Here is a 265064-nt window from a genome sequence, read left to right on the forward strand (position 1 = left end):
TAGATGCCCCCTCTCCCCCCCCATTATAGATGCCCCCTCTTCTCCCCCCCTTATAGATGACCCCCCCTTATAGATGACCCCCCTCCCCTTATAGATGGCCCCCTCTCCCCCCCATTATAGATGCCCCCTCCTCCCCCCCATTATAGATGCCCCCTCTCCCCCCCCATTATAGATGCCCCCCTCTTCTCCCCCCCTTATAGATACCCCCTCCCCTTATGGATGACCCCCTCTACCCCCATTATAGATGCCCCCTCCTCCCCCCCATTATAGATGCCCCCTCTCCCCCCCTTATAGATACCCCCTCCCCTTATAGATGCCCCCTCTCCCCCCCCATTATAGATGCCCCCTCTCCCCCCCATTATAGATGCCCCCCTCTTCTCCCCCCCATTATAGATGCCCCCTCTTCTCCCCCCCATTATAGATGCCCCCTCTTCTCCCCCCCATTATAGATGCCCCCTCTTCTCCCCCCCATTATAGATGCCCCCTCTTCTCCCCCCATTATAGATGCCCCCCCTTCTCTTCCCCCCATTATAGATGCCCCCCCCCCCCTCTCCTCTATGCTAAGCAGTATTTAAAAAAAACAAACACACAAACTCACCTGACAACCCGCTCCCCCGGCGATCCTCTTCTTCTTCGGACGCTGTCCCCGGCTGATGCGCGGCTGCCGGGGGTGTCCCGTCCTATCCCCGGCAGCGCGGCGCGTCAGTGAGCTCCCTTTACGCCGGGGCTGTGACTTCTGACACAGGAAGCGTCTCTGACGCGCGCTTCCTGTGCCGGAAGTCAGGGCCCCAGGCAGCTCACTGATGCGCCGCGCTGCCGGGGATAGGACGGGACACCCCCGGCAGCCGCGCATCAGCCGCGCATCTTAAAGAGACAGCGCGCTGCCGCCGGGGCCAGTCGCAAATGGCGCCCAGATTAATAAATCTGGGCGCCATTTGCAAAAGGTCAGTCGCATTGGCGACCATTTTGGTCGCCATCTGGAGCCCTGGCTTGTAAAAAATTCAAACCATTGTTAACAAATATACATTCCTTAACCCCTTAAAGGACAACTCCGGCGGGACCCCCCCCAAAAAAAAAAACACAGACACACACAGACACCATACTCACCATCCCTCCGGTGACGATCGCCACTCCATTCGGCCGCCGTCCGCCTCACCGTCACCTGCGTCCGCCGTCCAGCGATGTCTCCTTCTTCCGGGTCCATGAGAGAGAAAAGGCTGCCAGCGCGCTTGCGCACCGGCAGCCTTTTCATTGGCTGGAGCGCATCACATGGCTTCCAGCAAGCTCAGCCAATCAGGGCTGAGCAAGCTGGAAGCCATGTTACATAGTTACATAGTTACATAGTTAATACGGTTGAAAAAAGACACATGTCCATCAAGTTCAACCAAGGAGGGGATGGATACAGGGAAGGGGGAGGGGTGATAGGTTCTATACATATGCATTTATATTATTTTGCTCTAAGAACTTGTCTAGGCCGGTTTTGAAGCCCTCTACTGTTTTTGCGCTCCAGCCAATGAAAAGGCTGCTGGTGCGCATGTGCACCAGCAGCCTTTTCTCTCCCATTCACTCTCAATAAAGACGCCGAGGAGGAAGAAGACCCGGACCGCCCCCAGCTCTGACATCACCCGACACCAGAGAAGAGGACCGTGACGACCGTAATAGGTAATGTATATATTCTTTAACTTCCGGGGTGGGGGGTCGGGGGTCGGAAAGTGGGGGAAGGGGGCCAGACCGGGTATTTAACCACATTACAAAGTTATATAACTTTGTAATGTGTGTTAAATAAGCCAAAAAATTTTTTCGCCGGAGTTGTCCTTTAAGGTCAAAGCCTATTTTCGTTTTTGCGCTTTTGCTTATTCCATTTTAAGTTTAAAAGTCCATAGCGCTTGCATTTTTTCACCTAGAGACGTATATGAGCGCTTATTTTTTGCGAAACCAATTGTACTTTGCAATGACAGGCATTGTTTTTCCATAACATATGCTGCGAAACCGGAAAAAAATCATTTGCGCTGTCAAATTGAAAAAAAAACGAATTTGTTTTGATTTCGGGGAGTTTTGCATTTACGCCGTTCGTCCTATGGTAAAACTGACTTGTTATGCATGTTCCTCAAGTCGTTACGATTACTATGATATATAACATGTATAACTTATATTGTATCGGATGGCTTGCAAAAAATTCAAACCATTGTTAACAAATATACGTTCCTTAAAATCGCTCCATTCCCAGGCTTATAGCGCTTTTATCCTTTGGTCTATGGGGCTGTGTGAGGTGTCATTTTTTGCGCCATGATGCGTTCTTTCTATCGGTACCTTGATTGCGCATATACGACTTTTTGATCGTTTTTATTACATTTTTTCGGGATTTGATGCGACCAAAAATGCGCAATTTTGCACTTTGGAATTTTTTTGCGCAGACGCCGTTTACCGTGCGAGATCAGGAATGTGATTAATTAATAGTTCGGGCGATTACGCGCGCGGCGATACTAAATATGTTTTTATTTATTTATTAATTTATATTTATAAAATGGGAAAAGGGGGGTGATTTGGACTTTTATTAGGGGAGGGGATTTTTTATTAATAAAAACACTTTTTTACTTTTTTTTTTTTACTGTAACTAGAAGCCCCCCTGGGGGGCTTGTATATACATAGCACTGATCTCTCATAGAGATCAATGCTGTGTATATACACAGCAAAGATCGATTAGATCGGTCATAGATTACTATGGCCTGCTGCAGGCCATAGCAATCTATTGCCGAGCCGGGATCAGCGTCATTCCGACGCTGAGGCCCGGCACGGGCAGAAGAACGGATCTCCTCCCCGTGATCGCATCGCGGGGGGGGAGATCCGAGCCACTAGACACCAGGGATAGTGTGCATAAAGCCTCTTAAGTGCAGCTGTCAGGTTTGACAGCTGCACTTAGAGGCTTAATTAGCCGGCACGGCAACGGGACCCGCGCCGGCTAATAGAGGCACTGCCCGGCTGCACGTGTCAGCCGGGATCAGCGCCGTTCAGAGCGGGGTCCCGGCGGGACCCCGCTCTGAACACCCCGAGCGGCACCATGACGTATCAGATACGTCATGGGTCGCTAAGGGGTTAAAATCGCTCTATTCCCAGGCTTATAGCGCTTTTATTCTTTGGTTTATGGGGCTGTGTCAGGTGTCATTTTTTGCGCCATGATGTTTACTTTGATTGCGGTATATACGGTACCTTGATTGCGCATATACAACTTTTTGGTCGCTTTTTATTACATTTTTTCTGGATTTGATGCGACCAAAAATACGCAATTTTGCACTTTGGGATTTTGTTTCCGCTTACGTCGTTTACTGTACGAGATCAGTAATGTGATTAATAGTTCGGGGGATTACGCACGCGAAGATAGCAAACATGTTTATTTATTTATTTTTATTTAAAACATGGGAAAAGGGGGGTTATTCAAATTTTTATTAGGGGAGGGGGCTTTTTACTAATACTTTTTTTTTTTTACACATATACTAGAAGCCCCCTGGGGTTAGGGTTATTCCCCCCTGGGGTTAGGGACTTCTATTATATACACTTTGATCTTTCATTGAGATTTTTGCTGTATAGCAAACATCAATGAGATCGCACTCGTTCTCTTTTGGCTGCTGCAGCCGAAAACAAACGAGTGCCGAGCCGGGGTCGGCGACATCTTGGAGCGGACCCTGGCCGGCACCACACACGGAGATCGCTCCTCCGGGACAACGTCCCCGAGGAGCGATCTCCCCCACTAGACACCAGGGAACAGCTGCATCCAGTAATCGGAGGCAGCTGTCAACTTTTATTTTACCTGATTACCTGATTGCAACGCACGCACTCAGCTCTGCTACGTCCACCCACTAGCGCACTCTCGGCTATTGTGCATCAAATGTAGAAGCCAACGATCGTCACTTTAGCTGGCCAAGGTGCCCAGGGGAAAATCCAACAGGTCAATCAAGTAAATTCTGGCACTCACGTTTTTTGGGGGAACTGAAGATGTGCTTTATTCACACACATGGTACGCTGCATGCGTTCTACTCTGCTGCATCAACCTGCCCTGTCCTGCTACACAACGGGTGGCTGCACCGTGCAAACTAACCTGGCACCGGCGGCGCTGTGGGCAGGGGGATGCATCACGTGATCGCCTGCGCCCCTCATTACTATGCCTCTGGCGCTGCCACCTGACCTGTGTGCAGGGGCCTTTGCCGTAAGCCGAGCCCTGTATGTCTATCATCCAGAACCGGGAGCAGAGGGGGAGCAAGGAGGCGGAGCTGTGCTGCTGCACTTTAGCAGCCGGGCTCCGTCTCTTTTACTCTTTAGCCCAGGACGAAAACATGAGTTAATAAACTTGGAAAAGGCCGACAGCTTTACAAAAGCGAGGGTTGACTTTAAAGGGAAACCATCAGCAGGTTAGAAGCATCTAAATAATCGCAATAATGGAACTGTGATCCAACTTAAAGTTGCAAAATTATTTTTATATATAAATCTTGTACTCAAAAATAATACAAATAAAGTCTTTCACATAATAAACAAAAAGATTGGTATATAAAAAATTAGATACGGATCCTACTGACAAATTTCAGAAAGAACTATGTTCACTTGTGAATGATGCCTATGAAAACAATGTGATAGATAGAGATCTGGTATCTATGTTGGTTAGTGAAGACCCTAGAGTGCCAGTCCTATATTTGTTGCCCAAGATCCATAAACGATTGGAGCGGCCTCCGGGCCGCCCAATCGTTTCTGGCACGGGCTCTCTATACTATGTATCTTCCACATATATAGACCAATACCTGCAAAAAATTGTCAAGACATTACCAAGATGCCTGAGAGATACTACTGATCTCCTTACACGGTTGGATGCTCTTGATGTCGGGAGTGTGACATATTTGTGCACTCTCGACATTAAGAGCTTGTATACCAACATTCCATGCTCAGAGGCCATAGAGGTGGTCCGCGAAAAATTATGTTTAGATGCCACACTAGACAACAATACCATCAGCTTTTTGCTGTCATTATTAGATTTAATTTTGACTAGGAATTACTTTAGGTTTGGTGATGAATTTTTTCTCCAACTACAAGGCGTTTCGATGGGGTCCCCAGTGGCCCCAAGTATCGCCAACATCTTTATGTCTATGTTTGAGGACAGGTTCCTCCCAGCTCATGAGCACAGTCACTATATCCACTCATGGTATAGGTACGTGGATGACGTGCTGTTACTATGGAGTGGTAGTAAAGAAGAGCTTATTAGCTTTGTTGAACATCTGAATTGTGCTCATGAGCTGATAGAATTTACCGCAGAAATGAATGAACATGTAGTGCGGTACCTGGATGTCGAGATCATGGTTAATGATGGACACCTGGATACCAAACTATATCGAAAAGAAATGGATCGTAATAATCTTCTGTTGCGCACTAGCCATCATGCCCCCACAACTTTTAAGGGTATACCTAAAAGTCAACTAATGAGAGTGAAACGGATATGTACAGACAGTGAGACATACAAGAGACAGAGTAAACAGATGGTTGAAAAATTATATGATAGGGGCTACAGACGTAACGAAATAAATAAAGTGGTAATGGAGGTAGATGCTATGTCAAGAGAGGACCTGCTAGAAAAAAAGAACAATAAAAAAGGAAGAGATAAAGATAATATAATGTTTATTTCTAAGTATGACAGTCATGCTACACTGGTCAGAAAGACTATAAATAAATATTGGTCATTATTGGCGTTTGATGATAAATATGGTAGACTCTTTAAACAAAATCCACACTTTGTCTATAAAAAGGGACAGTCGGTTGCCGATAATGTGATTAGGTCAGATATTGGGAAAACAATAAGGACAAGACAAACGAAGATGAGATCGTGTAGAAAGGGCACCTTCCCGTGTTTATCCTGTCAGAATTGTAACAGCATAATAAAAGGTGGCTCTATATGCCATCCACAGAATGGGAATCAAATTATATTAAAGGGAATGTTCACATGCAGAACCAGCAATGCGATTTACATGTTGAAATGCCCATGTGGGCTTGTTTATGTAGGCCAGACATCACGAGAGGTGCGCATTAGAATCAATGAACATAGGTCAGCAATTCGTACCTACACACAGAAATTAAAACAGACCATAGAAAGCGACACAAATAAAAGTTTTGGTGAAACAACAGTGGCGAGACATTTCCACGAACATAGACACAAAGTATTTGACCTTAAATGGGTCATTCTGGAGGAAATTACATTAGGAGGTAAAGCTGATGTGAGAAAAAAGCTACTCCAAAGAGAAACATATTGGATATATACACTAGATTGTGTGGCCCCCAAAGGACTGAACGAAATGTGTAACTTCTCTGTATTCTTGTAGATAATGAAAGTAAGGCTAGCTGAGCGCTGTATATGTATTTCAGAGCGTTGAGAGTATATTTCATCTATTTAAATGACGTAAGAATTGGCTATATTAGTGCAAATTAGAACTAAAACTATGTAAGTACATAAAATAAGAGTATATGCACATAGCTATAGCCATGTTTTTAGTAAGTGTAATGATATTTGTTATCTTTTGTTTTTTTAGTGACATGTTATTCATTACGTATTTAGTATAAATATGGTGGTGGGATCACTTACTATCAGCGCTTGAGAAAGAGGGCTCCTCCCTCGAAACGTAGCGTACGTCTCTGCGTCATCATTTCCCAGAGGGTGAGAGCCTCGTAAGGACTGAGACTTGCTGTGCACCGGAGCATGGTGCGAATACCATCCAGCGTCTGCTTGTCCGTTACACTGTGGTGACTTTCTTTTTGTTTATTATGTGAAAGACTTTATTTGTATTATTTTTGAGTACAAGATTTATATATAAAAATAATTTTGCAACTTTAAGTTGGATCACAGTTCCATTATTGCGATTATTTATGATGTGGATACCGAGTTAGCGGCTTGGTTTTTGATTGGAACACAGTCACACAGTGTATAAGCACCAGTATTTATTTTTCTAGAAGCATCTAATCAGCTGATATGTCCCTAGAGCCCAAGGGGCGCCGAGGATGGAGGTAAGTTTCCCACCTTCATCCTGGGCACCAATTTCAGGGAACTTTGTTTCCATATGCTAATGAGGCTGCTTAGGGCGGGGTGTGTGTAGGGGGGGTGTACCGAGGGTGGAGCTACCTCCCTCGGTACACCCATCCGCACCGCCCCTTCTAATGAATATTCATGTGTCGCTCAGCAGCAACGAGTGCCGTCACTGCAGAAGGCCACCCCGGTACTCATAAGAATGGGTGGGACGGCTGACAGGGGCACCGTGGTCTGGCCCCCGGGGCACACAAAACGCGTCCTTGGCATATGCATCTGACTGCAAAGTTGAAAAAAGTGACACCCAGGATGAAGGTAAGAAACTTCCCTCCATCCTTAGCGCCCCATGCGCTATAGAGACATATCAGGGGGTTAGATACCCCTAACCTGCTGATAGTTTTCCTTTAACGCCGTTTCCAAAGGTTTGCAGTATTTGGGGAAAAAAGACACACTTGACTGTTGGATGCTAACGTGGGCGCACCACACACTCACATACACAGCCCTGCTGCATCAACCCCCTAGGCGCACTCTCTGCTCTGCTTCATCAACCTGCCTTGTCCTGTTTCACGTCAGGTGGCGGCACCGTGGATGCCAAGGAGGGGCCAGCGCTGTGGGCAGGGGCTTCATCAGGCAACCGCTTCTCATTAGCGCTGGCGGTGCAGCCACCTGATCTGCATAGGAATAATCCTTCCTTCATTGATAACAGCAGCAACTTATAGGGCAGCGCTTTACGGGGCACCCATGGCTCACATGGCTTCCTGTCTGCCTTTAGGGTTGACAATGTAAATTCCCAATCCCCCTGCTGGCTGTATGTTTTGGATTTTGGCAGGAAAAGCAGGCCCGCCCCGCGCACACCCACACAGGGAGAGCATCCACACTTTTTACCCATGCGGGATTAGAACCCAGGACCTGAGTGTCCCTAAGCATCAGCTGTCAACTACCACAGACAAGCACAGGCTGAGGCTTCAGCCAAAGTGCCGTATGCAAATGAGGCTTCAGCCAGCCAGAGGGCCGTATGCAAATGAGGAGCCAGCCAGCAGTTGATGGTGCTAGTGGTGGCAGAAATGTCAGCAAAGCGTCACTTCAGGGGACTATTAAGACCCGGAAAGAGTGTGGCCATGATTTTTTGGCCAGCCTTTTTTTATGGACTGGTCCAAAAGAAAATGGCCCCGGGTCTCTCCCAAATGTAGTGTCCTAAGCTCCTGGAGGGGTATAAATACCAAGCTAGCCCACTCATATAGAGCTAGGACCCTCAATGCTAAATAAAATAGGAGGTAAAGGACCCAACTAACAGTAATCATTGAGGCCTTCCTAACACTTTTGGCTTTTTCTCTTTGCACACAACTTTTACTTTTACTTTTTCTTTTCTGGGGGACAGAGGAATCACAGCCATTTCCCCATGCCCTCTATCGATGCACAACCCACCGCCCACATACAGACCACAAGGCCACATCCACCCACCCGCCCTCCAATACTTATACCCTACACATATGTCGGTCCCCAGTCAGGGAGATAATCCCCACATGGCCCCTCAGTCTCAGGCCCCGTGCCACAAATTAGTCAGAGACTCTTTGCATTTCGGACAGGCTACTATTCTGTCAGGGAAATTCGTAGAGGGACGGATGTTAAACCCATAAACGGCACAATGAGCTAATTTTAAATAGGTTTCACTCACTCACGTCCACTCACCTCCCTGGAAGGGTCCTGTATCGCGGCCCTCTGGTCCCAGGTGCCCGGCCGCTTCCTGGTGTCTGACGCAGGCTTGAGACGTGACGTCTCAAGTCCGCTCAGCCAGGCGGGATCTCAACGGACTTGAAACGGATCCTGCTTCTGTCACTGACTTGTGATGTCACATCTCGAGCTCGTGTCAAACACCAGGAAGCGTCCGGGCACCTGGGATCAGAGTGCCGCGATACGGGACCCGCCGCTGGAATCGGGGAGGTGAGTGGACGTTGTTGCCCTCAGCCAGATCCCAAAATAGCCCCCCCGCCGGAGTACCCCTTTAATGATACAAGCACACACCATTTTCCATCCCTTAAGAATGCAGTCCTGTATTTGGGGGTCGCCCGTCCATCGTATCCAGGTAGGGAAGATTTAGGATCGTTATACAAGCCTGAAATAATTGTCTTCCCTGCAGCCCCACCTATTATGCCATCTAGTGTGTGGGATGGTGCCTCAGAGTCCAAATTTCGCAACCTGGCCGAACAAAAAGAATAAACTTGCTGAACAAAGTGCGAGGAGGGGAGAGAAAAGGTACTCATCATATCTTGCGGTGACAGCCACCTTTTTGTCTCCACATTAATAAAAGGTCTCATCATAGACAAACCCTTACTCATCCTCAGTGATTCCCAGGGAGGGTGACAACCCCATGGCCTGTCTGGATTGCCAAATAAAGGCATGCGTTTCGACAATAAGAATGGTAAGTGAAAATGTTTGTGCATCTCCCTCCAGGCCATGATAGTGTCACGCAGCAGGGCAGAGCTGTTAACAAAAGACTGCAGGCATGCCAAGGAAGAGTGCAGTAAGGCGGTAATTTGCGATACCAGTATGATTACTGCACCGAATCACCAAGCAGAGACGAATCACCTTCCCAACCGAATACTTATAAGAGTCCGGTGGAAGTTAATAGGAACAATTAGTCTCAGATATAAATTGAATCGACTCTACACTCTTTCTCCCCTCCCTTCCTTTAACATAAAAAATACATAAACTCACCTAGTTCCACCATAAACAGAAAACACCTAATGCTGGGACCGATGCATTTCCCAGACTAAGTGTGAGAACATGCGCAGTCATCATACTGGTATCGCAACCAGAGACTAAGTACCGATACATGCGCAGACCGTTCCTTCCCCTGCGCACTCTTAACAACATGCGCAATGATATCCTTAACACTGATTCCCTGACACTAAGTGCAAAGACATGCGCAAATACGCCATATTGACTCACCCTGTGATGCTATGTACACCCGCATCACAGCCTACGATACGTGATGTGAACCCAAACACCCAAGGTCAGAATCACTACAGGACCAATGGATATAAACTCACAGAGCGCGCCAGGGAAATCCCCTATAAATACCAGGGATACCGCGCCCCGTGCGTCATATGCCATCTTTGATAAAGCCAGCAAGCCGGTGAAACATGTCAGGCGGCATGTTATCTGTTCGTTTTTAATTTGCTCGCTGAATTATATCCAGTTGAGAATTACTTAGTGAACCAAATCAGCTAGAGAGATAAGAGATAATAAAGAACATCTTTATTTCTGCAAAAACGTGAGTGCCAGGATTTACTTCATTGACCTGTTCGATTATTCCCTGGGCACCTCGGCCAGCTAGACTGCCGATCATTGGCCTCTACATTTAATGCAGCAGAGCAGAGAATGCTCAAGAGGGTTGATGTAGCAGAACTGTGTGCGTGTGCTGTGGCCATGCATACCTTAGGATATTGGCAATCCCTGCGGTAGAGGGTCCAGATGATCTTTGCTGCAGCTGAATTCGGATGCGGGCGCATCCATGCGTGCCAGTATCTGAATTCCTCACTGCTCACAATGAAGCGTACGGCCGCTCCATCGTGTGCACTGACAGGGTTTTCTGCGGCCGCCATTCATTAAATAGGGGCCGCAGAAAAATGACATGTCAGTTTCTTGTGGCTCTGCTAGGGTATCCCAGCCAGAGTATATACTATGTGTATACACTCCGGCTGGGATTCCATAGAAGGCAGCACTACGTAAGCTACGAAGCAATCACGGCCGTTGTTGCAAATATACAACAACGGTCGTGATTACTACATAGCTTACTTAGTGTGAACATAGCCTAAGACTGCAGGGCTTTGGTCACTGCTGAAGAACAGAGCTCCACAAACGGTGTGGGTGATAACACTATAGATAGGGGTGGGAGGAGGAAAAACCAGGACCTCTACTTCCTCTTACATCACAGGAGGAAAACGAAACCAGAAACACAGGGGGAGAGATGGCTGAGGGGAAGAGTTAAGTTAGAAGACTGCGGGAAAGAGCGGTGAGTCCCATATACTAACCACAGCACTGCAGGGCATCCTATGTCCTTTATCAAGATTGGCGTACTCATAGACCAGTCCTAAATATAGGTAATATCCCACAGACACATGTAACCAATCAGGCTGGAATACCCCGGGGCCAATGTTTGTCAGCTGTAAAGCCTTCCACACCTTGTGTATATGGTAACTGTGCATCGTAACTTCCTGTATATACAAATATCTATACCTCAGCCTGTATACAGCAGTGTATCACTGTGTGTAATATGCATGATATACAACATATATAAACCTCAGCCTGTATACAGCAATGTATCGCTATGTAATATGGATGATCTAGTAAATACATACACCTCAGCCTGTATACAGTGATGTATCGCTATGTAATATGGATGATATAGTATACACCTCAGCCTGTATACAGTGATGTATCACTATGTAATATGGATGATATAGTACATACACCTCAGCCTGTATACAGTGATGTATCACTATGTAATATGGATGATATAGTACATACACCTCAGCCTGTATACAGTGATGTATCACTATGTAATATGGATGATATAGTACATACACCTCAGCCTGTATACAGTGATGTATCACTATGTAATATGGATGATCTAGTAAATACATACACCTCAGCCTGTATACAGTGATGTTTCGCTATGTAATATGGATGATATAGTATACACCTCAGCCTGTATACAGTGATGTATCGCTATGTAATATGGATGATATAGTAAATACATACACCTCAGCCTGTATACAGCAGTGTATCACTATGTAATATGGATGATATAGTATACAGTACACCTCAGCCTGTATACAGTGATGGATCACTATGTAATATGGATGATATAGTACATACACCTCAGCCTGTATACAGTGATGTATCACTATGTAATATGGATGATCTAGTAAATACATACACCTCAGCCTGTATACAGTGATGTTTCGCTATGTAATATGGATGATATAGTATACACCTCAGCCTGTATACAGTGATGTATCGCTATGTAATATGGATGATATAGTATACACCTCAGCCTGTATACAGTGATGTATCGCTATGTAATATGGATGATATAGTAAATACATACACCTCAGCCTGTATACAGCAGTGTATCACTATGTAATATGGATGATATAGTATACAGTACACCTCAGCCTGTATACAGTGATGGATCACTATGTAATATGGATGATATAGTACATGCACCTTAGCCTGTATACAGTGATGGATCACTATGTAATATGGATGATCTAGTAAATACATACACCTCAGCCTGTATACAGTGATGTATCGCTATGTAATATGGATGATATAGTACATACACCTCAGCCTGTATACAGCATGATATATAATCCCTTGTCTTCTTGTTCCCTTTAGGTTGTATCCAGCAGGACAAGGACATACTGACATAAAGACATGGGTAAGTAATAAGGAATAACCCCACAGGAAGGCAACCTGTGCTGGATTCTGTGGTAGTTATAGCTGACTACAGCCTACTCGAATATTATACACCTGTTCATTATACGATGAATGTGCAGTATTTTCAGGCCCTTTATTTGTCCATTATATTTATCTATCTACACTGTATCCGGGAGGACTTCAGTCCGGACCCCTTATATCACAGGTTGTTGGGGGCAGAAGGATGGAGGAACAAAGAGCAAAATAACAGATTGTGAAAAATGTAAAGCAATATGAAGACTTCCCGAATACATTGTAACTATACACTTCTTGACTTCCCGAAGGCATGTACTATATACTTCTTGATTCTAGCAATTCTAAAATAAAGTCAAAATGGAAACAGTGCCACCCATAAAACCATAGCTTGGAGGACCACTGTAGCAGCAATAAACTGCAGTAATGGTTTGTGCATGAGTCTCTGTCTCTCACATGGTTCTAGAGGAGTGTTTGCGGCGACCCCACTCTGAACCGCCGCAATCCCGGGTACTGTCTGCAGCCCGGGACCACGGACCGCCAATTAGCCTTCTAAATGCAGCTGTCAAGGTTGCCAGCTGCATTTAAAATGCAGGTTTTTCCCTTTCCTGGTGTCTAGTGGGGGGATTGCCCCCAGTGACGTGATCGCGAAGGAGCGACCCCTGCATCTTTACCGGGCCGGGGTCTGCGCCGTAATGGCACTGATCTTGGCTCTGCATTCTTTTGCTTTCGGCTGCAACAGACGGATCTATGCAGTCTATCTCATGGATCTATACAGTATATCTCTCAATGAGAGATCAGATCAGTTATACTAGAAGTCCCCCAGGGGAACTTCTAGTATGTGTGTAAAAAAAAAAAAAAAATGTTTTCTATTAATAAAAAGCCCCCTCCCCTAATAAAAGTTTGAATCACCCCCCTTTCCCCATTTTATAAATAAAAATAAATAAACATGTTTGGTATCGCCGCGTGCGTAATCGCCCGAACGATTAATTTATGTCATTCCTGATCTCTCGCGGTAAATGGCATAAGCGCAAAAAATTCCAAAGTGCAAAATTGCTCATTTTTGGTTGCATCAAATCCAGAAAAATTGTAATAAAAAGCGATCAAAAAGTCGCATATGCGCAGTCAAGGTACTGATAGATTTTAAGAACCATTTAGGTTTTAATTTTTTAAAAGCCATCAAATAAAAGTTACACAAGTTACATATCGTTGTAATCATAACTTGAGGAACATATACAACAAGTCAGTATTACCCTAGGGCAAATGGCGTAAACACGAAACCTCCCCAAATAAAAAAAAAAAAAAAATTATTTTATTTTATTTTTTTCAATTTTACCACACATTTAATTTTTTTTCTGGTTTCGCAGCGTACTTTATGCAAAAATTTATGTACTATGCCTGTCATTGCAAAGTACAATTAGTGGCACAAAAAATAAGGGCTCATGTGGGTTGCTAGGTGAAAAAATGCAAGTGCTATGGCCTTTTTTATTTTGCACAAAAAAAAATGTGCAGCAATACTCCAATCAGACGCTGGCATAGTTTTTTAGGCAATTTCTTTCAGCCAAAGAAACAATGCAAAAGTGTTGTTGTGCACATTCATCAAGGCCTGTGCACCTAATGATACATTTTGAGCAAGGTCTGTGAATTTTTGCACATCTCTTAAAGTGTGCAAGCTCAAAAAAAAACAGGTGTACAAATGATAAATACATTTCGGCCTAATTTGTGTAATTAGTACAGCTCCTCTTGATGATGTGACCTGTTGCAGACATGAGACTGTGAAGGAACTTTGGCGACTTTGAGGAATTTTGGGGACTGTGGAATCTTAGCCTACTCTTTGTGGGAAATGTCTTCCAGTACACTAATAATCTTGGATTTGTATGCTGCGTTTCCTTATATCCAAAGATTTTCTATGGGGTTCAGGTCAGGCAACTCTGACAACCATTCGAATTTTCCAGGACTCCTAAAAACCATGATGGACTCGGAGGTATGTGTGGGGTCACTGTCCTGCTGGAAGGTTTATATAATGTTTCTTTATTTTTTTTATAATTGCCAAGGTGGTAATTTAAACTTTATTTACGGTTTAATATATAAAGAATTATTTTAAATATTTTTTTTAAGTTTTTATTTTTTATACTTTTCCTTTAGTTAACCATGCAATCATTAGATTGCATATACAGCGGTGCCTTGGATTACGAGCATAATTCGTTCCAGCACTGTGCTTGTAATCCAAATCCACTCTTACACCAAAGCAAAACTTCCCATAAGAAATCACTGAAATGCAGACAATTGGTTCCCCGTCCCAAAGATAATGATTTTTTATTCTGAATGACATGTAAAACCAATTAAACAAATATTTAGAAAACGCTGAATATGTGATATTATAAGTTACTGTACAGTATAGCAATCAGCATGTGGGGTATAATGTATAGTAAGTGCATAACCCTGATAACACAGCAGCTGTTTGTAGATACAGGATGGAGCTGCAGATCCCCATAATGGCCGAGTGTGAGTGCAGGTGCAGCGAGCCGGGGTGCTTGTGGAAGAGAGTGAGGGGAAATGAGGAGAGGATGATGGTGGTTATACCTGAGTGTAGCGCTGAGCTCCTGAGTAAGGGGATTCACTGAGAGTGTGCTGTACCTGCAGGATGGCTGGGACTTGTGGTGTACCACAGCCTTACTGATAGACTTGTCACGGTCACAGGTGGGCTCGAGGGCTTCCACAGGTACAGGGGACTCCCTGGCGCTTCCCTGAGTTCTTTCTCTCTTCTGTGGGCTACTGCAGAGGTTCCTGTAGGGGGGCTGCACCTGTATGTAAGGTGGTCAATGATGTGGACCTGTAGTTCCCCTGAGGCCAACCCCAAATACTGCTGTCCGGTACAATGGCCCTTGGTGGTGGTGTGGTGCAGCTAGACCAGGACAACAGGGAGACAAGGAGGGAGGCAGTATAAGAATAACTCCTTTACTGATGGACTTGCAGGTGTTTTACAGTCCTGTGGCATACAGCTGCTAATACTGGCGGCTTTGAATGGGTTACTGCGCTTGTGGAGAGTGGTGGTGTGTGGAGAGATGATCTGCCTCAGATCCTGGTCTGTCAGTACGTGTGGGACCCTGGTGGGCACTGTGACCCTGTGGACCTCTTCCCCAATGGTACTTGAGTCTGTTTTCCCTACCTGTCAGCTAGGGAGCTTCCTGCTTGGGTCACTGGGCCGGGCCTTAGGCCACAACTTTCGGGTCCCAGAGGTATCCAGGGGTCCTAGTAAATCTTACCCCCCCGAATTTCAGGAAGATGGCTGCAGAGGCCTACCTAACTCTGCTCCCTTTTATAGTCAAGTCTTTCCACTTGGGTGTCTGGATTTAGGATTCCCACTGACTGTGTATGTGCTGGCCCTTTCCTGAGGGAGCACCTGACAAACTGTCTCTCCAAGTCTCTCTCTTTTCCTCTCACCTCCAGCTGTTTTCTTTGGCTGCTCTGTTCTTGTTCCCCTGAGCAGCTTTACTCTGTGGTGATGGTCTCTCCTGAGGTGATGTTGTTCCCTCAGCAGCTAGTCACTTGTCTCAGCTAAACACTGCAACTGCCAACCTTTTATGGGGGGCCTATTTGCATACTCCGCCCACCTCCTAGCACTTTCTAAGCTTACAACACTACCTAGAGCAGTTCCCACTAAGGACAGTAGGTGTCGCTGTTTGGTGTGGTGTGCAGTGAAAAGCATGTAACTCATTCTCTGCCTGCCAGTTACACTGGTACAGAGAAATCCACATAACAGTTTAATACAAGACATGTTAACTCCTAGTATATACAATAAAACACTTGTTGACAGGTGCCATCCTTAGCCCAGCCGCAGGAATAGCGCTCTGGTATACTACACAGGCACAGTATAGCAGCAGTGTGTATAGCTGAGTGTGAGTGCAGGCACATTATACCAGGAATGGAGAGGATGGGAAACACAAGGGCTGACAGAGACTGCAGGGAGCATGAAGGAATGAGCAGGGCAGATGTGGGCACAGTATAGCAGCACTCACTGTCCGGAGAGAGAGGGGTTACAGCTATGGATTGCCTTTACAGTCCTGTCCCCTGATGCAAGCCCCAGCCTGAAGTGGATCTGCTATGATTTGGATGGTGAGGGAGACTTCCTGGGTCATAGGACAGTGCTGTAGACCACCATGCTTCTCCATGCCCCTCCCCCGCTCCACCTTCCACCCAGTACAGGGAGCTCTTAAACCAAGTCACAGTTTTGAAAAACTGTGAGCTCTTAAACCAAAATTCTCTTAATCCAAGTTAATAAAGGTACTAAACCAAGGTACCACTGTACGGATCTATACTTTGCCATAGCATAGCATTGATCAGTACTATGGGCGATCTGTACATAGTCTGCCTGAGATCAGATCACCGATCCGACAGGATGGAGGCAAGTGGCTTACCCCCACTCGGTACAAGTGCGGGGGTCCCGATCAGTCAGTGACAGGTGCTTAACTTGTCACTGACTTCCTTAAACATCACGATCGCTATGCATCACGGCATTTAAGGGGTTAATGACAGGCAGCTGCGGGACCGCGGCCGCCTGTCATTATACCCGGACTTGGCTACACTGATGTGTGCACTGGATCGCTCTCATACCCCCACACACATTTACAGCCCCATCTTTGCAGGAACGTATATATACATTCCTACTGCACATGCTCAGTGTATATGCTCAACATATATGTACATATTACCGACCATGATTGGGTTAATGTACATTTTGAGGTTCAGACATCCTCAGTATGCACCTTTCTTTGCACATGTAAACCTCTATGCAGCACATCTAGCTTCTATTACAGTCATTCAAGGGTTTCTGACTACCTGCCTCAAGAACTTAGCAGATGGTGATTGTTCGCCTTATTCCACATCCAGGTGGTACAGCCAGTGTTTTTTATAACTGCTTCCAGCTATATCTCTAGGAATAATCCCTGGATAGTTCAGTGGATTTGTGGTTGGCGGAAGAATAGATATCTGAGGGTTGTTGTTAATGGTGTATCTTGTGAGCAGAGACTGGTGGCCACAAGTGCCTAGGAAAAGGGAGATTGTGATCCCGCTGTATAGAGCTCCTGTGACATCACATCTGGAGACCTCACCTACAAAAAGATATTGATCAAATAGAAAGGGTCCAAAGTTGGATACAAAAATGGTGGAGGGTGTCAGGTATAAAACATATCAGGAATGAGTCAAGGATATGAATCTGTATAGTCTGGAGGAAAGAAGGGAAAGGGGGGACATGATTGAAATCTTTAAATATGTTACAGGACTAAAAAGGGTTCAGGAGGGAAGTGTTTTTAGTAAAAAAAAAAAAAAACTGAACACAAGAACAAGAGGACACAGTGAGAGGTTAGTTTGGGGAAAGATCAGAAGCAATGTGAGAAAATATTACTTTACTGAAATAGTAGTGGATGCTTGGAACAAACATCCAGCAGATGTGGTTGGTAAATCTACAATAACAGAATTTAAACATGCCTGGGATAAACATACAGTGAAACCTCTCTTTTATGGGGATGGTCTAGTAAAAGAACAAAGTATAGAAAATGCAGAATTAAGTGTCTAAATGAAGCAGGAACATGTACAGCATACATTTATACATAAATAATGAAAGACCGCACAGTCTTGTCTTTTATCATGTGTTTATTGAGACAGCATTCATACAGCAAACAGGACTGTATTATGAACTTTTTTGTAAGTTCTTGAAACTGAATACAGTATAACATAACTATAGTATCAGCTGTTTACACCATTTTATTACATCATTGGTATCAGCTGTATACACCATTCTGTTTCATCACTCGAATCAGCTGTGTACACCATTCTATTAAATCACTGGTATCAGAATCTATACACCATTCTGTTACATCACTGAGATCACAGCGGTGCCAGTCCTCCCGTCCTTCTCGTCAGCCTCTGTAAGCAGCCAGGTCACCCCTCTCCTCTCTGTCTCTTTTGGCCCCCGTCTCTCCCCCAGTCAGCAGCCAAGACACCAGAGGCCTCCGGTGTCCAGGGTTACCATCGGGACTCTTTGATCACATTGTAGAGCCCCGTTGGTGAACAGAGGGAGAATTCTCTATTCTCTCTCTGTAACCATATAGATGCTGCAGTCTTTTTGACAGTACCCTTTATAGAGTAAACTGTCAGCATCGGAGTGTGGCTCGAGAAAAGTATTGCTCAAAAACTGGTGTGTGCACATAGCCTTAAACTGACACTCAGCAAACTATAAGGGAAGACAAGTATACGTGACAGCAAAAAGTATATGTGTTAGAAGAATATCTACTAAGTGCGTATTCTTCTTACAGATTACAAAACAAGACCTCTCAATGACTGGACAGAAGAGCATGTTCGAGACTGGCTGCGCTCCATACGCATCAAGACAGAATACATTGATAAATTGTTTGATGAAGAAGTAACTGGACCAGCTCTAAAAAAAATAAATGGTGATTTTTTGAAAAGTCTTGGAATGAAACAAGGACAAATACAACTTCTTATTGAAGAAAGAAATGAGTTAGTAAAGAAACACAAAGTTAGCCAACATCAACCAAGCAACAGCACAAGCAAGCCACCACTACAAAACATGCCGACACAAGATGATGCGGGACATCAAGCTACACCGGAAACAGGAACTAGTAGCAAGTCTGAAACTTCAGGAACCAATGTTCAACCAAGAGAAAGTCAGTCTGATCCTGCAGAGCAAAGCCTAACCTCAAAGAAAGCCTTGTCCTTGGACAAGATACAAAGTGATGGAGATTTAGCAGGTGCACATGAATCAGATAAATCCAAAGACACGAGTTCAAGGCCTATTGTTCAAACAAAGTTTAGACCCTTCAATAAAGAAGTTGGAAACTTTAAGTATGTGAAAGGCCATGTACTCCCTCCGGAGTCTGGTGTAGAAGACCTCATCATACCATGCCATGAGTACAAGTCCCTTATTAATGCCTCTAAACTGGACCGTGTGAGACTTCAGGCTAAATTTGCCTCGGAAGTGATCAGATTTGCTTCTGCTTGTATGAACATGAGGACTAATGGAACAATACATTTCGGGGTACTGGACAGCAAAGAAGATAAACGTTGGAAACATGGGCAGATAATGGGAATCCCAGTAGAGGACCAGGATTGGTATGTCGATGGACTGGACTGTATTGAGAAATGTTTCAATAAAGCAGAACTTGATGCAGCCAGAGCTTGCATTCGCACCCCTAAATTCATTGAGGTTGTAGATAAAGATACTGAAGAGCAGCGCTTCGTGGTTGAAGTGGACATTGTGCCGGATTCAAGTCTTGTGAAAGGACGCGTTTTCCAAGCAAGTTTACCAAAGTTCAGTGAGAAAGGCAACAAAGTAGGTCTGGAGAAGAAAACCTACTACCGCAGAATTGGTGCAAAATCTGAGCCGGTCCCTGAGGAAGATGTGGTGCCATTTATCCAGAAACTTCAAACATTGGATAAATCGAGAGAAAAGGCAGAACTGAATGTTACCTGGGACCTGCCCACCACAGAAGATTTAGGCAGGAAAATCTCCATTTTGCTGACTGATGGTAAAAAATACATCAATGATTCTCTTAGGTACATACTTGTTACAAATAAGTGCACAGAAAATCATCTGATGCATGTGAACTTTCTCACGCGTATGAATATACTCTGCGTTTTCGACTTTGATCCAGACTCGGACAGTGAGGGCCTGTGCTCTAAATATAAACAGCATCATGCGGTTAATATTCATTCCTTAAAAAGTTACTCAAATGAAGACCGGGTGAGTACAGGAGACCTTAAAAAGAATCTGTCCCTGTTTAACCAAACCAGCTGGATATTTTGCAATGGTCGTACCAATTACCGAGGAGGGGATGAGGCTTGTGATGAAAGCACATGGGTCCGAACTAAGAAGAAGCTTCTAAAAAAGGCCATTACTTTTATCTGTGATGAAATTCTTCCAAAGGGATATTTCATTGTTGTCTTTCTTTTACTATCTTCTCCCGAGAAACCAATAATTGACACTTTCCATGAGTTTTACACAGAATTAAATGGCATGGACTATATAATATGCATTGCAGAAAACAAAGAAGACTATGAAAAATGGGCCAATCAGGCAAAGGCTTCCTGCAGAATGGAGATCCTAGATCAGAGAAGCATTGTGGGAATGCAGCTCAGTCATATCGATGCAACTGTCCAGAATCTGCTGCCTCTATCTTCTTCTGTTAGACAGTTGTCTGCTTCCACGAAGGGAGTTTGTGTCCTCACCACCCCAGATGAGGAGAGAATGCATTCCCTTGAAATTCTGTGCAGCAACCAATGTGAAAGTACAAATTTAGATGATCTGAATCAGGAGCAAATTGAAGAGATTGAAAAAACCTTCTATAGAGGTGGGAAGGTCAGATGGAAGCACTTTTGGCTTGCAGAGCAAGGGAAATGTGAAGCCTTTATTGAGCGAGAAGCTTGTATGGAAGTTCAGAGAATTTTAAACGATATTCTGTATGAAAACCGGGTGAGACTTCCAGTTACACGGATAAAAATTGTCCACCAACCAGGTAGCGGAGGAAGTACAGTTGCACGCCACATTCTTTGGAAAAAAAGAAAAGAGTTGAGATGTGCAGTACTGAAATCCTCATTTCCAGTCATGACTGTGTGTGAACAGGCTGTAAATTTCAGAGAATATGAAGAAAAAGATATCCGCTACTGCCTCCCGGTCCTGTTGCTTATTGAAGACTGTGATGATGAGTACATTGATGACCTAAGGGATGAGTTAACCAAAGTAATGGTATCTAAGAAGACTGCGTCCATGAAATCATGCTTCATCCTATTAAGCTGTAAAAGAGCCAATGCCCCAGAAAATCTGTATAGGTTTTCTGCACTAGATACTGTGGTAATAAGCCACAAACTTACCCTGGATGAAAAAAGGAAGTTTACTACAAAAGCAGAGAAACTTAAGAAACAATTCTCCCCCGAGACAATTATAACATTTATTTTAATGAGTCAAGAGTTTGTAGAAGAATATGTGACAAACTTTGTTCATAACGTTATGGAGAATGTCGACCACTCTTCCAATGTAACCCGCCTGATGAGATACGTGGCGTTACTCAACTGCTACATCCAAAACTCTTACATCTCTATGTCCCACTGTGAGGCCTTCATGGGTCTTGATGCACATACAGCAGATGTAAGTGGACTAAGGCAATACAATTTCAATAGTTGCCTCAGCGAGCAGGCTAAAATAATCTTCATTGAAAGAATTGATCCGATAACCTCCATAACCTGCATTCATATCATACATCCCTATGTGGCACAAGAAATCTTAAAGCAGCTACCCGATAATCCGCAAAGTCAAATAGCTATGGCCCTGCTCCAGGAAGATGTGCTGTTCCACCATCGATTTGGTAGGGACGAGTTCCTTGGATTTGTCAGAGACTTGCTTTTTCGCCGTCGGAAAATAAGCCGGGGTGACAGTGTTGATTCCTTCCTGTCTCCTCTTATTGAACACGTCTGTGAAAGTGAAAACAACCAAGAAAAAGCCATCAACCTGTTAAAAGTTGCCTACGAGCGATTTGACAAAGATCCCTTCTTGGCACAGCAGCTTGCCCGACTGCATTATAAATATGATAAATTTGAGGCAGCCATTCAATGGGCAGAGACTGCCAAGTTACAGCTGCCTAATGATTCCTTTATTCTGGACACTGAAGGACGAGTATATAAAAAGCTCTTTAGTGTTTTGCTTGAGAAGAGGGACAATGTTGTGCCTCTAGAAGATGCTCCAGAACTTATGGAACACGCACTAAAGGCTATGCAGTGTTTTCGCGCAGCACAAAAAGCGGCAAAGGCTAAAACGGACACCATGAACAATACTGGATATTTTGGAGAAGTGGAAGTTGGATGTCGCTTGTTGAAGTTGCTGTCCACACTTGAAATATTCCCTCAAAATGAAAGTGGAACAAGCCATGAGCTTTTGCAATATCTCCTTACCGATTACATTCCAAAAGCCATTAAGAAACCCTGGTCCAGACTTCACAATAATTTAAAAGGACTGCACCGAAATATCTTTAACGCTCTGGAGTGGATATCAGAGGATTTGAGCTACTTCCAAACTGATAAAAGTGATGAAAGGGAACAAAACAGTAAAGTGGAAGAACAAGTCTACTCTCCTCAAACGTGGCTGCTCCGCAAATTTGAGGTGTTTGCTAGGTTTTTCAGTTCACAACTTTTGCCTCCAAGTGAAAGCGGCGAAGACCCCGATGTGAAAAAATCCATCAATAAACTGATTCAAAAGATGAATATTTACAGACTGGGAGGCGGCAGCACCACCACAATTCTGTCTCTGCTGTCAGATTACAGTCACAATTCCAGAGCAAAACTATCAGAAATAATCAATCTATACACAAAATGTACAGCAGGTGAAAACCTGGATGACAATGACCTAATCAATTACATCATGAGCCACATCGCATTGGCCTGCATAGCTCCCAACTCTCCAAAGCTTCTAACTTTTCAGCAATTACGGGAACTTAGTAAACGATACCAAGCCCCAAGAAAGTCTTTTCCTCCAAGTGCTTATCTTCTGCTCATGCTCCTGTACTGGAAGGATGACATTGTGGACAGGGAGCCAGATGCAATAAAAGACAGAATACTAAGCTCTGCTCTGCAGAATGCCCGTCGCTTGCATGAAATAAGGATTAAGAATGTCTCGGTTCGCAAGAAGCGGAGCAATGTCCTCTTCTTCTTGGGGCACGGTCACAGCCTTCATAAACTGCTCCACAGGAGCACAGTGGAGAAACATATGGAAGGGCCAGTGAACGAGTGGAGATTAAAGTGGGATGATGGCTATGTGGGAAAATTAGATAGTGGACAAAAGCTCCTGAGAACTGTACCAGGCTTTGCTGAGAATGGGAGAATTTACGCAACAGGCCACTGCACAAAAGAGAGGTTTGAAATTGTCCCCATAAATAACTCATCAGTGCCCTATGGGAATGAGAATGTGACTTTCTACCTGGGATTTACATATGCCGGACTTGTGGCGTACAACATAAAAGTGCAATAGAGAAATCTCTGTACACTGAATGCTTAAGGATAATTGTATGAGAACAATCTTGTTAAGGCTAAGGTGCCAGCTGAATTAGAGATTTGCATTAAGGGCCTCCGTCATAGAATCCATTCACATAAGCCTAACATTGAGATTTAAGATAAAAAAAAAAAGTTTAAATTAGGGGCCTAAAACAAGGAGTTTTTAGGGTTTTTTTTTTTTATACATGTTTATTAATTTTCCCAGAAACCAGGCAGCATTTTGGAAAAAGGACCAACTCACCGTTATTACAATAAATACTGTCAATGTGATTACATAAACACTCGCTGCGAGTATGCAAGTGCTGCCCCCATTCACACACACACCAACAGCCAGGAGGCTCCAGGAGGTCCTGTGCACCCAATCAGTACTGCGGCAGGGCCGCGAACCAATTGGCGATGCGGGACCTACGATGACCGTGGAGTCTCAGATGCGACCGGATCGTGGAGCAGGTAAAGTATCTTGCCGGCATCGGGGGGGTTGGCCGTGTATGTTAATGGGGGCAGCGCTTATTTATTTGCAGCAGAATGCCAGTCCTGCTGCGAGTATGTAATCACATTGGAAATGACAGGAGAGGTATCCGCAGTGGATTTCGCTGCGAACACATTACGTGTGAATCTAGCCTAAATGTGAGACCAGGATAGAATTACACACTGTGCACGTGTCTATCCAACAAAATGACGTTACCGATCATATTCATTCGGGATGAGGACTTATTGTGTAATAAATTATGCACGTGTTTATAGCCTGACAGGCCCTTCCCCTCCTGGTGCATGTGCTGAAGGTGTTAATGCTACCGACCGGTTCCAGTTAAACCTGCCTGAAGATTCTTTCTCTGGTGAGTGCTATTGAATAAGTTGCTCTACATGGCTTTGTAAAAAAACATGAACTTCAACTATTGTAAAACTGGAGTGCCGCAGCTTTCTGTGATACATCGCATCATGAGATTAGAATTTTACACACATCACATTCTAGATTCTTTTCTAAAATTACAACCATGAGATTAGTATTCCATATACAGTGGTACCTCTGTTCTCAAACCTAAATGGTTCAGGAGGGCAGATTTAGAACCGAGCAGTGTCTTCCAATAGGAAACAATGTGAATGTGTTTAATTGGTTCCAGCACCCACCAATAATTAAAGGGTTGGCCTTTTTATAGTAAAATTGCTCAGTGTACAGTTTGAGTAATTGTTGGGACACTTGTGGGTGGGGCATGGTCACATGCTTCTCCATGTCGGCCATCTTATGGACAGACTCATTACAGAGCAGGGCAGCACAGCCTGGAGGAGGGGAGTCTGATAATATGAGGTACACTACTAATTACTAATACTGTACACTGAAATATTTTACTATAAATTGGCCAACCCCTTCCAACTACAGTACTCATTACATTTAAGTGACCAGTTTAATCACTACAGTACAGAACTGTACTATACCAAACCAGCAATTACATTACAGTAGTGCACCAACAGCTCACTTATCCTTTACTGTATAGTGCCCCCCACCCCAGCACTGTAAAGGATAAGAGATGGCACTGCACTAACTGTACTACTACTGTACTGTATATGCACTCCAGCAATCTTATACAGTACTGTACTGTATGTGAAGCCTCACCATTGCTAAAATCACTACATACAAGTTCGAATTCCAAGCGTTACTTCTGGGTAAATTTTTGTTTGAATACCGAACAGTTGGAATTCCGATGCTTTCGAACACCGAGGTATTACTGTACTTCAAGACTGGGAGCCAAAAAATAGTGTTTGAGAACAAAGCAAGAGTTTGAGAACTGAAGCAAACTTTCCTTGAAAATACTGAGAACTGAACTGTTTGAGAAGCGAGGTATTACTGTTTACAGCATTCAAGATTCCCTTCTATCATATTATACAGATCACAGATATTTTTAAAGAACACAAATGTATATGGAATATATCAGTGATCAAAGGATAAGTATTCATCGTACTTTTTTATCACATCTTAAATCCTAAGGGTACAAACACACACACCGTATACGCAGCAGATTTGATGCTGTGTTCAGTTATTTAGACCTAATCTGCTGCGTATTGCAGCAGAAAAGACACTGCGTATACGGTGTGTGTTTGTACCCTTAAAGGGGAACTCTGGATCAGGAAAACTTGTTTTCTATTAAAACTTATATAGATGTGTCTATATAATGTATTACCATATCTGTGCAGTTCTGCCACACTGGTAGCTGTTTGAAATCCAGGAAGTGAAGAAAAATGGCCTCTGTGCCAATCCACATTGTCTACTGCTCCTTCTGCTATCCCTTAGGAGACAAATCTTCCATGCCTCTCTCACATTGTGTGTGTTTGCTGAGCACAGGCTGATGATGCAGACAGGGGGCAGGACGTGATGTCCCAGGAGGCTTGGCTGGATCCCCCAATCCAGTGATTCACCATCTCTGCCCGGTCAGAAGCAGGTGTTGCACTGATTTCGTTCATGCAGAAGTGTGCAGTGAAATTAGGGCTGTGTTCACACATGTTGGAGTCTCATTGCAGTACTGCAGCGTATTTACAAAAATGATGCAGTAACACAAGTAAATTATGCTAAACGGCAGAGAGGATCAGAGCCTTATTGTGGGACTCAACTTCAAAGATAACAGATGCTTGATCATAATATATGCGTGGAAATGAACAAAAAAAATTCAAAAAGTTCTTTACTTTATTCCAATAACAGTGTTGTGCGGTGTGGTGTTACAGGTATAGAATACAGCGTGCTGTGTGGTGTTACGGGTAGAGAATACAGCGTGCTGTGTGGTGTTACGGGTAGAGAATACAGCGTGCTGTGTGGTGTTACAGGTAGAGGATACAGCGTGCTGTGTGGTGTTACAGGTAGAGGATACAGCGTGCTGTGTGGTGTTACAGCTAGAGGATACAGCGTGCTGTGTGGTGTTACAGGTAGAGGATACAGCGTGCTGTGTGGTGTTACAGGTAGAGGATACAGCATGCTGTGTGGTGTTACAGGTAGAGAATACAGCGTGCTGTTACAGGTAGAGAATACAGCGTGCTGCGTGGTGTTACAGGTAGAGAATACAGTGTGCTGTGTAGTGTTACAGGTAGAGAATACAGCGTGCTCTGTGGCGTTACAGGTAGAGAATACAGCGTACTGTGTGGTGTTACAGGAAGAGGATACAGCATGCTGTGTGGTGTTACAGGTAGAGAATACAGCGTACTGTGTGGTGTTACAGGTAGAGAATACAGTGTGCTGTGTGGTGTTACAGGTAGAGAATACAGCCTGCTGTGTGGTGTTACAGGTAGAGAATACAGTGTGCTGTGTGGTGTTACAGGTAGAGAATACAGCCTGCTGTGTGGTGTTACAGGTAGAGAATACAGCGGGCTGCGTGGTGTTACAGGTAGAGAATACAGCGTACTGTGTGCTGTTACAGGTAGAGAATACAGCGTGCTGTGCGGGTGGGACAACAATGAAATGAGTATTGCAAATAATTCAGTAACACAAAGAAACTGCAATGTGTGGACATAGCCTTGATGTTCTGCAACAGCTTTAGGTGGGGAATAGGCAGGGTGGGGGACTGTGATGAACAGCTGAGGGAAAGCATTGCATTCTGGAACCTGTAGTCCTGTGTACAACTGATAAACCAGGAAGTGCAGAAACACAAAACAGAACAAACCCCCCCAAAATAAATGGATTTTTGGTAGTTTCAAAACTGGAATAGACAGGTAATTAATGCTTTATGCTTCTGCAAAAGTTTTATTTTTTTAACCTCTACCTGGAGTTCCCTTTTAATGGCTGTACTGCGTGTTAAAGAGCTGTGTTACCGATTGATGGTGCGTTTACACAGAGATTTATCTGACAAGATTTGAAAAGATGAGATCAGTATTTCCTTTATGAGCTGTTCCCTGTTTATAGTCTGTTCCTGGCTTTGGCTTCAAAAATTTGTCAGATAAATATCTGTGTAAACGCACCATAAGTCTTTTGAAGGCCAATAAAGATCAGCGCTTGGTAGCCGCAGCCTATATAAAAGAGCCTTTACTGATCATGTAGACACAGTGCTTGTGATTGCAGAGAACCTCAATGGATACGGGTCGAGAAGACTTCACAGATGTTTTTTTTTTCTTTTAAAAACAAACATTGCTCAGACTTAAAAAAAGAAGAAGCTTTATTGCACATAACTCTCGCAACAGAAAACAAGAGGGAAACACTGAACAGCAGGAACAAGATGTAAACACTAAAATACATGTAACCAGTCTAAAGGCTGCAGAATAGAGCCGATACACCATTAACCAACAATGATGTACATACTAATACGCGGTCATCTGGTGACCAAACCGCTCATTACCCTCTTACCTGTACCTGTGTTGCTCCCCTATGACAGTACCCCCTTGGCAAGCAGGCAGCTATACATAGTGTTCTGGTGGGAGGGGGGGTCCAGTTCTCACCCCCAAAATACATGAATGTTCCTAATTAGATACTCCTCGTCACTTTCAGCACTTTGAATCATAATACTGCTGCAGTGAGTAATCCTGGATGGATCACTAAGCTCACATATAGCCTTAGGTGACCAACATCATTCCCATTCAGACATTGGAGGCCAAATCCAATTCAGAATCACCACTTCATATCATTTATGGACAAAAGAGCCATATAGTCTTCTGCTCCTCACCTCTGCAGGTGACCAAGCAAAACTAAACCTGGTGCTGAGGCTGGGACTAGGCGTAACAGCAGATTGCAGGAATGGTATCAGACCTGTGGAAATAAAGGGTTAAGTATCCTATATGGTGATGTGATGTGCACTGAAAGCCCAAGAATTGAGCCTTAAAATACAATGGAGGGGCTGTGCATCCAAAACAGGTGGTGGTGAAATTGGAAGCAACTTTCCATAGAATTGATCTGCATTGCTGATGTGCTCTATAACTGTGAGAGCTGGACACTAGTGTATGTATAATTCTACACAGTGGAGTCACATTACTGTCACCACTTCCTACTTTGGATCGTGGCAGTGAGTAGCTCATGAAAAAGTCACGTGTGGTGGGTATAAGGGGTGCATTAGTCTGCACACATACACCTCACTGCCATCATGTGTGAAAGGTGAAATCTACAAGAGTTGCAATAAGGGATAATTAATGACTTTCGAGCCCCCAGTATTTCTGACACTGTGGTTAGTGAATTGTGGACATTCTGCTGCAGTAAAAGTGTATGGTGTGAGTGCACAAATATGCACCTTCAGCAAATGTATGAAGGTGCATAACAGCACACTACAGTAAAGCAGCTCACCCCCAGAATGACCCAGGGGCCAGACATGTGTAACAGTATGGTGTCACTGCAGCCCTACAATAAAGCTGCAGAAGCAAAGACTTATTTTTTTTTTTTTGTGGGGGTATCAGATTCAGACCTCTCCTGATTGGCAGATAATCTTTGTGTAAATGGACCCTAATGCTGCGTTTACACGGAACGTTTATTGAATTTTCGCAATAACGATCGCATTTGAGCAATAACTGTTCCGTGTAAACACAGCAAACGATCAAGCGCCGAGCGAGAAATTGTTCATTTAGATCTTTCAACATGTTCTCAAACCGTCATTTGCTAAGAATTCGCAGATCGCTTTGTGTAAAGTCTTTCAAAGATTCACCCTATGTGAAACATGGGCTTAAACGATTGCATTAACCATTTATTCGTCTAAACGATGATTATCATCAAAACCAAATTGTTGCTTCAAAATTGTTAAACGATCGATCGGGCAAATTATTGCTTTGTGTAAACGCAGCATAAGATTACTCTTTGCCAACAAGTTGAAGCCTAAGCCCGGAATGGATTTGAGAAGATGAGAAATCTCAGGCTTTATTACCAGATTTCTGTTTATAGTCTGTTTCTAGTTTTGCCTTCAAATCTTTGGCAGATAATCTTTCTGTGTAAATGGACCCTTATCTTATAAGTAGTATTTGTGGACGGGATAACATGTTGTACGGCTAGAAATGTCCAACATTGGTTGTTAGAGCCAAGACTCCTAACAGTCACAATGCACCCACCTAGATGTTGTCCATGCTGCACACACGGACAACAGCTGATGGTCATAATAATGGGACTACACTGTTTGCACTATATATACACACATATATTCTGACAGTCCTTTATGTACACATGTTGTAACCCTAACCTCTTTGTAATATAGGCTCCAGCAGTTCACAATCCTGATGTGCAGGAGCTTCAGCCGTGTAGAATATCCGTAGAGCCGATCCCTCCGTACACCAGACAGGAAGTCTAATACTCACCGCGCCTGGAGGGCCAGCACTCACCTTAGAAATAAAAGCCTCAAAACACACAAAACAGAGGAAGAGAATGAAAAAGCTTTAGTGCGGTGTGGATACCAGCACAGGGACAGCGGATGGAGGACACTGGGAAACAGACAGATGAGATGGTACAACTGCACTGCTACAACACTCGCTCCAGACTCTCATGGAAGTGGTAGGGGAGTGGGACAAGAATATATATATATCTGATCTGGATGTAGCGCTGGTGGCAGCTCAGGCATCACGGCATCTACATCTCAGGTGTCTAGACCTGAACTCACAGGTCATAAGAGAACAAGAGGCATCAACAGCAAAAGTGCCTCCATGTGTCTGAGCCTCTTCTCACAGGTCATAGGAGAGCCGACTAAAAAGGTACCTCACCATGGCACTGGGTCATGGCCTTGTGTTCAAAATCTGACCAGTCATAGTAACCCCAGGACATACTTATAATGGAGGCAGTACCCAGGGGGAACACAGCATCTAGTCACAGGAGACAGAACCTAGTCACATGTACATACAGGTAGGGAGGGCACCAGCTAATGTTAATATATGGAATTAGAATGCTGCAGTGCTAATGCAGCCACAAAAAATAGAAAACCAGAAAAGAGAAAAGCACTACTGATGCAGAACTCAGTGTTATTAATGAAATAGAAACTTTATTTGCACAGAATAAATGACAAAGCACCACTATAATAAAATGTGCTCACATGGCTAACCTGTCAGCTGGTCGCAGCTGTCCTAATCCCGTGTAAGGGGATAAATAAAGGTACAGGTGAGTGTAGCAATTATAACACAGCAATATAGAATGAACAAATGCACAACCACAACCTAGTACAATCACTATGCCTGGATATGGAATGAAGGAAATTAACCATACAACCTGCAAAATAAATATCAAAATGCAGGTAGGAATTGAAGGATGGTCCAACATGTTGCTGTATGCATCGTCAGGAACTATTGTTACTGTGTGTATTACACATTTATATGGTCTGGTACTTACAGGGAATGGCGTCTGTCTGATCATGACACTTGCTGTGGCTGTGCGAACCGGAAACACTACTCTCCTTGCAGGGGAATGGCATTTCCGGTTACACAGCTGCAGCAGGCGCCATGACCACAGACAAAGGCCATTCCCTGTAAGTGCCAGACCATATAAATCTATATATCATTAATAACATGGGAGTGCTGTTCTTTTTCTGGTTTTTATTCTCAAGGAGACAGAACCTAGCCTAACTAATGGGTCATAGACAGGGATGAAGAGGAGGGCAACAGCTAGGGAACCATGGCCCCTACAGCAAGACAAGAGGGATGAGGCTTAAAGGGAATCTGTCAGCTGCCAATCAAGATGCAGAAGGCCAGTGTTAGGTGCCGTTGGAGCAAGAGACACCTGGTACCTTTCATATATCTGTCTGCACTGGAATCTGTAATAGTGATGTGTGTGGAAGGGGCCTTCAATGAGGCGTCTGGAAGCTGAACTGCAGCTTTAATGAACAGATTGGAGGGCCAATGGTTGCCAATAATAAAATAAAAAACCTCCCAGCTGTTGTAAAAGTTAAGGGCCCCCAACAGTGCCCCAACCCCTATCCTTTCTTTACAGGCTGGTTCTCACCTTAAAAGTCACAGATGAAGCCTCAAGGCAGACCCAAGAAGAGGACAACATCTGTGCTCATAGATCTTAAGAGAATGTGTCACTTAGTTGTTTTACATTAAGAGGGCTGCCATCTTGCCTAAGCTATTTTAAACAGCATTTAACAACATGCTTTATGGCAAGCCTCGTGGAAAAAGAGAGGAGACATTACTGAGCATGATCTATGACCTGTGAAGAGGCCAGTCCACAGGAAGCTGCTATTATACGGGTGTCCATCACTGTAGTGCTGTATAGCTCACTTCAGCCTCCTCATCAGACAGAACAGGAAGTCTCAACTTGGTTTTACACCTAGTGTTGAGAACAAAAACTTTTCAGATTTTCAAAAAGATTACAGGATGAGGATTTATAAGATGGACATAAATGAGAGACAAGACTACTTTACTGTCAGAGTAAGAGATACCAAGAACAAGCTCTCAGCAGATGTGGTTGGTAAATCTACAACAACTTAACCTATCCTAATATTATAAGAAAAGGAATACTGTAAGGGCAGACTAGATGACTGGGGGGGGGGGGGGTATGAGGACAATCTGTGCGACAGTAAAATTAAAGGTAAAAGTTAGAAACATCAAAAATGCTTAACTATATTTAACATAGAAACAATAAGTGGTTTTCTGATGACATTTATTTTGTGTGGTATCTGTTCAAGATGATCCATGGTAAAAGTGTCATCAGTGGGGAGACCCCTACAATAGACATATGGGTGACTGGAGCTTCATGTATATGGGGCCACAGAAGAGACAATAGAAGCACAGGTAACATGCACACATGTTAGCAAAGCAGTGTCAGCATAGAACATCACACTGGTCTATGGCCTACAAGGCTGTATACAGATGTATCACTGTAGAGACCGGAGCCTCACCCCAGATACAGAGTGCAAGTTAGAAATATAGAAAAAAAGTACAGACACAGAGTACTTACAGATGACAACTAACCTGTACTGGCAGTGCTGTGCGTACTCACTCTTCTCTACCAGTAAGTGGCTGAATCAACAGAAACAAAGGCGTTAACGGATGGGTGGTAGATATGCGGCCTGTATACTACCCACCCTAGGACAACACACACCCCGCTCTCAGGTCTGATCATACATGACCAGTTATGTTACACCTAGTGGTAGTATCTTTTCCAGCACACAGGTCTGATGTCTGCCCTATGTACATTACAGCAATAAGCCAATAGGCTACATGAATTGAAATTCAGGAATTGTCTAATCTGTATAGAAATGCTAGTGAAGGTGCTACATTGTTCTAGCCTTACATGGTGACTGGTTGTGGCAGAGATTGTGACGTTTCCTACGTTATCCTGTAACTAATGAAAGTGAATGGTGTCACATTGTATCCCATCAGTGACTGACATGGGAGTCTTTGGATGGATTACTGGTGACTGTCAGTTTTCATTAGCACAACCTGTGTAGTGGGCACTGACTGTGTAGCCATAGCCTTACATATTGGGCCCAGCTGCTCCACTGTGAAGGACAGAGATATATTACTGGGTAAGGGCCCTATTCCATGGGACGATTATCGTTCAGATTATGGTTAAATCGTTCGAATCTAAACGATAATCATTCGTTTGAATAGCAGTTAACGATTAACAACCAAACAAGATATCGTTGATCGTTTAATAAGACCTGGAACTATTTTTATCGTTGCTCATCCGCAAATCGATCACATTGAATAAGAAGTCAGTCGTACGCAGTAGTGACGAACGCAATAGCGACGACAAGACGACCGCAAGAACAATCATAAGTACTTATCTTTCCATGTAAATGGGTGAACGATTTCAGGTCTTTTGCAATAGCGGTCGTTTGGATCGTTTATCGTTAATAATTATGCGAACGATAATCGTCTCGTAGAATAGGGCCCTAAGTTAAAGGACTGAACCCACAGAAGTCACCCAGGCCCACAGATGTGGTTTATGTTCACATACAGTACAGGTCCCCTTCAGACACAGGCAGCTTAGTGCTGTAACCTGCATAACATGAACTTCACCTAGACACAATTTATCCACCCCATTGGTCTCAGATTAAAGTTATAGCCACAATTCTACCTAATTTCAAAATCTCCACATGAAGATGGTAAGGAGCCAACATCTTAAGGGTAGCTTCACACGTACCGACTCGCAGCGTTAGAATTACATACACGCAGCGGTCATTCAGACCACTGTGTGTATGTAGTGAAAGTGATCTGCCAGGACCTAGCCGACTCGCAGCGTTATTAACGCTGCGAGTCGGTACGTGTGAAGCTACCCTAAAGGGGTATTTCAAGTTTACAAAACTCACTGCTGCTCCAATCACATGGGTAGACATGGGACCCCATTCCCATGATTGTCAGGGGTCAATCAAAAAACTTAGAAACATCACCCCTCCTGTTAAGTTTAACTCTGGGACAGGGAAGTGGGACCTGTGGTCCTCTCTGTTGTTGTAAATCTACAATTACTATCTATACTGAGGCCGGGCTCTCTAGGCATAACTTCATTGGGGAGACAATAGACAAATAAATTGTTGGCTATATATGTCAGAGGAGAAACACTAAAGTAACAGCAGAATTAAGCTCCTATTACACGGGGCGACACTGAGGAGCAAACAAGCGCTGTCAGCACCCGTTTGCTCCTCATTCCCCACTTGCTGCCTGCGTTATTACACGCACCGTCAGCAAGCAGGAAAGTGCAGGGGGGGCTGCCCAGGAGATCACTAGATCATCCAGGAAGCCCATAGAAGATAGAGGTTGTCTGCTGCCGCCGCTCCTATTCCACGGAGTGACGGCGGCAGATCGCTGCTATAATTGTCGTTTGTCTTTCAACATGTTAAAGACAAACGACAACAACGATCAGCTGACACAAACTATTGCCTTTTATTACACAGGACGATTATAAGCCATAACAGCCGATAATCATTCCGTGTAATAGGGCCTTTACACAGCCCAATAACTAGTGTAAGCAAGATAGATTGGCACTCGCTTACTGCGAATATTACATGGTTCGATTGTGCAGCACGGGTAATGTGATCATTTTCTTCACTACACAGTGATTCGGCCGACAATCGTTCCGTGTAATAGGTCCAAAGACTTACTGCTGGGGTGACGTGGACGTTACAGTCCATACTAGAATTCATTAGACAGACATCCCAGAATAAATCTAGAAAATGTACACAAACACATACCCAATTATACTATAAGTCAGTCACTATAGAGTCCAGAAGGGTAACCTGGGGTGGATACAGGCCTTATTACATATGTGCGGTTGTATACCAGGAATGGGCAACCTGCAGCCCTCCAGCTGTTGCAAAACTACAATTCCTTTGGCTCTTCAGGTACAGTAACAGTTAATAAGATTGAAAGACAACAAGAGTTCATCAGGTTCCACCTAGAAAAACCCTACTGTGTTAATCCAGAGGAAGGCAAAAAAAAACCCCTATGGAGGCAGATGACAATTGCCCCATCACAGGGAGAAAATTCCTTCCCGACTCCAATGGCAATCAGAATAAACCCTTGATCAACGTATCACATGTAATCTAATGCCCATAACTTGTATATTCTTCAAGAAAAGCATCCAGGCCTCCCTTGAACTTTAGTGAATCAGCCATGACAGCATCATGTGACACAGAGTTCCATAGTCTCACTGCTCTTACAGTAGAGAATCTGCGTCTGTGCTGGTGGTGAAACAGTCTTTCCTCTAGACTTATAGGATGCCCCCTTGACATGGTTACAGGCCTAGGAGTAAAAAGATCACTACAAAGATCTCTGTACTGTCCACTCATTTGTACATTGTGATCAGAGCGTCCGAGACGTCTTTTTCTAGTGTAAATAACCCCAAGCTTGATAACCTGTCTTGGTCCTGTAACCCACCCATTCCCTTAATGAACTTGGTCGCCCTCCTCTGAACCTGCTCCAGTTCAGCTGTGTCCAAAACTTACACAGTATTCAATATGTGGTCTGGCCAGTGATTTATAAAGAGGCAAAACTATGATCTCATCTTTAGTATCCAGGCCTCTTTTGATGCATCCCATTATTATACAACGGGAAGTGCAGTTTTGCAACAGCTGGAGGGCAGAACTATCCCCATCCCAGTTGGACAGTAAAAAGTATGAACACAGTTTTGTCAGAAGAGATCGAGAGAGACCCCACTAAGAGGAGTGTCATGGTCGTACAGATAACTTTATTGAGCAGCAAACATTAACATGACAACCTGTGTTGTGATCTCTGTCACCATTTACAAGCACTGTGTTGACGCATGGAGACATTACTGGCTGGAGCACACAGAACAAACCCTGGGTCAGACTGTCCTTTACTAAGGATTGTACAAGGATTTATAGGCCGTGCTCATAGACAGTAAGGCAGAGTCGGGACATCTGCAGCTACTACTGCACATCAAGTCGGTGACACCAATAGCACCTGGAATCAGACAATGGCAACACCGAGTGGTTCAAGTGCACAACCCATCTGGACCCTGTGAATTGCTGAGGTGGCAGTGAATAAGACTTAATGCAGCAATTTTTATTAAAACGACAAAGAACCAGCAGAATCCCTACATTACAGAAAACGGCAGGGGCCTTCACCAAACTTGCTGCAAGTTTGGGGACATATATATCCAACAGCTAAGGCTGTGAGGACCCCTGAAGAAAATAAATGCCACTTGCCTCAGATTGAATAGGGCAACACTGAGCCTCAGCCTGTGCTAGGGCAGTGCTATGGGGAGAAGAGAAAGGCTCATTTTAGAACAGGTTTCAGCAACCGAAGTGAAACATGCAAAACGGATCCATGGATCTACAGTCTACCACAATCATTAGCCAATGGACCCCATCACCACAATCCTATAGACAGGTTTCTTCCCACTAGATTCTGTAAGGTAGCTGGACCTGTACAAATGGCTTCCAAAAGGACGCCTCACTGGACGTAACACATGAGGTTAAGGCAACGATTCCTTAGTACAGGTGCAGCTAGACTGTAAACACACATCATGCATCTGTCCCAAACTTGCTAGAAGAGGAGCAGCTCCTGTAGCCGATGAAACTGGAGGGGAGGCTGCGGATAAACATGCAACGTACAAACCTTGGATCGGCTCCACAGCTGGGAATTAATAAAAAGTCAGAAGGGTTTCTCTCGTTTTATTACATAATGCGCAATTGAACAATACAGAGGCCAAAGGACATCTAGATACAATGGACAGTTACTGCCCTCACCAACCACAGTTGGGGACCAGGAGTCCAACAGCCCAGGAGGAGCTGTGAAGGCGTCACCTTACATAGAGCAAAGTAATGTTACAGAACTTGCCTTGTGCTGGTATTTGGCGCCTTCACAATTAAACGAACCACATTTACTATACGCCACTTCTAACAAACCTAGATGGAAAAGAAGCCATACAGTATAAATTGTAACATCAGGAAAGTGTTTGCTCTAATGTCCCTGAACTCTCCCTCCCTGGAAATAAAAATACCCTCCCCAAGTGTAAAAGAAATGTCCAACAGTTCCTGGTATGCGGGGAGAGATGAGCTCGGCTATGTACACAGCACAAGGTGAGAAAGGGGTTAATCTCCAAACCTATTTAGGGTGCAGCACAGTCAGTAGCGGCCACCTTGAGACATGACAGGAGGTCGCATTCCCATCAGCGGTCGAGGGGGCCCACCTTGGTATGGTGGGACCATAGGTGGGCCTTGTCCATATGGAGGGATTGCACCTGGGTGAAATCCAGGCATGCCTTGGTGTGGGCTCCCAAACTGGCCTGGGGAGAGAGGAGAGAAAGTAAGTTAGAAAACACTATCAATGTAGATAGGAAATCTGTCACTTGTGATGCACTTGCTGCAGATTTCCCCCCATCATTTACAGTAGTAAAGAGGCACACGCTGCAAAAAAAGCCTGCACAAATCCATGTAAAAAAAGGATAAAAAACACAGCACATCCTTAGACCGCTTACACAACTAAGGAGCACCAGGAAACTGTCAGTGTATAATCACAGCCTAAAAAAATAATGGAAATCTGGTCCATCCCAACAAGAAACAGCCCATACAATGCCCATATCTCAGTTGCTGAACACACTGTATTTTGCATGCTATGTCAGTGTTCTTTTCTGTACATTTGTATACGTTTTTTTTTTCCCCCCAATAAAACCGTTGAAGAAAAAAAAAAAAAAAAAAAGCAGCTGACCTAGAATGGCAAAAATTTTCACTAAGTCATTCCATAAGCGGCCCTCTAAGTGTCCTGCCATAAGCGGCCCTCTAAGTGTCCTGCCATAAGCGGCCCTCTAAGTGTCCTGCCATAAGCGGCCCTCTAAGTGTCCTGCCATAAGCGGCCCTCTAAGTGTCCTGCCATAAGCGGCCCTCTAAGTGTCCTGCCATAAGCGGCCCTCTAAGTGTCCCTGCCATAAGCGGCCCTCTAAGTGTCCTGCCATAAGCGGCCCTCTAAGTGTCCTGCCATAAGCGGCCCTCTAAGTGTCCTGCCATAAGCGGCCCTCTAAGTGTCCTGCCATAAGCGGCCCTCTAAGTGTCCTGCCATAAGCGGCCCTCTAAGTGTCCTGCCATAAGCGGCCCTCTAAGTGTCCTGCCATAAGCGGCCCTCTAAGTGTCCTGCCATAAGCGGCCCTCTAAGTGTCCTGCCATAAGCGGCCCTCTAAGTGTCCTGCCATAAGCGGCCCTCTAAGTGTCCTGCCATAAGCGGCCCTCTAAGTGTCCTGCCATAAGCGGCCCTCTAAGTGTCCTGCCATAAGCGGCCCTCTAAGTGTCCTGCCATAAGCAGGCAAGAGACTCAAGGCGGCTTCCTAAAATCAACCAGATAAGATGTCTAGAAATAAAGCTGCGTAAAGCAGGAGGGCCGCACTGCATACTGCACTGCAGATTACACCACAAGCTAGTTTAGGGACACAACACTCACCATGTGGGGGCATTGGATGCCTCATGCCGGGCTGCTGAGGGGGGATGCCAGGCTGTGGTGCCATCATTGCTCCAAGAGGGTTAGCAAGACTTCCCATGGGCGGCTGCCCTGGACGAGGCAGGTTACGCTGGTATTTCGGAAGCTGGGCACGTTTCTCTTCCTGGAAAAAAAAAATTGCAAAAAATACAAATGGAGTCCATTAGACTAAGAAGAATGTTTTACACACTAGTGCAACAGAGAAGCATATATACAAAGGTTACACACTAAGTGACATGGGATCCTAGAGATATGACCATCACAGCAGAGTCACAACTTACCAGTGATATATCCTCATCTGGATGGATCAACTTACTAGTAGCACTAGTAGTACTCAGGGTAGCAGGCTTACTTGTTATGGAAGCAGCCGGTTTAGCAGCAGTGCTATTTGTGGTGCTAGTGGTTGACATGGTGGATTGGGTGTAGGCGGGAAACGTTGGTTTAGGAGGTTCAGAGGTGGAAATAGTTGCACTGTTTAGGGGCTTAAAGTCTGTGCCAACAGGTCCCGCCACTGTCGCTGGAGCCTGGCAAGAGAAACAACAGACACTGTCACTTTAATAGAAAGGATAAATTCACTACTACAAAGCACAATGTACAAAGCAAAGCCGGACCACCACACACAACCGCAAAGGAGCGGAAGCTCCACATGGCTAGAGACAAGAGGGAGACCGAGCAGATTGGTTATCCCATCCCAATCCAGAAGAGCACCTAGAACAGCACACCTGATGCATGCACAGAACCTCCAAATCCTGAAATTACTGCATAGGCAGAATCGGCGTACTCTAGAAGCCCCACTAATTTACATGGGGTCCCTCCTCAACTAAGGCCTCATGCACACGCCGGTTACACATCTGTGCACCTACAGCACTGTCCAATGCGCAGGCGCCATCCAGCAGCACGCAGGCTCTGTGCATGAGAACAATGGGTGACAAATAGTGTAAGGCCGTATGTGGAGGGTGGACAGACTAGGAGGCACACTCATGCACTAAGCCAAATGCATGCATTAACCCTTTAGACCACACTGTAAAACTACACTTTATGTTCTGTTTACTGTAAAATAATGGACAGAAGTCCAAAGGGTTAATATGTGAAGCGAAAACTAAATACTACAACTCCCTGCATACTTGTGCAGCGCTAGGAAACAGAACTTTAGCAGGTGCAGAGAGACTCTCTGAGGTGGAGGCCGAGGAGGCTGAACTGGTGACGGGGGATCCCATCTGCAGCACAAAGAGAGGAAGCGGTGAAGACAGACCACAGGAGAGAGACCCCCCCCCCATATCACTCATACAGGTGATCACCCACCACTACTCATACAGAAGAGAAGCCTCCCAACACCACTCATAGTAACCAACCTAATCCCCCGGTCACTCATACAGGAGCAAGACCCCCTAATCCCCCCAATATTACAGGAGAGCCTCTCCCCCCCCCCCCCCCCATCATCCCCGATATTCATACATTAGAAACCCCACTGCCCAATCGCTTATACAGGAGAGAGACCCCCACACACTCGTACAGGACTCCCCCCCCCCCCCCCCCCCCCCCCCCCGACACTCATACAGGAGAGACACACTCATTGCCCAAAACTCATACAGGGACAGGAGAGAGACACCGATCACCACACCACTCATACAGGTATCAGACCACAGGAGAGTGATCCCCTCACAAAGCACACTTCATTAGTCTCCCGGGGCAGAAAAGCTGCATCAAATCCACATAAAACCCCCGATATGCCTCTTAACCCCAGGGAATCACTCAGCTGAGCTGTCACATGCTCAGTCCAAACAGCTACACTACTCCGACATGTTCTATGAGCGTATAGCCACCACTAGGGTAGCGTACACATAGTGCCACTTCATTCCTGTCACCTCACTGTAAGGCTGAAGTCCTGGTTGGAATTTAAGTTTCTGCATCCTCAGACAGTGATTCTTACCTGCCCTGCACTGGGGAATAGGGGCTTGGGCACAGACGGCATGGCTTGGGCAGATGTACTGGGGGCAGGGAGTCTGCCGACCCCTGGAGCAGAGATAGGCTGAGCTTGTGTCACAGCTGGGATCCCTGGCCGAGGGCCCACTGGTGGCGGCACACCTAAACAACGGCAGAGAAAATAAAGGTTATTATACATTTATTATCCTGAACACTTGAGCAGCTTGGATGATTGACATCTCACAACCCACCTGGGGGCAGACCCGCCATCATGGGGGGGATTCCAGCAGCATGGTGATGCATCATGCCGCCCATGGGTAACATCCTAGGGAAAGAGCAAAAAAAAAAAGTGTTAGAAGTGTTAGAAACCTTAAAGCTCAGAAACAGCAAAACAAACAGCGCAACAGATACCAACCCGTGCGGCATTCCAGGCATCACTGGGGGAATTCCGGGCATTAGCGGTGGTACGGTCGGCATAAGAGGGGGGATTCCTGGTTAGAGAGAATAGAGGGTCTCAGGTTAGTGGGGGCTCCAGAGTCCTGTAAGTCGCTTATACATGGGGAGGATTTGAGGGCAATAAATCTGCAGCAGAGCCCAGTTATGTATATACAGCACAGTGAACCCCATCCGTACAGGATATATAGAGATAAATAGATATAGATAAACACACACACCCCACAAAGACCTTCGCTCCCCTCCGTACAGGGAAGAAGGGTTTATGCATTGTATATAAATAGCACAGTGCCCCCTGACCCCTGAACAGGTGGCAGCAGATTCCTCAGTTAGGGTACTATTACACGGAACGATAATCGGCCCTATCCGTCCGATTATCGCTCAGAGTAATAAACACAACAATCAGCCAATGATCGTTGTCATCGGCTGAGCGTTGATATAGGTTCTGACCTACAATTGTCGGCCACCGACTGCGCACAGCTACGTGTAATAGCGGTGCGCTGCCAGCGGCTGTCGATTTGCAAAACAAATACATTACCTATCCATGGTCCAGGGTTCCTCTTCTCCCCGGGTCCAGCGTGCTGCAGCTTCAGAGCGGCCTGTCCTAGCTGACAGGCCGCTCAGCCAATCACTGGCCGTGGCAGTCCCGACCTGTGATTGGCTGAGCGGCCTGTCAGCTAAGACAGGCCGCTCTGAAGCTGCAACACGCGGGACTCGGGGGAGAAGAGCAGGAGGAGCCCTGGACCCAGGATAGGTAATGTATACCAGTTAGGAGAAGTCCGGCAAAATTTTTTTATTAAAGTATTGTATTGCCCTCCAAAAGTTATACAAATCACCAATATACACTTATTACGGAAAATTCTTATTAAGTGCTTTTTTCCCTGCACTTACTACTGCATCAAGGCTTCACTTCCTGGATAACATGGTGATGTCACTTCCTGGATAACATGGTGATGTCACAACCCGACTCCCAGAGCTGTGCGGGCTGCTGCTGCTGCTGGAGAGGATGATGGCAGGGGAACACTGAGGGACACTAAGCATCCCCCTGCCATCATCCTCTCCAGCAGCCAGAGCCCGCACATGTCTGGGAGTCGGGTCGTGACATCACAATGTTATCCAGGAAGTGACATCACCATGTTATCCAGGAAGTGACATCACCATGTTATCCAGGAAGTGAAGCCTTGATGCAGTAGTAAGTGCAGGGAAAAAAAGCACTTTATAAGCATTTTCCGTAATAAGTCTATATTGGTAATTTGTATAACTTTTGGAGGGCAATACAATAAAAATTTTCACCGGACTTCTTCTTTAAGCAAGGGCTGCAAGGACAATGTCCATGCAGCCCTTGTTAAACGATCAGGCTGTGTAATAGGCCCTGTAAACAAGCGCCGATCTAGCAGATCGGCGCACGTTTATTGTTATTATCGGGCCCCCATCAGCCCTTGTAATACCACCCTTACAGAGATACCCATGGATGTGGGAAGTCCTTACACGCATCATTAATGTCAGGATATTATCAGTATATCAATCTGACCTTAGAATCAGCCGCCATACAAAGACAATGAACATGAGCAGGACCACCTTCTGGGCCCCACATCAGACAAAGCAACTTCTGTAGTGTGGCACTCACCTGGAGGCATGCCTGAAACACCCGCCAATCCATGGAGACCCGGCTGCCCCATGGCTTGCATGTACCCGTGCTGGGCCTGCATCTGTGCTGGGAATGAACTGGAAGGCCCAGACTCATCATCATCCTCATAATCAGAGTCATCCTGTTTCTTTTTCTGCCCGTCAGCTGGAAGAGCAGAGACCAAAACACGTCATGAGAAGAGTCGGGGTAAGGAAAGCCCCCACCGCCATCGCTACCCCAGATACACACCTTGTGTTTTCTGCTCCAGCAGTCTCCTCCGCTCCTCCATATCTTTCTCAGGGATGCCTTCCATGCCATAGATTTCCAGTTCGATGTCTGTCCTGCCAGGGATGGCATTGGGTACAGCGTCGATGGTCTCCTTGTGCACCTACAAAGGAGGAGCAGAGTCAGTGTCCAAAACGACAGGTTACAGCACAGTACAGCTGGAGACCCCCCCCCCCCCCCTTTACACTCCATGACACGCTATACGCCCCCCACCCAGTAACAGAGCCGCCACATAACATCCCACTCACCTGCATACAATGGATGGCCAGGCCTGGGCCGGTGTACAGCTTCTTGTGACAGATGTGGCACTTGAAATGCTTCGCCTTCTGGTGCTGGATGAGAATCTTCTCATCATCGAAGTCCCGGTTGCAGTACCTGGCAGCTGGTTAAGGAGCTGTCACATGATCTGTGATAGAACCCGCCTGGAGCCAGCAGGTCACAGAGACCTGACTACTAACAGCAGACGTGGCAGAGCCGAGAGGCAGAGGTTTCCATAGAAATAGGATTTTATTGGAAAGAGAAGCCAGGTGGAGGGCTAACCCAGGAGGTCCCCAGGGAATATACCACAATAATGAGGAGTGTACCCATTTGTACATATTTGTGTATCATGTTTCTATGTTGCACTATATCCACTATTGTGGTTTGTAAACACATCCCTGCATATAAGCTACGCAGGTGCCATGATGTACTGCATGTGGCCGGAAGAAGCAGCCGCTGACCACTTCTGTGGGACGTCCCCATCATATTCTCCAGTACTGCAGATATTGCCCAAATGTAACTAATAATTCTAGGGGTGCAGCGGGGAGGGTATATGAGGTACGGTGGGACTCCCGGGAGGGGGTATTATGGGGCACGGCGGGTCGCCCCGGAGGTGGGGGTATTATGGGGCACGGCGGGTCGCCCCGGAGGTGGGGGTATTATGGGGCACGGCGGGTCTCCCCGGAGGTGGGGGTATTATGGGGCACGGCGGGTCTCCCGGGAGGTGGGGGTATTATGGGGCACGGCTGGTCTCCCGGGAGGTGGGGGTATTATGGGGCACGGCTGGTCTCCCGGGAGGTGGGGGTATTATGGGGCACGGCTGGTCTCCCGGGAGGTGGGGGTATTATGGGGCACGGCTGGTCTCCCGGGAGGTGGGGGTATTATGGGGCACGGCTGGTCTCCCGGGAGGTGGGGGTATTATGGGGCACGGCTGGTCTCCCGGGAGGTGGGGGTATTATGGGGCACGGCTGGTCTCCCGGGAGGTGGGGGTATTATGGGGCACGGCTGGTCTCCCGGGAGGTGGGGGTATTATGGGGCACGGCTGGTCTCCCGGGAGGTGGGGGTATTATGGGGCACGGCTGGTCTCCCGGGAGGTGGGGGTATTATGGGGCACGGCTGGTCTCCCGGGAGGTGGGGGTATTATGGGGCACGGCTGGTCTCCCGGGAGGTGGGGGTATTATGGGGCACGGCTGGTCTCCCGGGAGGTGGGGGTATTATGGGGCACGGCTGGTCTCCCGGGAGGTGGGGGTATTATGGGGCACGGCTGGTCTCCCGGGAGGTGGGGGTATTATGGGGCACGGCTGGTCTCCCGGGAGGTGGGGGTATTATGGGGCACGGCTGGTCTCCCGGGAGGTGGGGGTATTATGGGGCACGGCTGGTCTCCCGGGAGGTGGGGGTATTATGGGGCACGGCTGGTCTCCCGGGAGGTGGGGGTATTATGGGGCACGGCTGGTCTCCCGGGAGGTGGGGGTATTATGGGGCACGGCTGGTCTCCCGGGAGGTGGGGGTATTATGGGGCACGGCTGGTCTCCCGGGAGGTGGGGGTATTAGGGGGCACGGCTGGTCTCCCGGGAGGTGGGGGTATTATGGGGCACGGCTGGTCTCCCGGGAGGTGGGGGTATTATGGGGCACGGCTGGTCTCCCGGGAGGTGGGGGTATTATGGGGCACGGCTGGTCTCCCGGGAGGTGGGGGTATTATGGGGCACGGCTGGTCTCCCGGGAGGTGGGGGTATTATGGGGCACGGCTGGTCTCCCCGCAAGGGGGGGGGGGAGGGTATTATGGGGCACAGCGGGTCTCCCGGGAGGTGGGGGGTATTATGGGGCAGGGCGGGTCTCCCGCGAGGGGGTGTTTTACGGGGTACGGCGGGTCTTCAGGGAGGGAGAGGGGTATACAGGGCACGACGGGTCTCCCGGGAGGAAGAGGGGTATACGGGGCACGGCGGATCTCCCGGGAGGGGTATACGGGGCACGGCGGATCTCCCGGGAGGGGAATACGGGGCACGGCGGATCTCCCGGGAGGGGTATACGGGGCACGGCGGATCTCCCGGGAGGGGTATACGGGGCACGGCGGATCTCCCGGGAGGGGAATACGGGGCACGGCGGATCTCCCGGGAGGGGTATACGGGGCACGGCGGATCTCCCGGGAGGGGTATACGGGGCATGGCGGATCTCCCGGGAGGGGTACACGGGGCACGGCGGATCTCCCGGGAGGGGTATACGGGGCATGGCGGATCTCCCGGGAGGGGTACACGGGGCACGGCGGGTCTCCCGGGAGGAGGGGTGGTATATTGGGCACGGCGGGTCTCCACTGAGGGGCGATAATCTCCCGAGAGAGATGGGGGGGAATACAGGGCACGGCAGGTCTCCCGGGAGGAGGGGGGGTTATACGGGCCAAGTCGGGCCTCCCGGGAGGAGGAGGGGGTATACGGGGCATGGGGGGGGGGGGGGGTCTCCCGGGAGGAAGGGGGGGTATACGGGGCACGGCGGGTCTCCCGGCAGGGCTGTATACAGGGCACGGCGGGACTCCCGGGAGGGGTATACGGGGCACGGCGGGTCTCCCGGCAGGGCTGTATACAGGGCACGGCGGGTCTCCCGGGAGGGGTATACAGGGCACGGCGGGCCGGGGAGGGGGCAGATATGAGGCACGGCGGGCGCTCAGTGTAATGAAGGATACCAGCACCAGGGCTTCAGCTGCTTCTTCTTCTTTCGCCCCATTTCCTTCTGACCGCCTGGATGTGACTCAGGAAACACCAACAACCGCGACCGACCAGTCTGGAGACCGAAACCGTGAGGAGACAAACAGCCACAAAGACGGGACAAGATGGCGCCGCGTGTGCAGCCCCGCCTTCCCACCCACAAACCACCGCGCCGAGGGGCGGAACCACTGCGAGCCCGCCCAATGGGAGGAGCCAGATGTCCTCAATACTGATACCGAGCCCCCTAGTGGTCAGGGACAGAATACATGTAGCATTACCAGCTCACAGTGATGGCGATATGAGGTTATATACCGTATACTATCACTGACGAGCTCCTCTCTGCCCCCTAGTGGTCAGGGTCAGAATACATGTAGTATTACCAGCTCACAGTGATGGACATAGGAGGTTCTGCAGCAGCTGCTATATACTATCACTGGTGAGCTCTCCTCTGCCCCCTAGTGGTCAGGGACAGAATACATGCTTAATGCACTGTCCCTGGCCCATTGAATCCCTGTCACAGAATGTGGACAGTAAGCTGGGGATACTTAATGCACTCTGCCTGACCCTGCGAATTGAATCCTTGCTGAATTACAGTAAAGCAAGCCATCGCTGCTGTATACACTGTTTTGTCACTGTGCCAACACCTTCTGCCTGGAAAACCCCATGGCAGTAAGCAGGGACAATGCTGGAGAGGTTAATATGTATTTATTCCTGTTTAGGGCGGGTTCACACATAGCATATCTGCTGCGGATTTCATCACTGTCACTTTCAATGAGGTTACATACTGGCTGCTGAATTGTCATCCCGCTGTGAGTATGTAAGCGGCAGCCCCAGAGGGTTATGGGGTATGTAAGCGGCAGCCCCAGAGGGTTATGGGGTATGTACCGGGCCCCCGGAGGGTTATGGGGTATGTACCGGGCCCCAGAGGGTTATGGGGTATTTACCGGGCCCCGGAGGGTTATGGGGTATTTACCGGGCCCCCGGAGGGTTATGGGGTATGTACCAGGCCGCGGAGGGTTATGGGGTATGTACCGGGCCCCCGGAGGGTTATGGGGTATGTACCAGGCCATGGGGGGTTATGGGGTATGTACCGGGCCCCGGAGGGTTATGGGGTATGTACCGGGCCCCTGGAGGGTTATGGGGTATGTACCAGGCCATGGGGGGTTATGGGGTATGTACCGGGCCCCGGAGGGTTATGGGGTATGTACCAGGCCGCGGAGGGTTATGGGGTATGTACCGGGCCCCCGGAGGGTTATGGGGTATGTACCGGGCCGCAGAGGGTTATGGGGTATGTACCGGGCCCCGGAGGGTTATGGGGTATGTACCGGGCCGCGGAGGGTTATGGGGTATGTACCGGGCCGCGGAGGGTTATGGGGTATGTACCGGGCCCCCGGAGGGTTATGGGGTATGTACCGGGCCCCCGGAGGGTTATGGGGTATGTACCGGGCCCCCGAAGGGTTATGGGGTATGTACCGGGCCCCGGAGGGTTATGGGGTATGTACCGGGCCCCGGAGGGTTATGGGGTATGTACCGGGCCCCGGAGGGTTATGAGGTATGTACCGGGCCCCAGAGGGTTATGGGGTATGTACCGGGCCGCGGAGGGTTATGGGGTATTTTCCAGGCCCCGGAGGGTTATGGGGTATGTACCGGGCCCCAGAGGGTTATGGGGTATGTACCAGGCCGCGAAGGGTTAAGGGGGCTGCCACTTACATACTCGCAGCGGGATGACAACTCTGCTGCCAGTATGTAACCTCATTGAAAGTGACAGTGAAGAGATCCGCAGCGGATATGTTATGTGTAAACCCGCCCTAAACCTAACTTTTTTCTTTCTTTTTTCAAGAAGACCTGGTCTACCTTACAGGGAAGATAAAGAAATCTTTGTATTTAATAAAATGTTAACGGGGGTCTTGTAGTGTTTATTTCAATAAAGTTTTTTTTTTATACTTGTATTTGTTTATTTCTTACCTGGTAGACAGCTGATGCTAACTGCCCCAGTATCCACCTCCACAGGGGCACTGAGAAGCGTCAGGATCCTGCAGGCACGCTCCACCTCAAATGGCGGCCTGTGTCTGGGTGGTACCCTTATTTATACCCCTCACAGTATACAGCCCTCAGTATACAGTATATACCCCACACTACATGGTATATACCCCTCAGTGTACAGAATATATCCCTCAGTATACAGTATATACCCCACACTACATGGTATATACCCCTCAATGTACAGAATATATCCCTCAGTGTACAGTATATACCACACACTACACGGTATATACCCCTCAGTGTACAGAATATATCCCTCAGTCTACAGTATATACCACACACTACATGGTATATACCCCTCAGTATACAGAATATATCCCTCAGTATACAGTATATACCCCACACTACATGGTATATACCCCTCAGTATACAGTATATACCCCACACTACATGGTATATACCCCTCAGTATACAGTGTATACCCCACACTACATGGTATATACCCCTCAGTATATAGTATACACCCCTCAGTAAGCAGTATATACCCTTTCATTACATGGTATTACAGTATATACCCCTTAGTAAATTACAGTCTATACAGTAAACCCATGAATATACAGTATATACCACTTACCACTCAGTATACAGTATATATCCCTCAGTATACAGTATATACCCCTTAGTATACAGTATATTCCACACACAGTGATGCTGCCGGTCTCTGCGGCTCCTGTAGAGGGGGGGAACCTTGTTTCCCCGGAACTATTGTTGCGGTCTGAGGGGACATGTTGTGCGGCGGGAGCGCTGAGCTGTCAGTCACACGGGAGATGTTGCCGGTGCAGAGCTCTCTGGCCGAGTCCGTGGACGGGGAAGACGTGAGGAGCGAGGAGGATGGAGGCGAGGAGAGGACGGGCGGCCATTACTACTGCCTGTACCAATACACCCATCATCCCGGGGGGTGAGCACATATACTGCACTGCCTGTACCAATACACCCATCATCCCGGGGGGTGAGCACCTATACTGCACTGCCTGTACCACTACACCCATCATCCCGGGGGGTGAGCACCTATACTGCACTGCCTGTACCACTACACCCATCATCCCGGGGGGTGAGCACCTATACTGCACTGCCTGTACCACTACACCCATCATCCCGGGGGGTGAGCACCTATACTGCACTGCCTGTACCACTACACCCATCATCCCGGGGGGTGAGCACCTATACTGCACTGCCTGTACCACTACACCCATCATCCTGGGGGGTGAGCACATATACTGCACTGCCTGTACCACTACACCCATCATCCCGGGGGGTGAGCACCTATACTGCACTGCCTGTACCACTACACCCATCATCCCGGGGGGGGGGTGAGCAGCTATACTGCACTGCCTGTACCACTACACCCATCATCCCGGGGGGTGAGCACCTATACTGCACTGCCTGTACCACTACACCCATCATCCCGGGGGGTGAGCACATATACTGCACTGCCTGTACCACTACACCCATCATCCCGGGGGGTGAGCACCTATACTGCGCTGCCTGTACCACTACACCCATCATCCCGGGGGGTGAGCACATATACTGCACTGCATGTACCACTACACCCATCATCCCGGGGGGCGAGCACCTATACTGCACTGCCTGTACCACTACACCCATCATCCTGGGGGGTGAGCACATATACTGCACTGCCTGTACCACTACACCCATCATCCCGGGGGGTGAGCACATATACTGCACTGCCTGTACCACTACACCCATCATCCTGGGGGGTGAGCACATATACTGCACTGCCTGTACCACTACACCCATCATCCTGGGGGGTGAACACATATACTGCACTGCCTGTACCACTACGCCCATGATCCCAGGGGGTGAGCACCTATACTGCACTGCCTGTAGCACTACACCCATCATCCCGGGGGTGAGCCCCTGATATCTATAATACACCCCTATAACTAATATTCTGACCTAGAGATGTACAGTGCACAGAAATATTGATGCTGCTATTGTGCTAATAAGATATCAGAATTCCCTGGTCTTTGATTTAACTGTTTAGATGCCGCTGTCTAAACTGACAACCAATTCCTCCTCTCCAAGTAAGACCAGGTAACAGGGCGAGGTCTGCAGAGTACGGACATCCAAGAATGGTGAAAAAGATTTATCTAAAAAAGAATTCATAAAACACCACACGATTCCAGTCTTATACAGTACTGTACGGTATGTGAAGCCTCACCAGTGCTAAACTCACCAGGTACAACCCACCATCCACACTCTCAAAAACGTTCAGATACCGAGTACAAGACTGGGGGCCTGAAAAGTGAACTGAGCAGTTTGAGAACCGAGGCACCACTGTACTTTAAATAGATAAGACACTGAGTAACATCACAATCAGATACATATAAATTAATAAAACACCTTATATGCGCAACCATCAGGGGCCAACGTGCAAAGTCTGAACATCCAATAGGGCTCCCGACTGATATCTGTATCTGCCTGGTTTATTGGGTGATTTATAATCCAGAATAGTGAGATTGAGAACACTGGGATCACTAGTATGGTTCCAGCATGGTTGTGCACTCTCGCATGAATAAACTGTTTAAACAGAAAGAATTTGTATGTAAAGTAGGAGCCCCGATATCTATAATATTATATACCCCTATATCTAATATACTGACCCCAGATATCATCACTGCCTGTACCACTAACACCAGACCAGGGGACGAAAGGAGCCCCCAATATCTATAATATACTGACCCCAGATATCATCACTGCCTGTACCACTAACACCAGACTGGGGGAGAGAGGAGCCCCCCAATATCTATAATATACTGACCCCAGATATCATCACTGCCTGTACCACTAACACCAGACTGGGGGGAGAGAGGAGCCCCCCAATATCTATAATATACTGACCCCAGATATCATCACTGCCTGTACCACTAACACCAGACCGGGGGGGGGGAGAGAAGCCCCCAATATCTATAATATACTGACCCCAGATATCATCACTGCCTGTACCACTACCACCAGACCGGGGGGAGAGAGGAGCCCCCCATATCTATAATATATCCCTATATCTAATATACTGACCCCAGATATCATCACTGCCTGTACCACTACAACCAGACCGGGGGGAGAGAGGAGCCCCCTCATATCTATAATATATCCCTATATTTAATATACTGACCCCAGATATCATCACTGCCTGTACCACTACCACCAGACTGGGGGGAGAGAGGAGCCCCCCAATATCTATACTATACCCCTATATCTAATATAGTGACCCCAGATATCATCACTGCCTGTACCACCAGACCTGGGGGAGAGAGGAGACCCCCAATATCTATAATATACTGACCCCAGATATCATCCTGTACCGCTACCACCAGTTCAGGGGGTGGGGGATGCTTTACATCACAATTATAATACTCCCTTGTATTGCCTCTTCTGCTAACGGCTGATCTTTTGTTACAGTGTGTCGCAGCAGACCGCCTGCGATGACGATGATGAGGGGGGCTGCGCAGCAGACATTTCATGTGGAGATGACTTCAGGTGATCCTTTATGCCTTTCTCCGCTGTTTGCCTTTCTAGATGTAAGATGTCCTCTGTGTCACACTATATCCTGCTCCACCTGTGCTGACTTCTCTCCTCTCTCCTGCAGTCTGTCTCTTGTGGACACAAATCTCTCAGCGGAGGCTGAACCCAAGCTCAGGAGTTTCATAGCCAAGCGCTTATCCCGAGGAGCAGTGTTTGAGGGGATAGGTAACGTGGCGTCGGTGGATCTGGGGTACGTTGTTTGGGTCGGAACTTGTGCTGTCTGTGGTTTGGAGACAGACGATGCCTGAACCTGTACTCCCATCAGCCTCCAGTCACTGGTCAGAGCAGTGTTGTGCTGGAGCTGGCATCTGAGGCTATAAAAGACTTGTGAGCAGCTGCCAGAGGTTGGGGCGTCAGAATATGTTACTGTTTCCAGCAGGGTTGTTCTTTAGCCCCTGTCTCCTAGCTGCCTTCTTGACGACTATAGGGGGCGAGGGTTGTCACTGGCGGCCAGTCACATAACTTCTCCCCTTGACCCTTGGTTTCGGGGCTTCCTGTTGTCTAATGTGTGATGTGTCTTCTCTTTCCAGCTCCCCTGAATACACACTGGGCTGCTACTACTGCCTGATACCAGTTAAGGCAGAGGAGCTTGCAGAGCCTGGACCCCCCACCCCAGAGCACATCATCTGCTTCCTGGGGGGCAGCGAGAAAGGCCTCGATCTATATCCTTTGTCTGTGGATGGTGCACACTGGGGATATGGAGCGTTAGGATAGTAGTACAGGATCAGTAACCATCATCAGGTCATCATGTTACCCCAGTAATCCTCATATACCATATTAGTCCATACCAAATTACCATGTCCACCAGCGTATCCCACGGTACACCCCTGATACCATCTCAAGCTCTGCAGACCCTGAATAAGCAGATGTGTCAAGAAGAAATGAACTCTAAACCTGCAGAAGTATGATTGCAGCTCTGAAGCATCAGACAAGATGTTATTCATGTGTAACGCTGCTTTAGGGTCTCCAGAAATACGTCCTGTATGCAATAAGGAGTACAATGGGGTTTGTCTCTGCACAGGACAATGAGTGAGTAGCTGTTACATATGGGAGCAGCTTCATCAGGGTCACCATTTAGACCTGTAGGGAAGGTGAATGAATCGTATTCATACAGCAATCTAGAGTGTTAGTATTCCAGGTACAGATGGATGACTAGGCACGTTTATGCACAGTATGGTGCACTATAGGTCAGCTGGTACATTGTCCAGACAGTATTGGCTGCAGAGACTGTGAGGGTGTATCAGTACTCGATGGCTGCTTGGTGGAGCATCTCTGCTCGCTGTGGTGGTGGCCTCCTGTGTTTCCTTAAGATTTTACCTTCAGACTTGAGCTGGACAGTCATGTGGAAGGTCTGAAGAGCAAACTGGAGCCACAGGTAAGAACTAGAACCAAAGTCTTCATAATATAGGATCTCATCTGTTTCCAGTCTTCTCTGTATCCCCTCCTCCTTATAATGTCTGCTCTCCTCCGGTTCTAGTCTTCTCTGTATCTTCTCCTTATAATGTCCAGTTCTAGTCTTCTCTACATCCTCCTTATTATGTCCACTGTCCTCCGGTTCTAGTCTTCTCTATATCCTCTCCTTATAATGTTCTAGTCTTTTCTGTATCTCCTCCTTATGTTTGCTCTATTCTGGTTCTAGTCTTCTCTCTATCCCTTCCTCCTCCGGTTCGGTGATTCATGTTCTCCTCCTCTTTATCTGTACTCCTCTGGTTTAGTCACTCGTGTTCTCCTCTTTATAATGTCTGTTCTCCTCCTCTCCATAGATGGGTAACCTGGAGTCGGAGGTCCGCCCTCACCTCAGCTCCTGGTTTGAGGACTCTGTGCTGCCCATCCACCGGGTGGTGAAGCTCTTCCAGGAGAAGCTGGCTTTCTTGCTGCATGCGGTGAGATGTTGGGGGGTGATGATACAGAACGGGTGTAATAATTGTGGTTGATTAATGGGGGGGACTCAGTTATGTTCTTTATGCATGTAGTATAACCCCCAGCAGACATTCCTATACTATACTGTGTGTCTTACCCTCCATGTAGTCGCTGAGCTACACTCTTGTGAATGTCGTAAACTCCACAGAGAGAACGCAGAATGACATCAGCAGGTAAACAGCTCCGCCGGCAATACCCCCACACCCCTGTCACCACTTGGCAGCGTCCTTATTGGCCCTCGGTTCTTTTCTTCAGGTTTCAGAGCTCAGCCAGCCTGCAGGGCTTAGTACAGGAGGGAACCATGACATCCCTGTGCATCGCAATGACCGAGCGGCAGCAGCAGCCATCCATCACTGTGGACTTCAGGGACAGCCAGCCTGAAATGGGTAATGCAGGTAAGATGACTACCACTCCTTCCAGACACCTTACCTCTGCCATGTCCCTGCTGATCCCCCTCCCTACATGACAGCCAGGGATGGTAACCTGCTGATTTTTTTATTTATTTTTTTTATGTCTTCTTGTCTCTACAGTCAGTAACAGATTCTGTGAAGACTGGATGCAAGTGTTCGTTAACGCCTATGACAGGGGTAGTCCTTTCCTGCTCCGCCAGACGCTGGAGAACTTCAAGCTGAAGGTGAGAGTCCTGGAGTCACTGGCTTCGATCACCACTGAGCTGCATAACGAAGCATGAGGTGTCCGGAATTTACCAATTGCCCCCTTCTCTGGCTGGTTGCACCCCATCCTCTGGCTCATTGTGTCTAAAAATGAGTGTGTGCTGCTTGACCTGTGTGACTACTATATACTGGCAGGCAGCGGATTCTCTTCTCATTGTTGCATCACCACTGCATCACATTCAGCAGCAAGGGACAGAATTAAATAGGCAGGGAGATTGTTGTAGTAGAATCTGTGCAGAAAGTCAGCAGCTTAAGAAAACTGAAGGCAAAACTTTATGTGACCATGCCTTGTTTTCTTCTGCTGGTAAAGATGGGGCTGCTGCCAATACCAAAACTACTACACAAGTGCAGCAGCTGCAGAGGTGGTGGAACTACCGCATGCTATGATAGGCCAAGCACAAGCATCAGGGGTGGTGGTGGGAGAAGGAGAGTTGTTTGTCTCTGCCCCTGGGCGTGTTGTAGCTAAGAGTGGGGAGATTGTGGACTGGTTGACCCAAGTTGACGGGAAAGACCCTGATGCTTCTAGCCAAGCTTCAGTGGAATCCTCTGCTACTACGCTGACCTGGCTTGGCAGGAGAAGCTCAGGTCAGTCTTCCAAGGCCACTTTTATTGGTTTGTTATCTCTAGGCCAAAAACGACCTAGGGTAGGTTAGTCCACCATAACAGGAGAAGGTGGATTTATATGAGGATAGTCCCCACTGTTAAATGTGGTGGTGGTGGAAGTAATGGAGAGTGAGACACAGGAAGACACATTAAAACCACCTCCATGCTTGTTTCATTCCTCTTTGAGATTGGGAACAGGTGCATATTCTTTGAAATTCCTACTAGGGCATAGTTACATAGTTCGTATGGTTGAAAAAAGACACATGTCCAAGTTTAACCAAGGAGACGATGGATGGACGGAAGAGGGAGGCATGATGGGTAGGTTCTATACATATGCATTAATGTTATTTTGGTCTAACAACTTGTCTCTCCTGTTTTAAAGCCCTGTACTGTTTTTGCTGTGACCAGATCCTGGAGTAGACTGTTCCACGGATCACTGTTCTCATTATAAAGAAGCCTTGTCGCCTCTGGAGATTGAACATTTTTTGCTTGAGGCGGAGGCAGTGCTCATTTGTCTTTTGAGGGGGGTTAACATCTTTTCCCCATATTTCTTGTAGGGGCCATAAGGGCTCTCCTCATAACTAAGATGCTCCATTCCCCTTATTAGTTTAGTTGACCGTCTTTGTACTCTCTCCAGAATGTCCTTTTTATGAATCGGGTTCCAGAACCGAACAGCATACTCCAGATGAGGCTGCACCAAGGCTTTATAAAGTGGTAATATTATATCCCTGTCCCAAGAGTCCAGGCCTGTTATATACATGACAATATCCTGCTGGCCTTAAAAGCAGCTGACTGACATTGTGTACTGTTCTGTAGTCTATTATCTACAAGTACACCCAGATCCTTCTCTATCAGTGACTCTCCCAGAGTAACTCCCCCCAGGACATATGATGCATGTGGGTTATTAGTACCCAGGTGCATAACTTTACATTTATCCACATTGAACCTCATTTGCCAAGTGGACGCCCAAACACTCAGTGATTCTACGTCAGCTTGTAACATCTGCACATCCTTCATAGACTGTACTGTACTACAAAGCTTGGTGTCATCTGCAAAGATAGAAATAATGCTGTTCATTCCATGCTGTACCTCTTTACCTCTCTGTAATGTGAGGTGTCACATAAAGCGGCATCTCTAAAATCTGGAGACCAAAAGCCACACTTCAGAAGAATTGCTGTCCTGCATGAGGAAAGAGATATCGCAATAGACTTCCTAAAGCTACAAAGCGGTAATATCTGGAGGCATGACTCCATGTTGATGCATTGGCAGCTGATCAGGGACATGTGTCACCTGTCGTGGCCATTTGAGGAGACAACTAGGTTTATGAGGAGAGATAAATGATGTCATTCCATTAATATTCATTCTGGAGAAGATGCTCACAGCCATGAGGAAGAGGATTACAGGAGAAGGAGATGTGGATATCAGGAGATGAGGATCACAGGAGAAGAAGGAGATGAGGATATTAGGAGATGAGGATATTAGGAGATGAGGATTACAGGAGAAGGAGGAGATGTAGATATCAGGAGATGAGGATTACAGGAGAAGGAGATGAGGATTACAGGAGGAGGAGATGAGGATATCAGGAGAAGAAGGGGATGTGGATATCAGGAGATGTGGATTACAGGAGAAGAAGGAGACGTGGATATCAAATTGACCCAGCAAGGGATATAGAAGGAGGGGGGCCATGAAAGCAATGCCGATGAGGAGGGTGATGAAGATGATCAGCAGTAACGTACCAGCATGGGGTAGGGATGAAAGTGGATGGGCACTCGATAGTGCTGGTCAGACATATAAGTGTGGATAACATGATGATTTTTGCAGCCCTTATCCCCCCGATATGACACATATGAGGGAACAGATTTTGCCCAACAACTAAATGGACTTGTAGGTCAACAGACTTGACCAGTGGCAAAAACTGGCCTGGTTTTTCTTGGAGTTTTGTATTGTCCATCCTCAAGTGTTACATCGGAGAGGGTGTTCAGTGCTGCAGGCAGTTTCGTTCCTCTGCCATCAGTGTGGAAAACCTCATGTTTAGCAAAATAAACCAGGCATGGATGAAGAAAGATTTTACATGCCCTGTGCCTGTTCACCACCAGTGTCACCTGTCCAGTGCCACCATCACTCCTGGTGTCGACTGTCTAATACCCCATACCCCAACAAATTATACCACCATCCATGCTGCTGCCTCTCCTGGGCCTTTAAAAAATACTATCTGCTATATATTAAATGATCCCAGAGGAATGTCTTTCAAGGGGTACTCTGGGCGGGAGGGCTTTGTTCACTGTGGCCAAGGAGGGGGTGGATGAAAGTAACAACCGTCCACTTACCTCCCTGGTACTAGTGTCAATTCCAGCGTCCAGCCCCTGGCCGCTTCCTGGTTTGTGACTCATCTTGAGACGCAACGTTTCCAGCCCACTCAGCCGTTCAGTGGCAGAGGTGGGATCCTGGTACAGCCAACGGATGGCTGAGCAGGCTTGAAACATTGCATCTCAAGCCGCGTCACAGCAGACCAGGAAGCTACCGGGAAGGTAAGTGGATGTTGTTGCCTTCATGCACCCCCTCCCCAGCCTAGAGGACCGATTGAAGGCCTTCACTTTGTATGGGCTGTCTAACCAGTTGCTGCTACTTGCTGGGAAGGGGCCTAATTTCAACCATTGACATTTCTTCTTCACTTTATGGGGTGTCAAATCCATTACTACAATATACCCTTGCTTATAAAGAGCTCCAAAGCACTTTCAAACTCTTAGACAACTTGAAAGTGTGTTGCAGTGCTTTTTAGAGTGTACAATACTGTTAAACATGAAGTTATGTCATAAAAAAAAAATGTTCAGAACCGACCGAGGTGAAAGCGAATCTTCAATCTGAAATTTTGTGTTACAGACAAACTGAACCTTTCAAAAGTTTGTTTATCTCCAATTGCGCCCCCTGTACTGTAGTGTAAAAGGCCAATCAGAGGGCAGCTTTTACCTGCAGTGACAGTACACAGAATCTGATTTCTGATTGGACGCTGCTGTGCTCATGCTGTGTCTACCCCCTGCAGGTCATCCAGGATATGAACAACATGAAGAGACTGATCCGCCAGGCAGAGAGCAGCCATTACGCCTTGTTCCGCTGTTACAACTTCCTGAAGAATTGTGGGAATGGTGACATCCTGCTGCAGATCGTGAAGGTGGAGCACGCTGAGATGCCGGAGGCCCGCAGTGTGGTGACGGTGCTGGAGGAGTTCATCCATGAGGAGGGCTTTTCTGTCCACAACTCCTGAGCCCTGATCCCTCCTGATCCCACTGAGTGTGTCGTGTGTGTGTAGTTTACATTCCTGTCCATACAAGGGCCCTGAGAGACCCCCAGCTCCTGTATTTGGTGGCCATGTGCCAACGTGGACCAGGCTTTATAGGGAGTGGGTAAAGCTAGAACCTTCGGGGGTCCTCTCTTAGCCCTGTATCATTTCTTATATGAAGGAAACCCTATTGGTGATGAATATGAGGAGTTCCCCTGCCCCGCGCCCCTGACCTCACCTGGGGGCTTTTATTCTGTAAGCTCTTATTATGTTTTATCTTAATTACCCTTTATTGTCCCCCCTGACTGTTACGCCTGGCAGCCGCTGTGACAGGGAGGAGGCTGGGGTCTATTGGTTTACACGTGGTCCCTCCTGCACTGCTGTCTGTACTCACACTCCAGCTGGTATAAGAAGGGTTAATGGTTTTATGGTAATACCATCATCTCCATCCATGGTGATTTTGTTTTGTGTGTCTATTCAGGATCAGTCCTACTGCCACCCTCCCTCCCCCCCCCCCTGTACTTAGACACTTTATCCTACAGACATTTCAGGAGCCACACACTAAGGTTGGGCCCCCCGTATCCCTTGTGTGATAGATTGCACTACAGACCTCCTTTGATGTGAGTATCCAGCCATGTCAGTACCACTACCCCTGCCATCTACTAAATAAAGCTGCTGTGCTGGACCTTCACAGTCTCATTTTCATTGTGTAGTTTTCTGCATGCAGGATTATTGTCCACCAGAAGCTTACAATCTAATCTCCCTATCACACACAATGTATTAATCCCATCATCCCTTGACCCCCAGAGTTTACACTCTAATATGGTGTGCGCACACATTAAGGCTTAAGTGACTTATGATGTCACCCTCACACCCTGTACACACAAGGCCTCTGCGGCCTGATGTAACTTGGAGTTTAGGCCTCTGATTGTGGAGCGCCATTGTACATACTGACAGCAACAATCCCACACCAGGAAGGAGTTGGGATGGAAAGAAGCTTTCTGTGCATGAAGTAATGATCAGTGTATGTATGTGATGGTGATCTATGTGCAATCTTATCATTCACTATTGTTTCGTGATCTAAGATCCTATACAACTACGCTGCAGTAGACTACAACTGGATGAGCAGAATTGACAGTGCTAATCTGCGATATCCTGATGGTGACATGGGGAGCTATAAAGACGACACACACACCCCAGACTCTTATATATACATGTTTAAAAAAACAGTTACCTGAAAAAATACTGCTATTATATACATAATGGCTGCCAGTGGGCAGGGCTCACTGTAGATCACATGACCACAACCTATCATTATCACGGGGTTAATATCGAGAAGAGGCAGAGCTGTTCTAATGGTCGGCTCTGTACACCAGATTACATCCATGTCACAAGATAGCACAGAGAGGGGCGGAGCATAGCATTATAATAGTAATGGGAGGTGCATAGTTATAATAGTTTTGGGAGGAGCATAGTTATAGTATTGGAAGGGGAGGAGCATAGTGTTATAGTGATGGGAAAAGCGGTGTAGAGTTATTATAGTGATGGATGGGGAGGAACATAGTGTTATAATAGTGATAGGAGGGGCAAAGCGTAGAGTTATAGCAGAGGGACGGAGCATAGTGTTATAATAGTGATGGGAGGGGCAGAGGTATCGTTTTATTGGTGGGTGGGGCTTAGTATGATGTTATAATAGCGATGGGAGGAGCTGAACACAGAATTATAATACTTTACACCTTACATAAGAACACTTTGCTCTGTACATGAAGTCCAGAAGATGAGCAGAATACTCCTCCCAAGATGGTGTCCAACAAAATGGCAACTTCCAGAGCGGCGCCAATGTAAGGTCACTTCAGTGAGGAGATGCCAGGAGCTGGGTCATGTGATCTCCCCTATGGTGGCGGCGGCAACCGAAGACCGGCCATGCTGAACGCGAACACGTTCCATAACACGGCGAAGATCCCGAACAGGATGAAGCTGCTGAGGAAGATCCACCAGAGCCACTGATCCTGCAGCCGCTGCTCAAAGTTCCTGAGGACCACAACCCCCAGAGTGATGCCAACTACAACCCCGCCCAGGTGTGCCACAAAGCTGGGGTGAGGGCACGGGGCGTACGAAGACGGGTAAAACCTGAGCCAGACTGCCCGACCGAACTCCAGACTCACTGCAACGAGACAAGAGAAAACGGGAGGAGGATTACTGACAGATCAATCATCGGCACCTGCACACTGTAAATCTTCCCATACCACCTGCACACTGTAAGGGTATGTCAACACTACGAAATCCCAGTGGATCGCCTGCCACGGATTCCGCCGTCTGCCCGAAGAATGAGCGGGTTCATTCTTCGTGCAGACGATGGAATCTGTCAAACCATAGAATAAAGCCTATGGGAACAGTGGAGATGTGCGCGTCCGCAAGCGCAGGTCAGCTGCAAAATCCGCGGCGAGTGATCCACCAGGATTCTGTTCTGTAGTGTGTACATACCCTAAGGGTATGTGCACACTGAGCAATTCTTGCAGATTTCGCGAGAAATTGAAGAGGAAAGATTTCTGCTTGAAATTCCTCTCCTTTTCTGCTCTGACAGGATAGGAGCAGAATTTAAGCCCCATTGACTACTATAGGATTCCTGTAGCGGAATTCGCCCAAAGAATTGACATGTCGATGTCACACACCTAAGGCTATGTTCATACATAGTAAAAGACCGGCCATTCCGTGACCCGGCCGGGTCACGTAACGTCCGTTCTCTGAGAAGATCATACCGGCCGGATGATCTTTAGGGCTACAGGGTTCTAATGCGGGCGCATCCGTGCGCTCCCACATCAGAACTCCCCACAGCACACTAGGGAGCGTGCGTCCGGAGCTGCTCGCTCCATACTGTGCACTGACAGGGTTTTCTGCGGCTGCTATTCAATGAATGACATGTCAGTTGTTTGCAGCGCCGATACGGATCCCGGCTGGAGCTTATAATATGTGTATACACTCCAAACGGGATTTCATAGACAGCAATGGCACGTATATTTTCGTATAAATCACGGCAGTTGTAAGAGTACATTTACACAGAGAGATTTAGCTGACAGATTTTTGAAGCCAAAGCCAGGAACAGACTATAAACAGAGAACAGGTCATACAGGAAAGACTAAGATTTAGCCTCTTCTCAAATCCATTCCTGGCTTTGGCTTCAAAAATCTGTCAGCTAAATCTCTCTGTGTAACCAATAATCTACATAAACCATCTGCACACTGTAAATCTACTGACACCTGCAAACTGTAAATCTACCTGAAGCAAATGTGCACGGGCACACTAATGTCACATTCACACACCCGTAGTGCAGTCCGTGGCCGCGGACCGCACAACCGTATGTGCATCCATACATATATCATTACCCCAGCTATCCGTGCCACGGTCCACATTACAACATGTCGTCTTTTTTTTTGCGGCACGGCCCCGTATACACGTACGGACGTGTGAACAGGGCCATAGGATAACATTGGTTTCATGTTCTGCCCACAATTGCGGACAGAACAACGGATGTGTGAATTAGGCCTAACTCTACAGACACCTGCACACTGTATATCTACCTAAACCACCTCCAGAGTGAACCACAGAAACGGACACTGCAGAGAAGGCACATCACACAAGCCACACCCCTTACCACTAAACCACGCCCCCACATTGTGCCACACCCCTCTCCACTAAACTATGCCCCTCCTACACTGCCACACCCCTTACTAATAAGTCACACCCATGATCACACCACACCCCTTAATTCAGGTTACTTTTCCTCTAAACAAGTGAGGTGGAAACAAGCTAGAAGAAGGAGTATAAGGTATGTAAGAACATTGCTACCACCACTGAAAGACTTACAGAACGTTACACCCTTACACCTGCAGGGCATTACACCCTAAGAGACATGAAGAGCATTACACCCCCAAGAGACCTACAGAATCTCACACCCAAGACCTGCAAAACATTACGTCACCAAGAGACCTGCAAAAACTCACACCCAACACCTGCAGAACATTACATCACCAAGAGACCTGCAGAACATTACATCACCAAGAGACCTGCAGAACATTACATCCCTGAAAGACCTACAAAACTTTACATCCCCCTAGAGACCTGCAGAACCTGACACCACCAAGAGACTTTCAGAATATTAGACCCCAAAGAGACATGCAGAGCATTACACCCCTCAAATTATTATACTCCTGACCTCTGTACAGATCTGCAGAGCATCTTTCTTTTTTCTCTACCTCTTGACAGATATTGATATATCCTGGGGGTCTGAACTATACAATGTGTTGCCCCCTCATGTCTCATCCTGTTCAGTGTGTCTCAGTGTTGAGTGCTGCCCCTCCAACCACTCATTAACGCTGATGATTAGATATGGGGGGCTCCATTGTCTTATACTCACTACATATTAAGGCGAAGGACATGCGCAGAAGCTTGAACTGACAACGCATCCCGGACCAGTTCTGGGGAAGGAAACACAAGACATGTCACTGAAATGTCACAACCCGAAATCCCAGGAACTCACATAGAAGTCTCCGGCCCCTGGGTATCCAGCTGTACAATCCTCAGTGTAATAAAGGGGCCATTCCAACCCTGGGTCCAGTGCGGACTCCATCTACCCTCACATTATGAGTGCACCGGACCCCTGCACACCTACAACTGCTCCTAACCCCTTGTATCCCCACAAGCACAGTGATCCATTACAAACTCCCCAGACGCCCTGTACATCATCCCAGAGATGTCTACAGAACTAAGATCCAGGGACTGTGAAGGCCGGGGAGTGAGGTCAATTTCCTGCCATGATCCTGGAGCCAATTTGTGACTGCTAGAGCCGAGCAAACTTCGATTCTTGATAGCTGCTGAGGTTAGATGCAGCCCTAGGGTGTCCCAAGGGCTGCCTCCAACTTCAGCAGCCGCCACTAATCAAATGCCACAAAGTTTGCTCAACTCTTATGACTACCAAATCTTTTTCTCCACAGAGATTTAGATCCATCTGACTGGGCCATGTTTCTCCACAGAGATCTAGATCCATTTTACTGGCCATGTTTTCCCAAAGAGATCTGGATCCATCTCACTGGCCATGTTTTTCCACAGAGATCTGAACCAATCTCACTGGTAATGTTACTCCTCAGAGATCTAGATCCATCTGACCTGGTCAAGTTTCTCTGCAGAGATCTGGATTAGAGATGAGCGAACCTGGAGCATGCTGGAGTCCATCCGAACCCGAACGATTGGCATTTGATTAGCGGTGGCTGCTGAACTTGGATAAAGCCCAAAGGCTATGTGGAAAACATTGATATAGTCATTGGCTGTATCCATGTTTTTCAGACAACCTTAGAGCTTTATCCAAGTTCAGCAGCCCCCGCTAATCAAATGCCAATTGTTCGGCTGGACTCGAACCCAAACCCGGTTTGCTCATCTCTAATCTGGATCCATTTGACTGTACCAAGTTTCTCCACAGAGATTTGGATCCATCTGACTGGGCCATGTTTCTCTACAGAGATCTAGATCCATCTCACTGGCCATGTTTTCCCACAGAGATCTGGATCAATCTGACTGGGCCATGTTTCTCCACAGAGATCTAGATCCATCTTACTGGCCACCTTTTTCCACAGAGATCTGAATCCATCTGACAGGGCCATGTTTCTCCACAGACATCTGGATCCATCTAACCTTGTCATCTTTCTCCGAAGATCTGGATCCATCTGACTGTACCGTGTTACTCCACAGACACCTGGATCCATCTGACCTTGTCATGTTTCTCTGCAGAGATCTGGATCCATCTGACCTTGTCATGTTTCTCTGCAGAGATCTGGATCAATCTGACCATACCATGTTTCTCCACAGAGAACTGGATCCATCTGACTGGGCCAATGTTTCCTCAGAGGTCTGGATCCATCTCATTGGCCATGTTACTCCACAGAGATCTGGATCCATCTGACCGTACTATGTTTCTCCACAGAGATCTGGATCCATCTCACTGGCCATGTTTTTCCACAGAGATCTGGATCAATCTCACTAGTACCTCCTTTTCCCAGACAGAAACCGCTTTCCTGAACTCTTCTCCAGCCACCGACCCTTAGGGGATCTTGGGGTTACCAGTAGGAATAGGTTTGTTTTAGATGTCCAGATGTTGGGGGGTGAATGGTTTGTGATCTGTGCAGATCATTGGCAATATTTAGGTGTGTTCACAGAGCAGATCCACTACTGCAGTGTTACAGATCCACCAGAGGGTCTTGGGTGTTTGGGTTTCGCCCCCAAAGAGGGTAAGCATTCCGTCTGCAGGATTCCGTCCCGCATTGTTCAGTTTTGGGGGGGGGGGGGGGGGTCTTTTCCAACACAAGGGGTGGGTCTTGGAGGTTCTGTCATAATTTGAGGTTATCACTCCTTTTGTTCTGCCAATTACTGGGTGAGATTGGGGGAGTTCTGTTAAATACTGTAGGATATTTGGGAGGTTCTGTCCATTATTGTAGGGGGTTTGGATAGTTCTGTCCATCACTGTATGCAATTTAGGGACTCTCTCCATCACTGGGTTAGATGGGGGTGTACTCTCTGTTACTGTCAGGGGTTTCTCTCCAATAAAGTAGAGGGTTTAAAGGGGTATTCCCCCCAAAATAATTTTTGCATTAATACGCTGCCCACCTGTAGCTTTCCATCTTTCCAATATAAAGTTATTACGGATTCTGCACAGTTTTGCTGTTATCCAGCTGCATTCACCCTCACGGATTGCAGAGAATCATCAGCTCTCAGTCCAACCCGACACGCTCCCTGCTCCTGGCCCCTACCCTCGGAGTCGGCATCACGTGTCCTCAGTCCCAGCACAGTGAAGTGACTGAGAACACTGATGGGGTGGCTGCTGTTAGAGAGGGAGACAGTGATCTGCATCCCTCTCTAACAGCAGCCACCCGGTCACCCCCAGCCCAGAGCTCACCCCCTGTGTCCAGAGCCTCCCGGCAGCACTCACCCGCAGCACACAGCCCCCCGCCCCACAACCAACCACCCCCCCATCACCCGTGGCATCCCTCACTCACCCGCTAGCCTCCGCACTCACCCGCCCCCCCCCCCTCCGCGGCAAGCTCCGCCCCCCGCAATCGCCCGCGGCAATCTCCGCCCCCCCACGATGACCCGCGGCAATCTCCCCCCCGCAAGCTCCGCCCCCCCCAAGATCGCCGCGTCACCGCCAACTCAGCTCTGCTGCGCCGTCACCGCCAACTCAGCTCTGCTGCGCCATCACCGCCAACTCAGCTCTGCTGCGCCGTCACCGCCAACTCAGCTCTGCTGCGCCGTCACCGCCAACTCAGCTCTGCTACGCCATCACCGCCAACTCAGCTCTGCTACTCCGTCACCCCCAACTCAGCTCTGCTACGCCATCACCCCCAACTCAGCCCTGCTACACCGTCACCGCCAACTCAGCTCTGCTACGCAGTCACCGCCAACTCAGCTCTGCTACGCAGTCACCGCCAACTCAGCTCTGCTACGCAGTCACCGCCAACTCAGCTCTGCTACATTTTCATCCCCAACTCAGCTCTGCTACGCCGTCACCGCCAACTCAGCTCTGCTACGCTGTCCCAACTCAGCTTTGCTACGCCGTCATCGCCAACTCAGCTCTGCTACACCGTCACCGCCAACGCAGCTTTGCTACACCGTCACCTCCAACTCAGCTCTGCTACACCGTCACTTCCAACTCAGCTTTGGCTATACCGACACCGCCATCTCAGCTCTGCTACACTGTCATCATCTCCTTCATTGTCTCAGCTCTGCTACATCGCCATCATCAGGCAGAAGCATTGCATGATGGGAAATGTAGTTTCCTATCTTGGTTATAGATCGGCTTTTAGAAAAGATGGGAGACGGCTCAAAATACTCAGAGGGACTTGGTGAGTAAGACCAGCTAGGTTTTGGAGCATTTAATTTTTTTAGCTCTTGGGGGGAATACCCCTTTAAGGGGGGAGTTCTCTCTATATCTGGGGTGAGATGGGGGGTGTACATTACTGTGAATTCGGGGGTTCTCTCCATCTCTGTTGGAGAAGGGGTTGGGGTCTCTCCATTACTGTAAGGGTTTTGGTAGTGGTTCTGGCCTTTACTGTGCATAGTTTTGGGGGGTTCTATACATAAACTCTAGGGGGTTTGAGTGGTTTTGTCCCCCACTGGGCGTGTTGGGGGGATTATGTTGCTTACCATCACAATATTGGCAAGGTGGGCGGACACAATGGCGTACACACCGCCTGATGACCCCACTACCGGAGCTGTCATGTCTGCCACCGACACTGCAAGGGAACCTGTGGGGGAGAGAACAATAATCAGACGTCTCCAGGCATCTCTGATAATGAGCAGTTAGGTGGCGCCTCACCTGCCACGACACCAGCCACATACACAAAGCCGACCCTCAGTGTCCCGTGCACCATCTCCAGCGGGACACCCACCAGCAGCTGCAGCACAATGTTCACCCCCAGATGCTCTATCCTGGAAGACAAGACCCTTTTATATGAGGAAGACCCCCTTTTCTCCACCACTTTATAACAGTACATAATGGGAGTGGGGGACTTACATCCCCTTACATCCCAGTTTTCCCCCCATTCTTATCTGATGACATCACAGCAAACAGCCTTCATTGTAATTACATCACTATACAATCATCATAGAATCTACTGTGGCTGGGAACACCTCAAGAGACACACCATGGGCCCCATGTTATAGATACCCATCCCACTGTGGTGGCTGGACATTACTCACCCGGCATGCATGAACATGTAGCTGAGGTAGCGCCATGCCTGTGCCCGAAGCTGCGGGTGATACACCAGAGGGTTCTGCTTCAGGTACCGGGAATGCATCACTTGCAGGACGAAACGGTCAAGAAGAAGACCATAGTACACAAAGATAGCGACCTACAACAGAATGCGTCTATGATTTCAGCCACAGAATGCAGTATGGTGGACTTTGTGCTATCCAGAAGTGCCACCATCATAGAATCAAGCCTTCACACATGGAGAGGAGGACCATGGCCAAACTCACCTCTACAATGGTGACCGTGATCATGAACCAGGGAGGGGGACAGCCTGTGTAGTTGTCATAGAACCATTTCCGGTCTATTTCTCGGGGCAGGGTCTCATAGGCAACATGGCGGATCAGGCGCTGTGTAAGATCCAAGGTGGATTCCTCAAGGAGCGTCTTATTGCATAAGTGGCGGTTTCCTTGCAGAATGGCACGGCGGAAGCTGTTGGACCTCTTGTTGCCCATCTGAAAGAGACAGGAGCATTGTAACCATATAATGTACAGTCAGCAGAGGCCAACATGGTATTGGAGATGCTGATCTACAATGTGGCTGTAGACATGGCACCATGGACCTCACCACGACAATATTCATCACCTTGCTGTGTCCTCCTGTCTCTCAAACTCACCAGGTTTAGGACATCTTGGTAGCAGATCTTCCCCTCCGCATTGCTCTGTGCAAGGGCCAGTAGGACGTCAAGTTTGTGGGGGTCCAGCTCAGAGCCATGTTTCTGCAAAAGCGTCCAGAACTGTCCACTGCTGATGTAGCCGCTGCTGTCACAATCAGACTGAAAGGAGAGAAGACATGCTTAGGCCCTGGGCACTGACTCCATCCTCATCATCAAGGGGCCACAGTTCTGGAGGGCAACAAAAATATTGACATCGACCAGAAACCGACCACATACATGTAAAACAATGAAATACAGGTAATCCTGATATAGGTGGTTATGCCTACAGCACACATGAAAACATGCTAATTATTCAGAAACAAAATGCAAGGATATCTGGGATTTAGGGTAAAAGAATCAGGAAAACTATGGGGAAGATTTATGAAAGGGTGTAAATATACACCTGGTGTAAACTGCCCACAGCAACCAATCACAGCTTTTCTTTTATTCTACCAAAGCTGAAAGCTGAGCTGTGATTGGTTGCTGTGGGCAGTTTACACCAGGTGTATATTTACACCCTTTCATAAATCTCCCCTGTGTGTATCATTTGGTTTAGCTCATTAAAACTAATTATGGTAACGAAAAAGATTACCTAGAAAGATCAACCAAGAGGAATCAGATGGACCACCCAAGAGGAAGCAGAAAGATCCACCCAAGAGGAACCAGAGGCATCAACCCAAGAGGAACAAAAGTGATTGACAAAGGTAGAACCAGAGGGACCGACCCCAAGGGGGACCACCCAAGAGGAACCAGAGCACCCTCTTAAAAGGAACCAGAGGTAACACCCAAGAAGAACCAGAGCACCTGCATAGAAAGAACCAGAGGGACCACCCAAAATAAACCAGAGAGACTGCCTGGGGAGGCACCAGAGTTATTGCCCAGAAGAAAGTTGAAGAATTTGGTGTTTTTCATGTGACCACAGTTTTCTGTAGTGTAGGTCTTTCCTTCTTCCCTTAATTCTCTTCTTTTCCCCTTCCTTCCTTCTTCTCTTCCTCCTATTTGTCTTCTCCTTACTCCTTTCACATTACTTGTTCTCCTCCCTCCTATTTCCCTTCACCCTCCTTGTTTTGTCCTCTTCCTACAATTTCATTTCTTTTAACTACTTTTTACTTTTTTCCTCCTATTTTACCACTTTAGCTTCCTCGTTTTTTAATTTTCTTCCCCTTCACTTGTTTCTCTTCTTCCTCCATTTACTCCTGTGTGTCTTCTTCTTTATTCTTACTTTTATTTGTCTTCATTTCCATTTACTTATCTGTCCACTTCCTTCTTTTTCACCCTTTTAGCTTCTTTCTCTCTCCGCTTTTCTCTATTTTACACTTTCACCCTATTAGCTTTCTCCTTTTTACCCTTTCAGCTTTCTTTTCATTTTCTCTCTTTCTCCCTTTTCTTCTTTCTCTTCTTCCTCAGTTCCATTTACTCCTGTGTATCTTCTTTCTTGCTTGCTAGTCACACTATTGTCTGCTTTTTCTTTCCTCTGCCCTATTTTTTTTGTTCTTTCACACCTTTCTGCATTCTCCTCTCTCCATTTCATTTACACCTCTATCTTCTCTACTTTTCTCTTCTCCTCCCCTTCTTCTACACTTTAACCTTCTTCTGTTCCACAGTTTCAGCTTCCTTTTCTCCTCCCTTTTCATTTCCCCATTTCCTCTTCATCCTTGCTTTTCTTTTTTCTTATCTTCCGCTTCTAGATTATCTTTCTCTTTTTCTACCCCTTTGTTTTTTATTTTTTTTCTCCATTTCAATTTTCTCATCTGTCCCATTTTCCTCCCTTTCCTCTTCTCTATTTCCTTCTGTTCTTCTTCTATGTTCTCCTCTTTATAGGTGTACCTAATTTCCTCATTCTCCTCTTCTTCCTACCCCATTATTTTCTCTTTCGTGTTTTCTTCCCCTTCTTCCTCTTCAACTTCTCATGGGTCTTCTTCCTTTTCATCTTTCCTCTTCTTCCTTCACTTGCATTTTCTGTTCAGTGTCTTCTTTCCCTGTCTTCCTCCTCTTCATATTCCTCTCTTTCCTTTTTTCTCTTTTTCTACTACTTTGATTTCACCTGTGTCTTCCTCCTACTTTTCCTTCTCTATTTCTTCCTCCTCAAATTTCTTTCCATTTTCTTCCTTATCCACTTTCATTTTCCCCTGTGTCTTCCTCATCTTCATGTTCCTCCCCTTTACTTCTTTTTTATCTTCTTCTTTTACTTCCTTTCTTTCCTGTGCTTTCTTCCTCCTCCACTTTCCTCCTCTTTATATTCCCCTTCTTTTTTTTCTCTTCTTTCTCCCCTTCCATTTTCTCCAGTGTCATCTTCCTTCTCTTCCCAGGTTCCATTCTTCCTCCTCTGCATATTCTTCCTTCTTTTCCCACCTCCATTTTCTTCTTTGCCGTCTCCTTCATCTTCCTCTTGCCCTCAGCCTCCAGGTTGCAGTAAGCTGTAAGCACAATGCGTCCTGCCTTGCTTACATCTCAATGACAGAGGGTCCATTGTTTTCTGGGACGTCCAGCTGAGACATGGGGTGAAGAGCTGCAGACAAGAGAGTGGCAGATGGTGGAGATGGTCTGGACACGGTGGGGGTTATCCTCTTATGTGGGGGAGGGGCTGCCATGTCTTTACTCCATACACAATAGGCCTTTGTCTGTGGATACAGGCGCTGGTGGGGCTGAGGCCTGAGGGGCGGCAGGTGCTGTGCGGGCCACATAACTCCCACCATTCTTATACAGTATTAATCTGAGGTCACACACGATGGCACTGAATAATTATGTGAGCCCCAGTTATAATCCGCGTCTGATCCTCCTCACAACTTATCTCTCATAGCTCAAGATGGAAGTCAGGAAAACCGCTTTTCTCTGCCTGCACCTCGTGGCTCTGTATCATGACCGGATGGCCATAATTTCTACATGAAGCAAACAAGTCATTTCACTGTTACTATAAGGGTGATGGATTGTGGGTAACAGTCTGGGTCTGTGCCAAGGCCTTCTCCTGGAGCTAGGTCACATAGTGGTGCATTGTGGGTATTAGGGTCTGTGCCGAGGTCTCACTTGGAGCTGGGTCACATGGTGGTGCATTGTGGGTAATAGACGGGGTCTGAGGCAAGGCCTCCTCCTGGAGCTGGGTCACATGGTGGTGCATTGTGGGTAATAGTCGGGGGTCTGTGGCAAGGCCTCCTCCTGGATCTGGGTCACATGGCGGTGCATTGTGGGTAATAATGGGGTCTGAGGCAAGGCCTCCTACTGGAGCTGGGTCACATGGTGGTGCATTGTGGGTAATAGTCGGGGGTCTGTGGCAAGGCCTCCTCCTGGAGCTGGGTCACATGGTGGTGCATTGTGGGTAATAATGGGGGTCTGTGGCAAGGCCTCCTCCTGGAGCTGGGTCACATGGTGGTGCATTGTGGGTAATAGACGGGGTCTGAGGCAAGGCCTCCTCCTGGAGCTGGATCTCATGGTAATGCCATGTAATGTAATGGTCACAGTGACTTAACTGTAGTGTAATATAAACAAAGGTGGCAAGACCCTCACCCCACATCTATTATTAGAAAGCAGCCGGGCTGCTGAAAGAGATAGTACCTAGGCCCATAGACAAGGGAGGCTGCGAAGGAGGAGTCTCTATAAAGAGTTTGCATACAGTGTCAGGAGGACAGGTGAGTATTCACACCCCACATATACAAACAAGAAAAGAAATGATGGCTGGATGACATTCTCTCCTGAAGTACTCTGTGCTGCTGGGAAAACTCTAAGCTTGCAACCTCCCACATGATCAGCACACTCCTCTCCTGACATCCTCTGTGCTGCTGGGACCCTGCTCCTTTCTCTATATGATCAGCACACTCCTGGGATGAGGCACACCACAGTACCACTTCTGTACACGCAGTGTAGTGCTCAGCATCTGTCATGTAGAACAGGTGATCATCATGCACCAACCTCCATACAAAGCGGGGGCGAAAAAAGCGTCATCAGCTGAGAGAGGTGAAAGAAGAAGCTCAGACAACTGCTCAGTTGTGCACATTCAGCTCTTCAGTATAATATGGAGAGCAGTGAATTCACCTCCTGTATAACATATCTGGAGAGCTATGATGTCACTGCTGTATAATATAACTGATATATGGAGAGCAGTGATGTCTGTGCTGTATAATATAACTGATATATGGAGAGCAGTGATGTCTGTGCTGTATAATATAACTGATATCTGGAGAACAGTGATGTCACTGCTTTATAATATAACTGATATCTGGAGGGCAGTGATGTCACTTCCTGTATAATATAACTGATATCTGGAGGGCAGTGATGTCACTTCCTGTATAATATAACTGATATCTGGAGGGCAGTGATGTCACTGCTGTATAATATAACTGATATATGGAGAGCAGTGATGTCACTTCCTGTATAATATAACTGATATCTGGACAGCCATGATGTCACTGCTTTATAATATAACTGATATCTGGAGGGCAGTGATGTCACTTCCTGTATAATATAACTGATATCTGGAGGGCAGTGATGTCACTGCTGTATAATATAACTGATCTATGGAGAGCAGTGATGTCTGTGCTGTATAATATAACTGATATCTGGAGGGCAGTGATGTCACCTCCTGTATAATATAACTGATATCTGGACAGCAGTGATGTCACTGCTTTATAATATAAATGATATATGGAGAGCAGTGATGTCACTACTGTATAATATAACTGATATCTGGAGAGCTGCGAGGTCTGTGCTGCATAATATAATTGATATCTGGAGGGCAGTGATGTCACTGCTCTATAATATAACTGATATCTGGAGGGCAGTGATGTCACTACTGCATAATATAACTGATATCTGGAGAGCAGTGATGTCTTTGCTGTATAATAAAAATTATATCTGGATAGAGGTGATGTCCCCTCCTGTATAACATATCTGAAGAGCAGTGATGTCACCGTCTGTAAAATATACCACGTGTGGTGTCCCATCACGGGTGTTTTTATGTATATGCACCCCAGTAAGTTGTACACTCAAGTAAAAGTGGTGGATGAAGTATATAGTTTCCCCACTAGGTGTCACTGTGTTTTTATATGTATTACTTCTATGCACAGCTGAAGGTCATGGGTTCAATGGTTCTGTGTCATGTGTTTTGAGCTGACCACTAGGAGGTTCTCTTTCTTGTCTACCCTATCTTCTTCTCCCTCTCTCTTACCCCAACACACTCATCCCCACCACTCACAGGAGGGTACACAAAAGCCCCTGTAGGAGGAGTTACACATGTGGAGGAAGTGAGTCACAGTCTAGTCCTAGTTTCTAGTGAAAGAGGACACACACAAAAAAGTTCCTGCAGAAGTTAAGCCAGGGCTTAGCTTTGGCCAGGACCCCTGACAGGGACCAAAGACGGATCCTGAGCGAGACTCTCTTTAGACAAGTTACCACTAGTTCTATGATGCAGTTCTAAGCTACCGTAGGGGAGAGAAGCCACTTAGGAATACCCTAGCCCAAGCCAGGAACCTCTCAAAAATGTGCAGGGTGATATCCTGTTAACAGAGGAATCCCAGGACCCCAGTAAGACAAAGCTACCGGAATAGGTCTACGTATCCCACTGCGCCGTGCAAAACAACTGGGTAACGTTGGAAGCCTGCAACATCCAGATAACCAACGACTGGTGCTCATGCTACCCACCTGGGACTGGTTCTATGATATCAGGGGGCAGAAGGCAGTCAGACATAGGTCTAAACGTGATTTCGAGTATCACTTATTTACTTCTATCTACACTACAGTTCTACGTGTACTGTTCACCTGCAACGTTATCCAGTAAATTTTTATACTTTTGTACAAAATGCACGGGACTCTGTCTTTATCTGTTTGCACCTGCACCCATACACACCACCGTACACCTTGGGTTATTTCTCCCCTTCCCAGTGTGTGGCGGTACCGACATCCCTGGTGGGTCAATTACTACTCCAGGTTGCCGTGGCAAGAGCCCAAGGGACCCGCAACAAGCATCAATAGTAAGATCACTAGGTGTTACTGTTGTATTTATTATATGTACTGCACTATGCACAGCTGAAGGTTTCATTGGTTAACGATTTTTGTCACATGTTATGTTTTCTCCACTCACAGGTGCAGGCTTGTTTCCCTCACTTTTCCTCCTATCCTCTTTCTTCTCTTTTGTCCACACACGGCCCCACCAATCACACACTAGCTAAGGTGTCCCTATACAAAAGGAGCTAGTTCCTGGTGGGAGGGTCTTCTTGAGTCAGTGGAGAGAGACACCACAGAGCTAGAGAGGTTTCTTCTATGCAAGGAGAACCTTGTCTACACCAGGAATACCTTCTGCAACACATAGGGCAGCCAGGCTCATCTTCCTCTCCAGCCGCTATACCGACGTCTCCCCTCTGTGCCAGTCACTGCACTGGTTACCCATTAAATCCAAAATCCACTTCAAGCTCCTCACCAGTAAAGCTCTCCACAACTCTGCCCCTCCATACATCTCCTCCCTCATCTCCACCTATCATCCTACCCGTGCTCTCGCTCTGCAAATGATCTAACCTTAACATCTTCCATAATCAGAACCTCTCATTCCCGCCTCCAAGACTTCTCTCGTGCTGCACCAGTTCTCTTGAACGCCCTACCCAAACACATCAGACTCATACCCAATACTCACAGTTTCAAGCGTGCCCTGAAGACTCATCTCTTCAGGCTCGCTTATAACGTTCCCTAAACTTGTTTCCCTTGCTCTATCTCTGACGGTTCCTGCACTTTATATGTTTACTTGCAATCAGATATTGGCGTTGTTACTGGCTCATCCTGTATTTCTAACTATGTACAATGGCTGGACCATGGACAAATAAAGCACTTATGCCTGGTGTCAACCCAAGTTGTAGTCTGTAAGCTCCAACGAGCAGGTCTTGTTATACTTTGTATTTTTATGTTACCTTTATTTATTCTTATTATTTAACTGTGTATTATGTACCTCTGTACTGTATGCATAGAAAAAAGCGCTGCGGAATCTGTTGGCGCTATACAAATAAATATATTATTATTATTATTATTATTATTATTATTATTATTATTATTATTATTATTACAGGGCACTGTACCTGACTTAGATAATGACCCCAGTAGGAAAAAGCAGCATGTAATCCTACGTATCATACTGTAATGCACGGCTACTCTGAGAAGTCTTGGAAAGTCTGCTCAGCACAGGGACCTGAGACATCAGACTACCCTAGCAGGACGGGTAACCCAACACTATAGGGCATGAGGCGGTCAGATCCAAAGTATCTATACGCGAGTACGAGAATGATCTTCTTCTGTTATTTCTCTTCTCCTCTACGCTATCCTGGCAGAGAACACTACTACATTGGACAGGGCCTTCAAAATGTTCCTCTATTCTGTTCTTACAAAGTCTATTGCTTCTACCACCTGCCTGCACCTGCAGTTATCAAAAGTGTATCTAACTTGTATTGCACTGAAGTTTCTACAAGTAAACCAAGTTATTCTGGTTAAGCCACTGGACTCTGGTCTATTATTTTCTGCATATACACCTGTCTACACATGGGTTATCCTCAACCTTAAGTGCAGTGCCTGTTTCTCCGGGGGTGGGTTCCAAAAACACTCCTGGCCACTATGACAAGTGCCCAAGTGACCCTACACCGATGCAGCAGCCACAACACTGCATAGCTACCCTGGCATATGGCACCGCCAGCAGCGGCGGCAGGTGATGACATCAGCAGGTAGAGGGCAGGTGCAGGACAGTACTGCATTACCTATCCATATAGAATGTAATATAAGAAGATGAAGCTGCAAGCTCTGCAGCAGCTCGACACAACACATGAGATCATCAGTCATAGGTTCTCCTGCAGCACATTGCACTCAAGCTCAAAATCAACAAGCTGCACACATCCCCTCCTCCGCACACCAGCCAGCACAGATATAGCAACATCAGCTGCCATGATGGGGGTTGTCACTGCCCAATGACACATGACAGATGACGGCTGCAGAGGGAGCTGTGTGCGCTGTGCGCTCGTTACCCAGAATCCTCTCCTTCCTCTATCATACCAGAGGTGGCAATACTGCTGCGACTAGAATGTCTGATGTGTCATTACCGGGGAGATCTCATCTCCACAATAACAGGAATGTGCACGGCCATAGATCTCCCCCCCATTGCTGCCAACAACCGTGCCAGGGGCCAAGCAGGAGCAGACGTGTCATTAACCCCCGCCTGATGTCACCCACCCAGACTGTCTATGTACATGAGAGGACTGGTTATTAACCAGAGTGATGTCATCACGTACACAGGAGAATGTAAACCAGAGTGATGTCATCACGTACACAGCAGATTATGAACCAGAGTTATGTCATATACACAGGAGAATATATACCAGAGTGATGTCATCACGTACACAGGAGATTATAAACCAGAGTGATGACATCATATATACAGGAGAATATATACCAGAGTGATGACATCATATACACAGGAGATTATAAACCAGAGTGATGTAATCATGTACATATACCAGAGTAATATCATAATGTACACAGGAGAATATATACCAGAGTGATATCATGATGTACACAGGAGATTATAAAGCAGAGTGATGTCATCACGTACACAGCAGATTATGAACCAGAGTTATGTCATATACACAGGAGAATATAAACCAGGGTGATGTCATGATGTACACAGTGGATTGTAAACCAGTGTGATGTCCATCTAGTGCACAGGAGGTCAGTAATACCTGATATCTGATATCACCGGCCCAGACTCTGCACCTACAAAAGAGGACTCATAACATGATCCCCTGTCTATATGTGTTCTTCCTCAGTGTATGGGGGGTCTCCTGTATGTGTATATGTGTTCTTCCTCAGTGTATGGGGGGGGGTCTCCTGTATGTGTATATGTGTTCTTCCTCAGTGTATGGGGGGGGGTCTCCTGTATGTGTATATGTGTTCTTCCTCAGTGTATGGGGGGGGGGGGGGGGGGTCTCCTGTATGTGTATATGTGTTCTTCCTCAGTGTATGGGGGGTCTCCTGTATGTGTACAGTATATGTGTTCTTCCTCAGTGTATGGGGGGGGGGTCTCCTGTATGTGTACAGTATATGTGTTCTTCCTCAGCGTATGGGGGGGGGGGGTCTCCTGTATGTGTATATGTGTTCTTCCTCAGTGTATGGGGGGGTCTCCTGTATGTGTATATGTGTTCTTCCTCAGTGTATGGTGGGTCTCCTGTGTGTATTTGTGTTCTTCCTCAGTGTATGGGGGTCTTCTGTGTGTATATGTGTTCTTCCTCAGTGTATGGGGGTCTCCTGTGTGTATATGTGTTGTTCCTCAGTATATGGGGGTCTCCTGTATGTGTACAGTATATGTGTTCTTCCTCAGTGTATGGGGGGTCTCCTGTATGTGTATATGTGTTCTTCCTCAGTGTATGGGGGGGGTCTCCTGTATGTGTATATGTGTTCTTCCTCAGTGTATGGGGTGTCTCCTGTATGTGTACAGTATATGTGTTCTTCCTCAGCGTATGGGGGGGGGGGTCTCCTGTATGTGTATATGTGTTCTTCCTCAGTGTATGGGGGGGTCTCCTGTGTATATGTGTTCTTCCTCAGTGTATGGGGGGTCTCCTGTATGTGTATATGTGTTCTTCCTCAGTGTATGGGAGGTCTCCTGTATGTGTACAGTATATGTGTTCTTCCTCGATGTATGGGGGGGTCTCCTGAATGTGTATATGTGTTCTTCCTCAGTGTATGGGGGGTCTCCTGTATGTATACAGTATATGTTTTCTTCCTCAGCGCAACGGGGGGTCTCCTGTATGTGTACAGTATATGTGTTCTTCCTCAGTGTATGGGGGGGTCTCCTGTACGTGTATATATGTTCTTCCTCAGTGTATGGGGGGTCTCCTGTATGTGTACAGTATATGTGTTCTTCCTCAGTGTATGGGGGGGTCTCCTGTACGTGTATATATGTTCTTCCTCAGTGTATGGGGGGTCTCCTGTATGTGTATATGTGTTCTTCCTCAGTGTATGGTGGGTCTCCTGTATGTGTACAGTATATGTGTTCTTCCTCAGTGTATGGGGGGGGGGGGGTCTCCTGTATGTGTACAGTATATGTGTTCTTCCTCAGCGTATGGGGGGGGGTCTCCTGTATGTGTATATGTGTTCTTCCTCAGTGTATGGGGGGGTCTCCTGTATGTGTATATGTGTTCTTCCTCAGTGTATGGTGGGTCTCCTGTGTGTATTTGTGTTCTTCCTCAGTGTATGGGGGTCTTCTGTGTGTATATGTGTTCTTCCTCAGTGTATGGGGGTCTCCTGTGTGTATATGTGTTGTTCCTCAGTATATGGGGGTCTCCTGTATGTATATGTGTTCTTCCTCAGTGTATGGGGGGTCTCCTGTATGTGTACAGTATATGTGTTCTTCCTCAGTGTATGGGGGTCTCCTGAGTGTGTATGTGTGTTCTTCCTCAGTGTATGGGGGTCTCCTGAGTGTGTATGTGTGTTCTTCCTCAGTGTATAGGGGTCCTCTGTATGTATATGAGGTCTTCCTCAGTGTATGAGAGTTTGTCTTTTTTCAGAGAATGGGGGTCCCCTGTATGTATATGAGGTCTTACTCAGAGTATGGGTGTCTTCTGTGTGTGTGTATGTGTGTTCTTCCTCAGTGTATGGGGGTCTCCTGTGTGTATATGAGGTCTTCCTCAGTGTATGGGGGTCTCCTGTATGTATATGAGGTCTTCCTCAGTGTATGGGGGTCTCCTGTATGTATATGAGGTCTTCCTCAGAGTATGGGGGTCTCCTGTATGTATATGAGGTCTTCCTCAGAGTATGGGGATCTTCTGTGTGTACATAAGGTTTTCCTCAGTGTATGGGGGTCTCCCATAAGTATAAGATGTTTCTGCAGTCTATGAGGGCTCCCCACAATTGCACACAGTACTGTAATGATGTTTTGTTCACACATTGGTTGGTTGGTTGGTTGGTTGGGATATATGTGGTGCGGAGCGGCAGGTGTTTAGCAGCTTTGAGGATCAGCCCCATTGTAGTCAGTGACCACCACTTCATTTTGCTTCAGATCTTATTTTTGAGAAGGAGAAATTCTAAATGGAAAACTTGTGCTGGGTGTTTAGGGGTCAGTGAAAACCCCAGCGATCTACAAGGGACGTGGACACATGTGAACGCACCCTGAAAGACCTCAACCCCCTCCCCTCATAGGGGCACAGAAGATAATCCCTATCAGCTAAACTTAGCTTTAAAGCAGGAACATCCGATTATGAGGAATAAAATGCAACTTACAGCGGCCACAAGAGCAACATCCAAAGACTCCAAAACTTCAATCTGCTCCGCCTGAGAGTGGCTGACCACTGCTGGGGAGCAACCGACCAATCCAGGGGAACAATAGGAAGCTCTTCCGTCCTGCTTCACCTGAGAGCTACTGACTGCTGCAGGTGATCCATGGGGGTTCTGCTGAGGACTGATGACCACTACAGGTGATCCCTGGAGGTTCTGTTTCCCCTGGGGTCTGCTGACTGCTGCAGGTGATACTCCATGATTCCACTGAGGTGTGCTGACTGCTGCAAGGGAGTTATGATCCACCTGTGGACTGCTGACTGCTGCAGGTGAGGCAGAGTTATTCTGTTCCTCCTGGGGTCTGCTGACTGCAACAGGTGATTCCTGGTTGTTCTCTTCCTTTTCGGTTCCGCAGACAGCTGCAGGTAATCCCTTCTTCTGCTCCTCCTGAGGTCTGCTGACTGCTGCAGGCGATCCCTGGTTGTTCTCCTCCACCTGAGGTCTGCTGACTGCTGCAGGCAATCCCTGGTTGTTCTCCTCCACCTGAGGTCTGCTGACAGCTGCAGGTAATCCCTTCTTCCGCTCCACCTGAGGTCTGCTGACTGCTGCAGGTAATCCCTTCTTCTGCTCCTCCTGAGGTCTGCTGACTGCTGCAGGCAATCCCTGGTTGTTCTCCTCCACCTGAGGTCTGCTGACAGCTGCAGGTAATCCCTTCTTCTGCTCCTCCTGAGGTCTGCTGACAGCTGCAGGCGATCCCTGGTTGTTCTCCTCCACCTGAGGTCTGCTGACTGCTGCAGGCGATCCCTGGTTGTTCTGCTCCCACTGAGGTCTGCTGACAGCTGCAGGCGATCCCTGGTTGTTCTCCTCCACCTGAGGTCTGCTGACTGCTGTAGGTGATTCCTGGTTTTTGTGCTCTCTCTGGAGTCTGCTGACTGCTGCAGGTGATGCCTGGAGGTCCTGCTCCTCCTGGGGTCTGCTGACTGCTACAGGTAATGCTCTGGGGTCCTTCTCCACTTGAGGACTGCTGACTGCTGAAGGTGATGCCTGATTGTTCTGCTCCCCCTGGGGCCTGCTGACTGCTGCAGATGATGCCTGGAGGTCCTGCTCCCCCTGCGGTCTGCTGACCGCTGCAGATGATGCCAGGTTGTTCTTCTCCCCCTGCGGTCTGCTGACTGCTTCAGGTGATGCCCAGTTGTTCTCTCTCATCTCTGGGTGAAAGTTTCCTCCTCGGCCAAGTTTCAGCAGCCAAGGTAGGAGTCCTGCCAGGAGGAGGAGGAGGAGGAGGAGGGAGAGGAGCCGGAGACTGCAGCGTCCATCTGTTCTGAGCCCTGCAGATTCTCCCGGCTGAATGATATGAGCCGCTGCCTGACATCACGTCTTCTGCAGATCCACAGCTCCCTCCCCGTCGGCCGCACATTACACGGGGGAGGAGGATCCGCCCACAGCTGGGACCCCCACCGAGATGAAGAGTCCCCCCACCCGAGACCTGAGATACCCTCAACCAAGAACTAGAGAGCCACAGTTAAGCCCCCACAGTCAGAGATCCCACCTAGAAAAAAACAAACCCACAGTAGCAGACCTCCTCTGAAGACTTTAAGAGCCCATGGCATAGAGAACCCCATGAAGAACCTGGAGACCCCACAACATGAGGACCCCAAGGCTTGGAAGCCCACTACAGGGATTTGTACTGCACCTGAGGTCTGCTGACTGCTACAGGTGCTCCTGGTTGTTCTTCTCCCCCTGAGGCCTGCTGACTGCTGCAGGTGCTCCTGGTTGTTCTCCTCCACCTGAGGTCTGCTGACTGCTGCAGGTGCTCCTGGTTGTTCTGCTCCCCCTGAGGTCTGCTGACTGCTACAGGTGATCCCTAGTTGTTCTGTTCCCCCTGAGGTCTGCTGACTGCTGCAGGTGGTCCTGGTTGTTCTGCTCCCCCTGAGGCCTGCTGACTGCTGCAGGTGGTCCTGGTTGTTCTGCTCCCCCTGAGGTCTGCTGACTGCTACAGGTGATCCCTAGTTGTTCTCCTCCACCTGAGGTCTGCTGACTGCTGCAGGTGATCTCTAGTTGTTCTACTGCCCCCGGGGTCTGCTGACTGCTACAGGAGATTCCTAGTTGTTCTGCACCCCCCCAGGGTCTGCTGACTGCTACATGTGATCCCTAGTTGTTCTGCACTCCATGGAGTCTGGTGACTGCTGCAGGTGCTCCTGGTTGTTCTGCTCCCTCTGAGGTCTGCTGACTGCTACAGGTGATCTCTAGTTGTTCTGCTCCACATTGAGTCTGCTGACTGCTGCAGGTGCTCCTGGTTGTTCTGCTCCCCCGGGGTCTGCTGACTGCTACAGGTGATACCTAGTTGTTCTGCACCCCCCCAGGGTCTGCTGACTGCTACATGTGATCCCTAGTTGTTCTGCACTCCATGGAGTCTGCTGACTGCTGCAGGTGCTCCTGGTTGTTCTGCTCCCCCTGAGGTCTGCTGACTGCTGTAGGTGCTTCTGGTTGTTCTGCTCCCCCTGAGGTCTGCTGAGTGCTACAGGTGATCCCTAGTTGTTCTGCACTCCATGGAGTCTGCTGACTGCTGCAGGTGCTCCTGGTTGTTCTCCTCCACCTGAGGTCTGCTGACTGCTGCAGGTGATCTCTAATTGTTCTGCTGCCCCCGGGGTCTGCTGACTGCTACAGGTGATCCCTAGTTGTTCTGCTCCCCCCAGGGTCTGCTGACTGCTGCAGGTGATCCCTAGTTGTTCTGCTCCCCATTGAGTCTGCTGACTGCTGCAGGTGCTCCTGGTTGTTCTGCTCCACATGGAGTCTGCTAACTGCTGCAGGTGCTCCTAGTTCTTCTCCTCCACCTGAGGTCTGCTGACTGCTGCAGGTGATCCCTAGTTGTTCTGTTCCCCCTGAGGTCTGCTGACTGCTGCAGGTGATCCCTAGTTGTTCTGCACTCCATGGAGTCTGGTGACTGCTGCAGGTGCTCCTGGTTGTTCTGCTCCCCCTGAGGTCTGCTGACTGCTGCAGGTGCTCCTGATTGTTCTGCTCCCCCTGAGGTCTGCGGACTGCTGCAGGTGCTCCTGGTTGTTCTGCTCCCCCTGAGGTCTGCTGACTGCTGCAGGTGATCCCTAGTTGTTCTGTTCCCCCTGAGGTCTGCTGACTGCTGCAGGTGCTCCTGGGTGTTCTGCTGACTGCTACAGGTGATCTCTAGTTGTTCTGCTCCACATGGAGTCTGCTAACTGCTGCAGGTGGTCCTGGTTGTTCTATTCCCCCCGGGGTCTGCTGACTGCTGCAGGTGATCCCTAGTTGTTCTGTTCCCCCCGGGGTCTGCTGACTGGTACAGGTGATCCCTAGTTGTTCTGCACTCCATGGAGTCTGGTGACTGCTGCAGGTGCTCCTGGTTGTTCTGCTCCCTCTGAGGTCTGCTGACTGCTACAGGTGATCTCTAGTTGTTCTGCTCCACATGGAGTCTGCTGACTGCTGCAGGTGCTCCTGGTTGTTCTGCTCCCCCGGGGTCTGCTGACTGCTGCAGGCGATTCCTAGTTGTTCTGCTCCCCAGGGGTCTGCTGACTGCTACAAGTGATACCTGGTTGTTCTGCTCCCCATGGAGTCTGCTGACTGCTGCAGGTGCTCCTGGTTGTTCTGCTCTGACAGAATCTTACAGATTTTTTCAGCCAAAGCCAGGAATGGATTTGATAAAATAAGAAATCTCAGTCTTATCTTTACGACATGTTCTCTGTTTATAGTCAGTTCCTGATTTTGGCTGAAAAAACATCTGTCAGATAATCTGTCAGGCATCTTTTGGTATAATAGCTTATTCTGCTCCCCCCAGGGTCTGCTGACAGATTCAGGTGATGCCCTGTTCTGTTGCACTTGATGTTCCCACCTGAGACTCCCATCCAAAACCTGGAGACCCCAAAGCAGTGAGACCTGAGATCTCGAGACCCACAGCTAAGATCCCCACCCAAAACTGGTTAACAAAACAACAAAGGGATGCCCACCCAAAACCATAAGGGTCTTATTAAACAAAGCTATTTTCGTAGATTAAAGATAAACAATTGTGAATGAGCGCTATGGGAACGACGTTCACCATGACACACAAATCGATAGCCTTTAGTTACTATCGTAATTCCGATTGTTTGTATATATATATATATATATATATATATATATATATATATATATATATATATACACGAATGATTGCAATAACGAATGAATGTTGTGTACATACGCCAAAAAATTTGTGAACGATTAACAATGATTTTATGGTCAGCTTAAAAGATGCGATCAACGACACACAAACTATTTTTCGATCATGGCCGGCATACTCACAGAAAGATCGTTTAAATTTGAACAATATAACAATTTTTTGCACAATAATTGTCCCATATAAAAGGGCCCTGAGACCCACAGACCCACTCTCACTTAAGACGATCTGAAGACCCATCAACTCGGAGACCCCAACTCAGGACCTGGAGAGTGCCAACTGGGAGCTTAAAGGGGTATTCCCCCCAAAATTATTTTTGCATTAATACGCTGCCCACCCGTAGCTTTCCATCTTTCCAATATACAGTTATTACGGATTCTGCACAGTTTTGCTGTTATCCAGCTGCATTCACCCTCACGGATTGCAGAGAATCATCAGCTCAGTCCAACCCGACACGCTCCTGCTCCTGGCCCCCACCCTCCGTGTCGGCATCACGTGTCCTCAGTCCCAGCACAGTGAAGTGACTGAGAACACTGATGGGGTGGCTGCTGTTACAGAGGGAGACAGTGATCAGCGCAGCTGTGACTGCATCCCTCTCTAACAGCAGCCACCGGGTCACCCCCAGCCCAGAGCTCACCCCCTGTGTCCAGCACTCACCCGCAGCACACAGCCCTGCTACACCGGCGCCCGCGCCGACTAAGCTCTGCTACACCGGCGCCCTCGCCGACTCAGCTCTGCTACACCGGCGTCCCCGCCGACTCAGCTCTGATACACCGGCGTACCCGCCGACTCAGCTCTGATACACCGGCGTCCCCGCCGACTCAGATCTGCTACACCGGCGTCCCCGCCGACTCAGCTCTGCTACACCGGCGTCCCCGCCGACTCAGCTCTACTACACCGGCGTCCCCGCCGACTCAGCTCTACTACACCGGCGTCCCCGCCGACTCAGCTCTGCTACACCGGCGTCCCCAACTCAGCTCTGCTACACCATCACCGCCAACGCAGCTTTGCTACACTGTCATCATCTCCTTCATTGTCTCAGCTCTGCTACTTCACCATCATCAGGCAGAAGCATTGCATAATGGGAAATGTAGTTTCCTATCTTGGATATAGACCATGTTTTAGAAAAACTTGTAACTCAGGAACGGCAGCAGCTAGAAAGATGGGAGATGGCTCAAAATACTCAGGGGGACTTGGTGAGAAAGATAGGGAGGGGATAGGGTGAAACCATTCCTAGGGTGACCATGCACCTTGAATAACTCGTCCGTCAGTTATTTCTCCTGTCCGGCCCCCTTCCTCCCCATACACAGGAACATTAGGCACAGACAATTTTCCATCACTCCCACTGAAGATTTGCCAATTCTTTAGACGGAAAATATCATTGAGTCTATGAAACGAGTGGGACTTCAAGCTGAGGCCACCCAGCAGAATCCACTTGAAGTCTCAGTGCAGATTCCGCAGTGTGAACAAACACTAACAGAGGAGTAACATATGTGATAATACACACACAGCCAGAACCTGATACATGGTAACATGTAATACACACACTGTCAGTAACTATTATTAATATTATTTATTTTTAAAGCCCCCTTGATATCAGTACAGATAATAGGGGTTAACATACAGAATTTACATATGAAGAACGCAAGAGAAAATAAAGAGAAAAACTACACAAAGAAAATGGCAGATTGGTACATAGGGAGAGAGGACCCTGCCTGAGAGGGCTTATAGTCTACATATGTGATAGTACACACGTGGGGTAACTGATACATTGTAACATGTGATAATACACACACACACACACACCAAGTAACTGATACATTGTAACACATACTAAAATGCTTGTTATTCATGTCAAATATTTTTTAATACAGTGGTACCTCGGTTTAACTTGGATTGAGAATGCTTAGCAAGAAGAGATCACAGTTCTGTAACTTGGTTTAAGAGCATTGCTTTGGTGTAAGAGCTCCCTGTACTGGGTGGGAGGGGGAGTGGGGGAGGGGCATGGTCTGCATAGCGGGGTCTATAGCCCTGTACTCTGACCCAGGAAGTCTCCCTCACCTTCCAAATCATAGCAGATCCACTTCAGAGAGCGCTGTATGTTTGTGCCCACATGAACCTTGCTCATTCCTTCATGCTTCCTGCAGACTCTGTCAGCCCTTGTGTTTCCCATCAACTCCATTCCAGCTATAATGTGCCTGCACTCACACTCAGCTATACACACTACTGCTATAATGTGCCTGCACTCACTCAGCTATAGACACTGCTGCTATAATGTGCCTGCACTTACACTCAGCTATACACACTGCTTCTATAATGTGCCTGCACTTACATTTAGCTATACACACTACTACTATAATGTGCCTGCACTTACACTCAGCTATACACTCTGCTGCTATAATGTGCCTGCACTTACACTCAGCTATACACACTACTGCTATAATGTGCCTGCACTTACACTCAGCCAGTCACACTGCTGTATAGAAAAGTTTCTGTCACTGCACAGCTCTGTGATTCTCACTTTCTGATTGGTCCATGCTGAACACACACCCTTCCCCATTGCTGTCATGTGACCACACAGACCTCTGACAGCAGCCCTGCTTCTCTATTCTAGCCTGTTGTACTACGCTACTGCATTATGGGGATCTGCAGCTCCATCCTGTATCTACAATCTGCTGCTGTGTTATCAGGGTTATGCACTTACTATACATTATACACCACATGCTGATTGCTATACTGTACAGTAACTTATAATATCACATATTCTGCTGTTTCTGAATGTTTGTTTCATTTTTTTACATGTTATTCAGAATAAAAAATAATTATTTTGGGGGTGTGGAACCAATTGTCTGCATTTCAATGAAGTATGGGAAAATTTGCTTTGGTTTAAGAGCGATTTGGATTACAAGCACGGTCCCCAATCCAATTATGCTCATAATCCAAGGCACCACTGGACTTGAATGCTTAAATGAGGCCCTATTACACCAACAGATTATCTGACAGATTTTTTTAAGCCAAAGCCAGGAGTGGATTTGAAAAAAAGAAATCTGTCTTTCCTTAATTACCTGTTCTCTGGCTTTGGCTCAAAAAAAATCTGTCAGATAATCTTTTGGTGTAATAAGGCCCTAAGAAACCCCATAAAAGGCAATGGGAGATTAGAGCATTTTTCATCGTTATCGATGTTATCGATATCGGCCGCTACGAAGGATAATCGTCCCGTGGAATAGAATGCAACGATCAGCCGACATCATTCATGTCGGCTGATCGTTGCAGTCGCTTGTTCTTCAACATGTTTAAAAACAAGCGACTGATATAGCAGCGATCTGCTGCCGTCGCTCCGTTGAATAGGAGCATCGGCAGCAGACGCTGCTATATCCTATGGGCTGCCCGGACTATCAGCGATCACTCAGGCAGCCCCCCCGCCCCTCCCGCACTCATCCGCTCGCTGCAGCCACGTTGAATAGCGGCGGCAGCGAGCGGGGAATGAGGAGCAAACAAGCGCTGAGAGCGCTCGTTTGCTCCTCTAGACGACGTGTGGAATAGGGGCTTAAGTCCTACACCTGCTCCCTGTAAGCCAACAGAACACAAGTGAATTGAGCGTCAGGTGACCTGGGTCTATATATACACCCAGGTCACCTGATGCAGCCAGCCAATCACTGCTAGACCAGCAGGATGTGGCAGCCCCTTTCTCCATGTTTCTTGGCTAATTCAAGCCACCAAAACATGCAGAGCGGAGATTTGCTATTTTACATGAGTACCCCTATTTTACGTAGCACTCCTTGGAGTATGGAGAACTTTAAAGCTCTCAGATACCCGCACGAATATTGTATTTGCTCATCTCTAATTGTTACACACACACACATTCATACCCAGTATCTGATACATTGTGACATGTGATACACACACACATCTAGTATCTGATACATTGTAACAAACACATCAGGAAAGACCCCCCCCCCCCCCCCCCCCCAAAAAAAAACAAAAAAACAACACCACCACAATTATGGTCGAGTCCAGGGTGTGCGCAGATGGAGCGGATCTTCTCTATATCCTGTAATCTGGAATCCTAGGCGTCTGGCGTTCCAGTTGTGACCAGTTCTAAGGAGTGAAAAACATATGTTTCAGCACTTTCTAACCACCTGCCTGCATTGTTCGGAAAGACCTCCAGAGCTGCACTCAGAATTCTGCTATTACATCTTGTCTTATGCTCCACAGCTGCACTCAGTATTCTGCAGGGTAGGGCATGGTGCACAGCTTTACAATGTCCCTAGAGAATACAAAGTCATTCAAGAAAGTGATGGCACAGAACAGGAGAAGAAGCTGATGGAGGAGGTGGGGCAGTGACAGGCGGCACAGGAGGAGGAGCAGGGGAGTATAGGCATTTACCAGATTCATCACCCACTGGTAGAACAGAACACGCTGGAGGAGCAGCATCAGGTGCAGCAGCAGGTGGAGCAGACTCCAGTATCACAGGTCTAGGGAAGTCGTAGATATCAGATTCGGAACTTGTTTCTTCTTTACTTTCTATGGGAAGCAAATGGTTAAATGTCACATGATGCACTGCAAGGTTAGCCATGTGACTTCAGGGGGGGGGGGAGAGGCTGGAGTAGGCAGAAAAGTTAGGGTCACTAAGGGAAGGGATCTTCTTTTATCAGCATGAAGAGGGTGGCAGAGGCAGGGGTGGCGGCACAAAGAAGGGCGGAGGCAGGGGCGGCGGCACAAAGAGGGGCGGAGGCAGGGGTGGCGGCACAAAGAGGGGTGGAGGCAGGGGTGGCGGCACAGAGAGGGGAGGAGTATAAGCATTTACCGGATTCATCACCAACTGGGAGAATAGACAGCGCAGGAGAAGCAGCGTCAGGTGCAGCAGCAGATGGAGCGGACGTCGATATCACAGGTCTAGGAAAGTCGTAGATATCAGAGTCAGAACTTGTGTCTTCCTCACTTCCTATTGGAGACAAATAGTTAATGTTACATGATGCACTGAAAGGTCGCCCATGTGACCCTACTCATGTGATACATGCGGGGGTGGGGGTCTTGGAGGCCGAGTCACCCCAGTACCTCCGCTTCTACCACAGCCATGGTGGAGATCGTATCCATCCATAGTACATGCGGACTAGGGGGGGACTTCTTAGAGACGTGTAAGCGGTGTCACACTTTACCGTCTTTTAGCACAGATTCTGGTGAATTTCCAAACATGTCATCAGCGTTAGTGTGAATACAGTCCGAATCGTCCTGGGACAGAGAGAGACCACGCTGGATCAGCTCCGGAACATCATACCTGGAAGACCACCAGAAACATTTACATCACAGTGTGCCAACACTGCACCCCGGCCAAGCCACCTGCCAAGACTGCACCATGCCCGCACTGCACCCGGCCAAGCCACCTGCCCACACTGCAACCCGGCCATGCCACCTGCCAGCTCTGCACCATGCCCACACTGCACCCCGGCCATACCACCTGCCAGCTCTGCACCATGCCCACACTGCACTCCGGCCATGCCACCTGCCCACACTGCACCATGCCCACACTGCACCCCGGCCAAGCCACCTGCCAACACTGCACCATGGCCATGCCACCTGCCCACACTGCACCCCGGCCAAGCCACCTGCCCACACTGCACCCCGGCCATACCACCTGCCAGCTCTGCACCATGCCCACACTGCACCCCGGCCATGCCACCTGCCCACACTGCACCATGCCCACACTGCACCCCGGCCAAGCCACCTGCCAACACTGCACCATGGCCACACTGCACTCGGCCATGCCACCTGCCCACACTGCACCCCGGCCAAGCCACCTGCCCACACTGCACCCCGGCCATGCCACCTGCCAGCTCTGCACCATGCCCACACTGCACCCCGGCCATACCACCTGCCAGCTCTGCACCATGCCCACACTGCACCCCAGGCATGCCACCTGCCCACACTGCACCATGCCCACACTGCACCCCGGCCAAGCCACCTGCCAACACTGCACCATGGCCACACTGCTCCCTGGCCATGCCACCTGCCCAGTGCCCACACTGCACCATGGCCAAGCCACCTGCCAACACTGCACCATGCCCACACTGCAGCCGGCCATGCCACCTGCCCACACTGCACCCCGGCCATGCCACCTGCCCACACTGCACCCCGGCCAAGCCACCTGCCCACACTGCACCCCGGCCATGCCACCTGCCAGCTCTGCACCATGCCCACACTGCACCCCGGCCATGCCACCTGCCAGCACTGCACCATGCCCACACTGCACCCCGGCCATGCCACCTGCCAGCTCTGCACCATGCCCACACTGCACCCCGGCCATGCCACCTGCCAGCTCTGCACCATGCCCACACTGCACCCCGGCCATGCCACCTGCCCGCACTGCACCATGCCCACACTGCACCCCGGCCAAGCTACCTGCCAACACTGCACCATGGCCACACTGCACCCCGGCCATGCCACCTGCCCACACTGCACCATGCCCACACTGCACCCCGGCCAAGCCACCTGTCAACACTGCACCATGGCCACACTGCACCCCGGCCATGCCACCTGCCCACACTGCACCATGCCCACACTGCACCCCGGCCATGCCACCTGCCAGCTCTGCACCATGCCCACACTGCACCCCGGCCAAGCCACCTGCCAACACTGCACCCCGGCCATGCCACCTGCCCACACTGCACCATGCCCACACTGCACCCCGGCCATGCCACCTGCCAGCTCTGCACCATGCCCACACTGCACCCGGCCATGCCACCTGCCAACACTGCACCAAGCCCACACTGCACCCCGGCCATGCCACCTGCCCGCACTGCACCATGCCCACACTGCACCCCGGCCAAGCTACCTGCCAACACTGCACCATGGCCACACTGCACCCCGGCCATGCCACCTGCCCACACTGCACCATGCCCACACTGCACCCCGGCCAAGCCACCTGTCAACACTGCACCATGGCCACACTGCACCCCGGCCATGCCACCTGCCCACACTGCACCATGCCCACACTGCACCCCGGCCATGCCACCTGCCAGCTCTGCACCATGCCCACACTGCACCCCGGCCAAGCCACCTGCCAACACTGCACCCCGGCCATGCCACCTGCCCACACTGCACCATGCCCACACTGCACCCCGGCCATGCCACCTGCCAGCTCTGCACCATGCCCACACTGCACCTGGCCATGCCACCTGCCAACACTGCACCAAGCCCACGCTGCACTCCCAGCCATGCCACGTGCCCACATTGCACCCCAGCAGCTTTAGATAATTCCCAACCCCCTCTCTTACCAGGTGCAGGAGGAGTTGGGGTGTCCAGGCCCAGGAAGCTGCATTGATTTCCATAGGAGCTTTATCCACACATCCCGCAGATCCTCTGACTCGGCACTCTGCATGTAACACACGGCATCACACACTCTAGATCACTGGTTTGGGGGTACAAGACATCACCCTCCCCCAGCCATATGCACCCAGGATCCCAAGTGTGAAGATTACAGCCAGGTAAACAAGGGTTAATCCCAGCACCTATAATAACACTATAATAGTCCACCCCTACATACCCATAGAGGTGCCCTTCTGACAGGAAGTGGGGATGTGGCCCCAGCACTGGTTTCTGATGGTTGTCATAGGCCACGCCCCTTATTCCTGTCTTGTTGCCCCTCCCCTGAGGTTCTTACCAGTAATTTCCTCTTCCCATTCTTCAAGACTATCTCAAAGCTGAAGTCTCCATCTGGACTGGTGACACTCCTCACCGACTGCACCTGTGAAGAGAGCCAGGCTCCATATTACATGTCACCGGCTCAGGACATCAGAGAAGCCAAGTCATAAAACTGGACATGATCTGATAAAATGGCGGCAACCAGATAACTGAGGAAAAGATAGCAGCCTGAGGAGGGCCATGTAACACAGATAACAGGAGATGTATACAGTGACCATATAACATGTCTATAATGCTGCTTCCCGGACGATATACTCACAGAATACATGTAATATTGACCCCGCAGATACGCCTGAAAAATAAATCACTCATCAGAGACCAGAACATGAGGGAAACCCCCTGCCCCCCCACCCCCCACCCCAATGCTTTTTATATACCACCCAACTATTGCATGTATACCTGCTGTGTTACATGTGTTATATTACATGGATAGGGTCTGTATGATATAACAGTGGGGAATGTATTTATGTGTGATATTAAGGGGGGGGGGGGGGGCTTTATGACGTCTGATAGTACAAAAGGAGGTGTCTGTATGTGTGTTATTACACAGGGGAAGTGTGTGTACTACATGTGTGATATAGTGTGGAGTGAGTCCACTCATTAGTGGCAGTCACACACCAGATGGTTTAGCCAGCCATAGCTGTACAGACAGGAACACAAGAACTGAGGATAATCAGCATGCAGCATCAGGCACTGGCCCAAGGCCAGGCCCCGTTTACAACACTCTCTGCCACTAGGGATTACCTGGGGACTTCAAACTGAACTGAACTATGCACGTAGCCCACTCCAACCTCTTCTTCAAGAGAAAGCCACCCAAAAGTGTATGAGGTAGAAGTGCCGCCCCACACGGGTTCTGGGAGTTGGTTACTCTGTGAGAATGGACAAGAGACATTTGTATATTCCAAGCTTATATAACAGTAGTGTGGTGTCCCACTGTGGGTGTTGCTGTTCTTTACACCACTCATAAATGCTGTTCTTATCTGTAATTTTGCTATAGCTGCTGTGTTACTGAAGATGACCACTAGATGTTGCTATAGTGTGTAACTAAGATCCAGAAACTACATGGCTGAAGTAAACAAAAGGGTTATTGTTTATGTACCAGATTCTGTTGTCCAGTGGGATTCCTTCTTTCTTCTGCCCTATTCTCTCTTCTCTATCCCGTTCTCTTATCGCACTCTTTCCACCCAACCACAACACACACGCTGCACAGGAAGGGGTCGCCAGGCCGCAAGTTAGTTCTTAGTCAGTGCCCCGCATGGGTAGGACGCAGAACAGACAGCTCACACAGCACTCTTTCTTGAAGCATGAAACAAGCTGTATGATGTGCTGCTAAGCCCTTCAGGAGAGGACTAGCCTACAGATAACCCACGCCGAGGACTAGGAGTCAGGACAGCCTCCGCAGAAAAGCCAAAGAGCTAGGAACTGATCCGGTTGGAGCAAAGTTACTAGAAAGTCGATGAACTCCATCTCGCAGCGCAGGTGTACTTAGGAACTCTGACCATTCCGCTCATCCCAGGTAACAGGGTCTGGGGCCTGTGTCACCCATCAGTACGGTTCAGCCAAAGCTAGTGGGCAGAAGCACTCCAACCTCCCGGCAGAGCACATTACTACTTGGGTTGAGACTCTCACGGCACTCTTCTCTCTACTACGCTACCTCAGTACAACTTTATCAACTCTACTACATCCTACTCCGCACTTATCTCACAGATCTGGTGGTTCTATGTTCGTGTATTTATTGGAACTGTATCAAGTTTATCTCAAGATTTGTTGTATTCCCTGCTGCACATTCACAAAGAGTAAAACAAATTACTGAGTCTGTGATTACTGGCTACAACCTGCACAGCGCTACACCGCAACCATGGGACATTTCCCCTATCTGTGGGTGGCGGGTCCTACCACTATTCGGGAGGGTTACTACACCGCTCTGACCACCTGTGACTACACTATCCCAAGGGACCCTGCAGCACCCCGGCAGGACACCGACCACAGGGGAGAAGGGTACAACCGGCCTTAGACTACAAAAGCAGGCGTGCCATCACACCTGTGTGCCCACCTGGCACTGGCGTCACATGACAAAACCCTAAGGTCCGGCTGTATCTCGGCCACCCACCACAGTAGTGGCGTCACACTTCCATCTAGCAAGTGACCGGCCGTCCCACCGCTACAACATCCTCCGGGGGCTCACCACAGTAGGATGTAAAAGTTATTGTTAATGAAGACACACACAGGGGTGATAGCAATATTAATGTAATAATAATATTATATGTGTGATATTACAGGGGGGGGGGACTATCACATATGTGATATTATACAGGGGGTATCTGTTATATGTAAAATATTACATGGGGGGACTATTACATATGTTACATATGATATTGTACAGGGGCTGTATATTACAGTATATGTATAATAATTACATGGGGGGGATCTATTACATATGTTACATATGATATTGTACAGGGGCTGTATATTACAGTATATGTATAATAATTACATGGGGGGGTCTATTACATATGTTATAATGTACAGGGGGTGTCTATTATATGTATAATATTACATACGAGGACTATTACATATGTGATATTATACAGGGGGTGTCTATTATATATATAATATTACATACGAGGACTATTACATATGTGATATTATACAGGGGGTGTCTATTATATGTATAATATTGCATATGGGGGGGACTATTACATATGTGATATACAGGGGGTGTCTATTATATGTATAATATTACATGGGGGGACTATCACATATGTGATATTATATAAGGGGTGTCTATTATATGTATAATATTACATGGGGTGACTATTACATATGTGATATTATACAGGGGGTGTCTATTATATGTATAATATTACATACGAGGACTATTACATATGTGATATTATACAGGGGGTGTCTATTATATGTATAATATTACATGGGGTGACTATTACATATGTGATATTATACAGGGGGTGTCTATTATATGTATAATATTACATGGGGTGACTATTACATATGTGATATTATATAAGGGGTGTCTATTATATGTATAATATTACATGGGGTGACTTACATATGTGATATTATACAGGGGGTGTCTATCATATGTATAATATTACATGGGGTGACTATTACATATGTGATATTATACAGGGGGTGTCTATTATATGTATATTACTACATGGGGGGACTATTACATATGTGATATTATACAGGGGGTGTCTATTATATGTATAATATTGCATATGGGGGGGGGACTATTACATTGATTGATATTGTACAGGGGCATCCCCATTACATGTGATATCACACGGGGCAGTACTCACAGGTTGGGGGTCTCTCTTGGTGTAGAAATACAGCGTTGTGTTCTGAAGTCTGAACCAGTATTTCGCCCAAGTAAATTTCTGTAAATTAAAAAGAAAAAAAAAGTTTTATTAAAGATTAAGAAACCGGAGAGATTTGTATGAGATGTATGATACAGGTGCTATGGGGGGGGGGGGGGGGTGAGTGCGGGCGGGCGGGCAGGGGTCTACAGGTGGTATAGGATAGACAAGTATATAGGTGGTATAGGATAGACAAGTATATAGGTGGTATAGGATAGACAAGTATATAGGGGGTATAGTGTATACAGGTGGTATAGGATAGACAAGTATATAGGTGGTATAGTGTATACAGGTGGTATAGGATAGACAAGTATATAGGTGGTATAGGATAGACAAGTATATAGGTGGTATAGGATAGACAAGTATATAGGTGGTATAGGATAGACAAGTATATAGGGGGTATAGGATAGACAAGTATATAGGGGGTATAGGATAGACAAGTATATAGGGGGTATAGTGTATACAGGTGGTATAGGATAGACAAGTATATAGGTGGTATAGTGTATACAGGTGGTATAGGATAGACAAGTATATAGGTGGTATAGGATAGACAAGTATATAGGTGGTATAGGATAGACAAGTATATAGGTGGTATAGGATAGACAAGTATATAGGTGGTATAGGATAGACAAGTATATAGGTGGTATAGGATAGACAAGTATATAGGTGGTATAGGATAGACAAGTATATAGGGGGTATAGGATAGACAAGTATATAGGGGGTATAGTGTATATAGGTGGTATAGGATAGACAAGTATATAGGGGGTATAGTGTATACAGGTGGTATAGGATAGACAAGTATATAGGTGGTATAGTGTATACAGGTGGTATAGGATAGACAAGTATATAGGTGGTAGAGTGTATATAGATGGTAAAAGGCAGTTATACAGGTGGTAGAGAGCAGGTATACAGGTGGTAGAGGGCAGGTGTACAGGTGGTAAAGGGCCGGTATATAGATGGTAGAGGGCAGGTATATAGATGGTAGAGGGCAGGTGTACAGGTGGTATAGGGCAGGTATATAGATGGTAGAGGGCAGGTATATAGATGGTAGAGGGCAGGTATACAGGTGGTAGAGGGCAGGTATACAGGTGGTAGAGGGCAGGTGTACAGGTGGTAAAGGGCCGGTATATAGATGGTAAAAGGCAGGTGTACAGGTGGTAGAGGGCAGGTGTACAGGTGGTATAGGGCAGGTATATAGATGGTAGAGGGCAGGTATACAGGTGTCATAGGGTATATAGGAACACTTACCATGGTGTCTTTTCTTTTTCTCAGAAATCCTTCAAACAGCAGATTGTGTCTGGCCGGTTCCATGATCTGAGCCTCATCTGCTGATGGTGAGGGAGGGGTCGCCATAACTAAAAAGAGCAGCACTTCCTCCTGAGCTGTACTTCCCTGTCACTGCAAAACACCTGAATACCTGCCTGATTAACCCCTTACTCCCCGCAGTCAGGGTCACCTGATCACCTGCCTGAGTAACCCCTCACTCCCCGCAGTCAGGGTCACCTGATCACCTGCCTGAATAACCACTCAGCCCTGAAGTCAGGGTCACCTGGTTCTGCGTGGTAAGTGACAGTAGGTGGCGCTGCAATGACCTGAGAGATTGTAAGCTCTTGGCAGACTTGATGGTTACATGATGGTACTTTATGGTACATGTGCAATGTTTGGATTTGTCTGTATGTACCCCCAGAATTGTACAGCGCTGCGGAATATGCTGGCGCTGTATAAATGATTATTATTCTACGTATTATTAATCATTATAAAGCAGATTAGTAACACTGAACACTGCTGGTTCATCTCTTACAGATCAGATTTGTTATTTTCTGTTATAATAGAAATTGCTTCTTTATTTGTTATATATTGTAAGATGTTATGTAGATTATATTTATGTTATTATTACGGCTGCTCGTATCTAATTATTTTATATTTGTATTATAATAAAAGTAGTTAGTGCAGCTCTGGGGGTGACTGGAGAAAAGGACATGATGTAAAAGCAGAATAGTGAGTGCAGCTCTGGAGGAAAGGACATGATGTACAGCAGAATAGTGAGTGCAGCTCTAGTGGTGACTGGAGGATAAGACATGATGTAAAAGCAGAATAGTGAGTGCAGCTCTGGAGGTGACTGGAGAATAAGACATGACGTAACAGCAGAATAGTGAATGCAGCTCTGGGGGTGACTGGAGGATAAGACATGATGTAACAGCAGAATAGTTAGTGCAGCTCTAGGGGTGACTGGAGGATAAGACATGATGTAACAGCAGAATAGTGAGTGCAGCTCTGGGAGTGACTGGAGGATAAGACATGATGTAACAGCAGAATAGTGAGTGCAGCTCTGGGGGTGACTGGAGGATAAGACATTATGTAACAGCAGAATAGTGAGTGCAGCTCTGGGGGTGACTGCGAGAATTCCTCAGTATGAACCCACCCTAACAGCAGAATAGTGAGTGCAGCTCTGGAGCTGACTGGAGGATAAGACATTATGTAACAGCAGAATAGTGAGTGCAACACTGGGGGTGATTGGAGGAAAGTAAATGATGTAACAGCAGAATAGTGAGTGCAGCTCTGGGGGTGACTGGAGGATAAGACATTATGTAACAGCAGAATAGTGAGTGCAACACTGGGGGGTGACTGGAGGAAAGTAAATGATGTAACAGCAGAATAGTGAGTGCAGCTCTGGGGGTGACTGGAGGATAAGACATTATGTAACAGCAGAATAGTGAGTGCAGCTCTGGAGGTGACTGCGAGAATTCCTTAGTATGAACCCACCCTAACAGTAGAATAGTGAGTGCAGCTCTGGGGCTGACTGGAGGATAAGACATTATGTAACAGCAGAATAGTGAGTGCAACACTGGGGGTGACTGGAGGAAAGTAAATGATGTAACAGCAGAATAGTGAGTGCAGCTCTGGAGGTGACTGGAGAATAAGATATGATGTAACAGCAGAATAGTGAGTGCAGCTCTGGGGGTGACTGGAGGATTAGACATGATGTAACAGCAGAACTACAGATTTTTCTGGCAGATTATGGAGCAGATTATTATGAGCAGGCTATGGAGCAGATTAATATTAAGCAGGCTATGGAGCAGATTGTTATGCAGCAGATTATTATGGAGCAGGCTATGGAGAAGATTATTATAAAACAGACTATGGAGCAGATTATTATGGAGCAGGCTATGGAGCTGATTATTATGAAACAGGCTATGGAGCAGATTATTATAAAGTAGGCTATGGAGCAGATTATTATGAAGCAGGCTATGGAGCTGATTATTATGAAGCAGATTATTATGGAGCAGGCTATTGAGCAGATTATTATAAAGCAGGCTATGGAGCAGATTATTATGAAGCAGGCTATGGAGCAGATTATTATGAAGCAGGCTATGGAGCAGATTATTATGGAGCAGGCTATGGAGCTGATTATTATGAAGCAGGCTATTGAGCAGATTATTATAAAGCAGGCTATGGAGCAGATTATTATAAAGCAGGCTATGGAGCTGATTATTATGAAGCAGGCTATGGAGCAGATTATTATAAAGCAGGCTATGGAGCAGATTATTATGAAGCAGGCTATGGAGCAGATTATTATGGAGCAGGCTATGGAGCTGATTATTATGAAGCAGGCTATTGAGCAGATTATTATAAAGCAGGCTATGGAGCAGATTATTATAAAGCAGGCTATGGAGCAGATTATTATGAAGCAGGCTATGGAGCAGATTATTATGGAAGAGGCTATGGAGAATATTATTATGGAGCAGATTAATATGAAGCAGGCTATGGAGCAGATTGTTATGGAGGAGGCTATGGAGAATATTATTATGGAGCAGATTAATATGAAGCAGGCTATGGAGCAGATTGTTATGCAGCAGATTATTATGAAGCAGACTATGGAGCAGATTATTATGGAGCAGGCTATGGAGCAAATTATTATGGAGCAGAATCTTATGAAGCAGGCTATGAAGCAGATTATTATGAAGCAGACTATGGCGCAGATTATTATGGAGCAGGCTATGGAGCAGATTATTATGAAGCAGGCTATGAAGCAGATTATTATGGAGCTGATTATTATGGAGCAGGCTATAGAGCAGATTATTATAAAGCAGGCTATGGAGCAGATTATTATGAAGCAGGCTATGGAGCAAATTATTATGGAGCAGGCTATGGAGCAGATTATTATGAAGCAGACTACGGAGCAGATTATTATGAAGCAGACTATGGAGCAGATTATTATGGAGCAGAATCTTATGAAGCAGGCTATGAAGCAGATTATTACGGAGCAGATTATTATGGAGCAGGCTATGGAGCTGATTATTATGGAGCAGACTATAGAGCAGATTATTATAAAGCAGGCTATGGAGCAGATTATTATGAAGCAGGCTATGGAGCAGATTATTATGGAGCAGACTATAGAGCAGATTATTATAAAGCAGGCTATGGAGCAGATTATTATGAAGCAGACTACGGAGCAGATTATTATGAAGCAGACTACGGAGCAGATTATTATGAAGCAGACTATGGAGCAGATTATTATGGAGCACGCTTTGGAGCAGATTATTATGCAGCAGGCTATGGAGCAGATTATTATGAAGCAGACTACGGAGCAGATTATTATTAAGCAGACTATGGCGCAGATTATTATGGAGCAGGCTATGGAGCAGATTATTATGAAGCAGACTACGGAGCAGATTATTATGCAGCAGGTTATGGAGCAGATTATTATGAAGCAGACTATGGAGCAGATTATTTTAGAGCAAACTAGATTATTTGGAAGACGGCTATGGAGCAGATTATTATGTAAACTCCACAAATGAGCGTGAAGCACCAGGATTACTTACGCGCTAGTCACCTAATGCAGCCCTTAGTGCCAATAAACCTCCAATTTCTCCCATCCCCCGACACATGAATGTTGGGGGCCTTTAGACTTGAGGTAACAGTAGATTTACAGATGTTTTTCTTGCATCTCAGGCAGTGAAAACAGCGATTCTGCACCTTCTATGCACATGAATAGGATGTGAGAAAATCGTGATATAAGAGGATCAGGGAAGCCGTATTTCCAGCTATATGGTGGAGTCATATAGGTAAGTAATATATTCAGGTAGATACATGGAGGCAGTTTTTATTGGCCTACGATGTTGTGGCCACGCAGCAGGCACTGTGCACTTTACCAAGTCTACCACCAGGGGGCCAAACTATAAGTAGGTTATATGTATTGACTGATGCACCTTTCATATGTTTTCTGTGATTTTGCATCCCACGGCTTCCTGCCTCTGTGTTTTTAATGTGTTAGCTTATGCAATAATACAGAAGATATTTATGTTATATGTTGTTGCTTACATTTTTAGGATAATACTGATTGTAGGTGGTTAAGTCAGCAGTATATTCCACAATAGATTTTTGCATTCATGGTTTACTCCCATGTGGTGTAGATGTTTAAAATATGGAGCCGCCCAGTGGATTTTCCTTAGTATTACAGGGAGAAGGCGTTTACATTAACTTCAGCAGAGGGGTCAAAATGACTTGACAAAAAGGTACATCCTGTTTAATCTGACCCACGGATAGAACAGCGCCGTCACGGGGAAGCCGATGCCGCGGGCCGTTTTTTTGACCCGTGCCCCAGTTTCCGTGTTTTTTTGAACCATGGCCCGTTTTTTGTTTTTTTTTTTGTACCGTGGCGCTGTTCTATCCACGGGTATCGGGTCAGGGCTGAACACAGGAGACGGGCCGGCCCCTCTATGATGCAGCTCCACTGATTCTAATAAAGCCGCGTCATAGAGGGGAGGGAATTCCCTGCCACTGGGGGCGGGCCAGCCCGTCTCCTGTGCTTCCGGCCCGATACCCGTGGATAGAACGTCACCGTACATGGGAACGGCTTCCCCGTGATGGCGCCGTTCTATCCATAAGTCAGATTAAAGGGAATGTACCTGATGGTACATTCTCTTTAAGATCCCCATACACTTGAGACGGCCATCAATCTAAAGTGTATGATGCCATACAAAACAAGCACCCGCAGATGATGCTGGTGGCAATAGGGGTCGGCTGGGGTGGCAATTCCCTTGTTTACAGAGAGAGAAGCCGCAGCGAGAGCGCTCTTATCCCTCCCCATATGCTCAGCCGTTTCTGTGCATGTGAAGTACGGACAGTGGGCGGGAGACATAACTGATGGCCTAACAATTGATATGGCATCAGTTATTGGAGGTGTATGTAAGGGTTAATTTATACCCATTTCTCTCTTTTTTACTCACACACACAGCCTACTGCAGCCACGGCAAACTGGGGAAAAACACACCATCTCCTCCCAAAGTGAAACAACCACATTGAGGACAGAGTTCACCTATTACTGTTAAACTACCTATGTCTCCTCCTCTATATGACATAGGATATATTCATATTACACTGCTGCTCATATACAATCATCCAGTATCCAGGAAGAGAACAGCACAGATCTCCGCTGTTTACAGGCTTCCCCCACATAATGGACTCCTCCAGCTCAGAAACAAGCTGCTAAATACTGAGCTTTATAAATAAGGGCCTTAGATTGATAGAACATAAAATATATTATTGAGTAGCATTTATAAAAATCCACATGAAAGTTCAATAATGAAATTTTGAAATATTTTTCTTTTAAGTTGGAGTCAGAATTTTTGTAGGTAATAATCTTTCACATGGCTCTCCCTGGTAAGTGAATCAGTGAAGTGATATGAAAGGGGGGAGGGTGGGATATATATAAGAAACAGACAGGAGAGTGGTCGACAGGCAGGTGCGGGACACAAGGCCCAGTTTAATGAATCCACAAAATGGTCAATGATGTAAAATAAGAAGCTTTACCAATGGTGACCACTGTGAGGCCCTGCCGGTGAAGGACAGGAGGAGTGGTAGGTGTGACCTGGAAAATAGGAGTAGTGGGTGTGACCTGGGAAGGATAGTGATGGGTGGGGCTTGAGAGGATCGGTGATGGGTGGAGCCTCAGAGGGTTGGTGATGGGCAGAGCCTTCACTCCTAGTTCCATGTGATAACTAAACACGACACGTGTGAAATGGTCAAACTGGAAACAGTGAGGACGTCTTAATATGGAGACGTTTATTCTAGAACTGAAAGGTGACACGTCTGAACTGACAAAGTAAAATATTGGGGGGGGGGGGGGGTAATGGAAACCCACAATATGGCCTCCTCGGCCGGGGTCGGGTCATTTGCTTCTCTCTCACAGAGCACATGCTGCCTTAAAAAAATAACGCAAATCTCTTCTCTGGACATTCAGATAAACAAAACTATGCTCCTCAGGGGCGGGGTCAGGAGATTAGGCGGGGGGGGCTTTATAGGAAGGCAGCTGGACATTATGTACATTATATACACGTAAAGCACAGAACACTCGCTGTCCACCATGTCTGATCCACAGCCGAGATGGCGCCATGTTGTTATTAGACCACAGAGCAGTTGCCTTTGACGGAAGTTTCTCGGTTTTGGCACTTTGCGTCCTTTCTGAAACGTTCCGGTTATATGCGGCGTCCACAGATCAGGAGAAGGTGATGCTGGACGGTAACATCTGCCCCTGCGGTCCTCAGGTCATGGTGCCAGTCCCGCTGAGTTTCTGGTACTGAATACTGGGAACGGGTTATAAAATCCACACGCGGTGACCAGACAATGAATAAATAAGTATAGGCGGGTGTGGGTGGGGCTTAATGTTCAAGGGCGGGGCAATGGCATCTTGAGGATCACCGTTGTTTCAGCAGCGCTTTATACATGGCAAATCCTAAAACTGCAAAGATGGTGGCACCAAAACTGGCCCGAAGCCAGAATGTGGAGCCCTTCAGCTCCGCCTGTGACATGTGCCTGCAAGACAGAAAACGGTACATCAGTGAGGAGCCCAGGAACTAAACTCCTATCATCACCCACTACTGTAACCCAAAATCTACATAGCAAAAAAACAGAAGAACACTTCATGCAACCATACAACTGTGCAAATCAATACACATGGGGGGCGCCCTGTGTGTTACGGACATCATTAGGGGGGCCGCCCTGTGTGTTACTGACATCATTAGGGGGGGCCGCCCTGTGTGTTACTGACATCATTAGGGGGGCGCCCTGTGTCTTACTGACATCATTGGGGGGGCGCCCTGTGTGTTACTGACATCATTGGGGGGGCGCCCTGTGTGTTACTGACATCATTAGGGGGGGGGGCGCCCTGTGTGTTACTGACATCATTGGGGGGGCGCCCTGTCCGTTACTGACATCATTAGGGGGGGGCGCCCTGTGTGTTACTGACATCATTAGGGGGCGCCCTGTGTGTTACTGACATCATTAGGGGGGCGCCCTGTGTGTTACCGACATCAGGGGGGCGCTGTGTGTTACATACATCATCACAGGGGCGCCCTGTGTGTTACCGACATCAGGGGGGCGCTGTATGTTACATACATCATCACAGGGGCGCCCTGTGTGTTACTGACATGGGGGGAGAGGTCAGCCTGTGTGTGACATCATCAGTGGAGCGTCCTATGTGTTAGTAACATAATGGGGGGGGGCACCCTGTGTTACTGATGACATCATCAGTGGGACGCCCTGTGTGTTAGTAACATAATGGGGGGGGGGGCACCGTCTTACTGACATCAATCGGGGGGCACCCTGTGTGTTACTGACATCATCGAGAGGTCTCTGTGTGTCATTGGCCTCATTAGGATGATGGCTCTATGTATTACCAGTGGGGGTGCTCTACGCATCACTGGTGTCAGCACTTGAAGCACTGCTCCTCACTGGTTTTAGCACGGGGGACTAATTTTTAGCAATACAATTATCAGCAATCAGGAGGAAACAGTCATCATGCAATTTATAGGGGGCTGGAGTTCAGGAACCGAGCAGGGGGTGGTCACCTGACGGCGTGAGCACAGCAAAGGAGGAGTTTGTGCTCAGCTATATGGTGCAGCAGTGCTGCGTACACATAACGACAGTAACGTGGGTGATTAGATAAATCTCTGCACATACAGACCTGGGGGATTACAGGGTTAATGCATGCCCAGGCCACACACCCCAGAGGGCACACACCTGATACCTGGGTTCAACGGATGATTCCATGAAGATGGAATGTTCCATGTGGGAGACGGGGTGCACTTGGTGTCCCAGGCTGCTCTCGGCGTCTGCCATCAGTGACTCCCCCAGGATATCCACCCAGGACCTCAACCTTATACACACACACAGGGGGCGGTCACAACATCATCCTGCAAAGGGGGAGGGGCCACATCCATAGGGAACCAGGGACCCAAGCTGGGGGAGGAGCCTATATAACCAGTGCAAGGGGGAGGGGCCTATATAACCAGTGGGGGGGGGGGGGGATTATGTAACCAGTAGTGACAAGTGCAAGGAGGGGAACCTGCCAATATTACTGAGGACTCTCATTTTAATAAAAAGTCAATAAAAGTCAACGGTCAGAAGGAAAAAGTCAGCATGCATTGCATAGGGGTTAGAGATTCATAGATAGGAAAATTCACTGCTAAAATCTCCATTTAAGGCCGAGGAACTGGGTACATACGTTCACTGAAGAACATAACAGCAGAACAGTGTGTGCAGCTCTGGAGGATACAATATGGTGTAACAGCAGAATAGTGAGTGCAGCTCTGAAGGTGACTGAAGAGTAAGGGTCCTATTACACGGCCCAATCGAAATGGTAAACGAGCGATGGTCTGCTAGATCGGTGCTCGTTTACTAGGCCTATTGCACAGCCCGGTAATTGTTTAGCAAGGGAAGCATGGACATCGTTAGGGATGTCCGTGCAGCCCTTGCCCACTTTACCTCTCTATGTTCCCTGTCTTTTCCTGTGTTCTTGTATGTATCCCGGCACTGCACGCTACAGCTGCATACAAGAACACATGATTTTAGATCAGGGCCTAAAGAAGCGATCGCCCAATAGTCGTTTCATTGGCAGATCGTTGTCTCTATTACTCGGAGCAATAATCGGCCGAAAAAGTAGAATAGCAAGAACAGCTGTGGAGGATAAGACAAGATGTAACAGCAGAATAGAGACTGCAGCTCTGGAAGATAACACATGATGTAATAGCAGAATAGAGAGTGCAGCTCTGGAAGATAACACATGATGTAATAGCAGAATAGAGAGTGCAGCTCTGGAAGATAACACATGATGTAATAGCAGAATAGAGAGTGCAGCTCTGGAGGTGGCTGATACATTATGTGACTGGGGATTAATAAATAAGGGATGTACTCAGCTCCTCACTGTACATGGAGAGGAGCAGTTAATGGCATTTAGACCTGTGGCCCCTGGAGGAGGGTCTAAGGGCCCTAACGCCTCCCCCAGACTCTACACACAATAGTTACAGCTGGGGTCAGGTCTACAGAAGAACGTCCACACCTCAGAGCGGTGCACGACAGCCCCCAGTGGGCTCCAGCACTGACTACAGGGCCACTCACTGCGTACACACGGCTACAGAGGAGAGTCCCAACATATGGGTCCCAGGTCACTAAATATTACACAGGATGTGGAGATCCCCCAATCAGGTTACCAGGGATTCATTAAATCAGCTGGAATGACCTAGAATGTCCAGGTCACATGACTTAAATCTCCAACCAATCAAAGGACAATACAGACATGAATATCGCACTGGCGCCCCCTGCCTGCCACTGCTTACATTACAGGATGATCATAGAAATAGGGGAGACAAGGTGCAAAAGAGCGAGAGTGAGAGCGGTTCCCAGAAAGTGAAGAGAGCACCTAGAGGAGAGAGAGGAGAGTGCTGAGCACACACGAGACAAACAGAAGCAGGTCCCCCACTGAACCCCACTTACATCCTGTATTATATACCCCAGAGCTGCATTCATTATGCTGGTGGAGTCAATGTGTACATATATTACTTATCCTGTACTGATCCTGAGTTACATCCTGTATTATACTCCAGAGCTGCACTCACCATTCTGCTAGTGAGGTCACTGTATACATACGTTGCATTACTTATCCTGTACTTCAGAGCCGCACTCACAAATCAGATGGAGCTGATGCATTCAGCATTATTTTGTAAGTAATGCATCTGCCACTCCTAAGCAGAAAATCATCCAGGCTCCACTCTCCCCTCAGCAGACTATCATCCAGGCTCCACTCTCCCCTCAGCAGGCTATCATCTTGTGCTCTCCCTCCCTTCAGCAGACTATCAATCCTGTGCTCTGCCCTCCCCTCATAAAATCATCATCCTGTGCTCTTCCTCCCCTTAGCAGACTATCAATCCTGTGCTCTGCCCTTCCCTTAGCAGATCATCATCCTGTGCTCTGACATTCCCTCAGCAGATCATCCTGTACTTTTCCTCCCCTCAGCAGACTATCGTCCTCTGCTCTTCCTCCCCTCAGCACACTATCATCCTATACTTTTCCTCCCCTCAGCTGTGTATCGTCCTGTGCTCTTCCTCCCCTCAGCAGACTATGATCCTGTACTCTTCCTCCCCTCAGCAGACTATCATCCTGTACTCTTCCTCCCCTCAGCAGACTATCATCCTGTACTCTTCCTCCCCTCAGCAGACTATTATCCTGTACTCTTCCTCCCCTCAGCAGACTATTATCCTGTACTCTTCCTCCCCTCAGCAGACTATCATCCTGTACTCTTCCTCCCCTCAGCAGACTATCATCCTGTACTCTTCCTCCCCTCAGCAGACTATCATCCTGTACTCTTCCTCCCCTCAGCAGACTATCATCCTGTACTCTTCCTCCCCCTCAGCAGACTATCATCCTGTACTCTTCCTCCCCTCAGCAGACTATCATCCTGTACTCTTCCTCCCCTCAGCAGACTATCATCCTGTACTCTTCCTCCCCTCAGCAGACTATCATCCTGTACTCTTCCTCCCCTCAGCAGACTATCATCCTGTACTCTTCCTCCCCTCAGCAGACTATCATCCTGTACTCTTCCTCCCCTCAGCAGACTATCATCCTGTACTCTTCCTCCCCTCAGCAGACTATCATCATGTGCTCTTACAGATGATGCATACAATAGGTTACTGTAATCACACACATGCAGTAGCAGCTTTTTGCCACAGGTGGGAGCCATTTGTTGCCATAACAAGCCTGTCCACAAAGCCCCCAATGTAAGAGCCAACAGCAGCGGATAAAGCAGAGTGGCTCATAATGTCGCCACAAGAAAGCTGATCTAGAGCGCTGCCATACAGCACCACATCCACTGCCGCAGCCATGCAGACACCCGCTCTATGACATGTATGAGGTAGCACATTAATATCTACACCCATCCAGGACCCCTCCTCTAATCCGCCATCACAGTATGCAGCATACAGGACAACTGCATTACTGCATGGTGAAAAACTTTACACAAGACGACCACTCTGTGACATTATGTCCAGACTATCAGATGCCGGATTAGAAGAATGGCACTGTATGAGGAGGTGACTGCACACCACTATAGGTTAGTAGGTTACAAGCCGAGGGAAACCTTCTCTAGCCCTGCCGCCAGTGCACACGTGTACAGTATATACAACATAATGGGTATACATGTCATGTGGGCTATAGCAGCGTATGGATGTACAAAGTGCCCAATGAAGATGTATAGTAAACAGTGTGGGCAGCGTATAGTACACGGTATAGAAATGTACATAGCGCACAGTTTAGAGATGTACATAGTATACAGTATAGTGGTGTATAGATGTATATGGTACACACTACAGTGGCGTATAGATGTAGAGAGTGCACAGTATAGAGGTATATATATATATAATGTCACACTATAGGGGTAAAAGGATATATGTATAGTACACAGTATAGAGGTATATATATATATAATGTCACACTATAGGGGTAAAAGGATATATGTATAGTACACAGTATAGAGGAATATATAGTGCAAAGGACTGATGTATGGATGTGGACAGTGCACAGTATAGAGGCGTATATCGTGCACAGTATAGGGGCGTATATCGTGCACAATATAGGGGCGTATATAGTGCACAGTATAGAGGCGTATATAGTGCACAGTATAGAGGCGTATATAGTGCACAGTATAGAGGCGTATATAGTGCACAGTATAGAGGCGTATATAGTGCACAGTATAGAGGCGTATATAGTGCACAGTATAGAGGCGTATATAGTGCACAGTATAGAGGCGTATATAGTGCACAGTATAGAGGCGTATATAGTGCACAGTATAGAGGCGTATATAGTGCACAGTATAGAGGCGTATATAGTGCACAGTATAGAGGCGTATATAGTGCACAGTATAGAGGCGTATATAGTGCACAGTATAGAGGCGTATATAGTGCACAGTATAGAGGCGTATATAGTGCACAGTATAGAGGCGTATATAGTGCACAGTATAGAGGCGTATATAGTGCACAGTTTAGAGGCGTATATAGTGCACAGTATAGAGGCGTATATAGTGCACAGTACAGAGGCGTATATAGTGCACAGTACAGAGGCGTATATAGTGCACAGTACAGAGGCGTATATAGTGCACAGTACAGAGGCGTATATAGTGCACAGTACAGAGGCGTATATAGTGCACAGTACAGAGGCGTATATAGTGCACAGTACAGAGGCGTATATAGTGCACAGTACAGAGGCGTATATAGTGCACAGTACAGAGGCGTATATAGTGCACAGTATAGAGGCGTATATAGTGCACAGTATAGTTATGAATAGATGTATATAGTACACAGTATAGCAGTGTATACATTTTTACAGTGTACAGATGTGTATAGTGCATCTATATATATATATATATATATATATATATATCTACAGTACAGCAGTGATTATAGTGCACAGTATAGATGCATATAGTGCACAGTATAGTTTTGTATAGATGTATATAGTGCACAGTATAGCAGTGTATAGATTTTTACAGTGCACCGCATAGAGATGTACAGATGTGTACAAGTGTATAGTGCACAGTATAGCAGTGTATAGATTTTTACAGTGCACCGTATAGAGATGTACAGATGTGTACATGTGTATAGTGCACAGTATAGCAGTGTGTATATGTGGTACAGCGGGGGGGGGGGGGGGGGGGGGCTGTGTGCACGGGCAGCAGAGGGGTCAGTAGGTCATGGCACTCGGGGAGAAGAAGATGAAGGACCTGTTCACAATGGACGTGAAGAGTTTGTTCTTTACAGCCTGGAGCAGGTCAGAGTGCAGCAGGTTCTGACACAGGCAGAATGTACATCTGTTACAGCAACAGAGACAGCGGAGCCGGGCGTGACTGCGGAGACATACAGAGACAGAGTCATCATCACTGTCATCATCATACACCACCCCCCACCTCTACACTCCATGTGACTGAGGACACATACAAAGAGTCATCATCATCATACATCACCCCCATCTCACCCATGTCTGCAGAGCAATAGAGAGAGTCATCATCTGCTCAACCTCTACCTTTCTCTCTTAATGTATTAATACCCCCCCCACCCCCTTAAAGGGAACCTGTCACCCCCCGTGTTGGGATGACAGGCTCCCGACCCCCCGATACAGCCCCCTATACTCACCTAATCCCGCCGGGTCCCACTTCTGGATCCGGTCGGGTCACGGAGATCTCAGCCGCTGCAGCCCGGTGCGCGTGAGAGATGAGTCCAACGCTCATAGAGAATGACGGAGCGCCGGACTCTCCGTCATTCTCTATGAGCGTTGGACTCATCTCTCAGCGTGCACGCCGGGCTGCAGCGGCTGATATCTCTGTGACCCGACCAGATCCAGAAGCGGTACCCGGCAGGATCAGGTGAGTATAGGGGGCTGTAGCGGAGGGTCGGGAGCCTGTCACCCCGGCACGGGGGGGGTGACAGGTTCCCTTTAAACAGAGACTGTAAGATCCCCAATCGGATGTGCACCCTCTCCAGTAATATCGTGATCAGAGAGCTTGACCACGGGCAATACACATTTCTGACCTACGGATTATGGAAGTTTTAGTTGGGAGAAGAGTAAGGCAGGAATCCAATAGACAGGAAGGGGGGGGGGGGGGGGAGCTGCATCATCCACACTAATCACACCGATAACTCCTTCATCCAAAGACCAGATACACGCTACACACTGGCTTTAGATTTACCATGACCTGTTCTACGGTTAGTAAATTATACTGTTCTGTGTATGATACGGTACAGTGTGCCCTGTGTATGATACCTGACAGCGTGCCCCGTGTATGATACCTTACAGCGTTCCCCATGTATAATACCTGACAGCGTGCCCCGTGTATGATACCTTACAGCGTTCCCCATGTATGATACCTGACAGCGCGCCCCGTGTATGACACCTTACAGAAGGGGTCCTCAACCAGCGGACCGTGGTCCGAGTCCGAGGCCAGCTGTCCTGCCCCCTGCTGCTAGCTGCACTCTGCACAGTAATTATGAGCGCTCCTACTGTGCGGCGGCAGCACTGACAGAGAGCCATCGGCTCCCTCTCTGTCAGTCACCCCTCACTGGCCGCCGCAGCGATCACAAGAGGCCCCTGGTGCCCCTGGTGTTGGCACTCGAGTGATGTCACTACGCAGGCGCCAGGACAAGGGGAGAGCGGCCGCTGCAGTACGGCCACAAGAGGGTAGAGAAGAGGAAACGCCGGACCCAGGTGAGTATAAGTGTTTTTTTTTTAATGTTATATGGGAGGGGGAGAGCGCACAGGGGGGCTATATACTACTGAGGGAGCGCACAGTGGGCTGTATACTACTGGGGAAGAGCGCACAGGGGGGCTGTATACTGCTGGGGAAGAGCGCACAGGGGGGCTATATACTACAGGGGGAGAGAGCACAGGGGGGCTATATACTACAGGGGGAGAGCGCACAGGGGGGCTATATACTGCTGGGGGAGAGCGCACAAGGGGGCTATATACTACTGGGGGAGAGAGCAAAGGGGGCTATATACTACAGGGGGGCTATATACTACAGGAGGAGAGAGAACAGGGGGGCTATATACTATAGGGAGCTTTATACTACTGGGGGAGAGCACACAGGGGGGGCTATATACTACTGGGAGAGAGTGGACAGGGGCATCAATTCTGTATGTAAATAGTTCAACAACCTTGGTGAAAAGTTAACAAAACATGTTTACTACTGAGGTTCAGCTCGGACCTTTACCTGACATAGACCCCGGTAAGTGGACCTTCACTAAAAATTGTTGAGTACCCCTGCCTTACAGCGTGCCCAGTGTATGATACCCTACAGCGTGCCCCGTGTGTGATACCTTACAGCGTGCCCCGTGTGTGATACCTTACAGCGTGCCCCGTGTGTGATACCTTACAGCGTGCCCCGTGTGTGATACCTTACAGCGTGCCCCGTGTGTGATACCTTACAGCGTGCCCCGTGTGTGATACCTTACAGCGTGCCCCGTGTGTGATACCTTACAGCGTGCCCCGTGTGTGATACCTTACAGCATGTACGATACCTTACAGTGTGCTCTGTGTGTGATACATTACAGCGTGCCCCCTGTATACCTTACAGCATGTACGATACGGTACAGCGCGCCCCCGTGTACGATACGGTACAGCGCGCCCCCGTGTACGATACGGTACAGCGCGCCCCCGTGTACGATACGGTACAGCGCGCCCCCGTGTACGATACGGTACAGCGCGCCCCCGTGTACGATACGGTACAGCGCGCCCCCGTGTACGATACGGTACAGCGCGCCCCCGTGTACGATACGGTACAGCGCGCCCCCGTGTACGATACGGTACAGCGCGCCCCCGTGTACGATACGGTACAGCGCGCCCCCGTGCACGATACGGTACAGCGCGCCCCCCGTGTACGATACGGTACAGCGCGCCCCCGTGTACGATACGGTACAGCGCGCCCCACGTACAATACATCAGACATTCTGACCACTCTGCACCCTGTTCTGCCTATTAATGAGGGGGCTCCCTTGGGCTGGATACAGTATGTAATGCTAGGGAGCTCCTCATGCTTTTCCTTGCAGTATACACCTGCTCTCTAGCGCCCCCAACCTCTGACCAAGATGTGAGGAGGGGCAGGGGCATAGTGAGGTCACACCGGTACTCACGGATACATCGACATGGTGGTCATCTTGATGAAGATCTCCCGGCTGGGGTTGTCGGCCGTGTTACACGTGAAGGCTTGGGGTGGAGGCATCTTGTGCTTCTTGCAGAAGTCGGCTGGCGAGACACTGCTCTCCTGCTTCACCTCATGGAGGTCAGATTTAGCTGCAACTATCAGGCAAGGGGTCCGGCTGTCCATAAAGTGTTGCTGAGGAGGAGGAGGGGACAGGACTGCTTTAAAGGGGTGCCCCGGAAAAATATTTTTCTTTCAAATCAACTGGGTTCAGAAAATTATACAGATTTGTAATTTACTTCTATTTAAAAATCTCAAGTCTTCCAGCACTTATCAGCTGCTGTATATCCTGCAGGAAATGGTGTATTCTTTCCAGTCTGACAAAGTGCTCCAGGCTCCCCTCCCCCATAAGGCCCCTTATCACACCAGGATCGGACAGGACAATCCCCTGGGTCCCCCTCCAGGAAGCCCCCTCATCCCACCAGTGCCAGACAGGAAGATCTCCAGGCTCCCCTCCCCTATGAGCCCCTCATCACACCAGAGGCGGACAGGGCGTTTCCCAGGCTCCCCTCCTCCATGAGCCCCTCACCAAACCTTAAATATTCTTGCGCAGTACTCGAAGGACTTGGGGTTCGTGATGTCATAGACCAGGCAGACGACATCACACACTGTGTCAGCTGGAGACAAAGCCTCACACTCGGTGACATGGTGGAGCTGGAAGACATAGGGTCACAGTGTGAATGACACAGAAGGAGTGGGACACGGTGATGTCATCGCTTCTACAACAACCTACCAGCAGATACTTCTCCTGCCCGTACACATACACTGTATTTATTGCATAGTATGATTTGTGCTCCTCACGGATCCTCTTCTGTCGCTGTTTTAGGAGGAGAACAACATCATGTTACATGGGTTCCATTACACTGCCACCATATAGTGCATGTTGTCTGCCCCTCCTGACAGCCACACACCTTCACCTCCTCATACAGATCCAACCAATGCTTTGAGAGGTCCTGAGACCCAGGTATCACATGATATGTCCCCCATAATGGTACCATGTGTATAATGACATGTGTCGCACCCCCCCAGTCCCTGACTTGGCTAAGGCTACATATCCAATGCAGACTCCTCCCTGTGACTTTAGGGATCTATGCACAAGACTCACCATCAGATTCCTCCCTAGATGGGCCTGGAGGATGCCGCTTTTCCCACAACCCTTAGAACCGATGACGTTGCACCTGAAGACGTTGCGCTGCGTCTGTCTCTTGTGCAGATCGATCTTCTTGTCTCTTGTCACTAAAACAATAAATAATAAAACAAAGAGATGGGGAGGGATATAGTTCAGTATATGCAGTCCCTGATAACATGGCATCCCGATGTGTGTATTTCATGCATTTCATGTATTTTTCTATTTTTTCTCCCCATTTATTTATTATTTTTTTATTAATATTGTTTGGGTGTTTCCTATACATATTATGTGGGTTGTGTGTTGCAGTCCTGGGTCAGGTTGGGACGCCAGCAGGACAAAGGTTGACATTTTAGTGTTTTTTGAGTGGAGTAGTATTATTGGTTGTCTCCCTATTTTTATTGCTCCTGTATTTTTGTCTTGGATTTTGTGTATTGATAATTGTTATTTAATAAAGATTTTTTTTGATGTGCTACTAGTTTTGTGCATCTGCTTTTTTTTCTCTATGGCTTCCTGTGTCCTACCTGTGACTGCAGTGGCCTGAGACTCCTGCTCTGTCAAGATGGAGTAACCCAGATACCCCAGATACTCCAGACAGCGCTGAACATCCAAGTAGGTGGTCAACCTAAAGGAGACACAAGCATAGGTCAGGGAAAAGGAGTGACTGTGGAGGGCGGCACTCATCCGGGGGGGGGGGGGGGGGCGCACTGGCACTCACGTCCACTGCGAGAGGAAACCCTGGTAGGTGATCCAGCCCTTGTCATTGGTGCAGACCGTGTTGTTCACGTCCGGGCCCCAGGGCATGTATGGGAAGACTCTAAACAGATCCTTCAGCTCCTCTGGAGACAACGCGCAGTCCCTGTCCTGAGAGGAAGTGTGCGCTTAATAACATGACAAACACATCCCTAATCCCTCGAGCCCATGCTGTGCGTGCCAGACACCCTCCAGTAACCAATGTCTTATGACGGATCATGGGTCCTGCTCAATCTCTGAGGGCATGATAGGATGAGTGACAGGGAACTATGGGTTATAAGCTGCCTCCCTGGCCAGACCCTTAGAGCCCTACAGGGGGCGCCTCTCACCTGGTCATGCTTATCAAACATGCTCTGTAAGAAGAGGTAAGCGTGGTGATTGAGCTCCGTAGTGCAGTCTACAGGGACCTTCAGCCTGTAACACAAGAGCCACAAACCATCAGGAAGGAGGAGGGGCCCAGTACACCCCAAGACTCCTCCTCCCAAACCCCCACGCAAACGTCTCATCACCCCAAGAGCCCCGCCCAAATGTTCCACCAGGGAGCTGCCGTAACCATCACTGCCATACCCTTAGCACGGTACTTCCCACAACGTCCTCCCATCACAACAGCCCCATCCTCCATACCACAGTCCCAACCCCAACAACCTCCACCACCAGAGAACTGCCCCAATGTTCCCCACCACCACAGCAGTCCTAGATCCCTTACCTCAGCATAACCACCAGATAACAAAGCTCCACCCTAAACACAGCAACCTGCCCAAGCAGAGTCCCCCCTTGCTCAGCACAGAAGCCCTTCACCACAGTCTGCTAGCCCAGAGCCGAGCTTGTCCCCCCCGGCCCCCCACACTGATCCTACAATAGTGACATAATAAAGGTTACTGAGGGAAGAGGTATTCCGGCGTTAGCTCCAGGTCATCGTCATATCCAAATCTGCGCAGCACGGTCCAGGTTGTCTCGTGTCTTCCCCTCTGGATAAAGAGTGTGTGCAGGAACAGGAAGCCTGCGGCAGATAAAAGGTCGGCCATTGCTTATCACTATCTATAGACAGCAGCAGGACCATCCTCATGTGTATGGGGACCCCCACACTAATGCCAGGGCACACTGTACGGAGAAGCTTGACCCTCAACATTATGAAGGTATAACAGCACAGCTGGATCTCCTCACCTTTAAGAGTCAGCCCGTTCCCAGAAACACCATCGTGGACGTTCTTCCGCACCACGTTCTTTACGTCCTCCAGAGCTTGTGGAGCCAAAGGGATGTGAAAACATGTCCTCTGAAAGACACAGTGTGGTCAGCAGAGAGGGGGGTACATTCAGGGAGGTGGCACTCCTTGCTGTCTCATGTCTTACCTGGAAGAAGTTCAGCTCTGCGTCATTCAGAATCCCGTCATTGTCCAGATCAGAAATCTTAAAGATGCGAGTGAGTGCTTTGACACAGGCAGGCTTCAGCTGCGGGAAGGAGACACGTGATAGCGGCTGTCACCTGATCAACATCCCATCCCAATCTGTAGACAAAAGGGACCTCTACACCTCCCTCCCCACCTATAGACACAAGGGACCCCCTCCACCCCCCTCCATCATCACCTCCTTGTCCTCAGGGCAGTACAGGGGTCCGGTGGGGTGCAGCACCGCCTTCTGTGCATAGTAGAACAGCTCAGAGATGTTCTTTAGGTTCTTGGCAGAACACTGGGAGAGAGGAGACAGAGTAAGGACCGGGCATACTCCCCCCCCCAGTCACTCTTAAAAGGGGTCTTTACCATCTTAGAAGCGTCATACCTCCACACAGGTCTCAATCTCAGAGTACTGGTTCATTATGGGGAGGACGGTGTCCATGCTGCTATAATCCAACAGGTCTGACTTATTCCCCACCAGGATAAGAGGGATCCTAACAGGGGAAGCAGAAAATGTGATACAGTAGGGAAGGGGACCCCCTTTCCACATGGAGAAGTCTCCAGAAAGGAGGTCACCCAGCACTGACCCTGGGGGCCCCCACATTACCTGTTATCCTTATCCATCCGATCATTAATGAGAGGAATCCAATGGTTGGTGACCTGCAGACAAGAACAAAACATTACAGACTGGAAGAGAGAGAAAATTATGGGAACCATCCCATAATGAGCAAGGAGGAGGAGACAGAGGGGGGAGGAGACAAAAGAAGGAGGAGACAGAAGGGAAGAGAAGACGACAGAAGAAAAGAAGAGACAGAAAAGAAGGGGGAGGAGACAGAAAAGAAGGGGGAGGAGGAGACAGAAGAAGGGGAGATAAAAGGGGGTAGAGGAGGGATAGAAGGAAATGGGGAGAATGAGCACACAGGAGCAGACAGAAGACAGGAGAGGAGATACAGGGAGGGAACAGGAGACAGAGGAGGGATAGGAGGAAAGGGGAGGATGAGGACACAGGAAGAACATGACAGAGGAATAGGAGACAGAGGAGCACTGGGAATAGGAGGAAAGGTGAGCAGGAGAACACAGAGGAGAAGGAGAAGATAAGAGGAGGAGATGACAGGAGAGAACACGAGAGAGAGAGAAGAAGGAGGCAATGGAGGAAAGTGGAGGATGAGGAAACAGAGGGGAAAGAGAAAAGGGAAGAGATGGGAGGAGGAAAGGCAAAAAGAGGAGGAGAAAGATAGGGAAAGAGGAATAGCAGGAAAGTGGAGGAGACGAGAGGAGGAAAGAGGAGAAGACGTCCCGCTCACCTTATCTATGGAGTTCTTGTTGTTGACCGCGTACACAATACAGATAACATTCGCCTGCATCAGCAAGAACGAAACATAAAAGAGAAGGGGGTTACTGGGCAGGAAGTGTGGAGATGCCATAAGACGACCATATACTGTCCCCACTGGGATATACCAACAGGAGGGCGGCCCTGGTTATGAGTTGGATTTCAGATGAGGGTTTTGGTAGTCTTACCCGTGAAATCTCATTATAAAGCTGTTCATCCGTCTGCTCCGACTCTGCAAAGAGTACACAGAGCACAATTGGTATAACCAGGTTCCACGCAAGACCCCTGCAGCACTCCACCCAACCCTGACAGCCCTGTACTCAATAATTAACACCATCCAAGGACTCAGTGCTCTACCCAATGTCTGGTCTCCCCTCAAGACCTCTACTCCACCCCAAGATTTCTAGCAGTGCTCCAGCCAATGTCTGGACTCCACCCAAGACCTGTAGCAGAGCTCTACCCAATATCTGCCCCACCCAAGACCTCCACTCCACCCTAATACTTCTAGCAGTGATCTACCCAATGTCTGGACTCCACCCAAAGACCTCCAGAAGTGATCTACCCAATTTCGGGAGTCTCCTCTGCAGCTGACCTAGTGAGCCTTACCAGAATAATCCACGATGTGGGTGGGCACCCGCTCTGGAGTCACGTCTCCTGGGATTGTAATCTCCTCAGCGCGGGCAGGGACCTAGAAGATGGCAGATCAAACTGATTATTTCTGCAAAGGCGCTTTGGTGTAATAGCGCATGTTAAAAGACCGTGATCAGCCGACATGCACGATGTGTTGAAAAATCACGATCATGTAATTGACAGTCGCTCTGTAATAGGAGCAGGGGCCGCTCAGATCGTCTTTTCAGCCCCTTCCACTCCTCCCCGCCCGCTGTCTGTCCATGTAATAGCAAAGGCAACGAGCGGGGACCAAGGGGGAAGCTAATTTAGATGAAGTGGCCCATGTCAGGTGACGTTACTGTCCCCCAATCCCAGCAGTAATTGGTGCAGAGCTTGTAGGAATAACTTCACCTCCACCTACAAGATACAGCCCCACCAACAAAGTATAAAAGGATTGTCTGTCCATTTAAAATGTTTATTGAAGGCTCGTGAAGTTGTTAAAGGGGTTGTCCGGCGATAAAAAATTATTCACAGAATAACACACATTACAAAGTTATACAACTTTGTAATGTATGTTATGTCTGTGAATGGCCCCCTTCCCCGTGTTTCCCCCCACCCACGCTAGACCCGGAAGTGTGGTGCAAATCGCGGCTGAGCGGCTGATGACGCGGCCACGTCATCAGCTGCTCAGCCGCGATTGGCTGAGCACAGTTATGCTCAGCCAATCGCGGCTGAGCTTCGGATGACGCTGCAGAGGGCGGCCGGCACTCGGGAAGATCCGCCAAGCTCCCGAAGAAGACGTCACTGCTGACGATCGGAGACCGTGGTCGGCACGCGACAGGTAATGTATAGCGCACCACACTTCCGGGTACACGGGTGGGGGTGGTGGGACACGGGGAAGGGGGCCATTCACAGACATAACATACATTACAAAGTTGTATAACTTTGTAATGTGTGTTATTCTGTGAATAATTTTTTATCGCCGGACAACCCCTTTAAATATTAAAAATACATCAACAGCACAGAACACAATATGTACTTATACAATTATTGTGCCTAGATACAAGATGTGATATGGTTGGACGTCTCTAGTCTGGATGTAAGATTAGCGAACTTCAAACATGCACGGCTCTTCCAAACCTAAACACTTTGCATTAATTTACCAGTGACTGAAGAAGTTGGATGTATCATATTTCTTCACGCACCGGTATTCAAATGCTGAGCGTGCTTGAAGGTCGCTCATCTATTAGGCCCCACTAGCCTAGACATGAGATACAGATGGGCCCCTCTAGCCTAGATCTGAGATACAGATGGGCCCCTCTAGCCTAGATCTGAGATACAGATGGGCCCCTCTAGCCTAGATCTGAGGTACGGATGGGCCCCTCTAGCCTAGATCTCAGATACGGATGGGCCCCTCTAGCCTAGATCTCAGATACGGATGGGCCCCTCTAGCCTAGATATCAGATACGGATGGGCCCCTCTAGCCTAGATCTGAGGAACGGATGGGCCCCTCTAGCCTAGATCTGAGGTACGGATGGGCCCCTCTAGCCTAGACATGAGATACAGATGGCCCCTCTAGCCTAGATCTGAGGTACGGATAGGCCCCTCTAGCCTAGATCTCAGATACAGATGGGCCCCTCTAGCCTAGATCTGAGATACAGATGGGCCCCTCTAGCCTAGATCTCAGATACGGATGGGCCCCTCTAGCCTAGATCTCAGATACGGATGGGCCCCTCTAGCCTAGATCTGAGGTACGGATGGGCCCCTCTAGCCTAGATCTGAGGTACGGATGGGCCCCTCTAGCCTAGATCTCAGATACGGATGGGCCCCTCTAGCCTAGATATCAGATACGGATGGGCCCCTCTAGCCTAGACATGAGATACAGATGGGCCCCTCTAGCCTAGATCTGAGATACGGATGGGCCCCTCTAGCCTAGATCTGAGATACAGATGGGCCCCTCTAGCCTAGATCTGAGATACAGATGGGCCCCTCTAGCCTAGATCTGAGATACGGATGGGCCCCTCTAGCCTAGATCTCAGATACGGATGGGCCCCTCTAGCCTAGATCTCAGATACGGATGGGCCCCTCTAGCCTAGATCTCAGATACGGATGGGCCCCTCTAGCCTAGATATCAGATACGGATGGGCCCCTCTAGCCTAGACATGAGATACAGATGGGCCCCTCTAGCCTAGATCTGAGATACAGATGGGCCCCTCTAGCCTAGATCTGAGATACAGATGGGCCCCTCTAGCCTAGATCTCAGATACGGATGGGCCCCTCTAGCCTAGATTTGAGATATGGATGGGCCCCTCTAGCCTAGATCTGAGATACGGATGGGCCCCTCTAGCCTAGATCTGAGGTACGGATGGGCCGCTCTAGCCTAGACATGAGATACAGATGGGCCCCTCTAGCCTAGATCTGAGGTACGGATAGGCCCCTCTAGCCTAGATCTCAGATACGGATGGGCCCCTCTAGCCTAGATCTGAGATACAGATGGGCCCCTCTAGCCTAGATCTGAGATACGGATGGGCCCCTCTAGCCTAGTTCTGAGATACAGATGGGCCCCTCTAGCCTAGATCTAAGATACGGATGGGCCCCTCTAGCCTAGATCTAAGATACGGAAGGGCCCCTCTAGCCTAGATCTGAGATATGGATGGGCACATCTAGCATAGATACAAGACACAGGTGGGCACCTTTAGCTTGGATACAAGATGAGATACGGTTGGGCTCCTCTAGCTGCAGAAATTCTGCCATGTGATTAAGAGCGTCCCTGTATACTGCACAGTGTGCTGCCCCCTATATAACAGATGAAGCCCCTTACCTCCTCTGGAAACTCCTCACTGACCAGCGACATGATGAGCGATGTCTTCCCCACCCGGGCTGCAAGGCAGGAAACACAAGACAAGTTAGATCAATGCTAACCACAGTATAATCTACAGGAGAGGAGTAATAACCACAGTATAATCTACAGGAGAGGCGTAATAACCACAGTATAATCTACAGGAGATGAGTGATAACCACAGTATAATCTACAGGAGATGAGTAATAACCACAGTATAATCTACAGGAGATGAGTGATAACCACAGTATAATCTACAGGAGATGAGTAATAACCACAGTATAATCTACAGGAGATGAGAGATAACCACAGTATAATCTACAGGAGATGAGAGATAGGCAAAGTATAATCTACAGGAGATGAGTAATAACCACAGTATAATCTACAGGAGAGGATTAATAACCACAGTATAATCTACAGGAGAGGAGTAATAACCACAGTATAATCTACAGGAGAGGAGTAATAACCACAGTATAATCTACAGGAGAGGAGTAATAACCACAGTATAATCTACAGGAGAGGATTAATAACCACAGTATAATCTACAGGAGAGGAGTAATAACCACAGTATAATCTACAGGAGAGGAGTAATAACCACAGTATAATCTACAAGAGAGGAGTAATAACCACAGTATAATCTACAGGAGAGAAGTAATAACCACAGTATAATCTACAAGAGAGGAATAATAACCACAGTATAATCTACAGGAGAGGAGTAATAACCACAGTATAATCTACAGGAGAGGAGTAATAGCCACGGTATAATCTACAGGAGATGAATGATAACCACAGTATAATCTACAGGAGATGAGTAATAACCACAGTATAATCTACAGGAGACGAGTGATAACCACAGTATAATCTACAGGAGATGAGTAATAACCACAGTATAATCTACAGGAGATGAGTGATAACCACAGTATAATCTACAGGAGATGAGAGATAACCACAGTATAATATTCAGGAGATGAGTGATAACCACAGTATAATCTACAGCAGATAAGAGATAGGCACAGTATAATCAACAGGAGATGAGTAATAACCACAGTATAATCTACAGGAGAGGAGTAATAACCACAGTATAATCTACAGGAGATGAATGATAACCACAGTATAATCTACAGGAGATGAGTGATAACCACAGTATAATCTACAGGAGATGAGAGATAACCACAGTATAATCTACAGGAGATGAGTGATAACCACAGTATAATCTACAGAAGATGAGTGATAACCACAGTATAATCTACAGGAGAGGAGTAATAACCACAGTATAATCTACAGGAGAGGAGTAATAACCACAGTATAATCTACAGGAGAGGAGGAATAACCACAGTAAAATCTATAAGAGATTAGTATAGTCTCCAGGAGATCAGTAATAATCAGAGCATAATTTGGGGTCACTGACAGCATAATCCAAATCCATAGATATCAATAAGCATCTGACACCCACATCTATAATTTACATGGAGGGATCGTGTCTGATCTCTAATCTAAAGAAGGATCACAATCTATAATCTACATGGGGAAGAATTGTGCGTGAGCTTTGCTCTACAACCTCAAAGGAGCGATCTATAAATTATATGGAGCAATCACACATGATCTATAATCTACCTGGAGCCTCCAGGTAGATTATGTGTGATCCTTCCAGGTAGATTATGTGTGATCCCTCCAGGTAGATTATGTGTGATCTCTCCAGGCTCCATTATCTCCATGGAGGGATCACACATCATCTATAATCTCCATGGAGGGATCACACATCCTCTATAATCTCCATGGAGGGATCACACATAATCTGGAGGGATCACATATACTCTATACTCTCCATGGAGGGATCACATATAATCTATACTCTCCATGGAGGGATGACACATAATCTGGAGGGATCACATATAATCTATACTCTCCATGGAGTGATCACACATCCTCTATAATCTCCATGGAGGGATCACACATAATCTGGAGGGATCACATATAATCTATACTCTCCATGGAGGGATCACACATGCTCTATAATCTCCATGGAGGGATCACACATAATCTGGAGGGATCACATATAATCTATACTCTCCTTGGAGGGATCACACATAATCTGGAGGGATCACATATGATCTATAATCTCCATGGAGGGATCACACATCCTCTATACTCTCCATGGAGGGATCACACATAATCTATACTCTCCATGGAGGGATCACACATAATCTGGAGGGATCACACATAATCCATACTCTCCATGGAGGGATCACACATAATCTGGAGGGATCACATATAATCTATACTCTCCATGGAGGGATCACACATCCTCTATAATCTCCATGGAGGGATCACATATAATCTATACTCTCCATGGAGGGATCACACATAATCTGGAGGGATCACATATAATCTATACTCTCCATGGAGGGATCACACATGCTCTATAATCTCCATGGAGGGATCACACATAATCTGGAGGGATCACATATAATCTATACTCTCCTTGGAGGGATCACACATAATCTGGAGGGATCACATATAATCTATACTCTCCTTGGAGGGATCACACATAATCTGGAGGGATCACATATGATCTATAATCTCCATGGAGGGATCACACATCCTCTATACTCTCCATGGAGGGATCACACATAATCTATACTCTCCATGGAGGGATCACACATAATCTGGAGGGATCACACATAATCTATACTCTCCATGGAGGGATCACACATAATCTAGAGGGATCACATATAATCTATACTCTCCTTGGAGGGATCACACATAATCTGGAGGGATCACATATGATCTATAATCTCCATGGAGGGATCACACATAATCTGGAGGGATCACATATAATCTATACTCTCCATGGAGGGATCACACATCCTCTATACTCTCCATGGAGGGATCACACATAATCTGGAGGGATCACACATAATCTGGAGGGATCACATATAATCTATACTCTCCTTGGAGGGATCACATATAATCTATACTCTCTTTGGAGGGATCACACATGCTCTATAATCTCCATGGAGGGATCACACATAATCTATACTCTCCTTGGAGGGATCACACATAATCTATACTCTCCTTGGAGGGATCACACATAATCTGGAGGGATCACATATAATCTATAATCTCCATGGAGGGATCACACATAATCTGGAGGGATCACATATAATCTATACTCTCGATGCAGGGATCACACATAATCTGGAGGGATCACATATAATCTATACTCTCCTTGGAGGGATCACATATAATCTATACTCTCCATGGAGGGATCACACATAATCTGGAGGGATCACATATAATCTATACTCTCCATGGAGGGATCACACATAATCTGGAGGGATCACATATAATCTATACTCTCCTTGGAGGGATCACACATAATCTGGAGGGATCACATATAATCTATACTCTCCTTGGAGGGATCACATATAATCTATACTCTCGATGCAGGGATCACACATAATCTGGAGGGATCACATATAATCTATACTCTCGATGCAGGGATCACACATAATCTAGAGGGATCACATATATTCTATACTCTCCTTGGAGGGATCACATATAATCTATACTCTCCTTGGAGGGATCACACATAATCTGGAGGGATCACATATAATCTGGAGGGATCACATATAATCTATACTCTCCTTGGAGGGATCACACATCCTCTATGATCTATGACACATGAGGTTCTCCATACGGGGTTGCAGAAGTTATCCAGTACAGGGTAATGATAGGGCAGATGCTGCCATCTCCTCTATACACATGGGGGCTGTTATAATGATGCGGTTATAATCTCCAGGACACAGATGTGACACATGACAGGGCAGACACCGTGATATTCTCCAGCCCCGGCCACCCGCCCGCTTCTTACGTTCTCCCACCAGCAGGATCCTCACGTCCTTCTTCATGGTGGTCGCGGCCTTATCCTCCCGCCCGGGCCCCGGAGTCACCTCACAGCGCAGCCCGCACCGAGGAGACTGGAGGACGGCGGCCCGGCGGGGACATAGGGGGCGGAGCTCAGCGGCATGACGCCACACCAGAGGCGGGGCAGAGAGCCCAATCTGACAGTCAGCGAGAAATGAACACTGGGCATGCGCGGGAGATGGGCCGGGTCACTTGCGGCATTAGCGATGAGTTACTACTGCGCATGCTCAGGAGAGGGCGGGAAACAGACGGTGTGAGGGAGTCCTGTGCTGTGTGGTATTATAATCAGGTGTTTATATAATCAGTATATTGTGTAGATTATGTACTCTGTAGTTGTGTAATCATTTAATTATACAATCAGTACTGGGGATAAGAGTGTGGGACAAGAGTGGGGCCCTTAAAGGGGTATTCCAATAGAGTTGCGGGCATGGCAGCCACCGGAAAGAGACGACTACAGCGCTCGTCTTACCAGCAGCTCCATAGAGAATGAATAGAGCCTTATTGTTATGTGACGTAACTGCAGCTCTATTGAAAATAAAGGAGCCGCAGGCCGATATGGAGATCGCTGGGGGTATGGAGGTTGGACCCCCGCAATCTCTTACTTGTCCCCTATCCTATGGAATACCCCTTTAAACATTAAGTTCCCATCTGATGATTTCCTGGATTGTCAAACAAACTTTAAACCCCCCGTTCTGGTGATTCAGTTATTTCGGGTAAAGAAGAATGTACAGGAAAAGTAGAGGAAATTAAACATTTTTTTATGAGCTGTAATACCCACTAAGGAGATTGCGGGACCAACCTAAATCCAGGCAGGATATCATGTTTAAAGGCCTGGATACTGGTCGCCAAAGGGTCTTGCCTGTGCATGAGGAGATCTATTCTCTAATCTCTAACCCGTTACCTCTGTAGCCACTTTTGCTGTTAAAGAGAACCAATCACACTAAAAATGGCCATAAAGCTAAGGAAATGTGCTGGTACATCACCCAGCACGCTTCCCAAACATACCCCTGTAGCCTGGTTCCCATGTACATATAAACCACAAACTTAGTTTAATAATCTCCCGCGCTGTAAATTACCAGTTCCATATTGTCCTACGGCAGCACAATCACCATAGGGGTAATCACATGTTTCCTACTTATAGGCAGAAGAAACAAAAATTTTTAATTAATTAATCAATTCATTAACCCCCTCAAGGTGTGATAGTGGACTCCATAAAAGCACCCCTGAGACAGTAACCAGACATGTTTTTTGTTTTTTCCAAGATCTAAGGGCATGGGGCTCTGGATAGGTTTTACCTTAAGTCATCCTCACATTCATCCAGTCATGTGAGATATGGCGCGGAACCTTCAGGGTAACTACAGAGAGTACAGGGTAGAAGATTTCTTGTAAGCCCTCACTACCCTATCGTCTGGCCAGCTCCTGGATGTGATGGCGTCCTACTCGGGCGTTTCATTGTTACCAGCCGCTCCGCAAATCGCGCCAGGAGAGAGTATGCAGCGACGATAGCGTAGCGGCGCTTCCGGGTCCTGAGCAGTGACAAAGGTGGGCGGAGTAGGCCGCGCGTCACAGAGAGGATCTCCTTTCAGCTCCGCCTCTGGTCCTGATTGGTGAGTGTTCTCGGGCCGGTCATATGACGCGTGCGTTGGGCGGTCCGCTTCACTGCGCAGGCGCCAGACTTTCCCCGGGCTTGTAAGTATTTAGAGGCTGACTGTCTTACAGACAAGTCGCAGCACTCAGCTGGGCAGCGCCTCTGGTGATTGTTAAAGGTAGACTCCTCTCCTTTTTCACTGTATCATGCTTCCCCTGTTGGTTCTCATGGCGTTTTTCCTCTCCTCTCTAGATGTCTACTATTGAGGGATCAGGGAAGAGGAAGAGAAAGGACAAGCACAGATTTTGTTCTGGATGCTCACAGCCTTTGCCTGATGACCAAACTGGGGACATTTGTGTTAACTGCACTCCATCTACCTATAATAGCTTTCAGCAAGAAGCTAAAGAATTCTTTGGTTGGTTTAAAGGACAAGTGACAAATGCATTCAGTGAGGTTTCTTCTCATACTCATGCACATAAGAAACCTAGGAAAGAATCAGTGTTACAGGTTTCATCCTCTGATGATGAATCTGCTCTATCTAAAGGTGAAATAGTATCTGGCTCTGATATCTCTGACACAGGGTCTCCAGAAGATTTTTACTTATTTAATAAAGATCATTCTTCCTCTCTAATTGCTGCGGTGAAGGAGACTGTGGAAGGAGAACCCTCTTCCTCCTCTTCCTCTTATCTGCCTAAAAAAGAAGCATTATTTTACTTCCCTCAAGTTCCACATAGAATCTTGCCAGTACAGGCATTACTAAAAGACTTTATGCAAATGGACTGGTCTAAACCAGATAAGAAGCTGAACATAGGTTCTCACTTTAGAGCCATGTATAAAATCGACCCCAAGGCTTATGAATCATGGGAAGCACCACCCAAGGTTGGTTTGGCGGTTGCACGCCTCTCTAGAAAATCTCACTTCCCTGCCGAGGAATCATCATTGCTTAAAGATGCAGTGGATAGAAGAGCAGATGCAGCCATCAAAAGATCCTATGCCCTAGCAGCCCTGAATTGTAAAGCCTCCTTGGCCACAATACCAGTAGCCAGAGCTCTACGCATCTGGCTTAGCCAACTAACCAAAGATATATCCCAAGGGGTCAAAAGAGAAGACATGTTGAAAAACATCAACGACCTCAAGAGAGCATCAGAATTCCTGGCTGATTTTCCTTTAGACACCTTAAGACTTAATTCTAAGATCATGACTACCTCTAATACAGCTCGTCGGGCCTTGTGGCTCAAAGAATGGGGAGGAGATGTTTCATCAAAATCTCATTTCTGTTCATTACCTTTCCAGGCTGAAGGTCTTTTTGGTCCCCAGCTAGAGAAAATTCTGCTATCCATTAACGATTCCAAGGCACCTGCCTTTCCTCGTCCTCTAAAGAAAGGAGGGTTTCGTCCCTTTCGAAGACAGCAGCAGAGATCCACACCATTCCGCAGAGGACGTCAACAAGGAAGACACCGCAGATACGGTGCTAGCAATAGCAACCAAACAGGATCGGGTAAGAAAAAGCTGTTCCAAGACAAAGATAAGAACTTATGACGCCAGACCCGACGTGCCTGTAGGAGCAAGACTCTGTCATTTTGCCTCCATATGGACCAAAACAACTACTGATGCATGGGTAAAATCAGTTGTCTCAAGAGGATATGCCATAGAGTTCTCAAGTCAACCTCCAAATACCTTCTTTATAAATCCAGGGAAACCTCATCTCCTAGAGCTGGTGCAGGACTTAATTCGCAAAGGTGCCCTAGAAGAGGTTCCAGTACACCAAAGACGCTGAGGAGTGTATTAAAAAATCTTCGCAGTTCCCCAAAAAGAAGGGACATGGAGGTTAGTCATCGACCTGTCCTTCTTGAACAGGTTCATTCTCCTCAAACATTTCAAGATGGAAACCATCAGGTCCGTGACAGCGTTTCTCCAGGAGAACGATTACGCTGCAACTCTCGACCTCAGAGATGCATACCTACATATACCCATCTTTATAGGTCACCGCAAGTTTCAGAGGCTGGCAATCTGGCAGGGCAAAACCGTTTGTCACCTTCAGTTTACATGCCTTCCCTTTGGGATATCGAGGGTGTTCAGCAAGGTTGTCGTAGTACTGGCAGCCCATCTGAGACTCCGTACGGTAATGGAGCTTCTCAGACAAAATAATCTGTATGCCAAGTTGTCAAAATGTCAGTTTGGTCTCCAGGAGGTCTCGTTCTTGGGTTATAATATTACTCCCCATTCGTTTAGTATGGACCCGGTCAAGGTGGCCGCCATAAAAAATTGGGAAAGACCTAACAACCTGAAGGCCTTACAAAGGTTTTTAGGCTTTGCCAATTATTACCGGAAATTTATTAAGGGCTTTTCTATCATAGCTAGGCCCCTTACCGATCTAACCAAGAAGGGGGCGGACCTTGTACACTGGTCCAAAGAGGCTCTTGAGGCGTTTGACACACTTCGGCATTGCTTCTCAGAAGCTCCAGTACTGACTCCAGATTTCGAACGCCCGTTTGTGGTTGAAGTAGACGCGTCCGAGGTGGGAGTGGGGGCGGTCTTGTCACAAGGGACAGACACCCTTACTCACCTACGGCCGGTTGCATTCTTTTCTAAAAAATTTTCACATGCAGAACGCAACTATGACATTGGCAATAGAGAACTGTTGGCCATTAAGATGGCCTTTGATGAATGGAGGCACTTCTTGGAAGGGGCCAAACATAAGGTCACCGTACTCACTGACCACAAAAATCTAGTTTACCTCGATACTGCTAAACGTCTTTCTCCCAGGCAGGCCCGGTGGGCACTGTTCTTTTCTAGGTTCGACTTTGAAATCACCTATCGACCCGGTTCTCGTAATATCAGAGCTGACGCCCTCTCCCGCAGCTTTGATTTTGAAGGTATGCCTGAAAACTATGTCGATACGATACTAAAACCTGGTGTTGTAATATCTGTTTTGCAACCTGACTTAGTGACTCTCGTCACGCAGTCTCAGAGTATGGCCCCCCATAACACTCCTGAGTCTCTCTTGTTTGTACCGCCGAATCTCCGTCTCCGAGTATTGGAAGAGATTCATGGTTCTGTGTTGGCAGGGCATCCTGGTATTGCTGGAACTAAATATCTGCTGTCACGTCATTTCTGGTGGCCAACATGGAGCCGAGATGTTAAATCGTTTGTGGAAGCCTGTGAGGTCTGTGCTCGATCCAAGGTTCCCCGTAGTCTACCGGAGGGGTTGTTACACCCTCTGCCGGTCCCTGCGAGACCTTGGACGCACTTATCCATGGATTTTATCACAGACCTACCACTATCTAGGGGTAAGACGGTCATCTGGGTAGTGGTGGATCGTTTTTCTAAGATGTGTCATCTTATTCCACTACGTAAACTACCCAGTGCTCGCTTATTAGCCACGCTGTTTGTCAATCATGTGTTACGCTTGCATGGGATTCCGGAGAACATTGTTTCTGACAGGGGTGTTCAATTTGTTGCTAAATTTTGGAGAGAGTTTTGTAGTAAACTGGGGGTCTCATTGTCTTTCTCTTCTGCGTTCCACCCTCAAACAAACGGACAAACCGAGAGGGTCAATCAGTCGTTGGAGCAGTTTTTAAGATGTTTTGTGTCTAATACCCAGGACAAATGGCGTGATTTCATTTCACTCGCTGAGTTTGCCTTAAACAACCATGAGCAGCGCTCTACTAGCATGTCGCCGTTTTTCTGTAATTATGGGTTTAATCCCAGATACTCGTCCGTCCACTCTGCCGAATCAGTAAACCCTTCAGCTGAAGGTATATTCTCGAAACTGTGCACAGTTTGGGCCCAAGCTCATCAGAGCTTGGTAAAAGCCCAAGAAACCTATCAAAAGTATGCCAACAGAAGACGCATATCTGGCCATCAATATGTTGTAGGTGAAAAGGTCTGGCTCTTAACAAAAAACCTGAAATTGAGAGTCCAATCAGGTAAACTGGCACCCAAATACATTGGGCCATACATGATCGTAGAGGTTATTAACCCAGTAACTTTCAGGCTCAAACTACCATCGTCCCTAAGGATTCATTCGGTTTTTCATAAAGCCTTGCTGAAAAAATATGTGCCACCAGTGTTTCCGTCACCTCCTCCTGCTCCGCTGGTCGTCCAGGGTGAACTGGAGTATGAGGTTGAGAGAATTCTAAACTCTCGGTGGGTGCAGGGTTCGTTACAATACCTAGTCCACTGGAAGGGTTTTGGACCAGAGGAGCGTACATGGGTGGCAGTTAGAGATATACACGCTCCTCAGTTAATCCGACGATTTCATACCCAGAATCCGTCTAAACCCGGTCCAGTGGATAAGGGTCCTGAGGCCCCTCATAAGAGGGGGGGTAATGTCAGGAACTCACCTGACCTGGCTCCTGCGGCGTCTTCCCCGGCCTCTGCTCCGGCGGCCGGCTCGAGAACGCGCCGGAGCTCCGCCCGCCGGAGCAGAGTGACGTCACGGAGACCCGACGGCGTCCCTAGTAACCGGGGACGCCGCGGTCTCACGTGACAGTCAGTCAGCTGACCGGGCAGTGCAGCTGATGCGGCGTGCGGGCTGAGTGGCAGATCGCTCTGCCACTTGGTCTGCAGCACCGCAGCTGCAGTGATTGCTGGATCAGGAGACCGGACCAATCAGTGTCTGGTCCGGGCTCCTGGTCCAGTATAAAGTAATGTGAAAGCCAGCTGGTATTTGCTGGCTATTAGTTGTTCTGATCCCAGCTCCCCTTGTCCTTCTCCTGCGTATCCCGTCCTAATCCCTTCTGCCTGACTGCTTGTGTTCTGACCTCTGCCTGACCTCCGACTATCCCTTGTATTTCGATTTTGTACTGCGTTGCCTGTGTGGTTTGACCCGGCTTGTTCGACTATTCTTTATTGTGTTTGTCTGTTCGTGCTGTTCTGTGTTTCACTTACGCAGTGTAGGGAACGCCTTCGTGGTTGTCCGCGACCGTTTAGGGTCGGCCGAGGCAATTAGGTAGGGCCAGTGGTGGGTTCAGATTCAGGGCCCACTGTCTCTGTCTTGTCTGTTCTAGCCAGTCCTGACAGAGAATCTATCTAACCGAAGAAAGAGAGGAAAAGTTGTTCCAAGGGGTCAAAGACCTGCTCTCGGCCAGCCCTTTGTCAATTCGGATGAGTATGAGAGTACTAGGACTGATGACCTCTTCACTAGAGGCAGTGTGTTGGTCCAGAGCACGCATCAGATGTCTCCAGGGAGATCTGCTATCTCAATGGGATCGGAGACAGGCTAGACTCTTCCATGACGCTCTCCAGGACAACCAGGCAAGATCTCTTATGGTGGCTACAGAGAGACAAGATATGCTGCGGGAAAAGTCTGTCCAGTGCTCCCCAAGTAGTCCTTACCACCGATGCCTCGAAACAGGGGTGGGGAGCACACATCGGAGAACTATGGACACAGGGAAGTTGGTCGACAGAGGAGTCTCATTGCTCCTCCAATCTCAGGGAACTGAGAGCAATCCACAGGGCTCTCCTCAGTTTCTCACAATCAGTCCACAATCAGCAGGTGCTGGTTCAGTCCGACAATTTGGCGGCAGTCTATTATGTGAACAAGCAGGGGGGAACAAGGTCCCCCCTCCTGATGAAGGAATGTCGAGCTCTGATGACATGGGCGGAACATCACGTCTTAGAGATACTGGCTGTTCATATCAGGGGAGTCGCCAACACAACAGCGGACTGGTTAAGTCGCCATCAAGTGGAGCCAGCCGAGTGGAGTCTTCACCCGGATTCTTTTCAAGGATCAAGGACACTATTAGTTCCTGCTACATCATTCAAGAAGCTCAGCCTCCTACGGGCATAAGGGCCCATTCCACAAGATCTACAGCCACATCGTGGGCAGAACTGGCACAAGTTTCTCTAGATGACATATGCCGGGCGGCTTCATGGGCTAAGCCGAATTCTTTCATTAAACACTACAAGTTGGATGTAATCAGCAACAAGGAGGCGTCCATTGGCAAAAGAGTGCTTGAAGCTGCTGTTAAGTTTTAATGCCCTCCCTGTTTTTGTTATTGCTGTTATATCCCTATGGTGATTGTGCTGCCGTAGGACGATATGGAAAGTCTAAATTTACTCACCGAAATTTCTTCTTTCCATGAGTCCGTAGGCAGCACAACATCCCACCCTATTAAAATTGTTTGTTATTGCTGCAGAACTTACATGTCTGGTTACTGTCTCAGGGGTGCTTTTATGGAGTCCTCTATCACACCTTGAGGGGGTTAATGAATTGATTAATTAATTAATTAATTAATTAATTAATTAATTAATTTAAATTTTTTGTTTCTTCTGCCTATAAGTAGGAAACATGTGATTACCCCTATGGTGATTGTGCTGCCTACGGACTCATGGAAAGAAGAAATTTCGGTGAGTAAATTTAGACTGTAAGTAGTCATCTGGGTGTGTGGCTGGGTCAGCTAGTCACGGTTTCGGCGCTGTAATCATGCCCCTCTGGGCGTGTTGGAAAGCGCTGCATGCTGACGTCACCCGGGGGCCGGCATTGATGCTGCTGTACTGCGCCTGCGCGGTGTAGTACAGCAGTGGCTTTTCACGCTGTACTTTGCTTGAGCGGTGCAGTAAAGACGTCGGCACAGCCGATGTACAATGACAGCCCCCTGGTTGACTTCAGCATGCAGCGCTTTCCAACACGCCCAGAGGGGCGTGATTACAGTGCCGGAACCCGCCCAGGACTGTGACTAGCTGACCCAGCCACATGCCCAGATGATTACTTAGTTGGTAATTTAAATACAGCGCGGGAGATTATTAAACTAAGTTTGCGGTTTATATGTGCATGGAAACCAGGCAACAAGGGTATGTTTGGGAAGCCTTAGATTTATGGCCGTTTTTAGCGTGATTGGTTCCCTTTAAGGACCAAGCTCTTTTTTAAAAAATCTGGCCAGTCTTAGGCCACATTCACACGTTCCGTGCAGAACACGGATGTGGAATGCCTGTAACGGACCCCCCCCACCCCCGCGGGCAGCATCTGTAATAAGATGCTGGGAGCAGGGGACCTGGATGCATATGCGCTGTGCTGTAATGACAGCGAAGCACGGCTACTTCATTACAGCGTCATGTTTTTGTAGCGCTGCATAAACCCTTTAAAGGGGTTATCTAGTGCTACAAAAACATGGCTAATTTCTTCCAGAGACAGACCCACTCTTGTGTCCAGCTTGGTTGGGTTTTTGCTGCTCAGTTCCATTGAAGTGAATGGAGCTTAATTGCAAACCGCCCCTGAACTGGAGACAAGAGTCGTGTTGTCTCTGAAAGAATGTGGCCATGTTTTTGTAGCACTGGAGCACTTTAAACTTATCTAAGTGATTCTGGGATTCTCTGCTTGTAACATAGATTGTTACACAACACCGATGAGATAATTCACATTTAGAATATGCCTACTCTGTGTTGGGATTATTTGGTAGAGGTCCTTTTACTTTTTAGGATGTTATAGAGCTTAGAGGTTTAGTCAGAAACTTTTCCAATGTGACGTAGAGTAACAGTGGCGACGAACAGGTATAGTAACAGAAGCAAGGATTAGATACAGTAACAGGAAAAACAGTTAGATACAATAACAGGAGTGACAATCAGGTACAGTAACAGGAGCTTTAGGGTCTCTATGTAACCAAAATATAGCTGATCATCCCTGAGTGGTAAGATTTACTGGAGCTTCTTATAGGATTCTACCATCTTAACCCGTGAAATCTTCCCCTGGGATTTATTAGTGGTCAAACATAGTCTCATCTTAATTTCAAGCCTAGTGGCCTAATGAAAACTGCAAGATTTCAGGATTTTTTTTTTTTATTATTATATAGATAGTAAAATTGAAAAGTAAAAAAAAACAACCAAAACACATAATCAAAAATGTTTAACATAAAAACTTGATTTAAACAATAGGTTATATTCTGGTAACACTATCCCTTTAATAAAAACCTACAAAGTTCTTTGACCTGAGACATGATCCACAGAGTCTGACCGTACAGCGTGACCCGCACAGTCCGACCTCAGAATGTTACCCGCACAGTCCGACTGGGCTGCACAGCCTGACTGTACAGTTTAGTTTGCAAATGTTCCAGAAAAATCAGCGAGGTGCAGTGTGGTTTGGCTCATGCAGCCGTTTATTTTATGTCTTGTATTGTCAGAGATTTTCCTTTCGTAAGACCAAACAACCAAACAGCAGGAAAGATTTGTGTCTGGAAATGGATCTTGAATGTGTGGATTAGGATCTCAGTGTCCGGGGACACAGAATAGAAGGAGACAAGCTTTTCATTGCAGTCGAGGAGTACGCCCACTACAGAGGGTCGTGGCAGCGGGATCAGGGTTTCCGCGCTCTTATGCCAGGCACTCAGACGCTCCTTGTTCCATTTTACGCACCAGGACAAGTCGTTGTCTCCAAGTTGTTGGTGTTTGGCAATTTCTGATGCCGCCACCCCAATACCCCATCTGTCACTGTCTGCGGTATTGACCTCCCAGTAGATGCATCCAGTAAAAAAGCCTTCCGAGCAGAGAGCTTGGCAGCTGGTGAACCTGCGCTCATTCTTTGGGTAGGAATAGTTTTTATCGGCCACGGTCACCGTCTTAAAGTCCGGGGAAAGAGACAAGCGACAGCTGACGGTACCTGGGTCAAAAGAGACAACAGTCGCCCCTAGAAGAAGAAAATATAAAAATGTAAAACCATTAAAGGTATACCAAGTGTATTGCTGCCATTATGGAGCAAGAAGGCTGGGTGACAACCATCATGGTACCATTACAGCTCGCACAAAGGTTGTCACCCGAGCAGCAAATCAGTGTAGAGTGTGGATTGTGATCAGTAGAGGTGAGCAAATCGCTTAATGACAATACCGATTACACCATACATTCTGAGATTCTTTTTGGGAAAGATACTTAAAATGGCGGCCACAGTGGATATACATAACCATTCTGATGATAATGGATCAGGCGCTGGAATACAGGATTATCCATAATGCCTTGCAGTCAGCCTTTCCTGCTAATCATGGCAGCTTACAGTGGCATGTGATGTCACATTGATGAATACGGCTGTGGTCATTGAGTCATAGGCTGTGGATCTGCAGAACTGCAGCTATTATAGTCAGGGGCGAGGACAGGGAACCTATAGCAGTAGTATAGAAATCTACATTGTGTAGTGCAATACATTTTTCTCTAGTAATATACAGGAATAGGCAATTCACAGTGCAAGTGGTGGAGTATATGGTGTCTGGCTGTGTGTTGGTAGTATTGGCACTGGTATCTGTGGTGGTGGTACTATTGGTAGGAGTGGTGGTAGCAGGCACAGTACATGTCCTTAACAGTCTACAGTGTTTTGCTCAGCAATTGCGACAACTCACCCCAGTAATTAATTGAGGGAGCTCTGTTGCTACACAAGGATTGAACAGTGTGCCCCCCTTATGTTCACTTCTTAAATTTGTTTGTCAAGGCTTGGATAAAGTCCTCACCACTGCCAGGAAGGTGTTTTCACATTTCAGCTGTTCTTATATGGCTAATAATGGAGTAGGCAGTGATACGGCCTCTCTGCTTCCACCAATGTTTGTCCCTGGAACTTCTGGAAGTTCACGGAATTTAGTCAGATGTCTAGTGGTGACCATCATTTGTCCTACAACAACCACTACTCTGAGAGTTATTGTTAAACACTTGACATATGTGGGGGTCTCAGCTGTCATGGCAGTTCTACAGCAGGAGCCCTTGGGTTAGAGGATACTATACTAATTTGTGGGGACTCAGCTGTCTTGGTGGTTCTAGACCAAAAGCCGCCTGAGACGTTATACTTACACTGCAGCAGTCGGCTGGGGGCTTTCACTGGGAGACTAGCATTGGCTTCTGGCTCCTGAGGCTGTGCGGATCCAGGAAATAACACCAAGTCCTCCAGCACTGGAATAAAGACATAAATATAGTGATGGGACCTTTGTACAATGAAGTGTGCTTTATCTACACACTTGGGGGGGTATCAGAAGGGGTTGGATGTAGACCGATCTATATGACCTCTGACCATTGCACTGCTGAGTTGTTCTCCCAGCCCAGGGTGACTGATTCTTACCCTGTTTTGGGGGGCAGGGGGCGTCCTCCAGCATTACGTGAGACAGTAGGCTTCGCTTCATTTGAGTCACGGCATCAGTGGTGTCCACAATCCGGTTCTCATCAAATGTGTACGGGCTCTGAGACACCGACGGCGATGTGAAGGTCACCTCAGGTCCAACATTCTGGATGCAATGAGAAATAACAAATCACATGACAACATAAGGAGTGTTATAATACAGAGTATACTGATGGCCCCCATTAGGTGACAGAGGAAACCACCAGAAGGGACCTGTATAATAGAAGAAGAAGACTTCATATAATGGAGCCATCCACAGAATCCTCTAACATCATCCCCACCAACCCCCGATCCACCATCTCCATCAACTAAAACTCTCAGATGATGATGAAGATGATGGCTGCTCCTGGCTATAGGTCATGTAGGAGCACGGGTCATAGACAAGGATGTGCTCACCTCCATGGACCATCAATGACCATAATATGTGCTCAGTACATTATCCCACCAACTCCATATCTAATCCAGAATGTCCCAGACGCGCTGCCTGGTATTTAATGTAATAAAAAGTGTCAGACTGTTCTGCCCCATAACCCTCCACCGGACATCTATAGAGGGTCTCTGCACCATCAGCATTGATATCCAATCGTTCTCCAGTTGCTCCTCCAGTTCCATCTTCCTCTTCTTCATGTCATTGTGCTCAGCGATCAGATTCTCGACCAGGCGTGACATCTCCCTCTGTGCCCCGTCCTGTTCCTGCTTCATTCTCCAGAAGGCGGCGCGCTCCTGTTTCTCCAGATAGTCCCGCATTTCCCTGAAGTCCCGGGTCAGATTATCCTTAATATCACAGATCACAATCTGGAGGAACAGGAGAAGGATTAGATCATACCACCCCTGCCGCCATGTTATACAACAAACATACATCATTGAGAAATAATAATGCAACCACAAGAGGGCGTAATACTGCTGATCCCACTGCCTTATAATGAAGCTCAGAGGATACTATGGGCAGTGCACCCCTGGTGAGAGATCTATAACTCTACACGTCTTTACCACACACTGGTAGATATTTTACCCAGGTCACAGGCATCTGACCAAGCTGTGAGGAGATGATGGGAGTAGTGGTTACCTGATCATCAGCACCGAATGTAGACGTATGCGATCAACAGGGAGATCTTACACAGGCCCAGCAGAGGAGTGGCATCTTCTATAGTAGTGAGCGCTGATATTGCAAACACACAAAAACACAGAAAAAGGCAACAGCTCACCGCAACAGCAAGATACAGACCCACCATAGACATGAAAATAATTAAAAGCAGCCCCCCCAACTGCCCAAAAAATTCCCACAAAAATAATGAGTCTCTTGGTTACTATTTGCAAACAGCGTAAACTGCCTCACCACGATAAGGTGGACTCATAACGAGGCAGACCCTACACTGTATGTACACTATGGCCTCTCCATGGCGTATAATACGCCTATGCTCTGGGCATGCAAGATCCGTCTAATACCTGCAAAAATAATTGCACCACCTGGGTGAGGCAATTTCAGCCATGGCAACGTGCTCCTGCCTAGTGTGAACAGTGTTCTAGGAGAGCTGACCATTTTTTTTTCCTTTTTTTCTGTGTTCCAGTTGGGGGAGTGGCTGCCTCTATTTGGTCTTGCACTCCACCTGTCTCACCCAGGTGGTGCAATTATTTTTGCAGGTATTAGACGGATCTTGCATGCCCAGAGCATAGGCGTGTTATACGCCATGGAGAGGCCATAGTGTACATACAGTGTAGGGTCTGCCTCGATATGAGTCCACCTTATCGTGGTGAGGCAGTTTACGCTGTTTGCAAATAGTAACCAAGAGACTCATTATTTTTGTGGGAATTTTTTGGGCAGTTGGGGGGGCTGCTTTTAATTATTTTCATGTCTATGGTGGGTCTGTATCTTGCTGTTGCGGTGAGCTGTTGCATTTTTCTGTGTTTTTGTGTGTTTGCAATTTCAGCCATGACAACGTGCTCCTGCCTAGTGTGAACAGTGTTCTAGGAGAGCTGACCAATTTTTTTTCCTTTTTTTTCTTTTTTTTCAGTGAGCGCTGATGTCATCAGTCCGAAGAGACACATGAGAACCGCAAGTGGGTATACAACAGTACACAGATGACGCATCCACCAAGACAGTATAATCTAAAAATATTTATTTTACTTGTGGCAACGCGTTTCAACGCTCTATTGCGTGAAAGTTGCATGTAAAATAAAAGATTATACTGGCTTGGTGGATACATGATACATGATCTGTGTACTGTTGTATACCCAGTTGCGGTTTTCATGCATCTTATTGGACTTATGACACCTGCGCTCACTACTGTAGAGGACTCCTCTCCCCCGCTGGGTCTGTGCGGGATCTCCCTGTTGATCACACAATCTTCAGACACAGGCGGCCCCTCTGTTACACCTCTTGTCTCCACCCGTACCATCTTCAGACACAAGCTGTGCCTCCATTCCACCTCCTTTCTCTGTCTGTACCATCTCAAGACACAGAAGACCACTCCATTACACCTCCTGCCTCTGCCTTTACCCTCTCCAGAGACAGGTGGTCCCTCCATAACACCTCCTGTCTCTGCCTGCACCATCTCCAGACACAGGCGACCCCTTCATTACACCTCCTGTCTCTGCCCGCACCATCTTCAAACCCAGACGGTCCCTCCATTACACCTCCTGTCTCTGCCTATACCATCTCCAGACACAGGCGGCCGCTTCATTACACCTCCTGTCTCGGCCTGTACCATCTCCAGGCACAGGCGACCCCTTAATTACACCTTCTGTCTCTGCCTGTACCATCTCCAGAGACAGGTGGCCCCTCCATTACACCTCCTGTCTCTGCCTGTACCATCTCCAGACACAGGCGACTCCTTCATAACATATTCTGTCTCGGCCTATACCATCTCCAGACATAGGCTGCCCCTCCATTACACCACCTGTCTCTTCCCCCACAACCTCACTATTCTGCTGATGAGGTCACCATGTACATTACTATGATGTGCTGCTCCGGAGGCTCGGGGTCTTACCTGGATCTCACGGTAGGCATCCTGCTGGCTGCGGATGGCATGCTCCTTACTTGTGATCCTTTGCTCGATGTGATTGATCATCTTCTCAATATTTGCCTTTAGAATATATAATTACAGAGCAGAATGTCAGTAGTGAGACCTGATACCCCTGAGCCCCGATCTTGCTGTGTGGGACAAGCTTGACCACCTATATCATAAGGGGCTAAGATTGCTGCTCTGGCCTCCATGCTTTACACTACAGCTCAGCTTACCTGCTGTAGTTACTGGAGTCTGTGGTCATGTGACCCTCATCACCTGCTGCTCTCTTTCTCCCCTCTGCTTTACACTACAGCTCTGCTTGTTCAGACCACCTTCTATGTAGGGGCATGTTTAGTGAGCCCTCACCCCCTACCCTTCTCACCCTTTTCGTCTTGTACAGCTCCATCAGGGGCACAGGCTGACACTCGTCATGCTGGGTAGCACAGGTTGAACACAGGGGGGTGCTGTGATGTACACAGAAGTATTCAAGGCCCATACTGTGCTGCCGGCAGGGCCATGGTGTAGTGGGGAGACTGACCAGCAGGTGGCGCTGGCGCCCTGTTGGGTCTTGGTGAAGCAGCAGGTGATCCTGGCACAGTGGGGCCCCGCAGGGGAGGCACAGTCTCAGGGCTTCGGCTCCATTACAGGATGGGCAGTGCTCATGAGCTCTGCTGTCCTGGGTCTGCAGCGCCTCCAGCAGGTTAGACAGGTCGGTGTTCTTGTTGAGCTCAGGTCGCTCCTTGAAGCTCTTCTGGCATACAGGGCAGTTCCACTTGGTGTTCTCATCCCAGTACTTCTCTATGCAGCCCTTGCAGAAGGTGTGCCCGCAGGGGATGGTGCAGGGGTGCACATAGCGACTGATACAGACCGTGCACGACAGGTCCTGGGCCTGAAGTCTCAGCACCAGCTGCTTCTCCTCCTCCATCTAAACCGAAAGTGTTCCCGGGTGGAGCTGGTCATATGACTGCCTTAACCCATTCCCCTCACTCACAGCATTTCCTTCCTCATTCCTGTAATCCACCAGCCACAACTTTGTGTTTTCTTTTCTGTAATGATGATGAGGGAGTGGAAGAGGAGTTGTGCACTGTGGGATATACGGCAGGGTTACCTAACCTATACATCACTACCCTGAGGGATCAGATGTTCTGTTTATGTATCTCCGAGTGATCAGAATGTTCAAACCGGGTACCTTGAGTGATCAGATGTACCGAGTACCCCGTGTGATCAGATGTACCAGCCGAGTACGCTCGAGTGATTAGATGTTCCATCCGGGTACCCTGAGTGATCAGATGTTCCATCCGGGTACCCTGAGTGATCAGATGTGCTGAACGTGTACCTCTGAGCGATCAAATGTTCAAATCGGGATGACGACTGAGTCCTCCTGAGTGATCAGAGGTACCGAACGAGCACCTTGAGTGATAAGATGGACTGACCGAGTAACCCCAAGTGATCAGATGTTCTGATAAGGTACCATGAGTGATCAGATGTTCCTACAATGTACCCCCCAAGAGATCAGATGTTCAGATCGAGTACCCCCAAATGATCAGATGTTTCTACTGAGTACTTCGACAGATCAAATGTTTCTACCGAGTACCCCAGAGTGATCAGATGTACCAAGTCCCCAGAGTGATCAATGTTCCGACCATGTACTCCTAAGTGATCAGATGTTCCTACCGAGTCCCCACAAGAGATCAGTCATTTAGACCGAGTTCCCCAAGTAATCAAATGTTCCCACTGAGTGATCAGATGTTCCTACCGAGTCCACACAAGTGATCAGATATTCAGATTGAGTTAGGGCTGGGCGATAATGGCCTAAATCAATATCGCGGTTTATTGTACATGTAGCCGCGGTAACGATAAATTGAACGATATTATGACACGCCCCCTTTAAAAGCCACACCCCTTTGAAAACCCCATTTTCTGATGGTAATACAAACGTGAATTTACTCCATAGAACAATGTGCAGCAAACTTCACAAGTAATACACAATATTTTGGCACCTCCTACACCATTTTCAAGTGGCACTTGAAAATGGCATAGGAGATGCCAAAACATTGTATATTACTTGTGAAGTTTGCTGCACATTGTTATATGGAGTAAATTCACGTTTTCACGTTTGTATTACCATCGGAGTATTTTTTACTAGCTGACTTGATCCAAGGTCTGGGATTCGTCTGCTGGCACCCACAGTTTGTTTATTGTGCTGCCTATATTTTTTGCTATATCTATCTTTATACTTTGGGGAGATTTATCAAACATGGTGTAAAGTGAAACTGGCTGTTGCCCCCGGCAACCAATCAGATTCCACCTTTCATTTTCCAAAGAGTCTGTGAGGAATGAAAGGTGGAATCTGATTGGTTGCCGGGGGCAACTGAGCATGTTTGATAAGTCTCTCCGTGTGTGTGTGTGTTATATATATATATATATATATATATATATATATATATATATATATATATATATATATTATATATATATATATATATATATATATATATATAATATTATATATACACACACACGTCCAAAATTAGGGTACCGGCACTCCAAATGAAGAATAAGTGTTTTATTTCAGCTCACAGGAACAAACTAGCCTTGGCTACTTTGTTCCTGTGAGCTGAAATAAAACACTTATTCTTCATTTGGAGTGCCGGTACCCTAATTTTGGACGTGTATATTCTGCACTCGAGGATCCACAGTGCAGGGGTGGCACCCACTCTCCTTTACTGCCCGGGTGCCGTGGACTTTTGTTGTTTGTGTAGGAGATAGGAGATAGATAGATAGATGATAGATAGATAGATAGGAGATAGATAGATAGGAGATAGATAGATAGATAGATAGATAGGAGATAGATAGGAGATAGATAGATAGGAGATAGATAGGAGATAGATAGATAGATAGATAGATAGATAGATAGATAGGAGGTAGATAGATAGGAGATAGATAGATAGGAGATAGATAGATAGGAGATAGACAGATAGGAGATAGATAGATAGATAGATAGATAGGAGATAGATAGATAGATAGATAGATAGGAGATAGATAGATAGATAGATAGATAGGAGTCCTATCTATCTATCTCCTATCTATCTATCTATCTATCTATCTATCTATCTATCTATCTATCTATCTCCTATCTATCTATCTCCTATCTATCTATCTCCTATCTATCTATCTCCTATCTATCTATCTCCTATCTATCTATCTATCTATCTCCTATCTATCTATCTATCTATCTATCTATCTATCTATCTATCTATCTATCTATCTCCTATCTATCTATCTATCTCCTATCTATCTATCTATCTATCTCCTATCTACCTATCTATCTATCTATCTATCTCCTATCTATCTATCTATCTATCTATCTATCTATCTATCTATCTATCTCCTATCTATCTATCTATCTATCTATCTATCTATCTATCTATCTATCTCTTTCTACCCAATATCTGCCCCCAGTCACAAGCTGTTCTGGACCCCCCCCCCTCTCCCGCACATACACTTGGGGGTCAGGTATAGTTCGGCACCTCCATGCTCCACCGGGCATATCTCTCTCTCTCTCTCTCTCTCTCTCTCTCTCTCTCTCTCTCTCTTTCTCTCTTTCTCTCTCTCTCTCTCTCCTGCACAGCTACTTTGCATATCCTTTCTTCTCTCCTGCACAGGAATCCTCTGCCCCCGTACCTCAGTGCTGTAGCACATATATCTGCCGGCAGCGTCACCGGCAGAGCGTCACACACGGCTGCTTCCAGCACTGCCAAATGATAACGGGCGCCGAGGATTCCTGTGCGGGACAGAGAGCGGTGCCTGGTGGGGGGAGGATGTGCCGACCCATACCTGACCCCAGCAGTCACTTTATGTACGGGAGAGGGGAGGCAGGGCACACCGTGCAGCTTCCAGAGCCGCCCGGAAGCAGCGGCAGCGCTGAGCACACAGCCTGTGCGCAGCCTGTCACATCTCCAGTCTTCCTCCTCAGGAAGATTAAACGGAGTGGAGCAGAGCGTGCGGCCGCAGGGTGAGGAGGGAGGGGCGAAATACCGCAGATACCGTCCTGGCAGAGTTGAGGTCGGTTAACCGACGCCAGAGACGGTATCGGTATTTTTGCGGTATACCGCCCAGCCCTAGATTGAGTACCCCGAGCAATCAGATGATCCTAACAAGTTCCCCCAAGTGATCAAATGTTCTGACTAAGTACCCCTGAGTGATTGGATAAAGAGACCGGTACCCCCCAACAAGTAATGAGATCTTCCAAGTACTTCAGAATGATTAGATGTACAGACCATGTGTACAGTGATCTGATGTTCCAACTGAGTACTCAGAGTGATCAAATGTTCTTATCGAGTACCCTAAGGGATCAGATCTTCAGACTGAATACCCTGAGTGATAAGATGTAGCGGGTACTCGGTCTAGAGAAATGTGGAACGTTATTTCAGTGGTTTAAGATTTCTTTCATCCCGCCTATTGCAGGCAGGCATCTCATAGAACCCCCAAGAGAAAACAGTGCCTACACCACACACTATGGCGGAGCTTACTGTCACCTGTAGTTTTGTATATCATGCTGTCCTTATTTCTTTGTTTCTTGATGAATTTGGCTTTACATCTGCTTCATTTTAACTGTGTAGTTTTTCAAATTCAATCTATTGTTTGTGGCCCCCTATACCATACCCCTCCAGGGTACAGCTGATGCATAAAAACTCCCGACACATTACACGAAGTGCACGCCGCACGGCACACTAGAAGTTGTTTTTCATCATCAATATACACCATCTCTTTAGCATTTTAATTCGCACTCACTCCTTAGCGTTTTGTGGGTTTTTTTAAAGTACAATAATAAAAGTTAAATTTTAGCCATCGGGAAATTAGGTATATAATCTAGCCAGTAGAAATTATTCTGAACAAATCTATACCTCCTGGTTTGGCAAGGGTCTACTATCCTGTCGAGCTCTAAGAGTTTAACCCTCTCTCCATTACCCTTCCCTGGTGGATCCGGGACAGTCTATGCATGAATAAAAGATAGAACTAAGCATATCATTGCAAGTTTTCTGTCAGCTCCAGTTTACACAAATCTGCTACAAACAGCAGCGGAGCAAGTTTTTTCCACAGCCAATCTCCCTCTCAATGTATTTGATATAAATCTAGCATTCAAAAAACTACATAAGACTTACAAAAATGTTATTCGATCCTGGTGGGAAATAAGCAGCCCTGAGACATATGTCCAACAAAAAATAGTTTATAGGGGCTTAAGGATTAATCTAAAACCTAACTCACACCAGGAACATCCTGACTTCATTAAGGGTTGGCAGAAGCTTCTTACTGAAAATTCGATACAAATGCTAGAATATCTACTGTCTTATGAAAAGACAGTATTTGCCAAACTCAAGACACAAATTGATAACCAAATTCAACAAATCTAATTTTTCAGCACTAACCCACAGTACAGTGATTTTGAAACAAGATTACAAAGGAATCTTGAAACATTTCAATCAGAAATAAAGGAAAGGAAACATAGAAAATATGTGCGGAATAAAAAAGATTTTGACTCTGGAGAGATATATAAAAACATCGACCCCAATTCCAACAAATCTAACGTATATACAGATTATTCAGAATCAGATATCTCCAGTGCAGACGAGCTGAACTACACTAACCAGGGTAAGGAGACCTAAGAAAACTAACCAGCCTCAGACATATCCCCGACCAGCAATCATCCAAGCCCTCAGCAACAAACATACCTAGGTCCTCAACAACAATTACAACCATGTACCTCAACTACGTACTCTTCTGTTACACAATTGGCACCACTACTGCCGGCACTGATACCAATGACAGTGGCCCCAACCACAGTCTTCTCTGGTACACCAAATGCACAAATAGTGACACACCCCTTACCTATGACATCTCAAACAAAACCACCTTACAAGCCCAACCATTCTCGGACCACTCAGACTCAAAATTATGGGACAGAGCGAGGTGGCAGCAGGAAATACAACAACGGTCACAGGTAGTGCCCCCTAAAAAATCTCAGATTATTAACTTATCAGACCAAATATTTACTACAACAGAAATGTCGCTACTAGAAAGAGGCTCATCTTTTACACCAACACTTCCATTCAATCAATTTGAATGGATAAAAGACACACTGAATCAAATCTACTCTGAAGAAAAAGAGAGGCCCTCATAGACTTGCAAGTAGAAAATGAAACCGGCTCAAGGACCTTTATAGCCCCCCAATCGTCGCTACAGCCAAAATCAGAATTTACTCCATCCCTCACAGTCTACCACAATATAGACAAATTTGTCAGCCTAACCTGCAACAAAATTGAAAAATTGACTTGTCGAGAGATCCAATACAATTCCAATATTACCACCATGGAATACAAGGTGCTGAAAGACCTAACTCAAAAAACAAATATAATTATCAAACCAGCAGACAAAGGCGGCAACTTTGTCATCATGAATGAAAATCACTACAAGGACAAGGTCCTAAGGCTACTCGAGGACAGGTCTACTTATCAACCACTGAAAAATGATCCCACAAAGAGCTACTTGGCTGAACTAAAATGATTCTACTGGAAGCAAAGGGCATCAAACTAATCACTGAAAAGGTGTACAAAGCACTTTACAATCCAGCACCCTCACTCTCAACCTTCTATGCACTACTCAAAGTGCATAAGGAGAGAATCCCTATTCCCGGCCGCCCAATTGTTTCCGGCAATGGCAACCTAACAGAGGGCATTAGTATATATGTCAATGAAATTCTGGCTCCTTTCATGGAAGCCCCCTCGTCATCCCTCAAAGATACCAAAGCTACGGTCACAAAACTACAGGAAATTTCAGTTACAGCCAATGTAAAACTAGCAAGCCTGGATGTCGAAATGCTATACACCAGTATACAACATGAGAAGGGATTCATCGCAGTCCAATACTTCCTAAATACTTAAGGTAACACCTACAGGCAACACAACATATTCATTTTGCATATCCTCAAGTTCCTACTCACGCACAATTTTTTTGTTTTTGATCAACAGTATTATTTAGAGATCACTGTCCCAGCGATGGGCACTACTTGTGCCCCTACATACGCTAACATCTTCCTTGGGTGGTGGGAAGCAGAGCACATTTTCAATTACACACTTTCAGACTTTAAACAGCACATCCTCTTCTGGGGTCATTACATCGCTGATGTCCTACTATTGTGGGACAGAGATGAATCACATTTTTAGGACTTTGTCACCATTCTTAACAATAACCCAATCGGTCTATGCTTCACTAGCGAGATCCATGCACGAAAAATACATTTTCTCGACCTCACCATCGACCAACACGGGACTCTTGACACCAATGTTTATCGGAAAAAGACATCCACCAATAGTTTTTTACAATGGGAGAGCCACCATCCCTCCCCTCTCAAAAAGGTATAGCTATTGGTCACTACCTAAGAGCCAGACAGAATTGTTCAACAGATTAAATATTCCAAAACGAATGCAAAATTCTTTATGCCAGATTCCGTGAAAGAGGCTATCCGAAGAAAGTGCTACACGGAGCATATTACAGAGCTATGAACACAGAGAGGAGCGTCCTTCTCAATAGCAACTGGACGCCCCCGAAATCGTCATCCACTATACGATGTATAGGCACATTTTCAAATCAGGAATATCATCAAGAGATACTGGCCTCTACTTATGGCGGATCCAGACATAAAAGATGTAATGACTCCTCATTCAAGCATCATGTACAGGAGAGGCAAAAACCTACGTGATTTATTGGTAGATAGCCACTACTCACCCACAAGCAGCCCTACCATCACCACGAATTGGTTAACCAGCAAATCAATAGGATCTTTCCCATGTTGTTCATGCATTTTTTGTAGCTACATCTTGAGGACAAAAACATATACAAACCTGGCTGATCAGAAAGCATACGAAATTTGAGAATACATAAACTGTCTAACCTCGGGCATAGTATATGCCATCAAATGCCGTTGCAACTAACTATATATTGGAAAAACAATACAAATTTTCAAAAAACAAATCTGTAAACATATAAGCGATATCAATGTCAAAACAAACACCAGTTTTGCCAGGCACGTAAATTCTCACCATAAAGGTGACCCCAGGGTCCTCAAATTCTTGGGTATCCAAGCTGTCAAATTGGGTCCAAGAAAAGGAAATTTTGATCAACTACCCCTACAAGAAGCTAGATGGATACATCGCCTGAAAACACATGCTCCAGATGGCCTGAACAAAGGCTTCACGTACACTTCATTTTTGTAAAAATTAAAGCAACGCTATTATGATTGCAATTTTAGGGTATAAGGTTTCCCTGACACTGGCCATATATCTCATCATTATAAATGAGTATGTCCTCATGTCCCAATATAGGTGTTTAAAACTAATAAACATGGACTTTTGCATACAACAAGCTGAAGTGGGAAGAACAACTGTATAAACACTTTTCATTAAGCATTGATAGATATAATAAATCACTAACAAATGCTCATTCCTTTCTCCATGTTAGGATCGAATTGAAGTATACACCCGATCCATATACAAAAACCAGTAATACCAAATGTTTCAGTAATCTTCAGGGCTCTTCGGAATAGCATGTTGCAAAACATTTATGGGATTAAAAACAAGCACTGTATAACTTACCATTATTGACCTTTAAAGAAATACATCTTCCAAAAATGCACTAAGTCCTAGTACATGCGCAAACCAATTGCCCAGAAGTGCCTTTTGAAACCAAGTCCTAGTACATGCGCAAGGAGAACCTTTGGATTCCCGATTCACTCGGGAAGTCTTAAAGCATGCGCATTGTGAGTTACATAGCAATCGAGTATATGCGCATAGGGATCTCCTCCTCCAATGTTCTGAACACCAAGTCCATGTCCATGCGCGGAAAAAGCCTGCAAATTTCAGGTATCAATCTTAAACCCGCAAAACAGTCTTGGCCATATTAAGGCTCATGACGTAAAGAGGTCAATAACGACAACACAAAAATACGTTGTGGTAATTGGTTTGAGAAACCTTCTGACCCACGGATGGGCAATATAAATTCCCTGTCCGCCAATAATATAAATGGCCTGTCCGCCATTGCCATAACTTTGAAAAAGTCAGTTCTATCTGAGGAAACATGTCAGTTGGCATGGCTATTTTAAATTGGTTTTGAGATGGTTAGAGTACTTTATCTCTAGACAGGGAAGGCTTAGTGGGGTTATGCATGAGCGTATACACAAATCGCTCGATATCAGCAGAGAATCTAGGCCAGGCATGTCCAAAGTCCGGCCCGCAGGCCATTTGCGGCCCGCGTTCCGAACTTTTACGGCCCCCCAGGTATCCGGCAGCAACACGCCACTCTAGTGCACAGAAAAGGAAAGCCGAAATCTCGCGATGTCCGAGATTTCGGCTTTCCTTTCCCGTGCCCTAGAGCAGTGTTTTCCAACCAGTGTGCCGCGGGCGCCGTCCCCCTCACCTACTGGCCCGGACGTGCTCCTCCAATCAGCGGAGACCAGGAGCGTGGTGCGTGGCGCACCACGCTCCTGGTCTCCCCTGATTGGAGGAGTACGTCCAGGCCAGTAGGTGAGGGGGACGGCGCCCGCGGCGAGCATCTCAAGGAAGGTGAGCAGGGATGGGAGAGAAGCAGGGGGGAGAGAAACATGGGGATGGGGGAGAAGCAGGGGGGAGAGAAACATGGGAATGCGGGAGAAGCAGGGAGGAGACAAACATGGGGATGGGGAGAAGCAGGGGAGAGAAACATGGGGATGGGGGAGAAGCAGGGGGTAGAGAAACATGGGGATGGGGGAGAAGCAGGGGGGAGAGAAACATGGGGATGGGGGAGAAGCAGGGGGGAGAGAAACATGGGGATGCGGGAGAAGCAGGGAGGAGAGAAACATGGGGATGGGGAGAAGCAGGGGGAGAGAAACATGGGGATGGGGGAGAAGCAGGGGGGAGAGAAACATGGGGATGGGGGAGAAGCAGGGGGGAGAGAAACATGGGGATGGGGGAGAAGCAGGGGGGAGAGAAACATGAGGATGGGGGAGAAGCAGGGGGGAGAGAAACATGGGGATGGGGGAGAAGCAGGGGGGAGAGAAACATGGGGATGGGGGAGAAGCAGGGGGAGAGAAACATGGGGATGGGGGAGAAACAGGGGAGAGAGAGACATGGGGATGGGGGAGAAACAGGGGAGAGAGAGACATGGGGATGGGGGAGAAACAGGGGAGAGAGAGACATGGGGATGGGGGAGAAACAGGGGAGAGAGAGACATGGGGATGGGGGAGAAACAGGGGAGAGAAGCAGGGGGGAGAGAAACATGGGGATGGGGAGAAACGGGAGAGAAGCAGGAGGGAGAAAAACATGGGGATGGGGGAGAGAAACAGGGATATCCCTTTTGTGTTTATCGAAACAGGCCCAGGTTTCACACTGAGTGAGTATAAATACATTTAGAATCTATATTATTAACTATATGTATAATATGTCCTGTTTTAGTGTCATTTTGTGCCATTTTGGTTGGTGGTGTGCCCCGGGATTTTTTAAGTATGAAAAGTGTGCCGTTTTCAATAAACTTTGTAAAAAAAAATTTATTTGCATTCATTTTAATGGTCCAAAGAATGTCAAGCAAAATGGTCGGCCCTCGCACATGTTCACTTCATCAAATTTGGCACTCTTCGAAAAAAGTTTGGACATGCCTGATCTAGGCAGTTCTAGCCGGTTTACAGCCATATACCTGGTCATAAGTTACGGGGGATCAAACACAGTGAGGTGTTTTATGCTTATCCTGCACTGTGTAGTTTTTCCAAATTCAATAGAGTCTATTGTTTGTGGCCCCTCTATACCATACCCCTCCGGGGTGCAGCTGATGCCACCAGGAAATTAGGTATATAATCTAGCCATTAGAAATTATTCAGAACATTTTAAAATGTGACAGATTTTGGCGCAGCAGCCTCAATAAATCTGGGTCTCTTGTATACAGAAGATGCAGATCTGTAGTCTCACTTGTGCAAAGGCATTGGTCTTTCTATGGTTTTTGTGTCTCCTGTGACTTTTTGAGGGGTGGAGCTTAATAGGCAGGACTAAGCAGCCCGACAGATTTACTATAATCTACACCAGAAAATTGTCACATATAACAGTTGAGGTGATTAGCCCCACTCTGTAGACACTTGAGGTCATTGGCTCCACCCTGTAGACACTTGCTGTGATTGGCCCCACCCTGTAGACACTTGAGGTGATTGGCCCCACCCTGTAGACACTTGAGGTGATTGGCCCCACCCTGTAGACACTTGATATGATTGGCCTCTGCCCTGTTGCTCTGCTCACACATAGTCACCAAGAACTAAAACTCAGGCTCCACCCACTGCTGGTAAACTGAAGCTGCAGCTAGAAGATACGGTTTACAGACAATACATAAGACATGAACACAGGTAGTACAGCTCTGGCAAATTATTTGGGGTATTTCACAATTTGTGGGTGCCCTTCTGAACGATACGGTTTCTTGCGCACATTTAACACTTCGCCTGCCATCCTATTTATTGTACAGTCTTTGGTGGTCATTCAATAGAAACATTTAGCAGTACTTGGAGATGTGGCATCAATGGTGATCTGTGCTTACACCCCTCCGCCCAGCAGAACGTGTACATGATGGGATCCAGCAGGATGGCAACCAATCCTCATCTTGAGCCGCAGGTAGCCTCCTTCGCTCCCTCCATACCTCAGACTGTTGTCCTGTGATTGTGGATCGGAATAGCATATGGCGGTCGTTCACCAAGGCACCCAGTATAGCTGCCAGTGACCCGTGCCTGTTGGTGAGGATCCTTATGAGACAATGATGGGTACTGTCTGTTAGTTTATTGCTGTCAACACCTGTAAGGGCCTCAGATGTGGGTTGGGGGCTGTGGGTCGGCATCAGCCCCTACAGGATTAGTCTCTAGTGTCTCATGGATTATTATAGAACTATCTATTATAGTCTATTACAGTCCAGGCTGCTGCAGATCACTCTTCTCTTGGCTCAGCAGGTTCCCAGGTATGTCACTCAGTTTAGGTTGGAATCCAGACTACTCTGTGAGAGAAGCAGAAAGAAGAGGTTACTGGAAACAATCATCATATAAGATTACAGAGAGATGCTGCAAAAACAGAGGCCTCCCCTGCCTCTAGGGAGGACAGGACAGTGAGGAAGAAGGGGATAGCGAGGCACGGTCTGCCTCCTGGGAGGAGAAGATAGCGAGGTACTGTCTGCCTCCTGGGAGGAGGGGATAGTGAGGACCCATTTGCCTTCGAGGAGGGTGAGATAGAGAGGACCCATTTGCCTCTGGGGAGGGCGGGATATTAATTACCCATCTGCCTCCAGGGAGGGCAGGATATTGAGGACCCGTCTGCCTCCTTGGACGGTGGGATGGTGAGGACCTGTCTGCCTCCTGGGAGGAGGGGATATCGAGGCCTCATAAACCGCCTGGGAGGGTTGGATAGCGAGGACCCATCTGCCTCCAGGGAGGGTGGGATAGTGAGGACCCCTCTGCCTCTGGGGGGGGTGGGGTAGCAAGGGCACGTCTGCCACTGAGGAGGGTGGGATAGTGAGGACCCCTCTGCCTCCGTGGAGGGCAGCAGCTCTGGAAGTGACTGAAGGATAAGATGTGATGTAGAAGTATAAAGGTGAGTGCAGCTCTGGAGGTGACTGGAGAACAGAAGATGATGCAAGTTCTGCTTTGAGGTTCTAGTTCAGTGAATTACCTGCGGAGTCGTGATCACTCATTGGTAGGGAGAGCAGCTCTTTCAGAGCCTGCAACCACTCGTTCTGCTCCCTGGGGTTCTCGCAGGTGAGGATGAACTCCCGCTGGGGGGTCCTGATAGTGAACCCCGTGTCCCACTTATTCCCCTTCACTCCTCTTGGCAATCCTTCTGCTACCTGGTATCCGGCCTTGCTGCTCCCAATAAAGATACCACCCTGTTCATAGGGGTCCTGCATACAGAGATTCAAACACCTCAAGTCTTATGGTTCTAGAACAGTCAGGTCAGACAGTATTTACAGCTCTTAGTTCTAGAGTCAGGATGTGTGATAAAGAGGTCGAGTCTCTTGTTTTAGAGAAGTCAGGATCTGTGATCACCAAGTCTCAGTTCTGGAGCAGTCAGAACAGACAATATTCCACACCTCCTTGTTCTAGAGTAGTGAGGGCCTGTGATACAGAGGTCTAGAACAGTCCAGATATACAGTATACAGGTCCCATAGTAACCCCTACTACTCACCAGTGGGTTCAGGTAATACAGAAGCTTCCGCTCCTCGGAGTCCAGGTTGAACCATCGCTTCCTGAAGGGTTCTCTCTGCTGTGGTAAAAAGATGAGAGGCGGATCAGTGCCCTGAGTATAACCGATATAGGTGTGTAACACAGTGACATGTGACCTGCATCTAGTGCAACTCCGCTCTACCATATACACATACCCTACCACCTCACTCTATATGGGGTCACACATATGATTATCTGGTCTAAAACATACAGTATGGGGGAGGGGCTCACCGTGGGTCCGGTCTTCTCCATGTATCCACATTTGGTGTAACTGCGGGTAATCTTCGGTATCAACTAGAAGACAAACTACACGGTCAAATGACTGTAGTGGGGGCTGCGATATTGGGGGGGAGGGGGCGGGTGCCACAGAACATTTCACTGTGACATTTTAAGATCATCAACTGGTGCCAAACCTCAATGTGTGCCCTGTGGGGGGTGCTCAACCTTTTCCCGTGCCCAATCGAGAGGAGATCCAACTTCATATTCTGCCCTGAGGGATGTGCCTAGCCTCATCCTGTGCCCCATCAGGGGAGATCCAACCTCATATCATGCCCAGCCTCATCCCACATGCCAATAATGTTCGGATTCAGTAATAACTTCCCACTTCCTGCTGAGACGTCTGGGATTCCCCCCAATATTTCCCTGCTCCAAGGGGTCATTTGGTACATTCTTTCTTGTGATTCCACGACTTGTGACAGGAATGTGGTTGGGCTGGTTTACCAGATACTGACACCGTCCCATCCCCCTTATTGGCCTGTAGGCAATCCCTCCACTGACAGGTACATGGCAGAGATTCTGCAGCGTTATGTAGAATGCGATGGGGGTGACGCAGCTGTCAGGAGCATCAGAACAAAGATGGACAACAGACAACCCCCGTGATTATGAGAACAGAACAATACCCCACCACCACCACCATCACCACCAGGGGGCAGATGCTTAGAGGGGGCTCTAGCTTCTATGGTCCATGTCCTTTGACATCTTACCTCGGCCTCTGGAGTGCTCGGATACGTCTTCCTCAGGTAGTTGTACCGCGCCGAGCGCAGGACATTGTACCAGGTGACGATCTCCTGTCATCATAAAACGAGTATTAGGAATAATGGTGACTTCAGTGGATGAAGAGCCCATAGGGGGCAGCACTTACCGCCCCATCCTCGTGGTATACATATATGCTCCTGGTGTGGCCGTTCTGCACACATGTGATCTCCAGCCCGTGCTCCTGTCTCATCTTCTCACACTGGAACATGGCGTTCAGGCTGCTAATAGGAAACGTCCCCTTAGGTCCAGAACGCTGTGAACAAAAAAAGACGGGAGCTGGGCGCTCCCCGTAATCCAGTGAGTGTGCGCCGCACGGTGTGGAACATGTCGCTAAGTGAGATATTCACATTTTTCAGAGCACTCAGGATAGCTGACGTTCATATATCTTGTTCTAGAGCAGTCAGAATACATGTTTTGTTCTAGAGCAGACAGGATAGGTGATATTCACGCCTTTCGCCTTTGTCTTTCATCACAAAAATCAGGTTAGGTGATATGGACAACTATCAGTTCTGGAGCAGTCAGGATATGTGATGATGACCAGTATCAGTTCTTGAGCAGTAATATTAAGAACTATCTACTATAACCAACTAAAACAACTATTCTGGAGCAGTTAGTATACGTGATATTTACATCTCTGGTTCTAGATAAGTCAGGATAGGTGATATTGACAACATCAGTTCTGGAGCAGTTGGAATATGTGATAGTCATGTCTCTTGCTTTAAAGCAATAAGGATAGGTTATCTTCCCATCTCTCGCTCTAGTCAGGATAGGGGATATTGACAACTATCATTTCTGGAGCAGTTAGTATATGTAATATTTACAGCTCTTGATCTGGAGGAGTTAGTATGTCTGATATTCACGGCTTCTGCTCTAGAGCAGTCAGGATAGGTGATATTGACAACTATCAGTTCTGCAGCAGTTGGTATATGTAATAGAGGTCACAGCTATAGGCACATATAGTACGGGCGAGTTCACACTGCTGAGTGATGCATATATATACACTGGGAAGCTGCGACATATAGGATAAATGTGTCTATTGGCCGGCGTCACTCACTTTATTTCTCGTGTAGTACATCAGCAGCCCTTCGCTCTCGCTGAATATGAACAGTCTCTTTAAGTACTTCCCGTTGTCTCGTCCCTTCTTCCATAGGAAGCCTTCTTTATAGTCTGTCAGGATCAGAATAGAGACGTCACATGGGTGTGCCTTACACCAAACCCCAAAATGCATCGACACTTACTGACTGCGTACAGAGACGGCCCATCACGCGTGAACTCTCGCCGCTCATATTTTGCTCGGATCCATTGTTCCCTTAATACCCTGAAACAACAACAAAACAGCTGTCATATCCCTGTCCTCACTTCCCTGTGTCACATCCAATGCCAATCTTTGCCGGGACCAGGAACATGCAGTATGGAGAGAGAGGGAGGGTGGGGCCAATATGGGGACGTTGTCAGTATTGGGGGGTTGTGGTCAATATTGCTGTGTAGCCAGTGTTGGGGGTCTGCGGATCTCTGTGAGGTGAGACAGTAAGGTCTGCTGGACCGACACCCGCTGCGGTCCCTGCTCCTCCACCTACTTGCAGTCCTTTTCATTGGGTCTGTAATAAAATGGAGGCACAAAGGCTTCATACTCCTCCCTGGCCCTCTGATTCCCACGACTTCGCATGAACTAAAGGGGAAAAAGAAAGAAAAAAAAACAGCAGAGCATCACATATAGAGTAGCGGATCAGTATATAACAGCAGTGTACAGTACATAGGATGTATAGGGTATGACATGAGGATATAGAGCAATCCAGTATATAACAACAGTGTACAGTATGTAGGATGTATTGGTATAACATGAGTATATAGAGCAGTCCAGTATATAACAGCAGTGTACAGTACATAGGATGTATAGGGTATGACATGAGGATATAGAAGAGCAGTGTCAGTATATAGGATATGGGGGGGATTCTATTGGTATGCTCCCACCTGTACCAGGTCATGGTCCATATAATCCAGTTGTGTAGATTTCACTTTGTCAATAGCCGAGATCCTGTGAACCCCCGAGCAGTCCAAGCAAACGAAAACCCCAACTCTGCAGGACGCCCAGACCGGCCCTGAGGAGAAAGAGAGCTGGACGTTACCCACATACTATATGTAATACGTCTGACCCGACGAATGCTTCCTCTACTTGTAATAGATTGTGCCGACTACCAAACTCCTCCCTCCAGACTCCACTATCCTCCAAACTCCTCCCTCTAGACTCCACTATCCACCAAACTCCTCCCTCCAGACTCCACTATCCACCAAACTCCTCCCTCCAGACTCCACTATCCTCCAAACTCCTCCCTCCAGACTCTACTATCCCCCTCCTCCCTTCAGACTCCACTATCCCCTCCTTCTCCTTCCAGACTTTACTATCATCCTCCTCCCTCCAAACTTCTCTATCCTCCAACTCCAGACTCATCAATCCTTTTCCGCTTTACAAACTCTCCCTCCAGACTCCTTTGCCCCTCTTATCAGACTCTTCTCTTTCTCTGTTTGTGCCTCTAGATTCCTCTATCCTCTTCTCTCCACTGTCCATTTCTCTTCATACTTCTCTGGTATTCTCCACCCTTCAGACTCCTCTTTGTTCTTTTGACTCCTCTACCTTCCTTCTCCAGTCTTCTTCCCTCTCCAGACTCCTGTCATCCTCCCACTAGGCACCCCTTTTTTCCCCCTAAAGTCCTATGGTTTCCATATCTAGTAGTTGGCGATCACACTGTGATCAGTCAGCAGACGTGATGCTGGTGACCATCTCTCCCGTCAGCAGATTATTTTCATCCCTTTTCTAGACTGTTCAGTAACAGGAAGTAATGACCACAGGAGGGGAGAGCAGCGGCCAAGACTTCTTGTGGCAGGCTGCTCCCTGTTCACTTGTCTTACATAGGGTGACAATGTTATTGTCTTCTGTAATAAGCCATGTCAGGCTGGAGAGAGGTGACTGTAGGACAGGTATATACATCTATTACTCTCTGGTATCAGCCATGTCAGGCTTGGGGGGAGGTGACTGTAGGTCAGGTATATACAATCTATTACTCTCTGGTTTCAGCCATGTCAGGCTGGGGAGAGGTGACTGTAGGACAGGTATATACAATCTATTACTCTCTGGTATCAGCCATGTCAGGCTGGAGGAGGAGAGGTGACTGTAGGACAGGTATATACATCTATTACTCTCTGGTATCAGCCATGTCAGGCTGGGGAGAGGTGACTGTAGGACAGGTACATACAATCTATTACTCTCTGGTATCAGCCATGTCAGGCTGGGGAGAGGTGACTGTAGGACAGGTATATACAATCTATTACTCTCTGGTATCAGCCATGTCAGGCTGGGGAGAGGTGACTGGAGGACAGGTATATGCAATCTATTACTCTCTGGTATCAGCCATTTCTCATGGATTTTCATGGAGCTGCCTCTACAGTGACATCAGTGGGTGCCTTGTTGCATCATGTGATCACAGCGGTCACTGCCTTTCCCGGCCTTTCCTGACCTGCAGCACAGCAGACAGAAGTGCAGTCACACATTGCGGTGACATTTCCTTCAGATCTGTTTTAAGTCGCAGCGCTATATGAATAACTGTGCGGTGTGAATGCAGCTGTAATGACCCAGGATGAGGCCATGTTCTATGGTGTATACAGAGACAAATAGGAGATGTGAGAGTGGCGGTCAGCAGGATGTGGTCAGCAGAGCGGCGAACAACGGGGAAAAGCTCTGTGGAAGCAGCAACGTGACAGGAAGGAAATTGCGCCATTTCTTTTAAGAGACGGCGAGATTTCCCAGAATGATGCATTACTATTCATCAATCCTGTGTCGGCTTACACTAGAACACTATCCAGGACCTGACCCTCTAACCTGGAACATTCAGGATGTACCCTCTGATCTAGAGCACTCCATGACAAAGGCAGACCCACACCCTCTTCATGTTCTAGTACATAATACTCGGGAAAAGAGCCTCTAATGTTGGTGATGGAGTGCTCTAGATCGGAGGGTACATCCTGAATGTTCTAGATTGGAGGCTCTTGCCCCAGATATTATGTGCTAGAACATAAAAGAGGGTGTGGGGTCTGCCTTGGTCATGGAGCGCTCTAGATCAGAGGGTACATCCCAAATGTTCCAGATTAGAGGATGTTGTCCCAGATATTATGTGCTTGAACTTAAAGAGGGCATGGGGTCTGCCTTGGTCATGCAGTGCTCTAGATCGGAGGGTACCTCCTGAATGTTCAAGGCAGAACCACACCCTCTTTATGTTCTAGAAAATAATATCTGGGACAAGAGCTTCCAATCTGGAAAACCCAGGAAATAACATTCTATTCGAGAACCAATACAATGTCCTAACCCTCTAATCCAGAACACACAATAACTTAGGTGTACCCCCCCCCCTTATGATCTACATTAAGGGGGTCTTGTCCTGAAATGAACATTTAGGAAATAATCTTCCAATGGAAAAATTATACAAAATCTAAATACTCTAATCCAGGACAAACAGAATCCCCTTCTAGCACATAAAGTATTCAGAACAGGACTCTAATCTAGAACACAGAGGAAACAATTCATCAAACTGTAGCTACAATCAATATAATTTCCTAAACTTCTGGAGTATATAGTCACAGAGACAAAACCCCCTGAAGACAATATCCAGGGCACAATCCTCTATTCTGGAACATGTAACAGCCAGCACCTCTCTTTTTAACCTAGAAGATTATCCAAGTATCCACACCATATCCATCACATAACCCTAGAATCTCAGTGACACAACCACTGCCTCAGAGCCCCCTTTAATCTAGGTCAGTGTTTTCTAAACCCAGTCCTCATGGACCGCCAACAATGGTCTGGTCCAGATAATTCTAGTCTGTGCATCAGGTGTTCTCTATATGGGCTATTCACAAATCAGGACCTGTTAGGGTTCCTTGAGGACAGGTCTAGAACCCATTGTCCAGCACATAACCTGTCATCTTTTGATAAGACCATGATTGGCTGGATTCAGTAAGGGCCCGCCCAGCAGCATCTGATAATGATATGTAATCCGTACACCTGATCTCAGATGATGTCCACATGATGGGGGTCATGTGATCCTCTTACCTGGCTGGCCACAGTCTGCACATCGTGAGTTCTCCGGGAGCTGCAGCAGCTCCTGCACTGACATCCTGAGAGTCACTGAAGGGTTAATGAAGGGTCATGACCGCCAGAGCCCCATGCAGGGTCAGGTGTTAGCGCAGAGCTGAGTGTGCGATCCAGAGAAGGGAAGCCACGCCTCCAGCCACGCCTTCTCGCAGCTTCCCCTTTTGTAGGTCAGTCCCTGCTGAATCATAATCCAGAAAGAGGACGACAAGAGAAGCGAGGACCCTGCTGTCACAGCTCCCCATCAACTATCAGGAGCAACCCGACCTGTCACCATCAACCTTCAGGGGAAACTACACCTGTCCCCATCAACCTTTAGGGGCAACTACACCTGTCCCCATCAACTGTCAGGGACAACTACACCTGTCACCATCAACTGTCAGGGACAACTACACCTGTCACCATCAACTGTCAGGAACAACTACACCTGTCCCCATCAAATGTCAGGGGCAACTACAGCTGTAACCATCAAATGTCAGGGGCAACTACAGCTGTCACCATCAAAAGTCAGGGACAACTACACCTGTCCCCATCAAATGTCAGGGACAACTACACCTGTCACCATCAACTGTCAGGGACAACTACACCTGTCACCATCAACTGTCAGGGACAACTACACCTGTCACCATCAACTGTCAGGAACAACTACACCTGTCCCCATCAAATGTCAGGGGCAACTACAGCTGTAACCATCAAATGTCAGGGGCAACTACAGCTGTCACCATCAAAAGTCAGGGACAACTACACCTGTCCCCATCAAATGTCAGGGACAACTACACCTGTCACCATCAACTGTCAGGGACAACTACACCTGTCACCATCAACTGTCAGGAACAACTACACCTGTCCCCATCAAATGTCAGGGGCAACTACAGCTGTCACCATCAAATGTCAGGGACAACTACACCTGTCACCATCAAAAGTCAGGGACAACTACACCTGTCCCCATTAAATGTCAGGGGCAACTACACCTGTCCCCATCAAATGTCAGGGGCAACTACAGCTGTCACCATCAAATGTCAGGGGCAACCCAACCTGTCACCATCAACTGTCAGGGGCAACTACACCTGTCCCCATCAAATGTCAGGGGCAACTACAGCTGTAACCATCAAATGTCAGGGGCAACTACAGCTGTCACCATCAACTGTCAGGAACAACTACACCTGTCACCATCAAAAGTCAGGGACAACTACACCTGTCCCCATCAAATGTCAGGGGCAACTACACCTGTCCCCATCAAATGTCAGGGGCAACTACAGCTGTCACCATCAAATGTCAGGGGCAACCCAACCTGTCACCATCAACTGTCAGGGGCAACTACACCTGTCCCCATTAAATGTCAGGGGCAACTACACCTGTCCCCATCAACCTTCAGGGGCAACTACATCTGTTCCCATCAAATGTCAGGGGCAACTACACCTGTCCCCATCAAATGTCAGGGACAACTACACCTGTCCCCATCAACTGTGAGGAGCAACCCGACATATCCCCGTCAACTGTTAAGGGCAACTATACCTGTCCCCATCTATCGTCAGGGGCAAATATATCTATCACCATCAGCTTCAGGGGGAAGTATTACAACTGTCACCATCAACCCCACCTGTCACCATCAAACATCAGGAGAAACCCCACCTGTCACCATCAAACATCAGGAGAAACCCCACCTGTCTCCGTGAACGGCAAAAGGGCAACTACACCTGTCACCATGAACTGTCAAGGGCAACTATTACAGTCACCATCAACCATCAGAGTCAACCAACCCCACCTGTCACCATCAACCATCAGAGTTACCCAACCCCACCTGTCACCATCATCCATCAGGGGCAACTTTACCTTTAACTGTCACAGTCACTACACCTATCACCCAACAGGGGTAACTACACCTGTCCCCATCAAATGTCAGGGGCAACTACTCCTGTCCCCATCAACTGTCAGGAGCAACCCGACCTATCCCCGTCAACTGTCAAGGGCAACTATACCTGTCCCCATCTATCATCAGGGGCAAATATATCTATCACCATCAACTTCAGGGGAAGTATTACAACTGTCACCATCAAACATCAGGAGAAACCCCACCTGTCACCATCAAACATCAGGAGAAACCCCACCTGTCACCATCAAACATCACAAAAAACCCCGCTTGTCACCATGAACAGCAAAAGGGCAACTACACCTGTCACCATGAACTGTCGGGGGCAACTATAACAGTCACCATCAACCATCAGAGTCACCCAACCCCACCTGTCACCATCATCCATCAGGGGCAACCCCACCTGTCACCATCATCCATCAGGGGCAACTTTACCTTTAACTGTCACAGTCACTACAACTATCACCCAACAGGGGTAACTACACCTGTCACCATCAAGAGGCAGCCCCCAACCTGCAATCAATAAAAAAAAATCAGGTCCCCCCACCTATTATTATGAATCCTCAGGCTGCCCACGTATAACACATACCAAATATTCCCACCTGTAACTACACAGATCCTCTATATCCTCTATATAACCACATATCCCTGTATACCTACACACATCCTCTACATAACATATCTCTCTATAACTACAGGTAGTCTCTATATAACCACATATCCCTCGTTTAACTTCACACATTCTCTATATAACCATATATCCCCCTATAAATACACATAGGGGGGATTTACAAAGACTGGCGTACAAGTACGACGGTCTTATATTAGACCCCGCCCCCTTTCCCCCGGCAGGATACACTAAAGGCACACGCCTCTTAGTGAATCCGTCCGGGCGCCCGAATCCGCGGCAGGCATACAAAATCTACACCTGCTTCCAGCCACACCTCCTCCCTGCCTCATAACGTCCCTGCAAGCTCCGCCAGCCCGCCCATTGGGCGACTGGGGCGTACGGGAGGCGTACATCAGGGAGAAGAGGCGAATCTGCACCCTCTCCCTGGCGTATGCTTCGTAAATTCCCCCCATAGTCTCTATATAACCACATATCCTCTATATAACCACATATCCCCCCTATATCTACATGTATTCTTCATGTATAACCCCATATCCCTGTATAACTACACATATCCCCTATATAGCCACACATGCCCCCATATAACCACATATCCTCCCTGTATAACTACACAAATTCTCTATATTACCACATATCCCCCTATATCTACATGTATTCTCCATGTATAACCCCATATCCCTGTATAACTACACATATTATCTATATTACCACATATCCCTGTATAACTACACATATCCCCTATATAGCCACACATGCCCCCATATAACTACAGGTATCCTCTATATAACCACATATCCACCCTGTATAACTACACATATTATCTATATTACCACATATCCCCCTTTGTACAACATATACATTGGTTTATGACGTCCTATGCGCGGTATACACGCGGTCACCACCAGGGGGAGCTGCTGTACGGCCGCTGCGCTGTACGAGCATGCGCAAGCTTTGTCCTCCGAACTACTCACGTGTCTGTTACGTCATTAAGATGCGACTGATGTGTGGAGCTCACTTGATGCCAATGTCCCTGACAGCGCTGATCAATGGAGGTAAGTTCTCCTATCAGGCTGCGCGGCCCCACACTTTACTATGTCCTTATAGACACCTCCCTGCATTCCCTTATGTCTCTCTATACACCCACCCTCTCATATCTCTCCCTTCCAACCCTGTGTACCCCTCCTCCTTGCACTCACAGTATAAGATAAAGTGAAACATAGGGGGTAAGAGGGGGGGGGGGAGATATAAGGGGGTATCCAGGTTTATGTCTCCCTGCACCCCCTTCACCTCTGCAGTCTAATGATCATGTGACTTTACCCTCCTGCAGGGACGAGGATCTTCTTTCGGCCGCTGTACTGTAGCCGGATGGTCAGGGGCCGGGACTCTCCCCAGGAGGGGCCTCATGGAGAGATCTGGGCCCCGGAGTGTCAGCCGCCAGATGTCCTGTATGGTGAAGAGGAAGTCAGAGCGACTGGAAGCACCAAGACCATCATCAGACGAGGTGGCGCCAACTTTCTAAAGCCTGAAGTCTCAATAGAGCACCTGCAGGTGAGGCCCCCCTCTCCATCTGCCGAGCACAGCCTGGTCATTGTACCCTCCCCATCTGCCGAGCACAGCCTGGTCATTGTACCCTCCCCATCTGCCGAGCACAGCCTGGTCATTGTACCCTCCCCATCTGCCGAGCACAGCCTGGTCATTGTACCCTCCCCATCTGCCGAGCACAGCCTGGTCATTGTACCCTCCCCATCTGCCGAGCACAGCCTGGTCATTGTACCCTCCCCATCTGCCGAGCACAGCCTGGTCATTGTACCCTCCCCATCTGCCGAGCACAGCCTGGTCATTGTACCCTCCCCATCTGCCGAGCACAGCCTGGTCATTGTACCCTCCCCATCTGCCGAGCACAGCCTGGTCATTGTACCCTCCCCATCTGCCGAGCACAGCCTGGTCATTGTACCCTCCCCATCTGCCGAGCACAGCCTGGTCATTGTACCCTCCCCATCTGCCGAGCACAGCCTGGTCATTGTACCCTCTTCATCTGCCGAGCACAGCCTGGTCATTGTACCCTCCCCATCTGCCGAGCACAGCCTGGTCATTGTACCCTCCCCATCTGCCGAGCACAGCCTGGTCATTGTACCCTCCCCATCTGCCGAGCACAGCCTGGTCATTGTACCCTCTTCATCTGCCGAGCACAGCCTGGTCATTGTACCCTCCCCATCTGCCGAGCACAGCCTGGTCATTGTACCCTCCCCATCTGCCGAGCACAGCCTGGTCATTGTACCCTCCCCATCTGCCGAGCACAGCCTGGTCATTGTACCCTCCCCATCTGCCGAGCACAGCCTGGTCATTGTACCCTCCCCATCTGCCGAGCACAGCCTGGTCATTGTACCCTCCCCATCTGCCGAGCACAGCCTGGTCATTGTACCCTCCCCATCTGCCGAGCACAGCCTGGTCATTGTACCCTCCCCATCTGCCGAGCACAGCCTGGTCATTGTACCCTCCCCATCTGCCGAGCACAGCCTGGTCATTGTACCCTCCCCATCTGCCGAGCACAGCCTGGTCATTGTACCCTTCCCGTCTGCCAAGCACAGCCTGGTCATTGTACCCTCCCCATCTGCCAAGCACAGCCCTGACTTTGTACCCTCCGTGTCTGCCGAGCGCAGCCCCGACCTTATTACCCTCCCCAGTCTGCCGAGCGCAGCCCCGGCCTTATTACCCTCCCCGTCTGCCGAGCGCAGCCCCGGCCTTATTACCCTGCCCGTCTGCCGAGCGCAGCCCAGGCCTTATTACCCTGCCCGTCTGCCGAGCGAAGCCCCGACCTTATTACCCTCCCCGTCTGCCGAGCGCAGCCCCGACCTTATTACCTTCCCCGTCTGCCGAGCGCAGCCCCGACCTTATTACCCTCCCCGTCTGCCGAGCGCAGCCCCGACCTTATTACCCTCCCCGTCTGCCGAGCGCAACCCCGACCTTATTACCCTCCCCGTCTGCCGAGCGCAGCCCCGACCTTATTACCCTCCCCGTCTGCCGAGCGCAGCCCCGACCTTATTACCCTCCCCGTCTGCCGAGCGCAGCCCCGACCTTATTACCCTCCCCGTCTGCCGAGCGCAGCCCCGACCTTATTACCCTCCCCGTCTGCCGAGCGCAGCCCCGACCTTATTACCCTCCCCGTCTGCCGAGCGCAGCCCCGACCTTATTACCCTCCCCGTCTGCCGAGCGCAGCCCCGACCTTATTACCCTCCCCATCTGCCGAGCGCAGCCCCGACCTTATTACCCTCCCCGTCTGCCGAGCGCAGCCCCGACCTTATTAACCTCCCCGTCTGCCGAGCGCAGCCCCGACCTTATTAACCTCCCCGTCTGCCGAGCGCAGCCCCGACCTTATTACCCTCCCCGTCTGCCGAGCGCAGCCCCGACCTCGTACCCCTATTAGCAGTGCCTCATACCTCCCCACTTCATGTCTCCTCAGGCAGCAGATAGTATCCTCTCCATAGTGTTCGGAATGAAGAGATTGGCCTGGGCACATGTGGACCGCACCCTGACGGTGAGAGCCTGGCACCAACATGAATGGTTCCATCTGATGAGGGGGAAACAGCACCCTGACCTCTATCTGGAGGATGTAAGTGCCCCTTACATAGCACTACTGGTGTTGTCTGTGCTGTGGTTGAGTTCTGCTCGTTTCTTCCCAGGTGTCTTCAGCCGTCTCCATGTTCCCAGCCGCTGACCTCTACATTCTGGAGAAGAGCTCGCTCTCTAGCCAGAAGGCCGCCATGTTTCCTGTCATCTTACACTTACGGATAGTGGAAGCCATGTTGTATGCAATACTAAACCCAGGATACAGCCGGGAGCAGGGGCACCGAGTGTTCAGCATGGCCAGGACCACCGTGGGGAAGCACTGTGACATTATGGTGGGTGGGGCTAAAACTAGCGGCGTGGAATTAGTGCAGCGCCTGGTGGAGGAGGCCACCATCCTGGAGCAACCGCGAATCCGCTTCACACAAGACCTTATAACAGAGTACAGGCACAGACTCCATCCCAGAGGACAAAATCGCAACGAGGAGATGTGCGACGCTCTGCTGCAGGCTGTCACCTTCTATGAGCTCCTCTACAGGTAGCCAGACCCTGCTGCAGAGCATCGCTCTCTACATGTAGCTGGACACTGTAGTGATATCTACCTATGGTATATTCCTTTCCTTTCCTTGTATTGTATAAAGGGGTTTTTCAACTTTTCTTACAGAACTAGTGACAGATATGAAATAACAGTTTAAGGGTCCTTTTATGTGACCCCCATATGGGTCTGAGTACACTAATCGGAGCTGGCTTGCAGTACTTTTACAAGGCACAATGAATCGTGCGGCCATTTAAACACAAAGCTACACGTCTCCTATTTACACAGAGAGCTGTGCGGCTGATAACAGTGATTAGCACAAAAGATGTTTACAGGTGATTGGTGGGCGTATCCTCGCCTGTCCACACCAGATGATTAGCGGGTGAATGACTGTTCCTACAAACTATTGTTAGCTATTATCAGCCCATGTAACATCCAGGCAATAAAACTTGTTCTCCATATTTTCTAGGTGAATTACAAGAATACAGAAAGATGGTGTTCAGAGTTCCTGGTTTCTATGAAACTCAGATATTACTTTGAGTAATTAAAAAAAATAATCTTATCCTCCAGTGTCCTAAGTAAGGGTGGGTTCACACTAAGGAATTGTAGAGGAAAGTTTTCTGCTTGAAATTTCTTGCCTACTCTGGCAGAATGCAAGTGGAATTTAAGCCCCAGCATCCCACTCAGCCAATCAGTGCGCTGCGACAGGACCGCACCAATTGGCTGAGCGAGACGTCCAGATACCGGGAGCCACAGAACAAGCCAGATTGCTGACCCAGTAATGTACGCACCAGGCTATGGGGTTAAGGGGGCTGCCGCTTACATACTCGCAGCGGGATGACAATTCTTCTGCAAGTATGTAATCCTAATGAAACTGACATGAGGAGGAATTGCAGCAGGAGATCTGCATTACATGAGAACCCACCCTTACCCAGAGTTCCCCTTTCATATGGCTGAGGTAATAAATACTACAAATCTTTCTGAAAAACAGTGACCCATATTCTGTTGTGTAAAAAGAGAATTCTCACTTCCGATTCCGGCGCCGCCATGTAAAGATGTGTGGAGAGGGAGTTCCGCATCTTCACCCCATAATCCGGCAGCATCTCCCCCTCCACCGCTCATCTTTGCAGGAGCTGACATTGGAACCCAGTCCTGGGACACAGGAGCAACCTTCTGGCTCCTAACTTGACCGGGACAGAGTACAGAGGCGGCCAGCAGGACATTCACTGCGCCCCGCTGGAAACGGGGCGCCATCTTAACCCGCAGCACCGCCTGGACACCGCACGCTGCAGTGGCCGGCACAAGCTACACATACCTTCATGCTGTGACCTGCGGTCCAGAGAGGGGTAGGCGGTCCTGACCAACGGGCTGTGAGGCGAAGAGACCCGCCAGAGAGGACTCCGGGGGGGCCTCCATCTTGGCTGCATGCGGCCGGCCGCTCATGGTCACTGCGCCATCTTGCCGCTCAGCTCAGCAGGGCACTTCCACCGCCAGGCTCCACATCGGAACGCCATTGTCCCGCAGCGCAGGTCCACCGGAGGGGCTGTAAGGGTGAGCTACAGCCTTTCTAGGGGGGAACATCAGTGGTGATAGTGCACTGGGAGGCTGCCACTTTTGCCATATATATGCCCGATGGCCACGATCGCCTGAACACTGGCCTACAGGCACTGCTGTGCGCCCCTGAAGAATAGGTTATAGGGGCAGACCTGGTCTATACTGAGCTTCCTCTCCTGGACTGCTCTGCTTTGAGGGGAACGGATGCTCCATAAAGATCCTGCTGAACTGATCTATTGTGTGTGTGGCAGAGTTTCAGTCTATAACAGTCAGCTTTTTCTCCTCCACATTATATCCAGACACCAAGCTGTACCCCAGCATACAACAGATATAACTATAACTTTGACCTTGGTGGACCAATACCTGGTCAAAATGGGCACTAGAACCAAAGGAAAAGTGACCAAACTGTCCAAGCAGATAACACCACTGCGAGACCCTGCCCGGGAAGAATCTGCTTCCAACTCTAGCCTCCCTGAGCCTTCGGGCTCTACCCATCCTGTAGAGCCCCCAGCTGAGGTCGGTCTATCACAGGACGCTTCTTTAGATTACAAACGTTTGGCGGAGGAAGTAGCCAGGCGCCTTGCCCCTGATATACAAGAGACCTTAACTAACACGGTTGCACGCTCATTCCAGCAACTACAGCACACAGTAGCCCAGCAGGGAGAGCGTATAGATGATCTGGATCAGAGACCTCTCTATGGAAACTGACTTGGACTCGTCCTTTGCGGGGCTTCAAGAGCTACAACATGAAAACAAAAAGCTATGGGACAGGGTGGAGGACTTAGAGAATAGATCACGCAGGAATAATTTGCGTATAGTGGGAGTCCCGGAGACCGTGCTCCAAAAAGACCTACGTAACTTATGTGAATCTGAAATCCCGGAACTGTTGGGCATCACAAGGGTGTGCAAAGTCGAAAGAGCTCATCGTATAGGTCCTGATCTACGCCCTGCTGGCGAAGCTTCTCCCTCCCGCGGTACCACTGATCTTCGACCACGTCAGGTGATAGTGCGATACCTGGACTATACGGACAAGGCTGCTATCCTACGTGCCTTTAAGCAGCAGAACCAGCCAATGCAACACAAAGGTCATAAACTATTACTCTTTGCAGATTACTCAGCAGAAGTCTCCAGGAAAAGGAAGGCGTTCTCTCCATTATGCTCCATACTGCATAAAAAACAGTTGAAATTTGCCCTGGTATACCCGGCGACGTTGAAGGTCTTCCACCCCGATGGTATCACCATGACCTTCCAAGACCCTCAGGTGGCTGCAACAACTTTAGGCTTTGGGCCTCCTCCTGACCAAGCAGCTGTGACTTCCCCAATTCGTGCAGGACAGCGCCGTAGAGGATCGTCTGAAGATCAACACGACTTGTCTCCCCATGCAGACCCTTCCTGTGTGACTGCCCCTACAGAGCAACGAAGGAGAGAGCCGAGGAGGGCATCATCATTTGACCTGTCCACCGACGTGGGATAGTGAGACATCTTACTGCCCGTCGCCATTTGGGGACCTGGGTTTCTGTGTTTATTACAAGTGCTCATATGGTGCACCGGGTAGCAGTGACAAGGAGTTCTGTTCGTCTTACTTACTGCACCATGGAGTTATGATATGATGATCCTGCTACTATAGCTTCTCAGGTTATTTCTGGTATCACAGTGCACTTCACAGGAGTTGCAGGGGGAGGAACCTGCTTAATCAATTGTTTTATAAAGATATGTTATGATATTGTGCTGCCATAACCTTCTATTTCTTTTCAGTGAACGGTTTCATCGGGGTGAAGTATGTTGTTCCATTTATTTATATGTTTGTGCATATCCACGTCTGGTAGACCAGATGTGGCACTTTTTGTTCGCATTGAGTTACCTCCATAGGTTAACTGTGGGCCATGGGCCCACCATGGTGGAAAAAAGGGAGTCACTTACAGATTGTTCGAGTTCATTAGTTGGTTGGTTACGGTTGGGATGGGGGGGAAGGGGGGATTCCACAGATGCAGAATGTCACGTGAACTAGAACTGTATTTTATTATATGCGAGTCAAAGGGTTAAAATCCCAGCAGAAACGTTTAATGATACTGAGACACCTGAAGCGCCTAAAAACTGACATTGCTCTATTGCAGGAAACTAATCTCGAAGAGGCAGTGGGTGGTGGGTGGGCTCCCCAGCAATTCGAGGTAAAGCTGGTACACTCATTCTAATACATAGACGCCTGGCCACACAAATAACTAATGCTTCCCATGACGATGGGGGTAGATGGGCACACGTAACCCTGCAGGGTCACTCCTCTCCACTTGGCATTTACAGTATTTATGCTCCGAATAGTGGACAAAAAGAGTTCCTAGACACAGTGAGGGATGGTATCTTGATGGATACCACCCCGCTGAAAATAGTAGGAGGAGACTTCAATGTGGTAGGGAACCCGGTAGAAGACAGGAGATCCATGTTAGGAGCTCCTCCCTCCATAGGGGGGAAACCCTAACCCCTGCCTACTTTTCTGGCGGCTTTGGACCTTTCCGACCTGTGGAGGGAACGGAACCCAGAAGGTAGAGAATACACCCACTTTTCCTGGGCTCACCAGTCCTGGTCACGTATTGACTTTATGTTGGTGTCTAAACCTTTGTTATCTCGTATACCTTCCATTGACATTGGCGACTTGGTCATATCAGACCACTCGCCGGTGACAATGGAGGTGAAGGAAAGGCAGCTGATGGGTACGGATTTTCTTTGGCGTTTCCCAACACAGCTAGCACTGGATGAAACCTTCCAGGAACTTGTGAGAGGTTGGTGGCTCGAATATAGGGCCAACAACCATATGCACATAGACAATGCGCAGCTGTTTTGGAGTACGGCAAAGGCGGTCCTGAGAGGGCAGATTATATCATACATGGCAAAAAAGATAAAGGAAATTAATTCCCAATTGGAGAAGAGGTGCCAGATCTTGAGAAGGGCTTATACTACCTTCCAAACGACGCCCTCCGAAGTTCATAAGCAGGAGTGGCGACAGGCCAAGACTGAATATGACTTTTGGGTGGAAAGCCGAGAAAAACTCTTTTTGTCTAGACAGGACGCAAGACTGTTCCGTTTTGGAAACAAGTCTGGCAAATTATTAGCCAATTTAGCTAAGGGGAAAAGACCTATAACTAACATAACCCATCTGCGTGACTCCACTGGGTCTCTGGCGTCCCATCCCGCCCAGATAAATAACATACTACGCGACTTCTATAACCAACTATATTCTAAAAGGGACAACGAAACGCCAGCTGAATTGTTCCCTTGGCATTTGATTAAACTCCCTCGCCTGTCCTCTGAAGATAGGGCCATGTTTAACTCCCCCTTTACAGAGCAGGAACTTACAGCAGCCATTAAAAAATTGCCAAATAGGAAAGCGCCGGGCCCCGACGGCTACTCGGGGGAATTTTTTAAGCTTCTCCGAGAGCAAATCACTCCCCATTTTACAATCTTGTTTAATCTAACGGGGGAAGGGGTAATCCCATCAGAGGTTAACACAGCCTATATTAAGGTACTGCCCAAACAGGAAAGGGACCCAACCTCGCTGGCGGCATACCGCCCGATCTCCCTAATCAATGTGGATCTGAAACTAGTATCTAAATTATTGGCGGATAGGTTGTCTTCCTTCCTGCCCAAACTTATAACCCCCCTTCAGGTTGGTTTTATACAAGGGAGATCGGCGGTGGCCAACCTGCAAAAGGTTGTGACGGTGTTAGACGCTGTGAGGCGAGATCCTGGTTCCCACCCATCCCCAGCCCTCCTTTCATTAGATACAGAGAAAGCTTTTGATAGTGTGAGCTAGGGATGGATGGGAGCGGTCCTTGATAAAATGGAATTCAAGGGATCTTTTAGGTCCTTTCTTGCAAGGCTCTATGCTGAGCCCAGAGCGAGGATTCATACTACAGGGTTTTTATCGTCCCCCTTCACTCTCCGAAGAGGCACCCGTCAGGGGTGCCCTGTGTCGCCCCTGTTGTTTAATATTGCACTGGAGCCTTTCCTGAGATGGTTGATGGCTAGCGAGGTAAGGGGTATAAAGATAGGCCATGGGGAAGTTAAGGTAACGGCATTTGCTGATGACATCATGCTGTTTTTGTCTTCACCAAATCAAGATCTGCCGATCATTTACCAGATGTTGGAGACATTTGGTAATATCTCTGGGTTTAAAAAAAACTTGTCTAAGAGTGAACTGTTAGACCTGTCCAGCTCACACTCACTGCGCTCCCAACTGCCTGACAACACCCCGATTAAAGTCACTTCTAAACCAATAAAATACCTAGGGATCTTCATAGGTCGTACTCCTGAGTCGCTTTACAACTTAAACTATCCCCCGCTGTTTACAAAAATCCTCACTGAACTTAAAACGTGGGAGAGACTTCCACTCTCCTTTCTTGGAAAATGCCACTTAATCAGAATGTTTAGTTTTTCTAAACTTTTATATCACCTTCAGACCATTTCCTTACTGCTGCGGCACCAGGATGTCATGAGGATCCAGTCTGCCTTCTCGAGATACATTTGGTCGGGAAGCGGCCCCGGATTGCACTGGCCAAGTTACAGCTTCCTAGACTTAGAGGGGGAATACATTTTCTGGATCTGCGGAAATACAACCTTGCCTGCCTATTAAGGCACTGCATAGATTGGTTACAGAACACTAACTTTTATTCTAATGTGGCCTTAGAGGCGGAACTAGCTGCCCCCTGGTCTTTGGTGGCACTGTTACACACTAAATACCCTGCTCTCCCTCCAGAGATTAAACATTCTTTGCTCTTAAAAGACACTATAGCAACTTGGAAGATAGTGAGGAAGTTGTATAGTTTACCGCAACTGCTGTCCAGACATCTTACGCTGTGGCAACATCCAGAGTTTGCCCAGAGTTGAGTGAACCCAATGTTTGGACACTGGAGGAGGGGGGGGTATTGTTTTCTTACACCAGATGTTTCACCACCAAGATAATAGATTCCTCACCTTCCCTGAGTTATGTGCCCGTTACTCGTTGCATCCATCTCACTTTCTGGCATATTCCCAAGTAATGGGGTTCTTAACCTCACGGCTCCGGGATTTACCCTCACTAACTAAACTTACTGAGATGGATGCAATGATTACCGAACCCCCCACTAACCCATTTCTATCCTATCTTTATTATAAACTGGGAGCCCGTTCTAATGATTCCACGAGCAATACAATGTTTTCTAAATGGGCTACCATTTTTGAGGACGAAGACCTACCTAAAAAAATGATAGAGGGATGGGCGGTGGTGCGCAAGGCGGTTCCCAGCGAGCGATGGCGCAAAACACAATTCAAACTCATGCATAGAGCAATATATGGCTTTAATATACCTCCCCATCCGTTGGCGCCTGATAGGTTATTGGCGTGCCCGAAATGCCAGCAACCTTCCACTGACCTCACCCATGGCATTTGGTCTTGTCAATATACCCAACAATTTTGGGCTCAGGTCTTGGCGCTTATTCAAACCAGGTGGCGCACGCAACTACCTTTGTCTCCGCAACTGCTCTTATTTCATTCTGCTCCAGAATCTATTCAGGTGTCTTTGGCATTGCACGCTTTTATATTGATCGCCAAGAGGTGTATATTACAAAAATGGTTGCAATCTACCCTTCCTACTATGTTGGAAGTGGTGGCCCAGATGAAACACTTCCTGTTCCTTGACAGAATAGAATGTGAGAGAGTAAAAGAAGCGAACGCCAAAAGGTTTTTCAAAAAATGGAAGACCTTTATTGTGAGGTTTCTTTCTAACCAAGAAATCAAGGAGTTAATGCAGCCGTTTGTTGGCAAGAAATGGTACCTTACGTCTGAGCTGGCTGAGTCGTTGGGTCGCTTAAGGATTACAGGCAATCGGGTGTAATTAATCTAACAATATACATTCCAGTGATTGATTTCTATTGCTGCATCTGTGGAATGGGGGGGGGAGGGGAGTTGCTATGTTATGTTATGGACTTTGTATCAAACGTCTGACAATGTCTATATCTATGGTTTGGGCACATGATGTAAGTGTGTCCGAATGCTGTTGTATACCACTTAATATGAAAAAAAAAAAGTGTTAATAAAAAAAAAAAAAAAATTCTCTGAACTAGCTCTAGAAAAACTTCCAGGTTTAAAAAAATCACTCCAAGTGTCTCCTAAAGAAATCTGTTCTTACATTTTCCATCCCTTTCAGTATAATGGCTGATACTGACAGTGCTCTCTCTGCTGCAGCAAGCTTATGCCCCTCGATGAGGAAAAGATCGACAGTTGTCCTCACCTCCTCTGACAAACTCTTTATATAAGGTGTGGAAAGCTTTGAAGAGCCTGCTATTACCGCAATAGCTCCCCAACCTGAACCACTTGCATCTGCTGTGACCTTTATCATTGGATTTTGAATCCAACCCCCCCCCCCCCCCCCCCCCCAAGTGGCCCCACTTACAGGTAGGCCCCCACGGCCAACTAGAGCAGCCAGACCTGGTAGGTAAGGTGTTAGTAATCATGGTGCTGTCATAAGGAACGATGCTGTGAAAATAAACCTAAAGCATTAGTTCAGTAATTAACAGAAAAGTACAGTCTGTTAACACATTTCACTTTAAAGTGTAAAGAATCCAAACATGTATTTATCTAAACAGCCTTTTCCAGCGAAAATCTTTTTCTTTCAAATCAACTGGTGTCATAAAGTTATATAGATTTGTAATTTACTTGTATTAAAGAATCTCAAGTCTTCCCGTAGTTATCAGCTGCTGTATGTACTGCAGGAAGTCTGACACACTGCTCTCTGCTGACATGTCTAGCCGAGACAGGAACTCTGTCTCGGTTTTCTATGAATCCCCATAGAAAACCTCTCCTGCTCTGGACAGTTTCTGTCTCAGCCAGAGATGTCAGCAGAGAGCACTGTGTCAGACTGAAAATAAAACATTTCCTGCAGGACATACAGCAGCTAATAAGTACTGGAAGACTTGAGATTTTCTGATAGAAATAAATTATAAATCTATATAACTTCATGACACCAGCTGATTTGAAAGAAAAAGATTTTCGCTGGACAACCCCTTTAATTTCACTTTAATAACAGATATTCTGTTCATGTTTTCATATGTAATAATATGCATTGCTTCCAGTGCCTCTGTGTACATGCAGACAATTGTTATTATGAGGGATTAGCTTCTTTCAGTTGTTTTAAACTCTGCTGTTATTTTACACATAACCGTATAAATCTGCAGCAGATTAAAGGAGAAGTCTGGCCCAAATGTAAACTCTCCTAAGGGCAGAAGGTGCAGGAACATAATAAAGAAGCTCTACTTACCTGTCCCCACAGCGCAGGCTCACTGACCAGGACGGGCCCACCCTGCAAGTCAGTGACATTCTTGAGCCGGTTCCTGAAGTTGCAGGAGATCCAGGAGGCTGGAAGCGCTATGGGAGTGTTGACATGGGGAGGACGGGTAGGTGGAACAGATTTTTTTTTATTTTGGCTGGCCTTCTTTACCATTAAAGTGTAATTCATGCACACAGTAAAAACAAAACAAGAGATGGTAGGAGGGCAGCCCCCATACACAGTATAGGTTATTGGTCTCGAGTGCTGGAAGCCCTGTGATCACAAAGGCTGGGTCCCGCATCACCCTGGAGGACAGGAGCAGCAATACATTCAGCTAACCTCCATCCAGCAGGCTGGGGCCGTGCTCTCATGGTCAGACCTCCATTGATCACAACTAATCGTTGCAGGGTCATCATCCTGCCATCATCCTGCACTGGTCCAGTCATGTGATCGCCGCAGAGCTGGTAGTATGTGACCTGAGCAGAGGATCCATCACCACAGAGGTCTGTGGGATCAGTGTATTATGCTTATGCTTAGCTGCTTCTATGACTCAACCCTGTCAGACATATGGGTACACCACTACCCCCCGTGCTGCCCCCAAGGGATATTCTGGGGAGTCTCATGGTGTATCACCATCCCTCTCAGCAGAGAAGAGGTAGATATTGCTGTATTTAAAGCCTCGTTTAATTTTACAGAATATAAAAAATCATCGGGTCTGGATTCGTAATTACAATAAATTCTGAAAGTATAAAAAACCCACCAGGATTATAAAGTCCCTGCGGATGGGAGACAGTGCGCAGACTCATGGAGCCGCTCTGGGGACAAAGGGGAACAGGATCAGTCTGTTACCATAAATAAGAATTACATTCCGGGAGATAAATAAAATTATAACATCCAAGTCCTTTATACAAAACACAATGTCTGATGGGAAGGGAACCATCCCCCCCAACTGCAACGGGGTCACGGAAAGTCCGCCGCCAGGCTGCTGAGCGTCCCTTTAGGCAACTCTAGGTGGATTCCCTCCAGATAGTGAAGAAACCTGAGGAGACAATGTGAGGGTCATTACAGGGCTGCAAGGAGACTAGAGGCAATGCTAATGGGGGTCATAGACCCCCCCAATATTGAAGAAACCTGATGGAGGCAGTAGTATTCTGTAGGTCACATGACATTTTCTTACCTCCTTTTGGTCTTGCCCTCCTCCTTCTCTTTCTGTAAGCGGCAGATGGTCCGGAGGGTCGGGAGATATTCGGTCACGTTGACATCTCTGCTCCCCAGGCTGGTGAAGGCTCGGTGTGACAGAACGTCCCTCACCACAGACAGACGTCTCTGTGCGATGCTACAGCCATGAAAAGTACAAGCACATGATGAGCATATAAGAATATACCTATAATAGTAAAGAACATTATGGGGTGCACTTAGTACCATAGACGCGTTACTTACTCTGTGGTGGCGGCTGGCTCTCCAAAGTTCACCTGATCCCGGGCTTTGGTTACCCTCAGGGTGAGCTCTTCTGTTGGATCTTTACCAGATAATTTACACAGTTCTAGGGAAGATTCCAAGGATTTAGAAAGCTTAGAAGAACACTTGTGAAAGGAAAGCGCCTCCATGAGGGCACGAATCTCCCCGCAGCTCTGTGCCCTCCAGCAGTCCCTGCTTTCAGTCCTTAGCCCGTCACACAGGCCATGCTTCAGTCTGCTCTCTGTCCAGCTAGGACTGTGAGTGTGAGCGGGGTCAGTGGGGTCACAAGTGGAGCAGTCCAGAGAGGACATGTGGTCAGCAAATTCTGCCATGGAGTCCAGACACTGATACACTAGGAGAGACGACTTCCGCTCCGCAGGGGACAGTGTCCGCCTCACAACCTTCTCCGTGGTGATGCCATTACTGACTTCACTACTAACAGGCTGCTGCTCCTCCTCAGGATCCTTCTTCACATCGAGAGCCTCGTCCAAAGGGTTGAAGTCACTATCAAACAGGTCACTGTCATTGAGCAGCACCAGCTTCCTCCTACGCCTCATGGTTGTGGACAGCCTGATGTCCTCTGTTAGACAGTCATCAGCTGGCTGTAGGGTCTCACCAGCTGGGGGCTCTTGTATGTGCACAGGTAACGGCAGAAGGTACTCCAGATTACTGTATGTAAAGGAAATGTTCCTGCTCTGAAACTCCGTCAAGAGCCGCACAATCCGGTCCCACTCAGCCGCCTCCGGGATCTTTTCCTGAGACATGAAATACACATGGCTTATGGTCGTGGTTTCGGAAATCTGGATCTATCACTCTCTAATCCCTGACCACACGTAGAGGGCAAATGAGGATTTCACACAAGACCACTTACCTTTAAAAAGGAGATCAAGCTATCAGTTGGGGCTAGGATACTGTTCACACCCAGCAGGTTTTCGGCACAGCCAACATTGCACCCCGGCACATCTGAGGCCCTGAGCTCTGTCATTGTGCAGGACGTACCATCATCCATTTCTGTCACCTCCATCTTTACTTTATCTGTAAATGGAGATAACGTGAAATTGTGCGCATAAAATACTTGAATCACCTCCTCATCTGAACCCACAGCTGCCCCCAAGTGGTTGGTGCTATTTTCACCATTGCCTAGGAACTGTGGATGATAGATGAGCCCTCATGCCTATGGCACTAGTTACAAGGGATGGACAGGACCAGTTATGGTGGATGTCCAGGGATGAGACTCACCAGGAGGCGGCAGTGGCTTTTCCCTCACTCCTCCTCCACTGCGAGCCCAGAACTGCAGGTGGAGGATACTCTGTCTGATGTCGCGTCTATTCGCTGTCAGAAAAGTCATCAGATCCTTTGTGTCTGTCCTGAGGTTTTCAGCTAAACAAAGCACTTGAAGGAAACTGGCGACATTAACCTGAAAACACAAACAAACATGGGACTGATCAGCAGCCCTCGGTGGTAGGATACAACAGATCAGAATGTTCAGAAGGCCCCAGTGTAAGGATACAGCACAGACAGGAATTATGAGTGACTCCTAACAGGAGGATACAGCACAGACAGGAATGATCAGTGACAATGCGCCCCCCCACCACTCAGTGGGAGGATACAGATCAATGACCCCCAATGGGAGGATACAGCATAGACAGGAATGATCAGTGAATGATCAGTGACAATGCGCCCCACCCCCCTCAGTGGGAGGAAACAGATCCCCCAGTGGGACAAGAATGGTAAGTGACCCCTAACATAAAGACACCCAGAAGAGACAAAATTTAAGGTCTCTCACAGGTAAAATCAGACAGGAATGGGGGGCGGCCCCCATATAAGATTAGACTGGAGTCTCCTACTCACCACAGAAGGTATATGGAAGAAAATCTCCTCAAATGCTCCATCAAAAGTCATCCTAAACATAGGATCTAAAACAACAAGAGAACGATTGACACCAGCCGCCTCATTGAATATCTGCACCCCCCCCCCCCCCCCCAATAACAGGGTCTCGCCCCTCTCTCAATAATAGGCAGTGGAGGAGACCCTGGGTGAAAGGCCTGTATGAGTGGTGCTGGGCATCAATGTGGAGAAATCCAAGATGATCCCAGACTCATGACACAGTGACACGACACCCCCGCCACTTCTGAGCAGCTATCCACACTGGTATCTGGGATCTATGTGCCATCAGTCACAGGCATTGCTCACCGCTGGTAGTGAGGATAACCGGCCTCTTGGTTGTGCTCATGAAAGTCTTCACAGCGCTGAGAAATCCAATATCGTCATCAAAGATGACATCAACCTGCAAGACAGAGGAATCAGAAGACGCCCCCCACAATACACAGAGAACACCTCTCAGATTTATAGCCCCCCACAATACTCACCTCTTCAAACAAAATTAGGGAGGTGGCGGTTTTTCGGTGCAATTCCTCTGAGCCTTCTGTTACTGAGGGGAGAGGCCTGGAAACTTTTCCATCAGAGCTGCTCTGTGGGACTAAAAAAATTTCAGTCACATAGGATGTAATGTCTCTGGAGGTTATATAAGTACTGGAGCGTTAAGAGACGCAGCTGATATCAGTCAAACATGATATATCATCTCTGGAGGTTATATCAGTACAGGAGCATTATAAGAGACGCAGCTGATACCAGTCACATAGGATGTAATGTCTCTGGAGGTTATATGAGTGCTGGAGCGTTATAAGAGGAGCGGCAGATATCAGTCACACATGATGTAATGTCTAACGAGGTTATATCAGTACTGGAGCGTTATAAGAGACGCAGCTGATATCAGTCAAACATGATATAATATCTCTGGAGGTTATATCAGTACAGGAGCATTATAAGAGACGCAGCTGATATCAGTCACACATGATGTAATGTCTCTGGAGGTTATATCAGTACTGGAGCATTATAAGAGGAGCGGCAGATATCAGTCACATAGGATGTAATGTCTCTGAAGGTTATATGAGTGCTGGAGCGTTATAAGAGGAGCGGCAGATATCAGTCACATAGCATGTAATATCTCTGGAGGTTATATCAGTACTGGAGCTTTTATAGAAGAGGCGGCTGATATCAGTCACATAGGATGAAATATCTCTGGAGGTTATATCAGTACTGGAGCGTTATAAGAGACACAGCTGATATCAGTCACACATGATGTAATGTCTCTGAGGTTATATCAGTACTGGAGCTTTTATAGAAGAGGCGGCTGATATCAGTCACACATGATGTAATATCTCTGGAGGTTATATCAGTACTGGAGCGTTATAAGAGACGCAGCTGATATCAGTCACACATGATGTAATGTCTCTGAGGTTATATCAGTGCTGGAGCGATATAAGAGATGCAGCTGATATCAGTCACACATGATGTAATGTCTCTGAGGTTATATCAGTGCTGGAGCGATATAAGAGACGCAGCTGATATCAGTCACACATGATGTAATGTCTATGGAGGTTATATCGGTGCTGGAGCTTTTATAGAAGAGGCGGCTGATATCAGTCACACATGATGTAATGTCTATGGAGGTTATATCGGTGCTGGAGCTTTTATAGAAGAGGCGGCTGATATCAGTCACATAGGATGTAATGTCTATGGAGGTTATATCAGTACTGGAACATTATAAGAGACACAGCTGATATCAGTCACATAGGATGTAATGTCTCTGAAGGTTATATCAGTGCTGGAGAGTTATAAGAGGAGCAGCAGATATCAGTCACACATGATGTAATGTCTCTGGAGGTTATATCAGTACTGGAGCGTTATAAGAGGAGTCGCTGATATCAGTCACATAGGATGTAATGTCTCTGGAGGTTATATCAGTACTGGAGCGTTATAAGAGACGCAGCTGATATCAGTCACACATGATGTAATGTCTCTGAGGTTATATCAGTACTGGAGCATTATAAGAGACGCAGCTGATATCAGTCACATAGGATGTAATGTCTCTGGAGGTTATATCAGTACTGGAGCATTATAAGAGACACAGCTGATATCAGTCACATAGGATGTAATGTCTCTGGACATTATAAAAAGAAGCTGCTGATATCAGACAATACTTCTAACTAGTTTGGTAAGGCTGATAACAGTGAAAAATAGCTTTCCCTGGGTTACACCGGTGTGCAGCTGCCCCTTGGCTAGGTACCCCTTTCAGCCCTGTGGGGGGGAATGTGTTGAGGGCAGAGCGCCATACTTACCCCTCACAGGCTCAGCTGTTGCTCTTTTGACATCCAGTTTTTGCTTTGGTGCTGCTTTAAAAAAGTTTGCCAAGGATTTTGGTGGCAGTCCTTTCCTCAGGCCGGTTCCTCGGGGTGACGCAGGCGGCTTCCTAGGAGAGGACACCACTCTCTTCGGAGAGTTCAGCTTTCCTAGGGTGACATATCTGTTGTTCAAAGGGGTATTTCCACCACATCTAATATAGTTATGCTTGTAGGGTGTCATGATATGGGATATTCCTATATGAAAGGGATATTCCTATATTATATAACTATATTGATTGAGGGATATACCTCTTTCAAGTGGACCTGTGACGTCAAGGACCTTCCGAAATGTTATACAGACGTATGGAATGATTCATAGAACAAGCAGGGAGAGAAGCACAATACAGCTGAGCTTCCCTCCCTGCTGTGTGTGTCTGTGACAGTACCACTAGCTTACACTTGGTCCCGTGGCTTTCCTCATGGCCCATTCTAGTATTGATTGCAGTCTAAACATTCAGAACCCATAAATCAAAACTTTTGATGCGTCTCTATGACATGCCAAACAGTGACACTGCTAATTTTAAATCTTTTATAAAACCCAATCCTAGCATACCAGTTGTACTACTAGCATACTACTTACTGGGAGACCTGGTGCTGGAGCTGGAGAAGAAGCATGGCTTGTGTGCATTGACCCCCTGCTGATCCACCTGGTGAGACTGCGTGGCTTCTTTAAGCTGAGCCAGTATCTGACGCCCACTGCGCTGACAAGACGCATTCACCTCGAACACCTGAAAGATGGGGTCTGCTATGACTACCTGACATGGGAAGAGACGGGGCAGCATAGACTCTGCAGAAGACACACACCTTAAACCCCAGCTCCTGGGCACAGGCATATACAGCCGCCGTCTTTCCCACACCTGGGGGCCCAGAGATGAGCACAGTATTACACAGGGAATCCTCGTCACTGTCCTCACTGTTATGGAAGTCACCGGCACTCCATGTATCTGTAGAGCAGGAATTGGAGAAGACATTACTACCACAGGGTGGCACTGTAATCTGGGACCACCCCAGGGCACCATCATTACCATCCTTATCCTTTCCTGACTTCTGCATCTGATTTCTCTTCTCCTCCTTCTCTGCTCGGATCTTCCACTCCCTCAGCCAGCTGCAAGAGACAGAAGAAATATAAGAGACCTCCAAGACCAAGTGTGACCCAATAGCAGAAGCCCAATACACTGTGTGATGCTCACCTGTGTAAGCGGCGAATCGCTGCAGAATTTCCTATTAACTCATTAGAATTTTGAGGTTGATATTTTTCAGTCCACAACACGTCCTCCCAGACTGCATCTAAAATGGACACGAGGGGATAAGGAATTCTGTGCACATGCTTCAGTATCATGGTTACGGGCAATAGTATTAGAAACAACTACCTACCCTCTGCAGGAGGCTTCGGGCCTTTGTCCACTATTAGGACCACTTCCGACTCTGCAGGAATCGTGCTGCTCTTCTTTCTCCGGGATGATCTGGGGAGCTGAGGGGTTGGTGCAGTCTCACACTGCGGCTCTTCTTCTGATGGTTTCCGCCTCTTAGACTTAGAGCAGGGAGACTCCTTCCGTTTCCGCTTTGCCCCGCTGCCAGTCGGGCCCGAAGAGTCGTCCACTGCAGGTTTTAGACAATTTTCAGGTTGTTGTGTTGCTGTAAGAATAAAGGAAGTGAAGTCTATAAATCCTATTCATGACCGGTCAGAACATGACTCACAACCCAATAAATTCTCACCTGACTTGTTTGCATCCTGAAGGGAAAAGTAGTCGTTCTGTTTTTTAAGAAATTGCTTAAAGAATCTTCTAACTGGGAATTGTGGATTGTGCAATCGGATCTCCTCAAGCAGAACGTCCTGGATAACACTGGAGAACACTAGTCTCTTGGGGACCTAAAAGACAGACACGCTTGATGACATGATGCACAGAAACATCCAGCTCAGCTGATCTCTGCATGCCTGGCTTCTCTTTACCCAGTCATACGGTATCACTGAGTCCGGCAACAAATTTCTGTCACCCTATAGGAAAGGCAGCATTACCTGAATGGTGACCATATAATGCACCAGGTGCATCAGAGATGATCTTGTAGAGCAGCTCTCTGTTCTAGGTCTTACAGGGGGGTCCAAGACTGTGACGCCATCAGTGATGTATACCCTACCCTACTACTCAGCCACTTTTTGTTAAAGTATACCTGTCACTAAAATTAACTTTTGACATGTCATGAACCATGTCAAAAGTTATTGATCAGAGCGTGTCTCACTGATGGGTCCCACTCTGATTAGAGGATAGAGCTGGGGAAAGATTGTGGCTGCCTGAAGCAATCCCTGGCGGGCCAAGCAGTCCGTAATGTTCAGGATGAAAGTCTATGGGAAATTATTGACTGACGGAGATGCCGGTTAGGTAGAAGATCGCACTGCCATGATCTCTCCCCGGCTATATCTTCTGAACAGAGCAGGTCTTTGCAGAGACCCACTCTGATCAATAACTTTTGACATGTCTGATGACCATCTAAGATTTAACTATCCAAGGTCTGCTGTCAGGTTAAAAACAGACACTAGGTTAAAAACAGACGCAAGGTGTTAATTGTGTGCCTCACATTATAAAAGCTACCTCTTGTACCTCACACATTAGTGGCCCCAATGTTTTAAATTCAAAGCATACAAGGTACCACATAAAGCATTGAGTATTCTGCCTGGAGCACTAGGGTTACTGGTGTGAGACTGTTTCCAGTTTTATCAGCTTCAAAAAAAAAAATTAAATTAAGAAAGCAAAGTTCCAAATACGGGATAAAATACTGTGTGTGAACTTGTGTGTGCCTTGGATTCTTAATTTCAGCTGTATGAGATGCAATGGCCATAACAAGAGCTCCCAAAGCCCACTCCCCTCACTGGCTTCCCCTCCTCTGTATGAATAAATCTTATAGATGTGTGCACTAGCAATGGGGACACGAGGAATGCACCACTATTTAGGTATACTAACCACAGCAGGGTAAGGCCAGGCAGCTGACTTAGAATTGGCACGAGTGAAGTCACCAAGATCCAGTGTGAGTTGTGAAATGTCTGGAACATGGCTGCACAACGGAGAGAGATTGGTCAGCAGACGGCAGCAAGGCACAGCCAGACTCCACATGGTGCAACCTGCAGGATCAGGAAAACATAATGAGCCAAAGTCAATTCACTTCAATAATATATACACAGACGTGAGCAGAAACTGAACCAAAGCAATCTCTGACAGACAAACCTGGCTACACACAACTGCAGGCTTAGACTAGCTAGAAGCTGTATGCACAATCCTAATAGCAGATGCACTGGAAAAAACAATGGGGCCAGCAGAGGATAAGCCTTGGTAATCACATGCACTTACTATGCCGCTGCTGCACATGGACGACGGTCTGGAAGGAGGAGCCAGACACAGAATATGCTTCCATAATAGCGGTGGTCTTCGCTATCTGTCTCTTTAGAGAATCCGGTAAGCCGCTCATGAGAAAGTTTCTCTTGGCCTTACACTGTTCATCATCTTGGGAGTTTTCAGACACCTCAGGGCTGAAACACAAAAGGGACAGAGACATGAAGGGAATTCACTGGAACCCTCTTTCTTCACACACATCACATGATGGTCTGAAGGTAAGCACCCTCTCCTCCTGAACATACAAGCTGGAAGTCATCAGCCACAATCGCATAAGCAGAATACAGTGAGGTCAGGCGATGTCCATCAACATCATACAGAACCCTTCCTGAGTATCTTATAAAGAGTGGACAATACACCATATGTGCTCAGCAGGTTACAGAACCAAAGTCATAGAAAGGTCCCAATGTCTGGGGTTTACTAGCGAGGTTGCCTGTCATTTATAAGCAGATGGTTTTTACCTATAAGATCAGTGACTCATCGACCAGACCCTTAAGTCCACACGGTCCCCGGCAAGTAGAAAATTTTCCAATCTCAGCAAGGGCAGAATGATTATAATGCAAACCGCCAGAGATTGTGCTGCACATCACCATCACCTCCCAATGCCACACAACTTTGAGAGCGTTACCAACAGTGATAGAGGGAGATGAGACCTCACGTACCTGTCGTCTATAGTGATCACACCACCTTTTTCCACCTTCTTCTTGACATCTTTCTTTAGACCTACAAAACACAAAGTTCACAGGTCAGAGGTACTAGAGCGCCACTTATTGCTGTGAATTGGGCTGTGTGGAGAGGAGCAAAGGCAGCCATGTTTTTCTAAAAAACAAAAGGCCTTACCAGAGGGGAGACTCTTGGTTTTCATCTTCTTCCCCAGGACATCATTTAGGCTCCTGAGTGTTGCAGTTTTCTGCATGTCTTTGTGGCTGCTGGTGATGTCTGCAACTACTACAGGTTCCTGCAAAGAAAGAAAGTGACACTTCTAAGCTGGATTACACATGACAGCAACAACAGAATAAGACCACCAAACTTTCACAGTACAAACAATAATCTCTAGATCTTGTCCCAAGTGTCGACACCACTGAGCATGTGAGGGGCCGCAGTGTGACCACCTGCTCCTGCTATGTCACAGGCTAAGGATACCTGCTTGACTCGGTTCCGCTGACGTGTGGCCCTTCTCTCAGGAGCCTCGGCTTTCACAATGTTCTGCTGGATAGCCTTGGCTTTCTCAAGAAGCTGTTTGGCTTTGCTGATTTTCTTGGTGCTTTGGGGAACCTGTCAATAGAAAACATAAGGCAGAAATCAGAAGATGTGAGCAGCAGTGGGATCCGTCCGCTATCGCCACATCTATGGAAGGACGTGTAACCTTTTTACATCCGGGGCTGGACACTTCATCCTCAGAATCCATCCGTCTCCATTTATTTCTCGTCACTCGTGTAAATCTCATTCTGAAAAGCAAAAAATAATCAAAACTGAAATGCGCAGCAACAAGTATGTGGGTTATCCCATCATTCAGGGGTCTATAGCGATCATCAAAACCAGTAAGGTGAACAACATTGATGTAGCCCCTTTTACCTGAGTATTACTGGGAAAGATAACTCACCCAATAATCAGCCTGTGTAAAAGGCCCAGCAATCAGGTGATCAGCTGCTTGCTGACACTTTGATCATTTTGGACAACACAGTATAAGGACTGTTGTTGCCACAGATTATCTGACAGATTTTTGAGGCCAAAGCCTGGAATGGATTTGAAAAGAGGAGAAATCTCAGTCTTACCTTTATGATCTGTTCTCTTTTTATAGTCTGCTCCTGGCTTTGGCTTGAAAAATCTGTCAGGTTAATCTCAGCGTAAAGACACCCTTAAGGCCCTTACACACTACGGAAATCACACGGCTAAGCTCCGGTGGATTCCATGCGCGCTCCCTCTAGAGCATCTGACCGTCCCATAGGTTCGATTCTATGGTTGACGTCAATTCTTTTTTTGGGCAGAATCTTGGGGCGGGGGGCCAAGTGCGTGGGATCTGCTGGAGGTTATCTGCGCAATTTCCATAAAGTGTAAGGGCCCTTAGGCTGGACAGTCTTACCATGAGCACTCGAAGTGAACATGAAGATTATAGACCAGTGCTCTGACCTTGCACGTCTGTGTCAGGATACATTAACAAAAAGATGCACCTCAGCAACAGGTCATAACCACCGTCAGTAGTGACTCCCTGGACAGAGCAGCACTGACCAACCGGAAAACAGCACAGCCATCTCCTACAACACAGTAACAACCATGACTACCCAATTTATAACCTGTAATACCTGATGGGGGACTCCACATCAGACGGCACGGTGAGGACTTCTGCTCTGTAGACATCATTTTCCCTACAGGGAGGCCTGACTTTTGGGGTGGACATTAGGACAGGACTTTCTGGGGCTGTCCTCTGCGGGGATCTGCTGGGCCTCTGCCTCCTCAGGCTCCTCCTCAGGACAGGGCTGCTGTGTGCTGGTGGTGATGGTTCCTTCTCAGCTGGTTTTGGAGTCTCTACGTTGGGTGGCTGTGTCTTCTTCTTCTTCCTTCTCTTTAGTTTTGATGGTTTCTCTGTCTCCTCGGCCTCGTTCTCTTCCCTGACAGCAGCTTTGTCTGGGGGCTGATCCTCAGCTTTTTGGTGGTCCTCCTGTCCTTCCTTTCGGTCTTTTCTCTTTGTAGGATTCTTCTTAGCCTTGGCCCTAGAAGCCTCCCCTGCTTGCTGGAACACTTTCATGAATTGCTGCCTCTCAGCCGGGGTGGATTTAGGTTTTGTGGCTTCTCCGGCCTCCACATCGATGACGGCCAGCTCCAGGTCCTCCTCTTCTATCACCACATTGGACTTTCTCTTGGAGGCCACAGGGCCGGTCTTTTCACACTCTGGGACCGGCGCCTCAGCTTTCTTTTTATCTGCTTTGCTCTTCTTAAAGATGGAAGCAATTTTTGTGGAGTTTTGTGACTGGAGCGGTGGGGATAGGTGAACCTGTGCCAGGATGGTGACGGTCTTAGGGGAAGGCAACTGCATGGCCTCCTGGTCATCTTCTGCAGCATTTGTCCCATCTGACGAGACCCCCACACTTACAGACTCCTCCTTACTTTCTTGGCTTTTCATGAAGTCCTCAAAAGATATAGTTAAAGTGCCAAGGTTGTCGGAGGTGTTGCCAACCTGAACCTCGAGGCTGGAGTCCCCCACGGAGGTCTTGCTTTCTGATGATACATTGGTGTGTGATGATCCCTGATTTGTAGTGGGGGGCTCTACATTCAGCCGCCTTGTATTTCTGCTAGTCCTCAGGCCTTGCGGTGAAGTAAGGCTTCCCCTAGTGGAGATCTCTGACTGGAACACAACATCATCCTCCTCCTCCTCACCACCACCAGCGAGGTCCGCTGTGTGACTACAGATCTCTGCCAGGAGAGCCGCCGTCTCACTACCCATAATCCCTCTGTTTGCAGGGTTCCCATTGCCAGCAGTATCAGAGGGTGGCGCCGCATCCCCGAGTCTCTTAAGGAGTCTGGTGCGCTTTCCTTGCTTTGCTGCCCTCCCGGGGGGCTTAGAGGAGGGTGGGGTGGAGGGGTACTCCTTGGCTCTGGGGCTGGCGGTCTTGGTACTTGGAGTGCGCTGCTTACTGGCGGCTGGGGGGGTCCTAATGAAATAATCGGCTATGTTGCTGCTCTTGGGGGATGCCAGCCCCCTGTCGATGGCTTTGGAGAGAGGAGAGAAGTAATTGGTGATGGTTTTGCTCTGCGGATCCTCTTCCTTCCGTTGTTTCTTGCACGGCTGTAATAAAAGAGAAGACGTTACAGGTAGGGTGGGGGTTCAGACCAGCAGGGAGTGGGGGGTTCATGGCCCTGGGGTGGGGGTTCAGATCAGCGGGGAGGAGGGTCATGGCCCTGGGGTGGGGGTTCAGACCAGCAGGGAGGGGGTTCAGACCAGCGGGGAGGGTCATGTCCCTGGGGAGGGGGTTCAGACCAGTGTGAAGGGGGGTCATGTCCCTGGGGTGGGGGTTCAGACCAGCGGGGAGGGGGGTCATGTCCCTGGGGTGGGGGTTCAGACCAGCGGGGAGGGTCATGTCCCTGGGGAGGGGGTTCAGACCAGTGTGAAGGGGGGTCATGTCCCTGGGGAGGGGGTTCAGACCAGCGGAGAGGGGGGTCATGGCCCTGGGGAGGGGGTTCAGACCAGCAGGGAGGGGGAGGGTGTCATGTCCCTGCGGTGGGGGTCAGGTCCCTGGGGTGGGGGTTCAGACCAGCAGGGAGGGGGGTCATGTCCCTGGGGAGGGGGTTCAGGTCCCTGCGGTGGGGGTTCAGACGAGCAGGGAAGGGGGGTCATGTCCCTGGGGAGGGGTTCAGCCCAGCAGGGAGGGGGGTCATGTCCCTGGGGAGGGGGTTCAGACCAGTATGAACTCCCCTCATCATCCTTTATTATCAGCCCCCACCCCAGGGGCATGACCCCCCCCTCCCCACTGGTCTGACCCCCCACCCCAGGGCCATAACCTCCCTCCCCAGGGACCTGACCCCCCACCCCAGAGCCATAACCTCCCTCCCCAGGGACCTGACCCCCCACCCCAGAGCCATAACCTCCCTCCCCAGGGACCTGACCCCCCACCCCAGAGCCATAACCTCCCTCCCCAGGGACCTGGGGTGGTGGGGGGATGAGACCAGTGGGGGAGGGGGTGGGGGGGGGGGTGGGGGTCAGGTCCCTGGGGAGGGAGGTTATGGCTCTGGGGTGGGGGGTCATGGCCCTGGGGTGGGGGTCAGACCAGTGGGGAGGGAGGTTATGGCCCTGGGGAGGGGAGGTCATGGCCCTGGGGTGGGGGCTGATAATAAAGGATGATGAGGGGAGTTCATACTGGTGGGCTCTCACTCCTTCACTACCAGGTACTGCTCATACACACATTATGGGGGGCCCATTTGCCCCAATAGATGCCCCCATGTCTAATCTACAGTATGAAATCTGCAGCCTCTTCTCCCCCCTCCCTCTTATCACTAGCCCATGAACTCTGCAATGGTGGCAATGAAGCGCTCACCTGCACGGTGTATTCCTCCAGGGCGGCGGCGGACACGGCCAGCACCCCGACCATAGCGGCGGAGAGGCGGGGGCGCGCGGCTCCGGTCACCTCATCTCATCGGCTTCGGTACAAAACTTCCCGCGCGAAGGCCGAAATCACGTGACCAGAGATCCGCCAGCTCAGCCTCCGCCCGCTCTGCAGTCTGCGCCCTCCCATTGGCCGGAGCCGAATACTACTCGCTCCCGATTGGCGGATTTGGGAACCATCTTGCAATCCATTGGTCAGGTTTCTATCAGCCCCTGACGTCATCAGCTGAAGCCGCCGGGAAACGGTCTGAGAGGAACTGGCGCCAAAACAATCGGCGCAAACTGGGGGCAGACACCTAGCATCTACCCAGACGGGAGGGGGTAGGGACGGTACTCTACTTTACGGGCTCCGCTGCATCAGTACCGTGTAGCTCCAGGGGTTGGGAAACCTCAACTCCCATCATGCTCTGGCAGCACTCAGCTCTGCTGTGTCAGCCCGTGTAGGTGTATATGGATTAGTTCACACATATACAGCAGTACACGTAGCGGTAAGTGGTGTTCATATACCAAGTTACTGTTGGAGGAGCCCATAAGAACCGGTTCCGGCTGTTACTAGAGACGGATTTACCCTGTCAACAGGCAGTGGCCAGCAAAGACCAGAGAAGGGAGATCCCTAGCGGCCAGTGACCAGCAGGGGTCCGATCCCCTAGTGGGCAGGATAGAGTAAGGAGGCAGTATAGGTAAATGAAATGATTTATATCCATGTTACACATCACAATCGCTGTGTGTTCCAGTTTTTGTGGGGTATAATGTGATCAAAATCTACAATTTTGTATTATTACATTTACACTGTTATATGCCCCCTGCGGCCTGCCCCCCCGCTGTGAGTGCTGCCCCCCGCGGTCTGCCCCCCGCTGTGAGTGCTGCCCCCTGCGGTCTGCCCCCCGCTGTGAGTGCTGCCCCCCGCGGTCTGCCCCCCGCTGTGAGTGCTGCCCCCCGCGGTCTGCCCCCCGCTGTGAGTGCTGCCCCCCGCGGTCTGCCCCCCGCTGTGAGTGCTGCCCCCCGCGGTCTGCCCCCCGCTGTGAGTGCTGCCCCCCGCGGTCTGCCCCCCGCTGTGAGTGCTGCCCCCCGCGGTCTGCCCCCCGCTGTGAGTGCTGCCCCCCGCGGTCTGCCCCCCGCTGTGAGTGCTGCCCCCCGCGGTCTGCCCCCCGCTGTGAGTGCTGCCCCCCGCGGTCTGCCCCCCGCTGTGAGTGCTGCCCCCCGCGGTCTGCCCCCCGCTGTGAGTGCTGCCCCCCGCTGTGAGTGCTGCCCCCCGCGGTCTGCCCCCCGCTGTGAGTGCTGCCCCCCGCGGTCTGCCCCCCGCTGTGAGTGCTGCCCCCCGCGGTCTGCCCCCTGCTGTGAGTGCTGCCCCCCGCGGTCTGCCCCCCGCTGTGAGTGCTGCCCCCCGCGGTCTGCCCCCCGCTGTGAGTGCTGCCCCCCGCGGTCTGCCCCCCGCTGTGAGGTCTGCCCCCCGCGGTCTGCCCCCGCTGTGAGTGCTGCCCCCCGCGGTCTGCCCCCCGCTGTGAGTGCTGCCCCCTGCGGTCTGCCCCCCGCTGTGAGTGCTGCCCCCTGCGGTCTGCCCCCCGCTGTGAGTGCTGCCCCCTGCGGTCTGCCCCCCGCTGTGAGTGCTGCCCCCTGCGGTCTGCCCCCCGCTGTGAGTGCTGCCCCCTGCGGTCTGCCCCCCGCTGTGAGTGCTGCCCCCTGCGGTCTGCCCCCCGCTGTGAGTGCTGCCCCCTGCGGTCTGCCCCCCGCTGTGAGTGCTGCCCCCTGTGGTCTGCCCCCCGCTGTGAGTGCTGCCCCCTGCGGTCTGCCCCCCGCTGTGAGTGCTGCCCCCTGCGGTCTGCCCCCCGCTGTGAGTGCTGCCCCCTGCGGTCTGCCCCCCGCTGTGAGTGCTGCCCCCTGCGGTCTGCCCCCCGCTGTGAGTGCTGCCCCCCGCTGTGAGTGCTGCCCCCTGCGGTCTGCCCCCCGCTGTGAGTGCTGCCCCCTGCGGTCTGCCCCCCGCTGTGAGTGCTGCTCCCCGCGGTCTGCCCCCGCTGTGAGTGCTGCCCCCCGCGGTCTGCCCCCCGCGGTCTGCCCCCCGCGGTCTGCCCCCCGCTGTGAGTGCTGCCCCCCGCGGTCTGCCCCCCGCTGTGAGTGCTGCCCCCCGCGGTCTGCCCCCCGCTGTGAGTGCTGCCCCCCGCTGTGAGTGCTGCCCCCCGCTGTGAGTGCTGCCCCCCGCGGTCTGCCCCCCGCTGTGAGTGCTGCCCCCCGCGGTCTGCCCCCCGCTGTGAGTGCTGCCCCCCGCGGTCTGCCCCCCGCTGTGAGTGCTGCCCCCCGCGGTCTGCCCCCCGCTGTGAGTGCTGCCCCCCGCGGTCTGCCCCCCGCTGTGAGTGCTGCCCCCCGCGGTCTGCCCCCCGCTGTGAGTGCTGCCCCCGCGGTCTGCCCCCCGCTGTGAGTGCTGCCCCCCGCGGTCTGCCCCCCGCTGTGAGTGCTGCCCCCCGCGGTCTGCCCCCCGCTGTGAGTGCTGCCCCCCGCGGTCTGCCCCCCGCTGTGAGTGCTGCCCCCCGCTGTGAGTGCTGGCCCGTTCCTGAGTTACAAGAAAGCCAAACTATATCCGACATGGCTCCAGACAGAAAACTACATCTCCCATGATGCAATGCTTACGTCTGATTGGTCCATGATGTAGCAGAGCTGATATCCACAAGATATAACAGAGTTGAGAACGTAGCATACAGAGTTGAGTGCGTTGCATAGCAGAGTTGTGTGCGTTGCATAGCAGGGTTGAGTTATTTAAGTGAGGGGGGCTGCAGGTCAGCCGGTGAGTGGTGCGTGGGGGGGGGGTTGGGTGCCGTGGGTTGAGTTGCGAAGTATAATGACCCTATATATCTATATGGAGGAGGGAGGGAGAGAGGAGGTGATGGGGGAGATGGAGGAGGGAGGGAGAGAGGAGGTGATGGGGGAGATGGAGGTGGGAGGGAGAGAGGAGGTGATGGGGGAGATGGAGGTGGGAGGGAGAGAGGAGGTGATGGGGGAGATGGAGGTGGGAGGGAGAGAGGAGGTGATGGAGGTGGGAGGGAGAGAGGAGGTGATGAAGGTGGGGGGGAGAGAGATGTGAAGGGGGGGGAAAGAGATGTGAAGGGGGGGGAAAGAGATGTGAAGGGGGGGAAAGAGATGTGAAGGGGGGGAAAGAGATGTGAGGGGGGGGAGAGAGATGTGAAGGGGGGGGAGAGAGAGATGTGAAGGGGGGGGAGAGAGAGATGTGAAGGGGGGGGAGAGAGAGATGTGAAGGGGGGGGAGAGAGAGATGTGAAGGGGGGGGGAGAGAGAGATGTGAAGGGGGGGGGAGAGAGAGATGTGAAGGGAGGGGGGAGAGAGAGATGTGAAGGGGGGGGGAGAGAGAGATGTGAAGGGAGGGGGGAGAGAGAGATGTGAAGGGGGGGGGGGAGAGAGAGATGTGAAGGGGGGGGGGGAGAGAGAGATGTGAAGGGGGGGGGAGAGAGATGTGAAGGGGGGGGGAGAGAGAGATGTGAAGGGGGGGAGAGAGATGTGAAAGGGGGGGGAGAGAGATGTGAAAGGGGGGGGAGAGAGATGTGAAAGGGGGGAGAGAGATGTGAAAGGGGGGAGAGAGATGTGAAGGGGGGGAGAGAGATGTGAAGGGGGGGAGAGAGATGTGAAAGGGGGGGGAGAGAGATGTGAAAGGGGGGAGAGAGAGATGTGAAAGGGGGGAGAGAGAGATGTGAAAGGGGGGGGGGGGAGAGATGTGAAAGGGGGGGGAGAGAGATGTGAAAGGGGGGGGAGAGAGATGTGAAAGGGGGGGAGAGAGATGTGAAAGGGGGGGAGAGAGATGTGAAAGGGGGGGGGAGAGAGATGTGAAAGGGGGGGAGAGAGGAGGTTAAGGCTTGGGGGTGAGACACCACCACCCCTGTTCCCACCCGCAGCACCTCGGGCCCCCCCCTTCCCCCCCCGGTCTCACCCGTGGCACAGCTGGCAGGGAGCGGCGGTACCAACACCCCCGGACCCCACACAGCTCAGTACAGCACCCCCCGCCGCCGGCTACTCTGCTTGGTTGCCGGGGTGCTATGCGGCGCTCACTAATCGTCCAATCCCCCCCCCCTTATACCAAGTACATCACCCCCCCTGGCAACGTCAGGGGGCACAGTGTGAGGGCCACAGGTGTGTTCAGGGGCGAGGGGGCACACAGGTGACCTGGGGGGAGGCAGTCGGGAGACAGCAGCAGCAGCTGTCAGTGTCCTCCCTCACTTCAATAGGCAGGGTTAGAAGCCAGCCCATTAAAAAGAGGGAGGACACGTGAATGCTTCTAGATAACAGCAAAACTGTGCAGAATACGTAATAACTTTATATTGGAAAGATGGAAAGCTACGGGTGGGCAGCGTATTAATGCAAAAAAGTTTTTTGGGGGAATACCCCTTTAACTTAAAGGGGTAGTGCGGTGCTAAGAAATTATTCACAAAATAACACATATTACAAAGTTATACAACTTTGTATGTATGTGAATTTCCCCCTTCCCCGTGTTCCCCGACCGTGCACCCGTAAGTGTAGTGCATTATACATACCTGATACGTGTCGACCCCCGTCCGCCGTCTTCTGACAGTGATGTAATCTTCGGGAGCCCGGCCGACCTGCTCCTGCTGTCCCTCAGTTATGCTCAGCCAATCGCGGGTTGGCTGGCCTCCCGAAGATTACATCACTGTCAGAAGACGGCGGATGGGGGTCGACACGAATCAGGTATGTATAATGCACTACACTTCCGGGTGCACGGGCGGGGGTCGGGGAACACGGGGAAGGGGGCCATTCACATACATAACATACATACAAAGTTGTATAACTTTGTAATGTGTGTTATTTTGTGAATAATTTCTTAGCACCGCACTACCCCTTTAAGCCCCAGTCTTCTTTCTATCAGCAGCTGAGCAAAAACACTGCTTCCGCCGCTGATTGGTTAAGATGACACTTGTCAACTGGCCCCCCAAGGGGTTAAGTGTGGATGCAGTGCATCCTCACATAAAACCTTGTGTGCCAGAGTTCAAGCAGCATTAGCCAAGATGCTACATACTGTAAGGTGCAGAACACCTGTCAAAATAATGGGTGTTCCATTTTTGTTTTTCCCTCTTGTTTTTAAGATGTTGATGTCCAGAGTTGACCAGTATTTATTTATTTTTTAAATAAAACAGTCAACAAGGGGTGTGTTGTTGTTTTTTTTTTTTTTTTTTAATAGAACACTTTTCTTAACCCCTTAAGGTCCAAGCCAATTTTCGTTTTTGCGCTTTTGCTTTTTCCATTTTATGTTTAAAAGTCCATAGCGCTTGCATTTTTTCACCTAGAGACGTATATGAGCACTTATTTTTTGCGAAACCAATTGTACTTTGCAATTACAGGCATAATTTTTCCATAAAATATGTTGTGAAACCGGAAAAAAATCATTTGCGCTGTCAAATTGAAAAAAAAACGAATTTGTTTTGATTTCGGGGAGATTTGCATTTACGCCGTTTGCCCTATGGTAAATCTGACTTGTTATGCATGTTCCTCAAGTTGTTACGATTACTATGATATATAACATGTATAACTTATATTGTATCGGATGGCCTGTAAAAAATTCAAACCATTGTTAACAAATATATGTCACTTAAAATCGCTCCATTCCCAGGCTTATAGCGCTTTTATCCTTTGCTCTATGGGGCTGTGTGAGGTGTCAGTTTTTGCGCCATGATGCGTTCTTTCTATCGGTACCTTGATTGCGCATATACGACTTTTTGATCGCTTTTTATTACATTTTTTCTGGATTTGATGCGACCAAAAATGCGCAATTTTGCACGCCGTTTACCGTGCGAGATCAGGAATGTGATTAATTAATAGTTCGGGCGATTACGCGCGCGGCGATACTAAATATGTTTATTTATTTATTTATTAATTTATATTTATAAAATGGGAAAAGGGGGGTGATTTGGACTTTTATTAGGGGAGGGGATTTTTTATTAATAAAAACACTTTTTTACTTTTTTTTTTACATACACTAGAAGCCCCCCTGGGGGGCTTGTATATACACAGCAATGATCTCTCATAGAGATCATTGCTGTGTATATACACAGCAAAGATCCATGAGATTGGTCATAGATTGCTATGGCCTGCTGCAGGCCATAGCAATCTACTGCCGAGCCGGGATCAGCGTCATTCCGACGCTGAGGCCCGGCACGGGCAGAAGAACGGATCTCCCCCCCCCCGTGATCGCATCGCGGGGGGGAGATCCGACCCACTAGACACCAGGGATAGTGTGCATAAAGCACTTCAATGCAGCTGTCAGGTTTGACAGCTGCATTGAAGTGCTTAATTAGCCGGCGCGGCAACGGGACCCGCGCCGGCTAACAGAGGCACTGCCCGGCTGCACGTGTCAGCCGGGATCAGCGCCGTTCAGAGCGGGGTCCCGGCGGGACCCCGCTCTGAACACCCCCCGCGGCGCCATGACGTATTAGATACGTCATGGGTCGCTAAGGGGTTAATCATGTTGTGTTTATTTTTTTTACAGGTTTAGTAGACAGCATCAATTAATAAGCTGCAGCTTAGTGTTAGCCGGTATAAAATGACTAATACTCACCCCCCCCTCCCCTTCATTATTACCCAGTACCCACTGCACCAGGGGTACTAGGAAGAGCCGGGTACCAGTAGTCCCGGAGTATCCAAATTGGTGCTTCTGGACTGGGTGTTGCGGGCTGGGAAAAATAGGTTAAAATAAATGGCCCCTCCCACCCTGGTACTACTAGGCTGCTGTTTGGTTTTTAACCTGTCTGGTTATGGAATTACAAAAAAAAAACATAAGGAAAACAAACAGCAGCACCCTAGTAGTACCAGGGTGGGAAGGGCCATTTATTTCTGCCCTCCCCAGCCTAATAATACTAGCCTGCTGCCACCCAGTCCAGAAGCTTCAATTTGGATGCTCTGGTACCCGACTCTTCCCAGTACCCCTGGTGTGGTGGGTACTGGGGTAATAGTGTTAGCCATTTTTATAGCAGTGAACACCAGGCCCTAACATAGTAATGGATGCCGTCTATCAGACAGCTACTAAGCCTGTGAAAAAAGAAATGAACACAACATAATTGATAAAAGGGTTTTATTAAAAAAAATATAAGATAAATCTTCGATTATCGATAATCAAAATATTCGATTAGATTTGAATAGCTGCCGATATTCGACTATTCAAATGAATATCGAATCCCATTATAGTCTATGGGAGAAAAATCCTTGGGACCTGGAAATCAAAATTTGACGAATCGGAGGTCACCAAGACCAAGACATCTTTAGAAAGAGATGCAAACACCTCTGGAATGCATCTGGGGAAGCATTATTACAGGGCACGGTATTACCGGGGTTAGCGATCCTGGTAATAGTTAATATTCAATTAATAAAGCAAATTTTTATTGTAAGACAGCTATATTCGTTGTACAATAGCTTAATTAAAACGAATAAATGCTTGTTCAATTAAATATACTGTATGTAAAAAATATATAAATGTGTGTATTTATATATATATATATATATATATTTATGTACAGTATATTTAATTCAACAAGCATTTATTCTTTTTAATTATACTATTGTACAACGAAAATAGCTTTCTTACAATGAAAATTTGCTTTATTAATTAAATATTAACTATTACAGGGAGCGGCATTAATGCTGGCAATTGGTATTGCCGGTAATACAGCTCAATCTAATAATTAATATTTTAATTAAAACAGCAAATGTTTCTTCTAATTATTCTATTTGTTTTATCACAATAGCAACATTAGTAGAAATGTTTTGTTTTATATGTCCGCCCAGCTGAGCGGACATATAAGGGGTCGGGGACCGGCAAAGAGAAGACCTGGGAGGGTAAGTAGAAAGCTCTCCCTCCTCCACTGCACCTCACCCATCCCAGCAAGGAAGGGGGCCACTTAACCCCTTTCTTGCTGGTATGGGTGCTGTCCGACATCAGTCTGTCACCCAAGGGGTTAAGTGGGGACCCTTACTTAATCCCCTGGGGGCCAGATTGTTCAGTATGGCACCCAAAGGGTTAAGGGGGATGCAATGCATCCTCCCTTAACCCCTTGGGTGCCACACTGTAAGCAGCGATCTGTAAAGATGCTGCATACTGTAAGGTGCACAACACCGCTCACAATGATGGGTGTTGTGCTCCTATTTCTGTGTTGTTTTTGTGTGTGTTTCTACCTTTTTGTTTTACAGATATCGGTATCCTGTGGATTACAGCGGATTCGGTGGACTACGTCGATGACCAGTGGTTTTGGGGATTTTTTTTTTATAAAATGGTTAACAAGGGGTGTTTTTATTTGAATAAAAAAATATTTTTCACTTGTGTCGTGTCTTTATTTCTTCACTATATAGACTTAGAAGTGGAAGCCGTCTAATAGACGGAATCCGTTACTAAGTCAGGGCTTAGTGTTAGCCGGTATAAAATGGCTAACTAACCCCCCCTCCCCCCCCCCTTTATTACCCCAGTACCCAATGCCGCCAGGGGTACTGGGAAGAGCCGGGTGATAGTGGTCCCGGACAGTCAAAATTGGCGGTCCTGGAAAGGGCAGCAGCAGGCTGGTAATAAAAGGCTTAGGAGGGCCTAAAACAATGGCCCTTCCCCCCCGGTGTTACTAGGCTGCTGTTGCTTGGTGTTTAACCCGGCTGGTTATAAAAATAGGGGGATCCCTTTGTGTTTTGTTTTTTTTTTTAAATAAAGGGGTAGGATAGGGTTCCCCCTATTTTCATAACCAGCCAGGTTAAAAACCAAACAGCAGCAGCCTAGTAACACCAGGGTGGGAAGAGCCATTGGTTTAGGCCCTCCCCAGCCTAAATCTTACCAGCCTGCTGCCGCCCAGTACAGGAGCACCAATTTTGACGCTCCGGGACCACTGGCACCTGGCTCTTCCCAGTACCCCTGGTGGCATTGGGTACTGGGGTAATAATGGGGGGATTAGTGTTAGCCATTTTTTACCGGCGACCACTAAGCCCTGACTTAGTAATGGATTCCTTCTATTAGACGGCTTCCACTACTAAGTCTATATAGTAAAGAAATAAAGACAAGACACAAGTGAAATTTTTTTTATTCAAATAAAAACACCCCCACAGCCCTTGTTGACCATTTTATAAAAAAAAAATATCGACGTAGTCCACCGAATCCGCCGTAATCCACAGGATACCGATATCTGAAAAACTGAAAAAAACACACAAACAGGAACACAACACCCATCATTGTGAACGGTGTTGTGCACCTTACAGTATGCAGCATCTTTACAGATCGCTGCTTACAGTGTGGCACCCAAGGGGTTAAAGGAGGATGCACTGCATCCCCCTTAACTCTTTGGGTGCCATACTGAACAATCTGGCCCCCAGTAGGTTAAGTAAGGGTCCCCACTTAACCCCTTGGGGGTCAGACTGCACCCATTCCAGCAAGGAAGGGGTTAAGTAACCCCCTTCCTTGATGGGATGGCTGCAGTGTAGGGGAGAGCTTTCTACTCCCTCTCCGAGGTCTTCTCTCTTCACCGGACCCCGGCACACTGAGCTCAGTGTGCCAGCTCCTTATATGTCCGCTCAGCCAATCAGCTGGGCGGACATATAAAACAATATTTCTTCTAATGTTGCTATTGTGATTAAAAAAAATTTGAAGAAACATTTGCTGTTTTAACTATAGTAAAGTAATAATTATTACATTGAGCTGTATTACCGGCAACAGGAATTGCCGCTCCCTGTAATAGTTAATATTTAATTAGTAAAGCAAATTGTTTAGCTGTTTTGGTAAAGTTAATTTAGATTTGAATATTCGATCGAACTTAAATCTTTTGAACAGTGCAGTATTCGATCAAATACTATTCGCTCATCTCTAATAAATAACACACCCACTACCCTCATTGTACATTAAAAAAAAAAAAAAAAATTCTGGTCATTGACACAATCTTCTGGATACCGATATCTGAAAAACACACACCAAAAAACGCAGAGGCAGAACACCTATCAGTGTGACAGGTGTTCTGCACCTTACAGTTGCAGCATTTTGGCAGATGCTGCTTATACTCTGGCACACATGGGGTTAAACGAGGATGCATTGCATCCACACTTAACCCTTTGGGTGCTAGACTAAACAATGTGGCATGGCATCAATACTTAACCCCCTGGGGTCCCGATTAATCTCACATCCCACAAAGGAAGGGGATAACGGAATATGAGCAAAATGTACGTACACAAAAGACACACTTTATGCTATAAAAGTGAATGGACACGTGGTGTTGTATGTGTTCATGTAACAAGATGTAAACCAGGACAATCCTTTACTGGTGACCAGTGTGACCGCAGCCTCAGGGGTCACAAATCCGCACAGAATCCGCTCCGTCCTCTATTGCGGCAAATCCGCAGCTTTTCCGTCCAGTATACTTCTCTCCATTCACTTGTATTGGAAGCGTCGACTCGTCACGTGATCTAAATCTGCGACATAACCAACCTGTGTGTACACAGCCTTAGGTTTCTGTGGATTTGGGGACCATTATGCTGAGCGCTCTATGATGCTCTGAATATGATGGGAGTTGTAGTCACCCGGGGCCCCTGTGTACACGCATCACGGCAGAGCAGACTGACCCAGAGCCACAAGGCTGCCGTTACTTCCGGGTTAGCTGCGAGTAAAGTTTCCGGCGGCCACGCCTCCTGCCGCGGGGGCTGACGGGGTTTGTAGTTGAGCCGCAGTTTCCGTAGTTGAGGCAGAACGGGCGGAGGTGAGCGGGATGGACGAGATGGAGGGACTCCTGCTGGAGGCTAAAGAGAGTATGGAGGCTGCGAGGACGTACAAGGAGGAGCTGAGGACGAGACTGCTGGGGCTGAGCCAGGCCAGGAAACAGGTGAGACCCCCCCCCCTAACAGAGGGGGGCAGGAAGCGGGTGAGACCCCCCCCTAACAGAAGGGGGCAGGAAACGGGTGAGACACCCCCCCCCCCCAACAGAGGGGGGCAGGAAACGGGTGAGACCCCCCCTAACAGAAGGGGGCAGGAAACGGGTGAGACACCCCCCCCCCCAACAGAGGGGGGCAGGAAGCGGGTGAGACCCCCCCCCCCCAACAGAGGGGGGCAGGAAACGGGTGAGACACCCCCCACCCCCAACAGAGGGGGGCAGGAAGCGGGTGAGACCCCCCCTAACAGAAGGGGGCAGGAAACGGGTGAGACACCCCCCCCAACAGAGGGGGCCAGGAAACGGGTGAGACCCCCCAACAGAAGGGGGGCAGGAAACAGGTGAGACACCCCCCCCCCTAACAGAAGGGGGCAGGAAACGGGTGAGACACCCCCCCCCCCCAACAGAAGGGGGCAGGAAACGGGTGAGACACCCCCCCTAACAGAAGGGGCAGGAAACGGGTGAGACCCCCCAACAGGAGGGGGGCAGGAAACAGGTGAGACACCCCCCCCCCTAACAGAGGGGGGCAGGAAACGGGTGAGACCCCCCCCCCCCCAACAGAAGGGGGCAGGAAACGGGTGAGACACCCCCCCCCCCCCCCAACAGAGGGGGGGCAGGAAACTGGTGAGGCCCCCCCCCCAACAGAAGGTGGCAGGAAACGGATGAGACACCCCCCCCCCCCCCCCAACAGAAGAGGGGCAGGGAACAGGTGAGACCTCCCCCCCCCAACAGAAGGTGGCAGGAAACGGGTGAGACACCCCCCCCCCAACAGAGGGGCCAGGAAACGGATGAGCCCCCCCCCCTAACAGAAGGGGACAGGAAACGGATGAGCCCCCCCCCCCTAACAGAAGGGGACAGGAAACGGATGAGCCCCCCCCCCTAACAGAAGGGGACAGGAAAACGGGTAAAACCCCCCCCCCCCCCCCCCCCCCCAACAGAGGGGGGCAGGAAACGGGTGAGACCCCCCCCCCCCCCCCCCTAACAGAAGGGGACAGGAAACGGATGAGCCCCCCCCCCCGAACAGAAGGGGGCAGGAAACGGGTGAGACTCCCCCCCTCCCCCAACAGAGGGGGGCAGGAAACGGGTGAGACCCCCCCCCCCAACAGAAGGGGGCAGGAAACGGGTGAGACCCCCCCCCCATCAGAAGGGGGCAGGAAACGGGTGAGACCCCCCCCCCCAACAGAAGGGGGGCAGGAAACGGGTGAGACACCCCCCCCCCCCAACAGAAGGGGGCAGGAAACGGGTGAGACTCCCCCCCCCCCCCCAACAGAAGGGGGGCAGGAAACGGGTGAGACCCCCCCCCCCAGCAGAAGGGGGCAGGAAACGGGTGAGACCCTTCCCCCCCCAACAGAGGGGGGCAGGAGACGGGTGAGACTCTCCCCCCCCCCCCCCCCCCAACAGAAGGGGGCAGGAAACGGGTGAGACACCCCCCCCCCCCCCAACAGAGGGGGGCAGGAAACTGGTGAGGCCCCCCCCCCAACAGAAGGTGGCAGGAAACGGATGTGACACCCCCCCCCCCCCAACAGAAGAGGGGCAGGGAACAGGTGAGACCTCCCCCCCCCAACAGAAGGTGGCAGGAAACGGGTGAGACACCCCCCCCCCAACAGAGGGGCCAGGAAACGGATGAGCCCCCCCCCCCTAACAGAAGGGGACAGGAAACGGATGAGCCCCCCCCCCTAACAGAAGGGGACAGGAAACGGATGAGCCCCCCCCCCTAACAGAAGGGGACAGGAAACGGGTAAACCCCCCCCCCCCCCCCCCCCAACAGAAGGGGGCAGGAAACGGGTGAGACTCCCCCCCCCCCCCTAACAGAAGCGGACAGGAAACTGGTGAGCCCCCCCCCCCCCCAACAGAAGGGGGCAGGAAACGGGTGAGACTCCCCCCCTCCCCCAACAGAGGGGGGCAGGAAACGGGTGAGACCCCCCCCCCCCACAGAAGGGGGCAGGAAACGGGTGAGACCCCCCCCCCAACAGAAGGGGGCAGGAAACGGGTGAGACCCCCCCCCATCAGAAGGGGGGCAGGAAACGGGTGAGACCCCCCCCCCCAACAGAAGGGGGGCAGGAAACGGGTGAGACACCCCCCCCCCCCAACAGAAGGGGGCAGGAAACGGGTGAGACTCCCCCCCCCCCCCAACAGAAGGGGGGCAGGAAACGGGTGAGACCCCCCCCCCCCAGCAGAAGGGGGCAGGAAACGGGTGAGACCCTTCCCCCCCCAACAGAGGGGGGCAGGAGACGGGTGAGACTCTCCCCCCCCCCCCCCCCCCCCAACAGAAGGGGGCAGGAACCGGGTGAGACCCCCCAACAGAAGGGGGGCAGGAAACTGGTGAGCCCCCCCCCCCCAACAGAAGGGGGCAGGAAACGGGTGAGACTCCCCCCCCCCAACAGAAGGGGGCAGGAAACGGGTGAGACTCCCCCCCCCCCCCCCCCCCCCCAACAGAAGGGGGCCAGGAAACGGGTGAGCCCCCCCCCAACAGAAGAGGGCAGGAAACAGGTGAGACCCCCCCCCAACAGAAGGGGGCAGGAAACGGGTGAGACCCCCCCAACAGAAGGGGGGCAGGAAACGGGTGAGACACCCCCCCCCCCCCAACCGCAGGGGGGCAGGAAACGGGTGAGATTCCCCCCCCCCCCAACAGAAGGGGGCAGGAAACGGGTGAGATTCCCCCCCCCCCCCCAACAGAAGGGGGCAGGAAACGGGTGAGACCCCCCCCCCCCCAACAGAAGGGGGCAGGAAACGGGTGAGACCCCCCCCCCCAACAGAAGGGGGCAGGAAACGGGTGAGACCCCCCCCCAACAGAAGGGGGCAGGAAACGGGTGAGACCCCCCCCCCCCCTAACAGAAGGTGTCAGGAAACGGGTGAGACCCCCCCAATAGAAGGGGGCCAGGAAACAGGTGAGACACCCCCCCCCCAACAGAGGAGAACCCAAGGGGGCCAGGAAACAGGTGAGACCCCCACACTGTAGCTAGACCCCCCCACACACACACACACACACAGAAAAACCTGGGGTCAGACCCTGCCGAACACAGGTGAACCCGGGGGGGGGGGGGGGGGGGGGGGGGGGGGGGGGGGGAATAGTTGAGACAGGAAAACCTGGGGGTTAGAAAAAAAAAGAACCCTGCAGCCAGACCATATAACAGGAGAACCTGGGGGTCAGACCCCCCCTCTCCCCCCAAACAAATGAACCCGGGGACCAGACACCACCCTCCCCCAACACAGCAGAACCCAGGGGGCCAGACTCTTACCTGCCCCCCATCCAACACTGCAGAACACCATCTCCCCCAAACACAGGAGAACCTGGGGGTCAGACCAGACCCCCCCCCCCCACAAACACAGGAGAACCTGGGGCCCAGATCAGTGCCCCCCCCCCCCCCCCCCCCCCCAAAAAAAAAGAAAACAAAAACAAACAAAAAAAAAACGGGAGTACCCTGAGGCCAGACCCTTCTAACACAGAAGAACCTGGGGGGCCTGACACCCCCGAACACAGGATCTTTCCTGGGACCACTAGTGTCAGGACCCCCTGGTTGGTCACATCTCCAGAGTTGGTGGTACTGGGGGCTGGTTGTTGGATGACTGGGGGTCCCGGCCTGTGACATCTCCTCACATCATCCGCTTCCTGTCGTCACTCTCAGTGGTTACACAGACGTCTTCCTGTTTTTCTATGAGACGTCTCGCTCCTCCTCACAGATCGGGGTGGGGGGTTTAGTGATGTCGCAGACCCTGTAGAGTAGGCATGTCATGTGACCAACCTATATATTTTCACCAGGAGGGAAACCGTCAGTAATGTGTTGTGAGGGTGACGGTCCATGTGCTGCCGGTGTGTGCAGCCAGAGCTTCCTGATTCCTCCCCATCATTTCCTGCAGTGTAATCTGCCTTATGTCAGGTAAAGCGCCCCCTCCCTGCTGACTGTTATTATGGTGTCTCCCCACAGGTCCAGGAGAGCGCAGCTCAGACCCGGGACGCCTTGCGGCTTCACTTCCAGGACATGAAAAGTGCTGTCTCCAAAATGCTGGAGGATCGGCTGAGCGCGCTGCTGCAGCGGGTGGACGCCATCGAGCGAGACAACATCAAACCACTGGACGACTGCCAGAAGCTGCTGGAGCAGGGGGTGACCACTGCTGATGGGCTGCTGCGGGAAGGTGGGGCACATAGGGCAGGGTGTGTGTGGGGGAGCATGTATGTGCGTGTGGGGTGTATCTTGTGGTCAGATTGTGGCACGCTATCTGGATTTTGAGGTTAGGCCATCTAAGTATGTTAGTTTTTAGTGACCTGTTATTCCTCTTTTCTCCAGGAGAGGCCGCTGTGTCCTGTAGGAGCGGAGACCACGAGAACCTGAGCAACTTTACCAATAAAGCTCTGCATATCCAGCTGGACAGGTGAGGAGCTGGGGGCCCCTTAGTCACTATGTATGGGGAGTATTGGACTATGAGTAGCGGGGGCCCCTCAGTCACTATCTATGTATGGGGAGTATTGGACTATGAGTAGCGGGGGCCCCTCAGTCACTATGTATGGGGAGTATTGGACTATGAGTAGTGGGGGCCCCTCAGTCACTGTGTGCAGGAGAGTGGTGGGCTATCAGTAGCGGGGCCCCTCAGTCACTATGTATGGGGAGTATTGGACTATGAGTAGCGGGGGCCCCTCAGTCACTATGTATGGGGAGTATTGGACTATGAGTAGCGGGGGCCCCTCAGTCACTGTGTGCAGGAGAGTGGTGGGCTATCAGTAGCAGGGCCCCTCATTCACTGTGTGCAGGAGAGTGGTGGGCTATCAGTAGCGGGGCCCCTCATTCACTGTGTGCAGGAGAGTGGTGGGCTATGAGTAGCGGGGCCCCTCAGTCACTGTGTGCAGGAGAGTGGTGGGCTATGAGTAGCGGGGGCCCCTCAGTCACTGTGTGTGGGGAGTATTGGACTATGAGTAGCGGGGGCCCCTCAGTCACTGTGTGCAGGAGAGTGGTGGGCTATCAGTAGCGGGGCCCCTCATTCACTGTGTGCAGGAGAGTGGTGGGCTATCAGTAGCGGGGCCCCTCATTCACTGTGTGCAGGAGAGTGGTGGGCTATGAGTAGCGGGGCCCCTCAGTCACTGTGTGCAGGAGAGTGGTGGGCTATGAGTAGCGGGGGCCCCTCAGTCACTGTGTGTGGGGAGTATTGGACTATGAGTAGCGGGGGCCCCTCAGTCACTGTGTGCAGGAGAGTGGTGGGCTATCAGTAGCGGGGCCCCTCATTCACTGTGTGCAGGAGAGTGGTGGGCTATCAGTAGCGGGGCCCCTCAGTCACTGTGTGCAGGAGAGTGGTGGGCTATAAGTAGCGGGGGCACCTCAGTCACTGTGTGCAGGGGGGTATTTGGCTATAAGTAGCGGGGGCACCTCAGTTACTGTGTGCAGGAGAGTGGTGGGCTATGAGTAGCGGGGGCACCTCAGTCACTGTGTGCAGGGGGTATTGGGCTATAAGTAGCGGGGGCACCTCAGTCACTGTGTGCAGGAGAGTGGTGGGCTATAAGTAGCGGGGGCCCCTCAGTTACTGTGTGCAGGGGGGTATTGGGCTATAAGTAGCGGGGACCCCTCAGTCACTGTGTGCAGGGAGGTATTGGGCTATAAGTAGCGGGGACCCCTCAGTTACTGTGTGCAGGGGGGTATTGGACTATGAGTAGCGGGGACCCCTCAGTCACTGTGTGCAGGAGAGTGGTGGGCTATGAGTAGCGGGGACCCCTCAGTCACTGTGTGCAGGAGAGTGGTGGGCTATGAGTAGCGGGGACCCCTCAGTCACTGTGTGTAGGAGAGTGGTGGGCTATAAGTAGCGGGGGCACCTCAGTTACTGTGTGCAGGAGAGTGGTGGGCTATGAGTAGCGGGGGGCCCTCAGTCATTGTGTGCAGGAGAGTGGTGGGCTATAAGTAGCGGGGGCACCTCAGTCACTGTGTGCAGGAGAGTGGTGGGCTATGAGTAGCGGGGGGCCCTCAGTCATTGTGTGCAGGAGAGTGGTGGGCTATAAGTAGCGGGGGCCCCTCAGTCACTGTGTGCAGGACAGTGGTGGGCTATTAGTGGGGGCACCTCAGTCACTGTGTGCAGGACAGTGGTGGGCTATTAGTGGGGGCACCTCAGTCACTGTGTGCAGGAGAGTGGTGGGCTATAAGTAGCGGGGGCACCTCAGTTACTGTGTGCAGGAGAGTGGTGGGCTATGAGTAGCGGGGGCCCCTCAGTCACTGTGTGCAGGAGAGTGGTGGGCTATGAGTAGCGGGGGCACCTCAGTCACTGTGTGCAGGAGAGTGGTGGGCTATGAGTAGCGGGGGGCCCTCAGTCATTGTGTGCAGGAGAGTGGTGGGCTATCAGTAGCGGGGGCCCCTCAGTTACTGTGTGCAGGAGAGTGGTGGGCTATGAGTAGCGGGGGCCCCTCAGTCACTGTGTGTTGTGTGCAGTCTTCCGGAGGTCCCGGCCCTGGTGGACGTCCCCTGCCTGTCGGCTCAGCTAGATGACTCCTTCCTGACAATCGCCAGAGATCACATCACCAAGCACGGGACGGTGGCCTCCAGACCCCCGGTGCAGATCGAGGAACTGATCGAGAGACCCGGGGGGATCCTGGTGCGATGGTGCAAGGTCTGTATCCTGAACCCCACAGAATACACTGATCTCCCACCCAATAGTAAGGGAATCCAGGGTGGCATAGAATAGGGCTGGGCGATAATGGCCTAAATCAATATCACGATTAATCGTACAGGTAGCCGCGGTAATGATAATTATGACACGCCCCTTTTATAAGACGCGTGCCAAACTTCAGCATTTTTTTCAGTTTTTTTTCTTTCCCTTGGTTTATTGCAGTAAAGCTGGGATGCTTCTTGTAATAATAGATGGTATATTTCTATGTGATGTAAAATAAATGAAGGAAATTAACAGAGGAACTCTTTATTCTTATGTATTAACACTTTAAATAACAGACCTCCAATTATTTATAACATAAATGAAATAATTTCTCCTTCATGTACACTAGTGGCCCTGGTGCTATGTATAGACCTGCTCCACTCCACATATGCTCAAAAGTTTACATACGCCTTCAGAATTTTTGCTTTCTTGTCTTTTTTTCAGAGGATATGAATGATAACACAAAAACCTTTTCCCCCTTCATGGTTAGTGGTCGGGTGAAGCCATTTATTGTCAGACTACTGCGTTTTTTTTTTTCTGTTTCTAAATCATAATGACAACCAAAAACATCCAAATGACCCTGATCAAAAGTATACATACCCCAGTTCTTAATACCGTGTATTGCCCTCCGAACATCAGTGACAGCTTGAAGTCTTTTGTGGTAGTTGTGGATGAGGCTCTTTATTTTCTCAGATGGTAAAGCCGCCCATTCTTCTTGGGAGAAAGCCTCCAGTTCCTGTAAGTTCCTGGTCTGTCTTGCATGAGCTGCGGGCTGGAGATTTCTCCAGAGTGGCTCAATAATATTGAGGTCTGGAGACTGAGATGATCCCTCCAGAACCTTCACTTTGTTCTGCCGCAGCCAATGACAGGTTGACTTGGCCTTGTGTTTTGGATCGTTGTCATGTTGGAACATCCAAGTACATATGCCCAGCTTCCGGGCTGATAAATGCAGCAAATCATCAGCACTCATCTTTCCTTAAACTTTGACCAAGTTTCCCGCATCTTTGTAGCTCACACATCCCCACAAGATCGGCAATCCACCTGCGTACTTTACAGTAGGGATGGTGTTCCTTTCATTATAGGCCTTGTTGACGCTTCTCCAAATTTAACATTTATAGTTGTGGCCAAAAAGTTTGGTCTCGTGACTCCAAATTACCTTGCTTCAGAAGTTTTGAGGTTTGCCTCTGTACTGTTTGGTGTATTGTAGCGGAGATACTTTGTGGCATTTGTGCAGTAATGGTTTTCTTCTGTCAACTTGACCATGAAGCCCGTTTTTCTTCTATCGCCTCCTTATTGTGCATCTTGAAACAGCCAGACCGTTAGTTTTCAGAGAGTCCTGGATTTCAGCTATTTGTGGGGTTTTCCTCTTTGCATCCTGAATAATTTTCCTGGCTGTTATGGATGGAAGTTTTGCCAATTTGTGTCAACTTCTGTGCATGTTATCAGGCAAAGATCACCAGGGTATGTAAACCTTTGATTGGGGTCATTCAGATGTTTTTGGTTCTCATTATGATTTAAAAAGAGAGAGAGTTTGACAATAAATGGGTGGGCAAAAAAAGTTTCTGTTTTTCATATTCTCTGAAAAAAGGACTAGTAAGCAAAAATTCTGCTGGGGTATGTAAACTTCTGAGCACAACATGCAGTTGTGCTCAAATGTTTACATACCCCAGCCGTATTTTAGCTTTCTTATCCTTTTTTAAGAGAATATGAATAAGACAAACTTTATATCCTCCCTCCTTTCTGACTGTCTCTGCTGCCAGGTGGATGATGACTTTGTGGCTCAGGATTTCCGCCTACAGTATCAGAAGCATTCCTCTGGTCACTATGAAGACGCATATGTGGGCAGCGAGTGCGAGTTCATCGTCCTTCACATCGACCCCAATGTGGACTATCAGTTTCGGGTCTGTGCCCGGGGGGATGGTCGCCAGGAATGGAGCCCATGGAGTGTGCCGCAGTTGGGTCACACCTCCTTGGTCCCACATGGTGAGTGTTAAGCTCTCTGCTGCCCCCTGGTGTCGTGGCATCATTTACCTGGTGACTACTTTAACAAAAATTTTCGCCAGACTTCTTTAAGTATTGTATTGCCCCCCAAAAATTATACAAATCACCAATATACACTTATTATGGGAAATGCTTATAAAGCTTTTTCCCTGCACTTTCTACTGCATCAAGGCTTCACTTCCTGGATGAAATGGTGATGTCACGACCGACTCCCAGAGCTGTGCGGGCTGTGGCTGCTGGAGAGGATGATTGCAGAGGGATGCTCAGTGTCCCCCTGCCATCATCCTCTCCAGCAGCCACAGCCCACACAGCTCTGGTAGCCAGGGCGTGACATCACCATGTTATCCAGAAAGTGACATCACCATGTTATCCAAGAAGTGACATCACCATGTTATCCAGAAAGTGAAGCCTTGATGCAGTAAGTAAGTGCAGGGAAAAAAGCACTTTATAAGCATTTCCAGTAATAAGTGTATATTGGTGATTTGTTTGGGGGGGGGGGGCAGTACAATACTTTAATAATAATTTTTGCTGGACTTCTCCTTTAATCTTCTGCAGAATGGAGTCCAGGATTAGATGGTTATAGTCTGAGCAGCCGCAGGAACATCGCCCTCCGCAATGACTCCCCACAGCAGGCCGTCCTCTACTCCAGAGAGCCCACCTACTGCCCCGGGCAGACCCTCACCTTCAGGTAAGCTTCTCACCCACCTTCTTTCCCAAGGTGGTACTCCCCATGTTACCCTGGTCAGACCCTTACCTTCAGGTAATATGGTGCCCCCCACCTCAGAGAATTATATAGCATCCCAATGTTGTTGTAGCTGATTCCTGGACCAATCAGGATTAGAGATGAGCAAATTTTCATTTGCTCGGCAGTCAGCTTACTCGCTGGCTGCCTTTGATCTTTTGCCAAACCTCTCCCAGTTTCCCAGGACTGGATGCAGCTTTTTCAGGCATCCTGGGTGGAGCGGAAGAGAGATCAAAAGGCAGTGTGTAAGCTGACTGCCGAGCAAATGAAATGATTTGCTTTGTTTGTAGTGTAAATTTGCTCATCACTAATCAGGTTTAGTATATTTACCAGCACTTTTCTGACGGTGTGTGGAGACCATTAGGGCCCCTTTCGATCACCGCCTGGCTAGTGTCTGTGTATATATGACTGCATCTGTCTGACCATATGTGGCCTCTGCAGGGTGGAGAGCAGCGGGGCCTCTGATCGGAGGGACAGTATCGGAGTGTGTGTGGAGAAGCTGGATGGGCTGGATTCCTTACAGCGGGATCGGGCTGTCTGTATTGGTTCCAGTGGTGAGTTTTTCTGGCAGGCCACACTCCACCCAAAGACTCCATTCCTTACTCTGGAGGGTCTCACATCTTCTGTATCTCTTGTAGGTGCTGTTTATGTGAATGGTAAGGAGATGACCAATCAGCTGCCGCCCATCTCACCAGGGTCCACTATCACCTTTGATATGGAGCTGGTCAGCCTGGGAACCAACAGTGAAGGGCCACAGAATCGGTGCAGAGTGACCATTGGCTCCGGGAACAGGGAAGTGGTGTTTGATTGGCTGCTGGAGCTGCCGGCTGACACCCTTTACTTTGGATGCTTCTTCTTTCATCCTGGCTGGAAGGTTCTGGTGTTTTAGTGTTGTCAGGGGGAGGCGGTCCTGACAACTCTGAATGTATGAGATGTAGTCAGCCCCTCCCCCATAGCTGGATGGGTGAGAATTGGTCCTCAGGGGCCCTGCCTCTGCTGTGATGGATTTTCAAATCTCTTCTGCAGTTTTCCTGTGAATGTCAGGGTGGTGGCACACAATACCTCCAGTATTATTACAGCTCAGGGCTTATTGTTTTATAAGAAGATTGTATTTTTATATACAAAGATTCATCTCCGCTGGGGACAGCTGTCATGTTTAAGTCTGTATGGAGACCCCTGCAAAGAGATATGGGGGGGGCAGCACAAAACATAGTGGGATGATATAGCTGGTGTATCTTAATTCATGCTGTATACTGGAGCACTGAGTACACCTCTTGAACGCTTAGATACAGTTAGTTTATAGCACAGTCACATGGATTTAGATGAGGGATAGAGAACCTCTAACCCTCCAGCTGGGGCAAGACTACAATTCCTATCATGACTGGATATCCAAAGCTTTGATGGGAGGCTCTTACAACAGCTGGTGGGCAGAAGGCTCTGCCTCCCTCAATTAGATGAACCAGTAGTATAGGAGCCTGCTGATGGCTGTATCACCTGGTACACAACTTCCTTAGCAATGTCACAAAAACTAGGTTTAGTCATTTATATCCATTCCATGTGACCCTGCTGTATCATCCGATACACCACCCCCCCCCCCCCCCCCCCCCCCCCCTCCCTCAGGAGTCATGTGGATTGTAAGCATGCCCCTCCCCAAAAAAAAGAAAAACATGCTTTTTTTTATGGCTGAGATGAATAAAGTTTATATTTTTGAATGTTTAGTGTCTATGTATTCTTTCCTAATGGGAGGGTTGTGGCACCCATCCCCGTTTACAGAGGACGCAAAAGGACACCGGCTTCATTTCGTAGTTTATTAGAAATGGACACGACAGAAGTTAAGAGGACACAGGGCTGAGGGGGGAGCAGGAAGCAGTCACCGCGTCGTGTGCAAACATCGCCAGTCTAGCTACACAGAGCCTACACGTCTTTACACATGTGCAGAAGGGGGCAGGGAGACAAGGGGTTAAAGCAAAGTATTACCTAGTCTGAACCATCCCCAAAAGCCTTCCTATTGGTAGAGAGCCGCCACCACCCCCCCTCCCCCACACACTTAAATAGCAACAACATCCGTACGACCACCCACCTCGCTTTATGTACAAATGGAGATTGTAGAAACCACAGCGAAGGAGAAGGCCAAGGAAGTCCCGTATAAATAAGGAGGACAAATCCCGAGGATGCACCGCAGAGCCGGACTTCCCAGAGAAGTGCCATACTACTGAGGCAGACATCCCAGAAAAGTGCTGCACCACAGACCTGGACATCCCAGAGAAATACCGCACAGCAGACCTGGACGCATCTAGAAACACACAGCAGCTACAGTTCAGCAAACTTTTATAGTCAATGCAGCAAATTTGATGGTTTGGCCATTATTCACTTTTGTCTTAAAAAGGGGTGGTGCCACAAAGAAAACTAGGTCCATACTGATGTATTATGGTAAATAAAACCTATTGAAAATGTTTTTCTTAAAATATATATTGTTAGAGAGATATAGACTCACTAATCCCACATGGGCTGCTTTGTGTGATAACCTGTTGCCATTAGTTAAAGTGTACCCGTCATTTGTATAAACGTTTGACAACTCAGAGACATGTCAAAAGTTTTGATCAGTCCGTACTGATCAGGAAAAAAAAACGTGTTAAGAGCGGTTCTCTCCTGGCTCCCTGTCACGTGAGGCTTTATAGAGACTTACATAGGCAGCCAGAAAAGGCCCGACTGATCATGTCAGAGTCAGGAGAGAACTCACATCGCTCTCCTGATTTGTGAACACTCAGACCCAAACCGATCAAAACTTTTTGCATCTCTATCACACAAGTTTTTACAAACAGGTACAGTTTAAAGCCCGCTAGGCATCCACTTTCCTGGGACACACAAGCTCAGTTCAATCACAGTCACCTGATCTGTCCCATTGGTACTGATAGTTGCTTTTCACTTCAACTTGCAAGAAAATTGGATTATGGGAAAGAGTCTGCCTGCTGCATGATAACAGCAAAATCACAGCTCAGAAAGGAAACCAGGAAGTGATCAGATGTATAGGTAAAGATTTTACCATCTTTGCTTCACAACACCACCCCTTAAAGGAGAAGTTCGGCAAAAATTTTTATTAAAGTATTGTATTGCCCCCCCCAGAAGTTATACAAATCACCAATATACACTTATTACAGGAAATGCTTATAAAGTGGTTTGGTTTTTTCCACTGCACTTACTCTGCATCAAGGCTTCACTTCCCGGATAACATGGTGATGTTACAACCTGACTCCCAGAGCTGTGCGGACTGTGGCTGCTGAGGAGGATGATGGTAGGGGGACACAGGGCACTGGAGGGACACTGAGCATCTCTCTGCCATCATCCTCTCCAGCAGCCACAGCCTGCACAGCTCTGGGAGTCGGGTCGTGACATCACCATTTTATCCAGGAAGTGACATCACCATGTTATCCAGGAAGTGAAGCCTTGATGCAGTAGTAAGTGCAGGGGGAAAAAAACACTTTATAAGCATTTCCAGTAATAAGTGTATATTGGTCATTTGTATAACTTTGAGGGCAATACAATACTTTAATAAAAATTTCCCATCGGACTTCTCCTTTAAACACTGCTCTGGGTACCTGGAAACGATGACTACAGCTCCTAGACTTTTCCAAAACAATCAACAGCTGAGCCATTGGGTTTAGCCATATTTGCTGCACTGCGGACCTGGACATCCCAGACAAGTTCTACACTGCAGAGCTGTACACACCCAGGAATATACAGCACTGCAGAGCTAGACCTTCTGGATCAGTGCTGAACACAGCCTGGAATATACAGCACTGCAGAGCCGGACATTCCAGCAATGTGCCACAGTACAGAGCAGGAAGTGACCCGAACTAGGAAATGTGGTTTAAGAGACAGCAGAGGACACCTCAGGAGTGTGACACTGCAAACCAGACATCACCGAGGATACTTTGGGAATGTAGGACAACTAGGGAGGAGACCACAGGAACATGCAACATCCACAGAGCGGGACCCCCAGGGTCACCCAGTCCGTACAAAGTTTATGTATGAGGACACGTCAGTGGCCAGGATACTGTCAGACACATGATAATATACACCGTTTGCCCAAGAATTAATGGGAGGGGGCACTAATTTCATGATCTCTTTGCCCTCTCCCAGAAATGGTAAAATGTGAGGGTAAAATACAAACCTCATTTGTCATTATGAAAAGGCTAAAAATAACAGTCCGTCCTGGAAGCAACGACAGAGGATTAAAAAGAAAACGTAAAAAAGTGTGCACCCCCTGGCTGCTGGGGGGGGTACATGGTTTGGGGGTATTGCTTTGCAGGGTGCCCTGGGCTGGAAGCACGGCTCGTCCTCACAGACGCTGCTTTTTGCTCTGTTTCAGGGCCCCTGATGTGTGATCGTTCTCCAGCGCCCGCTCTCGTCCGTTGCTCTCGGTGAAGCCGTTGGCTTGGGGTGCGGTGGCTTCGTCAGCCACCGCCACCACCACCAGCATCTCCTCAGGGCTGGAGTTTAGAGACTCATCCAGCTTGGCCTGCAGCTCCCGCAGCTTAGATACCGCCCGGTCTATGGTGGAGATGCTGATCAGGTTGAAGTCATGCATGCTCACCAGGTGCAGCATGAAGTTTCGGCAAAGGTTCTTCTTGATTATTTTGGGTCCATAGTTGTCAACAAACAACATACAGGCATGATTCATCTGATTGTCGGCAATGAACCTGCCGGAAACAATAGGGATTAGTAAGAGGGACTACAACTCCCAGCACTGCTGCTCTTCTGTTGACAAAACCTTCTAGCACTTCAGTTACTGTCAGTGAATGAGACCATTTCCTTTATACACAGCTACAACCGAGAATATTTCACTATACACCTCTACATCTGTGACCAGTTCCCTTAGGATTGACCCCGGTCCTTATGAGATAATAGGGAGCAGGGAAGACATTACTTTTTTCCTGCTTAAAAAGGAGGGACTTTCCAAGACCAAGTATAGTCAGGGACTGGTTAGGGCAGGTCAGTGTATGTGAGGAAGATGGGGTTATCTTCTCCGTGTTGTGAAAGGTGAGAAGGGTTAAAGGGCTTAGGAATATAAGGCCTGGTTGACAGGTGGTCAGGGGCTATTTTCCTGTGCATACTAGGTGAAGGGGGTTAGCGGAGATTTTCAGCATGTGGCGGAATCAGTCAGACGTTCGTGTAATCCCAGTCTAGAGCACAATACCTCCTCTGCACCACACAGATCTACAGGGCGATACCCACCCACACCATACAGCTCTACAGCGCTGCTCACTCACCTAAGTGTATGCAGCCACAGAATTTAGCATGATGCCCCCCCATATCGCTTACCCGTGTTTCATAACGTGCAGGTTCCACATTTTCATCACTTCTTTCTCCCCTTCATTTACATCGGAGAATTCCTCAATTTGCTAAAGGAGGAGATTGGCAAAAACTATTAGAATTGGTGCGCGCTGCAACAGACCACGGTGCAGGACCCCATCAACACACACACTTACCGTTATTGTCTTCTCCCTCAGCCACTCAGGGTCTTTCTCGTCTTCACTGTCCACCTCCATCTCCTGGGGTCTGAGGGGGAGGCAGGTGTCACTGTGGAAATACAGGCGATTGTGGCCGCTGCTGTAGGTCCGCTGCTGCTCCACCTCGCCATCTTCGGACTCGTAAAATTCAGACATCCCGCCCTTTGTGCGTTTTGGCCTAGAAGTAGACATGAAAAATTTATGCAGTGACACTGGCTCCTATAGACCCTTATATCCCTGCAGCATCACCCCCCCCCTCCCTATGCTAGAAATATGACAGGAGGGATCTACAGCATACGGTAGTGGAGCATGGCACCATCTCATCTATAGATGCAGCAGGCAGCCTCCACATACAGAGCCCACAGCCGCAGCAGGCAGCCTCCACATACAGAGCCCACAGCCGCAGCAGGCAGCCTCCACATACAGAGCCCACAGCCGCAGCAGGCAGCCTCCACATACAGAGCCCACAGCCGCAGCAGGCAGCCTCCACATACAGAGCCCACAGCCGCAGCAGGCAGCCTCCACATACAGAGCCCACAGCCGCAGCAGGCAGCCTCCACATACAGAGCCCACAGCCGCAGCAGGCAGCCTCCACATACAGAGCCCACAGCCGCAGCAGGCAGCCTCCACATACAGAGCCCACAGCCGCAGCAGGCAGCCTCCACATACAGAGCCCACAGTCGCAGCAGGCAGCCTCCACATACAGAGCCCACAGCCGCAGCAGGCAGCCTCCACATACAGAGCCCACAGCCGCAGCAGGCAGCCTCCACATACAGAGCCCACAGCCGCAGCAGGCAGCCTCCACATACAGAGCCCACAGCCGCAGCAGGCAGCCTCCACATACAGAGCCCACAGCCGCAGCAGGCACCCTCCACATACAGAGCCCACAGCCGCAGCAGGCAGCCTCCACATACAGAGCCCACAGCCGCAGCAGGCAGCCTCCACATACAGAGCCCACAGCCGCAGCAGGCAGCCTCCACATACAGAGCCCACAGCCGCAGCCTCCACATACAGAGCCCACAGCCGCAGCCTCCACATACAGAGCCCACAGCCACAGCAGGCAGCCTCCACATACAGAGCCCACAGCCACAGCAGGCAGCCTCCACATACAGAGCCCACAGCCACAGCAGGCAGCCTCCACATACAGAGCCCACAGCCACAGCAGGCAGCCTCCACATACAGAGCCCACAGCCACAGCAGGCAGCCTCCACATACAGAGCCCACAGCCGCAGCAGGCAGCCTCCACATACAGAGCCCACAGCCGCAGCAGGCAGCCTCCACATACAGAGCCCACAGCCGCAGCAGGCAGCCTCCACATACAGAGCCCACAGCCGCAGCAGGCAGCCTCCACATACAGAGCCCACAGCCGCAGCAGGCAGCCTTCACATACAGAGCCCACAGTCACAGCAGGCAGCCTCCATACGGAATCTTGTAGCCAGTCCCCATACAGACACCACCAGTCCTCACCTGCACACAAGGATGTGGGTTATGGGCGTCCTCTTCACAGGTCCATTTCGGCTGAAGGCAAAACCTGGCTGGCGGTGAATATCCTGAGGGTTCCCAGCGTAAGACCCATCATAGCACTCGTTGATGGACACATCAATTCGGGCCCCTTTTGGATGATACTAGAAAAGTAGCACAGAAAACCATGAATATTCACAACTAATCCATGGAGACCTGACCCACAATCCCCCAGTAGGAGAGTGCCTGATAGCAAACCCTCTGGTATCCCTGGGAGTCTCCCTACCACGTAGTTGAAGATGAAGCGGCTGTGGCAGAGTTTTAGGTGCTTGAGGAGACTGTAGAGCTTGCGGCAGTTTAGTGTACACCAGGGACAGTGCAGGTCGTCCCGCGCCTCTGTCTGCTGCCGCGTGTTGTTGTTGTACAGGAACTAAAGAGAACATGACAGGGTATCAGGGCAGCAGAGCTGTGACCCCCCATTACACAGCCGGAAAGCTACGCCCCCCCCCCCCAATCACAAAGCAGAAAGGCTATGCCCCCCCCAATTACAAAGCAAGAAGTCTGTGCCCCCCCCATTACAAAGCAAGAAGTCTGTGCCCCCCATTACAAAGCAAGAAGTCTGTGCCCCCCCAATTACAAAGAAAGAAAGCTGCGCCCGCCCCCCACTACAAAGCAAGAAGGCTGTGCCCCCCCCACTACAAAGCAAGAAGGCTGTGCCCCCCCCCCCCCCCAATTACAAACCAAGAAGGCGAAGGCTGTGCCCCCCCCCCCCCCCCCCATTACAAACCAAGAAGGCTAAGGCTGTGCCCCCCCCATTACAAACCAAGAAGGCTAAGGCTGTGCGCACCCCCCCCCCCATTACAAAGCAAGAAGGCCTTGCCCCCCCCCCAATTACACAGCAGGTGGGGCCTATCACCTGGTAGAATATGCGCAGCTTCTGCTTGGCTTCTGTGGTTAGATCTTTCTCCCTCTTCGCCTGGACTTCGGAGGATGGAGTCTCCTTTACAGCTGGAAAGACAACAAGAAACTGTCAGGGAGTAACTGAAGATGGTACACAGCCTCTGGGAAGACCCCCCTCAGACCCCTACCTCAGCTCCCCACACAATGAGTCCTAATGTGAAGCACGCTACTACAAAAGTAAAGCTAAACTTAGCACAGTCCATTGTCAGGGCTGCCTGGGAGAAAGGAGGGGACCCATGGTCAGCACTACCTCAAGGGTCTCATGTTAACTCCCTATGAGCTGTGGAAGTCCACCACAGACCACACAATGAGGGGTCGGAGGAATGAAAGGATCCCAATGAACATTAACCATACAGCTGCTGACTAAAGAAAACCACCACTTTAGACAACCTGGTTGTAAGCTGGGGTCCCAGACCCTTCCCATACAAGAGAATCCTGTAGGCAGCAGACTGAACATTTAAAGAGGAGGCCGCAGGTGGAACAGACTGCATGAGGCACAGACTGTGACTGTCAGAGTCCATGGAAGGCTGTGTACACACTACAGCTCCCATCATGTAAGTCATACATACATATCGGGAAATAGGCTACAACTGACATTACGCCACTGACATTACGCCGCTAACCCCCCGCCCCCCCCCCCCGACATCCACACTCCTTGTCACCCACAGCCCTCACCTATAGCCTGTGCAGGTTTAACAGACACAGATCGGGGCTCTTGGGGGCCACTGTCGGAGTTGCGAGTTGCCAAAGGTTTAGCGATCGGTGCTGTGGATTTATCTGTTGAGTCACTTGTCCATCGGAGGGTAAACTGCAAGGTTGGGCCCTGGGAGAAGGTCTCAAATGGAGGCAGCCTCTGTGGGGAGACGATGACGGTGAGGAGCTGCGGACACCTGCCTATATACAGGATCCTCATCTACCCTGCCTTACCTTGCCGTCAAGTATGGTTTCCCACGTGGCCCTCTTCTTGCTGACTGGACACTCGTCTATCTCCTGCATGGCCACTTCATACTCCCCATCCAGTAACTGCAGACGCCTGTAACAAGGACAATCGGACATTAACCACTAGTTGGTAGAGTTCAAGAGCTGGTAAAAATGCGAGTGACTCCAAATCATCACCTGTTCTTATCAAACACAGTCATCTGCGCCACAAAAGTCTTCTCCTCATCTCTACTCGATGATGTCCTCTTCCGTCTAGTTGGGACATCATCTGTGACCTCTACAGTGCACCCCCAAAAAAAGGAAAAAAAAAAAAAATAGTGAGTGCAGCTCTGGATGTAACTCTGTAATATATGTACACAATAACTCCCCCAGAATAATGAGTGCAGCTCTGGAGTATAATACAGAATCAGTAGCACTCACCGAGGTTCTCATTGGTCTCCCCATTGGTCATGCCGTTGAAGTCACGGTGTCCAGGTCGAGTGACTCGGAAGAGCAGGGAGTATGATTTCACCATGTGACTATTGCTGGGTTCAAACTCATTGCTGGACACTGCCAGTGAGGGGAAGTTGCTGATTTTGGAGTGGCTGAGGTCAGGGTTCAGAGGTACTTGCTTTTTGCCCGTGGGGACCTGTCTTATGGGGCAACTGACGTCCTGGAGGCCAGAAAAGAACACATTATTCAAATACTCTTACCTGGCAGCAGCTTAGCAGAGCTCCTGAGATGCAGAAAGCATTTAGGATTCCCTACAGCAAAGTAACAAGGTTAGGGGGAATTCACACATCCACAAATTTGCGGACCTTACAGACGAGGAAGGAATGTAATGGATTCATACCACCCCATCCCCAACACTAAGAAGTTACAACCCAAGAGCTGCAAAACTGAGTGCAGCTCTGCAGTAAAAATACAGACTACACATGCCAGACGACTTCTCCTTGGTAAATCAATGAGAGCACAATGAGGAAACCACCAAACTCCAACAACGGGGATCTAGGCGCAGGTCCGACTAATGGCGACCAGGTGAATAATGTAAAACTTTATTAAGACCCAACGCGTTTTTCAAGAGCCATATAACATTACAGGAGAGAGACACAGCACAACTTATACCAAAAAGAAATAGTGATGTCAATAAGATAGGTGGAGCTACTCCACCCATCAGGGTTAACTCCTAAAGAGCTGACAAAAAATATATACAAATTATTAGCACTACAGCTGTAACTACATAAAAACAACATGCAAATAGCATAAAGACATGTACAATTGGTTAGTACTGTGGCTAGATTAAAAAAAAAAAAAAAAAAAAAAAAAAAAAATATGAGCGCGGGGGCAGCCACTCTTGGACACACAGCCGAGCGCGGGGGCAGCCACTCTTGGACACACAGCCGAGCGCGGGGGCAGCCACTCTTGGACACACAGCCGAGCGCGGGGGCAGCCACTCTTGGACACACAGCCGAGCGCGGGGGCAGCCACTCTTGGACACACAGCCGAGCGCGGGGGCAGCCACTCTTGGACACACAGCCGAGCGCGGGGGCAGCCCACACAAAGCCGAGCACCACAACAAACATGCAGACGATCCCAGGAACATGCACACAGGACAGTGCCTAAATTTGAGGGGGCTTTGGAGGGTTGGGCATGCAAACTACAGTGCATGGAGCAGCACTTACCTTGCGTTTCTTGTGGCACACCTTCACAAGCAGAACCTCCAGGGTTACAGAGTTTTGTTCATTCTCAGAGTTCGGAGTTGGCTTATCTGAGGAGAACACAACAAACCATCAGCCCCACACCACACGATGTACCTCATATGCCCCATGACCCGCCACTTACCACTTTTATGGAAGAAGCCAGTGAATGTAAGCTGCAGATGAGCTGACAAACTGCAGGAGAGAGAACAGAATGAGAAACTGCTAGAACTGTAGAGACCCACATATAATAGTCATCCAGGGGCTTACCTGTCCGCCTCATGCTCGCCCCTCATCTTCTCCACTTTTGACAGTAGGTCATTCACCTTAAAAGTTTTTCTGTGGGAAGGAAATAGTTCAGGTCACATAAACAGAAGGCGAGTATAATAAAGAGGCCAGCAGCGATGTGGGGAGGTTGCAGTGTTACGTCACATCAAAAGGTCATAAAGCCTGGGACATACCAAGCTCTTATATAAGCTGAGGGGGTGTGCAGGACCGGGGAGGGTATTGTGTAACACGAGCAAAATGGATCCAACAGCATGTAACAGGATAGCGCCTGCAGCAGCAGGTGAGGACTCACAAAAACAAGGAATGGTGCTCCTTACCTTCTGGCGTTTGATCGGGAGTTACGGTGAGACATGTACGTGAGCGTCCGATGCAAGAAGATAGGCTACAGGGGACAAAAACATGATGTACAAAACAGCAGGACAAAGATTCCAGAGAACTTACAGCTCATACAACCAGTCCAGGGATGGGGGGCAGTATAAGAGGGGAAAGGTCACACGGGAAAGGGGAGAGGGGGTGAGAGCAGAGATGTCCCCCTGGGGGGGGGTTAAGAAAAGAGAGAGAAGTCAGACAAGGGGGTGGGGTAAGGGGAGAGAGGTCAGGCAGGTGGGGGTAAGAGGAGAGGGCGGCAGACGGAGGGTAGGGTAAGAAGAGAGAGGTCCGGCGGGGGGTAGGAGGAGAGAGAGAGAGGAGGTGGGAGGGGGGGTGAGGGGGTAAGAAGAGAGAGAGGTCAGACAAAGGGGTGGGGTAGGGGGAGAGAGAGAGAGAGAGAGAGTCAGGTGAGGGGGAGTGTAAGAGGAGAGAGAGGAGGTCAGGTGAGGGGGTGGGTGAGAGAGAGAGAGGAGGTGGTCAGGTGAGGGGGAGAGGGTAAGAGGAGAGAGAGAGAGAGAGAGAGAGGGGGAGGTCAGGTGAGGGGGTGGGTAAGAGGAGAGAGAGAGGGGAGGTCAGGTGAGGGGGAGTGTAAGAGGAGAGAGAGGCGGTCAGGTGAGGGGGTGTGTAAGAGGAGAGAGAGGCGGTCAGGTGAGGGGGTGGATGAGAGAGAGAGAGGAGGAGGTGGTCAGGTGAGGGGGAGGGTAAGAGGAGAGAGAGAAAGCGAGAGCGAGAGAGAGAGAGGAAGTCAGGTGAGGGGGTAAGAGGAGAGAGAGAGAGAGGGTCAGGTGAGCGGGTGAGAGAGAGAGAGAGAGAGAGAGAGAGAGAGAGAGAGAGGGGTCAGGTGAGCAGGTAAGAGGAGAGAGAGAGGTCAGGTGGGCGGGTAAGAGGAGAGAGAGAGGTCAGGTGGACGGGTAAGAGGAGAGAGAGAGAGAGGTCAGGTGGGCAGGTAAGAGGAGAGAGGTCAGGTGGGTAGGTGGGAGTAAGAGGAGAGAGGTCAGGTGGTGAGGGGGAAGACCAGGGGAGAGGATGGAGGGATATGGAGTTAAGTTTGGCTAGTGGACATGGGCAGAGGGAGGAAATTGGTATAGAGGATCAGAACACACATGGATCCAGCACACACATCACACGTAAGAGGATTACTTACTGCAATAAGATTCCTGGTCCTCAGGAACCGGTAGATCTGGGTGGGTTCTGGAGAAGAAAGGTGCACAGAGCATTATAACCTGCCGGGAGGGTACCGAGTAGATCATCAGCTGCACTGAGGGCGCCAGGTGTATTAAAACTTGCGGGAGGACTGAGTGTGATACAAAATGCTTAGGGGGCACAGCGCATGGCGGTATTTCATTCAGAGCTTTCCCCAGCCCCAGCGATACAGAGGTAGCCGAGCCTTCCCCGGCCCCAGCGATACAGAGGTAGCCGAGCCCTCACCGGCCCCAGCGATACAGAGGTAGCCGAGCCCTCACCGGCCCCAGCGATACAGAGGTAGCCGAGCCCTCACCGGCCCCAGCGATACAGAGGTAGCCGAGCCTTCCCCAGCGATACAGAGGTAGCCGAGCCTTCCCCAGCGATACAGAGGTAGCCGAGCCTTCCCCAGCGATACAGAGGTAGCCGAGCCTTCCCCAACGATACAGAGGTAGCCGAGCCTTCCCCAGCGATACAGAGGTAGCCGAGCCTTCCCCAGCGATACAGAGGTAGCCGAGCCTTCCCCAGCGATACAGAGGTAGCCGAGCCTTCCCCAGCGATACAGAGGTAGCCGAGCCTTCCCCAGCGATACAGAGGTAGCCGAGCCTTCCCCAGCGATACAGAGGTAGCCGAGCCTTCCCCAGCGATACAGAGGTAGCCGAGCCTTCCCCAGCGATACAGAGGTAGCCGAGCCTTCCCCAGCGATACAGAGGTAGCCGAGCCTTCCCCAGCCCCAGTGATACAGAGGTAGCCGAGCCTTCCCCAGCCCCAGTGATACAAAGGTAGCCGAGCCTTCCCCAGCCCCAGTGATACAAAGGTAGCCGAGCCTTCCCCAGCCCCAGTGATACAAAGGTAGCCGAGCCTTCCCCAGCCCCAGTGATACAAAGGTAGCCGAGCCTTCCCCAGCCCCAGTGATACAAAGGTAGCCGAGCCTTCCCCAGCCCCAGTGATACAAAGGTAGCCGAGCCTTCCCCAGCCCCAGTGATACAAAGGTAGCCGAGCCTTCCCCAGCCCCAGTGATACAGAGGTAGCCGAGCCTTCCCCAGCCCCAGTGATACAAAGGTAGCCGAGCCTTCCCCAGCCCCAGTGATACAGAGGTTGCTGAGCCTTCACCAGCCAGCCCTGTGTGAGGTACACAAAGCAGGTATACATATGTGAGGTACACACAGCAGGTATACATATGTCGGGTGTACACAGCAGGTATATATATTAGGTGAGGTACACACAGCAGGTATATACAGAGTGGTCCAAAAAAATGTATCCACTGTTTAAAAGTCCATAACTTGTAAACTAATTGACGAAGTTATCTCATATTTGGTGAAAGTGTAGCTTAAAGTCCAACTTAAAGATATCACTGTAGCTGTTCAAAACGGTCACCATTCACATCCACACACAAACGATGCGGCCGAACTGCAGCACGAACTACTGACTGCAACGTGTTCAGTTCGATATTTGCACATGAATGTACGATTGATTCTCAAAGTTCATCCAATGTGCGTGGCTTTTGTCGATAAACAACGTCCTTTAGTGTTCCCCACAGGTAAAAGTCCAGAGGAGTTAAGTCTGGGGAACGTGGTGGATACTCCACAGCACCTCTACGGCCTATCCATCTTCCTGGTAGATTTTTGTTGAGATACGCCCTAACACGATGTTGGTAGTGGGCTGGGGCACCATCTTGTTGAAAGTAAAATCTTCTGTCTCCATACAGGTCTCGGATGGCAGGTAAAATGGATGTCTGAAGCTTATGAAGGTACACCTCACCGGTAACTGTGCCGTCAAAGAAGAATGGCCCAATCAAGCCCCGGTACGACAACCCACACCATACATTTACTCCTGGCAAATTCACGGCTTTGTCGACAAGGACGTTCGGATTTTCGGCGGCCCAGTAGATGCAATTGTGGCGATTTACTGTACCATTGAGTTTGAACTGTGCCTCATCAGACCACACAATCATCTCTGCAAACTCGTAATCGTTGCGCACCATGTTAAACCACTCGCAGTACGCCATTCTACGATCTGGGTCGTCCTCGTTCATTGCGTGTAGCAATCGTGGGATGTAGCCCTTCCACTTTGCTGTCTTCAAAATTCGCCCAACACTTGAGAGACTCACTCCAGTTTCACGGACACACTGTCTCAAAGACTTCTGTGGTGAGCGAGTGAATTGTTGTAACACACAACGGGAGTTCACTGGACTTGTTACTGTTACAGGTCGTCCGGATCGTTGTTTGTGTACATCTTTAAAGAGAACCAATCACGGAAGATTTTTTTTTTTTTTTTTATTCCTTAATTCTATTTAAATTACTTTTTTAATAATATTTGTAAATAGAATTAAGGAATTTTCTGTCCGCGTTTTTAATTTATTCATGTCTCTCTTCACTGTCACGCGCCGGCTCTTTTCAAAAGAGCCGGCGCGTGACAGGAAGCTCCCGGCATGCAGAGCGGCAGGAAGAGCTCCCATGAGCCTTTGCCCGCCGCTCTGTAAATACACAGCGATCTCGCGCTATACAGCGCGAGATCGCTGTGTATATCTGTCCTAATTAAACCTATTAGTTTTCTCATGAAGATACAGACTGCAAATGCAGTCTGTATCTTATACTTTACCTAATCCTATGTAGCAGTGTAGTAAGCCGGGCGCCATCTTGATGACTGGAACGCACCGCTGGAACGCAAATGACGTCATCAAGATGGCGCCCGGCATTACTGCACCGCTACATAGGAGTAGGTAAAGTATAAGATACAGACTGCAAAGGCAGTCTGTATCTCCATGAGGTCTACTTATAAAGATACAGACTGCCTTTGCAGTCTGTATCTTATACTTTACCTACTCCTTTGTAGCGGTGCAGTAATGCCGGGCGCCATCTTGATGACGTCATTTGCGTTCCAGCGGTGCGTTCCAGTCATCAAGATGGCGCCCGGCTCACTACACTGCTACATAGGATTAGGTAAAGTATAAGATACAGACTGCACAGGCAGTCTGTATCTTTATAAGTAGACCTTATGGAGATACAGACTGCCTTTGCAGTCTGTATCTTATACTTTACCTAATCCTGTATAGCGGTGCAGTATTCCCGGGCACCGCCATCTTCATGACGTCAGTTGCGTTCCACTGCTGGAACGCACCGCTGGAACGCAAGTGACGTCATCAAGATGGCGGCGCCCAGCAATACTTTTACTACTATACAGGATTGGGTACAGTATAAAATACAGACTGTAAATGCAGTCTGTATCTTCAGGAATAGACTTAGGGAGAGAGAAACTTTTATTATAGGGACAGTTAATTTTAGGTGATTGGTTCTCTTTAACACAGCCGTCGGCTTCTAATTTGTTTAAAATGCGACGAATCGTTAAACGTGTCGGCGGCTCTGTTTGATACTCATTTCGCCATTGCAGTTGAACTTCATTAATGTTTTTGTACTTAAAATACCACTTCAAAACTGACTTCCTTTCATCGAATGTAAGCCTTGCGCCAGCCATGTTTACTCGAGTAACTAGGTGCCACTACGAACACAACACAGACTATCCGCGACTGTCATCTGACAAAACAATACAACGCTTGTGTGGTGACTGCCGGAACTACAAACTAGTACACTACCAAATATCAGACAATTCCGTCAATTAGTTTGCAAGTTATGGACTTTTAAACAGTGGATATATTTCTTTGGACCACTCTGTATATATGTGATGTACCCACAGCAGGTATACATACATATATATATATATATATACACACACGAGGTACACACAGCAGATACACACACGAGGTACACACAGCAGATACACACACGAGGTACACACAGCAGATACACACACGAGGTACACACAGCAGATACACACACGAGGTACACACAGCAGATATACACATATATATATGAGGTACACACAGCAGATATATATGGTATACACAAGATTATATATATATATATATATATATATATATATATATATATTTATGTGTGTATGTGTGTTTCACACAGCAGGTATATGTGAGGTATACATAGGAGGGAGATATATATATATATATATATGTGTGTGTTTTGTATACACAGCAGATAGAGATATAATGTGTGTGTGAGGTACACACAGCAGATATATATATATATATATGGTATACACAAGATATAGATATATATACTTATGTGTATCTGTTTGTGTGTGTTTCACACAGCAGGTATATGTGAGGTATAGGTGTGCATACACACATATGGGATATACTGACTTTCGAAAGCCTGCAGGAAGAGTTCATGGTCGGCCTGGATTTGCTCCATCTTGGGTCTCCTCACCGGGGGCAGCGCCGCAGCAGCAGCCGCCGCTCCTCCCCCACCACAGCCGGCGCCTGAGGAGGAGGGGGCCCCAAGGGCGGCCGGGCCGGAGCTGGCGCCGTGCTTCTGGGGAGCCATGGGCCTCAGCGCCGGGGGAGCGCCATCACCACCGGGACCCGCGTATACCGCGCTCACACACAGACCGTCCCGCCCTCCACCGCCATTGGCCCGGCGGCACCCGGTCCGCGGCGCTCATTGGCTGCGCAGCACGTCGATCACGCCGCACGTGACGTCACCCACGCGCCAGCACTCGGCTTCGAATTGAAACCGCGGGAAGAAGCCGCAATGAATTCTGGGACACGGGAAAGAACCTCGCGCCGACGTCACTAGCCCTGGCGTGTCAATCATCCGCTACAGACCGCCCCTGTCCTGACGTCACTAGCCCTGGCGTGTCAATCATCCGCTACAGACCGCCCCTGTCCTGACGTCACCGGCCCTGGCGTGTCAATCATCTGGTACAGACCGCCCCTGTCCTGACGTCACCGGCCCTGGCGTGTCAATCATCAGCTATAAACCACCCCTGTCCTGACGTCACTGGCCTAAGCATGTCAATCATCAGCTACAGACCGGTGGTCTCGTGACATCATTTAACCAGGCATGGCAATCATCAGCATCAACTTTCTTTAATCCTTTGAGGACCAGGCCCAAAATATATAATGTAACATAAAATCGGTAATCCGTGCACTTTTTTCCCTCTTTTCGTGTACGCCGTTTAGCCTTTCGCAATGACGCTTGTTATATTTTAATAGATCGGACAATTACGCACGCTACGGTATATTATATGTTTATTTATTTATTTTTATGTTTTATTTATATAATGGGAAAGGGGGGTGATTTAGACTTTTATTGGGGGAGGGGTTATGGGGTAGTGTATTGGTGTTTTTAACTTTTTTTTTTTTTTTACACATTTGAAGTCCCTTTGGGGGACTTTTACATCCAGTACTTTGATTTTTACACTGACCATTGCTATGCCATAGGCATAGCATTGATCAGTGTTATCAGCGATCTGCTCGACTGTGCAGGCTTAGTGCAGCAGATCGCCGATCGGACCGCAGGGAGGAAGGTGAGAGACCTCCGGCGGTCCGTTTTACCGATCGGTGTGACTGCGGCGGTCCCAATCGGTAAGTGACAGGGGACTCCCCCTGTCACTTACACTTAAACGCCGCGGTCACGCCGCGATCGCCGCCGCGGCGTTTAAGGAGTTAATGACACGCGGCAGCGCGATCGCTGCAGCGTGTAATTACCGGTGAGGTCCCGGCTGCTGATTGCAGCCGGCCCCCACCTGCTATGAAGCACGCTCCGCTCCGGAGCACGCTTCATAGCGGGAGAAACACCCAGGGCGTACAGTTACGTCCAGGGTCGTCTGGGGACAGACTTCCATGGCGTAACTATACGCCCTGGGTCGTCTAAGGGTTAAAGGGGTACTCCGGCGAAAGGTGGTATACTGAAGGGAAGGAAGGGCGCTGTGAGGGAGGGAAGGTGGTATACTGAAGGGAGGGAAGGTGGTATACTGAAGGGAGGGAAGGTGGTATACTGAGGGGAGGGAAAGGCGCTGTGAGGGAGGGAAGGTGGTATACTGAAGGGAAGGAAGGGCGCTGTGAGGGAGGGAAGGTGGTATACTGAAGGGAAGGTGGTATACTGAAGGGAAGGAAGGTGGTATACTGAAGGGAAGGAAGGTGGTATACTACTGAAGGGAGGGAAGGTGGTATACTGAAGGGAGGGAAAGGCGCTGTGAGAGAGGGAAGGTGGTATACTGAAGGGAGGGAAGGAAGGGCGCTGTGAGAGAGGGAAGGTGGTATGCTGGAGGGAAGGAAGGGCGGTGTGCTGGAGGGAGGAAAGAGGGGCACTCTGCTGGAGGGAGGAAAGAGGGGCACTCTGCTGGAGGGAGGAAAGAGGGGCACTCTGCTGGAGGGAGGAAAGAGGGGCAGTGTTCTGGAGGGAGGGAAGGAAGGGCGCTGTGCTGGAGGGAGGGAAGGAAGGGCGCTGTACTGGAAGGAAGGGAGCACGCTATATGGGTGGGGGGGTAATGACGTTGTGCTGGAGGAAGGGCCCTGTGCTCGACAAACAATGGCGATGTACAAACTTGATTTTTTTTACAAATGTTAAATGCCTGGGGCCGATGCTATTAGCGGGCACGGTCCGATCGCCGTGCCCGCTAATAAAGTAATCGGATGCAGCTGTCAAAGTTGACAGCTGCATCCGATTACTTGAATGCAGCCATCCCTGGTGTCTAGTGGGGTGGATCGCTCCTCCGGGGAGCGATCCACACATCTTACTCTGCCCGGGGACTGCGCCGTAATGGCGCTGATCCCGGCTCGGCGCTCGATTGCTCCTGGCTACAGCAGCCAGAAGCAATCAATGTGCCTATCTCATCGATCTATGCTGCATATCTATGCAGCATAGATCTCAATGAGAGATCAGTGTACTTATACTAGAAGTCCCCCTGGGGGAATAACCCCAGGGGGGCTTCTAGTATAAGTGTAAAAAAAAAAAAAGTGTTGTTATTAATAAAAAGCCCCCTCCCCTAATAAAATTCAGAATCATACCCCTTTTCCCATGTTATAAATAAATAAATAAATAAATAAACATGTTTGGTATTGTCGCGTGTGTAATCGCCCAAACTATTAATTAATCACATTCCTGATCTCGCACGGACGGTGTAAGCGCAAAAAAATCCCAAAGTGCAAATTTCCACATTTTTGGTTGCATCGAATCCAGAAAAATTGTAATAAAAAGCGATCAAAAAGTCGCATATGCGCAATCAAGTTACCGATAGAAAGAACGCATCATGGGGCAAAACATGACACCTGACACAGCCCCATAGACCAAAGGATAAAAGCGATATAAGCCTGGGAATGGAGCGATTTTAAGGAACATATATTTGTTAACAATGGTTTGAGTTTTTTACAGGCCATCAGATACAATAAAAGTTATACATGTTACATATTGTTGTAATCGTAATAACTTGAGGAACATATTTGACAAGTCAGTTTTACCCCAGGACAAACGGCGTAAAAACGAAAAAACCCCAAATAAAAGAAATGCGTTTTGTTTTTTTTTCAATTTCACCACCCATTGAATTTTTTTCTGGTTTTGCAGTGTACTTTATGAAAAAAATTAGCCGGTCATTGCAAAGTACAATTAGTGGGGCATAAAAATAAGGTCTCATGTGGGTTTCTAGGTGAAAAAATGCAAGTGCTATGGCCTTTTAAGCACAAGGAGGAAAAAACGAAAATGAAAAAATTGTATAATGTATAATGTATAAGAAGACAACACAGTGGGGGCATATACATGGGGGGGAATGTATAAGAAGACAACACAGTGGGGGCATATAAATGGGGGTAACATAGGGCGGGTATGTATAAGAAGACAACACAGTGGGGGCATATACATGGGGGGTAACATAGGGGGGTATGTATAAGAAGACAACACAGTGGGGGCATATACATGGGGGGTAACATAGGGGGGAATGTATAAGAAGACAACACAGTGGGGGCATATACATGGGGGGAATGTATGAGAAGACAACACAGTGGGGGCAGATACATGAGGGGAATGTATAAGAAGACAACACAGTGGGGGCATATATATGGGGGAAATGTATAAGAAGACAACACAGTGGGGGGTATATAAATGGGGGTAACATAGGGCGGGTATGTATAAGAAGACAACACAGTGGGGGCATATACATGGGGGGATGTATAAGAAGACAACACAGTGGGGGCATATACATGGGGGGTATGTATAAGAAGACAACACAGTGGGGGCATATACATGGGGGGATGTATAAGAAGACAACATAGGGGGGTACAGTATGTATAAGAAGACAACACAGTGGGGGCATATACATGGGGGGTAACATAGGGGGGAATGTATAAGAAGACAACACAGTGGGGGCATATACATGGGGGGTATGTATAAGAAGACAACACAGTGGGGGCATATAAATGGGGGTAACATAGGGCGGGTATGTATAAGAAGACAACACAGTGGGGGCATATACATGGGGGGTAACATAGGGGGGTATGTATAAGAAGACAACACAGTGGGGGCATATACATGGGGGGTAACATAGGGGGGAATGTATAAGAAGACAACACAGTGGGGGCATATACATGGGGGGAATGTATGAGAAGACAACACAGTGGGGGCAGATACATGAGGGGAATGTATAAGAAGACAACACAGTGGGGGCATATATATGGGGGAAATGTATAAGAAGACAACACAGTGGGGGGTATATAAATGGGGGTAACATAGGGCGGGTATGTATAAGAAGACAACACAGTGGGGGCATATACATGGGGGGATGTATAAGAAGACAACACAGTGGGGGCATATACATGGGGGGTATGTATAAGAAGACAACACAGTGGGGGCATATACATGGGGGGATGTATAAGAAGACAACATAGGGGGGTACAGTATGTATAAGAAGACAACACAGTGGGGGCATATACATGGGGGGTAACATAGGGGGGAATGTATAAGAAGACAACACAGTGGGGGCATATACATGAGGGGGAAAGTATAGGAAGACAACACATTGGGGGCATCTACAAGGGGGGGAAACATAAGGAAGACATCTATATGGGGGAAAAGATAAGGGGGACAACAGAGAGGGGACCATCTAAAAGGGGGGACTACACTGAGAGGGGCTGTCAAGGAGATGCACATGGGGCCATATATATGGAAGACTGAACAAGGGGCCATCTCTACACAGAGGGGGGCATATACTATAGGGGGGGGGGGGGGTAACAGAGTCAGCCTACCCACTAACTGAGGGTGTAAAGGGGCCAATACAGATGTGCAGTTTGTATAGAGATGAGGATGGTGACAGAGTGAGAAGCCTAATATCTCTGTCTGGCAGATTCTGTGGATTCGTGGCTCGGAGAAGTTCTCATAATGGCCCAGATGGAGAAGATGATGAAAAGGGAGGAACTCCGATCAAAGAAGACGTCCCCTGTGAGTCACCTGATGTAACTGCACTGTAATGTATATGGTGTACAGAACCTGTGTAGAGCTGGGTCTGCCTCTTCTGGATGAGGTGATAGTGATCTGTGTACAGTGGATGTTATTCAGTACCAGCGGTGGTATTAGTCAGTATGTGGTGGTGTTAGTCAGTAGCAGCAGTGGTGGTAGTATGTGGTGGTATTAGTCAGTATTGGTCTCAGTATACTGGATTTGGTCAGTAACAATATGGTGGTGATGGTAGTGGTTGTGGTGTGGCGGTAATATTTGCGCCTTGGTAATATTGGTCTCAGTATACAGGATTTGGTCAGTAACAGCATGGCGGTAATATGTATGGTGATTATATTTCCATCCTATATACTGGTATTATTGGTAATATCAGTCTTTATCTATCTATCTATCTATCTATCTATCTATCTATCTATCTATCTATCTATCTATCGCATAGCTTGGTCAAGGAAGGGGGGGGGGCCCAAGTTGAACTCTTGCACCAGGGCCCAAGGGACATTAGCTACGCCCCTGCCCTGTAGATAGAAAACTGAAAGTGCTAGAGCTCTTCGAGTGGAGGAGGAAAAAACGAAAACACAAAAATGGTCCTCAAGGGGTTAAACAAAGGTCAATACATGGGCACAGGTGTTGTTCTTCTTCTTCTACAAGTATTCTACTTTATCCTCCATCATCCCGGCAGAGCACATTACTACATGGGTTGAGGCTCTCATGGCATCCTCCTCTCAGCTACTCTACCTCAACACAACTCTATCAACACGACTATATCCTACACTGCACTTATCCTACGGATCTGGCTGCCTTGTGTTCAAGTATTTTTATAGCAAATTTGTCAAGTGTATATCAAAGATCGTCTTTATTACCTGCTGCACATTTACAAGTAGTAAACTAACTCAACGTTATCTCAAGAGTCTGTGATTATTCATCACCACCTGCACAGCATAAACACCGCAACCTTGGGACACTTCCCCTTTCTGTAGGTGGCGGGTCCTATTATACGGGAGGGTCATTACACCGCTCTGGCCATCCGTGACTACATTGTCTGCGACATTATCCCAAGGGACCCGATAGCAAACCCAGCAGGAAACTGACCACAGGGGAAAAGGGTACAACCGGCCTTACACACTAAAAGCAGGCGTGCCCTCACACCTGTGTGCCCACCAGGCACTGGCATCACGTGACAACATAATAAGGTCCGGCTGTATCTCGGCCATCCACCACCGGAGTGGTGTCACACCTAGCAAGTGACCGGCTGTCCCTCTGATATAACACCTCTGGGGGTACACCACATGGTACACCTCTCTCCTCTCTCTTTTCCACCTCAAAGTATACAGTACAGTGGAGTACAGGAGGGGGAGGGGCTGTCAGCAGCAGCAGTGTGCAGGAGGAAGGGAAGAGAGAGGAGAGACCCTCGGCCGGGCAGAGCATCCAGTGACTAAGTGGGCCCCCCAGGAGCAGGGGGCCCACACTTCCCGGGTGCTGATACTGCTGGGGGGCCCACTACAGAAATGTGCCATGCTGAGCTGACACTTTAGAGCCTGAGCCTGAGTGGTGGGTTTTGCAGCAATAGAGGGCATGGGGAAATGGCTTTGAAAAAGTAAAAGCAATGTAAAAGTTATGTGCAAAGCGAAAAAGCCAAAAGTGTTAGGAACGCATTGCAATGGTGTAAGGCCTCAAGTACTGTTTGTTGGGTCCTTTACCTCATTTTTTTTTTAGCAATGAGGGTCCTTGCTCTGCCATCCCTTCACTCTATATGAGTGGGCTAGCTTGGTATTTAAACCCCTTCAGGAGCTTCGGACACTACATTGAGGAGAGACCTGGGGGCCATTTTCTTTTGGACCAGTCCATAAAAAAAAGGCTGGCCAAAAAAATCATGGCCACACTCTTTCCGGGTCTTAATCGTCCCCTGAAGTGACGCTTTGCTGACATTTGTGCCACCACTAGCACCATCAACTGCTGGCTCCTCATTTGCATACATCCCCCTGGCTGGCTCCTCATTTGCATACGGCCCTCTGGCTGGCTCCTCATTTGCATACGGCACTTTGGCTGAAGCCTCAGCCTGTGCTTGTCTGTGGCAGTTGACAGCTGATGCTTAGGGACGCTCAGGTCCTGGGTTCTATTCCCGCATGGGCAAGAAGTGTGGATGCTCTCCCTGTGTGGGTGTGCGCGGGGCGGGCCTGCTTTTCCTGCCAAAATCCAAAACATACAGCCAGCAGGGGGATTGGGAATTTACACCGTCAACCCTGAAGGGGGACAGGAAGCCATGTGAGCCATGGGTGCCCCGTAAAGCGCTGCCTTATAAGTTGCTGCTGTTATAAATGAAGGAAGGATTATACCTATGCAGATCAGGTGGCTGCACCGCCAGCGCAAATGAGAAGCAGTTGCTTGATGAAGCCCCTGCCCACAGCGCTGGCCCCTCCTTGGCATGCACAATGCCCCCACCTGACGTTAAACAGGACAAGGCAGGTTGATGAAGCAGAACTGAGAGTGCGCCTAGGGAGTTGTGCAGGTTGATGAAGCAGAGCCAAGAGTGCGCCTAGGGGGTTGACGTAGCAGAGCTGCATCTTGTTGACTAAAAAATGCAGCATACCTATGGAAACGCTCCTGAAAGAGGGGCCCCAGGCATTCCCTGGGGTAGAGGGCAGCAGCCAGAGGCGGAGCCCAGCCTCCCAGCTTCAGACGATTGACTGACATACATGGCTCGGTTTACAGCAAGGGACCCTGCATTCGGGTCATATGACGGAAGCGGGGGGCATAGTCATAAGGTGCACGCACATGATACACCTGATCTGTAACAGGTCAAGGCAGGTTGATGCAGCAGATCCGAGAGTGCGCCTAGGGCAGGCATGTCCAAAGTCCGTCCGGTGGGCCATTTGCGGCCCGCGTTCCAAACTTTTACGGCCCCCCAGGTATCCAGCTTGCTATTATCTGCCTGTGTTATATAGCATATAGCATGTAGCATGTAAAATGGTCGGCCCTCGCACATGTTCACTTCATCAAATTTGGCACTCTTCGAAAAAAGTTTGGACATGCCTGGCCTAGGGGGTTGATGAAGCAGGGCTGTGTGTGTGTGGTGCGCCAACAGTCAGGTGTGACTTTTTTCGACAAAGAATACCGCAAACCGTTGGAAACGACGTGGAAGAGGGGCCCCGGGCTTTCCCTGCGGTAGAGGGCGGCAGCCAGGGGCCGAAACACCATGGGGCATTAAAGGGAAACTATCAGCAGGTTAGGGTTATCTAACCCCCCTAAAATGTCTCTATAGCGCACGGGGTGCTGAGGATGGAGGGAAGTTTCTTACCTTTATCCTGGGTGTCACTTTTTTTAGCTTTGCAGTCAGATCCACATGCCAAGAACGCGTTTTGTGTGCCCCTTCTCATGAGTACCGGGGTCTTCTGCAGTGACAGCACTCGTTGCTGCGGAGCGCCGCATGAATATTCATTAGAAGGGGTGGTGCGGATGGGTGTACAGAGTGTGGTAGCTCCACCCTCGGTACACCCCCCCTCCACACACATCGCCCCAAGCAGCCTCATTAGCATATGGATCGAATTACAAAGTTCCCCGAAATCAGTGCCCAGGATGAAGGTAGGAAACTTACCTCCATCATCGGCGCCCCTTGGGCTCTAGGGACATATCAGCCGATTAGATGCTTCTAACCTGCTGATGGTTTCCCTTTAAAGCCAACCCTCACTTTTGTAAAGCTGTCGGCCTTTTTCAAGTTTATTAACTCATGTTTTCGTCCTGGGCTAAAGAGTCAAAGAGGCGGAGCCCGGCTGCTAAAGTGCAGCAGCACAGCTCCGCCTCCTTGCTTCCCCTCTGCTCCCGAATCTGGATGATAAACATACAGGTCTCGGCTTACGGCAAAGGCCCCTGCACACAGGTCAGGTGGCAGCGCCAGGGGCACAGTAATGGGGGGCCACGTGATGTATCCCCCTGCCCACAGCGCCGCCGGTGCCAGGTTAGTTTGCACGGTGCAGCCACCAGTTGTGTAGCAGGACAGGGCAGGTTGATGCAGCAGAGCGGAATGCGTGCAGCGTAGCATGTGTGTGAATAAAGCACATCTTCAGTTCCCCCAAAAAACGGGAGTGCCAGAATTGACTTCATTGACCTGTTGGATTTTCCCCTGGGCACCTCAGCCAGCTAGAGTGCCGATTGTTGGCTTCTACATTTGATGCAGCAGAGCCGAGAGTGCGCTAGTGGGTGGACGTAGCAGAGCTGAGCTTGTGCTTTGCGGCCACACCTTAAAGAAGGGCCCCGCTTAAAGGATGGGCTCCGCCTCCCCCTCTCCTCCCGACTCTGGATGAAGCAGGTTGATGAAGCAGAGCCAAGAGTGAGCGTAGGGGGTTGACGTAGCGGAGCTGTGTCTTGTCGACCGAGAAATGCTGCATTCCTATGGAAACACTCCTGAAAGTGGGGCCCCGGGCATCTGCCTTCCGGCTCCCACTCTCCTCCCGACTCTGGATGATCAACATACATGGCTCGGCTTATGGCAACGGCCCCTGCGTGCGGCTCAGGTGGCGGCACCAGGGGCATAATAATGAGGCGCCCATTGGGGGGTGGCCCCATGATGAATCCCTTGCCTACAGCGACGGCGTCTGATTAGTATGTGTAGTGTCCAACTTTATGTCTTTGTTCTTCTAGCAGTGAAGCCCAAAAGATGATTTGTTGTTAAAAATGAAAAGCCCGTACTCCGCTAATGTGCGACGTCTGCCCTTAACTCCCTCAGTGAAGGCAGGCAGATGAGTAGGTAGTTGAAGGGGTCATAGTAGTGGGCGGTGGGGTGGAGAGGTGGTGGGCTTTGCAGTGATAGAGGGCATGGGGAAATGGCTGTGATTCTTCTGTCCCCCAGAAAAGAAAAGAAATGAAAAAGTAAAAGTTGTGTGCAAAGAGAAAAAGCCAAAAGTGTTAGGAAGGCATTGCAATGGTGTAAGGCCTCAATGATTACTGTTTGTTGGGTCCTTTACCTCTTATTTCTTTAGAGAAAGCCCGGGGCCCCTCTTCCAAGTCATTTCCAAAGGTTTGCAGTGTTTTTTGGAAGAAAAGACACTCTTGACTGTTAGATATGACTGTAGGCGCACTACACACACAGCCCTGCTGCATCGACCTGCCTTGTCCTATTACAGATCAGGCGGCGGCAACGAGCATCACGTGACCCCCCCATGGACCCTCATTGCTATGACCCGAATTCAGGGTCCTTTGCTGGAAGCTGAGCCCTGTATGTCAGTCAAGTATCCAGAGTCGGGAGGAGTGGGGGAGCCGGGCCGCACTTTTAGTGTCTGGGCTTCGCCTCCGCCTTTGACTCCTCTTTAGCCCAGGACAAAAACATGAATTAGTAAACTGCAAAAAAGGCCAACAGCTTTACAAAAGCGAGGGTGGGCTTTAATGCCCCATCCTTCGTCTGTGGGAACCTGGCTGCTGCCCCACTACCGTAAGGGGCACCTCTTCCAGGAGCGTTTTCATAGGCATGCAATATTTTTTGTTCAACAAGACACAGCTCTTCTACGACAACCCCCTCCATGCACTCTCGCCTCTGCTTCATCAACCTGCCTTGTCCTGTTTCACATTAGGTGCTGGCGCTGTGTGCAAATTACCCCTGAGGTTGGGCGGACAGAACACGTGGGGCTCTCTCCCTTGACACCCCATCATCACCCTGTTACCTTATCATTTTTGGTGGCATTTTGCTATATGATTTGACTTTGACCTTATTGTTCCACAGTTGCAATCATTACTGATAAGGTTAAATTTAGATGTTGAACGGACTCTATGGAGCCAGGTCCTCCCAGAATGGATGGTTTGTAAATAAATCTAGAGCTGTAACCTGCAGTACTACCAACTCATCACTTATAAATCACAGACACAGATAAGACAATGTATTATGATTATAAGCCTGGATAAATGGATAAGTTTTATTATGGTAATCACATTTTATAGACAGAATATGGGGCAGTACTACTCATGCATAGTGTATTCATAAGAAATGTAAACATCCAATACAGGCAGGGTTCCAAGTCACAAGACACATACATGTCACACTCTGATAGGCCAGTCCATAAATGGTAGCAGTTTCCTGTACGGCGCAGTCAGGCTAGCACAAGGTGTTATTTTCCATAAATTGTTTATAGATTACTGGCTCTCTTCTCCTTGGGTATTATGACTAAGATGATAAGTTCAAGGAGCTGTTCTCATTGACGTGCTGCCAGCATTCCTTTTGTTCATCCAGAACATTTCTCTGTCACCCTCTGATCACGCTCTGATCATCTAACTCAGAGGGCAGTATATATATATATATATATATATATATATATAAAGGTTTGCAAGATGGCACTGTGTAGGCTCAAAGGCTCAGGTGGGTGCACGAACTCAGGTAGCCAGACCCAGACTTCCAAATCCACAACAAGTCAAGCGAGGCGGCACTCCAGTTTAAAGTGAAGAAAAAATGGCTTTATTCACCCATCAATGTGCAACGTTTCGATCTCTCATTGAGATCTTTTTCAAGCATTTTCACGTTAGTTTCCTATATGATGGTAGACCTTCTTTTTGTTCATCGAGGTTTTATACGAGAGAGAATACACATAAACAGTTTTACTGGCAAACAGATCAGTATTATGCATAAGACCACTTGGAAGAGACCCTGAAGGACTCCCATTAGTTTATGGGCATCACCATAGGATTTACAAAAATAGTACTATATGTTTTATTGAAAGTTATAGATGGCGGAACAAACTTTGCAGATGTGATAGGTAGATCTGCAATAACCGAAAGAAAATACTAAACAATGGGTGAGTCTGTACAGTATACGCCAATATACAGCTTAGTTACAACAAACAAATAAAAGCTTATCATCAATACCCAAACCAACATATATATGACAAATACCTCTCCGGATTTTATCTAAATAACCAAACCTTATTGTCTTATCACTGCATATAACAGACTCGACTCTATCACAAGGACTTTACCACTTTGGCATCATGTGGGTATTGGAAAGTCACAACAACTAACTTTAGAACGTTTCTGAAAAGGAAAAGTTTAGATGTGAGCAAATCTTATCTCATGGCAAAAGAAAAATAAAAAGTTGATTGATACATAAATCAAAAACAGCGTAACAGATAAATGCAATAAAATCTCCACAATGTGACCTACTATGTAACCACTAGATTCACTTATAATAACCAATTAGTGAATTCACAATCGTCAGTACCGGATTCTCAGAATTTTCCACTTCTTTTGAGTCTTTTTACTTCATTTTGTACCTAGGAAACGTCTTTATGATTAGATCACACAGGTCTAAAGACTGGTCACATAGTCACATCTCTTCCTGTAAATAATCATATACTATAATACATAGACCAATAATATGAAGTAACTGGGCGCTTATTACCGATATAATATTTGGATCCTACTGAATTGTCTCTTGTTTCACTGAGATCATCACATATTACACATAATATAACCACCATAGAAATAAAGCAAAGTATATAATATACATCATCTAAGGTTTCAAACATTTTTTTTTTTTTTAATATACCACATGATCCTTTTTGTAATGGTTAGTAACATTGGTATGGATCCTTAAACATTAAACCTATCTTTTGACTGACAGGCCTCTTTACAGACACTTGGACTCTTGGCCTCAGTTATATAGCTTCTTTTAAGGCCATTAGTATCACCTCAGACATTGGCTTTGTTCTCTCCCATAGCTTTGGCTGACCTGTAAAGAAGACACCAGTACAGACAAGGACATACCTATATAGACCACCTGTGGCAGGTAGATGACGTCCACTTACATTCCCTGAAACAGGCAGGAAGATGACAGACTATGCAGACAGGCACTTTACGGTGTTACTTACAGTAGGTTATGACAGGTGTAGATAATACAGCCGTACACAACCCTCTCTGCTATATTTGTTGTCCCCTGGGCCGCCCAATGTGAGGATACTACACCACATTACACATGGCTTCCTTCTGCTGGTTTTGTCAGATAACTTACAGTAAGATACAAGGCTGCCGGCAAATAGTTATTGGATACCATCTTCACCCTGTACCTCCTCTCCATCCGCTGGTCTCTTAGCTTGTCACTGCTTGTCTTTGGAAAAGACTTAAAAACAAACAGATCCACATCTCCCCCTCCACCTGTACACTATGTACGGTTACCTCAGGAAGAGACCGGAAACATTTCCCCATTCCCTTGTACACTATGTACGGTTACCTCAGGAAGAGACCGGAAACATTTCCCCATTCCCTTGTACACTATGTACGGTTACCTCAGGAAGAGACCGGAAACATTTCCCCATCCACCTGTACACTATGTACGGTTACCTCAGGAAGAGACCGGAAACATTTCCCCATTCCCTTGTACACTATGTACGGTTACCTCAGGAAGAGACCGGAAACATTTCCCCATCCACCTGTACACTATGTACGGTTACCTCAGGAAGAGACCGGAAACATTTCCCCATTCCCTTGTACACTATGTACGGTTACCTCAGGAAGAGACCGGAAACATTTCCCCATTCCCTTGTACACTATGTACGGTTACCTCAGGAAGAGACCGGAAACATTTCCCCATTCCCTTGTACACTATGTACGGTTACCTCAGGAAGAGACCGGAAACATTTCCCCATCCACCTGTACACTATGTACGGTTACCTCAGGAAGAGGCCGGAAACATTTCCCCATTCCCTTGTACACTATGAACGGTTACCTCAGGAAGAGACCGGAAACATTTCCCCATCCACCTGTACACTATGTACGGTTACCTCAGGAAGAGACCGGAAACATTTCCCCATTCCCTTGTACACTATGTACGGTTACCTCAGGAAGAGACCGGAAACATTTCCCCATCCACCTGTACACTATGTACGGTTACCTCAGGAAGAGACCGGAAACATTTCCCCATTCCCTTGTACACTATGTACGGTTACCTCAGGAAGAGACCGGAAACATTTCCCCATTCCCTTGTACACTATGTAAAGGGCCCCCCTTTATAAAAGGGGGACACACGGGATTGCGCCCCCACCCCCCTTTTTAGTACAAGTTTGGTTTTACATGTATGTGGTAGTTGTTCTCTCCCCCCCCCCCTTCTTTCTATTCCTACAGGTAACACAAGCCTTGGAGATTCTGCTTAGCAACAGTCAGCGTTGTGATTGGTGATTACAGCTGTGTGGGAATACAGTGAGCTAAAAATAGAAAGGTGCCCTCTGTTTGGATTGGTCAGCTGGCTGAGAGCGGGAGATTTGGAATGGTATTTATAGGGGAGCCGGCTCTCAGCTGTGTCAGTCAGAGTAGCTGTACAGAAGAAGCTGCTCCCACCCGCCCTCCCTTATGTTCAAGGACTTTGTTGTGGCACTTTGATAGAGGGGGTATTGTCGCCCTGCTCTCAGGGCGGGCATGTCCTTCTGTTAAGCTATGGCTCGGTTATTTATTGATTTATTTATTGATTAAATTATTTGATTATTTATGATATTGGTGCTTAACAGTGTATTTGCTTACCCTTATTAAAGTGCCACGGCCTTTATATTCCAAGTGCTTGTTAGTCTTATTTCAGGGGGGGTATTGGGGGCTGCATTTCCGTGTACGGTTACCTCAGGAAGAGACCGGAAACATTTCCCCACCCACCTGTACACTATGTACGGTTACCTCAGGAAGAGACCGGAAACATTTCCCCATTCCCTTGTACACTATGTACGGTTACCTCAGGAAGAGACCGGAAACATTTCCCCATTCCCTTGTACACTATGTACGGTTACCTCAGGAAGAGACCGGAAACATTTCCCCATCCACCTGTACACTATGTACGGTTACCTCAGGAAGAGACCGGAAACCAGGGGCGGGCTGGGCCGGGGGGCAGGAGGGCATGTGCCCCCCGGGCCGGTCTTCCCCACCAATGAGTGGGCCGCGACCCGCGGCCGACTCTCTGCAGTAGTTGAGACTGAAAGAATAGCGCGGCCGGCCGCCGCGCTATTCCCTCAGTCTCTTCCGGGCCGCCTGATCCCCCAGGAGCCGCAGACGTGCTGTACGCAGGCACGTCTGCAGGCACCTACATCAGGTCCCCAGTGGTGACGTCACTTCCCTGACGCGCACCGCTGAGGACCTGATAGGAAAGGGAGAGGAGAGGAGCCGCCGCGCTGCAGCAGCAGCAGGGAGAAGCTGCTGCACACTGAAGATCCGGCCCGAGGAGAGGTGAGTTGTTTTTCTTTTTTTTTAAGCCCATTAACATGTGGCCACACCGGGGGGGGGGGGTATTCTATATTGGGGGGATGCACAGGGGGGCTATTCTATGAAGGGGGGTGCACAGGGGGCTATTCTATATTGGGGGGATGCACAGGGGGGTATTCTATGAAGGTGGGTGCACAGGGGGCTATTCTATGAGGGGGGATGGACAAGGAGGCTATTCTATAAGGGGGGGGTGCACAGGGGGGCTATTCTATAAGGGGGGGTGCACAGGGGGGCTATTCTATGAGGGGGGATGCACAGGGGGGCTATTCTATTAGGGGGGGATGCACAGGGGGCTATTCTATGAGGGGGGGATGCACAGGGGGAGCTATTCTATAAGGGGGGTTGCACAGGGGGGCTATTCTATGAGGGGGGATGCACAGGGGGGCTATTCTATTAGGGGGGGATGCACAGGGGGCTATTCTATGAGGGGGGGATGCACAGGGGGAGCTATTCTATAAGGGGGGGTGCACAGGGGGGCTATTCTATGAGGGGGGATGCACAGGGGGGCTATTCTATGAGGGGGGATGGACAAGGAGGCTATTCTATATGGGGGGCTATTCTGAGGGGGGATGCACAGGGGGATATTCTATTAGGGGGATGCACAGGGGGCTATTCTATGAGGGGGGGATGCACAGGGGGGCTATTCTATAAAGGAGAATGCACAGGGGGGGTATTCTATTAGGGGGGGATGCACAGGGGGAGCTATTCTATAAGAGGGGGTGCACAGGGGGGCTATTCTATGAGGGGGGGATTTACAGGGGGGCTATTCTATGAAGGGGGATGCACAGGGGGCTATTCTATGAGGGGGGATGCACAGGGGGCTATTCTATGAGGGGGGGGATGCACAGGGGGAGCTATTCTATGAGGGGGGGATGCACAGGGGGCTATTCTATGAAGGGGGATGCACAGGGGGCTATTCTACGAGGGGGGGATGCACAGGGGGCTATTCTATGAGGGGGGATGCACAGGGGGAGCTATTCTATGAGGGGGGGATGCACAGGGGGAGCTATTCTATAAGGGAGAATGCACAGGGGGAGCTATTCTATAAGGGGGGATGCACAGGGGGGGCTATTCTATAAAGGAGAATGCACAGGGGGGCTATTCTATGAAGGGGGATGCACAGGGGGGCTATTCTATATGTGGGGGTGCATGGGGGCTATTCTATATAGGGGGGTGCATGGGGGCTATTCTATGAGGGGGATGCACAGGGGGAGCTATTCTATGAGGGGGATGCACAGGGGGCTATTCTATGAGGGGGTGCACAGGGGGCTATTCTATATGGGAGGATGCACAGGGGGGCTTTTCTATATTGGGGGGGATGCACAGGGGGGCTATTCTATGAGGGGGGATGCACAGGGGGCTATTCTATGAGGGGGGGATGCACAGGGGGAGCTATTCTATAAGGGGGATGCACAGGGGGAGCTATTCTATAAAGGAGAACGCACAGGGGGGCTATTCTATGAAGGGGGATGCACAGGGGGCTATGCTATGAGGGGGGATGCACAGGGGGCTATTCTACGAGGGGGGTTGCACAAGGGGGCTATTCTATATGGGGGGATGCACGGGGGGCTATTCTATATGGGGAGATGCACAGGGGGGGGGCTATTCTAAATGGGGGGATGCACAGGGGGGGGCTATCCTATATGGGGGATGCACAGGTGGGCTTTTCTTTATGGAGAGATGTGCAGCGGGGGGGGGGGGGGCTATTCTATATGGAGAGATGTGCAGCGGGGGGCTATTCTATATGGAGGGATGTATTGATGAGGATGTTGCTGGAGCAAGAAGCCTAAAATGTCTGTCTGACAGATCCCGTGGAGAGGAGTCATGGCCAGGGAAGCCTTCATGATGGCCGGAGCCGGATGGAGAAGAAAAGGAAAAGTGGACGTCTCTTCATGCAGAGAAGACGCCTACTGTGAGTCACTGAATGTAACTGCACTATAATAACTTATAAGGTCTTATAACTTATCAGGGGTGTCAAACTATGTCCCTCCAGATGTTGCAAAACTACAATTCCCGTCATGGTTTATCTGTCCAGTCATGATGGGATTTGTAGTGTTGTAACAACTGGAGGGACGGAGTTTGACAAATGTGTTCTATTGTCAGTGTTCTTATACCGGAGATAGATAGGAGATAGATAGATAGATAGATAGATAGATAGATAGATAGATAGATAGATAGATAGGAGATAGATAGGAGATAGATAGGAGATAGATAGGAGATAGATAGGAGATAGATAGGAGATAGATAGATAGATAGATAGATAGATAGATAGATAGATAGGAGATAGATAGGTAGGAGATAGATAGATAGATAGATAGATAGATAATGGATAGATAGATAGATAGATAGATAGATAGATAGATAGATAGGAGATAGATAGATAGATAGATAGATAGATAGGAGATAGATAGATAGATGGATAGATAGATAGGAGATAGAAAGATAGATGGATAGGAGATAGATAGATAGATGGATAGGAGATAGATAGATAGATAGGAGATAGATACATAGGAGATAGATAGATAGATAGATAGATAGATAGATAGATAGATAGATAGGAGATAGATAGATAGATAGATAGATAGATAGATAGATAGATAGATAGGAGATAGATAGATAGATAGATAGGAGATAGATAGATAGATAGATAGATAGATAGATAGATAGATAGATAGATATCCAGTAGGAAATAGCTATCTAGCAGTTCATTATGTATCTTTGATTACACATGAGATCACAACCAGCAGACACATTTTAATAATGAGAACCTTCTATGGGGATGATCCTGGTATTTGTACAGTGGATGTTAGTTAGTAATGGCGGTGGTGGTGAAGGGGTTGTGATATTTGTTTCTTTTATACTGGTATTATTGGTCTTGTTATACTGGATCTCAGTTATGGTGTGGTGGTATTAGTTAGTATGGGGTGGTAATGGTTGTGGTCACAGTGACAATATATGTTTCTTATATACTGGTGTATTGGATTTGGTCAGTAACGGTATATTTCTTCTATCCTCTATTAGTTCTGTTCTGGGGTCACATCCACATACTGATCCCCCACAGAACTCTGTATACTGATCTCTCACAAAGCCTCCAGTATACAATACACCAGGAATCCTCCAAGTACAACAGCTGCAAACACTACAACTCCCAGCATTTACTTACAGTCTGCAGCCCTCAGGATATGCTGGGTGTTGTAGTACATCCTCTGATAACAGCTGGTGCTGCAGAGATTCAGGGCTGATGGTTTTAACATGATAAGAGAACCAAAAGGGCATTACAGCACTGATAACAGGGTCACCGGGTACACAGCATGGTACCTTAAGGGTGCATTCACACAGACAGATTTAGCTGACAGATTTTTGAAGCCAAAGCCAGGAATGGAGTTGAAAAGAGGAGAAATCTCAGTTTTTCCTTTATTACCTGTTCTCTGCTTATAGTCTGTTCCTGGCTTTGGCTTCAAACATCGGTCAGATAAATCTCTCTGTTTAAAGGCACCCTAAGGTACTATGCTGTGCACCTGGAGCTAGGTTCCCTTTAATCCAATAGATGTATATCACAAGGGCTTTTCGTGGCTGGGAACACTGGCCACAATACTATAATTCTGTGGCGCATGTGTAATCTTCCTTTCCCGCACTTATTTGGGGAGGGTAATACCAGGTAAGGGCCAGGGTGGTGGATGGGCCGCTAGCCTGCCAGTCAAGGGCCAGTGCCGTGTGCTTGCCCCCCAGGCTAAAATCTGCCAGCCAGCCCCTGCCGGAAACATTTCCCCATTCCCTTGTACACTATGTACGGTTACCTCAGGAAGAGACCGGAAACATTTCCCCATCCACCTGTACACTATGTACGGTTACCTCAGGAAGAGACCGGAAACATTTCCCCATTCCCTTGTACACTATGTACGGTTACCTCAGAAAGAGACCAGAAACATTTCCCCATTCCCTTGTACACTATGTACGGTTACCTCAGGAAGAGACCGGAAACATTTCCCTATTCCCTTGTACACTATGTACGGTTACCTCAGGAAGAGCACAGAAACAACAGTATCGGCAGCTTCATCCATCATCCGTCTCTGGAGTTGACTGTGTGAACCTGAACGTTGCGCCAGCTGCTCTATGGCAGCTTTTCTTCTTTGAACAGGTTTTTTTTTTATTGATAAGCCCAGGGACCAAACATCTCTAATTTGCCAATTAACCCATAATGGTGGGCTTCATATAGACATCTGCACAGTTACCTTCAACCATCTTACATGTCTCAGTGATTGTGCTCACCTCCAGCTTATGGCAGGAGCGGTTTCTGCAGTGGGACGTCACGCTGCATGGCGGTCACCATATATCCTTGCGTCTTGTGTTATCCATCTTTGAAAAGTCTGGGATAATCTACAATGAAAACTTTTAAACTTTCATTAATATTTGGGCTTTCAATTACATTTTTATCCTTCAGATTTAAAATATCAAACACAATAAGTAACAAAAACATCTTTATTCAAAAAGAAAAAGTTTATACAGTGTTTAAAATAATAAAAAAAAAAATCTAAATGGGCTACTCGCATTCACCTCTATCCCCTCCCACATTTGAATCCACATCAAGAGGCAACAGAGATGCTGGATTCAATGCACTTAGCAAAAAAAATATTTATTGTGGGGCATAAGGCGCGCAGGCTGGAGCCATGGATATGTGTTTGGCTTTACTAGAGATAAGACAATATATAAAGTCATGAGCTAGTTTGCTATAATCATCACAAAACTGTTAACCCTAAAAATAAATAAAAAAATAATAAAAAATAATAAATAAATAAAACATATTACACTCGGCTAGTCCCATATAACTTTTTTTTTTTTGTTTTAATCAAATAAAACACACCTTAACTCCTTAACGACCCCTAGTGGCTGATACGTTTATATAATACACTTATCAGTAGCTATAGGATGTTAGGCATGTAGTAAATGTTTTTTGTTTCAATTTTCCGCACCCTACCGCCTCTGAGCGCTGATCTGCATTGCACGTAAGTGCGCAGCTGATCAGAAACTCCTCCTTTTTTAAATCCTACTGCCACGGCCTGCTGATAAGTGCCGCACATAAATGCGGCATTGATCAGCAACACCTTTTTTGGCGTAGGTTTTTTTTACTGTTAAAATAAAACGTAAAAACACTACATTACACTACACTACATTGAATAAAGTTTTACACTACACCACTACATACCCCATATACCAATCCCCGTATAAAAATGGCCCCCAGGGTGTTTTTCTCATTCATATCTTTTTATTTATTTTTCAATATTTTCCCATACAAAAGTGACATAACAATTTTACATATACAAGCACATAATACAAATTAACCACCGTACAAATAAATACCCCAAATTACCCCTCCCCCCCCACCCCCCTGGTCTGACCCAAAAAAAAAAAAGAAAAACTCGCCTCGCCCCCTCCCTCTAATTCCCTACTCCCTCATACATTTCATAACATCTTTCCCATTTTTCACAACTTGGAGTCCCCGGAGCCATCCATTGTTTAACTATAATAAATCTAGCATAGAAAAGCATTTTTTGTACAGTTTTCTTACTCCTTTTTCTCGCAATGATGTTAGTGGTGTCTCCCAACAAAGCAGTGACCGGGTTCAGCTCAAATTTCACCTTACTCTTCCCTTCAATTTTTTCGTGCACTCTCCCCCAGTACTCTTGCAAGACGCTGCATGTCCAAAGCATATGTGCAAAATCCGCCTCCCCACAACCACATCTTGGACACTTTCCATCCTTTCGCTTCCCTATTCTACAAAGGAACATTGGGGTGTAATATAATTGATGTACTATATTAAATTGAATAATTCTATGATTACCCACACTTGAGACTTCCTTAATACTCTTCAGCACTTTCTCCCACCTGCTCTCATCTAGTTCCCCAATTACTCCCTCCCATTTTTCCTTACTTTTTATCCCAATCTGTTGTTCCTTTATAAGGTGCGAGTATATTGTTGTAATCTCTTTCTTTTTAATTGTCCCGCCCCTTAGTTTTTCCACTAGTGGGCTGGGGCTACATACTTGCAGCTTACTATTATTCTGACTTACAACTAACGCTTTTCTACATCTAACATAAGAGAACCAATGTCTTTCCTCTATCCTATATTCTATTTTTAGAGTATCCCAACTTTTGATGTAATTTCCGTCCATTATGTCTCTAACTGTTTTCACCCCCACCTCCTCCAATACTTTAACTACTCCCAATTTCCTAATTTCCCCTAACTCATCATTTAACCACAGTGGGGCAAACTCCATTGTTCCCTGATTATTTAGTGCTTTTTTCAGCCAGTCTCATGTTCTGACTAAGGTCTTTACCATTACCAATTTTTTCCAAGCTATGTTCCCCAAAACTCCTGTTTCCAGTATTTGAAAAATGTCCCAGGTTCCATTGCTGATGCTTTTACTCAAATACAAAAAAAACTTTCCTGCCTCCACCTAGCCAACCAATATATTTGAGAAGCATAATATCTTTCCATATCTGGGACTCCCAGTTCACCTCTTGTCATTGGGATATATAAATTCTCTAGCTTTATTCTTACTCTTTTCCGTCCCCATATTAATGCATTCAACATCACTTTTATTCTTTTAAAATATTTTTTCTCTAACACTATGGGGGTAGCCCCAAATACATACAGGAGTTTTGGTAACAGAACTGTCTTAATTAGAACAATTTTATCTGCTTTAGAGATCATCAATCTTCCCCATATACTCACTTTTTTCTCCATTATATTAATGGTGGGCTCTATATTTAGCTTATTAAACTGGACCAAGTCCCTTGAAACCTGGATCCCCAGATACCTAAAACTAGCCCCATCTTCCAAGTTAGATAATAATGGAAAAAATATCTCCTGTTTATTACCTAAGGTCATCAAAGTGGACTTGGGCCAGTTTATCAATAATCCTGAGAATGACCCCATTTCTTCCACTAGTTCTATAACTCTAGGGACTGCTACAAGAGGGTTTTTAAAAAAAAACAAAAGATCATCAGCATACAGGGATATCCTGTCCCCTCCACCCCTCGCCCCAAACCCTTCTATAAGATGATCCGACCTAACCATAATTGCAAGGGGTTCAATTCCGAGGGCGAAGAGTAGAGGGGAGAGAGGACATCTCCCCCAGGGTGTTTTTGGTGTCGGACGTATACGCGTTTATTGCCTCCGACACCGAAACAGCCAGTGAGGATGAATGGGGGGGGGATCCTTTTTTCCTCCATTCATCCTCATCATCCAGTGACGTGTCTGGGGGGTAGCGTAGTGTACGCTGCCCCCCAGACATGTCTTTTCCTCCAGTACCTTCTCAATAAGAGATCACGGTATGGCGTGAAATTCTACAAACTCTGTGAGAGTACCTCTGGGTACACTTACAGATTTAGGGTAGGTGCACACTGCAGAATGGCGAAGGATAACCCTTTGTGCATTCCGCAGCTGGCACCCGCTGGCGGACTGATGCGGGCAGGTGTGTGCCTCTCCGCCAATGTCATATTTTCCATTCTATGCACGGGCGGATTCCATCGTCCATCCAAAGAATGAACACGTTGGATGGAGAGCGGAATCCGCCCGTGCATAGAATAGAGTCTATGAAACGTGCGGAGATGTGCGCCATTCCGCAGTGTGCACGTACCCTTAGAGTGTTTGAAGGAAGGGACACCCGAATCCAGCCCCCACCATGTCCTGTATACTGGATCTAATCCTCAGTATCTGCTCTTACTCTGTATATATGGACAGTGCACAGTACTACTTCTCCTGTCCTGTATACTGGGTGTAATCCTCAGTATCTGCTCTTATAAGGGGGGAACCTGCTAACCCCACTCCCATAGACCCATACCCCCCAAATACCACAATAAACACATATTTAGCAGAAATTGCAGCATACGCTGCACTTTATTTAACATTGTAAACATAAATGGGGAGGCCCGACACAAATCACGCCCTTTCAGCCAGGAAACTAAAAGCGACCATTTATAAAAGCGACCATTTACTGAGGGTAGCCCGGACCAGACCTTCCCTCCCCCATTGGCAGCAGCGCTCCCGTATTGGAAAACTGTCCCTGTCAATGAGGCCCCTAAACTAAAGTGCAAACCTGGGCTGAAAGAATCGTGATTTGCGCCTCACAATAGCAAAGTCAATACAACCAAACATACAGATAAATACAATCCATTCAATATATAACAAGGGTGGGAGGGTGGGATCTTGAAAAGTGCTGTGTCCCCCTGGTCCGGTTACCTGTCCTTTTATACTCTCCAACCCCGCCCCCTTTACCACCTAGCTCAGCTCACTACCTCCCCCCTCTACATACTAATGACCCCTTTGTCTCTACACAAAGGCCATACCTGTTCCCCCCTCCCCCACCCTCTATCGGGGGCCATCTTAGTTTCTTAGCTTACCTGTAACCTAACCAAACTACTGCCACCATTACGCTCGCACTTCCAACTAACAAAACCCCACTAACCCTGTCGTGGTCGCAGAGACCCCCCTTATGGCTCCTCGCTGGGAGGCCCCTTTATCCCCAACTCGTCACACTTAAGGGAGGAACCTGCTAACCCCACTCCCATAGACCCATACCCCCCAAAAAAACACAATAAACACATGTTTATCGGAAATTGCAGCATACGCTGCACTTTATTTAACATTGTAAACATAAACAGGGAGGCCCGACACAAATCACGCCCTTTCAGCCAGGAAACTAAAAGCGACCATTTATAAAAGCGACCATTTACTGAGGGTAGCCCGGACCAGACCTCCCCTCCCCTCCCCCATTGGCAGCAGCACTCCCGTATAGGAGAACTGTCCCTGTCAATGAGGCCCCTAACCTAAAGTGCAAACCTGGGCTGAAAGGATCGTGATTTCCGCCACAAAAAGTAGGGGCCCCCCCGCACCAGCCCTACTTTTCCGCCGCCAAACCTTACTTACCATTAACCGCTGCTCCAGGGATTCCTGCAACAAATTGTTAAAATTGCCAAAGCCAATGTCCAAGAAGATGTTCACCTGCATGCCTTCACATGCCCATGCACTTGTGATCCAGTAGATCATCATACCCAATGGTGGTACCTCCTAGACCACCAACCAATGCTTCATCTTCTTGTTTACCTTTATATGGGCTCTCAACTGCCCTCCAAGACACAGTGTGCCTCCATTTCCTCCTCTGAACAATGGAGGACCACACCACCGTAACCACTGGCCACCTTGCCAGCCAACCTTTGATCTCCACTTCCATGCCAGCCACCAGCAGCAACGACTTCCGTGTGCCCAGGTCGTTGCCTCAATGACCGTGTACCACAATGACATCCCAGGGCCCCATGCCTCCAGGAGACTTCACTTATGAGCTGGTGCAGGCCACTCGCACAGGCCTTTCCTGCCAAACCACTTGACCGCAACTTTCTCTGCCAGCAGACCAAGCTGTAGACCGTATGGACGCCTTCCAGCCAGTCTTGCCGCATGAGTGCCCAACAATCCACACCACCTTTTTTCCTAGGAAAATGAAACAGAAACAGTGACAGCACACCATCATTGTGAAACCTTATGCACATAAGTTTTGAATGCTTTAGACTTCCATCTGCCTATCTTTTTTATCTGACCATCCTCCAAACCTTTCGCAGCCGCATCCGAAGCTGCCCCAACCGAAAAGAATGAGACCCGTAACTTGCAGGATTGAGGCCGTCGCACTTGAATTTCTTCAATACTGCACAAAACTGGAACCGGGACAGTGCACTCCTGTTTTTATGCACGAAAGGGGCCAAAACCCTTTTACCCCTTATCTCCATATATCTGCCTACCGCCCGTACGGGACATAACTGATCCCCAGTCTTCTATAGTGACACCCATGCTCCCCTACCCTTCTGATTGGTTTTAGAACGGGCAATGAAACACACCACACTATCCCCTGACACCTTAACTTCGTCCCATCCAAGGCCGGACTGCCCCAATTCTTCCACCCTGAATGCTCCGGAAAAAGCCAATATAAACGCTGCTTCCCATAAGACCTCTTCATAACCATCCCTGCACACTTCCCCTAATACTGCCAAGATCCTTGAAAGTCGACAGAGTCAATGAGCTCCCTCCTGTCCTTTCTAGCCCCTTCTACCCTAGCCCACCCCTTAAGCACTCTCCTTATTGCAAAAGATCTGCCAGGGTCCTCCATCCCATACAGTTTTCAGTTTTACCGCTGCAAAAACCTCAGAACCAGATGTCTCAATAATCGTATAACAGGCTCTGAACTACTTGACAGGCTATTGATGCTATTAACACATTTTATCTGACCAAAAGATTGCCCCTTTATCTCTCAGCTCCTGCCCCCATGGCTCCACTGCCTCTACTATAGGGAACAACTCCAACCACGTCAAAATCTTTAACAATTCCCTGGTTTCCCAACTAACCGGCCATTTACCCGCACAAAACGTACCCCCAAAATACGCCCAAAGCCATAACACCCAGCCGCATCAGTGAACAAACTCAATTTCTGATTGGATGCTGGTTCCCTACCCAAACCGCAACTCTATTAAACCCCATAAAAATGTGTCCCACACAGCAAGATCCTCTCTTAACTCCCTTTTAATTCTGATCTTGTGGTACGATTTTTTGACCACCACCGTGCTCTTCTCCAGACATCTAATAAACATCCTTCCCATAGAAATCACCAGGCAAGCGAAATTTAGGGAAGACTGCATTTCCCTAAGTGTCACTTTTTTCACTCCCATGCACCTTCTGTTCTAATGCCCTAAGAGTCACCACTTTCTCCTTTGAAAGTCTACAAACCCCAGCCTCCGAATCCATCTCGATCCCCAGGTACCACAGTGTCATTGTAGGCTCAACCGTTTTCTTATGTGCCACTGGAACCCCAAACCCTTCTAGGAACCCAGCAAAGTCCCTCATAACCCCTCTACCGATCTCTAACCCCTGTGGCCCAATGAAGAGAAAGTCATTTAAATAGTAATGCCACTGGACTCCATCCAGTCAACTCCACCAAGCGCCAATGTCGGAACAAAATGAAAGTCTCAAATCGTGCACAAGATATGGCACAACCCACTTGTAAACACTTGTCAACATAATACCGCCCCTTGAAACCACAACCAGTGTACTTGAAACTACTAAGATGTAGAGGGAGCAATCTCATAACTGACTATTGACTCCCTGAAGAAGCGAATAGCGAAACGACGTTGGAGGAGTGTGAGGTGGGAGTCCTGAGGGGCTGGGAATCATATCCCTGGGTAATGTTGTTTATGTGCACCTGCCTATACCTTGCTAGATTTAGCTATGCAGCTTGTGTTTTTGGTCATGTTTGAGCACTTGCACTTTATAATATGCTTATAACCAGGCTGCATACTGAAAACTTATGAGTACTGCATATATGCACTTGCACTTTATTTTGTAAACATATACCTCCCCTCATGCTTGGTCTCCCACCTCCCAGGTCTTTGTTTGTTTTTATATTTAATTTTTCTTTCTTGTCCTTATTTGTTGTTGCGATATTTCTCAATAAAGTTCTTTTGTACCAATTCATTTGATATTTTTTATCATTTGTATATCGGATGGGTCTTATAGGTGTTTAGTTCATAACTGACTATGTCCACCTTTGCCATCAGTGCACCCCTCCTCACGCCCCTTACTAAGTGGACGGCCTCCTCAAACAGGTCCTTGTCATTAACTGACCCCCCCCCCTCCGGGTACGACAGATGCTAGATTATTTAAAATTTCTCTTCCTCCTTTTTTGGGACTACCCCTAATGGAGACAAGACTAAATCTTTAAATGGGGGTTGCACAAAAAGCACCAGCCATCCTGCCCAACCCCACCTCCTTCTCCAATTTTTCAAGCAATATCTCGGGGTGCTCTCTAGCTGATTTTAGGTTCCTAATTGTCCAAGATCCCAACACAACCCCAGACACTGGCAACTTAAACCCCTCTAAAAACCTTCCAGCAACTCCACCTTTTCTCTATCCGGGAACAGCCGGAGCTAGTCCCTTAACATGTCCACCCTCACTGGTGTTGCCCCCTTTTCCTCCAACCCGAAAGGACAGAACCCAGATATTGTCGCCCGTATATCATGATAGATCATGCTCACCAGCCAATGGATGAGGAAAAACAAACAAAGCAGTACAGATCATCAAGGAAGGAAACCAGCAATGTAAGGGTACTATTACACGGAACGATAATCGACTGAATCGGCCCTATTTGGCCGATTATTGTTCTGTGTAATAAATACAGCGATCAGCTGATGACAACGATCATCGGCTGATCGTTGATATAGGTTTGAACCTATAATTGTTGGGCGCCAACCACGCACCGCTACATGTAATAGCGGTGCACGGCCGGTGGCTGATTTACATTACCACAGGCTGCAGGGCTGCTCCTGTGGTCTTCTTCTCCCCGGGTCCCATGCGCTCCAGCTTCAGAGCAGCCTGTCTGAGCTGACCGGCCGGTCACTGGCCAGGACCACCGCAGCCAGTGATTGGCTGAGCGGCTCTAAAGCTGGAGCGCGTGGGACCTGGGGAGAAGAAGACCGCAAGAGGAGCAGATTGGCGCTCGTTTACTGTTATTATCGGGCCCCCATCGCCCTGTGTAATAACACCCTTAGTGTGAAAGGCAGGACCGAGCCTGTGGAGACGTCCATTCGCTGGGCAGCATGATCTATCATGTGTTCAGAGGTTGATCTAGTTACTAATAATACTTACTTTTTATGTATTTTGCACTTTAATATGTTTCCACATGATTACATTAGCATGTACACGTTGTTTATATGGAATTGTGTTCCTCATTATATTTGTTACACTGTCACTGTTTTCTATTGATGATTTATATTTAACATAATTATGTAATCACTGTTGTTATCACGTGTGGTTTGATACATATAAAAACCCAGCCCACTGGGTATGTGTTCACTGATTTTAAAATGGTTCACTTGGACTGAACTGAAAGGTGGCTGCTGGGTTTTTTTCATGAGCTGAATGAATTACCTTTTTTTTCATTTTACTTGGGAGCGCTACTACTTTTTGGCTATCTATCTATCTATCTATCTATCCCACAGTGACCCCCCCCCCTCACATACACATACATACATACATACATACATACATATTCTGACACTGTCCTGCTGTATCCCACAGTGACCCCCCCCCCCTCACATACACATACATATGCAGTGTCCCAGAACAGCCCTTCTCATGCTCATATTTTTATCATAACTAGTTCTGTTCTGGAAAGCTATGGTCCACTGCAAACTGCGTGTATTGTGTCCCCCTTCTCAGTATTTAAGTCTGCCATTTCAGTCATTTATTGCATGTGAATTCAGGTATCAGTGTCAAAAGGTATTATGTCGCCTCCTAGTGTTCAAGGATGGTACTCCTCATGTATATTCCTCTGTATATGCCTAATGGTGTGATGATGCAATGGCTGGATGTCACGCTGGGGTTACCATGTGACTTCCTGTGCTACCTCAGTCTATTCCCTACCATCAAGGGGATAGGTTGTCTGTTAGTCCTCTCTCTCCCTGCCAAAGAGAGAGACCTGCGTGTGCTCTGCTGCTCCAGTCCACTGGCTGTGTTCCTGTCTCAAGTCTCAAGATTCTCATCTGGGTGTCGATTCTTCAGTCATTCTTCAGTTCCTCTCATCATCATCTTCTCAAATCATCAACAGCAAGTATTCAATTCAAGTCTCATTCCACCCAGCATCTCAACTTCAGTTTCACTACTACTCCCATTATTCAGCACGCTAATCTCACAGCCTATTGCAGCGTCACCCATTACTCTGCTTTATTCAAGATTGCCTTATTCCCGGTTGCATCCGGAGAGACTGTTACTACTAGTTACCACCGTTACAATAAATACACAACTACCGTTGTTTCTGAACCTTGGCATTGGTGTGATCATTGGTGCCCTGACTAAGGACAACGAAGAATCGCATGCCCAGTATTCCCGCATGGTCAGGAGCCCGGTTTCCAGCTGTATCACCCTCGTGCCTAAACCGTGACCACTACTTCCTACAGCTGCCCCGATTCCTGCACCCTCACAACATCTGTATAGCGGAGTGGCCCCTAGGGGCCAGGGCATCGCACATACATACATACATATTCTGACACTGTCCTGCTGTATCCCACAGTGACACCCCCTCCTCCTCCTACACACACACATCCAGACACTGACACTGCCGTCTAGTGACCCCCACCCCTCCAGCTCAGCCCTAATGAAATAAGAGAGCAGGACTTACACCACGGTCTCTCTCTTTCTCTGTGTCCTGGACGGGTCGGGGGAGGAGAGCTGCCGCTGCTGTGTGCACAGGGAGGAGATGTTATCAGCCTTGGAGTCCAAGCCTGATGGCCCCCACCGCCCTGGGTCCTAGTGCAGCCAGATTGCTGCACAGGCGATATATCCTGATAGCTGGCTGTGCTCCGGTCACCGCAGCCCGCACCTGCTCGCTCCTGACGTGCTCCTCTAATCCAATCAACGTGGAGCAGCGTAGGGCCGCTGCGGCCGGCTGTGGTGCACATGCAACACGTGCTCCACGGCTGGCCGCAGTGGCCCCACGCTCCTGCTCCGAGTTGATTGGATTGGAGGAGCACGTCAGGAGCAGGGGCGGGCCGAGCGGGCTGCGGTGACCGGGGCAGGCTGTGCAGGTTGTGGTGACCGGGGCGGGCCGAGCGGGCTGCGGTGACCTGGGCGGGCTGTGCAGGCTGCGGTGACCGGGGCGGGCTGTGCAGGCTGCGGTGACCGGGGCGGGCCGAGCGGGCTGCGGTGACCTGGGCGGGCTGTGCAGGCTGCGGTGACCGGGTCGGGCTGTGCAGGCTGCGGTGACCGGGGCGGGCTGTGCAGGCTGCGGTGATCGGGGCGGGCTGTGCAGGCTGCGGTGACCGGGGTGGGCTGGGAAGAGAGAAATGGGCCGCGGTGGTAATTTTTTTTTTTAAATAATGTTTTTTTTTTTTATTATACAGCGGCTGGCCCACGGACTGGAAATTTGGCCAGCCCAGCGGGCATTTGCCCGGCTTGCCAGATTACCAGTCCGGGCCTGACAGAACCCCATGTCCACTATTGCTAAACACGCCCTTTTTTTAAACAGTCTGCTTTCGGATGGTTAGACCCACAGTTGTTGCAGCTATGCCGAAACTTACAAGCAAAGCCCCTATTACAGGCCCTTATTATATGCCCAGCAAACCACCTCCCCCTTGTTTATAAAGCTGCTATGCCCGCCACCCCCAAAGCCACTGCCTTCTCCCTTACAATTAGCCCTGACCACAAGTCCAAGTCTTTCTGCCCAAGACTTGATATACTATTCCCACCATCTTCTTCCTAAAGGCTTTATCGTACGCTGAACCCCCCCCCCCCCCCCCAATAAAAAGAAAAGGCATCAATGATCAAGTCCATGTACTCATATGTCACCACATATCTCTGCTTTCTGCTCTGCCCATACGCTTGCATAGACCACAAACCCCTTTACCCAACCCAGAATAAACCCCCTCTTCTGTTCCTGCCCCTTTCTTTTCCTCCTTCTCTGCGACCGCCTCCCTGGGCAAGTAAAAATTATCCACAAACTTCCCATCCCGTATCTTTCTTAAGATGTTACGAGTCAGGTGAGAATATGTGGGGGACAGACTACATGCGTAAGTTTCCCCTACCCCCAATGCCCTGCTAAGTACAGTCAAACCCTTAGTAGCCCCCCCACTGCCCTTCTCCCCCCGCTTCTTATGCTTCAGTATCTTCACACACTTCCTAAAGACCCTCAGCATGCCTCCTTCTTCCCCGTCTGACTCCTCCTCATCCAAAGAATCAGAGGACGACTCACCCAGTTCAATCTCCTTCTGTTCCATCACCGACTTCTCTGTGGCTGTCTCCATCTGGGCTGCAGTCGTAACTCCTGGTGCGCCTTCTCCGGATCCTTTGGTTCTGAAATGACAAGCAGAAGGGGGCCAGCATCTATTCGGCACAGACATAACATTGCTGTTGCTTGGGCCATCTTGGTATGGGGGAGGTCTGACTTGCCGTTGTAGCCTGCTGACTTACTGGTACTGTGGGCCTGACTGCTTGATAGCTCCCCCCCCCATAACCCACAACCTAGGAACCCAAAACAGATGGGTAATGCTATGGCCAATGGAGCCCCTGTGCTGAGCAAACTTAGAATGAGGGCCAGGGAGGTGGGCAAGGTTAAAGGACACCGAGTGCATTGCATTAAGGGACCCCTATGGCCCTCCCCAGGAAATCGGCATTACTCCCCCTAACCAGTGCTGACCATAAGGTATGGCAGCCTGAACACCATGATGCCCTCCCCCCCAATGGTTTGCCCAACATTCCCGGGTGCTTCTGCATTGCCACTTGTTACTGTGGCTATCTGGGGTCCTGGACAAGAGATAGCCTGCAATGGCCGGGGGGAGGGAACTCGCTTTGGCTGGCCCTCGCTGGTGCCCCAACGCTGGCCAGGGCGATATTACTGCTCAGCTGACTGCAGACCAGAGCTGCAAAGCTGCTGCCATGAACTACTAGGCTAGCGCTCGCTGCAATAATCGCAGCTTGCGCCGGAAGGCCTTGTGCGGCGGTGACGTGACTTCGGCGTGGACCGGAAGTTCGTCACCGCTGGCTGGAGGTGGTGTGGGCACATTGCGGCCATTAGCCACATGGCCGCCGATCGCCGTTCCAGGATGCACCGATCCCGGAGGAGAAGTGTGCTTACCGGGCGCCAAAGAGAGGAGGGAGACCAGAACTGGTGGGGAAAGGAGCAGAGGGAAGCGGAGCAACCACAGGGGAAGAGAGAGGAAGGTTGGATGGATGGGGATGCAGTGTCCCAGAACAGACTATTTCTCCATAACTTTATCTCTGCACCTTTATTATAACCATTCCTGTTCTGGAAAGCTATGGTCCACTGCAAACTGTGTGTATTGTGTCACCCCCTGCAGTGTTCAGGTCTGCTATTCTATTCATTTCTTGTATGCATATTCAGTTATCAGTGCCTAAGGGTATTATGTCGCCCCCCAGTGTTCAAGTATGTTACTTCTCATATATATTTCTCTATATATGCCTAGTGGTGTGATGATGCAATGGCCGGATGTCACGTGAGAGAGGAGAGGCCCCTAGAAGCTTGGGCATTGCATTTTTTGGCGTCCCCGAACAGGATAGGACTGTGTTGTGCCAACTTTCAGTGCCCCAAAAACTGTACTATAACACCCAGAAAGACTTTGCTCACGCCGCGCTGCAGTCCAGGAACGGGTTAACCAGTGTATTGGTGGATTTCCCGCACGCGCACTGCTCAAGCCCCACCTCCCAGCCTTACTGTGTCGCAGCCTCCATTGCCGGTGGGAAGGAGATTATTGTCGCACCACCAGAAGTCCCTGAGCCCGACTTCCGCCATCACCGCAACCCCAGCCATCCGCATAGCTATGCCCACTGGATCCACTGTGGTTTCCCTCTCATCACCGCGGCTCACTGGCCCGCTTACGCCCGCTGCACTTCTGTCCTCCGGATCCAGCCTGCAGCCCCGGCGCCTCGGCAGCAAGTATACCTCTTAAAGGCGCAGTACCCTTGATTCTACCACCATGTCCACGGCTCACAGTAGTGACTCTGATGGCTCGGGCAGCCCGCCCGCATCGTCTGCTAATCTCCTCGCTCCCGCAGCGAGGCCCCCTGCTGCTGTCCCTGCACCCATAGTTACTGCCGCAGTACCATTCTTTATTGGGCCTTCCAACCTCTATCAAGGGGAACCCCACACTCTAGCTGCTTTCAGAGAAAAGATTTCACGTACTCTCGAACTTGTCTCACTCTCTCCCACTCAACAGGTGCAGCTGCTGCTGGGGCAACTGGAAGGCCCCGCAGCTGAAGAGGTACGGTCATGGCCGGATACTGAAAAATCTGACGTCCAGCAGATCCTGGCCCGCCTGAGCAGGGAATTTGAGGTACAGTCACCCACGGAGGTCCGCCTCCAGTTCAAGACCTTGGCCCTACGGGTGGTTGGAATTGACACTCCCTGTGCTGGCTGTATTGCGGGCCCAACTCCTGTAGATCTGGCAGGGACTACCCCCGTACCTCCAGTCTCACCTGTGGCTACACCTGTTCCCGCTATTCAAGCCTCACAACAGCCTACATTTGCTAACTCTCCAGTTAGCCCTGACCTCCTTACCCAGGTGGTTGACTCCCTCTGCCAAGCTATAAGGGGACTGCAAGGGGCCTCCTCTACATCCCTGTCCCAAGACTCTTGCCCTGAGTACCCGAGTCCTGATAGGCCTCCGCCCCAAAGACTCAGGACCCCTGAACGGCCTTACTGCAGCTATTGTAGGCGACATGGACACTACCGGTCCCAGTGCTTTCAGTTGAACGGGCTACCCCTGGGTCCGAGGGCCAACACCCAGGAGGTCAAACCCCAGGTTCGCAGTAATCACAGTGGTTCTCCAGGTTCCTCTCCCAATGCCCGCATGTAACTCTCTGGATAGACAATGTCCCCCTTGAAGCCCTTGTGGACACAGGTTCCCAAGTGACTACCATACCCAGACACATTTTCGAGGAACATTGGGACCTGAGGGCGTTAGGCCCGGTTGAAGAATACAGTTTAAAGTTAATTGCTAGCAATGGCCGACCTATCTCACAACTAGGCTACTGGGAGCCTACCATTTGTACTGGTAACCGGGATTTACCTCGTCAAGGTGTGATTGTTACTGAAGCTCAGGGGGATAGTGGTACTACTGTTCTAGGCATGAATGTTATTCGCCATGTATTTGCTGAACTGTTAGATGCTCTGCATACCTCTTTGTCTCATGCCTCTCCCCACTACAGGCAAGCTGTCCAGAAGACCATCAAATCGCTCACCGCTGAGCAGAAGTTTGTCAATCATCGGTGAGAAATCTGCTGTGTCCGCACTAGGGACGCCCGTCCGATTACAATCCTAGCTAATAGTGAGGCCCTTATCTGGTGCCGGGTTCGCCCAGGCCTAGACAATGCCGACTATGAAGCTCTGCTGGACTCCACCGAAATCGAAGGGCAACCCCTTGTGAGAGCTGCAAGGAGCCTTGTGACTGTCTCCAATGGTCAAGTCCCAGTGCGCCTGGTAAACCTCGGTGACTCTCCTGCCGACCTGTACAAGTTCATCACGGTGGCCATGCTGCATCAACTCGTCCCTGAAGATGTTGTCTGTGAAAAGACCATCCGTGCTGCCCCGAGAGACTCTAACAGGGACCCTACTCCCTGGTGGAATGAACTCCACATAGGCGATGCAAATACTCCTGTCGAATATCTCAACGGTATTCTCAAAGTTGTTAAGCGGCACCATGAAGCCTTCAGTAAGCACTCTCTTGACTTTGGGAAAACCAATCTAGTTCAGCACCGAATCAATACAGGGAACCATCCCCCTATCAAGGAGAAACACAGGCCAATTCCCCCTGACAGCTATCAACAAGTTAAGAGTCTGCTCAAGGAGATGAAGGACACTAATGTCATTCAGGAGAGCCAGAGTCCGTGGGCTGCCCCTATCGTCCTCGTCAAGAAGAAAGATGGCAACATCCGGTTCTGCGTTGATTATTGGAAACTGAACACTATCACGCAGAAAGATGCATATCCCTTGCCCCGGATTGAGGAGTCTATCGCTGCCCTGGGGTCAGCCGCCTATTTCTCAACGTTGGATCTCACCAGCGGGTATTGGCAGGTACCCATGGCTCCCGAGGATCGGGAGAAGACGGCCATCACTACCCCCATGGGACTCTTTGAATTCACCATTATGATGCTCGGGCTATGTAACGCCCCCGCTACCTTTCAGCGGCTGATGGAAAGGTGCCTCGGCCATGTCAACTTCCAGAGTGTCCTGCTCTACCTTGATGATGTTATAGTTTATTCACGCGCCTACGAAGATCATATTCATCATCTGGCTGAAGTGTTCCAAGTCCTCATTGATCACGGCCTGAAAATCAAACCATCCAAGTGTCACCTTCTCAAACCCCAAGTGAACTACTTGGGGCACGTCGTTAGGGCTGAGGGAATACGGCCCGATCCTGAAAAGATCTCATCTGTGGAACACTGGGACACCCCTAAGACTGTGAAGGAGGTGAGAAGTTTCCTCGGGTTTGCCGGCTACTACCGCCGCTTCATACCTCACTTTGCACAGGTGGCCGAACTGCTTACCGAGCTGCTCCGGGGATACCATCGGGAGAACTACAACCGACGACTCCCTGTCGAGTGGACCGAACGGCAAAAGACTGCGTTTCGAAACACCTGTTGACCACACCTCCCGTCCTGGCCTATCCCAACTATAATCTTCCCTTCCGGCTCTATACTGATGCCAGCTTCCAGGGCCTCGGGGCCGTGCTATCTCAAGTCCAAGATAATCGGGAGAGAGTTATTGCTTATGCCAGCCGAAGCCTCAGTGGTGCCGAAAAGAATGACAACAATTACAGCTCATTCAAACTGGAATTGCTGGCTCCAGTGTGGGCCGTCACAGAGAAATTTAAAGACTACCTCGCGGCCACACCATTCACCATCTATACGGATAATAATCCGCTCGCACACCTGAATACCGCCCGGCTTTGTGCTCTAGAACAACGGTGGGCCTCCCGGTTGGCGAGTTTTAATTTTGAAATGAAGTACCGCAGTGGCAAGGCCAATGTCAATGCGGATCTCTTGTCCCGGCTATCTCAAAGCGAGGAACCTCCGGAGGACCGCGACTGGGAGGATGTTGAGATGCCCCCCATCAAAGGTTCGCCACCCAGAGTGTCGTGAGTGCGGCTAAGCCAGGAGGACCTCCCTCTCAACCGAGTGCTCACCAGGACCTGGCCAGGTGGCAAACTGTTCAGGAGGAGTCCAGAGTCTTGGGGGAGATCTATGACTACCTTTCCACGGGTCGAGTCCCCATGCGAATAAAAAGGCCCTATCCTGACATTGAACTGAGATGACTCTGGAGGCAGCGAAAGAAACTTTTCCTCCACAAGGGCCTAATCCTCCGGAACTCCTTGGACCCAGTCTTGGGAGAGCGGTGCCACCAAATCCTGATTCCCCGCCGAGACGCCAAGATGGTGCTAGACCCCTACCATGACCGGTCCGGTCATTTTGGGGTCCACAAGACTGAGGCAACTATCCGGCAACACTTCTACTGGATCGGGATGAGAGCAGATATCGAAAACTGGTGTGCCGAGTGCCCTGCGTGCAACATGTCTAAGGCTGGGGGAAGAGAGGCCAGAGCCCCCTTACATCCCATCATGTCCCACCGGCCGAATCAGCTTGTCGCCCTAGATCACGTAAAGCTGGCTCCAACGAGGTGTGGATACACCTATGCTCTCACCATGGTCGACCACTACTCCAAGTGGGTGGTCGTAGTGCCTGTCAGGGACCTGACCGCCAGGACTACAGCCATTACCTTTTACAAGGAATACGTGAAACACTATGGCTGCCCAGAGTCCCTACTGACAGACCGGGGTCCGGCCTTCGAGTATCAACTTTTCCATGAATTGTGCACTTACCATGAGTGTAAGAAGCTACGTACTATGGCCTATCACCCCCAAGGGAATGGCCTCTGCGAGAAGATCAACCAGGTTTTCATCAATATGCTAAGGACAGCTTCAGTGGCCAAACGGGTCGAATGGCCTCACCTGTTGGATGAGCTGGTGGAAATCTACAATAACACCACTCATTGCTCCAGCGGCTACTCCCCTTTCTATTTGATGTTTGGGCGCCAAGGTCAGCTTCCTCAAGACCGCGCCCTAGGAGTTCAAGTCCCTGACACTCTCAACCCTCTGCCTGAAACTGACTGGGTCCAGGAGCATCAGAGGAGGAATCAGGATGCCCGAGAGATTGTTGATAAAAAAAATGGGAGAAGCCCAACAGCGCCAGGAGCATGCCTACAACCAGAGGGCGAATGCCGCACCACTAACAGTGGGAGACAAAGTTTGGCTTAAGAAGTATCACCGTTCTCATAAACTGGAGAGTCTTTGGGAACCTGAACCCTATACCATCTCCTCAATTCCCTATCCAGAGACTGATGTATATGAGGTCAAAAAGCCGGGCCTAGCCCCCCAAACTGTGCATCGAAACAGGATAAAACGCTGCAAGAGAGAGGATCTTCAGGACCTTGTCCAGACACCTCTGCCTGCCCCAGAGGCTCCATCTAAACCGCCCTCTCTCGAAGATATGTTCCAAACTGAGCCGTTCCTCATACCCATTGGCTATCAGGGGATTCCCATGAGCATCCCGGTCATCCCTCATCCTACAATTCTACAGCCTACAGCTCCACCTCCCACAGCCTTACAGCCTACAGCTCCACCTCCCACAGCCTTACAACTTGCAGCTCCACCTCCTGCAGCACTGCAGCCCGCAGCTCTTCCTCCTCAACCAGCTGCCGTGGCTGATCACCAACCTGTGCCAGAGCAAGCTGCTGAGGAAAATGTCCTTACGCTGAGACGGTCTGAGTGCTCAACTCGAGGGACACCACCAGTTCGCTATAGAGACCAAAGTCCTTAAGGGTACAAACCCACTTGCCGGATCTGCAGCGAGTCTCCTTGCTGCATTTTTGCAGCGAGACTCGCTGCAGATCCCAGCCCTATACTTTCATTAGCAGAGAAACTCGCAGCAGGGATGTACATCCCTGCTGCGATTTTGTCTGCAGCCCTCCCCATTAACCCCCTAGCCGCTGGACATTATACATTACCGGGTCCCCGTTCCTGCTTGCTTCGGGGCTCCCGGTGTCTTCACGGCCCGCCCGGCCAATCAGTGCGCTGCGGCGGGGCAGCGCACTAATTGGCCGGGCGGAACGTGCCGGGAGCCGCCGAAGCAAGCAGGAGCGGGGACCTGGTAATGTATATCCTGCCCGCCACCCCTGCAGCCCCGATAGCCCCCGGCCGCATGATCGCCCCCTGCACCCCCCGGCCGTACGATAGCCCCCGGCAGCCCCAATCGCCCCCCGTAGCCCCCGGCCGGGGCGATCGGGGCTGCGGGGGGCTATCGTACGTCCGGGGGGTGCGGGGGGCGATCATGCAGCCGTGGGCTGGGGGCGATCGGGGCTGCGGGGGGCTATCGTACGGCCGGGGGGTGCGGGGGGGCGATCGGGGCTGCAGGGGGGGCGGGCAGGATATACATTACCAGGTCCCCGCTCCTGCTTGCTTCGGCGTATCCCGGCACGTTCCGCCCGGCCAATCAGTGCGCTGCCCCGCCGCAGGGCACTGATTGGCCGGGCGGGCCGTGAAGACACCAGGAGCCCCGAAGCAAGCAGGAACGGGGACCCGGTAATGTATAATGTCCGGCGGCTAGGGGGTTAATGGGGAGGGCTGCAGACAAAATCGCAGCAGGGATGTACATCCCTGCTGCGATTTTCTCTACTAATGAAAGTATAGGGCTGGGATCTGCAGCGAGTCTCGCTGCAAAAACGCAGCAAGGAGACTCGCTGCAGATCCAGCAAGTGGGTTTGTACCCTAAAAACTGTTCATGCAGCGGTTCTTGTTTTGTTTGCTGTGTGATTAGAAAGTTTTGCAACGTTTAAGGTTCGCACCTGGTCCTCCTGACCAAGCTCCCTTGTTTCTCATCCAGCTATGTGCTGATGGACACTCAACTTGTTACACTGTTCTCTAGTGCCTGTCCCAGTGCCTTTACATGGACGATGGTCTATATTGCCTAGAGACTCTACCAAACAGAGACACTTACCCAGTTCTTCCTAAAGCACTTTCATGAATATGTGATTGTCAGAAGTTCGTTATTGCACTCTATTATAGCACTACAGTAGTCAAAAAGGTTATTTTCATATCAGAGTCATATCTATATATTTTCTTCCTCTGAGTAAGCAGAAAAGTCATTTAGATAGTCTCAGAGTAAAGTGTGTCTTTTGAAAAAGTCTATCTTCTCATAGAGTATATTCTCGTATCAAAGTCAGATATTTTTCCTCCTCCTCTGAGTAAGAAGTCAGTATATATCTATAGTCTCAGAGAAAGTCCATTTTCTAAAAAGTCTATTTTCTTAAAAAGTCTATTTTCTAAAGAGTGTATTTTCTCACATTTGTATTTCCTTCGTATATTGTATTATCCACTGGAAAGATTCCTTTGAGCCAGTGTTCTCCTCAGGACCTCGCAGTGTTTTGTTTTTTTATGTTCCCTTCCTTGTGTCTCCATTGTTTGTTTATCCCTGTCTTGTCCCCAACACACAGTAGTCGTTACACAGTCACACTCAACATGTACATTTGTTCATACATACTGCACCTTGGATACCTTTTCGTGCGTCTGGCCTATTGAGTAATTGTGTTGTATGATTGACTGGTATGTATGGCGCGCAAAATGTACGTTTGCTTTTGTTATTTTCTTCTTTCTCTTCCAGGTGTCCAAGTCACTTCACACAGACACCCAAGGCAGTACACAGGTCTTCACGTTTCTTTTTCCAGTAGGGTAACTCATTGTCATTGGAAACCTACTGTCAAACTGTCTGGAATATTAAGGGTCGCCCGCCAGCAGTTAAGTAGTCCTGACTTCCATGTCAGATGGTTCACGCACTAACTACCTGTAACCAGAGTACGTTAGGCACCCCTAGGTGAAGTCCTGCCACTAGGGTTTTTATTTCTCTTCTCTCACCTGTGCCTTGAGCGTGGGAAACACACACCTACATACTCACTCTCACATACCTTCCTCTCGTCTTGTTGTCTTGGTCCTTTATGTTTCATTCATCCACATCTACCTCAGCTTGTGGTTCGCTGAGGTCGGCTCATTTCTAGTAGGGAGGTATGCAGTGTTCCAGAACAGACTATTTCTCCATAACTATCTCTGCACCTTTATTATAACCATTCCTGTTCTGGAAAGCTATGGTCCACTGCAAACTGTGTGCATTGTGTCACCCCCTGCAGTGTTCAGGTCTGCTATTCCATTCATTTCTTGTATGCATATTCAGTTATCAGTGCCTAAGGGTATTATGTCACCCCCCAGTGTTCAAGTGTGGTACTTCTCATGTATATTTCACTGTATATGCCTAATGGTGTGATGATGCAATGGCTAGATGTCACGTGACTGCCCCTGCTTCCATGGTAACTCCAATGGCCATCAAGCTTTGGCTGGGGAATACCATGTGACTTCCTGTTCTACCTCAGTCTTGTCCTACACCATCAGGGAGACAAGTGTGTGTTCTCTCTCCCCTGTCAGGAGAGAGATACGTGTGCTCTGCTGCAGCATTACTAAAAGTGTTCCTGGCTGTGTTCTATTCTCAAGTTCTCAAGATTCTCATCTATTCTCCAGATCTGGGTGCCGTTCTTCAGTCATTCCTTTCAATATCTTCTCTAATCATCAACAGCAAGTATTCATCTCAGTTTCATTCTGCCCAGCATCTCAATTTCAGTCTCACTACTACTCCCATAATTCAATACGCTTTTATCACAGCCTGTTGCAGCGTCACCCATTACTCTGCCTTATCCAAGTCTGCCTTATACCCGGTAATTATTGGTGCCCTGACTAAGGACAACGAAGAATCGCATGCCCAGCCTCTGCATGGTCAGCCTGGTTCTCAGCTGTGTTGCCCTTGTGCCAAAACTGTGACAATCCTCTGCTCAGCAGCTGCTCCGACTCCTGCCAGTGACTACACCTATCAGCGGAGAGGCCCCTAGGGGTAGACGGGATGGAGCCAGAACCCCACACCCCGGGCTATGTGATGTGGCACCCCCCCCCCCTTAGAGGGAATAAACCCCCCCCCCCTTAGACGCTTACCAGTTTTAGTAGCAATCAGCTCCCTCTTCACTGCTCCCGCTTGCCGCAGGACCCGCTTCACCTGAGGCTCCTCTCCTTGCTGAGCTGGGACGCTCCAAACTCCTCGATGCGCTGGCTGCTCATCTACAGGCCACAAGCTCAAACTGCCGCTGCAAGCTTCTTTCTTCAGGTTTTATAGCTCGAGCTGCCGCTGCAAGCTTCTTTCTTCAGGTTTTATAGCTCGAGCTGCCGCTGCAAGCTTCTTTCTTCAGGTTTTATGGCTCAGGCAGCTGCTTCAGTCTTCCCAGGTGATCTTCTCTCCTCAGGTAATCTTGAAAAGTGATGTGTCCCCCTGGTCCGGTTACCTGTCCTTTTATTTTCTCCAACCCCGCCCCCTTTACCACCTAGCTCAGCTCACTACCTCCCCCAGGTATTCTCTCTGCATACTAATGACTCCTTTGTCTCTACACAAAGGCCATACCTGTTCCCCCCTCCCCCACCCTCTATCGGGGGCCATCTTAGTTTCTTAGCCTACCTGTAACCAAACTACTGCCACCATTATGCTCGAACTAACAAAACCCCACTAACCCTGTCGTGGTCGCACAGACCCCCTTATGGCTCCTTGCTGGGAGGCCCCTTTATCCTAAACTCGTCACACTTTCTGTATATATGGACAATGCACAGTACCACTTCTCCTGTCCTGTATGCTGGGTGTAATCTTCAGTATATATGGACACTGCACAGTACCACTTCTCCTGTCCTGTATGCTGGGTGTAATCTTCAGTATATATGGACAGTGCACAGTACTACTTCTCCTGTCCTGTATGTTGGGTGTAATCCTCAGTATATAGTGTGACGAGTTGGGGATAAAGGGGTCTCCCAGCAAGGAGCCATCAGGGGGGTCCCTGCTACCACGACAGTTAGTGGGGTTTTTAGTTGGGGG

General features: G+C 48.6%; 12 protein-coding genes across 23 annotated transcripts; 4 read left to right on the forward strand and 8 right to left on the reverse strand.

The window, feature by feature from the left end:
• The first annotated feature begins 11004 nt into the window (after positions 1-11004).
• LOC138771957 (sterile alpha motif domain-containing protein 9-like) lies at positions 11005-24505 on the forward strand. Its single transcript, XM_069951983.1, has 3 exons — positions 11005-11066; positions 12455-12497; positions 18823-24505. Exons 2-3 carry the CDS (start codon positions 12494-12496, stop codon positions 23541-23543), a joined length of 4725 nt encoding a protein of 1574 aa, XP_069808084.1. The 5' UTR covers positions 11005-11066; positions 12455-12493; the 3' UTR covers positions 23544-24505.
• A 12052-nt stretch (positions 24506-36557) lies between these two features.
• ZNF207 (zinc finger protein 207) lies at positions 36558-45812 on the reverse strand. Of its 3 annotated transcripts, XM_069951986.1 has the most exons (12): positions 45589-45812; positions 42905-43031; positions 42621-42759; positions 42372-42536; positions 40707-40782; positions 40543-40616; positions 40299-40453; positions 39493-39585; positions 38650-38892; positions 38333-38492; positions 37007-37187; positions 36558-36807 (listed from the first exon to the last, which is right to left on the reverse strand). In XM_069951986.1, the coding sequence occupies exons 1-11, from the start codon at positions 45627-45629 to the stop codon at positions 37027-37029; spliced, it is 1434 nt and encodes a 477-aa protein (XP_069808087.1). In that variant the 5' UTR covers positions 45630-45812; the 3' UTR covers positions 36558-36807; positions 37007-37026. The 3 variants fall into 3 exon arrangements, with proteins under 3 accessions (XP_069808087.1, XP_069808086.1, XP_069808088.1); XM_069951985.1 differs by having other exon boundaries at positions 36558-37187; positions 45589-45806; XM_069951987.1 differs by lacking the exon at positions 39493-39585 and having other exon boundaries at positions 36558-37187; positions 45589-45794.
• Positions 45813-48366: 2554 nt separating this feature from the next.
• Positions 48367-58362, forward strand: C14H17orf75 (chromosome 14 C17orf75 homolog). Its single transcript, XM_069952029.1, has 10 exons — positions 48367-48551; positions 51077-51154; positions 51264-51389; positions 51730-51861; positions 52517-52574; positions 52963-53082; positions 53228-53292; positions 53375-53514; positions 53650-53753; positions 57437-58362. Exons 1-10 carry the CDS (start codon positions 48379-48381, stop codon positions 57656-57658), a joined length of 1218 nt encoding a protein of 405 aa, XP_069808130.1. The 5' UTR covers positions 48367-48378; the 3' UTR covers positions 57659-58362.
• Positions 58363-58995: 633 nt separating this feature from the next.
• RHBDL3 (rhomboid like 3) lies at positions 58996-79663 on the reverse strand. Its single transcript, XM_069952250.1, has 8 exons — positions 78355-79663; positions 67084-67242; positions 66698-66922; positions 66419-66570; positions 66036-66148; positions 65864-65964; positions 62088-62148; positions 58996-59837 (listed from the first exon to the last, which is right to left on the reverse strand). Exons 1-8 carry the CDS (start codon positions 79552-79554, stop codon positions 59566-59568), a joined length of 2283 nt encoding a protein of 760 aa, XP_069808351.1. The 5' UTR covers positions 79555-79663; the 3' UTR covers positions 58996-59565.
• Positions 79664-86523: 6860 nt separating this feature from the next.
• On the reverse strand, positions 86524-95122 carry LOC138772761 (uncharacterized). Its single transcript, XM_069953391.1, has 9 exons — positions 94858-95122; positions 93553-93630; positions 90492-90524; positions 90192-90275; positions 89806-89903; positions 87691-87809; positions 87339-87476; positions 86918-87055; positions 86524-86629 (listed from the first exon to the last, which is right to left on the reverse strand). The coding sequence occupies exons 1-9, from the start codon at positions 94960-94962 to the stop codon at positions 86598-86600; spliced, it is 825 nt and encodes a 274-aa protein (XP_069809492.1). The 5' UTR covers positions 94963-95122; the 3' UTR covers positions 86524-86597.
• Positions 95123-100345: 5223 nt separating this feature from the next.
• RHOT1 (ras homolog family member T1) lies at positions 100346-122708 on the reverse strand. Of its 4 annotated transcripts, XM_069953864.1 has the most exons (21): positions 122551-122676; positions 118659-118717; positions 115835-115916; positions 115417-115460; positions 115203-115256; positions 114506-114558; positions 114284-114392; positions 114092-114193; positions 113858-113956; positions 113673-113781; positions 113388-113508; positions 112838-112922; positions 112474-112619; positions 112280-112380; positions 111735-111865; positions 111363-111446; positions 111164-111283; positions 110562-110764; positions 107660-107782; positions 102629-102766; positions 100346-101424 (listed from the first exon to the last, which is right to left on the reverse strand). In XM_069953864.1, exons 1-21 carry the CDS (start codon positions 122585-122587, stop codon positions 101307-101309), a joined length of 2118 nt encoding a protein of 705 aa, XP_069809965.1. In that variant the 5' UTR covers positions 122588-122676; the 3' UTR covers positions 100346-101306. The 4 variants fall into 4 exon arrangements, with proteins under 4 accessions (XP_069809965.1, XP_069809963.1, XP_069809964.1 ...); XM_069953862.1 differs by lacking the exon at positions 102629-102766 and having other exon boundaries at positions 122551-122708; XM_069953863.1 differs by lacking the exons at positions 102629-102766; positions 107660-107782 and having other exon boundaries at positions 122551-122707.
• A 9290-nt stretch (positions 122709-131998) lies between these two features.
• LOC138772184 (E3 ubiquitin/ISG15 ligase TRIM25-like) lies at positions 131999-138220 on the reverse strand. Its single transcript, XM_069952400.1, has 6 exons — positions 137666-138220; positions 137266-137361; positions 134843-135073; positions 134222-134384; positions 133957-134055; positions 131999-132814 (listed from the first exon to the last, which is right to left on the reverse strand). Exons 1-6 carry the CDS (start codon positions 138206-138208, stop codon positions 132288-132290), a joined length of 1659 nt encoding a protein of 552 aa, XP_069808501.1. The 5' UTR covers positions 138209-138220; the 3' UTR covers positions 131999-132287.
• A 9480-nt stretch (positions 138221-147700) lies between these two features.
• Positions 147701-160166, reverse strand: ADAP2 (ArfGAP with dual PH domains 2). Of its 4 annotated transcripts, none has more exons than XM_069954002.1 (11): positions 160060-160163; positions 153560-153687; positions 153166-153257; positions 152827-152906; positions 152643-152755; positions 151695-151841; positions 151537-151620; positions 150785-150847; positions 150516-150593; positions 150003-150231; positions 147701-149334 (listed from the first exon to the last, which is right to left on the reverse strand). In XM_069954002.1, exons 2-11 carry the CDS (start codon positions 153578-153580, stop codon positions 149330-149332), a joined length of 912 nt encoding a protein of 303 aa, XP_069810103.1. In that variant the 5' UTR covers positions 153581-153687; positions 160060-160163; the 3' UTR covers positions 147701-149329. The 4 variants fall into 4 exon arrangements, with proteins under 4 accessions (XP_069810103.1, XP_069810104.1, XP_069810102.1 ...); XM_069954003.1 differs by having other exon boundaries at positions 160088-160140; XM_069954001.1 differs by lacking the exon at positions 160060-160163 and adding an exon at positions 156690-157867.
• On the forward strand, positions 156775-163832 carry TEFM (transcription elongation factor, mitochondrial). Its single transcript, XM_069954005.1, has 4 exons — positions 156775-160281; positions 160557-160777; positions 162690-162839; positions 162910-163832. The coding sequence occupies exons 1-4, from the start codon at positions 160170-160172 to the stop codon at positions 163333-163335; spliced, it is 909 nt and encodes a 302-aa protein (XP_069810106.1). The 5' UTR covers positions 156775-160169; the 3' UTR covers positions 163336-163832.
• A 9010-nt stretch (positions 163833-172842) lies between these two features.
• On the reverse strand, positions 172843-186551 carry ATAD5 (ATPase family AAA domain containing 5). The gene is made up of 23 exons (XM_069953795.1): positions 186292-186551; positions 183565-185045; positions 182628-182709; positions 182405-182536; positions 182102-182219; positions 181924-181984; positions 181220-181398; positions 180836-180993; positions 179595-179748; positions 179253-179513; positions 179069-179165; positions 178904-178983; positions 178683-178822; positions 178459-178606; positions 177816-177986; positions 176004-176113; positions 175828-175921; positions 175486-175550; positions 174874-175051; positions 174506-174669; positions 173617-174389; positions 173354-173512; positions 172843-173215 (listed from the first exon to the last, which is right to left on the reverse strand). Exons 1-23 carry the CDS (start codon positions 186343-186345, stop codon positions 173137-173139), a joined length of 4938 nt encoding a protein of 1645 aa, XP_069809896.1. The 5' UTR covers positions 186346-186551; the 3' UTR covers positions 172843-173136.
• A 54-nt stretch (positions 186552-186605) lies between these two features.
• Positions 186606-208326, forward strand: CRLF3 (cytokine receptor like factor 3). Of its 4 annotated transcripts, none has more exons than XM_069953798.1 (8): positions 186606-186847; positions 201174-201381; positions 201534-201618; positions 203652-203829; positions 205632-205854; positions 206428-206560; positions 207056-207168; positions 207253-208326. In XM_069953798.1, exons 2-8 carry the CDS (start codon positions 201228-201230, stop codon positions 207501-207503), a joined length of 1137 nt encoding a protein of 378 aa, XP_069809899.1. In that variant the 5' UTR covers positions 186606-186847; positions 201174-201227; the 3' UTR covers positions 207504-208326. The 4 variants fall into 4 exon arrangements, with proteins under 4 accessions (XP_069809899.1, XP_069809898.1, XP_069809897.1 ...); XM_069953797.1 differs by lacking the exon at positions 186606-186847 and adding an exon at positions 186857-187039; XM_069953796.1 differs by lacking the exon at positions 186606-186847 and adding an exon at positions 196124-197202.
• An 82-nt stretch (positions 208327-208408) lies between these two features.
• On the reverse strand, positions 208409-223491 carry SUZ12 (SUZ12 polycomb repressive complex 2 subunit). Its single transcript, XM_069952472.1, has 16 exons — positions 223216-223491; positions 218962-219008; positions 217766-217830; positions 217431-217499; positions 217306-217355; positions 217146-217231; positions 215905-216136; positions 215662-215761; positions 215473-215578; positions 215221-215398; positions 214502-214593; positions 213872-214015; positions 213592-213749; positions 212104-212302; positions 211937-212016; positions 208409-211314 (listed from the first exon to the last, which is right to left on the reverse strand). Exons 1-16 carry the CDS (start codon positions 223394-223396, stop codon positions 210954-210956), a joined length of 2148 nt encoding a protein of 715 aa, XP_069808573.1. The 5' UTR covers positions 223397-223491; the 3' UTR covers positions 208409-210953.
• Positions 223492-265064: the final 41573 nt, after the last annotated feature.

This window comes from Dendropsophus ebraccatus, chromosome 14 (assembly GCF_027789765.1).
Source record: "Dendropsophus ebraccatus isolate aDenEbr1 chromosome 14, aDenEbr1.pat, whole genome shotgun sequence".
In the NCBI taxonomy this organism is placed as follows: Eukaryota; Metazoa; Chordata; class Amphibia; order Anura; family Hylidae; genus Dendropsophus; species Dendropsophus ebraccatus.

Bases quoted from the DNA above. Each gene is read 5' to 3' on its own strand.
- LOC138772184 (XM_069952400.1), bottom strand. From the start codon at position 138,208: ATGGAGGAGGAGAAGCAGCTGGTGCTGAGACTTCAGGCCCAGGACCTG. The intron at 137,362-137,665 runs GTGAGAAGGGTA...TATATTCTAAAG, and splicing joins AGCTGTACAAGACGAAAAGG to GCAAATATTGAGAAGATGAT. The intron at 135,074-137,265 runs GTAAGACCCCGA...CTGTTCCTCCAG, and splicing joins ATGCCTACCGTGAGATCCAG to ATTGTGATCTGTGATATTAA.
- ATAD5 (XM_069953795.1), bottom strand. From the start codon at position 186,345: ATGGTCGGGGTGCTGGCCGTGTCCGCCGCCGCCCTGGAGGAATACACC. The intron at 182,220-182,404 runs GTATCCTTAGCC...CTTTCTTTGCAG, and splicing joins AGCGGAACCGAGTCAAGCAG to GAACCTGTAGTAGTTGCAGA. The intron at 174,670-174,873 runs GTGAGTCTCATC...CTCCATTTACAG, and splicing joins AAAGCCACTGCCGCCTCCTG to ATAAAGTAAAGATGGAGGTG.
- SUZ12 (XM_069952472.1), bottom strand. From the start codon at position 223,396: ATGGCTCCCCAGAAGCACGGCGCCAGCTCCGGCCCGGCCGCCCTTGGG. The intron at 217,356-217,430 runs GTAAGCCCCTGG...TCTCTCCTGCAG, and splicing joins GGCGAGCATGAGGCGGACAG to TTTGTCAGCTCATCTGCAGC. The intron at 211,315-211,936 runs GTAAGCGATATG...TGTTTCCGGCAG, and splicing joins CTGCACGTTATGAAACACGG to GTTCATTGCCGACAATCAGA.
- C14H17orf75 (XM_069952029.1), top strand. From the start codon at position 48,379: ATGTTGTGCGGCGGGAGCGCTGAGCTGTCAGTCACACGGGAGATGTTG. The intron at 48,552-51,076 runs GTGAGCACATAT...CTTTTGTTACAG, and splicing joins TACACCCATCATCCCGGGGG to TGTGTCGCAGCAGACCGCCT. The intron at 51,862-52,516 runs ATATCCTTTGTC...TTAAGATTTTAC, and splicing joins AGCGAGAAAGGCCTCGATCT to CTTCAGACTTGAGCTGGACA.
- TEFM (XM_069954005.1), top strand. From the start codon at position 160,170: ATGCGCAAGCTTTGTCCTCCGAACTACTCACGTGTCTGTTACGTCATT. The intron at 160,778-162,689 runs GTGAGGCCCCCC...ATGTCTCCTCAG, and splicing joins TCTCAATAGAGCACCTGCAG to GCAGCAGATAGTATCCTCTC. The intron at 162,840-162,909 runs GTAAGTGCCCCT...GTTTCTTCCCAG, and splicing joins CTGACCTCTATCTGGAGGAT to GTGTCTTCAGCCGTCTCCAT.
- RHOT1 (XM_069953864.1), bottom strand. From the start codon at position 122,587: ATGAAGAAGGACGTGAGGATCCTGCTGGTGGGAGAAC. The intron at 118,718-122,550 runs GTAAGAAGCGGG...CCTGCCTTGCAG, and splicing joins GATCCTGCTGGTGGGAGAAC to CCCGGGTGGGGAAGACATCG. The intron at 111,866-112,279 runs GTAGGACACAGG...TTATTGTTTTAG, and splicing joins TCAGGCCACTGCAGTCACAG to TGACAAGAGACAAGAAGATC.
- LOC138772761 (XM_069953391.1), bottom strand. From the start codon at position 94,962: ATGGCGACCCCTCCCTCACCATCAGCAGATGAGGCTCAGATCATGGAA. The intron at 87,810-89,805 runs GTAAGAGAGGGG...GTGGTCTTCCAG, and splicing joins CCCAACTCCTCCTGCACCTG to GTATGATGTTCCGGAGCTGA. The intron at 86,630-86,917 runs GTAAATGCCTAT...TTCACTCCTTAG, and splicing joins ACCAGTGGGTGATGAATCTG to AACTGGTCACAACTGGAACG.
- CRLF3 (XM_069953796.1), top strand. From the start codon at position 197,089: ATGGACGAGATGGAGGGACTCCTGCTGGAGGCTAAAGAGAGTATGGAG. The intron at 201,619-203,651 runs GTGAGGAGCTGG...TGTTGTGTGCAG, and splicing joins CTGCATATCCAGCTGGACAG to TCTTCCGGAGGTCCCGGCCC. The intron at 206,561-207,055 runs GTAAGCTTCTCA...TGGCCTCTGCAG, and splicing joins GGGCAGACCCTCACCTTCAG to GGTGGAGAGCAGCGGGGCCT.
- ADAP2 (XM_069954001.1), bottom strand. From the start codon at position 156,753: ATGTCAGTGCAGGAGCTGCTGCAGCTCCCGGAGAACTCACGATGTGCA. The intron at 150,594-150,784 runs GTGAGCCCCTCC...TTTTTACCACAG, and splicing joins TGGAGAAGACCGGACCCACG to CAGAGAGAACCCTTCAGGAA. The intron at 150,232-150,515 runs GTGAGTAGTAGG...CTCTGTATGCAG, and splicing joins TGTATTACCTGAACCCACTG to GACCCCTATGAACAGGGTGG.
- RHBDL3 (XM_069952250.1), bottom strand. From the start codon at position 79,554: ATGAGAGAGAACAACTGGGCATCACCTGAAGCAGTCAGCAGACCGCAG. The intron at 67,243-78,354 runs GTAAGTTGCATT...CTCTCCTTTCAG, and splicing joins ATGTTGCTCTTGTGGCCGCT to TCTGATTGTGACAGCAGCGG. The intron at 66,923-67,083 runs GTGAGTTTGAGA...TGTCTCTTTCAG, and splicing joins ACCAAGATGTCCTAAACCTG to ATGGGCAACAAGAGGTCCAA.
- ZNF207 (XM_069951986.1), bottom strand. From the start codon at position 45,629: ATGGGGCGAAAGAAGAAGAAGCAGCTGAAGCCCTGGTGCTG. The intron at 42,537-42,620 runs GTGTGTATCTGG...CTGCTCTTCCAG, and splicing joins GCTGGAGCAGAAAACACAAG to CTGACGGGCAGAAAAAGAAA. The intron at 38,493-38,649 runs GTAAGTTGTGAC...TTTTTTTTCCAG, and splicing joins CAGATGAGGATATATCACTG to GAAGAGAAACGTGCCCAGCT.